Genomic DNA, 250,145 nt, shown 5'->3' with positions numbered 1-250,145 from the left:
GTTTTCTGATTAGTCTTAATATAATTGGCAGCACTGTTCAACAACATCTATATAAATAGGCGAATAAATTAAGTTCCATTGGTGATAAGCATTTAAGAGAAATCAGGAAAAGCCCCAACCATTAAAAAAATACATATTTCTATCTTTTCTCCAGCAGGGGTCAGTCACGAGGCGCAGCTCACACGGAAACAAACAGACTGTATTTACAGAGAGAAAGACACATTAGAAAACCCAAATGCCAAGAAAGTGTTTTCAGGTAATCTAAAACAAAACAGAAACTTTAAATAAACAGCATTTCTATATTATTCACAACGAACTATGTATCAGTAAACAAATGCTGCGGTTATATTTATATACGAATTCCATAGCTGTCTATACACTGCCATTGCTATACTTTAATAGATGTTTTTTTTCACTCATTACTCATTAAGTTATATTTTCATTTATATTTAACCTTTATTAAAGCCTCACTTGAGCTTCCAGGTAAAAATAATAATAAAAAGGCACTAATAACAGTGAGGTACAGACATTAATGTAACTTATCCTGAAAAGAAAAGATATAGACCTGTCGTTTAAAAAAACAAAACATTGCTATAATAAAAATAGCCACAACCTTTATGTATCAAATTAACGAAAAGCAAAGACTGCATAAGAAAACTGTATGGTCAAAACATAAGGCAGGTCGATTTATGGGCTATAAATCCAGTGTGTGTGTGTGTGTGTGTGTGTGTGTGTGTGTGTGTGTGTGTGTGTGTGTGAGAGAAAGAGAGAGAGAGAGAGAGAGAGAGAGAGAGAGAGAGAGAGAGAGAGAGAGAGAAAGAGAGAGAGGGAGAGAGGGAGAGAGAGGTTGGGGGAGGATCGGAGTGTGTGAGCAGCATTGGTAACTGCAGCAGCAGCAGAGCAGCTCGGTGCAGAGAGGACGACTCAGAGGATATTTGTGGACTCCGGGAAACAAAACAGCAGGTAAGTCAGTGTTTTTGTGTGTTTTTTCCCATTGCTTTTTTGTGCTCTCTCTCTATTTGATTGTGTTTCTCCCACTTTTCCCTCCGCGCACGCGCTCCCTACGTGCATCTGCACTCAGGTGAAGGTGGTTGAGCAATGTGCAGCGTGCTGTTTTCCCTCTCGGTGCTGCAGTCCGGGTCGGACAGGTGCACATGGGAGGATGTTTGCGCGGTCGTTAGCGCGCGCGCGCTCCTGACATACGCCATACAGCTTACTTATTACTTATTACTTACCATATATCCGTGTGCATCCAACAATGTGATGATGAATTAATGCTCGGTTATGCCCGGGAGAGTTTTCCTACATCACATTAAGAGGGACGGCATTGTTCTCAAAGTCAAAGGTATATGATAGAAAGGCACACGGGTGAATGTGTATTATGTGTTTTTAAAGATGTGTTCGTGTCTTTACTCTTAGAAGTACAGGTGAATGTAAGGAGGAAGGTTATTCTCAGAGTTAGAGTGGTATCTTCACTGGTTTGGTTGTCAAAGTTCATTCAACTGAACCATCAAAACTAATGTGCAAAGCCTCCTTGCTCTTGTTTGGACATGAATGAGATATAGAGCTGCCATGTTGGTTGAATTACATTAGTTTAGTTACTTTATAATAATTCCCCCTATACATAAAAGGATTAAGTTATGGTTAAAACTTTATGTTCTAATGCTTAATAGTATTAGATGTAGGCCACTAATAATGTCTTGTCCGAAGATCCTGATCCTTTACTTGAGGAAAAGTGGAAATAATAAATACATGTTTTAATATATATACATGTATGGATGATTAGAAAACCCTTGTGCAATTATGTTAGCACAGCTAAACACAGTTATGCTGGAAGCTATAAAACTGGCCTTCATTTGAGCTAGTTGAGTATCTGGAGCATCACATCTCAAAATGGCCAGAAAAAGAAAACTTTCATGTGAAACTCGCCAGTCTGTTCTTGTTCTTAGAAATGAAGACTATTCCATGAGAGAAACTGCGAAGAAACTGAAAATGTGTCTGGGTGACCTCACACTTTTGAACGGTAGTGTATATATGTTATAATAATCTATAGTATTGATATTATTGCATTATTGTGCTAACAGCTATTTCAGTGTTCTTGTAGGTCAAGGTGATGAAGCTAAGTTTGATTAATTTATAAAACATATTTCATAGGTGTATCATCTAATGCTTCGTAACCTTTAACTATGCTGTCAGATAAATGTGTATTTATATTTCCCTCTCAAATATCGTGGAGTAGAAGTGTAAAGTCACATAAAACAGAAATCCTTAAGTAAACAACAAATACTTAAATATTATATTGCATCAGAAAATGTAATCTGTTCCTTCCACCACTGGAGGCGACAATAATAAAGTTATTAAAAATAGAGTCAAACATTTCTCCCTTTTCCAACCATCAGCAAAAGTAATTAAAACGTTAATAGGTCCTTCGTAAATGTTTTTTTAGTGATCCATCAAGTCTACTGTTGTAAATATGATTAAGTTCATAAATTAGTTGTGGGTCAGGTGCCCTGCAGCACATTTGGCAGAAGGTCAGAGGTCAAGCGGACCTCCTGATGGATTTAGGAGCTACCTAAAAAGTGTGTATGTGTGAAATTAGATCATATAGTACATTGAGGATGAAGAGAGATCATCTTTTATTTTATGATGCAGAAGAAGTTGAAAGACAAAGTGAGTTTCCCAATGAGGAGATAATTCCTCTCATAATAGAATCAAAATGGATGTTATTTCATCATAAATGTGGACAGGAAATGGCTCTAAAGTGCTGCAACTTTGTTTTGATTCCACCGCAGATGAAGAGGGTGAGATTATCCGTCATATTATGCGGAAAATAGATAATAGAGAAAGAAATAAAAAAAACATTTGAATGTTTAAATAATCTGTATTTACATCCCCTTTGAGTTCAGAGAAGTCATGGCATTGTCTTACTTTTGTGCATATTAGCACAACACACAGCAATTCTTCCAATTCTATATGTTTTCACTGTAAAGAGGCGGATCATTTGCGACACAATAACAATTTCATACTTCTTCGCGAAGATTTGTCTAAAGATTCCTCCACGTCTCAGTAAATGTTGCCCACAGGCTGAACCCACTCCTTCTTCCTTTAATGTGTGAGTAATCTCATTTTATGGTTCTCTCAATGGTTTGGGATAAAGACAGAATAAAAATAACACGTATAAATGCCATTTTCAAGTATAGATTATAATACATAACGCCCTTAATAAAGGACATTCATGCCGCCTTGGTCGGTTGATGGCTTTAGCACAAAAGTAATCACAAGTGTGGCAGCGTGTTTGGCATTTTAAGTGGGATCGGATGAAAGGAAATACAGGAATAGCTCACCTGTTTTATTGATCTTTCTGCAGAAATGTCACTTTGTGTTTTGCAAATCACGCTCCTATTGGAAAAAACTGCTTTATCGCACTCTGCAAACCTCTTATAGGCAAGTTGTGACTTCATTTCCGGATGTTTGATGAGCTCCAGAAGGCAGAGACTGTCACCTGAAATGAGTTTAAAATGTCCCAGCTGATGTGCTGCAGATCAATAAACAGGAGGTACCCGATAGTGGTTGCTCAGTAAAAAGGTGTTTTCGTCCACTGCTGGTTTGTCGTCTGCAGTCATGCATGAGGCAGATGTGTTTACTTCCCCGAGCTGTCGTCACCACGCTGTCATCGTCTTCGCCTGCTCCTGTAGTACACGCAACAAATGCAGACGTGTTGAAAACGATGCTGTGTGAGGGTTCCACGAAGGCAGCAGCTGACAGAACAGCACCAAAGGGGCTTCTCGCCAGCGGGCCCTCTGGTGCGGTTCCTCTATTGTCCTCGATTTAGACGCAGTGTTTGGGCAGAAGGTGATTTTGGAGGCGCTGAAATAGGAAAATGAATACATAAATCACGTGGGTGTGAGAGTTAGAAACAAACGAGCGTACCTGACCTCTGCAGCCCGCCGCTCATCTCTGCTTGAGGCTCCGCTTGCAGCTCTCTGGACCAACTGTCAGTGGTGGAGTTGCATTGTGGGTAATGTTGGTCTCACGAGGAAGGAGAACATGTGGAATAAAAAGGACGTTATCTCTGGTTCTGCTGCATCCATTTTTCTTTTTTAATAACTTTCCATTGACATTGTTATACAATTGTAATGCTAATAATTCGGCCTGCAATTATTTTGCAGTTGTGGAAGTCAGTCCTACAAAAAGCATGAAACAAATCAATTATTTTTAGTTTTCCTAAATGTGCAATTGAGGCTTCATTGTAAGATAAGAGAAGCATACATTTCCTGACCAGAAATCAGGAAATTGGATAAAACATGGTTCAAATGTCTTGTTTCAGGTTTTGTCTCTACATTTGATTCTTTTTTTAATCACTCTTTGTATTACAGAGTCTGAGAAGAAACTCATTCAGAGAAACCAGCCTTTTAAAGATATGTTTTGTAAAATGACATACATTTTAAAAACACTCCAGGTGAAAAAAAAAGTACTTACATTAAGACAATTATCTTTTGTATTCCAAATACAGCCACAAATAAACAAAATAGCCAAATAAACACCTGTATGTGTATTTTGGATGTTTTCTTGTGTTATGGAAGAACACAAAATCTCAAAGTGGCAGCGTCTCTTTCGCCTTCATTGCCAAGACGAGGAACCAGAATGCAACTTCATTTTGTCACGACTTTAACTCAGTTTAGTGAAAAAGGAAGAATCAGCCTTGAAAAAATAAAAGATAGACTTTACATTTGTTGGAGCCATCTTTCAGGAATAGTTCTGGCTGAACAAAAGGGGAGTGGACCTCTTCAGCAGCACCATTACGTCTTTCTCACTTTCTCACTCCGAGTGATTGCCAGCAGCAGCCGTGGAGATCAACCTTGGATTTCTCCAGTGTCACAAAGCGGCGGAGGCGGATTCACAGTGTTGACCCTTTGATCAGTGACAGAGCCGGAGAACGGGGCAGCCAGGCGGAGATGGAGCTGATGGCACGCGGGCCTAATCGCTAGATTATCCGTCATGCTGCTCAAAATGTGCACGCAGACAATTAAGAGATGGGAGTCGTGTGTCGCAGCATCACGTGGGGAAGCAATTTAACTCACACAACTTTTTAAATGATCTTTATTGTAACAGCGCGGTACTTTACTCATTCACTTTGGCTAATGGGTTGTAATCAGAGCGTGATGGTGCATGACGGCGACTCATTAGCGGCGGAAGGGGCGGAAGTTTATACAGCTCTTCAACCAAGATCAATATTACTTAATGTAAATAACTTTTAGACCTTAACAATCTGCAATATGTCACAACAAAGCAAAATTTATGTCAGAAAAAAGATAAAGTTGTTGCATTATTGTTAATATTAACAACCTTAAATGTCATATCATTGTATATATCACTCACACGGCCCATTTGACATAATGGTACTAGCTGATACTTTACTACCTAAGTAGGATTTTGAATGAAGGACTATTAATTGCACTTAAGTAAAGGATCTTAGTATGTTTTCCACCGCTGACTTTAACACAAAACATTTGAATATCAGTGCAGTATTTCTCCTCAGGCAGCAGAGAGTGTTTATTCTGTTATTCTGCAAATTCCCATTTTGATTTTAATTAATCTCTGCTGGATCTCTTCTCTTTCAGTTACACATGTTGTTTTTCTCTTTCTCAGCTGGAGCATAATCAAAGAGTCTTTATCTGCTTGCTGCCTGAAGACACACGTTTCTCAGATTGTGTGCGTCCAACACATTGAGTCTTGCGCTTGGACCCGGGTCTGTGTGTTAAACATGGGAGACCAGAGACCGGTCCAGCGGCTGCTGCCCCTGCTGCTGCTCCTGACGCTCCTGGCCCGGCTGTCCCAGCTGTGGGCCTTCCCCTTCAGCCCGTCCCTGGACCTGGACGTCACTCCCAGGACGACTGTCTTCTCCAAAGGTGAGGGGCAAACATACCGTGAGTTCGGTGAAAGAGGAACGTGTTCTACAAACGAGAAGATGTTGGAACTGCTGTCATGTCATCTACAATACGCAGACATAACCTGACTTACTGCTTCTGAGGATATAATTATCTCCGATGTCCAACATTAATCAACATCTATAAATCCGCTTAGAAATCAGAGAAAAAAGAGGATCCTTTCAATCCCAGATCTCGCCGGAGAATCCTCACGTTTTTAGGTTTTCTTCAGTATTATATACATTAAAGGTCACATTGCAAACTGGAGCTGTTAACAGATGCTTTTAATGGTGCCAATTGGCTAAAATATACAAAATATCGGCTAAAAATACCGGGGCTCAACTTGTAGCTCACAGTGTGACCTCTTTGAATCCATGGCAACATTATACTTCCTGTTTACATCCCCCAAAGCATTATGGGGAACTGTAGTTCCCAAATAGGGCATCGTGAATATCCCCCAAATAGAATAGAAGACACAGAATAGAACAGGACGGACTGAACGCATCGATATAACTGTGGGGGTCACAGTGTCAGACATTAAATACATTGCTCTAGATGCATCCAAACGCACGTGCACAAGCCCACAAAACACTCACCTCGCTGTCCTTATTTGAAGCCGCTCCGGCTCCTTCCTCCCTCCTTCCTCGTTAAAGAAGTGGCACAGATTTGGAAGTTGGCCCCGAAGACAGCTCCTTCCTGCTCAGAGTTATTAATCGCCTCTCTCAAGCCCTGTCCTAGATCACACGGCTCAGCAAACACTTCTAATGAAACAATAGACAAGGAGCCCTCATAAAAACCACACCTGAGCACAGTGGACCTGATTAGTGTCCGTGCAGAGAATCCCGCTGACGGAGGTGTATTTTCGGACAGAGGGGGGTGTGTTTACACACATCCTCAGCACCTTCCTCCCTCTACCTCACCCCGTCTCTCCAACCGGCTCACCTTTCCCCTCCCTCTCTCCTCGCCCCTCATCACTGCGGCAGAGGCTACCACTGCAGCTGCAGCGAGGAGGGAACTCCGGCACCGGCACAGGCTGGTCGGATGGCTGTGCTCTCGCCTCCACCCCTCTCCTCCTCAGTCCTCTGGGGACGAGTATTATTAGAGGACGGGTGGAGCGAACAGGGCCCCGGCTCTATACTGCCAGCCGAGCTCTCCGGTGCAATGTCATAAGAGCTGCTGAGAGTGTTGCAGTGTGAAATGACGCTACGGAGACGGGAGGATGTGCCGCTTGACGTTCTGAATCACAATCACTCAGAGAGATGAGAATATCGAGGAGGAGGATTCTTTTTGTTTTGCTGCTTTCTCTGTGCACCTTTTGGAAAGGAGTTGTTGCACAAATTAATATGTGAGGTTTCTGAGAGAGAGGGAGAGAGAAAGGAAAATTGTGTGAATATTCCTCCTTCGAGGTCCAAGTTTTGCTTCACATGAACTGATTTATTGTGCTGCAGAGAATCAATAAAAAGTGCCCTAAACCCTAAGAAATACACAAATACTGGAACTACTTTGAAAAGTGCTGCTGTTTACTGCAACCGATGGGAACACTGCGATGATTTAACTAATATCATATCAGTGCTGTTATTTATCAACCAAATGAAAAAGGACAAACTCAATTAACTCTGAAGACTTCATTAGATGGCGCAGCACGTTCCCTTCACTAAGCTTCATTAAGTACGTTTTTCCAAGTGCATCCTGGACAGTGAGCCAGGGGCTTCATCCCAATAGTGAAGCCTATGAAGGCTATTTATTTGCACATGCTCGGTTTATATATCATACATCATGCATACTCTGGGCACTGCAGCCAGCGTCAGTCGCTCATCGCAGATTTTATTTTTCTCTTTTGCCCTCGTAGGAAGTTGTCCTTGACCCACTTTTTTAAATCATGGAGGAGGATCGGAGGTGGGGGGTGCAGCATGTGAGAGTGCAGGATGTGCAAGTGTGTCAGCATGCGTTTCGTCAGTCTCCATGTGTGACTGCATGTGTGGGGACAGGGCTCTGTGGGCATGCATTTGGTCTCTTCATGTCAAGAAAACAATCTTACACATGTCTCTTATGCTATAACTGCATATGGTAATGGGAGGGATGTTGTATGTGGGTGTCTCTACCTAGGGGAGGCTCCGTGGGAGGATTTAGCTGATGTTTCTCTGCTAGGGTGAGGGGGCGCTCATTAATTTACAGTATGCCTTGCAGATGGCCTGCGTGAGTGGGAGTGCGAGGACAAGCTGTAGCTCAGAGTGAGCTCAGATTTATCAGAAGAAGAAGAAAAAAAAGGACACAAGATGACTTTTTGCACTCTTGCATTGGAAAGGACACGATGAAAGGAAATGAATAAGAACGGATTCTGCGTAGTGTAAAAATTTTATTTATAAGCATGCTACTTTTCCGTAGTGGTGGTAGTGAAGTATTCATTATGTAAAGCTGCACTAATCAATAGCTTGATACAAACAAAGGATCAAGGGACTGTGTGTAATGGGGAATCTTATCGAGACAAGCAGCAGACGCTTTTTAAATTAACTTCTTCACTTCCATTGGACCGAATTATTTTTCGTTTATTATTTTTTTAATCTCAATTGACCAATTTGGTTTTCACTACTGAATCACTTTGACATTTTGGAGATATCCTTCAAACACATATTGTGTAGACCCTTCTGTCTGCTTCTCTATGAAATCACTTTTGAGTTTTTTCCCAAAAATGAGCTCATATTTATGCAGGGAGTGCAGTTAGTGACAGTGTGGGCTCCACGATGGCGTACAGTAATTTCCTATCCGACTACTGGATATCAATGCATTTAAATAGTTACTTTCCACCACTGCAGACGAGGTCTCAACATGATCCGTGTCAGAGCAAAAATGTAAAATGTCTGAAGTTTTGAAAACCGTGCGGAAAGATTGAATATATGTATTTTCAACCGGCCATTGCGACGACATCTCGGGTCGTGTTTGTATGTTTATGAGACAGCGTTGTTGCTTTTTCTCCCAGGAGGGAGATTAATGCTTGACTGTGTTCTGAACTCTGCCGTCGGGGGTTCCTGCTCGCTCTGCCACCAGACCTGAAGTAATGCGCTCGTGAAATATTGATGCACTGTAAGTTGTCTGCTGCTGCTATGACAAGCTGAGGTGGCAAACAGGGTCTTGATAGTACGTTTACTTATAGTTAGCACTGTTATTGCTGTGGTGGTATAACAATAAAGCTGCCAACTTGGTGGATTATGAGTTTTCTTCATCCAGTATTATAGTTTCAGCATTCAGACTTTGCAAACCAGAAAACGTTGAAGTTTTACACCCATTATCAGCTCGGCCGCGGCTGCTTTGACGGAAGTTGTTTAATCTCTGCGTGAAAGCGCTGCTACACCATTAGTTCTACATGTTTCTCTCTCTGTGGCGACATGTCATGCTTTGGACTCGTAAATCCACTGAGACCTCCACGACGCTTTGATCTCACTGCGCTGCGGTATCGTGCCGATGAGTGAATCTGACAAGATCTTATTGGTGATTCACTGACAGCATCCAGCGAGACCTGAGATAACACAGGGGCTGTTTGTGTGTTGTGTGTGTGTGTGTGTGTTGGGTCGGCTCTCTGCTCCGAGAGATGAAAGTCTTTCATCTCGGTTCAGCAAAGTCCAACGAGTACAAACGTTTTGGATCATCTGACACGAGCTTCAGAGGAAGGTGTTGCGTTTGTGTGATGGTGAGAGGACGCGGTAAACAGAACGCTGCCGCTTTGACGTGACTTTTAACAAGCAACATGGGCGGACATCTTTATTCATGAAGAGCGGAGTACAAGCAAGATCCTTTTTTTTTCTCATAGCCATGGGCTTCCTGAAATATATTTGTTTATTTTCATATTAAGGTGAACTTTAAAGGTACGAGTGAAACATACATATTCATGCTACGTTTTTAATTCTCATCTTAAAGGGTTTGTTCACCCAAATTATGAAATACATATGTATGCATATACCTCTAGTTGTATCTATGCATACCAAAAGTGGTTTAATTGCCAAGATTTTGAGATATACAATATTAAATAATGATTTTATTGATAAATTGGTGCGATGGGACCACACCACCAATGGGCATGCACAGTGGCAAATCAAGCCATGGGAGTAAAGTGTGTGTGGACCCTTCTCCACTTCTTACACTCCTACTTTCGGCCCCCTTGCTCGGACCTCACCCAACTTTACGTCCGGCCTTCATTTTGATCTCAACTACACTCCTGTAAAGTTTCACGACCGCCTCTTGTACAGTTGCCACACTATTGTGGTGACAACATCTGTCCACAGACAAACAGACGGACATGCAAACACATGACGCTCAAAAGCAGCTGTTTTACTTCCTGATAAACACAGACTCACGTTGTGAAAACAACACTGGCGTCGCTGTCACAGACGGTGAAAATTAAACACATAAGTCCAAAAAAACCAACCTGTTCACACCTTGACAGTCCGGGCACATTGAATTAACCAGAGGGTAGTTTGACCCGATCCAGAATCGGACCGAAATAGAATATGGAGCACGATTTACAGAGAAAATCTGCACAGATCTATCTGCATGGAGCGAGAACACAAAAGTGAGGAGAGATGTTTTTGTTATTGTGGTGAACTGAACTAATGCAGTATATGTAAATTGTCAATAAAAACCCTTCTTTGATTTCATTATTGTTACTATGGTTGGCTGATACGTGGGGTGACAGTTTATTAATCTGTACGCAATCAATGCCCAATGCAATTGCAGCATGAAATATGAAATCTAGTAATATAGTTGTTTTATATGTTGCCTTTTTAAACTTCACATGCAACGCATACAAAGGCAACAATAAAAACGAAACAAAATATTATTGGCAACATTGTTTTTTTTTTACACTTTAATGCCAATAAAGCCTCATTGAATTGAATTATTACATTACAATGTTATTTCTCTGGAAACATTTGTCACCTTCCTCTTTGTCGATTGCAAATAAATGTTTGACCAATGTCCTAAATCTAATTATTACGATTCCATTTGTATGTTGTCTCTAATGTTTTATATCTTAATAATTTTTTTCTGCTGAGGTGTTGTCGAAGATACATTTTCACTACGGTGGCAAATAATAGTGTGTTGTCAACTGCAGGACACCATAGCAACTGCATTTTATTGTTAAACTGACTACAAGCAACAACAAAGCACAGCTTGTTCATTTGCCTGTCGTAATTGGAACTAATGTAATTATAATAATATGCTTTGGACTGCAAATGGACTGCAAAACAATGGAGGGAATAACGGAGGAAACACTCTCTGCTTTGCTTTCTTTGCCTCTATTTTTCGTATATCAGTGCATCCAGTTGTGCGTTATTTCTTACATAACATGTCGTCATGTTGATTGCCTGTGGAGGCTGGTGAAGGAGTGAAGATGTGCTTATATAATGTGGACCGAGTTGACGACTACTGACACTTCTGACTCTGTCCGAAGAAGTTAAGTCGGTCTTTCCTTCCAGCATTTGTTCCCAACTATTTTTCGTAAGCACGTGTGTGTCTGTGTGTGTGTGTGCGTCACTATAGTTAGTCTAGCGATCAGTGAGTCACACAGGAAGTCACACACACTCTCGGTAGGATTTTGGTCGACACACACACACTCACACTGGATTTACTATCATCTCGGTTCCCACATGGAGGATTACAAATATGTCTGAGCATGAGGCCGCACATTCTGGACGCGCCACCTGTGACGGCTCATTGTTGAGACCCACAACACACACACACACACACACACACACACACACAGACACACACTTCTCAGAACTTCTGAGTCACTGACTGAAATGTCACTCTTCAATGTTCACTCTTTTTCAGGAGATAGATGAAGGGTGAAATAAGTGTGAAGGATGTGTACTGGAAAAACTGACATATGTTTCCGAGGGGCAGTTGTTTTGACCTCAGAACATTCACACAAACAGGTTTTAACACACACACACACACACACACACACACACACACACACACACACACACACACACAGGATGACGACAGTAAATAGAAACCAGCCAGCAGGTTGAGAGGCTTCTGGCACGCCTCAGCCCTTTGTTGACTTTCCTCATTGATTTTGCAGCAAAGCACAAGGTACAGTGTGTGTGTGTGTGTGTGTGTGTGTGTGGCCTCATGGAACAGTAGGTCAACATGAACACGGTTCTGTTGCTAATTCAATGGCCACGCTAAAGCTGATCAAATTGTTGAAATTAGCTCATGTCTTTGCAACCGTCCTTTTATACTCAGATCAGAGGGTGCTTTTATGTGCCATTCTGAAAGCAATGATGCATTTTGTCATATAATTTGGACGAATTTTGTAAAATTGCTCTTGGAATTACAATAGGTGACTTTCATACAAGCTGCACACGGTCCTGTTTGTACTTTCTGTACGTGTGTGTGTTCATCCAGGCAAAAAAAGTATTTTCTTCGTTCTGCCCATATATTTGAGAGATTGGTTTTAGATCACAGCCATGATTGCAGCCCATTGAGTTTGGCTTCTGTGCGTCAGACTAAAAGGAACATTGGTTTTCTCTTTCACACATCTGTGTTGTCCCCAAAAGATTGAGGGACGTCAGGTGTTTAAAAACCGGCCAAGGTCGCCGGGCCTCTGCCGCCTCGAGGGCTAGGGACGCTTTGGACGTCACCGCAGTCCTTCTCATCGGCACTGTGCTTGTTATATCACGCAAGCACTATTTTTATAAGATAGAAACCAAGGCTTTGGTTCACTCGGTGATGACTCACAAGCGGTGGACTCTTTACGGCGCCTCGGGCTGCCATTGTGTTTGCATAACGCTTTTTTAAACGTGATCTCTGAGAGGATGCAGTAGTTGTTCTGATGTGTGAGTGCGTCACCCTCTTGTCTTTGTTGCTTATAGATTCAGTGTTTGTGCATGCCTTGTGTGTGTGTGTGTGTGTGTGCATGAGTCCTGCCCCCCACCCTGCCGGAGCCCCCCCCCCCGTGGCGTGTCCTGACCTTTGGCTGTGTCGGAGGAGCAGCTCATTGCTCACTCAAATCTGACTGGCTATGTATGAGAAATGAACAAATAATAATGGGTGACAGTCACACAGTCTTATTTATAGGTTTCATGGCGAGTTACATAAGGTTTCGCAACTTTCACACGACCACAAACTGAAACTTATGTCGCAGGATTAATCTGCATGCAGGAAAACAGAGTGGTGGCCCAAAACGCAGATGGGAAACAGGAGGATGATTAAAGGTGATTTTAATTAAAAAAAAAATGTCTGAACAAAACTTACACAGTAAATGAGACTAACGAGTGCAAAAGTAATCAGAAGAGCCACAAGTAAAACGATTGAAAAAATTCAAGGTCTAGAAATGAGAGAAATGACAAATCATCGGGGTGAGTAATAGAAAGGCGACAGAGTTACAGCCAGGAAACAAAGAAGACAGGACTAAAAATATACAAGAAAATAATCAGACAACAAGGTGGGCGGACACAAGGCTGAAAGCTGATTGGTGGAAAAAGCAAGGCTGTCGAGACTAATACAACACAGGTGATCTATAGAAAAAAGAAGGGAAAAGCACACAGACAGGAAGTCAAACAAACACGGAGGCAGGGAACCTGAAAATATAACGGTAAACAAACTAAACATAAACCAAGATCGTGACACTTTGTTACAACTGCGGTCAAATTCTCATAGTTTTGGCCATGATCTTTGATCAATTATGTTACTCACCAACTTAACTGCATAGGAATAGTCATAAAAAAAATCTTCCGTAAAAGCCGGGTTACAAGCCGCTACTACCTTCGGTCAGTCACTACTTGAGGAGCAACTGAAGTCAGACAGCTGCTGGCGTTTCTTACTCGGCAGCTCACGTCGCAAAAGGCCCTCTCTACAGCCAGTGTTTGTTTTTTGTCCGCTCTGGGCTACTGTAGAAACATGGCAGTGCAACATGGCGGATCCTACATGCTGAAAAAGTATGCTGCGGATTTCCCCTGAAATCCTAAATACCGTGCCTTTAGAAAAACATGTTTTTCTACAGCGAAGTTCGGTGTCTGAGCTAAACTGAATTAATTGAGTTAGATTTGAAAATGTGCCGGTGTTAATAAATGTTTCCCTACCTCTTGGGATCTTGAAATAATGATCGAATGGTTCCCAATGATTGATTCTGGAACAGTATTTTTGCTTGAAATGCCCATCCCTACTGCTTAGATATGGGAACACGGCAATATCGCGGATAAGAAGTCAATCATACTTCTAGTTTAATGAGGAGAGATGCATTGGAAATGTCAATCAATAAAGTTATGTGAAGATAGGAGAGAGGACAGGACTGAAGCCAGCGGGTGATTTACCTCCAAATAAAGAAGATTGAGCCTTTTTTTTTACAATCTTTAAGTTGCAATAGACTGAAATTATCCTTTAAAAATGCTCTAATTAGCACAAAGCGATCACACTTCCTTCAGTACTCTGTAGCTGTGTGATTATCTGTGTAATAATCACGAGGTGATCGCAGCATATCCTGTAAAACTGATGCTAAAACATGACAAAATGCTGCGTTATATAGTAATGATTTAATAATAATTCCTCGCTAGATGCAGAGGCGTGCACTGATGGCTCAGAATGAATGTTTTGAAGATAGGATTTCTTGAATGTCACTGTTTATGTAGCTTTTAGGTGTCCTCTGCCAGTGTATTTCTTCCCAGCTGTCAAGCATGCAATCAGTCTGACGTGCACGACGCAGCCAGTATGATAATAACCCAGTTATTGACCACCAGTGAGAGGGGTCTCTGTGCTTGTCTGGCTGTCAGTGATAGAACCAGTTTGAGAATTCAATAAATAAGGCTGGCAGGAAGGAAGGTGGGCGGTAAGAGGGACTGCAGTCTGACTCAGTCTCTGCCTGCTCTTGTGGAGAGTCGGCGGACGCTCGCTCGCGGTCATCACCCAGCGAGTCCATGTGACAGCGAAACAAGCAGCCAGTCATGTGGGGGGAGGAAAACGTCCTCCATGTGACGTTGGGGAAACTCTCCACAGTTTTCATCGTGTTCGTGTTGTGTTACGCAAGATCAAACCAGACCATGGCTGTCATCCTCATTATCGTAACAGTCGTTTTATATGCTGTGTAGTTCATAGGCGAGTAGTGGTTGATATGGTAGAGGAGAGGCCAAGCCTTTAAGAATTTGTGTTTGTCTTCTTGTGTGTGTTTGTTTTCCGTAAAGGTTCATTTTAGGACGACTCTTTAACCGGTTTGACAGCAATTCCTGAACAAACTTAAACCATTTTTGCCTCAAACTGTGCTGAATGTGTCTTCTGATGAAACGCAATCTGAGATGACGTTCTGATGAGATGTGTGGACTCTTCTACTCATCGTCCTTGGAATGTGTCCGTGCACGCTGGATGTTGCACCTCAGCGTCTTTTTGGGTAGTTCCTGATTTAAAGGGGAACTCCACCGATGTCACGGGTCATAATCGGTTTGCCAGTCATGGGTAGTGTTACTCATCGTGTGTTTTGAGCCCGCCGTTTGTGGTGCCGCTGAGTCGTGATGAATTACGCTGAGAAGCAGTCGATCTTTCTGAAGTTTTTGTTTCCGTCTATGATTCATTTGTTAACATCATTGCTGTGACTGCTAAACAAAAGAAAAATACTACACATCAAATTCCCCTCTGCAATGCCTTTTGATTGACGAACACACACATATTCAGAATATATGGCAATAAAACAGGTGAATGAAGAGGGACCTTCATTAGTTTTTCTGTGAATGTGGATCTTTTTAGATCAGTTGGAGGAGTGTCTATGAGTTTGCATGTTCCACATTTTTATCAAAAGTGGGTCATGCAGTGAGGGACTCACACCGGTCCGGTCCTGGTTTGGTCTCAACCGTTCGATCTCTTGGTCTCGCCTCTGTCTAGATGCACGCTGGTCTTTGTCGTGACTCAATGTTTTTTTTTTCCATATCTGGTCAAGTCACATCCTTTCAATCACGTCATGTTGGCGTCTTATCGCTCTCATTTGCTGTTGAGGTGACACCGAATGGACCCTGATCTAATTCCCTAAGTTTAAAGTGAAATGTATGAACTGTGCAATAGGAAGTAATACAGGACAGAAGCTTGAATTGCTGGCTAATCGTGTGTGTTAACGAGCACCGGTTGATCCCCCGGCCCTCCCAGCTGCACTCGACCCTTCTCGCTCCGTTCCAATGAACAGGAGAGCAGATTGACCGTGACAGGCGTGCAGGGCGAAGACATTTATAGGTGTTCTTATTACTGGGAGCTGGGGCTTGCTGTCAAAACGGAAGGAGAGAGAGGAAGAGAGGCGATTAATATGCCCATCTGCTCTCTGCTGACTCATATTTATCAGCGTATGTCGATACCTTCACTTACCCTGCTCTCCTCTTCATCCGTGTGGATTTGAATCAGACGTGAATCCACACTTGCATCGGACATGTGCCGGTAGTGCAAATCAAAGCTCTGTGAACCTACTTCTGCACAGAAGGGAGACAAAGCGATGCCCTCCTTTTTTCTTCTTCTTTTTTCTCTCTATTGTCTCACAGCAGCGGAGCGACCTGCCCTTGTTTCTGAGGTGCTACACGTGTTCAAATATTTAGTTTAGTGCACCAGGCCAATTCTTTTTTGCAGTGGATTAATAATCTGCTTGCCTGCTCACTCCTCCATCATACACCCACGCCCACACACACGGGTGGTGATGCTGCGGCAGTTACGACTGATGCGATTTGGCATTACTGGGGCACGATTCCTGCTGAATGCCCTGAAATGTGGCCTCCCCTGTGCCTCCATCCCCACGCTCTCTCCCACAGTCCACTCAGCAATCACTCCAGCGACGCCCCCACCCCCCACTAGCCTTGTACAGACACGCTGAGCACGTTCACTCGGGATGTGGACTCTGGGAATTCTCCAATGAGTGTGAAGTCAAGATAGAAGCTTTCATACTACTCGTCCAGTCTGCAAGCGCTGGAGCTGTTCATACGTGGCCCTCCATAGGGATTGAAACATGTTTTTATTCTGCTGCATGACACAACTACACTTTTGTTTAAGCACTTCAGTGTGAGGAATATAAAAACATCGACAAAAAGCATTTGCATTTAACAAAATAAGACACGCTTCTCAAATGCATCATCAATGTTTCCTTCTTTCAACACACAAGTAGCCGTACAAGAACCTTGCCTCAATAAAGTATTTCCTGAATACAGACTTTGAAAAAAGTCAAAAACCCATGAAGCAGAGACCAAAATATTAGTTTTTTGGTTAAAGTAAAGGGCTTTGGGATCGAGGGGCGGCTGTGGCTCAGGCGCTAAAGCGGGTCGTCCTTTCACGTCTACATGTCGTCGTGTCCTTGAGCGAGACACAGAACCTTGAGTTTCTCTCAGCTGCTTCCACTTCTGAGGATGGCCTAAATGCAAAGGTCAAATTTCACCAAGCTTTGCTGTGTACGATTGTTTGAAACAATGAGTTTTGAGGTCGTGCTGAGACAGAAAAGTTAAAGTAAACTGTTGACTACAGACGTGTTCACACACATCACCACAAAAGAAAACTTTGTTGTCATACAATATCATATATTTTCAGGTCTGTTGGGCAGCGCCAGTTTCACCGGCTCTTCCCGGAACTACAGCACCCTCCTGCTGGAGGAGGACATCGGGCTGCTGTACGTGGGAGGCCGAGGCTTCCTGCACGCGCTCAACACCACCAACATCTCCACGACCGCAAACCTGACGGTGAGCGCCGCCGATCGCCTGCCGCACTGCAAACGCCGTTTCACAAGTTTCCTCGCATTTCCTCGTGGAGGACAAACTAATATTAGCCTTGAGCAGATTGAGCAAATCCCATTGTGTCCCTTCCAATTTTATGGATATGGGATTAAAAGCACCAGGCGTTTATTCAAGGGTTACTGAGCAGAGTCAGAACTCAGTGACGCAGCCAGAGAAATTAAGTGAGCTGTCCTCTCTTCCCGTTTATCTCACACTCTTGCTTTCTTCTCTTCATCTTACATATCCATCTGTGTTTCCCTCTCTATTTACTGCGCTAACTGAGTCATTAACACCCCCTCCCTGTTGTTTGCAGATTGACTGGGACGCTTCCCCCGAACAGAAGAAGCAGTGTCTAAACAAAGGCAGAGACAATCAGGTACTTGGCTTCAAATTTGACTTTTATTATTATTGTTATTATTATTATTCAGCCTTGTGATCTTTTACAAACAGTCTTTAGTTACTGAGTTATTATTAGAGATCCTAAATGAAACACATCTGCTTTGTGACGTGCATATTGCTTCTGACAGCATCAAAGTGGATAATCCTTCCAATTGCTTCTTAATCCACTTTTCCTCAATTAAAAAAAATAGTTAAATAAAGAAATTACACTGATTCATTGAATATTCGCATTGTACATGAAGTGGATCGACTGGCTAATGTTCTCTCGTGGAGCCAGAAATAACCTGTTTTTCTCTGTTCCCCCGCAGACAGAGTGCTACAATCACATCCGCTTTCTGCAGCGATTCAATGAGACTCACCTGTACGTCTGTGGAACAAACGCCTTCAGACCTCTTTGTGCTTACATAGTAAGAGCTCGTGCCATTTCCTTCCAGCACAATTATGACCAGAATTTAGATGCTTAATTCTCTGTTATTTTTTCTGTCTGTAAGGATGTAGAGCGGTTCAGCTTCTCCTCCGGCTTCGAGGAGGGCAGAGACAGGTGTCCATACGACCCGGCGAAGGGATTCACTGGTCTCCTCGTCGGTGCGATTTGCATCTTTTCTTTTCTTAAAGGAGCGCTGAAACAAAACAAAAACATAGTAGAAAAAGCAGTTGGTCACCATGCATTCATACATACTGATGTAAACACCTCATACGGGCACAGTAGTATTGCAATAATTTACACTTTCTATGACATTCATGTCTATAATGCATCATAAACACACTTATGATGTGATATAATTGCTTTTAGGACTCATAAACATTCATCATTATTCATAGCAATCATCATAACACATGATAAAGCATTGCATAATGAATCATACGGTCAAGTATCATGATGCCTCATACGGTATACGATAACTGTTATAATGCATTTTGAATGTGATTATAAGTTGCTCTAATTGGACTCTGAGGCTGATTCATTCACACGAACAGTGGTTGTGAAATAACTCATAATTTTACAACTTTTAGGACCAAATGTTTTAAATAAGGGCTGATCAAGTTGATTTGCATTAACAATTAAGATTTAGACATATTATATCCGCATTAGGTGATGAGTCAGTTTGCCTTTAACTGTTGTTTCCACGTTTCTTTCCTGTCATTAATCTATCTGTTAATCAGACGGTGAGATGTTCACGGCTTCTCAGTACGAGTTTCGCAGCTCTCCAGACGTGCGCAGGAACTTCCCCTTCCCCACGCTCAGGACAGAGGAGGCGCCCACCCGGTGGCTTCTGGGTAAATACAACACATGGCAGCTTACAAGTCAAAGAAGAGAGAGATAACCATCAAATAATGAATACATGTGCGCAAAAACATTGCATGCACTGGTTCCTTCTCTTCACTTACAGTGAACTACTAAATGGACCAAAGCTCATTGCCATTTTTGTATATTTTTAGCTCATTGGATGTTTTGCTGTTACGACAAAAACTGATTGACTCGGAGATTGAAAATCACATCAGAAAAATTGTGCTGCACTGCAGCTCTAACTGGCTTAGTTGTGGCAATTCAATCATACTTAAAAGCTCCATCTTTGGTTTCCAAGGAGACACTTCCAAGGCTCCTAATAGGTCTGTGTTTGGACATGTGGATCTGAGTGTGTGTGTGTGTGTGTGTGTGTGTGTGTGTGTGTGTGTGTGTGTCTTGTTTGTACATACAGATGCAGATTTTGTGGGCTCCGTGCTGCTGAAGGAGAGCGTCAACAGCTCCATCGGCGACGACGACAAGATTTACTTCTTCTTCACGGAGCGGAGCCAGGAGCAGATCGCCTACCCGAGCCAGACCAAGGTGTCCAGGGTGGCCCGAGTCTGCAAGGTCAGAGAGCAACCGACCCACATGCTGCTCACCATAATCGTGTTAATGGTTTCCAAAACAGACAAGACTCACATGCCTGCAAGGTCACGGAAAGAAAGGGGTTGAAACGAAGGAGGAGAAAAGTTATTCAAAGTGCAAAAAAAAAACAGCGGGATTATTTAACGCTCTACGTCACTGACGCAGAGTGAAGTAAATGGATTTGAGGAGGCTTTCTGTCCTCAATTCTTCTCAGCTGCCGCTCTGCTATTATGTTTATTATCAGTGCTGAATGAGCCAGTGGTTGGGTGTCTCTAATGTTGACGGCGGTTCTTTCTTTGCCACTGTTGCCAGGCAAACTACAAGTACACCAAACCGCCGACCTCCAATGGCAAACCATCTCTGTCTCTTTATTGCCATCTCGCCCTCTCCCGCTCCTCCTCCCCCGCTCCTCTCTCCCCTCATTTCACTTGCGATCAGCATCTCCGGTCTAGACAGCATGCCCAGCAACTCCTCTCTTTTCTTCCTCCCCGTCGTTTCTTTTAGCCGTGCACGGCGGCGTAATTACCATCACAGTGTGCTGTTGTGCTGAAATCACTGTCGCAGCTTTTTTCTGAGGAATAAACAAATATATATAGTGCCCAAAAGACTCTGAAACCATTATAAATAAGAAACAAACCCCTGCAGTTGCGTATCACCTTTTGCGAGAATGTGGAAAGAAGAATTCATGTGAAAGCTGCATATTGAGTCCCCACTTTGAGCGTCCAGCAAATTAATCATAACAGAGTGATAGCAAAAAGGTTTTCTCCAAAGATTTATTACTTCATTTCTGGATTATTCTTTTTTTGGTCTTTCTGGTGCTTTTTCGCCACAATTTATAGCCCCTTTTGATAGGAAATAAAAGTAATTGATGCCCAATATTTGGCATCTGGAGCGTGATATTGAGTGGTATTGAAAAGTAATTCCAAGCAAAAAGATCTGGACGCTCATAGGCTGCATAGCGGACATGTTTTAAAACGTTTTTTTATGTTGACTCCTTAAAGACCATTGTTAGTGTGAGGTACACAGATATGTAGACGACTAGATGTGTTTACACATTATTTTCCCACATTTAAATACTGTACTTTTACTGCACATTTTCTCCCGGCGAGCTCACAAACAAGCAGTGAAAATGATTTCGGAACTTCCTGAACTTTCTTTTCCTCCCGTTCATCTCCTCAAGATTCTCTCTGCATCCCAAAAAATTAATCATTTCTGGAAATAAGGTCCGGACTCGACGCCACCTCTCTCCTCATCGACGCGTGGACTTGTCAGAGCAGTCGAGGGTGTTATAACTCAGTCTGAACTAGGCCACGGCAGCACATGCAGATGTCGAGCTGGTCCCCAGCTCAGCCCCACTGGCAGATCAGCAGTCGCCTCTGGCCTAAAAGCCACTGAAGACTTTCCATTTTTGATCTGCATCACCAGTTGTCCTCCTCTGTTTGTCACTTCCCCCGCCAGACTGCAGTTACTTCCTCTGCCACCATGACCTATTTGCAACAGAGTAGGCTATAAATTGAAAATAAAACATTGGCATTGTTTAAAATCTGCCATTTTGGAGCTCCATACAACAAACAAGCTGCACAAAATCTTTAGAAACCGACTTCACGTCTGGCTCAAACTGAGTCCATCATGCCGTTTTTGTTTAATTTCCCATCCATCCATCCATCCATCCATTATCAGCCGCTTATCCGGGGTCGGGTCGCGGTGGCAGCAGGTTCAGCAGGCCGACCCAGGCTTCCCTCTCACCCGCAACACTTTCCAGCTCATTCTGGGGGATCCCGAGGCGTTCCAAGGCCAGCCGGGAGATATAATCCCTCCAGCGTGTCCTCGGTCTTCCCCGGGGTCTCCTACCAGTTGGGCGTGCCTGGAAAACCTCTAATGGGAGGCGTCCAGGAGGCATCCTGACTAGATGCCCGAACCACCTCAGCTGACTCCTTTCGACATGAAGGAGCAGCGACTCGACTCCAAGCTCCACCCTGCGGAGGAAGCTCATTTCGGCCGCTTCTATCCGAGATCTCGTTCTTTCGGTCACGACCCAGAGTTCGTGACCATAGGTGAGGGTTGGAACATAGACCGACCAGTAAATGGAGAGCTTCGCCTTCCGGCTCAGCTCCCTCTTCACCAGGACGGACCGGTACAGCGCCTGTTTTATTGCTGCAGCCGCACCGATCCGTCTGTCGATCTCCCGCTCCACCTTACCCTCACTCGTGAACAAGACCCCGAGATACTTGAACTCCTTCGCTTGGGGTAGGCAGTTTGTCCCCACCTGGAGGGAGCAATCCACCGGTTTCCGGCAGAGCACCATGGCCTCAGATTTGGAGACGCTGACTCTCATCCCTGCCGCTTCACACTCGGCTGCAAAACGCCCCAGTGAATGCTGGAGGTCACAGTCCGAGGAGGCAAACAGGACCACATCATCCGCGAACAGCAGAGAGGCGATCCCGAGACTCCCGAACCGGATCCTCTCCGCCCCCTGGCTGCGCCTAGATATCCTGTCCATGAAGGTCACGAACAGGACCGGTGATAAAGGGCAGCCCTGGCGGAGGCCAACACCCACCGGGAACGTGTCTGACTTACTACCGAGGATACGGACACAGCTCCTACTGCAGGCGTACAGAGACCGGATGGCCCGTGCCAACGGGTTCGGCACCCCATACTCCCGCAGCACCCTCCACAAAAACCCCAGAGGGACCCGGTCGAAGGCCTTCTCCAAGTCTACAAAGCACATGTAGACTGGTTGGGCAAACTCCCAGGACCCCTCCAGTAGTCTTGCGAGGGTAAAGAGCTGGTCCACTGTTCCACGACCGGGACGGAATCCACACTGCTCGTCTTGAATCTGAGGTTCCACAAGCGGTCGGAGCCTCCTTTCCAGCACCCTGGCATAAGCTTTTCCCGGGAGGCTGAGCAGTGTGATGCCACGATAGTTCGAGCACACTCTCCGGTCCCCCTTCTTGAAGATGGGAACCACCACCCCGTTCTGCCAGTCCATGGGCACTGTTCCCAACCCCCATGCGACACTGCAAAGGCGTGTCAGCCAAGACAGCCCAACAATGTCCAGCGCTTTCAGCATCTCAGGGCGGATCTCGTCCACCCCTGGCGCCTTGCCACCAAGGAGCTTTTTGACTACCTTAGCGACCTCTGCCAGGGATATGGGAGAAACCACCCCAAAGTCTTCCGGCGCTGCCCCCTCTCCGGGGGACATGTTAGCCGGGTTTAGGAGTTCCTCAAAGTGCTCTTTCCACCGCCCGACGATGTCCCCAGTCCGGGTCAGCAGTTCCCCCCCCTGCTGAGAACAGCCTGGGGTAGCCCCTGCTTTCCCTTCCTGAGCCGTCGGATGGTTTGCCAGAACTTCCTTGAGGCCAACCGAAAGTCCTTCTCCATGGCCTCCCCGAACTCCTCCCATGCCCGAGTTTTAGCATCCGCGACCATCGCAGCTGCAGCCCTTCTGGCCTGCCGGTACCCGTCAGCTGCTTCAGGAGACCCCTGGACCAGCCAGGCCCGAAAGGCCTCCTTCTTCAGTTTGACGGCTTCCCTCACCCCCGGTGTCCAACACCGGGTTCTCGGGTTGCCGCCACGACAGGCACCGATGACCTTCCGGCCACAGCTCCGAGCAGCCGCGTCCACAATAGAGGCTTTGAACATGGTCCACTCGGGTTCCATGTCCCCAGCCTCCCTCGGGATTTGTGAGAAGTTCTTCTGGAGGTGGGAGTTGAAGACCTCCCGGACAGGATCCTCCGTCAGACGTTCCCAGTTCACCCTCACTACACGTTTGGGCTTGCCAGGTCTTTCTAGCCGACTCCCCCGCCATCTGATCCAACTCAGCACCAGGTGGTGATCAGTTGACAGCTCTGCTCCTCTCTTCACCCGAGTGTCCAAGACATACGGCCGCAGATCAGATGATACGACTACAAAGTCGATCATTGATCTCCGGCGTAAGGTGTTCTGGTACCAGGTACACTTATGAGCCACCTTATGCTCGAACATGGTGTTCGTTATGGACAAACTGTGGCTAGCACAGAAGTCCAACAACAAAACACCATTCGGGTTCAGATCGGGCAAGCCGTTCCTCCCAATCACGCCCCGCCAGGTTTCTCTGTCATTGCCCACGTGAGCGTTGAAGTCTCCCATGAGAACTATGGAGTCGGCGGGCGGCGCCCTTTCCAGGACCCCTCCCACCGACTCCAAGAAGGCCGGATACTCTGAACTGCTGTTCGGTGCATAAGCACAAACAACAGTCAGAGCTTTACTCCCTGCAACCCGTAGGCGCAGGGAGGCGACCCTCTCGTTCCCCGGGGAAAACTCCAACATAGCGGCGCCCGGCGCCTCTCACCCTGGGCAACTCCAGAAAAGGACAAAGTCCAACCCTTCTCCAGGAGCTTGGTTCCAGAGCCCATGCTGTGCGTGGAGGTGAGCCCAACTAAATCTAGCTGGTACCGCTCCACCTCCTGCACCAGCTCCGGCTCTTTCCCCGCTAGCGAGGTGACGTTCCACGTCCCTCGCTTAATTTCCCCTCAGGCGTAATTTTTATGGACTTAATTTCTTGGATTTCCGCGATGACCCGGACGGTGCTTTGATTGACATTGATTGTGATCCATCAGTGCATCCCTTTAGCTCTTTCCACAATAATATAACCTGGTAAAACATAAACTGAAACTCAGCTGGATCCATCTTAATGCCAACAACAACTCTGTGAGGAAAAGATTTTGTCTGCAGTCTTTTCCCCTCTCACGCGTTGTCAAAAAATGAGTTATTGATTTCCTAATGCGGGTATTTTTTGTTTTCCATATGCATTTTTCTCTGTGTCTGTGGGAGGCCGAGGCGCCATAATTCCCACTAACAAAGAGAAAAGTAGTCAGTCTCTTGTTCTCCTCTCTACTAAATGAGGTGTGCTAAATTACTCTTTTAGGGAGAGATTTCTTGCAGCTTTGCCTCCCAGTGCTACCGAAATGCAATTAGAGCAATTGGGCTAAAGTAGGCACTAACACTCAGCTCCTGTTTCATAAGACTCTCCTCACTTCCTCCTCACTCTCCTTTATGTGTGTATAGTGATGTGTACATTATGATTATGTTTGTAGATGAATATTGTTTCACTGTTATCACAGATCAGTGGCCGCTGATGTGTGTTTGAGCATGAGAGTCAATTTGTGTTAAGCATATACGGCAGAATACTTCTAATCCTCCAGTCTTTTATTTGTCGCCTCCTCTGTGTGCAGAATGACTGGGGAGGCCAGAGGACCCTGCAGAGGAAGTGGACCTCCTTCCTCAAGGCCAGAATGGTGTGTTCAGTCCCAGAATACGAGCTGCACCTCAATATCCTGCGCAGTGTGTTCGTCCTGCAGGGTCGGGACGCTCAAAGCAGCGTTTTCTATGGCGTCTTTGGCCTGGAATGGTAAGAGACAACGTCAAATTCTGCTTTTATTATGGACTTTTATGCCCCATTTAAGTAGCTTTAAGGTTGGAAATAGTATCTTATTTTCGCTGTCGGACAAAATATGTTGTATATTCTGTGTCAGCATCATTTTATACACATTTTCACTCTGGCATGTTGGGAATCTTTGGGATCTCCACTCGACTTTTACAGAAAACTGTAGACGAGATCTTAAGTGGGAACATGTGAAATAATGAGGATAATTTAGGCGAAGACCTTATACGTGAGTGTAATTCTCTCTCCTTCAACCTTCTCCTCTATCTCACAATAATGAGTGACGTGAAGAACTGCATCAACTTGTTTTACAGAGTACAGAATATCTCCATAGTCAAACACAGACATGATGACTGTTTGCAAAGTGCTTTTCTTTCACAAAGGCTTCAGTCTGCACACATTTTTATTTATTTTTTGTTTCTCAGGCAGTTGCTGAAGTTTGAAAGTCATAACTTTTTTGGACAGGGTGCACACTTAGTTAAAATAGAATTATTATTTAATTATTAATTATTAATTATTGTTATTAGTTTAGAATGTTATATATATATATATATATAGTAAATAATAGCCGGGTTAAATGTATCAAGATAATAGTGTGGATTCTAGTTCCTCCACAGCAAACTGTGAAAAACATCACAATACAGTAGATCTACTGTATATTTCTGTGAAAGCAATGCATTCTGGGAGTCATAACGCTTGCTCTCCTGAGCCAAGCTGACAAATACTGTACATTTTGATTACAATACGTTACTGTTTCTTGCTATCAAAATACTGCAATTTTTGAATTATCACAGCAAATAAAATTAAAATGAAGCAAAGTGTGCTTTATTTACAGTCAGCTTCTATATTCTTTTGATACAGTAGAGATACTACAGATTGTACACTAGTTTATGACAACATTGCTGCGAGTAATTTACTGTAATTTTACAGTAAAAACATTGTACAGTGTGTACAATGTTTTCTTTAACTGGAAACTAACTGACTCCAGAACAAACGAACAGAAAGTATGTAGAAACTATTGTGAAACTTAAACTGAACTACATTTTTATAGTTAATTTTTATTTTATAAACCTCACAGTAAAACAGATAACAGCAGTTCGACAAGGTCCATTAACCTGGAGACTCCCTCGTTAATAATGTACATTATTTCAAGATGAATACAGATCCTTTTTCTCAGCATCATTTATCAAAAAAAAAGGCATTGAGTCATGCAAAAATGAAATACTTTCTGGTTGCAGCTTCTCCGCTTTTGGAGATGCTTCATTATAATTTGAATATTTGGGAGTCTTTTGACTTTTTAGTTGAGTGAAACAATCCATTTGCAGACATCACCTCAGGCTCTGGGAACATTTTACATTCTACATTTTACAAAACGACTAAACAATTTATCCCAACAATATTCGGCACACCAACTGATAACTGAAGACAGAGAGTCGCAGATGACGTGACAATGTCAGAGGACGATGTCCGCCGGCGGCATATCTGGCAGCGGAGTGTGAGTGTGTGCTTATGCCGATATGCCGAGTCATGCTGCGTGAAACTGTCCCCAAGGGTGCTCCGTTTCTGATGGAGAGGATAACATTGCAACGGGACCGTAACACGATCTACTTCTCTCTCGGCTTTTCCCTTTTTTCTACTGCTACACTTCCTTTTGTGGTTATTCAATCTCAACCCCTGTCCGCCCGTCTCCTCATTCACTGCAGCAGCTGCCTCTCTTTCTTCTTTTTTCTCTATCCAAAAACCCCCCCCCACACACACACACACACACACACCTGTGTGAGTAGTCGTCACTCTGCGTTAGACTCAAAGCGTGCGCCGGTGAGTAAGCCCCTGAGCTGAATTGCTCACCAGGCTCCAAGACAGATTCAGGTTTCACTTCACTCTCATTTTCCTCACGCTTGAATGCTTTCAAAGGCGCACAATGGACTTAAGAACGTGACGCAGACATTCACCCTCCATTACTAATCTTACCTGTAGGGTTTAAGATTAAGGGTCACCTGAACCACAAAGGGTGCTGCTTCCCTCATGACTCACAGGGAGGAGGGTTCAGTGCTGTGAGTGTGGTGTTGAGAAATCTGCAAAGCCAATATTTCATTACTGGAGTGGCTGATGGAAGAAAATTACACACCTGTCAGTGACGCCACTCCTACATGTTCGTTCAGGACAAATGTATAAGATCCAGGGGATAACGTGAGCTTGAAAAACTACACTTTTCCACATTAATGCCCCCCAGTTACGGTCATGGAAAACCTGGAAAAGTCATGGAATTTTAAAATGGTTATTTTCAGGCCTGGAAAAGTCCTTAAAAAAAAAAATCCCAAAGATTTTAGAAAATGTTGTTCATTTACGGCGAGTTTGAAATAATGAATATGCTTTTAAAAGAAAGACGCTCAAAATATAAGCAGGCATACGCTCTATCTAGACATGTTTATTATTTTAATCAAACTATTGTCTCATTCATTTGTGTCATTTAAGGTTTACTGTATGCTTTGGAATTCTCATTGTTCGTTAAAATACTACATTTTCTCACTTTTTCATGTTTACACCGAGATTTCACAAAATGTTTGGTCATGAAAATTTGGCTTAAAGTCATGGAGAAGTCATGGAAATCCATTGGTCAGAATGTGTATGAACCCTGCTCTTTGCCTTATGATCACAGATCATAAGGCATAACTCAATCTTGGTTGCAGTTGCAAATAACAACCTGTCTTTCAGGAAGAATATCAAAGCGTCTGCTATCTGCCAGTACACCTTCTCGGACGTGCAGAGGGCGTTCGATGGGCCGTTCATGGAGGTGCAGGACTCAAAGTGGAGGGAGTACACGGGGAAGGTTCCAGAGCCAAGACCTGGATCTGTAAGCTTCGCCTGTTCAAAGCAAACTACTTCCACCATCGTAAAAGTCTTTAATGTCTTCCCCTCTCTGATCATTGCTCTGCCTCTGATCCCTCCGCAGTGCATAACAGATGTGCACAGGTCCCAGGGCATCAACTCATCTCGAGACCTCCCAGACAACGTCCTCACTTTCGCCAGAAGGCACCCGCTGATGGCCGGCCAGGTGCACCCGATAGGCGTGCGCCCACTCATGTTCAAGAGGAGTGTCAACTATGTGAAGATCGTCGTGCACAAAGAGCCGGCGCTGGATGGGAACACTTACACTGTTCTGTTTTTGGGAACTGGTGAGTTTTACTACTGGGAAGATCGAAAGCAACAGGATGGGCTTGGGGGCGTCTTTTATTGAGTGAACATCCTTTTTAGTGAAAAAAACACACATAATCTTTAATAAGGCCATCATGTATCTTAAAGTAAATACATACATAATAAATACATACGTAAATAATAAATACAATACATAAATACATACATAAATAATAATTACAAAATAATAAATACAATACATGAATACATACATAAAGAATACATAAATAAAAATGTATTTATAATGAAATACAAATAAAAAATACTATTTTACAATACATAAAATAATAAATGCAATACATACATACACTAAATAATAAATACAATAATAATATTGTATTTAATACAATATTATTAATAACCCTATTAGTACTACTATAAATTATATAATATTATAATATAATAATACATTCTATAATATTATAATATAAATAAATACTATAACATAAATACATACTATAATATTATTATAGTATTTATAATAATAATACATCATAAATACAATACATAAATACATACATAAAAAATTAATACATAAAAATGTATTTTGAATTTTGAATACATAAAAATGTATTTTATAATAAAATAAAATAAATAAAAATAATAAATATTATTTTACAATACATAAAATAATAAATACAATACATAAATAATCACAAATAGCAACATTGGGTGAGTCTGTTCGGTCTTACATTATCATTCTAGTAGTTTCTCAGACTCTATTTTTCACTTTACCACGATAGTGAAGTTACTCTTGTGACGATATTCACAAGTATGCCAACAACAGAAATTCACCACAAGGGTTTTTCATCGAGATCCACAATGAAATCCTACATTGTCTCTTCCACACCTGCCACAGAAGTCACAGAGTGTTGCGGGACAGACTCCCTCATTGTTGGTTTTTGTTCTTTTCATTAGATTTGTTGACAAAAGCTAAACTACAGATAAAACACCATCCATTGCAGAAACTGGATCGTGTTCCCTGTATTGCCTCTGCAGTGTCTTGCTTGACACGGTTGTATCTTTTCCCCCCCAGATGACGGGTGGCTGCACAGAGCTGTCGACATCGGTGGAGAAATGCACATCATGGAAGAGCTGCAGCTGTTTGATGAAGCCCAGCCCATAGAGAGCATGGTCATATCCTCTGCTCTGGTACGTATGTAGAGTATGTAGAGTTAAACCTTACCAGCCTACTCGTGTGTGTGAGTGATGCAGATGAAAGCCTTTGATAGCTCATGGCCAGGCTAATTAGATAATAATCACATATAATTGGAGTGTAAAAATGCTATTCACAGAGGATGTTTATTTATCAATCGGAGTTAGTAAATTATATAAGAATGTTTCAGTGTCTATATACATTATAGTTAAAGTTACTACATGGAACCTTTAACTGGTTATGAAAGTCTCAATTTAACACGGATGCCTCTTTATGACCCACATAAGTAAAAAAAGAAAGAGGAAAAGACCATCAGCAAGAAGATTGGCTATTTCTATTTTTAATGCTTGTCTTCTCGTTCTCTGTGAAATCAGACAAACCAATTTACACCAAGAAGGTTCAGCAGAAACTTACTGCAATAAAACAATACATTTTCTCAAGGGACTCTCATAAACACTACCACTTTTGTCCACAGGGAGCGCCCAAGTCAATGCAAAATTAAAGTCTGTGGTAGCTTTAAGTTTTGGGTGTGCAGCTGTTCTGCAGCGACCAGGAAAGGGTCATTTTCATCAGTAATCGATGATTAATCAATGCGTCACAATGCTTGTGCTTTAGGGCTTTAAAAGTCAAAAGAGTAAAAGTAGGAACAGATTAAAAAACAGACTTCTCTTTTTTGTATTACTTCGCAGCGGAGCATCTATGTCGGCTCCCACTCTGCAGTGGTGCAGGTGCCGATGTCCGCCTGTCAGAGGTACACTTCCTGTTACGACTGCGTATTCGCCAGAGATCCGTTCTGCGGCTGGGACGGGAGGGCGTGTGTGGAGATATCTTCACGTGCACAGAGGTGAAAGGAACACACACACACACACACACACACACACACACACACACACACACAGGTTTTATAGAAAGTAGGAAGAAATCTCCCAAAATCCCCTCTGTTTATCTACTACATGCGACTGGATGAGAACAAAAACAAACGTTCAAAACTTCTGTAAATTATCTTTGTTGTTGCATTTTTCAGGGGGGGGGGGAAAGAGACATTTGTTGTTATTTAGATTTAAGACTCAAATGTTGCCAAGAAGTGTCAACACCTCCACATTATTAATATGACAGTTCAGGTCAGATAAAATGATGCTGTGATGATGCTATATATCATTATTGTTATGGCCTCTCTTGAAATGAAACCTGGAAACAGAGATGAATAATTTTGACACAGTGTACATTTTTGCATTACATGACCTTTTATTTCTTTCTTCTGAGCCCCGACAGCAATACCGGAGTCGAATTAATTATTCATACAGCTTATTTTACCTTCCGACAGAATTTCTATGAAGGCTGGTCTAAGACAATGTGGTCGACCTGGATTTCTCCCATCAGCTCAGCAGGAGCTTCTTCTGTTTACAACAATTAGGACAAAAAACCTTCCGGGTTTCAAAACGCACTTCTCTTGTAGCATTTAGGTCGAGTGTAACTGAGCATCTACAACAGAAGATAAAAAAGTGTGTTACAGATTATTTATTACTTTTTGTTCTGTTTGAGTCGTCGTAGGAACCCCAAATTAATTCCAATAATTGTGTTTATTGTATATATTTGTTCAGCAAAGTCTTGGGAAAAAAATGTATATCTGCAAAAAAAACACTTTTAAAAGATATTTTGATCAAAACATCCAGCACGATATGAGCAGGATTTCCCAAAAATGCCTCCTTGAGCGGTCACCGAGTTTTCTAAACTGTATTATGGTGCCCTAACAACAGCCCACATACTAATAAGACAGCTTTTGGGAAAGATTAGGACCTAAAGGATCGGAATATGCAACAAAAATCATAGTAGAACACAGCATTTGGGTGATCAAAGGAGTTTCAGTCGTTCGGTTAAAAAACAGAGTTTACGTAAATACTTAAACTTAACGGTTACTTGAATTATGTTTTACACCAGATGTATCTTCTCACAAGGGTTGCACTATTGTAGCAATTTAAATGAAGTTAAACAACGTTGTGGTTTCGGAGATAATATGTTGTTGTTTTTTGTCTGATAATAGGCGCAGGGGGATTTTCGCACACTGTTTTTAAAGGATTAACTAAAGGTACTAGTACCAGACTCTGTTTCAACAAAAAAATGGTCCTGAACTGAAAATGCTAAGTATGGAAGTACTTAAAGTGTCAAAAGTAAAAGTACTCAATGGAGAATGGGAGTGTTATACTATTGTATATTATATGAAAACAATTCTGTTGCTGATGCATTCATATTTTAACAGCATTTTATATTTTACTATTCTGATGAATAGTTTTATCTATATCAATGCATCATATTTTGTAAGTTGTCTATGTCAAATCTTAAGTATTGGGCATAATATGTAGATATTCAAGTAAAGAACAATACCTCAAATGTGTATAAGTGTAGTACTTTTTTAGATAGTATATGAATCCTGGATGTTTAAAACTATTGGGAAAAAAGTGTAATTAAATAGAAATGTTGTAGTTGTGAACCAGTTTGCATTATAAGCCCCTTCCAAATAAAACAAACACTATACCCAAACACATAAATATGACTTTGGCTCACTCTTCCACTGGGTATTGTTTGTGCCCCTCTTCATTCACACTGCATGAGTGAGTAGCAGAGATCTTAATCTCCATTACGGCAGCAGACACATCATCCTCTCCTGTGGATTTATTTGGGAGGAAAGATGCCAACAGAACTGAATGTTAATGGGAGAGAACTCACACACGGACACTATTTTTACTGATGGAGGTTGTTGATATACAATCATGGTGACCGAGGGGAAGCTTTGGCAGGATTGTTCTTGACTCTTCTTCACTGAACTGGGTAAAAATAAAATCATATATGATTTATTATATATACTGCTCTCTCTGCCTGCAGTTCGATCTAAAATGGGTTTCTCTTCGTGAATTGCTGCAGAAGCCGTGTTCTGTAGTCTGGCTGCAGATATTTTGGGGTATTTTAGAATCTTGCTTGTGTTAGCCTCATTAGGTTGTTGTTTTGGATGCGTCTTAGTTATTTTTATGGCTTTAAACAGCTCTTTTTTTAAGTGTCATGCAGGTTGTTTTTGACTCTCTCGATTTGAGGATCTGTGTTTTCTCCCTCCTATATTGTTTGTCTGTAGCTCATCCTAATTGCTATATGTCTTGGCCACAATTTACTTGATAAGGAGATTGTTAATCTGAATGAGGCTTTCTTCTTAAAGCTGCGGCAGGGAACTTTGATTTTGTGTTGGTTTTGGCGCTCCATGTGGACAGGAATGGTAGTGTGCCATAAAGGTTAATGGGAATAGAAATAGATTTAGAAATAGCCAATCTTCTCACTGAGAATCTCGTTTGGATATTTAGGTTATATAGGGGCATACGTATTAAATTAAGACTGTTTCATAACTAGTTAAAAGTTCCTCGAAGTAACTTTGAATAAAGATTAAATACAAAATGTTCAACATTTGAACTAAATTTGAAATCCCTTTGTTGCAGGTCAAACCTAACCCAGGATATCCTGAAGGGGGTCAGAGGCTGCAAGGAGAATTCAGGAAATGGTAACAACGCACACACATGCACACAATGTACATCCATTATGTACATTATTTACTTTTGAGAAAGCTTAGTGCTTTATTTTACCTCCCACACACACGCAGATTATGAGGTGAAAGAAGTCCAGCACTTCTTTTTCTCTTCCTGAAAATTAAGCATTTAGCTGCGATGAAGACGTTTCATTAGACGTGTGCTCCTCACCCATCCGGGTCTCAACGTTCACATTTTAATCAGTCTATCCTCTCGGCGGTCATGCTGGGCTCCCTGCATTTAAAGAGGCTTATGAAATGAGATGGAAAGTGATGCGGGAAAAGGTTGCTCACGTTGAAACCGTGACCTTTGTGACCTGACACCTCCTTATATATTCATCTCTGCTGCACCACGCTGCCTCTCTCACGTCCTCCACCTTCACTCTTGCTCCCTCCCACTTATGTCACCTCTCGCTTCATCTCCGTCTTCGCCCCGTCTCATGTCTCTTGTTCCCTTCTCTCTCTCTCTCTCTGTCGCTCAGTGGTCCACCGGCGGCGCTCTGTGATGTCGGGCGACGACGTGCTGCTCCAGTGCGAACTGCGCTCCAACCTGGCCGCTCCGCGCTGGACGCTGAACGGCAAAGAACTCCAGGGATACGGCCTCAATTCGGGCTACCGCATCGGCACCGACGGCCTCCTCATCATCGGCGCTCGCGCCCAGCAGAGCGGGTCCTATCGCTGCTTCGCCGTGGAGAACTCCGTCTCAATCCTGATTTACCTTTACACCGTCAGGGTGCACACGGACTCGTACTTCCCCGTGGAGCCCACGGACACGACCAACCCCGCTACAGTTTCCAGCACGACTGTCTTCGCCACCAGCGGCCCCACCGAGCAGCCTCTGCCCTCGCCGCCCGCCCCGCTGCCCCCTGGAGCGGAGTTCCAGACCTACAGACACATGGAGGCCGTGTACATTTCCCTGGTGGCGATCCTCGGGGGGCTTTGCCTGGTGTTGACTGTGGTGCTGCTTTACGTGAGCTTCTGCACCAGACGGGCGTCTCGGAACCGAAAGTTCTCCCAGCAGGGGCTGCAGGTCCTGGGGGCCTCTGAGAGAAAGCGGAGCTCCCATCTGGAGCTGAAAACCATCTCCAGCCACTACAACGGCCGCCAGGGTCGTCGCTCCATCTCGGTGACGACTTTCGGGGACTTGGACGACGGCTTCCTGCAGATAGTTCCGGGCGAGAGTCAGTTCTCTCCGTGCAAAACGCCTCCGCCGGCTCCTCCTCTTCCCATGCCGCCTCCGCTGCCCAACATGGACTACGCCAACGGGCTGTCTTCCACTCTGCCCAGCGTGCTGAGGAAGATGAACGGGAACAGCTACGTGCTGCTGCGGCAGGTCGAACACGACGGCATGTCGCCGCTCTACCTCTCCTTCACGGAGGAGCTCAACAGGATCCTGGAGCAGAGGAAACACTCACAGCTGGACCTGCAGCCAGACGAGAGCTCCATCTAGGACGCCCCTCTCAGTCGTTGTTATTTATTTTGACCCCAAAGGGTGACCCGTAGCTGAGGGGAGAACTGACTGTTGTATCGAACGCTGCTGTTATTTACCCGGTGTCACCTGCAGGTCGTGTCCTCACTTGATCTGAAATGTGCAGCCTACGACAAACGGCCCAAGATTTCAAGTCAACAACGGACTGCACTAACTAGAGATTGATATTCAAACAACTGGCCACAGACTGCACGGTTACAAAATGACCACGAGCTGGCAAGGCTTGTGAGAGATAGATGGCGGTCGGATGACACAAAACATGCAAAGGTGCAAACTGGGACACAAAAATAAATCAGGCCGCGGAGGGGATCACGTATTTATGAGACCGTGAGGAGTGTTCAGGAAGTGCAATGTAACATTACCCTTCTACGGAGCTTAAAGTGATACTCCACCCAAAATTGGTTGTGCATTGTTGTCCTCAGCATTCAAATACTGTTGGAAACTAAATCATTGACCTGCCTGTTGCAAGTTTGTGTTCCCTGTTCTGAAAGGGAGAACAGGTTTGACTCACCTGTAGTCAAAGGATCATTCTGCGTCTCGATGATGGCGATAGTAGCTGCTCCAGCTTGGAGGCCTTCTCAGGTTTTGGGCAGATGTTGGTAGTTCAGGGTTAATTATTGGGCAAAAAAAATGCATCTTTTCGGGGTGAATTAGTTGGCAGAGCACCTCCAGGTATGACCAATAAGGCGTGACCCTCCCAACCCCCGTGTGTGACATCAGAGCTGACCCTCCTAAAGACATTAGAAGATTGTTACAAGAGTATTTTCATGTTCAAACTAGGAAGGTGCGTTCCATAAAGGTTCAGATCACCCACGACCCCCCCAATCTAGACTCTAATGGGATGTTCAGTAAAACACACTTCATTCAAACTCAAAAACAAGCGGCGATGTGTGCAGGAAATCGGCTCGAGGTCGTTGCACAAGACACCAAGCGGCGGCTGAGCAGCGGTGCCGTACTTGGTAGTGTGTGTACTGGTACTTCACTTAGCTGTTAATGCACCAAGCGTGAGTCACCGGAAAACACTCGAGAGGTCCTTGAGCATGCATGTCATATAATTGGCCGCCCCAAAACATGATGCAGTTTTGCTGCGGCAGAATGTGAGATTAGCCGTGGACAGACACAGAGGTGCACACTCACTCACTCACGGACACACGTGAGCGATCGCCTGATTAATTTCTAGCGGAGATAATCCATAGTCAGGCGGCAACTTACTATTATTTTCATGATTAATTTAGTCTAAAAAAATGACAGAAAAGAGTAAAGAGTTCACATCACAATTTGAAACCCCCAAAACATCCAACTCTTTTTCATTTTAGAAATGACGATTAACCCAGAATAACAAGCTTTTGTTCTCTAAGACGTTATCAAACCGGTTTGATTCTCAAAAGACAGCTCTCTTGTGGAGTATCACTTTAAGAAGCTGTTACAGCGCGCGAGAACTCAGGTGGAAAGAAAAATCATACATTTCAATATATATACTTCAAACCACTCTTTCTTCATTTCCTTCCCTCATGTAGAGTCCAGTAAGCACACCACTGGTAGCAGCTGTTAGGAGCAGTTTGTTGTGTCAGTGCCAGGAAAAAACAACAACACCTGTAGCAAACCTGAGCATCTGTGTGAGTAAAGAGACGCAGCTTGAGTAGTCTATTATTGACCATTAAAGGAGCAGCCATTGTGGTCACATTGATTGAATTCACTGAACACCACACTGGCCTCAAGGCCCCGGGAGAGGAAACTACAACACGCTGGAGACAAACGGACCAGATGCTGCAGAGAAGATTCTTATTCGCTGTTATATATTTATACACATAAACGTTGTCTTTGTCAGACTGAAGCCCTGTTTGTGTCGACGGCTTGCAGCTCCTGAGACATCCTGACAGTAGTTCCACGCCAACACCGGGGAGCCATTTTCTTTTTTAAATGACGTCGCAAAGAGACAAAATGTTTTTCCATCTAGTTCTTTTTCTAAAAAAAGCTTCTGGTGGCGAGAGTTGTTGAGTCAGAGTAGAGAAAACCTTCACACATGCCCCCCCTCGGTGTTTACCTGACATCAGAGCAATGCCAAAACAACACCAAACCGCAGCGCCGGCAGTATTTTCCCTCGACAAGGTGAACAGCGCTGTGATTAAATAGCACATGCATAACTTAGCGGGGACTGGAAATGAATCTTCGAGCAGTTTGTAAACATGTCAGCGGTGAATAAAGATCTGTCTCTCCCGCAAAGTGTTGTATCAGCTCTCAGCGACGGCCCTCGACTGTGACTCGCAAGCAGCGTGCATCTGTCAGGGCGCCGCTGACGGTAACGGCGGGGCCTCTTGTCTGTTTGCACAGATCGCTGTCGTCTCCGCAGGTAGAAGCAGACAGAAAACATTTGACCCCGAGCGTCCTGGTCAGCCATGCGGGAAACAGATGATGATGCGAGCGGGCAGCACTTGCAGGTTTTACCGTCGTCCTCTTTGTCAGCTTTGTGAGCAACTTTGTTCCAGAAAAGGCGCTCTACATGCAGACTAAAGGCTGAAAGGGATCGAGGGGCTGATCACACCGAAGAGGTGACACTACACACACACACGTGATTAACCAACGCATCCTCATACAACGATATCTTAGAAAACGTTGCTTCTCATTTGATGCCGTTTTTCCACGAACCCTGGTTCTAGCAACCCTGGTGTTGATTTCTACTCCTTACATGCAACAGTCTTTTCAAAATAAACTTCCGTCTTCACAGGACTCTACTTAGTTAGGTTTAGGCAACACAACTAGTTGGTTAGGTTTGAGAAGTAGATCGTGGGACGCTTAGTTAGGTTTAATAAAAGATGTCGTCTGGGTTAAAATAACTACCGAAGTGCAGCTACGCAAGTTACGCAAGTTCTGTGGCAAAGTTACGTACCCAAAGTTACGTACAGAAAGTTACGTACCCAAAGTTACGTACCCAAAGTTACGTACAGAAAGTTACGTACCCAAAGTTACATACCCAAAGTTACGTACGCAAAGTTACGTACGCAAAGTTACGTACGCAAAGTTACGTATGCAAAGTTGCGTACGTAAAGGTACGTGGCTAAGTTCCGTACGCAAAGTCACGTACGCAAAGTTCCGTACGCAAAGTTCCGTACCCAAAGTTCCGTACAGAAAGTTCCGTACAGAAAGTTACGTACAGAAAGTTACGTACCCAAAGTTACGTACGCAAAGCTACGTACGCAAAGTTACGTACGCAAAGTTACGTACACAATGTTACGTACAGAAAGTTACGTACGCAAAGTTACGTACAGAAAGTTACGTACCCAAAGTTACGTACGCAAAGTTACGTACGCAAAGTTACGTACGCAAAGTTACGTACGCAAAGTTGCGTACGTAAAGGTACGTGGCTAAGTTCCGTACGCAAAGTCACGTACGTAAAGTCACGTACGTAAAGTCACGTACGCAAAGTTACGTGGCAAACACGTCAACGTTGACTTCTCGTTTCTCCCGGGGAGCGAACAGCGGTGACCCATCGACCTCTCCTCCCCACATTCCTGTGTGGGCTTTTGCGGCCCTTATTTTTCATCGTTCATGATCACATGGATAACACACACAATTATTTTGTGGACTATCTACGAATTACAGCGCATTACTTTTCGTAGGTTGCTACGAATGCTGGATTCAGCCTGGATTAACTTGCTTGCTCGCTTATTTTTGCAAATAAATGCCATAACTATTGTTGAGGAGAGACGAGGGAACAGAAAGTGCCAAAAATGCTGACTCATTTCCTGGTTTCAGGACTCATTCCTGCAGCACACTAAAGGGACATTATTTGGGGTGAAACAGATAGCTTATGTATCGGCTCCCCTTTCACACATGTGGCTGTATATTAATTATAACACACCGAAACATGTCACATCTGCCACATCTGTTACATATTACGGTGCGTTTTTCTCTGAATAAAACAATATTGCCCCCTCTTGTTGCTCAATATTTCCCGCCAGTTTGACCTGACCTGTTTGTCCCTTCCAGCCATGCAGAGAACAGACAGACGTGTTGGCAGAAGCTTTTTTAGCCCTTTTTACTTGTTTTCATCCTCATCTGTATTCTTCCCGTCTCTCTCCTCACCACATATATTACTCTGTCTGCTCACATCCACACTGCTGAGTTTACAAACAGCCATGAAGGCCCCATATCAATTAGAGCCGTGGACTTTGTGTTTGTGAACCAATCCCATTTTCTTGCATTAGTTAATAGATGCTGTCGATGCAACTCTCACATTTCTGGCTGACTTATTTTTAGGATCGCTTTCATTGCGCGCAGAAAGCCTAAATATGAATCTGTGTCCTTAAGGTGACAGAAAGTGAAGGTTTTCTGATTCACGCTGATCTATAGGTGTGATTCGCATTTCATTTTATTTAAATCAAAGTTGTAAATAAATGTTCTTGTTTGGTTGTATATTATGGCGAGTTTAACATTTGTTTTCACCATGTGTTATGTAAAAGTATGCTGAAAGCTTCTTCTGGATCTTCTCGACCTTTGCTGCTGCTTCATTTCCGCTCAGAGGACAATCTGTTTACAATAGGCGCTGACTCGGCGCTGTCTTCTATAGTATGGACTTTAAATATATAGTTAACATTTCGGCTATCAGTTTTAAAATCACCTTGCTTCTGCACTCAACCCCACAGTGAAGCAAGTCCCACCCGCTGCCTCGAAATGCAAGATACAGTATATTTTATTTTGATTATTTCTCTCGGTCGTTGGCCAAAGAAAGTGCTGTAAAGAGTTCACAATTTGCACTGTTATTTTGTATAAGTCATGTAAATGTACCCTCGTAAACTGTGACACCTTCCGTCAAGTCGGTTCCGTATGATTTTTGATGCACACTGAACTTTTATCTTTGTGGTTTTCTCAGAATATAACTTGCTGCTTGTAAGATGTTAAGCACTGGAGCTGCTGACAGAAAGGATTTTCTTTTTTTTCTTCTTCTTCTCTCGTCTCTCATGTCTTATTTATTGGAGTTCATTGAATTTCCATTTGCTTTTGTGCAGATAATAACACTTATGTTTGGCTCGGGGGTGGTGTCAACAGCCCTGAGGGGCAGTCAGGACAAGACATGCAAAACATGCTCACACAAACCCCCTTCTCTCAAGACATCACAGCACTTTTGTTTTTAGCTTGTGGCAAGCAGCAAGGGTCCTCCAGTGGGAAGGGAGCTCACACGTGATGCAATACATACATGCACATGCGAGTCCGACAGAGCAGAAGTACAGCATAAGCTCAAAGGGGGGATAAAAATGACCATTTTCAAGGCAGTAACTTAGCAACAGCATCTTGATTTAGAGCCTTTAATGTCCTAGCGTGGGTCTTGCTGTGCCAGATCCCATTGGGGAGCGCGGGTGTGATGAGAGCAAAGTGGCCCTGATATCTGTAGATTAATTCAAATGCAGGAAGCGAGCATAAAACAACAGATGTCATTTTCTTTTGCCAGCTAAATTGTGTGATGCAAGTTTACAGATCATTTAAATGTCCGCACTACTTATTGTCTAAGAAATACAAAAAGGAACTGTAGTCGATGTGGGTGATTTAAAAGGGAGAGGGCAACACAATCCTTATAAATAATGCAACTCAAGTACAGATATTTGGAGAGAAAATGAGTGCGATCAGCAGCAGTGTCCCGCCGCTGTCTCTCACTCATCGCCCTCCTCTGCAGGCGTCTCACGATCTTATTCTACATGGATTTTCAAAAGGTGTTCTGACCATTTTCCTGCATCCAAAGCCATCATTTGCCAGCAGACTAGTATCCATCAACCTGCCGGAACAAGCAATCTGCTCCTTGGGGGCGCTTTTGCACGTTCACTCCAATGCTCATTTGTATTCATCTAGCTACTTGGTTGAATTGATGTTTTTTTTGTTGAGAGGAACACTGAGGTCATTTTATAAAAGGAAAAGGAAGGGTCAAGCGGCCAAGAATTGGCCAAGAATTGCAAAGATAGAAGCGCTGAGGAGTTTTTCCGGCATCTGCCTTGTTAAATTTGAACAAATCGCCCCACTGGAGGAGTTTCCTGCTCATCTTTCAGCCGGTATAGTGGGCAGCTCCGTGCTGCTGAAGGTTAAGACTTGTCTGTCAAGCTGCCACACAACCATCTGTCATGTCCGTTTAAGCTCTGGATCCTTTAAAGTCGAGGAAACGCCCCCAAACCTTCTCAGTATTGAACTGTAAAAACATGTACATTCCCTCGTGTCATACAAATAAAATAAAAGCTGTACATCTGATATGCGTCTTGTCTGTTAAATAGTTTTAAATGCCGTAAAAGCTGCAATCAAGTTTACTCAAAATACAAAAGTCTAAATTTACAACACAAACGCCAGCCTTTGCACAGTATTTCTTTTTTTATTTTATACAAAGTCCCATCTGCTACGTGCTGCACTTTACCACAATGAATCTTCAAATAACCTTGAGAATTTAAAAAAAAATGTTATATGCCAGCTGACACGCCTCTGGTGGATTCATGTAAAGTCTGGTGATGTGGGCACCTTTCTGCACAGCGACAGAGGCTTTGTTTGCCACCAACAGAAAGAAAGGTGAAAGATATTCTGCCACTAGTGGAAAATTGCTGCAAACATACTTGACCTGTGATTTCATTGAGATCGTACACTTAAACAGCTTCAAAAGAAGGACATCTTGCAAGAATAATCTGCAATTAATGACCAATCTTAGCTTCAAACTTTGGTCCTCATTCAGCGTCCGGTTTCTGTGGTCTGATGGGGCCGATGCACGGGGGCCGGTTGGTGAACGGGTGCCACTGGCCCTGGATACTGGGGTTGTCTGTGTGGAAGGGCTTGCGGATGCGGATGATGTCCAGGCCGGACTGATTGGTCAGCTTGGTCAAAAGCTCCAAAATCTGCGGGGACGTTTTGTTTGTGACGAGTTCTTCCCTCACGTTGCCGTTTACTGCAGGAAGGAAAAACAAGAGGGAATAAAAATGAAAAAAACACAAGTGACTTTTAAAAGGGTCACACCTTTTTGTTTTTTTACATAAAAACCTGCCCAGTGGGAAATGTAACAGTGTCAACAAGAACGTTGGCACTTCTACCGGAATAGCGGTCTCATAAAAAACGGTGTTATGCTGCCCCCTACAGTATCTGAGAGGAGTAGCAAACATAAATCACTTTACTGCAGTTCACTTCTCTTGTTTTGTATTTAATTCATAGAAAAACCACACAACTTAGATTTGTCACACACTTTATCAGAAAGATTATTATTATAATCCTGAACCTGACCTGTAAAGCACACCTTTGAAGTAGCATTTTCATATTTGAGCATATCCAGAGTATGATTTTATGAGAACAATTTGCTTCAGAAGTCTGATTATATTTTTGATCAAATCAACAATAATAAAAAAATAAAAGATTTTGTTATTGTTTTTTTATTATTGTTTTTTATGAATGTACCAGGATTGGCATTATTGATACTGAGTGGATTATCCCAGTGAAATAAAATAATGAATAGTTCACTAAACAGGCCAAAAATACAACTTGAATGAGAGCACAGGACTATAAATAATATATAGTATTAATGTGGCAACGCTGTATTTTACAGGTTGCACAATTAAGTTACGTAGTTATGTAGAAAAAGCTATGAGGAAAATTGAGAAAGTGTTCAACAAGCAACCACACTTCATATAAATGGAAAATACAATTACAAATGGATATTTAGTTTAAAGGGATCTCTGTATGTTTTTCCAGCATTTCATTAGAAGATATTCCTCGGGAAATCATCGACAGCTTATAAACTCAACACAACAAGCTTTACTTATGTCAGAACTTTGCCTCTATTTCCTCTAAGATTAGTTCAACATATCATACTTATTTCCCAAAACATGTTGCAGGAAATAGTTTGGAAATAACAGGAACTAAAAAAAAAAAGAAGCATTATTCTACAAATAAAAACAGATATTATAATGATGAAAGGAAATCAGGATTAGTCGGACATCGCATCAAAACACAAAGTCATGAGCACTTACGATATTCTGCAACTATTTTGGGTATCCGGCATGACTCAGGAGACACATAAATGACAGTTGCAGGGTTCGACTTGGCATAATCCACCACGCCCTCTTCGATGAAGTCCCTGAAGAAGAATGGAAGAAGGTAATGATGCTGTGGTCACTATGTTGATGGTGGTCTGTGTCGCTAGACAGGAGTGTCTTTTCTTATCAGTGGAAACCAAAGAATATCTGATGTTGCCTTTTGTTCCACTGCAAATGTTTATTTTCATTACTGGTCAAGGTGGAATATAACCTGTACGTGTGTTAAAGCACTATACTTAAACCTTAAATACTGTTTTGAGTTTTTCTATAACAAAATAATGTAACCGTTTAACTTTTTTGGTAATTATAATGTCACAATATAATGAAAAATGACCATCCCAGAAGTCTAAGACGATGTCTTTGAATGTCTATTCTGTTTAAGAGGATATACAACGGAGACTAGGAGGAAATCTTCATATTTGAGAGGCTGAAAAACAACATATTCTGCTTCTTCACTGCAGCTCTAGTTACACAAAGCCCAAATTAAAGCTACAACATTTAAATGCTGCAAGCGTGTTCAGCTTATGCATTAGTAAAATAATAATACATATAATAATAATAAAATTAATTTAATCTGCGGATATATGGTGATGAGATGTAACGTTACTGGAGTATAACTAGTACAAACTTATCTCAAATGTGTATTTAGTACTTCGTAAATGTACTTATTTAACGTTAAATTCCACGTATGATTATACAACACTAATACAATGATTATTACAGTATTTTTTTTCTCAGCAGGGCTTAACTTCACTTTCAAAGACTATTAATATATTATATATATGCATGTAAATTGTGTGTTTCTTTTACCTGACTCCCAAAGAGCTCTGTCCCTTTTTAGAGAAGATGATGGAGACTCGTTTCAGCTGGCAGACGTACCGACCGACACCGTTTTGGAGAACGCTTTTCAGGAAGCGACTCGGCGTCCCTCTGGAGGTCATTGTTTAAAAGTGAATTAAGGGCTATATTTTAATAGGTTTCTTCAAACAAGCCGCGGGGCCACACATAAAAGTCAGCTAGCAGCAACACGCACAGAGGACGAGTTGACGGACATGTATACGCTTGAGGTCCGTCGATGAAATGTTCCGGAGTGCAACGCATAACTGACCCGACCGTTGAAGAAAATACGACTTTAAAATACAACTTCTTCGGATCGAAAATTAAAATGTGGAATCATATTTTTTATAAAATACACATTTCACACACGTATATTTAAAATATTTTTTAAATGTAAAATTACTCATGTTAGCGAAAACATACCAACGCAGCTCAGCACTTGTCACCACATGTTTCTCACGGACTTGTTTTGGAGACGCACCAAAAAGCCCGGGTTAAAGGAGCATGGAGGAAAATGAGGGCAGACTGCAGAGCAAGTAAGGTGGATTTTGTGTGTTTGTTATTTAATTAAACGTAGTATATTTCTTTCGCGCACATTCAGGCTAATTGTACTAGACAGTCGATGTCGGTTTAATACAAAATAAGAAAGATAACGGTTTTCTGTCTCGCTGTCAGCCCTGTCTTTGACTTAAAACTAGCATAGGTCATCCAAGACTTACCTTTGTAGCTTTGCTGTGTGTTAACTTACTTGATGTGTTCTTGCTCTCGTCGCGTCTGTCCCAGGTTCAATGCACTATCCAGATAACTAATGTGGAGGAGCTTGCTGCTGAGGGGCACCACCTGCCTCACGCAGGTGGCAGCCCTGAGGTTTCTCCACCAAAGACACTTCCCATCCCTCTGTGCAAGACTTCTCACTCAGAGGCCCCTTCGCAGGCCCACCTGTGGGTTAGAGTTTCGGGGTGGAGGCTACTTCCTGGCACACAGTGGGACCAGGGCATTTAAAAAAGATGCAAAGTCTTCTCTGGAGTCTCCTGTGAGCCCCATCACAGTCACAGACATCAAACAGTATCTGCGCTCCAAGGACATTCCCTTCCACGATGGCTACAGCTGCCTCCACACCCTGAGCATCTTTGTCAAGCCGTCCGCCAGGAAGGACAGCTTCTCCCTGTTCCTTGACAAAACCACCGGGCAGTTTCTGTGTAAAGACACGCTGGTGGAAGGGAGCTGGGAGGATCTCCAGGACTGCCTGGAGGTGATGCAGAAGGAGGAGCAGGACTGCCTCAACCCTCGAGTGCTGCTGGGGTACCCGGAGAGTTTGGAGGAGCAGGAGGACCGGGAGAGGGAGCTGTGGGAGGTGCAGAGGATCTGGTCCAGCTCCGTGCCCTTCTCTGACCTCCCCGAGGACGAGGCTCAGCTGATTAAAACCATGTTTCAGGTAATGTTGAGTGTTAATTAGTGAACCGGAGTGACTGCATGTGTGTTTTTCACTCTAACATATTCTGTTTTTGTTTTTATACATCAGAATAAACAAAGGAACAGCAAAGAACACATCGCAATCGTTTAAAAATCTATATATAGGTCTACATAGTAATCTAATAGTTGTCCATGAACGAGTTATGTGAAGAGGATAAAGGTGGAAGAGGCAAACAAGAATTCATTTGAATTAATATTTATTGGAACATTTCTCAATGTTATTAAAGAGTTTTGCACCTGTAATTGTGGTACATCCATGGCATTTAAATATTGATAATAGTAATAATTAGTCAAACGTATTACCTTTTGTTATAAAACATGTATAAAGAACTTTTCAAAACTAAATTTTGCAACCGTCTGATCAGAATAGATCAGAATAAAACACAGTAGGCCTTCAGATTTTCTGTCATGAAAGGATTTAAATGTTTAATAAATGACAGGTTGATCAAAAAGGAGTATACTCACCATTAAAAACTACAACATCTCAAGATGTTTTCCTCCCATGATGACAAGCTTTACCAATGTTTTGTTTCAGATCACAAAGGTCTCTATTGCAACACTCAAGAAGTTTGGCGTGAGGCTCTTCAAACCTACCAAGAGTCTGGTTTTCCCCTGGTTTGGTGGACCCGACTCCACCCTAAAGGGGGTGAAGCTTCTCTCCGCCCAAAGCACAGACACTGACAAAGTTATGTATAATGAAGCCACAATCCCAAAGTCTAATTCGTACTACAACCTGTTTGGCCTCCCCCTGGTGGGCCGTATGGACTCGGAGGTTGTGCTGACCGGACACGAGCTGGACACTCTGGCTGTGAGCCAGGCCACAGGACTCCCCAGTGTGGCTCTCCCTCGCGGGGTCAGCTGCCTCCCGCCGATCCTGCTGCCGTACCTGGAGCAGTTCAAGCGGGTGACGCTGTGGCTGGGAGACGACATTCGCTCCTGGGAGGCGTCGAAGATCTTCTCGCGCAAGCTGGGTCTGAGGCGCTGCTCGCTGGTGCGGCCCGGGGAGTACCGGCCGTGTCCCGTGGAGGCGCTGGCCCAGGGGAAGAACTTCGGCCACATCATCAAGTCCTCCATCCCGGCGGCCCACAAGTCCATCGTGTCCTTCAAGCAGCTCCGAGAGGACGTGTACGGGGAGCTGGTGAACACGGAGCAGGTGGCTGGAGTGAAGTGGGGCAGGTTTCAGGAGCTCAACAGGATCCTGAAGGGACATCGCAAGGGGGAGCTGACTGTTTTCACAGGTAGGAAGCATGATGTCAGTAATTATGTTTCTCTCAAATAATGAGAATTTTAAATATAGTCCGGATCTCCCAACTCTGCAGTTCCCTTCAGCTTTAAAACACGTTTTAACCTCTTTCAGCTCATTGTTTTGGTTTTCTGATCCTACAAGCTCCACAGCAGGCTGCAGTGAACATTTCCACAACACTAACTGTTCGTCACCTTAAACCCGAGAGGAATTTGGCCTAATAATTAACTAAAATCTGCTAATTAGAGGATAAATGTCAGTGTCGTGGTTTGAGCTTGTTTCAAAGTGGCCAAAAAAAGCATCAATACACCTTTTTTTAAAAGCTACATTTGTTATTATCAATGATTTTGTAATGGCAGGTGCCAGATTCTGTGTTTTAAAATTTTGGTCTTGGGCTTTCTTGTGTATATACGGATCTCAGATGGGAAAGAAGAGGACTCACATCACAGCGGATCAAAGTATATTTGTAATTAAACTGTCCTGAAAAAGAATATATTTGGTGTCTGTGGACTGCAGTTTGAATATGAGCCGTAAACACGCTTATTATCTCCTATCTGCTTTGTACAGTTTATAATCTAGTATGTATCGTGTATCTGAACATGCACGTCTCTTTGTGTCCCAGGTCCTACCGGCAGTGGGAAGACCACCTTTATCAGTGAGGTTGCCCTGGACCTGTGCATGCAGGGCGTCAACACGTTATGGGGAAGCTTCGAGATCAACAACGTGCGTCTGGCGAAGATTATGCTGACGCAGTTTGCCATGCAGAGGCTGGAGGAAAACCTGGAGCAGTACGACTTCTGGGCCGACAAGTTTGAAGAGCTGCCGCTCTACTTCATGACTTTCCACGGGCAGCAGAACATCAAGTAAGTCTTATCAGAGTCCGTGTAATGTAACTGCTAATTTTCAGGGATTTATTTTTTAGGAAAGAAAAGAACGTCAAGTAATTCATTTGGTTTACTTCAACTGTAGTTATACCAATAACCCAGTGATCATCTTTGATATTGTATCAAATTTAAGCAAAACGGAGCTGCAATGACGAGACGACTAATATACAATATTCTATATAATATAGATTTATATATATTTATTTGGGGTGGCGACTTCATAAAATATGATAAAAGACCTCTATAAAAGCTTTGAACGTAAAATAGATGATGTTTGGTACACCCCTACTAATTGATCAACAGAACCTTAACTAAAAAATATACCACATTTACGGAATGTGGGAGCATTCCACTTGTGGGTTATTATATGTATCTGTCTGTGCATATGCATATCTGTCACCCTCTATTGTTATGTTGAGGAACAGTCAGTAACGCCTAATAAAAATAAATAAATATAAAAAAAAAGAATTAAAAAAGAACATGCCATTGATATTGATTTCGCTATCTGAAATGCCTATACCTTATTTTTTTGTGCCTTGTTTAGTTTTGTTCTGTTCTGTCTTGTGTTTGTTTGTGCATTGTGGAAAAGACAACAATACAAATATTTGTTAAAAAACTAAAAATGCCAGAAATTATCTGGTTACAGCTTCTTTTAATGTGATTATTTCCTATTTTCCTCATCTCTGTATCATGGTAACTTGAATATATTTAGGTTTTGGACAAAACAAGATTCCTGAAGACCTTGAACTTCAAATAACAAAATAATCCGTGGATTATTTGATAATTAAAGTAATCACTAGTTCAAGCCCCGAAACCAAATAACTTGTCTGAAATAATTGTATGTTGTACTATAAGATGGAAAGTGTCTACGTTTGTTAAGTTGGCCCTTTAATTGTTTACTTGCCTGCAGTGTAATACATCTTTTACTTCAACAGATTAATATATGATGTACATCATTTTCACCTTCTCTAAAGGGCAGTGCTGGACACAATGCAACACGCTGTCTACCTTTATGATATCAACCATGTCATCATCGACAACCTGCAGTTCATGATGGGGCAGGAAAACCTCTCCGTCGACAAGTGAGTCAGTTACATCATGACGGGTAGAAAGATAAACTCAGTTTCTTCAAGCAGAATACCTTTTTAAGGTGCAAAGTTTTTTGTCCAGGTTTGCAGTCCAGGACCACATTATCGGAGCGTTCAGGAAGTTTGCCACCAACAGCTGCTGCCACGTCACTCTGGTCATTCACCCCAGGAAGGAGGAGGATGACCGAGAACTGCAAACCGCCTCCATCTTTGGTTCAGCAAAGGTAATGTCTCACCTTTCTCTTTTAAACTAAACCTGGCAGCAAAATTAGGCAGTTTACACTTCAAACAGTGACTGATTTTCATTTTCAACTTTTTTTATTTGACCATGTTTTAGTGGGAACTGTGTAGTTCATGACAATTAAATGTAAGATTTAATACGCTTAATGTTTCAAGGAACAAAACAAATGTCTGAACAAACATGAAAATGTACAATTTGTGTTTGTGTATCAAATTATGCATCGAACAAAGCTGAAAATACAATAATATTTTGTATAGTATAAGTAGTAAGGCATGGCGCAGAACATTGATAATTAAGATTAGTTTTTTCCAGAATTACATTTTAAAACGATTTTATCTTAATCCTTAGAAAATGAGATGGACCGCTGCAAATAACCGGACCCAACCTAAGCAGTCAAAATATATAATTCACATATTCATCCATAACATATTGTCATATATTTATCCTTTTTATCATCTCCATGTTTTATTCCTCCATTTTATTAACTTGCTCATGCGTCATGCTGTTTTTGTAGCTAAGAGTAGCGGATTTTGACAAACTAAATAAACACATTAATTAACATGACTTTGTCCCCGACGCTCTTTTTACAAAACTGCAGTTACTCCAGATAACTAAAAGACATCTCGACCTTTGACCCCTTCCAGGCCAGCCAGGAAGCCGACAACGTCCTCATTCTGCAGGAGAAGAAGCTGGTGACGTGTCCCGGCCGCAGGTCGCTGCAGGTCACCAAGAACCGCTTCGACGGAGACGTGGGCATCTTCCCTCTGGACTTCATCAAGTCTTCGCTCACTTTCTCTGCGCCCATCAAAGGAAAGCACAAGCTGAGGAAGGTCGCCAGCAAGCCGGAAAACGAGGAGGACGAGGAGGAGGAGGTGCAGGTGAAGAAGAAGGAAGACGTTAAGAAAGAGAAAGCGGTTAAAACCACAAAGACTCCACGAAATGTTAAGAAAGGAAACGAAAGCATGGAGAAGTAACTATAATAATAATGTAGTATAATTCATGGGCAGGATGGATCATGTGGGTTAACATTTACAAGTTAGACAGTTTTACGACCATGAAAGGTTCAACTGAGCAGTTTGTGTAATTCACAATGAAACCAATAGTAAATCAACCAGAATGATTTGAGATGACAAAAGGTTTATTTCATCATGGAACGAGGTATGGATGTTTCAACCAGAATGTGACTGATGGTTCAAGTGTTAGTACTTTTGTATGCAGGTACTTCTGTATATTGTTACTGTGCAAAGTGTTACTAAAATACTGCTAAATGCGTTCTTCATTTTACCCCCCAAAAATAATGTGACCCCTTCAGCACTACTGTTTTCATGGAAATCACACGGCCACATTACCGAAGTGAGCTCTCTACTGACTTTTTGTACAAAGATGATTTATCACATTTTTTAAATAAATAAAATGCTTGTCATGCAGCTTTTTGCCTGTGTTTTCTTATCTATTCAACAGGGGGCAGTGTGTGCTTTATACATGATCATCAGAATCAACCTCCACAGTAAACATCACTTCCTTATTTACAACTAGCTGCTATACTTTGTGTATTTTATTTAGTGTTGTCTGTTTTGATTAAGGGATAATAATGGCAAGCTTGAAAGTGCACAATCATGCACATGAGCGAGAGAATGTTTCATTCTGCACCGCTCAGCAACACGACAAACACCGTAGTTCTCTTGTGTGATTGCTTTTGTATAAATCTTTCCGGTTAATTGGAAAATATATAAGTACATTTGAGATGTTTGACCTCCTGCCGTGAGTGTTTCTACCTTTCTAACATAATTAATGATCATTAAGTGGTATCAGATTTCACTTTAAGTTAAAAGGTTTCTATAGATTTTCATGCACTGAGCCATCTCCAGTGTCACATTAAACAATCAATTATTTAGACTAGAGTCACTTTTAATAAAAGCAAATGTGTTTCCAAACTTCTTCGTATGAATATTTCATGCACCGGCGTGCGGTTACGTGGAGAATCAGCAGCTCTCTGAATAAAGAGACTCTGCATTGTGCCGCTCTGTGATCTGCTGCAGGATGTGTTGGCGCTCAAACTGTCGTATTTCATCGCAGTCACTGCAAAGCCAAATAAAATTCAGATTCATGACCTAAAGGGAACGATTCAGTGTGGGAATATGGAAGTGCCAGTGTGTTTGATATCAGAGCATTTGGTGATTTACAACCTTGGCATGCGCACAGTAGATTTAGTGTCACCCTTGGTAAGGAAATTAGGGAACTTTGCACTTTGGAAATCTCACTTGGACACTCTTGGATTCTCAAACTCGTAGCATGGCCATACGCACCGATATTGTGTGTTTGTATGAACAGTAAACATTGTCGGACTTGTGATGGACAGTTAAAAACAAAAAGTATCAAAGTTGATGCATCAGATCCAAAGATCCTACTTGGTGTGTTATGCTGCTGACGGGGCACAACCCCAAAATGTGCAGTCTCAAACCCGATTTTGCCTCAAGTGACATCACTTAAGGCGACTTTCTTTTTAATCAGACTTTGCGCAGCCACATAAATCGCGACACAGCTGTTTTGACTCATTCAGTCTGGTCTCATGTGAGGAGTAACTTTTCTCAAGCTATCATATTAACTGTTGTATGAGGATGCGTTGAAAGACCTGTGAGCAGACTTTTAAAAATTGGTGTAGTTCTCCTTTAATATAGTTCTTCTATTGTTGGGCCCAGTCTAGAGTTCACAGGGATCGGGGCCTCTCTGTCTGCCTCCATCTCTGAGCGACCGGTCCAGGGAAGCTCCTGGCACCAGACTGACTCCCCACATGCCATGCGGACCCCTGAGCTCCTCGAATAGCCGTAGATATCGTTGTATGTTTGATGGACGTGAATCACTGTGGGGCGAGATGGCGGGCGGGAGACAGTTCCTGGACAGATGTGACGATCGACAGGTTTTTCTTCCATCCTTTTGCTCTCAGTTCTCCTCCTCCGAGGCTTCCTTTGCTGCTGAATGTTTTTCCTGTGCATGTTTCACTGCTGTGCACGTACACATTGCTTTCCTTAATGACTCCAGGCTGTGTGTGCTGGATGGGTCCGGGTGTCCTCTTGACTGTGTGTGGGTGTGGGATACGGCGGCTGAGGACTCTGAATGGGGCTCTTTGTGTTTTGAGGCATTACTGCGCCCAGATGATGGCGGCTCTGTCGCCTGCCAGCTGCTCAAAAGAGGGAAAAACACACAACAACTGGAGTGAATGAGCACACGGATGCATCTGCATGCACAGAACGGCCCCAAATACGTCTGCCCTGTAGCTTTCACTCCCACTCTACAGCTTCACTGAGCTTCATCCAAGGAAGTTTCGAAAGATAATAGCTCAAGTTATTTCTTTTCCCCAGAGCAAATTCCGAAATCGCTGCGTACGTCAGATTGTTGTCTTTGTTTTTGAGTGGCCTGCGCTGATCAGAGCTTTGCATGTCTATTCAAATAGCTGCCATCTGGAGAGCATGAAACAACTTGAGTTACGCAGCTCTTAATCACGAGGGAAACAAATTGTGCAAAGACCAAAAGAATTCAAATCAAAGCGCTACAAATCGTTAGAGGATGCAAATGAAACGGGGCGAAGAAAAGATGTTTCAGCTGCAGATAAAACCCCGTCTCTTGTGAAGAATTTGACCTAAAAATCCTTTGAAAACAGTGTGTGATCAGATCAGAGTATTATAACTAAATCTACTTCATAAACTGATTCCAGGTGCAAGGAAAAAACCTCAGACATTATAACGGTCAGGCTCCAGCTGCTCCCAGCCCTGCTGATGATGGGACGCATGGATACATGACATGCATGCGTAGCTCTCCGCCCATTAGCTGCCCTTCATTACACCAACTATTTGACCAAGTCTGGAGGTAATTTCAGGACCTTCAATTAGAGTTAATCTGCCGCAAGCTTTGGCTCTGCGAAGGGACTTCACTCAACCTTCGAGACAGGATCATGTTCAGAGTATTATATTTGGAAGCAATTGGAGGGAAGTTGGAAAAAGTGTCTTTATTTTTTTAATAAATGTAAAAGAATAGTTTGACATTCAGGATGTGCTCTCTGCTGAGAGTTTTGTATGGTAGATATGAAGCTACAGCCAGCAGCTTAGCTTAGCTTAGCATGAAGACTGGAAACGTGGGGGAAACAGCTAGCCTGACTAACTAAATTCAACTACCAGCACCTCTGAAGCTTGCTAATTAACACGTACTATCTTATTTGTTTAATTTGTACAAAAACCAAAGTGTAAAAACAAAAAAGATTAAGGTTTTATGGGAGTGTTTCTCGGTTGGATGCAGTGACTTCCTGAAACCATGCTAGCTGTTTCCCACTGCTTCCAGTCTTCATGCTAAGCTAAGCTAACAGTCAGCTGGCTGTGAGGGATATTGATCTTTTTGTCTAACTCTCAACAAGAAAAGCAAATAAACATATTTCACAAAATATCAAACTAGTCTTTTTAAGGCAAGTTTATACATGCACTTTATTAGTGGCATACAGAAAGTTCTATCTTTGAGGCAGATTTATTCTTTATGAAGAATTTCTGCTTTTATTGAACAGTACAAATAGACAGACACACACTTGGACCGAGTGCATTCCCAAATCACTACTGGTATGGTGGAAAGTTGTTTTAATAAACCCCAGCAGCTTTAAGAGCGAGTGAGAACATTACTTGACCCAGACTGACATTAAAATAGAAATTATGACAGAACATGCTGGGAGAACATTGAGTGCAATGGAGGGCTGCATCGAGTATGTAGAGCAGGTTCACCGCTGCACCGTGTCTGTCACTTTAGGGTTTCTTCCTTTGAAGCGCAGTGACTTTCCGTCTCCTTCAAAGTGGGAAACTGGGACCCGGCACTTCTATCGGGACCATTAGGCGGCGGTTGCATCTGATACAATGATCCTACTGATAATCAGCCTGAAATGTTCATAAATAACAACATCCCCATCATATACACAAAGTGCTCGTTTGTTTCTCTGGGTATTTGCAGCTAAATGTTGTCCCACGTCGCCTGCAGACAGACCACAGGCCGTTTCCGGCTCAGAGCCGATTGAAGATGCCCCCCCGTCCCCTTCATGTCGGGACATGAGGGGAGGGGGCTGCTCTGCCTCACTTCCTCACGTGCTCTCTGCACGTTCGACCCACATTGCCCAACAGTATGCCTGCCTCTGTGTGTATTAATAACCATGCACACATCCTCCCTTCTGTGCTCCCAGACCAGGAGGAAGCTTCTGTTTCAGCACATGTTGTGCTCCATTTTTATTATTGCCAACAAATCTTGTGAAAAAAACTAAACTGTGAAGCCAGAGCCTATTTTTTTAAATTTTTTTTGTATCCCTTCGTGCGATAGAGCTACTGTTGTCTAAGAACGATTACAAACACATCAGTGTTACATCAGAGAACGTGAATGGTCCCATCTCGAGCCAGTGTTTGGTTTGTCCCCTCTGGGCTACTGTAGAAACACGGCTCTGTAAAGTGGACCCTTGTGAAGATATAAACGTCTCATTCTAAGGTAACAAAAACCCAACGATTCTTATTTTCAGGTGATTATACACAAAAGAAAACATGGTTACAATATCATAGTCCATTTCTGCCAATAGATCCCTTGAAATGCTTCACACTGTGCCTTTACATTTTGACAATTCTGCTCTTGAACTAAGTGTCAACTTTATACGTGTATGTCGTTGATTGTTGATTGTTGTTTGTCTCGTCTAACGTCTCATGACTAATGTATGCACCTTCCGCCTAGAAAAAATCCTTGTTTGTGTAAATATTCCTGGCAAATAAACTGTTTCTGATTTCTGATTCTGATTCTGTGTGACTCAGAGGGCATTGAGTGGCTTTGAACTGTCAAACCCTTTGAGATTGACACAAAAGTGCAGCTGAATGTTCTCAATGTGAGCTGGACACCGGTGGGAAATCCTGCAGTGCTTTACCTTTCTGTAGTTGGCTGGTAAAGTTCAATCATCTAAAGGTAAGCCAGCATGTTTTGACCTTTGGACCTTTGGTGCAACTCCTATTGAGCTGCAGCTGCATCCTTGCAGATCCGAGTACTCTCCCGGTCAACGTGGCCCTACGAGTCCTCCTCAGTCACTCTGACTAGGATTCCAGGTCCCCGAAATCCTGAACTGTCATGGAACATTTTCAACGGGCCTTTAGCTGACCACCCACCTTCAGTCTCAGTGTGCTCTCCCTCCTGAACACGACAGGGGAAGCTTTTTGAGTGTCAGGAGCTTATGCAACAACCGAGATCCGGCCAAAGAAAGTGCAGTGGGCCTAATCTGCACTGGCACTATGAAGGGGACTGGGGAGGGTGCACCGGTACTCTGGATGCTGGGGGGAAATAATGATAGAGGCTAAAAGAGTGTGCAGGTGTGGGAGTGATGAGTTTGTGGTCAGGAAGGTGGAGACTGAGGTGGAGGGAATAGTCGAGGAATCTGTTAAACGGGGCTTTGATGAGTCGAAGGCCTCATTCCTCGTCAATAAAGTGGTCAGGATTGACGTCCTACGCTGGGGAGAAGTGGAGGCCCCTGGCAGGGCCCCAGCACCTCACACCAGACTCTCTTTTAATTCACTCTGAAAGACAGAGAAAAGGGAGGCGGAGACAGCTTTGGCCGGCCAGCCAGGCATACTTCCACGGCCTCGCCAAAGAAAATGCCCATTCACTCTCAAATTAGCCGCCCGCATGGCCGCCTTCAAAGGAGGCCCCTCTCTGCCTAATCTCCTCAGACTGTGTGCACACACTGGCCGTCTGCTACACGAGAGCCCGGGCAAAGAAAACCAGAGCCAGTGGTCGCCCAGTGCAGCAGTTAATTAAAGCTCTATCGGCATGAGCACGGTCAGATAAGCTGATTAGCTAACGGCGCATCGAGACACACAGAAGACAGAGCCAAGCACATGCCACCCGATGCCGATTTAGATCATTTTAAGGCCGCTTTCTATCAGCTGTGACACTGTGTGGATCAACAAAAAGAGTTTTTTAATATTCCTCTCACACTGAAATGATGGCATGTTTTAATTAAAGCTCCTCGGTTACAAAAGGACAAAGTGTTAAACTGGGGATCGAAGTGGGTGTGCGCGATTCAATAAACGACAAAAACAATTCCCCCTTGGCGCGGTGGCACCCAGATTAGATGGCTGAGGGAGTCTTTGGCACCTCGCAGCTCCGGACAATAACCACAAAAGGAGCTGAATTCCTGCAGAAAATAAACAGAGCCAACATGGAGCCAAGCCAAAAATGTTAATATTCATATTAAGTGACATGTCCTGAATATAAATGTGAAGCAGAAAATACTTTACTCACTCACATCTGCCTCTTAGTGAAGACAACAAGGGACACGTGTCTGGGACGGACTGCTATTGTTATTACAGCACATATGGAAATATGATTCATAATCGACTTGTTCTTGTTGAGGAGAAGCTTAAACACCATATGCTCCGTTCAGCTGAGGGACAAAATCTTTAATGAGACAATATGGCCTCTGCAGCTGTTATGGAAACATGGTTAATAGCTGCTGTTAATCAAAGTTATCATTAAATCACCCATCAGATATTTTGCTGTACTCTCTCTTTCACACTTTGTTATTTTGCAACACTCATGATCATTTAAAGTAGATTATCGCACCTGTATCTCAAATATGCAAGTAAATATCATGTCTTGCTGCTGCTAGCAATAAACACACTAGAGAAAAGATGTGCAAGGGTGTGTAACTGTATTACATTGTGTGTTACACTGTGTCACATATCTGTTTTTGATGAGATACTTTTTCTCCAGTTTGTGGTAATAATCTGCTGCTGTTCATATTGTAACAACCTTTTCATTAACTGCTGAGTCACTGAGCTTGGAAGCGGGTCAGAGAGCACAAAGCACACGAGGCAGCGTTTTGTTTGGTTCTCTCCCAACAGCAGATCAAGGTTTGGGTTCAGGTGTCAGCAGGTCATTCCCCTTGTTCCCCTAGTTTACACTCATGCAACGTGCTTTAGTTAAAGGGCCAGTTTACCCTCATGAAATCAAAATGGCATATTCTCCCTCTCACCTGCGGTGCTATTTATCCATCTCGATTGTTTTGGTGTGAGTTTGTTGAGAGTTGCAATGTCGGCCTTCTCTCCAACATAATGGCACGAGATGATACTCGGCTTGCAAAGTGCCAAAAAAATACATTTGAAAAACTCCACAACAATGTCTCTTTCCTGAAATCATGACCCGGTTACTAAAGATAATCCAGAGACTTTGTTGTGAGAAGTTTCATACAAGACCACCTGTCAACCATAGTTCAATTATATTTGAGAGACGGCAGACATCTCCATTTTGGATTTCGGAGTGAACTGTCCCTTTAAGCACTTTCCCTCCTCGCTCAGCATTGCTTTCATTTAAATTATATCTGGTTTACTGCTGGGGATTTGGGTGTGAGTGCCTACTTGTTTCTTTGCATGATTTTTTATTTATTTTTTAGATCAGTTTGTATTCTTTTTCTAACTGCAAACATACACATGTTGAGAAAAGACTGCTGAATAACTCAAGGAAAGAAGAGATCCATGCATAAAGACAAGTGAAGGGAGCCTGCTCGACAGAGAAAAACTGCACATCAGGTAAATCAACTGCAAAGTGCTCGAACGGGAACATCAACTAAGTACATGCTTCTCATCATAGTGCACCTGGGAAAACCTTAAACGTGCATTTTCCTGGCTCCCCATGCACGTGCCTAGTGCATCATGATAATGGGAAGTACTGCAGTGTCACATTCAGGAAATGGACTCTCAGATTTCTGAGTCAGTTGCATTGAGCGACTACTTTTCACCAATTATCTGCATCCACATGTTTATGAATAAAATGAGCTCACGGTGGACGCAGGAGGGAGAGGTCATTACGGGCCAATGCCACATAATTGCACAGATACGCCGGCTGCTTTGGGCAACGATAGGCATCTTGGGCCCGACCACGAGCGGAGAGCAGCGGGAACACAATGTCTCGGCGAAGAGCCGACTCAGGGGTTTGGATTTTGGAGTCATTATCAACAGACACGCTACATCCAACCCACACACAATTATCAATTACTCTAACAACTCTTCTCATATTCTCTAGTGGCCGGATAAGTGCTGGACAAATTTCCCCTCCATTCCCATCAGGCCTGATTGCTGGAGCTCCACCAGCTTCACAATAGACGCCCAGTTCAGTAAATCCAATTTCCTCGCAAATGGAGTTCATTCAGCTCTTTGAAAATTAGGGAAAACTTAGGAAATTTGCACACACACACACACACACACACACACACATACACACACACACACACACACACACACACACACAATGTGGAGAAAGAAAACACATGCAGGAGTGTGTTTTTGTTTGCTGTGATTTTCCAAAGTCGCCATAGATTGACGCGTTATGCATCTTTGGCAGCAATACTATTTTCCAGATGTCATTTTCTTTTGAGTTCATTGCATTAATAAAGCATTTTATTTACAATAGCCCTAATTTTCTAAGTTTAAATTACTTGTTTTATTTGTTTACCATATTTGTCTGTTCTGTTTTACAGTTGTGTCTTTTATTTCACTAGATTGTCGTAACTTTCTATCCACACATTCATGCTCCTCAGAGGATGAACCGACATAACTTTGTACCCACACACCTGCAAAACTAATTACACCAGCCGCACATACAATGAGGAATATTTTGCAAAGGTTAGCACGAGAGCACACTTTATGGTGAACATTATAACTTGATGAGCATCAGCAAGTTAGCATTGTCATTGTGGGCATGATTTGGGCTTTAGTGGTTAATTATAGCAGGTATGTGGAACCGGTGGGCCAAAGTCCAACTCTAAAAATGCAGAGCAAACAGGGAATTGTAATAATTATTCGTATATGCTTCTCGCCCATGTGGGAATAAAACGCATGGTGACATTCACCACAGATTAAAAACTCTCAGTGGGACTATGTTTAGCCTTGTTTTACTGCTCTGGAGCAGAAAGGTTTGCCTGAGAGGGTTGAGGTTAGTCAGGTATGACCTCTTTCTACATATTTAGAATGCAGAGCAAAGAACTGGTTATTCTGGGACAAACTGGGAATCATCACACTCACACTCATTATACTCGAGGCTGTAATGCCTTTACAACACAACCACACGGGTTCTAACTGTTGGTACAACCATTAGTGGATGCTGCTCAATAAAGTATATATATATCAAAATATGTGTGTGTTTGTGTGTTCTTACAGGTTTTTGCAATTTCTAAAATACAATTTCTGAAACTATCGCCGTCTTTGTCCAATCTCTACACCCGAAAACCAAAAATATGTACGCAAAATACAAAATGTCTGACATCAAAAGTATCTAACATGCTATTTTTGCAGCACAACTTTAAACACAAACGCCAAATAAATAGCTCTTCCCACATGAAAACTGCATATTGATTTTTATTTGTAGCATGCTAAAAAAGCATCAGACACAATTACTTTATGAACTTGTGCCGTGAACATAGTGACCGTTTACTGTAAACAAAATACACCCTTGTTGTGCAGAACCAAAGAGCAAATTTGAATCCTGTTTAGGATGTTCAAGCTCTTATTGCTAAGTCATCTAATTGGTTACAGGTGATTTCCCAGGTGCATTCTGGGTGCAGGTGATTGATAATTGAGCTTGGTAGTTACATGTGCAGGCATCTGAAGGATGTGTCTAATGGAGATAACAGTGTAGTTATTTGCTAAATGTTTTCGTTTATAGTTTAGCATACATTTCTACGTGTGTGCGCGTGTGTGTGAGCGAGCGAGCGAGCGAGCGAGAGAGAGGGGGGTCCAGGTGAGTCAAGCACAGCATACACAGGAGGACAAAACCGGAAGCTATAACGTTGGCGTTCAAAATAAGAGCATGCTATCTTTGATGACTGAATTTAACATACTTAAGTGTTCAGTCATATGTTTTGTCTAAGGGTCTTCTATTGTGTAGCACACACAGTTTCTATGATGTATACTCGCATGCCAGTTTATGTTCGTTTTAGAGATGATTTATAAAATGTTGTCCTTCCCATTCATGTCAGTAAAATTATGCTAAATATCAATAACATCTCTCAGTATACAAACTATTAAATGAGAGATTGGTAACTGGTTGTATCTATATTTACCTTTAACTCTAGACCTTTGATTGGGATAGGTGCATTCCCATTATAAAACATATAAGGTTTAGCTTATGCATACATTTGTGGTTGCATGTGTGTAAATGTGATTTACTTATCTGAGACTGTCTACTGCTGCTATCACTCACACCACTGTCCCTTTTACTTTGTACTTTATCTAATTGATCTTGTATAGTTTCTATTTTTTGTTTTATATACCGCTTGTGTTTATTTTTTGTAGTCTTCATTCTTCTGTATTTATTTATATTCTGTTCAGATTTGTTGTCTCATGTGTATCTTTTCCTTCTTTCTTTTGTAAAACTATGCACGTTTTCACCTCCTCAGACAACAACAGATACTTTCAAAATTAAAATAATCTGAGAAGGAAAAATCACTCAGTTGAACTGTTCTGAATAAAGGACGAACGGTCACAAGTAAAAGGGTCACACAAGCCAAACAGGTTGAATGAACCTTGCTTCATCTCTCTATTCATACATGATGCATGCTGTAGAAACTAAGGCATGCACATGCATACACTGTTCATTATCATTTACTTCAACAATATCCAGTCAATTATTTCTTTGCACTATTTGCATTTGTCTACAATTTACAGACACTTATTTTTTAATGTATATCTACCTATAATTCACTTGTTATTGAACTTCTCAGTGCTGTCATCATTGCTGGTATACACATTAGTTTTATGTTTATTTGATCTTTGTTCAGCTTTGTTAACGTTTCTTTTGGTTGCATGTCTGTTTCTATCTCCCTTGCTGTTAGAACTGTCAGAACTATGGGCAACAAAACATCTCTTATTTTGAAATCCATAACCGGATGCAGTCGTTGTTTTCCTCGCCAGCTTGCTCCTCGGTGTCTAAACACGAGCAGCGGCTGTCCAGCTCCGCGCACAACAACAAACGCGCTTTCTGCAGCAGGAAGACAAGCAACCGGGGAGAGAGAAAGACGTTTTTTAAACATGTCGTTTCGTTAAAAGTCAAGAGTTTGTGGATAAGACGGCGTTTAAACGGACTAAGAAGACGTCGCGTCCGTATTTCCTCGGCAGGGACTGTCCGCTCCTCCGAGAACGGTAAGTTATCAGGCTTTTACTTATTGTTGAAAGAGTTGTAGCTTTAGATCTAGCTACATTGTTGCCTTTAAGTTCATGGACACCTGCAAGTAGCGTTTAAAACTCTGCACAGGTGAGAAGGTTACATTTTATTCCTCCACTTCCTTCTAGCGAAAAACACGTCATCTGTAAATCAGGCAGGCAATTAAATGTAGTCTTTTTTTTAATTATCTGTACCCTCCCCCAAAATGTAAAATGTCCCAATAAGGTCTCTTTAGTCTTCTCTAATTCCCATTGAGGTCTCTGTGGTCCTCTCTAGTCCCATTGAGATATATGTGGTCCTCTCTAGTCCCCTTGAGGTATTCATGGTCCTCTCTAGTCCCATTGAGGTCTCTGTGGTCCTCTCTAGTCCCATTGAGGTATTCATGGTCCTCTCTAGTCCCATTGAGGTCTCTGTGGTCCTCTCTAGTCCCATTGAGGTATTCATGGTCCTCTCTAGTCCCATTGAGGTATTCATGGTCCTCTCTAGTCCCCTTGAGGTATTCATGGTCCTCTCTAGTCCCATTGAGGTCTCTGTGGTCCTCTCTAGTCCCATTGAGGTCTCTGTGGTCCTCTCTAGTCCCATTGAGGTCTCTGTGGTCCTCTCTAGTCCCATTGAGGTCTCTGTGGTCCTCTCTAGTCCCATTGAGGTCTCTGTGGTCCTCTCTAGTCCCATTGAGGTCTTTGTGGTCCTCTCTAGTCCCATTGAGGTCTTTGTGGTCCTCTCTAGTCCCATTGAGGTCTTTGTGGTCCTCTCTAGTCCCATTGAGGTCTTTGTGGTCCTCTCTAGTCCCATTGAGGTCTTTGTGGTCCTCTCTAGTCCCATTGAGGTCTTTGTGGTCCTCTCTAGTCCCATTAAGGTCTCTGTGGTCCTCTCTAGTCCCCTTGAGGTCTCTGTGGTCCTCTCTAGTCCCATTAAGGTCTCTGTGGTCCTCTCTAGTCCCCTTGAGGTCTCTGTGGTCCTCTAGTCCTCTGGAGGTCTCTGTGGTCCTCTAGTCCTCTGGAGGTCTCTGTGGTCCTTGTCATGGACCCTGAATCTGTCTCCTTAAAACAAATCTTGTTTCTTTTATCATGTTTTGAGTCCTGGACCAGGCTCTCTTTGGTCCTCTTGTTGTCCCCTTTGTGAAGTCGATGGGACTCCATCTGGTTTAACGTTGTCTCTTTGCAGTCACACGTACGGGTCTAGGACAGTTTGTTCAGAATGGAAATCAAAAAAGTAAATTCCTTAAACTCGTTGCATCTTCTGGGACTTGAGAACTAGGTCTGCTCCACAGACGGTACCCGAGAGGAGGGTCTATGTGGGAGCTGAACATGCTGAATACCAAAATAGGGTTTACGTTCTTGCCATTTTGGCAAGTAAGACCCGGAGTTTAAACCCCTCTGGGGCGCAGCAGCTCCCATAAATCCTGTATCTGTGGGGGACTCTGGCAGGTTTTACATCCCAGGGACGACCCGAAAAAAAAACATCCACTGACTATTTTCCAGCTTGTGTGTAAGGAGCCGCCGCGGGGCGCAGCAATAACAAATGAGAATTCTTTAAATGAACGGCATTCCTCTTCGGGCTCGACACAGAGGCAGGGTTTCAGGGTTTTAAACAGAGGAAAATAAATAGGATTCAGTGGTTGGTTGGTAAATTGGATTTCTCCTCCGAGGAATTTATGGTGCACGTGTGCACAGCAGCTCTGTGTGTGCATACCAAGAAGAAAAGACAAGTACCTCATTTTAAAGTAATGAGGCTAAAAACAAAACAAAAAGCACATTGTTTGTTTATCTTGTGCAGCTGCCTCCTTTGTAAATAAAGGCCCGAAACGATGATGATGACATGACGAAGAAGAACAAACAACAAACAAGCCAAAGAGCGACTCTCCGGCCTTCAATCCACAACTTCATAGGATGTCATGTTCAAATTTAAATTCAGCCTTAACGCGCACACACACACACACACACACACACACACACACACACACACACACACACACACACACACTGGGTCTTGGCGGTTGGAGGTCACGTTTTATTTGCATTGATAATGTCTCCAGTGATTTCATTTATAAGCAACCTTCCCTCAAACATCCTCAGGGGAGCTGCTGCTTCGTCAGCTTCTCTGGGTTTAGCGTGGAGTTCCTCCAAGTTCAGTTTTCTGGAATATTATGACTCTGCATGTTTTAGGATTTGGTTTTGATCTGAATCCAGTTTTTATTCATGAATGCAGCCGGTTTTGATCCCGTGTTGAGTCTCTTTGTGTAGTTTTGTTTTGGGGAGGCGATAATTTCTTATGTTTTAAAAGTAATTTATTGCACTTGTTGTTTTCAACAAATCGTAAGTAGGACTGGACATTATTTGAAAACTGAATAAAGGTGCTAATGCATGAGTTTTGGTTCTGAATCCAAAAAGATGCAGTGCTTTTTCAATGTAAACATTGTTTTTAAACTCTTATTCATTTGGCAAAATGTATCAAGCTGCTTACTGCATCAATGGTAAATAATTAACTTCAAACAATCGTTGAAAGTCTCAAACGTTATAATACGCTTAGCATTTAAAGGTTTAGTTTGCAGGATTTGGCGACATCTAGCTGTGAGGCTGCAGATTGCAACCAACGGATGTCTCGGGAGCCGGTGTTCGGTTTGTCCCTTCTGGGCTTCTGTAGAAACACGGTGTCCGGCTCCGTGAAAACCCACTCCGTATATCTAGATATAAACGTAACCGAAACTTTCTTCTTCTTGTTTTGAGGTGATTATAGACTAAAGAGAACATCCTTAATACGAATGTATTTCCATTTCTGCCAATTGATCCCATCAAAAGACACCAAATGTAACTCTTAAGACCGACAACTGAAAGTCTGACTGACTATTTTACCAACTGGGAGCCAGATTTCTAAACCTCAATGGATTATTTGTTGGCTTTAAAGTATTATTCTGGTTTAGGATAACTTTTTGTTCAAAATAACAATAGCAGCCAGACGGTTTCCATCACTTTACCGACAAATACAAAAGTTTAAATCATCTAATGCTTTTTGGCTGATCATCTTAAAGTGTGTTGTTGCAGTGCTCCTGAATCTTGACAGTGACTTTGTTGATATATCCAACACAGAACATATGTTATAATAAATTGGAATTATCTATTAATACAGATGTTAATCTCTCCTCCGTCTTTTGAGCACCAGCTTCTTGCTCACTTCCTCTTGTTCTATATATTCCCCTCTGTGTTCCTCATCAGCGTTACAATCAGCTGTCTGCTTTGTTGTTGTTGTATTCTCAGCCTGCTAATGGCCGGCTGTCGTTGGATGACATAGTTTCTCTGGAACGCTTCCTGTTGTAGAAATCCGTGGTTTCTAATTCGAGGTGGTAAATATGTTCCTCCTCCCTCCCTGGCTTTGAGGAATAAACCTTTTAATCATCAGAACATCCTCTGAAGGTCGCACCTTTTCATGTGGTATGTTAAGAGGTTAACTCCCATTTTGTGTGTGTGTGTGCAGACCTCATGTGGGTGTTTTCCTTTAATCTTTTTAATTATTTATTTGTTGGAACACACCTTGTTGGTTTCTTGTACTTTGTGAGATTAAGGAGACGGGATGAGGTCTTTTAGGAGTCTAAAAGCTCCTGTTCCATAATAGATAAAGTGTGTTTCAGTCCCGATACCTCTCTGCCGCGCCGCCCTTGAGCCGTTTTAAACCCGGAGGTGAAGTCCGTCCATTCTTTGTGCTTCGGCTACGCAAACTGTCTCCTTGAAGAGCAAACAGACAGTTGGAAACCTTAGAAGATGAGACGACAATGGGGGCGAACAAAGTGAGAGGTGTTCTGCTGTCAGGCAACATGAAGGCCGTGTTGTGTGTTTTTCAGTTTTCCTCCGGGACCTTCATGTCAAACCAAACGCTGCTTTAGTATTTCGTGTGGTTTTCTTTGTTTACCCCTCTCTTCTTTTGTGTTGAATCTACTCTCATGTTGCTGGTTGCTGGCTGTAATTACTGATGTTGCACTAGTGTTTAAGAAGACGGGCCCAAAGATAATGACGCTCATTCAAACAATGAGCCGTGACGCAAAACAGGCCTCTGGCTTATTATGTCTGTACGGGACAAAAGGAGGAGCACATCGCGATTTGCGTTCCTCACGTATCTCTAAATCTCTGTTCTGCTGAAGGGAAGACTTTCTGTCTGTTTCCCGGTGTCGCTGTCAGACGGCCGGTCGTTTAGGATCTGCTGAAGTGTCACAACACTCTGGAGGAAACTCAATGTGCTGAATCCACAACATGCAGTATTGACAAAACACAGTGAGCGCAGTTGGCCTTAACCGTCAATCATTCCTATATTCTTCCTCCAGAGGAAATAGATTGTCACCTTCCTTTGACCTGTGTGGAATAACAGACCGGTTTTACTGTGTAAAGGTGAATCAGATCAAGTTGTCACTGTGTGTGTGTGTGTGTGTGTGTGTGTGTGTGTGTGTGTTTTATATTATATATCTTTGTTTTAGTTGCCAACTTCACGAATCACAGACTTTAATCGTAAATGTTTCAACTTGTTTTTCTTTCACCGCTTCATGCTGCTCTCTGTCCTGAACCACACATTTAAACCACATGAAGAAATGTGGTTTAAATAAACCACGTAGTCCTGAACTGGACGGGGCATCGTGTGGATGTCGCTCCGCTGTAACGCAGCCCGTCCGACCTCAAAACAAAAACATCTGAAAGTGCCCCTCAGCGCTTTTCTTGTTTTGCATTCAGCGTTTCTCACCAAACGCTCGGTTCGATCCTTGAAGCCAAACCGATACGCTGAATGCATTGTTGTCCTCCATAAAACATTTTCAAAGCCAATTTAAAGTGTTTATTGGACCGTTATTGTTTCCATCATCCAGAACTACTCCTCCTCTTCTTCTTCTTTGTTTTTTTTGTCCGATCATCCGTGTGGAGCATGAGATATAAACTGCTCATTAAAACATTGCTCCATCTTTAGTATTTGTACATTACACAGTTTTATGAAAACAAAGATCCAAGGCGTCTATCTCCTCTCCTCTCCAACATTATATTGAAATTAGAGCGGAAATAATTAGTTGAGTAACTGATTAGTTGAACTACACAACATTTTGATGATCAGATTGTAATTTTCAAGCAATCATTTTTTATTCCAGCTTCTAAAATAGGAATAATATCCGTGTTTCTTTGTCTTAAACTGATCTTTCAATATACAATGATGTTTCGTAATTGAAAGATTTAATCTAGATCACGACCACATGTCTTTGTATCTGTCCTGATCTGAGCAGGTGACGAATATCTGAAGAATACAGCAGATAGAAAGTAATCACACACACACTCACACTCTTACACACACACATCTACCACTTAACCCTCGTGGGATTTTTGCTTCGGCCCAATTTTCAGATCCAGAGCACAGCGGCCATTAATCTGTCGACATCTTTCACCTCCCAAATTGCCATATTTTGTCACCTCCTTTTTCTGGAGTTTTGATTTATGGCCCCATTTCAATGCAAATGGACCATAGTATCAAAACAACCGCCATCCATATATTTAAGTTCCCTAAAATCAGTCCAGTCTTGTGCTTCATCCGAAACTTTGGCCAAAAGTTAGTGACACAAACATATTAAATCTTCATATTTGAGAAGCTGGAGTACAGGTTCAGTTGGTTCAGTTGATAATAAAATAGCTGAGTTCACATTTTTGTATTTAAAAAAACATTTTCATAACCTGTAATTCATGCACACCTGAGGGGAAGAACGGCTAAGATGTAGTGAGCAAAGATGGACGTTTTAATATTCCATATCTGTGATCTAACTACTAACAATTCTGATCAAAAATACATAATATACATTTCCATTCCATAGTGCTATATATCGTGCATCCCTGTAATTTTCTGTTATTATTTTAGCTCTATTGTGAATTTATCGTTTTTTTTTCTTTCAGATTGACTGTTTATTATTTAAATATCTAATTCATTTATGCAGATTATCTTGAAATACTTGGTGTACCACCACTTATTTCAGCTCAAATCAACGGATTATTCAATGTATTCATCTGAACATGGTGCAAAGTGGAAATAATGCAACCAATGCTGTTTTCTTACTCTTCAACAGCACAGTGTCCATCCTTTGAATACTGATGCCTCTGAAATAACCTTCCTCCCTGCTCCACTATACTGTACCCACATTAATATTTTAAAATCTCTCACAAACGTTTCTTTGACCCACGTCGCTGCATCTTCTCCTGCAGCCACTTTGCAAACGCTGCGCCGCTGATTAGATTTGCAGTTTTGTAAACAGTCCAGATAAGACGCCAGAGTAGCTTGACTTTGCTGCCCTCACAGCAAAGTCATCGTCTTTGACATCACTTAGTGACTGGTGGGGAAGTGTCCTTGGGGTATTCCTATTCACAATAACTTGAAAGTGGAGTCTGAAGTCTTTGAATTACCTTTACTGCATCACTTCTACTATGAACGCTACGGGCAGTTTAACGGTGTCATGAATGGGACCGTCATTTACTAAATGAACATCATGCTGTATTGACTTAGACTTGAAACTAGAGATTGAGACATAAATTCATGTTTACAATGTTTACTGAGGGAATAAATCAAGAGAGAAGTAGAGTAATTTTCCCATATACTTCTATACAACCAGAGGAGTCGCCAGTGGAGTGGTCAGTGGAGAGACTGCAGCTTTAACACATGAAGCATTGACTTCTATACAACCAGAGGAGTCGCCAGTGGAGTGGTCAGTGGAGAGACGGCAGCTTTAACACATGAAGCATAGACTTCTATACAACCAGAGGAGTCACCCTTGGGGGTCAGTAGAGAGAATGCAGCTTTAACACATGAAGCATATACTTCTATACAACCAGAGGAGTCGCCAGTGGAGTGGTCAGTGGAGAGACTGCAGCTTTAGCACATGAAGCATTGACTTCTATACAACCAGAGGAGTCGCCAGTGGAGTGGTCAGTGGAGAGACTGCAGCTTTAACACATGAAGCATTGACTTCTATACAACCAGAGGAGTCGCCAGTGGAGTGGTCAGTGGAGAGACGGCAGCTTTAACACATGAAGCATAGACTTCTATACAACCAGAGGAGTCACCCTTGGGGGTCAGTAGAGAGAATGCAGCTTTAACACATGAAGCATATACTTCTATACAACCAGAGGAGTCGCCAGTGGAGTGGTCAGTGGAGAGACTGCAGCTTTAGCACATGAAGCATTGACTTCTATACAACCAGAGGAGTCGCCAGTGGAGTGGTCAGTGGAGAGACTGCAGCTTTAACACATGAAGCATTGACTTCTATACAACCAGAGGAGTCGCCATCCTGGTGGTCAGGAGAGAGAGAATGCAGCTTTAAGAAACATCGTCACTCTTCAGTGGATGATTCCCTTGTGGATGATTTGAGATGAGCATGAAAACCATGTTCCCATGAGCGGGGGCAGTTTGTGTGATCATGACATTCACAGCTGCTGCAGGCCGGGAGCCTCTCTTGACTCCCGAGTGCTCCTCTCTCGCCACCACCACCATCATGTTTTTTTTTCCCCCCACTCACTTACTCCTCAGCTGTGTCAACTGCCCGGGTGTAATCCATCTGCACCTTCTGCCATGCGGCGAAGCCCACAGTCGTTCTCTCATGTGGTCAGGAACACGAGGGAGGGAAAAAGACAGTTTAAGAGGGATTAAACTGTCCAAAACCCCACAAACACATCCTTTTTATCCTGTACCATCGACCCCTGAAAATGTGGTGACATCACTATAAAGAAGTCGGATGAGGTAAGAAACACCAGCTGGCAGACGATCATACATGTTTTGAGCAAACCCCAAACCTAAAAGTAACGAAACAAAACCAGTTTCCCCAATCTTAAAGCGTCGCTTTATCCGCCTCCATCCTTTTTTTGTTTAGTTAGAGGTGCAAGCGTGTAAGTGGGACGACCCTCCCCCCCGAGGACGGTTGTTTCTGTGTTTTTTTTTGTTGTTTTTTTAAATACATTTCTCCTCGCCCGCCTCTGCCTTGATTATAATCTCCTGCTGGGAGTCCACGAGATGGACGGCACAAACACACGCACGCTGGATTAGACGCCCGGCACTGAAGACATACAAGACACGCCGTAGTCCTGACGCGGAGAGGCCGGCCATGTGGCGGAAGGCGGGCTGGCCGAGGGGTGAAGAGCAGGCGGGGAAGAACGAGGGTGCGGATCAGAAGCTACGTGGGCGGTGGGACAGCAGCTGCGTTGCATAAGGACGTACACAGGCAGACAGGAAGTGGGTCTGGAGAGGGGAGTATTCAAACAATGCAGGGCATCTGTCCATCATCGCCTAACAGACTTTTCTGTTTCATTATGTGTTGTTTTTTTTTTGATATCCTCTTTTTAGTTGGAAGCCAGTTTTACCACCTTGTGCAGGAATCCTTCGCACTTCCTTGACCAAAGAAATTAGTCGATTCAATCGACAGATTGAGTTTCTCCAAAAGATATCGCACAAAAGCGCCACTTTAAATCTTTTGTTTGCCAGAGATATTTCTTGGAAATAAAACGCATGATATATGGCAGATAAGTTCACTAATCGCCCTCAGTTGATTAGAGTGGTACAGATTTAGTAATTAGTCGTCAACTATTTCTGATAATTGATTAATCGGCATTTTTAACATTCCATTTTTTTACGTGTGAATATGTTCTGGTTCCTTTCCTCTGTCGCAGTAATCTGAATATATTCGGTTATAGTCGTTTTAAAATCCACATTTATAACACTATGTCCACTGGGGGACTAATAAAGAATTATTTTATTTTATTAGTTTGATACAGATTACAACCACTTCCACCTTTGTTTTAATTTATTTATTTATATATATATATATATATATATATATATATATATATCATGTGCACCATGTACTTACTGATGATAATTACTTCAGATTAACTTGAGCATCTTTTCATGACCACTCATGTCTTTTTGTGGATTTTATTTGTTTAAAAATATCCATTTTAATATCCAACCAATGAGGTCAAGCCGCTCATCTATTCTATCCAACAAGCTAGTTGCACAATAATTTAAAAAAATGTATGGTCGACATTTTATTGAACATTTGTTCCAGAAAATCTCCCTCCTCTTGGCCGCTGCGCTCCTGGTTCTTCTTCCTCCTCCTCCTCCTCCTCCTCAATCCCTCACCGCTCTCACTCCAGTGGAAATGGATCTGTCCCTCTGTAAATCTTTCTAAAATGTTGGAGTTGTGTTTGAGGTTTGGCCGGGATGATCCTCGATGAGGATGTCTGAGGAAATACGATGGAATGCGATGCTTTCCATGCTTTCGCTGTCCAAACAAACGCAGACGTGCCAGTTTCCCCAGTCTTCTCCAATAAGTTGCTTTTTCCTCTCCATACATTATGTTCTTGACCTTAACTGCGCAGTGAAAGGATAAAGAATGGCCCGTGGTGTGCATTTGTAACGTTGCCCCAGATATCCAGAGTACAGTACTGTCAACACATCTGTTTTGTGCGATTTCCCTTCATGCGACACCACTTCCTGTTTTCAGAGCGACCCTTTGTTCAGAGTGTGTTGGTTCCTCCGTTTCTATAGGGTATAGGGATAGGGTGTGTGTGTGTGTGTGTGTGTGTGTGTGTGTGTGTGTGTGTGTGTGACCTCCTGACCACTGACCACTTTTCTTTTTCTGCTCTCCCCAAGTGACAAACGCTTCACTGTAAAAAACATTTTAGGAGCTATATCTTTTGGCTATATTACAATTTGTTTTGGGAGATTGACTCTCCTATTAAACCTAAATCTGTGATCTCTTATCTTTCTATTACCAGAGTCACATTTTAGAAGATATGAAGGTCTTTGAATGAGCCCCTGTGGAACCTTCCAGTTCACCCACATAGATGTCCGATCGTTATGTAGATCACTTTAAGGACCACAACACTTTACGTCTGTTTTTCCCAAGCTGTCAACCGACGAGGGAATGATGGGACATCTGAAAAGGCGAAGGAACGATGGTGGCAGGCAAAGATGATTTGTTAAATAGGCATGAAGAGACGGATAAAGTAGGGATGTAATGTACAGATCAGACGACACAGACAAGAAATCCACTTGACAGTTGTCTCTGACTGTAAGAAATAAAAGTAAAATATGAAATATTTCCATGCTCCCTATGAACAGTCAAATAACTATATTTTTCTGTTTTTGAACTCTTATTGTGACAGACCATGCCCGGTCTCTTTCTGTATCGTCGACACCGGGAGACTTTTCTTTTCAAACATAGTTTCCAGAGGAAAAAAAATCATCTTATTTTCAGGTCAATCTTGTATTTTAGAATGTGATTCCATGTTTTTTTTTCTTTTTCAATAGAACAGGTGCATGTAATGAATTACTCTATTCATGCAAATCCATATTGTAAAGTAAATAACACTTCAATCAATCCCCGTTTCATACAGAAGGGTTTTTCCGAGAGGGGATAGATAACTCTGCAGCACTTTCTCCCAAAGGAACATGTCTTCACCCTCCGATTGAGGAGAACAAGTAACCGGCCATCTTATCTCCTCCACTTCACAGATTGAAAGATTTGTGTGTGTGTGTCGATTAACAGGCCACAGTGAGGTTTAGTGGTGTGGAAGGCCATCTTTGAAGGTGCCTGTCGGCAGATGAATTAATGTAATGATATGGTGATCGACTCTCCTTCCATTCGGCACATGCTCCTCTCTCTCTCTCTCTCTCTCTCTCTCTCTCTCTCTCTCGTGTTTCTCAATGTGGACTAGCAGGTGAAGAGGAGCGGCCCTCCTAAGTAAACATCTGTTTCTGGTCTGCGGTTCGACTGTCTGTCTTTTTTTTTTTTTTTAAACAAACAACTCTTTAAGGTTTCACAGAGCTCAGCGTACACACACACACACACACACTGCGGCGTGTAAGACGCCGCCGTAAAGCCATCTGGATTGAGCTGCATTACATGTGGGAAGCCACAGTCCCCTCGGCACTTCCATCTGTCTGTAACGTATTAATACGGTATGAGAGGCGCAGATGGAGCGCTGAAGCTTTGCTTGGCTTCTCGTACAGTTGCAGTTACCCTGCAGGCCGGTGGGGATGTGCATTCATAACATTTGTTGTTTTTGTTCTGTTTTAGTAATGCAAAATTACATTATATGCATAAGGGATAGTTATTACAGAGATTACTAGAGAGGATAAAAAAAATGAGAACTTTGATATACATATACATTTTTTATATTCAGAACGTGCAATAGTTTGTTAGAAAAGGGCACAAATGTTTTGAAAATGTCTCCAATATTTTGCCAGATTTACACCAAAAACAAAGAAGTTTGTCCTCAGACAACGGTCTAATCTTTTGTCTTTAAGTTAAAACTGGAAACTGGTACTAAACATAAAATAAAAGCGTGACATTTTTGTCATTTTGCTGCAGGACTATTTCTTAATGTGGACTCTTTATAACCCCTAAATGTCGAACTGTTCCTTTTAATACCTATTTGTGTTTTAGAGAGATTCTGTTATCTAACAAACAAATGGGACCGAGAACACAAAGTAATCTCCCCGGTAGCAGCTGGAGCATATATCAAAAAACAAAAGGAAAGAATATACGTTATTGCATGTAAAGTATCACCTTTCTCAAGCCGTTTCCCCATCTTTAATCCTGTTTAATTACTGAATCGCCAGTTTAAGATATTGTCTGTAAACTTTAGTCAGTTTCCAGACATTTAAAGTGCATTCAGGTCAGGTAGATTCATCATCATGTTATCTTTGTTCATTGCACAGCTCTAGTGCCAACGCTGCAGCTGCCTGTTGGTCTGTGAACACTGTGGATAAGTCGTGTCCAGTGTTACTCGGAAATATGATCTCTGGAGGCACAACTGGTGATTACCCCCACACTTAAGGCCTGCATATATTTATGAACTTCAATTACACGTGAACTCGAGGAGGGGCAAATTACACCTTGGAAAACTGGCCTTGAAATGGGAGACTGTAGCGCTGAAGCTGAGGTGGTTTTAAATACAGTAGATTTTGTCTCTTCACATCTCCAGCAGCGTTATTCTTCTGTCAGTTGTTCCTTTTTTCCCCGAGACGATACCCCTTGCTGAGGACTCAACGGTGCCAAATGTAATTTGAATAACAGCCAGTCTGTCTGGTCTACTCGCCTCTCGTCTTTTTCTCAGGCTCCTCTACTCCAAACTTAAAGATTGCTTCACCCCTAATACGCCAGTTTAATGAATCACAGATGGACTGCAGCATTTGAGCCACATTTCATGTCTTGTTCTATATCTGGAGCAGGTATTTCCCCAGTGGGAAACTTTATTTGTCATAAGTTTAAACCTCTTATGACAATGAGAAAGCAATGATCGTTTTACTTGTGAAGTGGACATGGTGCTAGTTTTGGTCTTCAGTCTTGTTGACATGGAAAATCCCCTCAAGTCTCGACTTTCCTCCATGCGAAGCCTTTTTTCCCATCATGACTCAGATTTTCCTCGTTCCCCACTGACTTCTATAAACACACTGTCACATTTCAGGTTTTTCTAACTCTGCGCAGTGGTTCGAGGTCTCGCTGCTTCTCCTTCATTCAACGACGTGCATTGTTCTTTTTGCTTTCTATGTCCTCAGACCGGGAGAAGAGAGAGACGCAGAGAGGGAGCTCCTGGGATGCTCGACCGACCGGTCCGCCATGCTTTTCTGAGGCCTCTAGAAGCTAAAGACAGGGCGTCATTAACAGGTAAGTGGAGCCTTTTTCTTTTCTTTTTTTTAACAGAATGTGGTTTAAATTTGAGTGAAACCAAACTCTGAACTTGTTCTTTTTTTGATTATTTTCTTTTTCCAAATATTTTCACAATGCTAGAGAACATGCAGAGTATACAGAGCGCACTACATTAAACAGTACAAGTAAATACATAATTCCCCCCACCCGAAAAAAAAAGAAGAAGTTTGTGACACAGCACAAAGAGATACCGCAATGACAGTGTACATTGTCAGAGCTCCAAATAGTTACTCTGAACTAAAGTTCAGTTGTTTTTCTTACGCGAGCATCCTCTGGTTACCGCTGACAAGCTGCTTTAATTCACGTCGCCTCTCTGACGTCTGAAAACCGACCATTTCCAGGTTTATTGACGTAAAGAATTGTCCGCAGCTCGTCCCCCGCTGTGCGTGGATGCTAACACGTTCCCGCTGTGTGGGAGTTAGCGCCCGATTTTAATCATGGACGGGGTTTTGTTGTAATTCCTGAGCTGGAGGCGTAACCCTAATCTCTTTGGTACATTATACAGTAAATCAGAGTGCGACGGGACTTACTCGGAGTAGATGTTTCACTCTCTCTCGCACCCTTGTTTTCATTTGTGCCTGAAACCGATGAGACAAGCGCTAAACCTTCAGGACCGGTTTTTATTCCAGAGGTGTTCCTGGATTGCTTTGCGCCATAGAGGGGGGGGGGGGGGTAATTATTTTGGAAGTAACCGGTCCAAAGGGCCGGCTGGTCGAGTTCAGTTTTAGCTGCAGTTTCCAGAGGGAGCGATGTCCCAACGCAGACAGTGATGGATGGCCTAGCTTTCTGTCGCCTTCTGGTCCCAGACGTGAGGCGTTGTTCAGAAAATACAGAGGGAAGCGGGCTGACGGGCGGCTCGGGCCTCGTGATGGATGGCCACCTGCCGGGCACCCGCCACCGATGCAGATAAACTAGAATTGTGGCCTCTAAGGAGCCGCTTTCAGTGTTTCTAAGATATTGGCACGCTCAAACGTTTTTGTGCATGTCTGTTGGATAATAAACTTCATTTGACTTATGGGGATGAACCATAAACCACCAGGCAGATGTGCCCAACATTACTGTGAAAGCCACACAGGAATCATGTTGTAACTGGACTTTAACTTTAACCCCCACCCCATGTTTTTTCCCTTGGCTATCCTGCAGACGGGGCAGGAAGCAACAGCGTCGTCATTTTTACTTTGCTGCTTCGCCTGTAAATCAACTCACTCGCAAAGAGGCTGAGTCATGTTAGAGCCCCCCCACCCTTCCTCCTCTAGCCTATAAAGAGGCAGTGTTAATGGCGGCATTCACAGAAAGTGATTTGCAGCCTCCCTCTGTATCCCAGCGCTGGTGGCCTGATCGATGGCGTTTGTCGTCCAATCGCGGACTCTTGGCTGAGAGTGGGTTCTGTAGCGGGACGGGGACTTCACTCGTGTTCTCCAGACCTCCCGTTGAGACCGAGGATGACCTTGAACTACCTCTCCCACGTCTCGCTGCTTGAAGGACAAACTTTGTGCCAACCAGTGTGACCCAGTTATCGGAGCAGGCAGAGAGGGGCACGGATGCACAGCCTACTTCTCGTACCCTACTTTCCCGCCTCTCTGCTTCCAGCAGCATCTCATCCTGTCCTGTTGTTTCTCTTTATTTTCATTAATTTTGGCCAGATGGCGGATTACAGGTCAGGGCAAAGACTGCATGCTGCTGCTGTCACAAGAACGAGCTATTTCAGAAGCTGATCCACTGGTTTCACAGGATGTTACAGTTGCAAGTATGCAATCAAAGATGTCCAGATACCAGGTTTAAAAACGGCACAAATTCACACATGGATCTCACATGTTGATAATAGCGAGGAGGAAATGCATGCAAATCATTTTAAAGACCACATTTAGGGTTAATATATTCACACAAACGGAAGATAAAATGACTGCATGTAATTTGAAAGGGTTTTTTCATCGTATCGTCTTGGTTTTCTGGCCCACAACTATTTTGGTCAACTCTCCGTGCTCTCAACAACCAACATGTAGTTCACCACGGCTAACATTAGCCACTATAAGCTAATGGTCATACCAGACCATGTGAGGGTGCTGCAGCAAACACCCTGAGAGTTGTGAATTCAACTCTTTTTATGAAGGGAAGCGTCTTAGTGGAGGATTTGGATGCGATACACACAAGTCCTTCTTCTTCTTTTGCACTTCTTGCGGCTGCATTCGCACCAAATCAGGCGTTGCAGCGATTAGCACAGAGCCGTGTCACTGTGGGAGTGTTCGCTTATTAACGGCCCATTTAACGCCAAGCGACTGCACGACGAATAGCGTCTTTGTTCCCTCGCGGCTGGGCTCGTCCAGCTCTGGATCACCGGTTACGCGATTGGCCACCGCCAACTTTCTCCGAAGGTTTATACGGTTTTAACTGTTTTGCTGCAGGCCGCTGAGTTTTTATTTTTTTTAATACCGGCATCTGCCGCCGCAGCATTAAACGCATTACCCAGCTTCAAATGAAAGGGAGGACTGCCGTTTTTGCCGCAAGACCTGATTTTGGTCTGAATGCAGCCTGAGGCCTTTTCGCTGTAGTTGATAGACATGTAATTTGGAACTGAACACCAAGACCTGCATTATTAAAATGCACACAGAATCGCTCCAATCCAGGACTGAATTGTCATTATACCTTTTACTATTGCAATAAAGGTTTCTTTGATAGTTTCTCTTCTTTTTGGAGAAAATTTTGAGTTGAGACGGGCATGAGCTCCGGGTTCTTGTGGGATGTTTTGCCTATATGTGTTTTGAAGACCTTAACACCGTTTGTACACGTGTCCTCTGGTGTCTCTGCTTTTGAGGAACATCGCTGCTCAACAGTCTCTGACAGGTTTACCTCCTTTTAATTTCAGAGTGACGGCTTCTTTAATTAAGACTTTGCTCAGTAATTAACTGAACTTTGCTGCGCTGCCGTCTGTGGTTTTGGAGAAGATTGACAGCGGGGTCTGATGAAGATTTGTGACTCTTATTTTACAACGTGTGCATGTTTAAACTTTAGTTTCCACTTCTTCTCTTTTAACCTCACAGCTTTTTCCCCCTCTCCCTCGCTTCACTCACATGTTTTAGTTTTTGTCTTTAACACACTTATATGAAGACTCAAATGTGACCAACGAAAAGGCTGAAGCATTTCTGTGGCAAATTGCAAAAGCTTTTCAAAGTGAGATGATAAGCTCATGCAGTTCCGCTGTCTTTTGACTCTCCCTTCCGTTCTCCTCGTTACGAGCAGGGAAAGCAGACGGATCTTTAACTGACGGCTCGGCGTTCCCCGGCTTCCCGTTTCTTTCTCCTTTCTTTTCCTTTTTGCCGGCTGACAAAGGCAGCAGAGGACTTTGCAGAGTGTGGTTTCCTCGGGTCAAAGGAAATGGTAGAGGAGGAGTGGAGCAGGGGGAGAGGAGGTGTATCTGTCAGTAAGAGAGGAAGGGGAGGGGACTGTGCTCCCATTCACATTGCCGGCACTTGGCTTAAGAATGAGCCGGAGGGGGGGGTTGAGAAGTTGGTCAGAAACGGAGCCAAACATCCAGGAGAGCAGCAACACAGTGGATGTGTTCGAGAACCCGAGACTCTGAAGGAGCCGAGGCTGGACGATGAGACGCAGCCGGTCAGACGCCAGAGCAGATATGCAGGGGACGAGCCGGGGTGAGGAACTTTGAGAGCGGGGGCGTTATTACTTATTGATTTAAGGTGACGGGAATGTTTGGCCATCGCTGTTCGTTCTATGCTTGACAGTCAGAATGACTTGTTTCATGAAGGTGAATAAGTGAACTTGTGCAGGTTTATTGCCTGAAAATAATTACCGCCGCAACGAGGGGACAATTAATTGATTAATTGATTGGCTGTTTGGCAGATCATTTATTGGCATCTGTTTCTGATAATCGATTAATCGATTCAGTTATGCTTGAGCCAAACTGACACAACATTCTCCATCATCAAATATTACATTTACAAGAAAAGCTGAAAAAAAGTCATAAGTTTGAGACTTAGTCAACCAAAAGTGTGTGTGTGTGTGTGTGTGTGTGTGTGTGTGTGTGTGTGTGTGTGTGTGTGTGTGTGTTCTCTTTGAGCAGTATAATCATTGACAGTGTTCAGCGCACCAATCAAACAAACCAGTAGGTCCTCCTGTGAAATGCCTGTTCAGTTAACCGTTTTCTTTGTCCATGGGCAACATGTCTAATAGTCCATGCACTTTTATAATAAAAAAAGATTATTTAAACTTTAGATTTTCCAAGAAACACAAAATATTCCACGAAATGTATTCACCCTTTGCACATGATTTAAAAAAAGTGACTCCAGTGTAAGGATTGTGATTTAATTGTCCTTTGGTGATTTGAAGATGTCACCTTGTTGCTTTTCCTCATAGTTTATAGACTAAACAGTTAATCGACATTTAAAAAAAGCCCGAGCTCTAGTTTACATCTGGCACCGTGACCGCAGCGTCTGCCAGGGCTGCAGGGTGTCTGCCGGTGGAAAGGTAGGTTGTCTACGGGACTGAAATAGCTTTGTTACACTTTTCCTCTTATGGTCCAGTTTCCAGAGAGAGGGCAGAATAGGGAGACTCAGAAGTTTGGCCAGAGAGAGAGAGAGATGGAGAGTGGAGGAGGGGATCTCAGACTCATTTGTTTGTTCCCTTTCTGCTGAAAACCGAGGCGCCCTCTCCTTCATTTTCACTCTCGTCTCTTTAATCCTTCGCCTCCACGTCTTCATCGTTTCTCTCCGTTGTGATGCCAGCCCTCATCATCACAGAGAGTTTCTCTCTTTCTTCACCTGGTGTGGAGAGTTTTTTATTTTTTTTTTGCTCTTGCCTCTCTTTCCTCTGAGGCAGTGGATGTGTGTTTATGGCGTGGTGCGAACAAAGAGGGATTTAGTGCAGGGCTCTTTCAGTTTGGGTCAAAGCAGGTTTGTGTGACGTTGCAGTCTTGCAGGGCCGGGCCAGTAAACCGTGTTTATACTGTATCTTTATGAAGCGGCCTCCATAAAATGGCTTCTCTTTTTTTACGCCGGTTGCCTCCCTGATTGCCAGTCTCAGACGAAAGATTGCCCTGCATGCCAATGACATTCATTGGCATTAATCTAGACGTACAGCTGTACGTGTAATGAAATGTGTGAGTGGTGTGACCTGGCTGTCGGGTTGAGATGCCAGACTCTGTTTCACATTATATTCTATTAATCTCTGCTGAATGGATTTCTGTTCTCTGTTTACGACGTCTCGAACGTAAAAGGGACGCTTACGGGTCGTAAGAATATCTGGATCATCTTTTTTATTTCAATAAATCCGTCGTCCCAAAGTTTGACCTCCCCTCCGTTTGTTTGCAGTGAAAGCAAAGTACAAACCATTTAGATGGTTATTATAGTTATACTGACAAAAAACTGGCCACATTTTGATTGATGATTTCAATGATGTCGTCCTCTTAAATAGCGGGTCATTTGGAAAGAAATGCATTAAATAGACTCAAATGTTAAAATAAATATGCAATCATCGGGGCTGCCCTGAGGCCCCATATTCATTGTTTATCAGTTGGTTTGTGTTCATTAATCCATAGCAAACTTGTTTGGTAGTTAACATGTGTAAAGCACAAAAAGCCTTAAATGTTAAGGGACACGCCTGTGTGTCACATCCACCACAAACCACACATTAAAACAAAGGACGGTAGTGTGCACCTCACAATGCGTGTTGGCTTTTAGGGTTTTGATCCAAACTGTGCAGAGCGATCACATAAACAAAGCAAGAAAAAAAGCCCACATTGCAGATTCTCTCTCTCTCTGAGTAATTCTATAAAAGTGTCAGCGCTGAAGGATTGGGGATAAAACGGTGAAGCTTTGGTGTGACAGCGGATCCCCAGAGCTGCTGCTGTTGGCCGCTGCAGGAGAAATATTACTTTAAATCTCCTCTCCCCGAGCCATGTGGCAATTTGAATGATGAGACATCAAAAAAGAAAGAAAACGGCGCCTGTGGAGACGCACACGGACCAGTACCAACTAATTCTGTGCATGTCTCGTCTCATTAGCCGGTGTGCCGGCACATTCCTCCTGCTGGAGGAGTGACTGTCCGCTGCCCGACCGAGTGGCATTAAAACCTTCAAGGGCTTTTCCAGACAACAACAGTCTGCTCACAGTCAGCTGACATTAGCGGGGGGATTGAAAATATAATGTGTGTGCCATGCGGTGTTGTTTCTTTTCTGCAATTAATGTACTGCAAAAACAATAAGTTTGATAACACGTTTACTGATTTTACATTTCTGCTGAGAGTAAAGAGCAAACGGTTTCATTTCTCTTTGATGTTGGTCAGTCCATCTTTTTTATATGATTCTGCACATAACTTAAAAAATAAATGGATAAACTTGTAAAATAAAACACAGGGGAATATGACAAACATGTACTGGTTCCAACGACTCAAACAGGAGGATTAGCTGTGTTTCTTATAAATGATTTGACCAAAAGAAGTAATCTGATAACACTATAAATCAATTAGGCAAATAATCATATAAATACTCTACAGATTCACCAATGAAGGAACTACTAGGTTGCAGCCGTGCTGCAGTGTGTGTATATACGACCCCCATTATAGTCGTCATGGATTCATCCACCAGTCATTAGCTGGTAATGTGCATTTATCTCCTATTGGATCCAACTGGGAGCGTATGGAAGATCGTCACAGCTACAGAGCGCCTGAAGGCTTTAAGATGCTAAGGAGGTGCTCCTGGCCTCCGTTCAGCCCTCTGACCCGACTCCCCCTCCTAATGTTTGAGGCCCCGGGCACCATGGCAACAAAAGGGAGACCAGGGGCCTCATAATTGGGGAGGCTTTAACACTTCTGCTTTCCTTCGTGGAGTCCAATGCATAGTTCCAGTCCTCTCGAGTCCAGAGGGATTAGAGCTTATTCACTTATCAGGAGAGAGTTAGAGGGCAACAACCCCCCGATCATAAATACTGATCTGAGGGAAGCAACGGCAACTAGAAGCCTTAAGACACTCTAGAGACAGTGCAATTTTACTTTTGTGTAGTTTCTGATGGCACGCTGCAAGTGGAGATGAACGTGAACCACCATGGCTCAGTTTGTGCCGGAAGGCCAGAGTTTGACTTTACAGCCCCTTCCAGACATGCAGCCCTTTGTGTTAAGCTAGTGGCAGCTAAACAGGCGTGATGTCACAAATAACCTAAAGGCAGCTGTGTGTGTGTGTGTGTGTGTGTGTGTGTGTGTGTGTGTGTGTGTGTGTGTGTGTGTGTGTGTGTGTGTGTGTGTGTCTTTCGCTTTGTAAGATAATGTAACACATATAAAATCTCAATCTTGAGCTCTTATGCACAAAGAAAATAAAGTAATTAGAATGAACTATAAACAACTGAGTCAATTTAAAGTTGAATTATCAGATTTGTCACATTAAAGTGTCTTAAACTTGTATTCTCTCTCCTGACCACCAGGGGGCGACTCCTCTTGTTGTATAGAAGTCTGTATAAACGACTCTACTTCTCTCTTGATTTATTCCCTCAGTAAACATTTTAAACATGAGTTTATGTCTCAATCTTCTTCAATACAAAATTATGTTCATTTAGTAAATTATGGTCGTTTAGAGTCAAACAGACCATAAAGCAGGGGATGCTTTAGGGCGGGGCTAGACGGTGATTGACAGGTCGCTATGTCGTTGTCTCTACGTCATTTACAGTGCAAAAGACCGGGGCAAACAACGATAAAAGATGTACAACCACTGTAATCGGACTATTTAAAAAAAGAAGAAAAAAATATTCATGCCAACTGCATTGATGAATTTTTATAAATACATATTCATAAAAACACATTAGAGCATGTGAACAAATAGGAATTAAACAAGAGGATAATTAAAACAAGCAGCAGAATTCACTTGTAAATGTATCGGTGAGAAGTGCTCAGGACCGCCATTAATTAATGCTTCACGGATGGAAATCCATCCGTGAAGCTCTGTCTGTCTCTCTCTCTCTCTCTCTCTCTCTCTCTCTCTCTCTCTCTCTCTCTCTCTCTCTCTCTCTCTCTCTCTCTCTCTCTCTCTCTCTCTCTCTTCTCCCCCCCTGCTCATTGAACCCGCACGACCCGTTTCAGACCCTTGATGTCGAGAAAAAACATTTTGAGTATCAGGAGTTTCTCCGACGGCTGCACTTTGTCACAAACCCTGGACGTCGGCGCAGCGCTGTAATCAGAAAGGATTATTTGTAATAAATATTGTCATGGACTAAGTAGCTTTTCTCAGTGCATAGTGAAATCACATAAGATTAATCCTGCAGGCTGTGCTCGTTAGGGCCGTTAATTCTGCCCCCCAAACACCACATGTCGCTCCGGCTGCCGCTATCTTACGGTTTCCTTCATATCGACTCCGTAGTATGAATCTTTTAGATGGATAGATAGATACTTTATTAATCTCCAAGGGGAGATTTGTTGTCGTCGTAGCGCCTTACAACTTACAGATAAAATAAACACACAAGATAAAATATATCAAAAGCAACAGGGATGAAAGATATATCCGGCACATGGATACTTTTAAAATTAACTGAATGACCGAAGAGAATAAGTGAGCAAATTAATTTTAGATAATTAACTGCTGTGCATTTGTTTCCCTTTCAGTTAATAATATACAGTAATGCAATAGTGACGTGTGGTTGTTAAAGTTCACCTCTATGGCAGAAAGAACGGCATAAAACTACCACAATCAAAGTTTTTTTTATGACTTATTTGTTTTTGCAGTTTCACATATTTACACATCATAACAGAACATCGCAGTACCTGATATGTCCCAGTCAGTTATTACGAGTGGAAGTAGGGATCATCCCCACATCGAGTGAGCTCATTAACATCTGGTAATCACAGTTAAATCGCAGTAGGCTCTCTGTAAACTTGGCAGGTTGGGAAATGACTTGGCATTGGACTTGTCCTGGCAGGTGGAGTCTAGAAGTGTCTGGCCAGCAGGCCGGCTGTCAGTCAGTCGCTCTTTCACCTCATTAGCCAACATGGACGCCCCCCGCCAGGTTAAGAGGGTTACCAAGTAGGTGAAACAAGAGGGGAACTCTCAGCTGCTGAGCTGCAGTCTTGCCATACTTTATACCCTCAGTCATATCTCGTGTGACTTGCTGGACGAGCCTGAAACCCGTCTGTCGGATATCCTCACACTCCGGGACTTTCCGTGGTGTTTTTAAGAGCACAAGTGTCTCTGCTGGTCAGCACGTTTGTCCACCTGCACCATGGCCTCATCGCCCTGCGTCCCACTCGCCTGTTCAACCGTCCACGGGACACATTGTTGACATCATAGTCGGTATGTGCCTGTTACGAGTGTCAATATTTACCAGCAGTTATATGAGAGCTTGGGAGGAGAACCAGTAAGGGCTTCTTGCCTCCTCCTCCTCCTACGTTTCCTTTACTCTGCAAACTTTAAAACACCCACCGCTGCAGCAAGTTCAACCTGTCTCCTCCTCTCTGCGTTTCTATTATCCACAGTTATGAACTTTTAGTTCCCCCCGCCAAGGTTGATAAGATGTGTGGCGACAGTAGCCTTTGTTGCTCGCCGGGGGAAATGCCGGCGTGTTAGGAGCCATTTTACATCTCAAATGAAAGGGGACCCTTTTCTTCTGCTGCCTCATGCCTCACAAGCCTCATGCCTCGAGCCCTCTTAGTGCTGCTTGAATGGGCTTCATGAATGGCCCGTCCTGGTTCTCTGTGTGTGGGCCACCGTGGTGGTGCTTGTGGGACCATTTGTGTGCCTCAGTCTACTGTATAACATCTCTGTTTTGCCTCTGTTGTAGTTGTTAGTGGAATAATTCCTTGAATGCACCCCGGTGAGAAGAATGAGCAGCTAGAATTTGACCTTGTTAGTATCTGGGAGGAAAAACATGCCATTTTCAACCAGTAATTAGTTGTTGTTTTTTTGATGAGATGATTAAATATCGTAGCAACAGGTCTTACATAAATAACTCAGGATATGTTCAAATACCAAGTCATTTTAATGGTCAGCAATCAGAGACCTGAAATGATAGCAAATGACGAAGCGATCAGCTTTTGAAGACTTGTGACTTGGACCTGGGACTTAACTTAGTTTTCTGTGACTTGAGACTTTGATCTGATCTGAAATGACTTGAGAGTAGACTTGACTTGAATGACTAGATCTGACTTGAGACTTGCTACTACAAGATGTGACGCCTGTACTGAGACCTGCTATCAGACATTCCTATTAGTATTTTAAGACTTAAGACTTGAGTTTGACTTGTTCTTAATGAGACGTGTATATAAGAAGTGGACGTAGTCAGACCGACGTCACTCATTGGTTTGTGGACTGCTGTTTTGAAGAGTTTAACATTTTGGCCGTCACCGTCTTGGATTTTTGCAACCAGAGAACGGGTATTACCATATTTGCATTATGAGCAACTTGGAGATGACGACGCAGCGACCTGTCAATCTCAAGGTAGCCCCGCCCTAAAGCCTATCCTGCTTTATGGTCTATCTGACTCTAAATGACCATCATTTACTAAATGAACATCATGCTGTATTGAAGAAGATTTGAAACTAGAGATTTAGACCATGAACTCATGTTTACAATGTTTACTGAGTCATTTTCTCACAGACGTCTATACAATCAGAAGAGTTGCCCCCTAATGGCCATTAGAGATAATGCATATTTAAGACACTTTAACATTGGCTTAACTCCTCAGAACAGGAGGTTGCTGCCGGGACCTGACTTGGACTTGTCACATGTGACTTGAGACCCAAAAGACTTTGGGACATCTAATTTAAAAAAAAGATATGGCAATGGTGAATTACTGTTTAAACATGTATTAAAGCATAATCTTTGTGGGACTCACACTGTTGTTCTCCTCTCTCAGAGCGAGTGACTCCTCTGAGCTGCCACCATGGCCCTCGTTCAGGCTCTGCCCATATCTGCTGAGCACCACAACTCGGGCCACAGTGGCGGACCCCGCCGGAGACACCCCTCCAGCTCGTCACCCCCCATCAACGCTCCACCCTCCACTCTGGATCCTATGGGTTCTGTCAGCAGCCTCATCGCCACCCGCCCCGGACCCTACCACGACCACCGATCTGAGATGGGAGCGAGGGTCCGCCGGCCCACGCCAGGCGTCTCCTGCTTGGGCCCCGAGTCGCCCCTAGACCCTCTGTTACTTCACAGCATCCCGCCGCTGAAGAAGCAGAGCTCCGCGACATCCAGCAAGGGGCTGGAGAAGGAGAGTGGGAACTATACCTATCTGAATGAGGACTATATCGGCGACTGGAACGAAAACCACGTAACGCGTGCCAGCCCAGGAAGTGATGCAGACGAGACTAAAGGATCCGGGTTGAATGGAAACATGGGAGGACCGCCTCCAAAACTGATCCCTGTGTCTGGAAAACTCGAGAAGGTGAGCGTTTGAATAAAGTAGGTTGTGGGGCTCTTGAACTGTATGGTTTCCATTATTTAGCTGTGCATCATTAATATAAATGGGGTGGACAGAATATTAGAAATATTTTTCCTGTATTGCATTTCCATTTACTCTGGAATGATAATAGATAAATGTTTACTTTCAGTGGATTGATATTCCTGAGGTTCTTACCTTTTCAAAGAACACCAGACAAATAATTAGAAGCCTTATGGTTGAGGAGCTGTTCCTGATAAATTTTGGGTTTGTTATTTGAGGCGGGTTTTTTTCCGAGGGATGGGCTCTGGCTTAACAGGGTCGAAGGACAGTCTCTGACTCATCTTACAGTATCAATAGTTCACTATAATGGAGATTAGATTTTCTTCAAATCTTTCCTCATTGCCTCGACACTCATCTGATGTTGTGTGCCCCGGCTCCAGAACATGGAGAAAACGGTGCTGCGGCCCACCGCCTTCAAAGCCGTCATTCCCAGGAGCCGCACCTCCATGCAGTACCTCTCCCCTCGCCACTGTGCCAACGTATCGGAAAACCAAAGCAACCTGCTGAGCCCCACCCACACAGAGGGGTCGCTCTGCTCTGAGAAAAGCAGCTCGTACAGCAGGGCCCGCGCCTGCGTCGGCGGCAGCAGCCATTCCTGCCAACTGACCGACTCCGGACGCAACTCGCTCACCAGCCTCCCTCCTTACGGCAGCGGCGGCTACAGTCTGGCGTCGGGAGAGGCCTCCGCCGGCCACCTGGAGCCCATGAAAAGCGCCGCGCCCGTCGGCGGACACGGCCACTCCAACTCGGACAGCGGGCGCTCGTCCTCCAGTAAGAGCACAGGCTCCGGCTCCATAAGCGGCCGAGGTCAGCCTCTGTCCGACAGCGGGTCCAGCGGGCGCTCCCCGGCTCCGGTGGAGGGATACGAGGGAGTGGTGAGGGACCTGGAGGACAAGCTGAGGGAGAGAGAGCTGGAGCTGCAGCAGCTCAGAGAAAACCTGGACGAGAACGAGGCTGCAATTTGCCAGGTTGGTAGACGGAACGGATATTTATATTCTAATATTTAAATCAAGCTCTGTTGGAGAACTTTTTTTGTTTGTTTTTGAGGGATTTGTCCGCTCGTCTTTTTGGTCGCAGGTTTACGAGGAGAAGCAGAAGCGCTTCGAGCTGGAGCTGGAGGAGCTGAGGCAGGGCTGTGCCACCAGGATGCAGGTGGCCTCGCAGAAGGCCCAGCGGGCACAGCAGGTGCTCCAGTTGCAGGTCAGGACCTCCGACAAAAAAAAGTTCCATCACGTTCCACTACACACCAGTGGTGATGCCGTTTTTCTACAAATGCAGTTCAATAACAGACTGATAAGCAGTTCTGTAAACAAAACATCAGCCAGAAAAGTATTTGTAACTATATTAAAACCAACTGTTGTGTGAAAGGGGCATATCTGATTTTTCTCAAGCGTCAAGAAGTTAATTAATTCTTTTATCCATGAACCAAATGTCAATGAACAAATCTCTCTCCCTTTTTATTCTAGTTAAAAGAGTAGAGAGAGAAAAAAACACGACAATCTTAGTGTTTTCATTGAGATCCTGCAGGGTGACGACAGATATTGCTGTGCATGTGTAGCATTCAAATCCCTGTAAGCAAAAATATAAGTTTCCAGAAATGAGTTTAGACTTTGGAGCAAAGATTAAACCACATGTGAGAGTTGTTGTCATTGGCGTACATCAGTCACATGTGGAAGCAATACCAGCTTGAAATTGAGCCACTTTTGACTTAGTTATGACATTCAAGACGTGCATTGATCTGCCGTTCCTACAAGGAATTTGCTCGTCTTGTCCTGACACCGGCTGTGTTCGCGGCCGCAGGTTTATCAGCTCCAGCAGGAGAAGAAGAAGCTGCAGGAGGACTTTTCTCAGCTTCTGAAGGAGCGGGAGCAGCTGGAGGAGCGCTGCACCTCCTTTGAGCACGAGAAGATCCAGCTGGGGCCTCGACTGGAGGAGAGCAAGTGGGAGGTGAGCGGCTTCATTTTATTCAGCGTAGTAATGACCACAATAAAAGGAAAAGGTTTGGGCTGTGAAGCTAACATTAATCATGGTTGCCATCCTTTATTGATTTGACTGTTTCCCTCCTTAAACTCCGTATCACTCATTGGCTTTAAGCGCTGCACATAATAGACCTGGACTTTACTATAGCATCAATCTGAGCGTGACAGCTTCCCCGTAATGTATTTATGGACACGTTCATGACCCTAATTAAGAGAAATAGAATTGAACATTATGTTCTCTCGTTCATTCACTTGGTACAGGAAGTGGGAATGTTGACAGGATGTAGCTGGACAGGTCTTGTGGACGCTGATCTTCATTTTAGTTCATGTGAAACCCGGTAGAATTAACTAAGATGCCAAGAATCAGTCGCATCACAAGATAACTGCCTCATTTTTCTTTTCTTTTTTCAAGCTCCAGACGTGGATCAATAATGAAATTGATCTTCAATGCTGTTTTGATATAATTAAGTGTGCCACAAGGAATCATTTCTGGAAGTCTTTGAGATCCCTGAGAACGATATTAACTGATAGTTTTTCATATATATGAAGCCTCTGACATCATTGTGCTGTTGTTACACACACACACACACACACACACACACACACTCACCAGGGCATTTACAGAAATGTAATAAAGTGACAAAGCTTCAACCAGACGAAGAATCAACATGGATGGAAATGTCATTTGTTTTAAATGCCAATAAAACAAAAGATCATCTTTACTTCTGCAGAACATTTTTTAATAAACATTTGTCATTCTGAATGTAATCATTAGTAAGAGAATATGATTTGATGGATTACATCTATTAATTTAAAATGGCAGAGTTTTGTGGTTTTGTGCTATTTTGTGACTTATAACGGGACTTGAGGCAAAAGTAATGCTGGCCACTCTTACAAACCATTCACATATGTGCATATTCCCGCAGTTTTCATCCTGTCATATTTGGTAGATTAAAGTAAAATGAATATCACTTTTTTATTACAACCCTATACATTGTATACTTCTCTTTATTATTGAAGGATGAGCCTGTGCACAAAATAATTTTACATCCTGAATCCTCCCCCAGGTCTGTCAGAAGTCGGGGGAGATCTCGTTGCTGAAGCAGCAGCTGAAGGAGGTGCAGGTGGAGTTAGCCCAGCGCGTGGGCGAGATCGTCTCACTGCGGGGTCAACTCCGAGAGGCTCGCGGCGAGCTCACCAACACCCAGGTCCTGCTCCAGGAGGCCCACGGCACGGCGCGCACACGCACCCTGGAGCTGGAGGTGTGCGAGAACGAGCTCCAGCGGCGCAAGAGCGAAGCGGAGCTGCTCCGGGAAAAGGTGAGCCGCCTCGAGGGAGAGCTGTCTCACCTCCGGGACGCTTTGGCCAACCAGGGCCCCGGAAACCGGCAGTGCCAGGTGTTTCAGGGCGCGGAGGAGCACCTGCTCGCCTACGAGAGCGACGAGGCGAAGGCCCAGCGGCAGAGCGGCGCCGAGGCCCTGCAGAACATGAAGGCGCAGATGGACCGGATGAGGGCCGAGCTGGCCTTCGAGCGCCAGCGGGCCGATCAGCAGACGGGAGGCTTCGAGGAGGAGCGCAGGATATGGCAGGAGGAGAAGGACAAGGTCATCCGCTACCAGAAGCAGCTGCAGCAGAACTACGTGCAGATGTACCGGCGGAACCGGGAGCTGGAGCAGCTCCTGCAGGAGCTCAGTCAGGAACTAGAGAGCCGAGAGGAGGACGAGGGCAGCGGCAACGAGATCAACTTTGATGAGATCGCCGCCACGGAAATTTGACCCCTACGTGTCTCTCCGTCTTTTAATTTGCACTACTGTCAACTATGTTTCTCCTTTGCTACATGTCACAGATCTGCAGAGTAAAATCAGTTCTATTCTCCGAGGAGTCCCACTTCAAAGCCGGTGACCTATTAGTCGTTAGTGGGCCTCCTCGGTTAATGTCTGTGTAACTAGCGAGACATTTTCACACATTTGTGGGAGAATTTGTTATCTATGAGTAACTTCCCCTCAACCTTTCACTCTCCTCCTCCTGAGTCGGCCATGACTCCGCCTCCCCTGCTGGGTTTTAACGCTACAACTCCCACTCTGTTAGCAGTCAGCTCTCATTAGTCCAGTTAGTGTCGCCGGAGCCCACGCTCGTTCGACGACTCGTCGGTAAACGTGAGACACCGCACAGTTGGCGCGTCACGATAAGAGCGAGTGAATCAGAGCGGGGTGGTGATGACGCTGGATGTTCTCTCATCATGACCAACGAGCAAAATACGTCTACTTCCTCAATTTGCAGGGACAAAAACATGTTTTCACATCATGTTCCAGTCGCATACAGCACAAATGTCTTATTTTTATAAAACAAAGTTTAAGCCCTCGCACATCCTGGACACTTTACCCCTAAATGCTAGAAAATAAAATCATGAACATCTGGAGAGTAATGTAACTAAACACAATAACATCTGAATTAAATACAGCCTTGAAGGGATTGTTTGGATTCTTTTGAAGTGGGGTTGTATGAGGTATTTTTTTAATTCTAGTTCCCTGTCAGAAAGGTAAAGCATTGAAAATATAGCAATGTATTGATCAATTTTAGGTGGCTATTGCTAAGGATATACGTCCACAGCAGTACTTTGCTTTATGGATAAGTACCTCATACAACCTGAACTCTATTAACTCATCCAGTGCACATCAGCTTTATATATATATACACACACACACGAACGGTCTCGCCCTCCTTTTAAAGAACATTGGAATAAATCTCTTTTCCTGTTGCGTCAGAGTGCCACAGTATATGTACAGTAATTATTATACTGCAATATTGATATACTGTACATCACGATGTTGTAAAGTTCAGGACATTTTGGCGAGTCGCAGCAGGAAAAGCACCGGTGCAATTATTAATATTGGTAAAGACTGCATTCCCATTCCCAGGGTCCCACTGGCTTACTGGGACACTCACTGGCACTGAGCCACCCTTAATGGAGTTTGTTTCACCTGCACTTTTCCTAACAAGTCAAACTGTCTCTACCATGGCTGTCTAAAATCACCAGTGCACTGTATATGCACCATATAGAGAATACTTGCAATACTTTCTAACAATCCCAGTACTAGATTACAGTAGTAAATACTCTTGTGATATACAAGTATCTTAAATCTCAATGTACTACTGAGTGGCTATGATGTATGGAGTAGTGGTTTCAGACTCGACCCTCAAACCGCAGCGGCTTTAATGTTATTATCCACAGCTGTGTGCTTTTCCTACAGTGACACGTTAAAATGTCTTCTGTGGAAAAAGGTCAGCTGGGAAACGGTTTATTATTTCTTTCTATTAGGTCAATCAAGAAAGCAACTGCAGGTTCTTTAATCGCATTAATGCAAAAACATTGTGCTTTCCGCCTCCTGAAGAACTCGACACCAAACTGCTGCCTTCATTTGTCTTTTTGTAGCGTTCACATGTTCCCAGTTTAGAAGTCTCTCTTCATGAACTTTAATTCTTTAATGTGGAAACATGGATGCTCCAAAGATGTGTTGGACTGCTCGGAGCTGTTTCCATTCCCTAAAACCACTGAAACGTTGCTTTACCTGACTCGCTATCGTTAATGCTAATAAATGAGCAACTAACAGTTAAAACATATTTCATGTGGGCCAAACATCTATATGCAATGTGTGAATTGATAGTTCCTTACTTTTGTGCGGCATGTTTCTGCGCAATTAAGTCGACGACAAGTCGTTTACCGACATTTTCGCAGACTTTTCTAGTCGTCGCTCATGAATTTGACCAGCCGGGAAGTCCTATTTCTAATAATTTCAACAACTACTTCGGACAAATTGTTTTTTTTCTTCCTTTTTGGACTTTAAACATTGTAATATTTCCTGATGTGATGACCTAGACCTTTGTGATGAAGAGTGTTGTGAGTCCTCAGGAGGTGAGAATCACAGTTATATTATAATGTATAAAACCCTATAACAAAGTTATATTGACTCATGGTACAGGGTATGTCCTTTTTAGATTATTTTAAATTAGTACTATTAGTCATAGTAATACACTTACAGAAAGCCCAAAGTATATAACGCCTCATGATTAGTGTGCAAATACTTGAATTCTGTGTCTTTTTTTTCCCCTTAGTAAAACTGAAATGTTGTATCTGTCCGTCTATAACAGGTTGATTACTGTGTGGGATTTCCCACCACTGATGGGGAAACCTGCACTGAATGAGGGTTGTTTTGGTGTAAAGTGACCATGACACTTGAGTTTTTCCACCAACCGTTACAGCAAAAGATCCGTTTCACGTTTATTTACTTTACCCTTTATGACAGAACCAAGAGAAAATACATTTTGTGTTTCTCTGTCGCTGCCGATTGAACCATCGTCCTCTGTAAATAACCATGACGTTTTCTTCCAGGAGGTGTCTGTCCATCTCGAAACAATAAATAAATTAAAAAAACATAGCCACTGTGAATAGACCAAAGCAATGTCGCACATTATATTTTGCTCCTACAGATACGACGCCTGTATATTAAAGTTTGTGTGGATGTTTGTTCTGGTTCAGTATAATTTTATAATCCACAATATTTGTATGAAGACATTAAATGTATATTTTCATGCTGTACATCTGTTGAACAAACCTGTTTTTAATAAAAAACAAAAGACATTTAAAAGGTGGTACATTCAGATTTGTTCAGAACATTGATGGACTTTCTCCCTTAATTGTATTATTACAACAAATTATATAAGCTCCAGTTTTCTTTGTGACAATGAGTTTTATCTGAGTGGTAATTCTCTCCAATGACAACGTGGATTAATTATTCTCATCTTGTTTCCATGTAGTAAAAGTTTTAAGGTTTGGTGAAGCCTTCAACATATCCAACGTTAGAGAGCAGAAATGTTCCTGAACGGCTCACGTCGCCCCCTGCAGGTCAAAATGTAAACTTTGATTCAACAACATGGAGTCAACGGGGCTTTAAAAAGGCACAGGTTACAGTTTGTCATCCTGCATATTAAAAAATTCAGAAACAAACACTGCTGCACTATTGAGAGGGTTGGATGTTAATGCATAACATGTTCTTGACAGGCATTGATTGGTTCCTGGCTTGTGATAAAGGGACATTTTAAGGCATCAGGAGCACCATTTCTTCATGATTTCTGGCTTTCTGGATACAAATTGAATCTACTGTAAATGTCCGTTGTTGCTTACGTGTTTACTTTGAGTATCTCCACGACAATATTCCTCTCATGTAGTCATTCATGCGCATGATCCTCAAGTCCTTAGTTGCTCAACCAGAGTCCATGTAATTATTCCCAACTTCAACATGAATGGCAAAAATGGCATACCTGACCTCAGATCAGTGTGTTCGGGCCGTGTTTAGTCCCAGACGCTGCTCAATCACAGAGCATTTGACGAGAGTCTCCGTCTCCTTTCAGAATGTGTTTGGGGACTTTGATCACGAACACCATGGGGTCTTTGGCCTTGTGGCTGAAGGCTTTGCGGATGATGTCGACGGCGTGCGGATGGGTCACGCCTTGCAGCGAGAGTCCGTCCACAGACACCAACTCGAATCCAGCCTGGGGACGCGAGCGGGAAAGTCAGATACAGTGACAGAGAAAACAAATGCAGTAAATACAGTTGTTTGCTGCGTTTCTGGTTCCACGTTTTGTTAAGATAAACTATCAGAGTCCATATCAAGATGTAAAATGAAACATAATGAATAATAATACTAATATATACTGCTGGAAAGTTTTGCAGAAATGTGAGATAATACATCACACTGGTTTTCCATCAGGCATGATTGTGTAACGTATTAAATGACATCCTACATGGTACGTTCCAATACAGATACGATTATACTATATATACACAAGAACAAGATTTAGAATGACCCTTATACATAATTATGTCAAATGCAGTATGACAAAAATACCAGGATGTTCTACTGTTTCCGGACGTATTTTGCAGTATGCCTTTCTGGCTATTCTGACCCACAATCCTTTGCACAGCACTGCATGCAACAGTGCGTACTTTGTGAGAGCAGCTGTAATGTGTACAAAAAGTGAAGATAAAAAGTATTTGATCGGGAACGCAGCTAAAGATTTTGTTTGGGTGAACTCTGCAGAGACTCTGGCCCGTCAGCGTCGGGTCACCTTGAGCACTTCACAGGTGGAGGCCGCTCCTCCAGGGAAGATCTTCTCGATCTTCACCACCGGCTGAACCTTCGACTCCATCCCACCAGATATACTGATGCCTGAAACACCACAACACACAGGATAGGGTGGGAGTCAGTGATTTATACTCTGGTTTACTCTTGAAGAGGCACAGAGAGGATATGAAGTGCAGCTAGTATTTTTGCAGATTTCAGTATTGCAATGTGTGTATGTTTTATACATTAACATAAAGAAGAAATACAATAGCCAAGACGGTTGACAAAAGCAATTTTTAAATCTGTACTAACTATTTTTTCCTATAAAGAAAAGTAAGAAAAGTGCGGTGGAGGCAGAAATATCCTAAAACCCGGACACATGAAACCAAATCTGCTTGCATGTTTAACATTTAAGTGAACTGACAAACTGCTTTTGACCTTAAATCCATCATATTTACCCAGCGACTGCTTGGTCTTGGAGATGCTGACGGTTTTGAGCTCGTACTCCTGTTCAGGCTCAGAGCCGCTGAGTCCGTTTTGAGCCTGACGCCCGTTCATCTGGTCCGGACTCGTTCTGAACACCTGCGACAACGAGGGCCGACTCCTGCGAGCAGCACTCTGCAGCGTGAACACGCTTTCTGTGCTCCGGTCTCCACTGTTCTCCGTTCTGCCTTTGGAGTGGCCGTTTCTGAACGGGGACCGTCCCCTCTCCGAGGAGGTCGTGTCCGAGGTCGAGTGCAGCGACACCTCGTCGAAGTGGACGGAGCGGATCGTGCCGATGTCCGTCCGGCGAGGAGGCCGGGAGTCTTGGCTGTGGGCCAGCAGCCAGTTGGGGAGCATGGCGGTGGCGGAGGGAGGCTGGAGGTCCCTGGACTCCGTGTCGTATCCGTCCACGGGGATGTCCAGCAGCGGGGTGAAGGACCTGGAGGGATGGGGCCGCTCCCTGGTTCCCCGGGGCCCGGACACACTCAGCTTCTCCAGCTCATCCAGCAGGTGGCCCTCCTTCTCCACCGCCTCAGCATTGTGCAGCTCAAAGCCTCCCCTGAAATCTGGAGGGAAAACACAGGTTGTATGAACAATTTTATTTATTTAATATAATATAATGTGTACTTTTACTCAGGCTATGGATGGGACGTATAGAAGCCAATGTCAAGTTATGCATGACAGAAAAGATTTAAAAGGTACAATATTCAACGATTTCCTGTAAAACATTGAGGACCGATACGAAAATCAGAAAACAGCGTTTGTTCTTCTGCTTCACTGCTTTGTTCTCCTTAACGACGGTCCCGCAAACAGCAACCAATGTGATGACAGATTATAGCTTTAAAATAATCAAAATTATTAAACAAAATATGAGATATTAAGTCAAAATTAAAGCAAAATCCCATAATTGTGTGTAAAAGTAAACATATTCTAGTTTAGTCTCTATTCTTGCCTAATTATTTGTGCATTTCTGTTTTTTGGCAGATATAGACTTCCGTATACATTCGCAGCAAAACACCAATTTGCAAACAAATAGCAAATAACAAATAAAATAACAGCCTCCCAACCAAATGAAGATTGCGTCCACTTATTTGCAGTGCTGATGTAATGCGTTTGTAGTATTTGTTCTGTTGTTGGGTTCAAGGTTTTGTATTTATGTGAAACGGTGCGTGTCACAAGACACATTTCAGAAAAATCAAAAGATCCAAAGACATGTTTTTCAGAGAATATCAAAAGTCAAGACTAAAATCCCAAACTGCATCAAAATGAAGTACTGACCTGGGATGGGAGTGATGAGGCGCCGTTTGGGTGCTCGACCGGATGTGGGCGAGCGAAGAGGAGGAGTTTGGACTACAACACAGAGGAGGAGAAGAAGAAGCGTAACTTGCACTGTTCCGAGTCCGTGCGTCATCAATTCTGACATATCCAGCATGCATCACACGCACTTGAACGATACTTGAGGATGTCGTAGGCCTCGACTTCGACCGGCGTCACCAGGTCATTGAATGCACTCAGATCAGGAGGAGGAAGCAGCATCCTGAGGAACACGACAACAGCAAAATAATAAACAAGGCGCCGAGTTACATTTTAATTAAGTCTTCAGTGTGGAACATTTGGATTTAAGAAGATTATTGTGAAAAGTTTGAGTGGATACACCTTTTAATTGAGAATAACTGTACGTATATGTATTTTCTCGCTGATGGTCTCCTTAAATGATGAAGGTCACATAGACTGTTTTATAACTAGTTAAAAGTCTCTCACAGTGATAAAGAAAATCGTCATGTAAATGAGTATTTTTTGACATATTTGAGCAGCGATATCAGGTTGATGAAGCTCAATGAAGGAATGGATTTTCTGCAAAGTTACAGTCATAATTGTCTTGTGGTTATAACCAGTTTAAAGTCTGGGTTTACCTTCATATTAATCACTGAATCAGAAGCTGTATGAAAGAAAACCTTAATGTAAATATCCAGTAATTATCCCTCTTTTCCTCCCGGTCCTTACCGGACTTCCCTCAGCAGCAGCAGCTTCTCCGGTCGGTCCAGCACGGCCAGCAGGTGGCGTATCAAGTTCTCCACCGACCGCTCTGCCACGTACTGTGGAGGAGTATCCACAACAATTTAATTACCCAGTTGTCAATGACTTGACTTGAAGTATGTTGCGTGATAACATCTCTTCATGGGCTTAAAGCAACACCAGTCTGCAGCTGTGAAAGCTTCTCACCCTTCGGCACGTCTTCATCACGGCCGCCACCTCTTCCTCGGTCAGCAGCCGGCGGGCCATGTCCTCCACCGCGCCGAGCATCTCGGAATTTGGCGGCGCGCTGACCGATCGTCCACCTTGAAAACATCACAGGGGCCAGTCCAGTTTAAACGGGAGTCACTGATGTCCCCGAAGGGCACGCAGTAGTTACACTTTGAATAGATCTGCTCCGTCGGTGTACGATGGAAGCAGCCCGTAAAGATCTTTGTGCGCTCTTGGTATCGGTCACGAAAACCAGCACCGACCAAATCATCACTCACTTCTCATGAAGTATATGAAACCTTTCAGCGCGGAGAAGGATTCACCGAGAAAAGTGTAATCTCACATTTTGAGGAAGATCTGCTTTCTCAAAGTTAAAGTTTAAGGCTGAAGATATTCTATCATTTAAATATGATAAACAAAAGAAACAATGACTAACAAGTGTTATCTGTGAATCAAAGCCTGATAAACTGTATTCTCACTAGATCAATTGTTTTTCAGCCAATCGCCCCTCATGTTAAGATATAGAATAAAACAGGGACTCCCTCATTGGTGTCTCTTGGAATAATTAGATGTAGACTTTTTTTTTTAATGTGAAGTGTATTACAAATATATTTGATATTAAATATCTGCAGATTTTGAATAGTTACAAATGTGTTACATTAGAAAATAATCTATAAACTATTATATTTGATTATCAATGTAGCTTTTTGTTAATTTTTTTTAATAAAAACACACCCCAAAAACGTAATGTGTATTAATCCCCAACTGAAAATAGTCCCAACAAAAGCACTTTTTTTCTCCTGTTAGAGTAAAACTACAGCATCTTTCTCGGGAAGTGAAACTATGTTTTTTTAGCTGTTTTTTTTTAAAGATCAACATCTTCAGTCGGAGTGAAAAGGTTTTGTTGCTGACGGGGAGGCGGTTGATTTTGGTCCCTTCATGGGATCTGTTGTAAATATAGAATAGGGTTTGACGCTGTGACCTTTAGTGTTCTTGTTGTGTGATTGTCTTCATAGCACCGAGTGTGAAGTTCAAACTCATTTGTGGGAGGAGGGGACTGCTGCAACTTAAAAATAATCTCATAGATGAAATAAACGCCGCTACCTTTGCCGGCCTTGTGGCTGGACGGGGACTTGGAGCGGCCCCTGGACGTGTCCCTCTTGCGTCCGCCCTTGAATAGCGAGTTGACGAAGGTCTTGGAGCGCTGCAGCGTGCTCTTCGCCTCCGGGTGCTTCTCCTTCTGCTTCTTCTCCTTCTTCTGCTTGACCTCTATGGAGATTGGGACAGTGACAGTCGGCAATTTGCGCACTTCGACCCACGACACGCTTTGGATGTCACTCGCTCTCGGCTTGCCTCACCTGCCACGGTGACCTGGCTCTGGGACCTGCTGATTGGTCGGCTCGGGCGGCTGAGAGCCAGCAGCACGGACGTCTTGGGGGACTCTCGCCTCCCGGCGCCGCCCTCCTCCTCCTCTTCCTCTCCGCGGATCACCGTGTCTCTGAGCAGAGTGGTCCGTCCCAGGCTGCGCGTGGTTTCCGCCCCCGGCCTCTGAGAGGGAAGGTCCGTCTGCATGGCGGTCTCGGTCCGCTCCGACTCCGACCTGGACCAATGAACAAGTAGTCGTTACGTGTCGTTTGGGTCGAGTGTTTCTTAAAATCTCTGAATACAAAGAAGCCGACCCTGACCTCTGGTCCTCAGTCGAGATGCAGACGTCCACCATGTCCGACCCGAACGGCATGCTGGGAGGGAACATGACCTGCGACAGGCCGCTCAGAGAGCTGACCGGCGTCCCGGACGACAGAGAGGAGGCGGAGGAGTTGGACTCTGACCCCTGGGAGGAAGATTTCTGAGTACCGTTGGCGACTGAGGAAAAAAACAAAAGAGAGCTCACCCAAACGCATCCAAGCGTGTCACCGAGTGTGCCGTGATCTTCACGGACTCTCGGACGCAGCCTCGCACAGACCGGATAGCTTTCAGGACCGTGAAAACAGATACATACGCTTATTGAGCCACCGGTACTCCGCCACCATCTCTTTATAAGCAGGGTATCGTCCCGCTTCCTGTGGAGATATGGCCACAGATATGCAAATGAGACACAGTAGAGACCTTGAAACTTTCATAGGATCGCCATATTTGATAAAGCAACTCCCCTTCTTGACTCTCTCGTAACCTTTTGGTAGTCGGGATGCTTTCTAACTCTTCGGGTTCCACGGGGGGGCGAAGCGAGGGATCCCGCAACAAAAACTAAACACGGCCCCCGAGCTTTGATCAGCACCTGATCCCGGCCGGCTGGTGAATAATGCACGCGGCCCGGCTATTTCTCACAGCGAGAAACCCAAGCTCCGACCAGTAAAGCGAGCGAGGGAATATCGCGGCCGCTTGCCAGCTGTCGAGGCCCCGGCACAGTAACCGCCGTGTGTGTGTGTGTGTGTGTGTGTGTGTGTGTGTGTGTGTGTGTGTGTGTGTGTGCGCGTGTGTGTGTGTGGCAGCGCGGCGGTTGGTGTTTGCGAGCGAATGAAAGATGAAAAGGTTGGAAGGTTAAAAAGCAACAGAACCGACACGCTTTCTAATGACAAGGAGTCCTTGAAAATGAAATGCGATGCTTGGCTTGTGGTTAACACTGAAGTCAACACCAAACATTCAGTGGAGACATCTTCACTCCTACGAACACGTTCTACAAAGATGCTTTATAATACGGGTAGATCAAATCAAGCATTCTGATTGGTTGAGAGTGAGTCACGAGGTGTAGTTTATTTAAGCAATAAGGTACGAGAGGCAGTACTGTGTCGTGCAATAATGTACTGTTCAAGGGAGTTGTTAGGCCCGATGCGCAGCGTACGGGACTATTTTCTCTGTTGCTGAAATGCGATGCACAGGTTTGGTGGCTACAACTATTTTGTGCTGAAAGGGAGCTTAATATTACTATTTATAAAGTCGCAGGTACCCGTATTATAAAAGCAATAAGGTACTCGAGGCAGTACTGTCTCTACAATAATGTACAGTTCAAGGGTTTGCCTAACAACTCCCTTGAACAGTACATTATTGCACGACACAGTACTGCCTCGAGTACCTTATTGCTTAAATAACGCACACTTATATAGTTTCCTAATTTATGTTGTTTATTTATGTTGTCCATCTATTTTTAACTTCTTTTTTTTTTTTTTTTACAGTTTTTGCACTATGTTTATATGTTGTTTATTTTTTTAACTTTTTTAACTGTTTTTGCAATATTCACTTTATGTCAGACAGAAGAGAAACACAATTTCAGGTCTTTTGAAAGCTCTCCCTTTACCCATTATTACTTTAAGCATTATAGACATTAGATTTTCTTTTAGTCTTCTATCAAATTTGATTAAGTTTACCTTTTTGGAAAACAGTTTATGTTAATGATGAACATTATGTATTTATGGTTGTGCTTAAAAAAAAAGAATGCTTAGTTTTGTCTTATTTTTGGCTTGTTGGTCATCTGTGAAGCACTTTGAACTGCATTGACCTGTTTGAAACATGCAACAGAAATAAAGTTTGACTTCTGACCATCAATAAAAAAATTAAAAAGGAACAAAACATTCTATTGACAGCATAGATGAGCCCTGGACGCTGAAACTTGCTTTAAAAGCGCTTTAAGCTCAAGCTCAAGATTTCACACAAAGCATTTCTGAACTAACTTCTACAGCTTCTATTTATATTCACCCGTGTCTGAAGAGCGGGTTTCTTTTAACTATGGATTAAAAAAAAATGGAAGAAGAAAGACACTTCCCTCTTGAAAGTAATGCATAAATTAAAGCATGTTTTGGATCATTGGCTCTTGTGTTACAGCAATAAAAACCAGTATAACCTTCAGACTGCAGGAGCTTCATAGTTTTCTCATGCCGTCTGCTGCGGCGGGACGAACGCTGCGCATCGCCGCTCTCACCTTGATGGTCAGCATAACGTGCGTGTGGCTCTTCAGCACCGCCACAGCACTACTGTGGCTGATGTCCTCGAAGTTCAAGCCGTTGGCCGCCAGGATCTGGTCCCCCATCTTTATCCCGTTCTGCTCAGCCAGACCACCTGGATCCAGTCTGAAACCAGCAGACAGAGAGGAGTAAAACGCTGTAGTTCAGTTCATTTGGTCCGGACCCAAGAGAGGAAAGAGAATCTTACATTGTTTGCATTTTAGTTCTGGTCCGCTTCCCGTTTACAAACGAACCAAAAGGACAGGAAACTCTTTGATGGGACAGATTTGCCGATTCATCAGGATGCACGAGGGGAAAATCAAAACCAAAGCGTCTCATTCAAAACCAAAGAGTCTGATTTTATCTGGCATATAGGCTGCTTGCTGTATGTTGAGCCAGCCGGATAATTGTCTTAAGAGTCATGCCTCAAATGTGTGTAATTCAATCCTTTGCTCAGGAATTGTATCGTAACGTGAGATAATAAAGTGTCAGTGGTTTGACCAGGTAGAGGGCAGTAAATGTGCTTTTAATAGTTCGGATTCAGGCCTTATTACTGTGGGATCGCGTACACCCAGTTTTTGACAGTTTTGATCTATTAATCTAGGAAAATATCCAGGCTGACGTGCTGAATGTTGATTTGCCTTAAAAAGTTTATATACATGGACTTTCACAGATAAATAGATCGCTTCCTGATCAGATTTCACAATCAGCAGATGGATTTATTAGTAGTTTAGCTTTTGAAAAAATGTGCTACAATCACATATCTGTATATCATAAAATCAGTGGGTTGGTTGGTTGGTTTGCTTTCACGCCTCAAACCAGCCCCACCAGAGTCCACTTGGAGGCAGACTGGGACCTATTTCAAGCGCTCTTGGTGTGGTTGTTGGTCCACACCTGGGTTTGATTGACAGCTGTCACACCAGCTCAAACAAAAACGGACTCCAAACGCTGCGGGCTTCAGTTAAAATAAACAAGTTTAAGATCATTTAAGGATTAAATGTTCTGAGACAGTCACTGAACTTGACCCCGTTTTCCACGCCGGAGGAACCTACTTGGAGACATAGATGCCCAGACCAAACTCTTTCCCGCCGCGGATGTTGAAGCCCAGGCAGTAGTCGTCGGAGGTGGTGTAAAGGTGGACGATCCTTTGGAGGGCGCTTCCCGAGCTGGCATCCGAAGGCGTCTGTCCGCTCTCCTCCACCACCATACGCCTGTGTATCAAATCCACCCTGGAAAGTTTCCCCACAGTCGGTCAGAATCTCGATAAAACGGGAGCTAAACATCATTATATTTGTTCAGCAGCGACAGCTCCGTCGTCACCAGGTGGTCTTCTCCTTGGAGTAGCGGATGCCGGGGACTTTGCCAACGCGCCTCACCACCATCCTCAGCCTGTTGTTGCCCGTCAGGACCTTCACAGCGCTGCTCATCGTGATGCTCTCCAGGCTGACGCCATTCACCTCCACCAGTTTGTCACCTACGAGCAGGCCGGCCTCCTCTGTGACCACACACACACACACACACACACACACACACACACACACACACACACACACACACACACACACACACACACACACACACACACACACACACACACACACACAGGAGTGTGAAGTCACACACACAAAGTCACAGGCCGTGTTAGTGTGGAGTCAGTTAGTTTACCTGCTGTGCTGTTGTCCTCCACCTTGCTGACGAAGATGCTGAGGCCGTGCTCGGAGCCTCCGCGCACGCTGAAGCCCAGCTTGCCGTCCACGTCCTTATCCACCGTGATCGTGTGGAGGTCCTCGCTGTCGTCGCCACCTGAACGGTATTGTCACACGGATGCTGCGTCAATACGCGAATAATGGACACAAATCTCAAGGGGAATTCCTGTATTATAGTTAACAATGTCAGTGAGACGTCACTTTTAAGGACTCGCTCCCGATGTCGATATAAATATATATTTTTTTAAGCTAACAGAAAATACAATGATTCTTAGTTTAAGGTGATTGGATACTAATACAAACATAGTTATGAATGATATAATCAATTTCTGCCAATAAATCTCCCTAAATGTTGCACACTGGTCCTTTAAGTTCTCCCATGAAAGTTGAATTGAATAAAGCCAATATTCATATATATTTAATATTGAATAAGTTCTCGTAAACAACAGTAAGTTACCGTATTAATGAAAAGCATTTAATATTAAACTACGATTTATAATGTCAGACTGTACCTTTCAACATTTAGACAGAAACCAAAAGAAAAGGATTGCATATAATTTGCTTTATTTATAGCATTTGCATGAGGCAGATTTCTTTGTTTATAAACCTTTGGTTGGGTTGGAATATGAATTGTATTTTCTATTTTTAATCTATTTTGTATCTGTTTTCACATTTATTTTTAAATACAACAATATAAAATATAGTTTTCTCAAGATTCTAAGACACGTCTCATTTTAAGTTAATTAAGTATTGACAGTGTTATTGTATTTATCACCATTTTAAATAACAGTCTAAGATCATTTGTTTACAATCAAAACGTTGCTTTTTCAATGCTGATGGCGTGTCGAAGTTTAACACCTTGTGTCCTCAAGAGACCAGGTCAGTGTACTGCAGACGTACGATGTTAGCAGGTCTCAAATAATCCTAAAGAAATACCCACAACAGTTCTTCTGTCTGTCAGACTTATGCACCACACTGAATCAGTATTTTGGCTCCAGCATGTTGTAATGTGCACCACACACACGCACGCACGCGCACACACGCACACGCACGCACACACCATCCACAGGGTAGTTGATGAGGATGACCCGGCCCATGGGCGACGAGGATCGGATTCCACGCCGCCGCTGCTCCTTCTTCCGTAAGAGGTTGCGCGTAGCCGTGTGTGACCCTCGGGTCCCGGGGGTCTTCTCCCTGCGGGACGGGTCTGACGAGTGAGCCATGGAGGCCGGCGGGGTCCCGTTTCACACGCGCTCCTCTTCCCACGGGGGCTCAGCTCCGGGCGGAGGAACCTACAGCAGACGGAAAGAGGATCCTCAGCCCATTTGTCCGGCACACTGAGACTAAATTATGGTCACATCTTGCTCTTTTTTTTTTTACCCCAACCCACCGATGCAGGTTGCTTTGTGACATGCCGGCTGACTCTTTGGCTCCCTGGAGTCACACTTCCATTCCCGCCCATGCTGCATGTCTCTCACCTGTCTGAGTCTCACAGAAACACGAACACTTGCATTGACACATTCAATATCCAGTCTCTGCAACTCACATTGCATCAAGGCCATGCATTTATACGGTATTTGTCTCCGCAGGTGAGGTCAGAAATAGGATTTAATAGGTTTATTTAGCTCAGACCTGACCCACTTAAGAGTCGGGATGTCACATGGTGCTGCTGCCATGGTAACCCGTCACTAAACTTAACCCGTGATGACATGGGTGTCCTCATGTTGTACCCTTGGGGTTTCCCACACGAGTCTCAGGGTGCTTCAGCACCCCGGACAGCGACTTTAAAGACGTGCAAAGCTGCGTCACAATCACAAAGGCTACTTTTAACATATTATAAAGACCAGGATGGATTGTATTCTTTATTTTAATCTAATGTTATTCTGCTACGGTATGTGATGCACGCGGGAACAAACGCACATTTATCTCGCCCAAAATACACAAGAAAACTAAATACTTACCGAACATTTTACGTTTCAAACGGAGATCACGATGCAGACAGAAAAGCAGCTCTTCTCGAGTTTTCTGCTCAAAAACTACCGGACAACCGACACCGGCAAAACATTGACAAGCGAAAACTAAAGAAAAGTTCCTCGTTTCCCTTAAATTCATCCCATATTCTGTAGTTGAAGTAAACTAAACTCAGCTAGTTCGCCTACCTGAGTCTATGTTGTGCAAAAATGATCCATCGCACCTGGTGGGACATTTCTGTGACCGGTAACACAAGACCCGCCCCCCGGCTGTGTGGATTGGCTGCATTGGAGGTTAATTAGGGGCATTCGATTGGACGACTGATCTGAACGAATGAATATATACTTTATTAATCCCCAAAGGGAAATTTGGTGTCGAGTAACAGCAATTTGCTGATCGATTGACAGCGTGTCTGTACTTTCACACACACTAAATATTTCCTTTCAGATTCGGGTGCAAAACCAATGCACACAAATAATTGTTTTTATTAAATGACTCATTTATTGTATTTTTTGTGTGGCATCATTGTGGTTTGAGAGCTTTCAGCATCAGGTCCCTTCCTTAAATCTCAGTTGTATTTAAACAAATATATAACTTTATCCTATTTGAGTTTTATTAATTCTCGTTTCTTTCTGTTCAGTTTTGGTCCCAACTGCACTTCTCCCTCGGCTCCATTCGTACACACCGAGTAAGGAGGGAGACATCGGTGCATCTTCTAGGAGAAAATCCTCAGTTTTCTTCTCAATCTGAGATGACAAATAGATCAATAAATACTAAATGTGAAAGAAAGGCCCTGCAGGAAAGCAGACTGTCTACAAAGTGTAGATCACAAAGTGTTTTATTGGTCAACGGGTTCTCGGCGCCAAGATAACGTAACAATATCACAGAGTAATACGGGGAACCGAGTGCTAGATATCAGGTCTGCTTCCTCTCTTGGAGTTTAAAAACAGACCATCATTAACACACTCTGAGCCTCTTACTACACAGCCAAACCCCAGAATGCATCAGGGTTCTAAACCTTCTGTTTTACTGACATGTTCTCATCCTTCAGGGGTAATAAAAAGCATTATTTCCTCAATAGAGGCAAAAGTTCTTGTGATACTCTTCTGGCAGCTTGGATGACATCGTCAGTGTTGACTTTATCTCCAAATTCAATCTCCCTGTGCTCCAGAAGAATTCCCTGTGGGAGGAAAACAAAAAAAAGGGGTTTACCTGCATTAAATTATAAAACTGTTGGGACAAAGTTTGACCGTATCGGAGGTTTTACCTGCTGTTCTCGGCCAATGACGAAGACCCCGCCGAGGACAAAGCCCTCTCCCAAGACGTTTCCCATGAAGCCCTTCTTAAAGGCCCGCAGGCCGTTCATCCACACCCCGACGCGCAGGAACGCAAGGAGACCCATCTTCCGCTCACGGGGCCCATAAAAGCTCCTCTGTGAATGCAAGCAGACAAACGAGAAGCCTTGAATCATTCATGCAGATCTAAACGGATTACTCACAGATCCTGAATGACTCGGAGGGGAAATGGAGCATAAGGCACCGATTCATTAGAGGGAAGAAAATTTAAAAATATCACCTTTTCATCCAAGAAGATCTCGCCCTTGAAGTACGATCGGAAGTTCTGGACCTCGGTGCCGATGTCCTCCTTCACCACAGCGTACAGAGGGACCCCGAGCTCTTCCAGCTGGGGCTTCAGAGAGGAGAGCTCTGCAGCCTCCTGCAGCCCACAACAACAACAACACTGTATGTGCTACAAACACAAAGATACATAAACACCACAACTACTAAATGTCAAGATGTTTCAGGATACTGGTTGTGTTCTTACATAACTTTAAACAGGTTTTGTTTTTTTCAGTAGCCATGTCTTAAGGCTCCATTGTATTGTCCATTTTGTTTGGTCTTGTCTTTAGCTGCATCATGTGCCTTTTATAAATTGATCCAGTGTGTTCATATTGTTGTGTAACTTAGTGGCGGAGCTACTTACTCCTCTGTGGCGTAATACAAGTGTGCGATAGTCCCAAATGTGTTGCACAAATACAAGCGGCTCAGTCATTAACCAACTCATGCCATGCAGCATTACAACACTGTTCAACACACACACACACACACACACACTATTGGAGTGGAGATCCAAAAGTGTCAAAATGTGAGACGGTGGATTTGGGGTAAATGTTTATAAAACGACGCAGAAAGACACACGGAATATGTTGTACTTATCCCTTTTCATGAAGCAAATTCATAAAGACATTTAGTGCTGAAAGGAAGACACTAGACATGACATCACCTCTCTGCACAGAAATCACCCGGGTCTCCGAACTGCCATGACGACAGCTCCGGACCTCTCCCACAGAGACCTCGCTTTCAGGGTCCGTGTTTCTGAGGAAACAAATGAGGCCAAAGGGTAAAAAAAAAAAAAAGTTGAGCAACAGAATAAATGCATTTCCAACTGAACAACTACTCATTTCACACTATTTATGAAATAACTCTCACATCACGGCTTTGGTGGATGGAAATAAACCAGTTACCTCCTGTCAAAGTCTTCAGGTCAGCCTCCTCCAAACGTTTGAGCGTTGCCTTCAGCGGCGTAGTCAGAAAGATGTCGGTGAAGAAGTTCATCACGGCGGTGACGAGGCCGCCGACTGCCGCCACTGCGCCGGATATTATCCCCGTCTCCATTTCAGTCCTCTGCGCACTCAATGCATCGCGGACTCAGCGCATTTATTTAAAAAAAAATCCAGCTGAAGCCTTTTCTGATCCTCCCCAGAGTTGCTCCAAAACTGTGTACGCCCGAGATATCGATCTGACAACGTGATTGGACGCAGCTGCGTCGTCGAGTGAAGGCGACTGCAGATACCGAAAAACTAAATAAAATACAAAACGGCCATTGTTTTGTGCGCCAGCGGTTGTTGGCCCTCCTCCTTCGGGTCGAAGGTCACTGGAGGAAACGTGCACCGTCACATGGCTGCAATGTGGAAAGCTTACACAATAAAATGAAAATCATAGTGTTGCAATCTCCATTATCATTTTGTATCAAAACCCTTTTTGTAAATACATGCATTCTGATTTAATCAAATACAATAACTGTACATAACTTAACAATTTTGGAACAGAGATAGAGAAATATACATAGAAGTATTGGTGATAAAAGTGTATTTATTGCATTTTTTGGTGGTATTCTCACATCAAAGACATATACTGCAGCAATAGAGTCATTTAAACTTATAATAAAAGGTGGATCCTCAGACGACACTGCTTGATGACAAAAGTTCTGCTTCTTGTCCTTCCTGAAAAGCAACAAAATTTTTTTTACAATTCATACAACACTAAAACTCAAAAAATTACACCTGTCTGATGTGTATAGACTAAGATATAAATCATAAATCATGTTGTCCATGCTTGGTCTACCATGTCCTCGTGCTCTGCGTCACCAGGAGGGTTTTCAGGCTCCTCTTGCAGCATCTCGCCGGGCGCTGTCCCCTCTACGGTTACGTCACCGTCAGCTGGAGCCGAGCTATCAGTGGTCTCGTCTGCCTCCTGAGATGATTTGGACAGAACAGCTCTGGTTAAGCATTAAACAAATGTGTCTCAAACCCAACCCCGCTGCCTCCCTCTGGACCTGTTGCTGTGGTATTTGGTGAGAATAAGATAACGACGACCAGACACCTTCTCCTGGTCCTGAAGAGGAGGGGAACCAGATTCCTGTGTCTCCTCTGGTTTGGGATCTTTGCTCTGTGGTGCCGACTCCAGCTTACCGGTTTCACCTCCATCAACCTGCCGGTGAAAAGTTGTCATGTAGAGAATTAGTAGACCTGCCTTTTCTCAGCCTGATCCCTGTCTGTATTTTCTTCAGCTGAACTGAACTTTAGAGGGGGAATGAACATCTTCTTCTTCTCCTCAGCTGTTGTTTTCTGTCGTCACCTTTAAAGTTCAAACTATCTTCAGCTGAGTTTGCCCTCAAATCTTCTTCCCCACTCTGCTCATCCATCCATCACCTTTCCCTGCTTCTTCTCCTGCATCTCTTGCCTTCCTCAACCCAAATCCTCACGCACGCAGCCATTATTTCATCACCTCCTCTGCATCTTGAGGGTCACGAGGGCTGTGTTTGTCTTCTAGCCCTTCTGGGTTTAAGTCGTCGGCGTCTCGGCTGGGAGTTGAGCGTAACGCTTCAGCTGCTTCAGCTGCTTCAGCCACCTGTAGAGCAGATGCGAGACAGAAAAACATAAGTAGGTGCTTCGTTGTATATCGTGGTACTGAAATGGTAATGCACAAAACGTGTCTCATCACCTTCTCTTTATCTCCGTCAACTTCTTTCTCTTCTGCATGATTAGGGGTTGCAGCTTTCTCTTCCACGCGACTGTCACTCGGCTCCACCTCTGTTTTCTCTTCCTCCAGATTGTTTTCAACAGGCGTTTCTGCGGACTCCTGTTTGACCTCGGTGTCGAGGGCCTCAGAAGAGCTACTGGCCTCGGAGGGTTTTCTCCTGGGCGACTCTGGAACGGTCGCGTTTTCTGTAACCTTTTACCCGGCAGACGCGCTCGCCTCATTCAACCGTTTGAAGACATTTGGTGGACATTTCCACACCACACGAGGCGAGTCATGCATTTTAGAATAATCAGAAAAGACCTCATGAATCAAACCCAAAGAGCAACATCAAACCACTGAAGGGATTGCAAAAGATCAGTTGAGCCACCACCACCAGAAGCACACAGATTTGAGATGTTTTTCTTCATTACCTGCGGTTCAGTGTCCTTTTCTTGAGCTTCAATTTGGCGTTCGTCTGCGTCTTGCTGGTTTTCTGGGTTTTCAGAGGGTTTTGGTTCCTCTTCTGTCACAGGCTTGGTGTCCTCAGCGGCTCCTGTTGTGACTGACGTGGGCCCATCGTGCTGCAAAAGATATCATGTAAAGTGTGAAAAAAGACGCACTCCAATTGGTAGTACATTAAAGTGATGACTGAACCTAAAATGTACTTCTCAAAACAGGGAAAGTAGGGCATCATTATCATTATAACGATATCTGAAATGTCTTTACAAAAGAAAAGTTTACTTCATCCATGCAGCAGAACAATACACGTGTGCAAGAAGGATTGTTTAGATTGAAGGATTGTTTAGATTAATTCATACATTATTCTTTGTAAAAAGAGTCCAAGAGATTTAGTCACACAACATACTTTTGTTTTGGACTCGTCCAGGGCCTCACTGGTCTTTGGCTCCTCCTCACTCAGCTTCTCCTTGGACAACGCCGCCTCTCTCGCTTTCTCCTCTCTTGCTTTCTCCTCTCTCGCTTTCTCCTCTCTCGCTTTCTCCTCTCTCGCTTTCTCCTCTCTTGCTTTCTCCTCTCTTGCTTTCGCCTCTCTTGCTTTCGCCTGCTCCTGCTGCAGGAGCGCCAAGGTGGCCTTTTTCTGCAAATAAAAAAGTGATAGAGCAACAAACAAGATCTGTGAAAAAGAGAAAGAGGACCCTGGTGCACATATGTAGTAGTTTTACCAACAAACAATACATTTTAAGGCGATCTTAAGGGTTTGACCTTCTGACCTTTCATTTCTAAGCACCTGAGGGAGCCGTAGATTCCCAGTCCAAGCTGAAGGTAAAAGGTTACTGCGTGTTTGTTGCCACAGCCACGATAAGCTTTAACGCAATCAGCTTGGGGAGCTTAGGCTGTCTAAGTCCGTATCATCCTTTACCGCAGTTCTCAAAACCGTCAGTAAAGGTATGAAATAGCTCGAATACGAGCAGTTTCATAGTGAGCAGTAGTGCTTCATGTTGTTTATCTAACCTGTAGCTTGTGGGACAATAAGTATTCAGCTCATTTACTTTAGTAAAAATAGCAATCCTGCACTATAATGTAAAAATAGTGCTTTACAAGTAAAAGCCTTGCATTCACACTTTAGTTAAAGAATGTGAGTTTAATTAACAAAATAAAGTTTGAGGAATCACAGAGTTGGTGATTCTCTGTGGTTTTGTCAGCACTTGATACAAGTAATCATGTGCTTTATTGTCAAAAACATAGTATTGATTATAAGCGCTTCAAAGTACCAACGTATCGTTTATCATTATATATAATTATATATATCATATTTCATACGTTATTATGTAATTAACATGTAAGCAGCATTGTAATGGGGTGGAGCTATTCTAAGCACTTTATATAATGTAAGGACATTTAATTGTCTTTCTTTTCTTTCTATATTGTTGTTTATTCCATTTTATTGTTGTATTATTTAAACTGTCTGATTTGATTTACCTCTCTGCAGTCCTGAAACGTTTGAGTCCTTGTTCAACCATATAAAGCACTTTGGTACCGTGTTTTGAAAAGTGCTATATGAATAAAATAGTTATTGTTATCATATTTTGTATTATCATTATAGATTTTCATTTATTTTAAATCCGGAGAGTGGAATCATAGCTGTCAAATAAATGTACTGGGATAAATTAGCAGAAAATAGAAGAACTGGAAGGAAAGTAGAAGTACCACAGACTTGTATATAAGTACAACACTTACCTCTGTCTCATATTCTACATTTGAGTTGAACTTGTAGAGCCAGTGGGCGAGATACTGGATGGGATTCCCGGGACGCTGCTCGGCCACCTCAGCGAGCCCGTCGACCAGACACTTACCCAAGTGCAATTTTATGTACTCGGAGTCCATGTTTTTATTCACCTTAACTTTACTTTCTGAGTGTATGACGTATACTGACACTTCCAATTTGTCTTTTTTTTTTTTACCTTAGTATTAAGCTCTAAATATTTGTATTTTTACTGTGTATTATTTCTATCGTGGGCTAAATCTAACAACTTATTTTAACCAATTTATTAACCAAACAAGGAGATTGAAAAAACGATCCTTCTTCCTGGATCGTCCGGATGTATCGTGTGTGTCTCCATAGTAACGCTGTTGTAGGAACCATTTTTACAGTATTGAGGGGAACCCTCAATTCTTTAAAAGTGGTTCCTACTTACTACTACTACTACTAGTAGTAGTAGTAGTAGTACTTCTTCTACTACTATTACCACGTCTTCTATTACAACTTTTAAAAAAGGTCAGAACCACTTGGACTGTTCCGTCTCCCCCTCTAGAGTGGTACGTTCCGCCTCCCCCTCTAGAGTGGTATCCTACGCCTCACCAGTTCAGTTCACGAGGTTCGCAGAGAAGTTTTCCAGTTAAGTCCCAAAACAGGTGCTACTGGCTTTGTTTTGACTGCTGTGTGGGTCTATTAAACTGTACGTACGTTCAATTACATAATACTATGATTTATGTACAGTATGTTCATCACTTTTTAAGTAATACTTTATCCTACTTATTTTGGCTACAGCTGGTCATGTTAATTAGAACCAATTAGGAACAATGAACTATCTGTAGCGTTAGCTTCCATATATGTAGAGCATATAGAGACTTAATATTACTACATTCAATGTAGTTCAGTCATTACTCATTTTTACAGTGTGTTGTTTTCATATTTTTGTCTTCGTAGTCTCTGAGTTCAAGGTAATATGTCTCTAAGTTAGTATCTGTTGTATTCACAGTCTTTAGTCATGGTATCCAGTTTGTGGGTTATATAACCAGCCAGCTTGATTGTTAATTGCTGTCAGCTGTTTACTTTAATGGGATGCTTTAGGTAGCTGGAAGCATTGCAGCCTCATGGTTCCACCTTGTGGTAGTTCCTTACAATGGCTATGGTTTCTATTTAGTTTTTTAGTCCTCCTTTTATCACAAGTCACACACACACACACACACACACACACACACACACACACACACACACACATACTCACAAACTAAATATATATTCTTGTACATTCTGTTAGCCCAACTCCGCTCAAGTTTTTTCTTACTGGAACCTGTACCACTACGTCTTCTACTACACTTACTACTATTACTTCTCTATTGCTAGCAAATGAGGTATATATTAAGGTGCACCTTGCAAAAGTATTCACCATTTTTGGGGTTTTTCCTTTTTTGTTGTATTACAACCTGGAGTTCAAATGTACTTTTGTTTGGATTTGATGTAATGGGCCTACACAAAATAGTCAAACTTGGCAAAGTTAAATGACAAAAAAAGGTTTTTAAGAAATTCTAAAAGAAAGTTGGCTCTTTAATGAGGATGCTTCTGCCTGAGAAAGATTGATAGAAAATAAAACTGCATCAATAAGATGTTTTTGTTAAGGAAATTGAATGTTGTGACATTTTTTCTGGATATATGTTTATGACGGTGATGGTTATGTGGTCATCATGGTTGTTGTTGTTTTCCAGTGTCTTGTAAGCCCAAATATATGGGTTTGGCACTATTTATTGTGCAGGACACTCAACTCAGCTACTAGTAATATTAATAACAATAATTGTGTTAATAATAAACACAGCAATCAATATATTGATTTATTGATCACACAAATGTTTTGCCCAAATCCCCCAGGACAACAAAAGTACAAGAATGGATAGAAAGATTTAAAATGACTAGTTTAGTATGCACATACTAAAATACTCGGCCTGCATATGTCAAATATAATTAAAAGAAGTATTAAGATAAAAGCAGATGCAAACAAAAAAAGACGTTCAAATATTTGCCAGAATTTTCAGTTAATAAAAAGCAGATTTTGAGACATTATCATGTGTAGCAAGGGATACATCTGAATGGTTCATTATTTTTGTAACAGCTCGTATAGGGAAAAAAAAGACTTAACGCCTTTTTTCTTTAGGTGGACGAAGGACGAGAGTCTTGACATTGAATTAAAAGATATGAATGGTAAGCAATCCGATAGTTCAATATGGCAAGTGCTAAGGTAGTTAATGTAACATGAAAATACTGTAAAGATGTCCCAGAATGTACCCTGACAGACACACTGTATGTATCCAGGGGCAGTTTACCCCCATGACAACCCAGACTGAAAGTCACATGAGGAGACTGTGGAACATATTTCTTTTTATCTGTTTAATATCTTAGATAGTGACAAAGCCATGGCCTGATCTCTTCAATATTTAATATCTTCTTATTTGCACCCTGTCCTCAGGTTTTCTCACACGGGGGAGGAGATGGCCGGGAAATTTGCAGCAGGCTCAGTTTCCCAGAAACCGATGACACCCGGTTAACATTTGTAATCACGGATATCATTTTCCTTGTATAATCATACTACACACCTTTCAGCCAAATATAGCTTTCACGTCGCCGGGAGGACTCGCCCAATCAGACCGTGTGCAGTCGTGAGCCTCTCACTGCATGCACAGAGGTTATTCGAGCAAATGTCATCAAAAAATCTGCATAGATTGACCTTTTGAAATCCTCACTTCAACGTCATTGAGTTGATTGCTTCTCTCAGGTAAGCTAACATATAAGATGCTGGTCCTTATGCAGTGTTGGCCCGACGAGGAAGTAACTGTTCCTCTCCTCTTGTTCTCACAAGGAATGATCAAGAGTTATATCATAATATTATAGTCAGATGCAGTATTATGTTTGAATAAAAGGACTATAGAGAACATTTAAGGCCATTATGCTGCCCTCTGGTGGTTGTATCTGCAGCAGACTTTATTTTGGGGGTAATACACAATAGTTCCTATATTTTGATCAGTTCTAAATAATACACACATGGAACTTTTCTTCATGGGAAGAAGAGTTGTCATCTGTCCACATATTTTCACCTCAATTCATTTCACTTTTTTTTAAAAGAAAAGACAGAGAATATATAAAAAAGAAACACATAACTGAATATGGGAACTACTTCAATTCTCAAGTGTAAAAACGGTAGCAGCTAATCCAGAAAGATTATAATCTGAAGGATTTACTGTATACAGGACTCTTTATTCAAAAGTACAACACAAGAACGGACACAGGACATTTTAATACTCGACTTTTAACCCATATATATATATATATATATATATATATATATATATATATATATATATATATATATTATTATTATTATTATTATTATTATGTTATCAATTAGACTGCATATATACACTTTAATTCATTAAATTATAAACGCATGACTCGAGATGTATTAAATGAAGTTACGTGAACTCTTTGGTCCACGCTAATAAATTATGTATGCTTCCAACATATGACATCATTAATGCATTTAGTGAATTATTTCTAAAGCAGATCGTGCAGGCGGTTTTTATACTGAGAGGAGTTCGTGTGCAGAAACCTTTGTTGCAGCAGCAACATGTTTTGTCTTTACAAAGTTGTAAAAGCGCGCAGGAGCGACCAGCTGTGTGGGAACAGGGAGGGGGGTCTCGGTCCCGGTCCCGGTCCTGGTCCTGGACCCGGTACCGGTCCCGTTGCTGAAGTGTCAAAGGTCTGATCTGATCCTGTACCTGCAGCGACTCCTCCGGTTTCACCCCCACTGCGTCAGCAACAGCTGTCCCGCCGCCACGCACCGGCTGCCAGAAGGGGAGCATTACGTCCTCGGTGCAAGGCTTCACGGAAGACTTGATTATTATTATTGTTTAGTTTTTTTTTTCGTTGACAAGTTTCTTGGATTCTTTGGGAATATTTGCTTCATCGTGCAAGGTAACATGTCACCTGCTTGTTCCCAGAGAGCCAAGAGAGGATTAAATATAGTTAGGTTTTGCTTTGACTTGATGGTTATTCATGGTCGTATTTTAGGTATTCACTGGCTATTTATCTTCATGCTATATGGCATCTTCCTGGTTTTTAAGGTTGGAGTTGTGCTGTTTAGTGTCATGGTTTAATCTTTCCTCCTTATTTGGACTGTGGTGAAATGTAATGTGCACAGTTTTCTATGAGTAACTGAGAACCAGTTGACTGTTTTGATGAGGACATTTAAAAGGTATACAAATGTAGCTGTAAATGAAGCATGGCATCTTTTTCTTTTCTTCTTGCTGCTCAAAATAATCAGTTGCACTGGCGAATAAATGAAATGCAAAGTAGTGTTTTAATACAAGTGTCGTTTGTTCTAATAATAAACACATGCCTGTAATTGAGCTTAGGTCAAATTTTGGAATCGGTAGATTTATGGCTTCTGGTTTTTAAGTGTGTGTTTGTATTGTGGAGGTGCACACACATGCAGTACTGATTTACTATTATACTACAGTAGACGATGTAGTATGAGAGGGAAAACATGCACATGAGCATCCTGACAGGTGTTTACCTGCCAGGTGAATGTCTCCCTGGAGGCACATGGCTGCAATGTCCAGTGTGGACACTTTGAAACCTTCTCAATCTCCACTATGCCTCCTCCCACAGGGGCAACCTGCTATTTTTAGCTCATGCCCTCCTGGCAGATGGGCAAGATACTGTGATGCTGTGGATGCTCATACCCCACCGCTTCTCCGCCGTTAATCCGTGTAGCCCAAATCAGAGGTGTGGGACAGAGACGGCCTAGCTCCATGCATGCAGAGCAGATCTTTGGACACGTTGGTGGAGACATGGGGACCTGTATATATGTAGCGGGATGGGCATCTGCAGCGGAGTCCCAGCAGAAGTGAATGGGAATCATCAGATGGTGTTTTTAAAGTCTTAGAGTGAGTTTGTTTTTGCACAATTTGTCTCGTTTTTTATTTTTTTTTTGCATTCTCCGCTGACGACGTCGCTCGTTTCATCTCCTACACGGTAGATGGTAAAAAATACTAGCTTTCAACGTGTGTGTGTGTGTTTGTGTTTGTTTTTGTGTTTGTTTGTGTGTCTCTCGCATCACATGTTCTTGGACGCAGAAGGTGTCGGTTTTGAGTTTCTTTCACCAACTGAGCCCATGTGACTGCTTGGCCAGGCCTCTGTATTTTCCAAAGTATTCAAAAGGTGAAACAAGGTTAAAGATCAGTAACACTTTTTACTTTTCAAAATCTCATTAGTTCTATATGAGTGAATTCATTATGGAGTTTCACTGCTTCCCTTATCTGAACAATGTGTGACAGAAATACCATTTCTGATTTTTTTTTTGTGTGTTAACCTTTCCTCTTATGGTTCAAACATGAGCATTCCCTTCATGGATCTCTGTGTTTTGTCAGCACCTGACTGGCATTATGAATAATGATAATTGCTCCCGCTGGTCTCTCACAAGCTGGATGGAAAGTTCTCCATTTCGTTTCCACACTCGGATTTCTGTGCAGCGAGTGCAAAGGCCAAATGGGTCAGTTTGATGCAGCAGAAATCTGTTTAGAATGCTGCATCATATTAAATTAAACATTACTCCTGGTTCATTCCAAAACTTAATTTCCATCCAATGTTTTCACTAGTACCTCAAAGGCGACATCTGGATGCATCTCGTTAAGATGTTTGTGGTGAAACATTTGCTCGGCCTTGGTCAGCTGGAGACACATTATCTGGCTGCGTCCCCTAGTAAAAGTCAGGAATTATGGATCAGTATAGGCCTTCATGTCTTTGTTAGCCATCTGACCATCCGACTGCAGATTACTTCACAGCTCCTCGGTATGCAGCGGCAGAGGCATACCGCGAATGACAGCTGCCGTCCTCTTAACCGCAACATAATGCATGTAGGAACATAATGCAGCCTGAGTCTTACTGTGTACACATCTAATAAAAACATCAAAGCAAGACACGGAGCGCTTGACCCCAAGTAGATGCTGATCATTTTCAGGCAACACACAATGAGGCGGTAGGAAGCAGCAGGTCTGTTTTTAACGCGGCTCCCTATGGCGTTTGAAACACAAGGTTAACTGCTGGGTGACGGAGGTGTTGAAGCCAGCTGGGAGAGAGCGCAGCACAGGGCTGCGATCCGACCCCGTGAGAAAAGCGGGGGGAACAGGAGCACAGCAAATGTCAAAGGGCGGTTGGATAAAAAGCCCTTGTTTGCTCTTTGGATCCATTGTTTACAACTTCACCACATTCCAGGAGCGGCAGTCGCTGTGTGGTGACGGAGACGTTTGTCGTGTTGCCACAGGACACAGGGCATTGAAATTGATTAAAACACCAGGTTCCCTGTTAAAATCACAGCTATAGTACAAGGCAATGAGGAAAGTTTCTGCTCATCTTCAAGTCAGACCTATTTTCTAATCTAAATCTGTTGAACTCGGCTTCCTCAAAGCACCTCTCGCGGCCTCCTTTGCCGTATGAACTCGAGCTACCCTTGTGTGACGAAAGCCAAAAGCTAGTTCGGCTAGTTTCCGGAGGTGAATATTGGCATGCGCATTCCGCGGCCGGCTAGTGTACTGAAGAGTGTCTACATTACATCGTCTATATCCTCGACCGGCAATGTCGCAGGTCACATGGCCTTCGCTGACATGCAAGCTGATATATATATTACTGTCGGGGAAAGCTTCTGAAATCTAACATCCAATCCCTCTTCCTTAGTTTGCCACCTGTCCTCAGGGCGACTGAACAAGTTAATTGTCTTCAGCTAAACCCATAAAAGCAAGAACTGAGCTTCAGTAAACATTTTGACGTACTTGTACTGCCATTTTATGTTCCTATATACTTCTACGATATTTTTACTGCAATACATTTATTTGACAGTTAGTTTACAGATTAAGAGTTTTCATTAAAAAAAACATATACCCTTCTAAAATACGCGATATTGTTAAGATTATATCAGTGGTTCCCAATGTTTAAGATGTTGTTTGCATTTTTACCAAAGAGACGTTTCCTGACTGAACTTCTCAGATGGTTTCATTTAAATGATTTTTGAAAGTTGCCTGATATCCAACAGAATTGTTTGAGTAGGCCATGAGTGAAGCGAAGAAAAAACTAAATGTTGGGCGATTTTGAGAAAACATCTCACAACTTCACAGTGATTTTTCAACATCTTGACAACAGCGTTTTTCTCGCCCCCGACGTCGATTGTCCAATCATTTGTCCATTTGATGAATCGGTCAACTCAAACTCGGTGGAGGGATTCACGTCTGGAGCTAAAATTATCCTCTATTTCACAAAAAAAACAAAGATTATCTCGAAAAAAATTGTTTTTCTTCATTTCTCTCCAGTTAATCACCTCACGACCCCTCATATTTATCTGGTGACCCCCTAGGTTGGAAACCACCGGAGGTTGTTAAAACTATCTCCACCGCAGCTACAACAGTAAAATGCTGCGTATACATGGAAACATCAGTATTAACAATCTAATTACGTTATCAGCTCCTTACGTGTGATACTTTAAGTATATTTTACTTATAATACCTCTCCTCATCTTACTTTTGACGCAGGACTTTTACTTGTAACTTAGATAAAGGATCAGACAAGATGGGACTCTATTTTCTGCACATGTTTTATGATGATTTTAAACCCGATATACGGAATATAGTTTGGCTGACACTGAATATCGCACTTGTGAAGAAGCACACGCTGATGAATGTAGCCACAAACCTTAACGCGGCGCCAAAACATATTATTTACCTAACTGACGAGGCAACAACCTCATCGGGCGGTGGTGGGGGGGGGGGGGACTTTTTTTGGAGATTGGCAGGTTTTCAATTGAGTTTTTTTCTGATGGCTTCAGCAGTAACGGTGTGACGTAATGCAATCAGGAAATGTTCCCCGTAAGCCACACAGAAACACATCCATTCTCAGGATGTGTATTTTAAGGTTGGCTCACCGTCGAAGGCGGCGGGGCCCGCGGCTCCCAGAGTTGGGGGTTTCTGAAACGGGATGATGGGGGGGGTGGGATGAAGGCTTAGTAAGGAGTTGGTGTGGGGCTGCAGAGGTTGATATTGGTTATGAATGTAAAGGGTTTTTTTTGGTAGGAGGAAGAACATACTGACACACCTGCTGTTTAAGGAGAAACGAGTGTGTGGGATAAAGGATGGTGCTTTGATGGGTCATTGGGTTAAGATGGAACGACTGAAGTCGTTGCATTAAAGAGGGATTTAAAGGTGTCGTGTGTCTGCAGCTTTGGAAAAGTGACAGATACGGGGTGCGGCGGCGGAAGCTTAGTGTGTTTGAGGCCCCCGTGTAAAAGGGAAGGTGGTGGAGGAAGAGGAGTCCGCTCGGTAAGATAAGTTGGCACGCCGTCCTGTTTATCAAAGGGATGTGAGGCGCAGAGCGAAGGCTCAGCCAGGAAGGAATGAGCAGAGTCATCGGGCCTCTGTAACACGACGCTGCGGCCTGATTGCCCGGAGCAGCTGGGCGGCCACCGTATCTGTTGGAGCGTGTGCGTCTCCTCACATGTGTGTGTGTGTGTGTGTGTGTGTGTGTGTGTGTGTGTGTGTGTGTGTGTGTGTGTGTGTGTGTGTGTGTGAACGCATCATTTTCTGTGTGAGTGAGGTGGTTTGAGGAGGCTGGATTAACATGTGTGTGATCGGTGGTGATCTCTTGCTGCCACGTTGATGGCTTCTTCTAATGTCTGCGTCTGCTAACTCTTCTCTTTTTACAGCCTTCCTGGTGATTAATGTCTTATTCTTTGTATCGTTTCAGAACATGGAGACATATTTCACTTTACTTTAATAGATTTTATTGTAAGTGGTGACGTCTCAATGCCACAGCTGATGCCTTGTAGATTGATTACCTTTTAAAATTTACATTTTTTGCAGCACTAGTGTGTATTCAAATGGCTTTCCTTAAATCTTTTACTTTTTCACTCAAGGCCCACTTAGCTATGTTGTGTTTTTGTCCTCCACATTTTTTTTAAATGCGTATCAAAGCCAATTTGCAAATGACTTAACTTGCAAAATGCATGTTGATATTGTTGCTCTCTGGCAAATATATTTCCTCTTCATTACAAATATCACCTTCAGGTTAAGTGGTTGCAAAATGGCGTAATAGGAGACCACTATTACTCAAGCAGTGGTATCTTCTGGGTACATCCACTTAAAGAAAATTAGCCAACATAAAGGACAATCTACTCCTTTACTTTACCATGCTAGCAGCAGCCTAACCTCAGCTGCTCTAGACTGGTTGCTAAAACACATCAAAGGATGTAAGCGAACGCCACTTGGACCCGATACGGAGCGTCTGCTAGGCTAATAAGTAATCTGATGTACACGAGTAATGCCATGGTCTCTTTAGAGTGGTGGGAAAGTCCGAGCACTTGTCTAGTCATTTTGTTACCGTCCTGACACTTAAAGTGCTCGTGTTGTAGTGAGAGGTGAAGGGTTAGAGACATGATGGAGGGCAGGTTTTTAAACGGTCATTTAAGAACCTTTATTCAGTAGAAATAGCAAACATATGCCCGTCTCTTTGATCTCTTCTCTCATTTCCTGTCAACGCTCCATCATATATCTTAATAAAAGCATATAATACCTTTAAAAGACTATTTTTTACATCACTGTATGCAATATATGTGTTTTTTTGACTGTTGAATCAGGCAAAATAAGTAATTTTTAGTTTTTGTGACATGCATATGGGGCTACCGTGGTTCAGTGTTTGAGCGGCTCGTCTTTCAATCAAAAGATCTGACCATATCGATGAGTCCAAGGGCAACTTGGAAACAAAATTGCTCTTGCGTTGTATTAATGGGTATTGATGGTTAGTTAGTCGTGATGGTCAGGTGGCACCTTGCATGGTTGCTCCTGCCATCAGTGTATGAATGGGTGTGAATGGGTGAATGACACACAGTGTTTAACACTTTGAGTTGTCGGAAAACAAGAAATGTGCTATTTCACTCCATTTACCATTCATTAGGAATTTGTTATTATTCTAAAGGACCAGTGTGTAGCATTTATGGTGATCTATGTGCAGAAATGAAATATCATATTTGGGCTAGATGCCCCTTAATCCTATACACTGGTCCTTTTTAATTGGTAAGATTATAATAATTTAAAGATTCTTAAGTTTTATGATGAAAAACCCAATTCCAAATGGTTTTAAACCATTTGGAATTGAGTTTTAGTGGCATCTCGTGGTGAGGTTGCAGATTTCACCCAACTGAATGCCCCTCTGTTCACTCCTCCCAAGTGTGTCGTAGAACTACGGTGGCCTCAAGATAACATAAAAACTGAAACCGCTGTTTGGATATCATACAAACTGTTGAGGATACGCTGAACAACACACTCCCTATGTAGGGCTCATTCCAAGCTACACACTGTTCCTTTTTGAAGTCAAAATGGTTTCTGCTACTGCGTCCATTGCATCTCAAAATGTATTCTCTCAATTCGCTCCTCGTCCTCCCTCCAGCTCCTCCTAGGGAAACCCCGGTGCGGCGGTATCTCTTCGCGATGCGAAGATGGCGCCAATATTCCCTCCCCGAGGCACCGATGCGTTCCGCCGCTTCACCCAGGAATCGCTGGCGGAGATCGAGAGGCTCAAGGCGGAAAGCCAGAAGGCAGCAGAAGTAGATAGCCACGAAGGGGAAGAGCCAGAGGCCCCGCACGCTGACCTGGAGGCGGGCAAGAGCCTGCCGATGATCTACGGAGACCCTCCAGCAGAGATGCTCAACACGCCTCTGGAAGACCTGGACCCCTTCTACAAAGCACAGCACGTCAGTCTGAGCACATCTGGGTCTCACATGGCAATGAAAACACGCACGCACGCGCACACACACACGCACACACACACACACACACACACACACACACACACACACGCACACACACACACACACACACACACACACACACACACACACACGCACACACACACACACGCGCGCACACACACACACACACGCGCGCACACACACACACACACACACATACTTGTATTTGCGGCCTTGTGAGGATGCCATACTAGGAGGTTACACGTGGGGACTCCACACACACACACACACACGCACACACACACACACACACACACACACACCTAATGAGCTTGACTCCATCCCTGCGTAACCTTAAAATACGACAGGATGTATTGCTTGACATAAATTTCAGCCGCATACAGTATCTGTTACGCAATGTATACCATTTCACTCGCGGTACGTTACAGTTAAATGTTAGAGTGTCATTTCAAGATTGTCATCACTTATCTATTAAAATATGGGAAGTGTTTTTAGAATCTGTACCATCTTGCATTTATACTTTTATAATCTTTTTCTTTTTTTCCAGACATTCATTGTGGTCACTAAAGGAAACACGATCTTCAGGTTCAACGCTGAGCCGGCCTGCTACATTCTGAGCCCCTTTAGTTTGGTTCGAAGAGGAGCCATCAAAATTCTCATACATTCATATCCTTTGAACTATTGTTGCTTGAGCTTTTTTTATTATTGTTTAGTGTGTTCAGGTTTGAACTGAAAATAAAGTGGTGTTAATTAAGCCACAAATTAAGTTGGGAAATGTTGGCTTATATAATATATATATATATATATATATATATATATATATATATATATATATATATTGATATTTATAATATATATATTTACAATATATATATATACATATTTACAATACTGTATATATATTTATAATATATATTTCAATATATATATATATATATATATATATATATATATATATATATATATATATATATATATATATATATATACATATATAAACAAAATGGCCATGTGTGTTTCCTTAATCCTGAATTAAATTATTTAGCCTGTTCATCATGATTACGATTATGGCGAATTGTGTATTCATGACGATGAGCAACCCGCCAGCATGGAGTAAAACCATGGAGTGAGTACTTCATTAATGTTTGTTTTTTTGATAATTCCTGTGTCACATTTAACACTTTCTTATACTAACATGTGTTTCGTCCCACGTGCAGGTATGTTTTTACTGGTATCTACACCGTTGAGGCAACAATCAAAGTGTTGTCGAGAGGTTTCTGTGTTGGATCTTTTACATTCCTTCGAGATCCGTGGAATTGGCTGGATTTCATGGTGATCAGCATGGCGTACGTGCACTTTTAATGGTTGTGTTTGTTATCAGAAAATCTTTTCCATAAACTCCACATACTGGCATTGTGTAAATTGTTATTCAATATAAAAGTTGATATTGCGCAGTTGTTTTTGTGCATTTTTAATAAATAAAATGTTGAGCCTTATTTGGCTTCAATTCATTGTTTTATGTCTTTTCACAGATACCTCACTGAGTTTGTTGACCTTGGCAACGTGTCAGCTCTCAGGACATTTCGTGTACTTCGAGCCCTTAAAACAATTACTGTGATTCCTGGTATTTGTTTTTATATATATATATATACATACATATTAATATTTTACTGTATGTGTGTGACTCAGTGTTTTAATAAGTATGAGTGTGTAATTTCACAAAGGAGAAGGCATATATACTGTACAGAAAACTAAATGTTTTCATTTAAAACCTTTGCCATTATGTTTTGAGAAGATAAATAGCTTTGCTCAATCATATATGAATCATTTGTCATATTGATTATAATTTGTTGTCGCAGAGCTGTTTTCAGACATATCACTTGTATGTTGTCAGGTTTGAAAACCATCGTGGCCGCTTTGATCCAGTCAGTGAAGAAAATGGTGGACGTCATGATTCTGACCGTCTTCGCCCTCGCTGTCTTTGCCCTCATTGGCCTTCAACTCTTTATGGGAAATATGCGGCAGAAATGTGTGCGATGGCCCCTCGATACAAACGAAACCGCCTTTGAATTTTTTAACACCACCGCCACGTTTAACGACACGGCGTCCTTCAACAGCACCATGGGCTTCAATAATACAACCTATTCTAACAGCACCTTCGATTTCAATGAGTATATTGAAAACACAGGTGTGTCTAACACATGATACAGCTCATTTTTAAAGCTGTAATTGTCCTCAGTGGAAAAACGTTTTTTTAATCTTCTTCTTGTTTGCTGATAGATAATCACTATTTTTTGGATGGCAGCCTAGATGCTCTACTTTGTGGAAACAGCTCTGATGCTGGGTATGTATTCTGCACACTGACATCATTTAATCTGGTCCGAGTGTGGTTTGAAGGATGGGAGAACAATTGCAAACCCTTTATCTTTGTTGATAGAAAGTGCCCAGAAGGATACACATGCATGAAGGCTGGGAGGAACCCCAACTATGGCTACACCAGTTTTGACTCTTTTGGCTGGGCCTTCCTGGCGCTCTTCAGACTCATGACCCAGGACTACTGGGAGAACCTTTTCCAGCTGGTTGGCACTTCTTTCATTTGTTGCAAACAGATTCATGACATCTAACTTGGAACTTCAGCCGTGAAAATAATTTTTGTCTTAGTTCTCGTAGCTTCTTTTTTGCTCCCAACACAGATCCTGCGGGCGGCCGGTAAGACATACATGCTGTTCTTTGTGGTGATCATCTTTCTGGGCTCCTTCTACCTCATCAACCTCATCCTGGCTGTGGTAGCCATGGCTTATGATGAACAGAATCAGGCAACTCTGCGAGAGGCCATAGAGAAAGAGGAAGAGTTCCAGCGGCTACTAGAGCTACTCAAGAATCAGGAAGAGGTAACTGTTTCAAGCAATAAGCAGACAGCTAATCATACATTTTGCTAGCCAATCAGAGCAGACTAGGCTTTTTCTGGAGGGAGGTCTTAAAGGGACAGGCGCTAAAACGGAGCATTTCAGACAATTAAGGTATATTCAGACCGACAGTATGAGAAAAAATATGTGTTTTTTTAACATTGAAGTAACTAAACATGTTTTAGCATAAACCCATAATATACATATACATGTTAAAATTAGCCTTATGTGTCCCCTTTAATACAGAACTATGATAACTACCTATGATTGGCGTGATAATGCCTATCAAATTGTTGGTAGTAGTAACTCAAACAGCCGTTAAAAGCACTGTATTTATTCCTTTTTATATACTTTTACTCACTGTTTACATCTTCGTATATTTATTACTTCTCATTACATATATACATTTACGACTGTACATTCATGTTTCATTGAGTTTACTCAGTTTGCAATTGCCACAATTTTGATTTGTTATATTTTCTCTAAACTTACTATTTTATGTCGTACATTCTCATTTTTGCTTGTGCAATTTTCTTTTTATACTTACTGAATGAGTATTTTTTTTGAGGGAGCCTGCAATCTAAGATTTTAATCAGCAACAACTGCTTTGCTGTAATTGTTGTTCACATGATTAACTTACTTAAACAACAACAATCTCTTAGCCTATAGGTCTCGGGAGCCGAGCCACTCTAACCAGTAAGAATTCGCAGAGTCATCACACCATCTCTGAGTTGACAGACGATGAACGGAGCCTTGGACGTGATGAAATTATCAAGGATTGTAACGGGAGAATCATTCCCCGTCTGTTAATCAGAGCACCCACCATGATCCAGGTGAATCCCTCACCCTCTGGTCACAATTAATTGTTGTTTTAAAAACAAAGTCGTTGTTTGATTTCAAACTGGAAAAAAAAAATGTATTCATACATTTTACAGTCTGCTGCAGAATACGAACTCAGAGAGAAGTCCATAGGCTCCGTGCACAGCATGCTGTATCTGGAAGAACCAGGCCTGAAACAGAGGACTGCTAGTGCTCTGACGGTGCTCACTGTAGCTGCTATGGAAGGTACAGTGCCAACAAAGGTAGAAACGTAGCTATGATAATGCATCGACGATTATCGTACAGAATCTCAAAATGCAAGGGATTATTTCCTCGCTTTAATCAAACTAAAATAACAAGACAGAGCAGCCGGATCTAAGCTTCTGCAAGAGTCAAGTTCCTACAGGGAATGAAGATAAGATGCTTTAATGTGAGCTCTAATTGATCAGATTATCAAGCAGTTATTCACATCATACACTGATTTTACCCAAGGCCAATACAGTAGCATTGTCTTGAGCTTGCTATAATCACATTGTGCGCTGGACAAATCCCTGTCAACATCCAGTGTCGCGCCCTCGTGGTGTTAATCTTTGGCTATTTTAGCTCGACTATAACTTGGCACAGACATCAGTGCTCTCTGTTGTAGCTGTATTGTGCATACCATTTAAAGGTGATTTAAAGTAACAACGTGTAGAATTTAGTGGGATCTATTGGCAGAAATGGAATATAACATTAATAAGTATGTTTTCTCTAGTGTATAATCACCTGAAAATGAATACAACCGTCCAGGTTTCGTTACCTTAGAATAAGCCGTTTGTATCTACGGGTCCTTTTCAAAGAGTCTGCCATGTTTCTACAGCAGCCCTGAATGGACAAACCAACATTCTTCGGCTTCCCAACCGTGATCAGAAAACATATTGGCTGATGTGATATTTTTCGTCTCCAGGGCCCATAAACGAAACACGGGAAATCTTTGTTAGTCTTAAGGAGCTGCAGCATTTATTTATTCACAAACTGCAGCTTCCAAAGTACATTCACTTGAAATCCTCACCGCTAAACTTACTCTCGTCTGCCCCGCTGCCACCTCGTGAGGGTTAAAACTCGTGAGGGTTAAAATTTGCCGCCACACTGGTTCTGCTATTCGCCAAAGGACCTATGCTCCTCTTCCAACAACTCTCTGGATAGGGACAGAGTCGGCCACAGTAATTCTCACAAAGGATAAGTTTCAACCCTAGATGATGCCAAATCTTACGCAGAACTTTTTAAAGCTTCGATCAATTGACAGTAAACTATCTAATTGTTTTTCTTTGTCTAGAGTTGGAGAATGCTCAGAGGCCGTGCCCACCCGGCTGGTACAAGTTTGCCGACATATTCCTGAAGTGGGACTGCCACCCGAAATGGGTGTTTTTCAAAAAGTGGATGCTCTTTGTGGTGATGGACCCCTTTGTCGACTTGGGCATCACAATCTGCATCGTGCTCAACACCCTCTTCATGGCCATGGAGCATTACCCCATGAGCCCCGAGTTTGACCACATGCTCTCCGTGGGGAATCTGGTGAATATGAGGCCACGTTGCATTTACATTTCTATCGCGGAAATGTCCGTACGCCTCAGACTTGATTTGATATTGATCTGCCCCTCCAGGTTTTCACTGGGATCTTCACAGCAGAGATGTTCCTCAAGCTGATCGCCATGGATCCCTACTACTACTTTCAAGTTGGCTGGAACATCTTCGACAGCATCATCGTCACTCTCAGTCTGGTGGAGTTGGGGCTGGCGGATGTCCAGGGACTGTCTGTCCTCAGGTCCTTCCGTCTGGTGAGAAGCAAGGATTGGATTCATTCTTATCCATTCACCCCAATGAGATAACTTCCTTCATTGTTATCCACTGTCTTTTGCTTGTGTCGTTCCTGTGTTGGAGATAGCTCCGTGTCTTCAAACTGGCAAAGTCCTGGCCTACGCTCAACATGCTGATCAAGATTATTGGTAACTCGGTCGGCGCTTTAGGAAACCTGACTTTGGTGCTGGCGATCATCGTCTTCATCTTCGCTGTGGTGGGCATGCAGCTCTTTGGCAAGAACTACAAGGACTGCGTGTGCAAGATCTCGTTGGACTGCGAGCTGCCGCGCTGGCACATGCACGACTTCTTCCACTCGTTCCTCATTGTTTTCCGCATCCTGTGCGGGGAGTGGATCGAGACCATGTGGGACTGCATGGAGGTGGCCGGAACTGGGATGTGTTTGATTGTCTTCATGATGGTTATGGTCCTTGGAAATCTAGTGGTGAGTGCAACAATGATTCATTCCCTGCTGATCCCCCATCTTAAATCTAAAGTGTGGGGGGGCTTCTCTAGTGGCTGTGTTTATAGTCATTGCTCAGCACACAGTAAATCTTAAGTGCTCATTCCCGAGCTCACATATAGCGCCGCTCAACTGCACATGCGACTGTGAAGCTGTAAAGTTGGCAAACTATTTATAAAAATTGTTCTAAATCTAACAGTTATCTTAACCATAATGCCAGGGGATTTTGTGGTCTGCATGTCTCAGCAGTCTATTGTTAACCTCTCATCTGAGTGAGGGTGGCCAAGGACGGACGGACACAGCTGGGGGAGAAGATTGTATCCACCAGGGGGCATTGTAGGTGTTTTTGTATATGAGTGACACATACATACATAAAAGAATACAACATACAGTATATCTGCATGTTTTGTGAGTTTAAATGTGTCTTGAGGTTGTGTTTTTGGTTTATCAGCAGGATTATGGGAAAAATTTGATTTTCATGAAACTTGGTGGAAGTGTGTATCATGGGCCAAGAAAGAACAGTTAAAAATGTAATCAAGCTGATTCGCTTGGTGGAGGTCTAGAAGAGCTGACTGTTCACCCAGCTTTTCACACAGCGTCTGGGTGAATTTGTGCACATGGCAGAGGAGTTTGTGATGCTTTGGGAAGAATCCTGACTGGTGCATGCTGAAATACTTGTCCCTGACATTTTATCTTGGCCTCACATTATACGGATGAAGGAGGGTATAACACAGATGATCACTCTTTCAGGCATCATTTCAGCACAGTATTCAATGACCAGAGCCAAAACCACTTCCTGTTAGGTTATTCATAGATATGGAAAGGAAATGGCTCATCGCCAAGCTGAAAAAAGTATTGCGACGGCCACTCTGTGCCAAAATTACCGCGACTTTCTTGGGATGCACACTATTTGCACTGACATAAAGGAAAATAGTATATTAACACACGTCAGAGGAGGGGGAGTTCTAGTTGAATCGAATGACTCGAGCCACCAAACAGTGGTTTTGACCTTGAGTATGTGCTTAGATCCGGCTCAAGGAAACTGGCTGCCACTGAGGGAAAAAACACAGACAGCTGAGCGAGCAGAGCTCAGGTGGCAATGGGCACTGGGTGTTAAGGAAAAGTCATATGATAGCAGATTAAAGTGCAATTGATGAAGAGGTAATCATTTTTAGCCATCAACGCCACAGCATATGGAGTGGCTTTCCCTTTGATGATTATATTATGCTCATTAGCGTTGAGTTTTTGCCTAAGAAAAAAGAAAAACACAAAATATTTGATTATAAGGCTCGGATTATTAAAGAAAACTGCGAGTTGATTTTATGTGCGGGACTATTTTTTGTCTTGTAGTCACCATGAGGTTGCCAGGTAATCAGCGGTTGTGCGGGGAAAACAAACGAGGCATAACTTGAGAATTAGAAAGTTTTAGATTTTGTTACCTTTGAACATAGCCATGCTAGCAATTATGTATGCTAAGCTAGGGTAACTGTCTGCAGCTGCAGATTTAAACAAACAGATGGTTAATATCGATCTTATTATGAAACTCTTGACAAGATAACAAATCGGCATATTGACCAAAATGCTGCACCTTTCGTTTTAAGATTTTCTAGCTTTGAGGTAGAATTCTATTATTAAAACAGTTTTCACTCCTCCACCGTCCGGCAGCTCATCCTCTTTACTGATTCACAGCTCCCACACTGGAATGAGGCCGACCGTGTAACCGTGATCTCCCGCTAAACCTGAACAGGAACCGAGAAATTGACCAACAGGTTTAGACTCTAAAGATAGCTGCGTCTGCAACAGGAGGCCGACGGCATAATATTCATTGATGTGCCATCGCAGGAACAATTTGATATGTGATGTGTATTTGAGACTTTTGTGTTCAGCAATGTCGGCGTACTTTGACTTGACGATTATTAAAAGAATCATTATTTCACATGCGGACCCTGTAGGGAGTCACTCACCAACATGTTATGATCGTTTAAATCTGGTGCATATAAATAAACTAATATAAACTATAACAATATATATATTTCTGACTACAGAACTATTGTAGTTTTTCACATCAAGGTGCGAAATGAATTTGTGGTAATTTGACATTTTCAGTGTAAACTTATCTTGACCCTCAGGTGTTGAACCTCTTCCTGGCCTTGCTGCTGAGCTCGTTCAGCGGAGACAACCTCTCCACGGGGGACGAAGACGGGGAGATGAACAATCTCCAGATTGCCGTCGTCAGGATCACGCGAGGCATCGACTGGTTCAAAGCGTTCGTCGCTCGAACCATCCTGCGTATTCTCGGCAAAAAGCCCAATGAGGGCCCTGAGGACGACGAGAACCCCAAAATGGAGGAAATTGAAATGAACCACATGGACACCAGTCAGAGTCTCAAAATGGCCGATGGGATACGTGATTGTTTAGTCGAAGGCCGGCCTTGTGGACTTATTGTGGACGGAGAGTTTAGTCTCAAAGTGCCAATCGCTCAGGTTGAGTCAGACTTTGAAAACCTGGGCGAGGATGATGATGATGATGATGATTCAAATGACTCAGAAATTTCAGATGTGAAAAAGAATGAGGTAAGGTGGTCAATCTATTTATCTACGTACACTGGCAATACAGCAGCCACCAACAGCATGAAGATGTTTCACTTTGACGTCTCTGACGGGCTTTATGAAAAATAAAATCTCATCTTTAAACTCACTTTTTATTAACTAATGTATTTGTTTAAATGACTTTAATTATTTTGTTATGTTTTTGATTTGATCTGCTTTAATTATTTTCTTTGTTTTGAAGGGTGCTAAATGAATAAAGTTATTATAGTGATAAAACACATTGATTACATTGATTGATCAAAGGTGAACTCTGACCTACAAACCTACCGGGGTCAGATGGCGTCTGGACGTCACAACTTGAATTTGCCCGTCATTCAGTCTTTAATAACAGGACTGGACAACTTAAACCTTTATCCTTCTTATCGGCACATGTTTCCCAGCAAAGCGCCGCCCAACTTTAACTAACTAAATAAAAATGGTGACGCTGATAATTGTCCAGATCTAACCAGTCAGTAAAAGAAAAGGAAATAACAGTGAGATGTCAGTCAATCTGTAGACGTACACACCGTCCACAGAATAATAATACGGATAAATAATAGGAATTACACCTGTGTAGGTGTTTTACAGAGCCTTTTACAGTCGTGTCAACTGTATATTATCTAATCGTAAGCAAAAATATATTTTAGGGTGAAAATGTATGTCTTACTGCTTATGAACTAAAGTTCATTCTTTATTCCCGTGCCATTTCAGGGAAACTTAGAAGATGAAATTAGAGCGCTGGGAAATGTCCAAGTGAGTAACTCTGCAGACCGACAAACCTCAAAACATTATTGATTATGGTCATTTCTGTATATGTGGTTGTAGGGGGGGAATGAAAAATGTATATTTTGCATGGTGGCTTTGTAACTGAGCTTCAATTGTAATTCTTGACTAGCTGATGGGTGCTTTGAATGATGGGGATTCTTCAGTGTGTAGCACAGTGGACTACCAGCCACCTGAGCCCGAACCAGAAGAGGTGGAGGAAGAAGAGCCGGACCTCGCGGAGCCAGAGGCCTGCTTCACCGACGGTAGGAACAAACCCGCGGGATAACTTGCCCGTAAAAAGGATCTTCTCGCAGACGGTGAACTCTTTTTGCCTCTCCTGGCCCCTCAGAGTGTGTGAAGCGCTGGCCGTGTCTGACGGTGGACATCACCCAAGGCAAAGGCAAGACATGGTGGAACCTCCGCAGAGCTTGCTTCACCATTGTGGAGCATGACTGGTTTGAAACCTTCATTGTCTTTATGATCCTTCTCAGCAGCGGCGCTCTGGTGAATACTGACGTCACTGCATCAATTTTCATGATGGCGTTTAGATGCTGTAATACAGTCAGGACATGTATCTGAGTGTCTCATGTCTTCCGTTGGCAGGCGTTTGAAGATATATACATAGAAAGACGCCGAACCATCAAAATTATTCTGGAGTATGCTGACAAAGTTTTCACCTACGTCTTCATCGTCGAGATGCTCCTTAAATGGGTGGCATACGGCTTCAAGACCTACTTCACCAACGCCTGGTGTTGGTTGGACTTTTTCATTGTAGATGTAAGTTTTGGCATCCTATTTTGTACAGCTCGTCTCTATGTGTAACCTTTTAACAGAACACGCAGTACGAACATGTTTGATGTCAGATCATTTCTCGTGGTAACGCGTGAATAGGAAATGTTTTGATTCTGCTACAGATTTCCCTGATTAGTTTAGCTGCCAACTGGATGGGATACTCCGACCTCGGGCCGATCAAGTCCCTCAGGACTCTCAGGGCCCTTAGGCCTCTTCGGGCGCTGTCGAGATTTGAAGGGATGAGGGTACGTTTTTTATTCTCCTGTGCAACCTACGTTTGAGCGATGTGCACGGCTAACCAGAGGTGGAAGTAACGAAGTGAATTCATTTGAAAGTACTTGTACTTTACTTAAGTTTGGTCATGGTTTTTGAGAAGGATATATTGCTGTTGAGTTTTTCAGATATATTTGTATTCATATTTTGGCGCTTCATGCCATATAGGCCCATTATATTGGAAAGAAAGCAGACACTTCTACGGCCAATACCTCCAAAACTAGGCGACTAGATTGATAGATAGCTCTAAAAGGTAAGAGAGAGAATATGTTTTTTTTTATTTTGGGGTGGTCCCTTTAACAGTTCCACCCAAGAGACATTTCCCCTCCAACACATGGTTTCCATTTCACTGTTCAAATGATCCAACAACTCCCTAAAAATACAAAATTTGAGTGTATCAGAACTTTTTTTTTCTTCTCCTCTCCTATTAATCATCACATGACCCCTCCGATTTATGAGGTGACCTTTTGGATAAAAGTAGTTAAAACTAGCTTCACCTCAAGCAGCTAGTACAATTATGATGGATTAACAATCTAATATGTAAAATACAATACATTCTCAGTGAAGAGTACTTTAGCTGCATAACGAATACTGCATTTTGCTGCTGATACATTCATACTATTGTTTTTTGTTGTAAATATGTTTTATTGATTTTCACAGTTTTTATCCCACCAGGGAAGAGGATTCATACATGTCTGAGGGCAATTACAGATTGAAATGTAAAACCTCATTCCCAACCCTACCCACCCAATGTAAGGTTTCAGGCTATGTAACTTATACATACATTTATACTTTATTAGTTACATTATTTTTGCATCGTTATACTGGTACTTTTACGTTAGTAAAGAACACTTCTTCCACCACTGCAGCTAACGTTTATCTAGATGATGCAAAAGATGTGGTGTTTAATGCATTATCGCACTAAATTGACTGGCTTTCCTCTTCAATGTGTGTTGAATGCATGCTAACATCGTGGCTGCTGTACCACAGCTGACTGAGGTAAGCGTACGGGTAGGACTTGATGTCAGGAGCAAGCTTGTTGCTCACTCTCGCAAACAAAATAAACCAGGGAACATTTCCATACATGTCTTTATAATCCCTTAACTCTAACAAAGTCCTCTCCTCTGAACAGGTGGTGGTGGGCGCTCTCGTCGGAGCGATTCCCTCCATCTTCAACGTGCTGCTGGTGTGTCTGATCTTCTGGCTCATCTTCAGCATCATGGGAGTTAACCTGTTTGCTGGGAAGTTCTACCACTGCATCAACACAACCACGGGCGAGCTCTTCCCCATGACGGTGGTCAACAACGTGAGCGACTGCATGGCCCTCAAAGAGGCCACGCAGGAGGCCCGCTGGGTCAACGTCAAGGTCAACTATGACAACGTGGGACAAGGTTACCTGTCACTGCTTCAAATTGTGAGGATGTGTAGTTTCCATTATTAAACACCTCGGAATGAAAGCTGTTGTGTTCAATGACGGATTTTTAAACCATTTTCTGTATTTTCAGTCAACTTTTAAAGGCTGGATGGACATCATGTATGCTGCCGTCGACTCAAGAGAGGTAGTTATTCATTACAGTTATGTCTTGATTTAGATATTGGTAACATTGTAACCTAACAGAAGAACCTTCATTCATTCACAAAGTATTGTAAAACAATATTTAAGTAAATAATGTAACACTTTTAGTTGATTTATAAATGTTGATTTGTGTATAAACATACATATATATATATATATATATATATATATATATATATATATATATATATATATATATATATATATATATGTATGTATGTATGTATATGTGTGTATATATATATATATATATATATATATATATATATATATATATATATTACTTTATTTATATTAATTACATTTGGAATTTTTCTGTATGTATTCATTCAGTTTATTGCAATGGAATTATTAAAAGAATATTTAGAAGTCGAGACAACGTATGAGAATGGAAGAATTGCTTAACAGAAATCCCAAATAACTTTTTAATATCTTCAAGGACAGGATGTATACTAATTATTTTTGTATTGGTTATATGAATATAAATAAAGTAAATGAGATTAAGAAATCCAAGTCTAGAGTTCCAAGAGTCTCCCTTCCCTTTCTAACACCCCCACCCCCTGCACTTTAAGATAATTCAATATATAGGTAATAATATATATGTGACAGATGGTGATGGGGAAGTGATACCAGTCTTTGGATCAACAAGTATCCTCTGACTAGTATCATATCCCCGTTTAACCTTTAATCTTGTCTTTTCCTTATTCCACATTTCTTACTTAATAATTCAGTAACAGGAAAAGGACATATTTTTATTTTCTAAATGTTTTGTTCCTCTTTTAGGTCGGGGAGCAGCCCTCTTACGAAATCAACCTCTACATGTACATTTACTTTGTCATCTTCATCATCTTCGGCTCTTTCTTCACACTCAACCTCTTCATTGGTGTCATTATTGACAACTTCAACCAACAGAAGAAAAAGATAAGTATCACACTTTTTCTTTAGCAGTCTGCACAAAAGCGATTGATGTTTTTCTTTTAGTTACATCCATTCTTATTTATATACCTGTAGTTGTTACACCCTGGTCTATTGTTTTCCTGTTTACAGCTTTTCAAATATTATTTTCTGTTTTATTCTGGTACTCACCTTTCGTCTCTCGTTCAAATACTTCACTTCCTGTGCGAGGAAGTGATTACTCAGCAGTCAGTCAATGGCAGTATAAAACAGGCGATAAAAAGTATATTTTTATTGCCTGAAAATGTGTGACACTGCAACCACGAGAGGTACTTGAGTATGTAGCCATGAAAGAGTACCCAGAATATTATGTAGTTTGGTGGCGCAGTATGCAATATTATCTGCAGACAGACACATAGAGGCACACAATCACTCACAGACTAATACATGACCCATCGCTGCAAGAAAACCTAACAAAGCTGCAAGAAAACACAACCTCAATCTTGTGGTCATTAATTAACAATATGTTTGTTTTATGTTGTGTCTGCACGGAGATAAAGACCTCTTCATGACTGAGGAACAAAAAAAGTACTACGAGGCCATGAAGAAACTCGGCTCCAAGAAGCCACAGAAGCCGATTCCACGTCCAACGGTTTGTTTGTAACTGATAGTAATATTAACACGTGTTATTTTGTTTGGGCAAAACTATTTATTTGATGTTTAAAAGAATAAATGAGGTAACCCAAAGTAATGACACCTCAGCTCGCGATGTCACCGGTGACCTCTGCGTTGACCTTTTCTACATTCTGCGTGGCTCAACGGGTCAAATGACCCTTTTGGGATTTCTGCTTCTGTTCCTCGACCCTTCTTCTCTTTTGACCTGCAGAACCTAATCCAGGGACTGGTGTTTGACTTCATCAGTCAGCAGTTCTTTGACATCTTCATCATGGTGCTCATCTGCCTCAACATGGTGACCATGATGGTGGAGACGGACAACCAAAGCGCGGAGAAGGATGATTTCCTCTTCAAAGTAAACGTCGCTTTCATTGCCGTCTTCACCGGCGAGTGCACGTTGAAGCTCTTTGCCCTGCGGCACTACTTCTTCACCAACGGGTGGAACGTTTTTGACTTTGTTGTGGTCATCTTGTCAATAGCTGGTGGGTACATTTCCATTACTTATAAACTGTAAATTGTGTTCAAGGGTTAGGGTTAGGGGGTTAGGGGTTTGGGTTACTTACAGTTTCTAAGTAGACTTAGAAACTGTAAGTTGTGTTCAAACGGATAAAAGGTGTTCATATATTGTCTCCTTTTTATTTCAGGTACGATGCTCTCGGACATAATCGAGAAGTACTTTGTGTCTCCAACTCTGTTCAGAGTGATCAGACTGGCCAGAATAGGCAGGATCCTGCGTCTTATTAAAGGAGCAAAGGGCATTCGGACGCTTCTCTTTGCTCTAATGATGTCACTTCCTGCTCTATTCAACATTGGCCTCCTGCTCTTCCTCATTATGTTCATCTTCTCCATATTTGGCATGTCAAACTTCGCCTACGTCAAAAAGGAGGCCGGAATCGACGACATGTTTAACTTCGAGACGTTTGGCGGCAGCATTATCTGCCTGTTTGAGATCACGACGTCAGCGGGCTGGGACGGGCTTTTGCTTCCGATGCTGAACAAGGAGTTTCCGGACTGCGATCCAGACTTTGAGAACCCCGGCACGGATGTAAAGGGTAACTGCGGCAACCCGCTCATGAGCATGGCATTCTTCTGCAGCTACATCATCGTCTCCTTCTTGGTGGTGGTCAACATGTACATCGCCATCATCTTGGAGAACTTCAACGTGGCGCAGGAGGAGAGCGGCGATGCGCTCTGTGAGGACGACTTTGAGATGTTCAACGAGACGTGGGAGAAGTTCGACGTAGACGGAACTCAGTTCATTGAGTACAGCCGGCTCTCGGATTTCTGTGACACCTTGCAGAAGCCTCTGAGGGTTGCGAAGCCCAACCGTCTCCACTTGATTAAAATGGATCTGCCCCTGGTCATCGGGGACAGGATCCACTGCCTGGATGTCTTAATGGCCGTCACGGAGATGGTCTTGGGAGACACGGTGGAGATGGCGGCGATGCGCGAGAGCATCCAGGCCAAGTTCGTCCTGAGCAACCCCACCTCGGACTCCTTCGCGCCGATCACCACGACGGTGCGCCACAAAGAAGAGCAGTGGGCCGCCGTCGTCATTCAGAGGGCTTACCGCAAGCACCTGCTGAAGCGATGCGTGCGCCACGCCGCCTTCGTGCACCGCCGTAAGCGGGTGGGCAGGAAGGAGGAAGACGACGATCCACCGGAGAAGGAGGGCATGCTCGCGCGGAGGATGGGAGTGCTCTACGGGAGCGACGTGGACCTCGCTGAGGAGATGGAGCAGGCTGATTTAGAAACTCTTGCAAGCCAACAGCCTCCGAATCCCGAGACACTGTCACATGACGCAGGGGCCCGGTTTGGCACAGAACCCCCCGAGCCAAATATCATGGTTGTGCCTGTAGAAATCACAAGTGAGGTGTTATTACATTCTGCACCAGACCCACACCTTGTCACCCTCCATGCAAACCTGAAGGAGACGATCGTATAATATACAGCAGAAGACAATTGATGATGTTGTTTTTGGCCACATTAGATGAAGAGTTTACACAGTGCTTATGAATGCTTAAACTGGACAAATAATTCCAGTTTTTTCATGTGATATTCAAGCGTCTTTTTGGTTTTACGGTTGAAACTGGATGATAATCATATATACATCGGCATAAAAAACCACTATTAATGATAAAAGAGAACTAACTATAAATAAACTACATAAAATTTCAACAAGAATTCATCTGGTTGTAAAAAAAAAGTTATATTCCAAAATACTAAATTACTAGATGGACTTGCCGGCGACGCTTTTTCTTTTGATATTGGTGGGAATAAATAGTTTAATTTAATTGACATTTTCGAATTAAAGGCACAATGATATGTGATTTCTCAGCATGTACCTGCACACTGGCTTTCAGAGAACTTCTTCACTATCTGTCAGCTAATTAAATAATAGTATTTGTTGTTAAAAAATTAAACATGATAGTGAACTGGAAATCTGATTTGATAGTTTCCTAGGGAAAAATCCATCTGGAAATTTAAAGACAAAGCACCCTGTATGTCTGAAAATAACATATATTTCAGTATTTTTTTCTATGAACAGTCATGTAATGCAAGCTGTGGTTGAAGCTCTCAAGCTCTCTTTGGCCTGCAATAACTTTATTTTTGGTATGGTTATTGTTCCCACAAAGCCAAATTATGCGCCCCGGTTTCTAACCAAAGAGTAACTTGAACAACACATGGAAAACCCTGAATGACCCTATGCTTATGTCAAACACCGTGTTTTCATTGAAAAAAAGACATCCATCTGATGGGACGTGAATGCAACACTATCCAACTCTTCTGAGCAATATTTGAAAATTAAATCCATATTTCGGGGCTAAACAATCGGTATAATTTTCGAAAAATTAAACCGGAGCAACATCCTATTCCTGCTTACTTTAAGTCACTTTTTATGTGTGATCTCATCAACGTGAAGGCTCTTCATGCAAATTATTTCAATTAGGCACTAACAGCTTTTGTATGGTGGACTTAGTTTTGTATTTAAGGCTTATTATGCTTATCACATTTATCCCGGTCTACCAGTGAAACCCAGTTCTCTGTTATTCTTTATTAGTTCACAAGAACACGGGCCAGCTAACGCAGTTAACATCTGAAGGCCCAGTTTATATTGCACTATTTATATCCCTTCCAGGTCAGTTAGAGCAGACTGGAGAGATCTTCCTGTTTTATAATTTCACCACTGATATATGCATGTCTTTTCAATGTTTTTGTCTATTTTTGTTTCACCTCAGATAGATCTGAAAATTCAAGCAAGCAGTCCCTTGTTTTCCCTTTCAGCATTTAGAGTTAAACACTGTGGCTTTAACCTTAAGATTTGGTGTTTACATGAACAGAACTGCTGAGCTCCCGGTTCATTCAACTGTATTTGTCTACTTGATAACAATTCTCGCTATAATACAAGTACTTGCTGTAGATTTTAAATTAAGTTTTGCCAACGATTGCATCAAATTTGTCTTTTTACTTGATATTAAATGAATTTAAAGTTCTGAAACGCAGCTGAGTGTTGGTTTAGTTAAATGAATCCATGAGTGAAGTTAAAGGAATACCCCACGTTTCCAATGTGTAGATAATATCCAACACATTTAAATATTTAGAAATACAATCTCAACCCTGTCCTCGTGTGGAAAGGTTGCTTAACCTGCTGTTGTTTAAGTCTTAACTGAATTGAAAACGTCTTACTCTGAATATATATTTGTGAATAACATAAGTACTTTTACAGTGTTACAGTTAGTTTGTTTTTTACAGTAGCCTACAGAGGGTTGTCCCTTCTCTTGTGTATGTGTTGAGAACCGTTGTAACGTCAACCCAGAGGGATAAAAACAACCGTGAATGTCTTTGTCTCCTCCTGCTGCATGGCGGTTGTTCTATAATGTGACCTGCAGCGATCCTATTTAGGATTGACTCCAGTCTCCTCTGATGCTCCACGCAAACTCACAAGATGCTTGTGTTTACATTTCTAACGGAGGGAGAGCTTTACTGGTACACCCGCAGTCAGCGTTGCCTGTATATACACGTTGTTTTCTTCGTTTTTTCTTTCTCTATTGTATATTTATATCTTTTTGTTATTGTAAAAATTGTAAGTATATTGTGAGAATAAAAATACTTCTTGGAGGGAAAAGTAGGCTGAGTTATGTGAAGCTACACTGAGGCCCTCTGGTGGTTTGTACACCAAACAGGTCACATTGTATTGTGCCACTTTGTTTTATTTTCAAACTTTTGGGAGTGGAATTGTGAAATTAGAAAACGATCCAGCGCGTCCTTTCCCTCTATGACCGGCGTATGTATTCGTGTGAAATGGTCTCATTTGTTGGGGACTATTTGCAGCCGCCGGTTTGGTTCAGTGAGTATTTACAGCAGCAGGACGGTGTGTGCCGGGCTCACTCAAAATAAACTATGCCTGTTCATGGTAATGAAGAATGAAATCATGAAAGCATATGAAGCTCTATAACTATCAGCTATACATTTGTCATCGTCTCATCTCGAGTATCGAACTCTTGCCTCTTCCACAGAACTGCTCATTTCAGCACTTTATATTGGCTCGCTTGTCCGGTCGCTATTTTTTGTTCATGAGTGTCAACAGGCGAAAATAAGCACTGCCTCTTACAAGAAATAAGGAGGTGGGGTGTCTGATTTATTTGCATGTTTTTGTGGTTGCACGCTATACGTCTTTGCCCAGTGCTGACTGGCATTTCTTAAGAGGGATGTGTTGGTCTGACATTTTGGCTTCCTGGCAGAGTGGTGCTGCTTTAATCCCAGCGGAGGCTATTTTCATCGGTTGATGTCCAGCCGCCAAAACAAATAATCCGGGCTGCAACAATTTTGTATATATTTTTGGATTATCCTGCTGATTATTTTCTAGATATTTAGTCTAAAAAACCCATCAGAAAACAATAAAAAAAAGAGTTCTTAAAATGTATTTTTCGTCCAAAATGCAAAGATATTTTATTTACTAACATGTAAGACATGGAAAAAGCCGCAGATCTTCACATTTGAGAACCTGAAACCATAAAATGCTTGACATTCTAAATCTAGTATCAACGTTGGTGATTTTTTTGTCTATCGCCAAATTTGACTTCTGGTTGCAGCTCAACAAGAAACAGTTCTACCGTTGATTTAAATCATTTTGGGGCAGCCACCATTGTTTATGGGAAATGAAGGACTGAAATAGAAAAGGACCTTCAGCTTGACCAGCTCCATAAAAACTGAGTGGATGCTGCAGGGTGCATGCATTCTCTGAGGGAATAAAGGAAATGTGATTAGAAAGCAGTGGTGGGCCGTCAGGGCCAAGCTAAGCCTTCTCTGCTGGCCTAAACAGAATCACAAAGTTATAGCTGTTGTATATATTTTTTTGTATTATAATTTTGTTGTGCTTATTCTCTCATTGCACAGCTCCTGTCTTCCTCTGTTGCTCTGCTTACAGCTTGCAGCGAAAACAATAAACGATAAATAAAATGGACCCACTGGCTTTGTTGCTAAATTGATAACGTAAACATGATCATGCTCATGTCCATATAGAAGTACGATAAGTCGATAACGTAAAAAAAAGGTTGGCGGTCACGTCCATATTGTGATCATCATGCCTATTTTGCAGGTCCAATGTTTGCACTAAACACAAAGTACAGTTGAGGCTGTGATGTCATTTGTTTATGACCAAACACCTTAAAACTAATACTGGATATATTAAAATGTTACAGTAACATGACAATGGATCACCAAAGGATCACCAAAGTTATTACAATAAGTCATAGTTTATCATATTTTGATGATTATCAGGAAAATATTATAGGAAATATTTTTTGGGCAAAGATAATCGGGACAAAAACGTCATATTTTCCACTGAAAATTCCTCTTTAAAATACAAATGTTGCCAATTTTTCAAAATGTAACATATGAGAACTTTGGCTGCTTTTGTGAAACAAGAAGTAAGGCACCAGAAAAAAAAATTGTATTGTATTGTTGTGGTTATCGATACTGAACCTTTGGTATTGTAACCATATCAAGCTCCATAATAATTTGCCATCACATGAATGTGAACTTTCCCTATGTATCTTTCAAACCAGCTGAATGTTCATGTTTAACCATCTTGTTTCACTCGTCCCTAGAAATAGAGCACATATAAAATGAAATAGTTTTTTAAAGGTAAAGATGTGGGTTGTTTTGAGTTATTTTGGTTCGATGTTGCAGTGCTCGTCTTCCCCTTATTTGCCTGTGTGGTGACAGACAGACAGCCCACCCACTGCTGCACACACTTCTTCTTCTCCTCGTTCACGACCTGCAGAGAGATTCAGGACAAACGTGTGTGGACATCAGGGCTCTTAACACACATATATATATATTTATTTTTCTTTTGCATGTCATCATGCGCTGGCTGCTGGCTGGATGCTGCGGGCTCGCTTTGATCAGCATCTCAGGTAAATGTAAACTTTTGCAGTTAATAAGTGGCGGAAAGAAATGAAAATTAACAACGATGGCAGTCTTGGTGATATTAACATTTGTGAGATTCTGAACGTTATTACAGCGTCGATCATTTCATAATGCTTCACGTAGACATTTAATTCTACTTCTTTTACGACTGTTTAACCGCAGCTACAATGCATGTCAGTGTTTTGCATGTTATTTTTGACTCTTCAGAGCCATTACTTCCTGACCATCTGGGGGGAAAGAGGAAGTTGTCCTCTGAGACAAAGACTATTTATTTTTGTATATACTGCATGTACAGTTTACCTTGTGTACAAGTTATCTATCAGGTTCCTTTATTTCATACCTGTAGTCCGTTTTTAATAGAAGATAAAAGAGAGTAGAAAATATGTATCCAAACCCAATGTAATTGTATTTGTTGAGCACATTTAAAAACAACAGTTGACCAAAATGCTGTGGAACCAAATATAGCAAAGACATAAAACCATAAAGAACATAAAAGCAAAAAATAAAACACCATGTATATATGGTGAAAACTGACTTTTTTTAAACTATCCAATCCCAACATACATTGAGCTTTAGATTGGATTAACTAATGCCTGAAGTCTCTCTTCACTATAACTACATTTATACATAATACATTTTACAAACCCTCCTTTTTACCGCCTGATGGCGATAAACATGTGAAAAACTATTGTTTTATCATACTATGAGTCTAAATATTACATTTATAATCATGTGACAATGGAGAAGAAGCTGATGTTTGATACATCTTCTTGATAAATTGTTTTTTTATTTTCAGCATTAGATTATTAGACCGTAGATACATAATCAGTGTTTTCACATCCTGCAATAACAGCATGGTGTTTAGAGCCGACAGGATTTGTCAGGAAAGTCATATTTATGTAATTTATCAAGCAAAAAAAAAGCGAACGACTCTTCGGTTGCAGTTTCTTACACTACATTTTGATTTTCTTTGTTTTATGTGGTTGTAAAGTGAATAACTTTGAGTTTTTACTTCCCGTTAAAGAAAAAATGGGCAATGTGGAACCATCACTTTGGGATCTATGACTAAATTATGAATCAATTCAGCAAAGCAATAATACACATATTAGAAATTAATCATCTGTTGGAAAACTATTGACTACAATTAACACACTCATCACTATAAGCAACCGTATGGTGTCTATACTTATTATTCCATATGCCTGCACCGCACGGTAAGGAGCATTGGTTAAAAGTAAGCCCAAAAGACAAAGCCAGCATGTGAACATATAGGATTTGGGGATTCAACATGTAACCCTCAGCATATCGTTTGGCGGTATATCTCTATCATCCATAACGTCATCGGTTCTTGGCATCATTTTTGGAGGCCCCCAAACTATGGCCAAATGATCTGCATGCATGTTTGAGCTGCCGTAACGTAACTGTGCCACAATGACCCTCAACCTTCCCTTTGTCTGCTCAGTGGCCCTAAACCCGGTCGTGACGATCACCCAGAAGCCCCGGTTCATTGGTGCGAAAACCAGACAACAAACGAACACAATGATCATTTGTTGTCAATCCGAACGGAAACTCCTGCCGGCCAAGGTGGAGTGGTTCAAGGCCAGCAGGTACGACGAGGAAGAGCGAGACAGACGCGTGGTCGAGACCGGAAAACGGTTTGTGTTTTTTAACAGTGATCCGAAGCTAAAGTTCCTCGTCGTGCACGATGTCCGCGTAGAGGACAGTGGCGTGTACTACTGCAAGTTAAACAACACATGGGGACCAGGGACTGAACTGCAGGTTGTCAGTGAGTAATGTCTCGTGTATACAGACACATGATGCAGTGTTACTTACTGCGATGAGGTCCGTGCCAACACATGTCTTTCCTCTCATAGGACACATTGACCTTCCCCGGGCTCTGCACCGGAGCAAGATGAAGGATGGTCTCATCTTCCTCCAGGGCCTGTTGCTGGCCGCGTGCATCGGCGCCATGCTGCTGCGCAACCGGCAGATGGTGAGGAACAAGACGAGCAAAACACAGTGAAACTGGAATAAAGCTGACGATGTGCAGAACAATATTCACATGCAGTGCCGAGATAACGTAAAAAAAATCAAGGAAACTTCAGCTTTTTGGAATACAAACAGATGTTTGCAATATTATAAACATGTTGCCAGGTCACAGTCAACATATATGATCTTGTTTATTAATGTCTGATATTTCTGATTGATCAATTCATTGTTAACAAGTTCCCGGCCCCCAAGGTAATATAGAGGACTTCACATTGCTTGTGTTGTCTTATTTATAATTTTTTTAAACAGAGAAAAGCAGCATATCATCTAATTTAAGGAGATAGAAACCCTTTTTTTGGTATTTTAGTTTTGTTACGTTGGGTCAATGTAACACTAGCTATCTTACTTCTCGTCGACATTTTTCAAGGATTAACGTTATTTAATATGTCATATGTGCTTTTGTGTGCATTTTGTGGTGCTAACGCCTTAAAATGTCTCTTTTTTTAATGTATTCTTTATCTTTTAACAGTTGAAAAAGCAAGACAGCATATATGAGGAGCCTGAAACTGATCACATCTATGAGGTTTGTTTGCCTTCATTTTACACATGTTACTGTATATTGAACAAAGACCACGCGTATAAGAAGTACTTTACAGTCCTAATATACCATACTAGATTAAAAAATGTAAGTAAAAGTATTATCATCAAACTGTACAAAAGGAAAAGTTAGATTGTGCAGTACAATGTTCTCTGTCAGTGTTTTACTTTTACATATTATGATGTTTCTTGATTAATATTCTGTTGTTAATATGTTTGACTACTGTAGGTGTATTAAACTCCTTTTGTTTAGTAGTTTAATGCATCATATTCTCTGAGATCATCCTTTACCGGTTATACTTGTGAAGACACATCTCAGCTGCGTTTTTGTTTTACATCAAAACCCACGTGAAAGACACAGCAAGGATGTCTCCTCGCACCACTGAGCTCATAACCACAATATGATCTCTCAGGTTCTTTATTTATAAACACAGCATGTACAATAGGCTGAACTTTAGTTTTCTTCTTTTTTGTATTACTTGTAGAAATCATAGAGGATTTTTCAAGTAGCACCTTTAGTACCAAAATTGCTTCACATCAACGTAGAAAACATCAAAACAAGAGAAAGCAGACAATCCTAATGCAAAGACATACACAGTCAAAAATGTAGTTTGAAGTATTTATAATGAAACGTAGTCGAAACTTCAAGTCAAAAGGTCAGCTTTGCAGTCAAGTAATAGTAATAGTAATAATCTTCTCTGTTAAATAGAGAAAATGCCTGACAAAATGTGGTTTTACTGGAAAGTTAAAGTGGAAACAGGGATTTAAGATAAGAAAATGTGTGGCAGATATTGCTATAAAAACTGTATAATTCACTTCTTCATTTACTCATAACCAGTAACATATAGACTGATATTTACACATCTGAACACACAACTCACATTATACTCTTTTATTATAACACCAATATTATTCAAATAGCCGTAATGGTTGCAGAGATACACCTTTTTTAGTTTGGGTATACAATTTTCGAGCAGAGGCCTAAACATAGGTGGATTGTCAAAAGGTTAACAGTAAGAAGCAGCAGAGATCTTTTTTCAAATGGCCTAAAGGATATTTAAATGTGAACCACTCTGCTGTAGCGTTTTTTGCAGCTGCTTATCTTTTGTCTTTTGAGTCACGTTCGAATCGGTGGCTATGCAAAGCAAAGGCATGCACTGTGCTTTTACGAGGACTCCTGAACGCCTCAGGGGACTCACACATTGGTGCATGTTAACTGACTTGAATCTGACTCGTTTCCTGTCTGTCAGGGTTTGACGATCGAGACGTGTGGTGGAGGTCTGTATGCGGAACTCTCCCCGTACGCCCAGGTCGAGGGAGCCCAAGGAGCCGAGGGAGCCGAGGCCCCGTGGGAGTGAGACGGCCTCACAATCACACACTATACAAGTTATACGTTCTAAATACATTGCTCAAGGGGTAGTTTGGCTTCTTTTTTTTTAAAGTGGGGTTGTACAGTTTGAGGCCCTTATTCAGACAATCCTAAATCCAGTTATCTGTATCCTCAAAGTCACAAGACTCCACTGACAAAAGCATTCATTTTACCCTTCAGAACGCTGGCGTTATAGTCAACCACTGCCCGGATCGGTTAGTTAGTTTGAGTTTTTGTTTGACTTTGGGGATTTAAAGGGTTAGTTCTGATTCACCTAAGTTATTAACACAAACTAACTCACATATGGAGGCAGCGGTAGACCAGCAACTCCTGTGTTGTGCAAGGTAAAATGACTGTTTGTCAAAGGAGTCCCGTGGCTTTGAAGAGAGCAGAGACCTCCGTTCCCCGGCAGCCATGGTCAAGCAGTGACAATATTCCAAATATTCCAAATATATACTTGAACTGGTATTGAAAATGAGTTTGGCTGCTGCCTATAGGTCCAAATTTGACCGATTTGTCATCTTTCCTCCAACAGTTTGTTTATAAATGTGCAAAAACATAGTTATTCTAAAACGCTTGCTGTACATGATGTTGATTTTATGCTTTTCAGTGGATTAATAAGCTGTGATTTTAAATGAACTGAAAAAACAATTCATGAATTAATTCTCGACAGCTGACATTTGTGGTGCTTCAAGAGGCTTTTGTTTTTGTTTTTAAATATAGTGTTTGATGTCTATTGTATCTAAATGTTACAGTGTGTGCTTGTTGTTTGATTATGCTAGGCCTTTTGGTGATACAACAATAATAAAAAACAATAAAAGTGTTTTTCATTTGCTGGAGAAAGTGCTTTTTATTGTCTTTGACAGGTTTAAAAAAAGGAATAAATAAATACATTCAATTTAAAAAAAAATAAAATACGTTGATCAACAACATTTTAATTGATTAAAATGCTAGTGTAGATTATCAACTGATCAACAAATACACTTAAATAAGCAAGATAAATAAATAGATTAATAAGGACTTCTATCCCTCTGTAAAACATTTGATTCATATGCAGTATCGCTGCTGCCCCAAACGTGATACCAGCTGTACTTCCTACATGCAGTTCCTGTTTGGATAAGCCATTCAAAGACGTTATTTCTTCGGCTGAATGAAGATGCGTAATAACACGCAGGAGCACAAAAACCCGCTGCTGCTTTTCCCGTATACAACACACAAAAAACACCCGAGATAGCGCTGTGGTCAAGCCAGCCTCCACTTCGGAAAACACAGTTAAGCCAGACCGGTACGTGTTTGTAGGCATTACGGTACGAGCGTGTACGAACTGACCAGGGCCCTGTTCTTCGTGCCTGGTTTACTGAGTTAGCTGGATAATTTTCAGGATAAGATGACGTAGGTCAGGCTTTTCGGTTTTCGAAGCAAGTTTAGGAAAAATCACCATAGCAACACATCAAAATCCCTGAACCTGCTTCAGAGCAGGTTTAGTGAAATTCACTGGATAAGCTGGGCACTCCCACCGGACATTAGGGAAACTGCTGACCCGGACTGGGGACATCGTCGGGCGGTGGAAAGAGCACTTTGAGGAACTCCTAAACCCGGTCAACATGTCCCCTGGAGAGGGGGCAGCGCCTGAAGACTTTGGGGTGGTTTCTCCCATATCCCTGGCAGAGGTCGCTAAGGTAGTCAAAAAGCTCCTTAGTGACAAGGCGCCGGGGGTGGATGAGATCCGCCCTGAGATGATGAAAGCGCTGGACATTGTTGGGCTGTCTTGGCTGACACGCCTTTGCAGTGTCGCATGGGGGTTGGGAACAGTGCCCATGGACTGGCAGACCGGGGTGGTGGTTCCCATCTTCAAGAAGGGGGACCGGAGAGTGTGCTCGAACTATCGTGGCATCACACTGCTCAGCCTCCCGGGAAAAGCTTATGCCAGGGTGCTGGAAAGGAGGCTCCGACCGCTTGTGGAACCTCAGATTCAAGACGAGCAGTGTGGATTCCGTCCCGGTCGTGGAACAGTGGACCAGCTCTTTACCCTCGCAAGACTACTGGAGGGGTCCTGGGAGTTTGCCCAACCAGTCTACATGTGCTTTGTAGACTTGGAGAAGGCCTTTGACCGGGTCCCTCTGGGGTTTTTGTGGAGGGTGCTGCGGGAGTATGGGGTGCCGAACCCGTTGGCATGGGCTATCCGGTCTCTGTACGCCTGCAGTAGGAGCTGTGTTCGTATCCTCGGTAGTAAGTCAGACACGTTCCCGGTGGGTGTTGGCCTCCGCCAGGGCTGCCCTTTATCACCGGTCCTGTTCGTGACCTTCATGGACAGGATATCTAGGCGCAGCCAGGGGGCGGAGAGGATCCCGTTCGGGAGTCTCGGGATCGCCTCTCTGCTGTTCGCGGATGATGTGGTCCTGTTTGCCTCCTCGGACTGTGACCTCCAGCATTCACTGGGGCGTTTTGCAGCCGAGTGTGAAGCGGCAGGGATGAGAGTCAGCGTCTCCAAATCTGAGGCCATGGTGCTCTGCCGGAAACCGGTGGATTGCTCCCTCCAGGTGGGGACAAACTGCCTACCCCAAGCGAAGGAGTTCAAGTATCTCGGGGTCTTGTTCACGAGTGAGGGTAAGGTGGAGCGGGAGATCGACAGACGGATCGGTGCGGCTGCAGCAATAAAACAGGCGCTGTACCGGTCCGTCCTGGTGAAGAGGGAGCTGAGCCGGAAGGCAAAGCTCTCCATTTACTGGTCGGTCTACGTTCCAACCCTCACCTATGTTCACGAACTCTGGATCATGACTGAAAGAACGAGGTTGCGGATACAAGCAGCCAAAATGAGCTTCCTCCGTAGGGTGGTCGGGCTCAGCCTTAGAGATAGGGTAAGGAGCTCGGACATCAGGAGGGAGCTTGGAATCGAGCCGCTGGTCTTTTGTGTCGAAAGGAGTCAGCTGAGGTGGTTCGGGCATCTAGTCAGGATGCCTCATGGACGCCTCCCATTAGAGGTTTTCCTGGCACGTCCAACTGGTAGGAGACCCCGGGGAAGACCAAGGATGACAGAGGCTGTTACCGGTCTCACACGGCGGACAAGCAGTCTTCAGACCGGCCTCGCCCCTCGTAGCTTGCCGCAATGGAATCCTTTTTTTTTTTTATCTTCGCAGAGTTTAGCAATTAAAATATGCTTAAATAAAGCAAGAAAACAATAACACAAACACACGATTATAAACGTATTTGTAATACGTCAAACACAAACATAATCAGGGAGGAGATACGTTTCTGATCAAACGTAATTGAGAATGCGTGTTTGTTCTGGGGGAACGTAATTTTTAGGAGATAAGGTTGACCAGTAAGCTTCAGCGAGAGCACTGTGCTACTGTGGAAACCGGTCCTGTGGGGACAGGTTAGACACAGTCTGTCCAGGAGAGGGAAGCGATGACACTCTCTTAGTGCAGTAGCTGTGATTATTGGTGTCCTATAGCAGTAGGCTTCAGCGAGCACTGGGCTTCTGTGGAAATGGGTCAGACATGATATTCGTGACGAAGTTAAAGAACAAAGAGGCCGACATTTGAGATTCAATCATGATTTAGTTTCTGGGAAAGAAATAGAGATTTTAAAAGTAGTACTTGTACACTCATGTTGTTTGTTGAACGCATTAATAAGAAATATTCCTTTTGTTTATGTGATGGGAATAAAAACAGTAAACAAGTCCACATATACGTATGAAACATATTTTGTATTGATTATAGCATAAAAAGTATTGCTCCAAAATCAACTAAACAATACATGATCAATAAATACACAAACAACTCAATAATGAAATATGTTTATATTAAAACATTAGATAAATAAACAGGTTAATAAATAATAACCAAATAAAAATAACAACATTAACAAATAACCCCATGAATGAATAAATAAATAACTTAATAAAGGAGCAAATAGAATAAATATGTCTATTAATAAATAAGCAAATACAAAATCCCATGAATGAATACATTAATACAATAATTAATCATTTGATGAATGGATAAATAAATAGACTGCATGTCAGCACATAAATGAGCATCTTGGTGTGAGATGAACAGGTTTTAGTTGAGGAGAGATGAAGCCAGCTGGTCTGCTCTCATCAGATGGGTTTTCATTTCCTTCCTGATCAGCTCCCAGGATGCAACACTGTGGCCCTACAGACACAAGAATGTCATCATTATTAAAACATGATCAATACTGAGAGATAGGTATATTGATTGATGTATTTATTGATAGACAGAAGGACAGACTTACCTTTTGCTCCAGGAATTGTGAGAGTCTCTTGAAATACATCTGCAGCTTCTTGTTCTTCTTCTTGTGGCCGTGGCTCTTAATCTAAATTCATTAGAGGAAAATAAATGTTTAAAGATACATTTATTATGCTTTATGTATTATTTATTATCCATATTTCACCTGGCTTGTATTCATACAGAGACCTAATTAAATGTTACATGAAGTTGTCTCTACTTACACAGGAGTGAAGGCCGTCGGCCTGCTGGGTTACAACTATGAGAAAGTGGTCCACTGTGCTCTCCTCCCATGATGCATTGCTGTGGTCCTCCTCAAACAGGGCAGCCACCTCCTCCAGAATCTGAACCGTGAAGATGAGTTTGTCCACAGCCTGGAAGAAGAAGAAGAGCAATTAAATTACGAACAAATTCAGGACACTTTTCACATGAAAAAAAGAGATGACACAAGATAAACTTTTCAGTGGAAACTATTTGTTGCATAAAAGGAGATGAAATCTAACCACATGTTTAATCTTTGATGTTTACTACAAAGGTTGAGGATGACTTACTGATTCTTTGGACGCCTCTTTGTAAAGATGATGAGGGAATTTCACTTCAGCATCCTCAGTGGTGTTAGTGGAGTTATGAGCCTGCATCACACACACACACACACACACACACACACACACACACACACACACACACACACACACACACACACACACACACACACACACACACACACACACACACACACACATTTTGAAGTAAACAGACAAATAAACTCATGCAGTGACTTTAAAGAACATCCAAAAGAAGACTCACCATCATCTCTATGAGATCCAAAGAGATTCTACTGTGCTGTCTGAATTTATGCTCCATCCATCTGCAGCTCAGCGAGGAGGCTGAACTGAACAGACTGAGAGACAGGAGCACCAACAACATCCAGCTGAGCATTTTGATTGAGCTGCTAATTCCCTTTGTGTGGAGCGAAGAGTGGATTCTCTGGGGAGAGTTGTTCTGTTGGAGCAGAGCTGCAGCGCATCTTTTATCCTGCAGAGCACCTTTTCATTTTCCAAACGCACCTAAAGCGGCTCTTCACGCGGTCAAAGCTCCACCTGCGTGATGATCATGGCAGCCACACATTTCGGATTCTAATTGACTTCCTAAAGATGTATGAAGTTAATGTTGCATTTAATATGTCATCCTAATACAGTAATGCACAACATTCATATAGTAAAATAAAAGCAGAAACACATCTCAGTATTTATCATCAACACAGATTCGTCCGATAGGAATATTTTGTGATTAAAATGAGAATATTTATGGCGACTTTTTAAGCAATGCAGACACAACATTTCTTGTTTTTATTATTATTAAATGTGTTTCACTGAATAGGTTTTTAATTCGTCATAATGAACCAATTGTTATTTTAAATATTTTATTTAACTCTTATTTTGGATATTTGAAACAATGCAATGTATTTATTTAGTTTTTAATTCAATTATCTGATTGAAATCACGTGCAAAAAAAGATTATTCTCTATTTGGTGTTGTTATTATTGTATGTTTTATAACAATTATCATTAATGATTCACACAGTGGATTTGAAAGCGTTTTTTTTTTACATTTCGTTTAAAACTCGTGTTGTGGTCAATAAACATGTATTTCTTTCAACAAATTGTCATATGTTTTTGGTCTTAATTTCTGTCACACGAATAAAAGGTTACAACAAACACAAAAATATCTGCTGAGTCAGCTTTCTTCAATGTATTGATCTCTTAATCTTTCATCACGAGGTGGACATATAAGTGAATATATTGTATCAACTCTCCTGAAACAAACAGTACATACACAACATTATAGTTCTTACAAAGTTATTATTTCGAAGTCGATCCAGCAGGATATTTTGAGCAATTATCTGTTTTTGATACTTTAATTTGCAGGTACTTATAGTTAGTTGAGTTATTTCACCCTGAAGTAATGTGAATATAAAGAGCTGTGCCGCCTTTGTTTCTGCACAGATCTGATCTGCTTTTGTGAATACAAATTATCATCATCGATATATCTTACATGCATTGACAGAAAACAAGAAACGAATTAAACATATACATTACAATAAATGTACCATTCAATAAATAAAAGCCTGCGCAGATTTTGCTCCATTCTCTTCAACCACTTCATGGATTACAGGCCGAATAATACTAATAAAGCAAAGTGATGATTAATATTGATTCCGTGATTCCTGTGAGGCAGAATCCCCTTCTCTGTTCTCACGTTCAAAGCCGCCATGTTCTTTTATTCTTGGTAAAACAACGTGAAATGTCACTGACGACTCATGTGCACGCGCGTCACAGCGCGGGCCGCAGCACGGAGCCGCTTTCACTTCTCTGGACGGGAACTTCCGTTGTATGAACCCGAGTGGACACAACCAGGTATTGATACCCCTATTGATAATTGATTATTAGGAATCCGAAAGGAATTAACAATAATTAAAGAACGGTTGTTGTTGTTTTGGAGAGCGTGCAAGCTTTAGGGGGAATTTAACCTGCAAACCGAGAAAGAGGAATGGAAACATGAATGTTATAACAGCCTCACATCATTATAATATCATTATTGTACAAATAATATAATCATTTAGCATTTGGCCCCAAACACATCGCAATAACATTCATATAATAATCACATAATGTATCAAAGCGAATAGCAAACAATTATCTATTTTAATAGTGAAATGTTTTTGTCATTTTATATTTTTCAGGTATACTATAACATGCATTTCATATGTTTTTAACCTCTTAAAAACGATCCTATTTTTTTATTGGGTAAAATATGCATACCCAAAATAAAAAAAAGCTGTATCTCTGCAACCACAAGGTCTATTTAAATAATGTGTAAAATAAACAGTAACACTTGTGAGATATTGTTCAGATGTGTTAATACCACTGTAAATGTTACTGGTTGAAAGCTACTTTATATCATTACTGTGATATTTGTTCATGCTTTTCTTGTGGGAAAATGTTTTCATTAGGAAGTCAATTAGAATCCGAAATGTGTGGCTGCCATGATCATCACGCAGGTGGAGCTTTGACCGCGTGAAGAGCCGCTTCAGGTGCGTTTGGAAAATGAAAAGGTGCTCTGCAGGATAAAAGATGCGCTGCAGCTCTGCTCCAACAGAACAACTCTCCCCAGAGAATCCACTCTTCGCTCCACACAAAGGGAATTAGCAGCTCGATCAAAATGCTCAGCAGGATGTTGTTGGTGCTCCTGTCTCTCAGTCTGTTCAGTTCAGCCTCCTCGCTGAGCTGCAGATGGATGGAGCATAAATTCAGACAGCACAGTAATAAGTCTTTGGATCTCATAGAGAGGATGGTGAGTCTTCTTTTGGATGTTCTTTAAAGTCACTGCATGAGTTTATTTGTCTGTTTACTTCATAATGTGTGTGTGTGTGTGTGATGCAGGCTCATAACTCCACTAACACCACTGAGGATGCTGAAGTGGACTTCCCTCATCGTCTGTACATCCAGGCGTCCAAAGCATCAGTAAGTCATCCTCAACCTTTGTAAACATCAAAGGTTAAACATGTGGTTAGATTTCATCTCCTTTTATGCAACAAATAGTTTCCACTGAAAAGTTTATCTTGTGTCATATCTAATTGTCATGTGAAAAGTGCAATGAATCTGTTTCTGTTGTAACTTAATTGCTCTTCTTCTTCTTCCAGGCTGAGGACAAACTCATCTTCACGGTTCAGATTCTGGAGGAGGTGGCTGCCCTGTTTGAGGAGGACCACAGCAATGCATCATGGGAGGAGAGCACAGTGGACCACTTTCTCATAGTTGTAACCCAGCAGGCCGACGGCCTTCACTCCTGTGTAAGTAGAGACAACTTCATGTAACATTTAATTAGGTCACTGTTAGTCTAAAGCTTGTATGAATACAAGCCAGGTGAAATATGGATAATAGCTAATACATAAAGCATAATAAATGTATCTTTAAACATTTATTTTCCTCTAATGAATTTAGATTAAGAGCCACGGCCACAAGAAGAAGAACAAGAAGCTGCAGATGTATTTCAAGAGACTCTCACACATCCTGGAGCAAAAGGTAAGTCTGTCCTTCTGTCTATCAATAAATATATAAATTAATATACCTATCTCTCAGTATTGATCATGTTTTAATAATGATGATATTCTTGTGTCTGTAGGGCCACAGTGTTGAATCCTGGGAGCTGATTAGGAAGGAAATGAAAACCCATCTGATGAGAGCGGACCAGCTGGCTTCATCTCTCCTCAACTAAAACCTGTTCATCTCACACCAAGATGCTCATTTATGTGCTGACATGCAGTCTATTTATTTATTTATGTATCCATATATTAACATATTTATTATTGTATTAATTTATTCATTCATGGGATGTTTTATTTGCTTATTTATTGATAAACATATTTATTTATTTGGTCCTTTATTAAGTTATTTATATATTCATTCATAAGCTTATTTTTATTTGGTAATTTATTTCATTAAATATTTATTTAATTGATCATTTATTTATCAAACTGTTTATTTATCAAATCTTTTATTTATAAATATATTTAATTATCGAGTTGTTTGTGTATTTATTGATCATGTATTGTTTTGTGGATTTTGGAGCAATACTTTTTTTTTATGTTATAATCAATAAAAAATATATTTCATACGTATATGTGGACTTGTTTACTGTTTTTATTCCCATCACATAAACAATTGTTTATTGTTTTAATTGTTATTTTCAAAATAAGTTATAGGTTTTGTCGAGGGTGTTTTACAGCTTGCGCTCTAGGTCCCCTGCGGTGGGCTGTAACTCAACTCAACCCTTATCAAGCGAGTACGTATATCCTCTATACCTTCTCTCTACCTATTTTGACACCATCTCATCATTATGACAAACACTGCAAAAGTCTTCACCCAAAGACACTTACCTTAAGTCTCTTTGGTAGATTCAGTCGTCACTTCTGTATCTCACGGGTGATGGACAGGGAAAGAGGGTTTAAATTGTTTTAAAGAACCAGAATCCTTGGTTTGGTTTCAGTCCTTTATGAATGGCAAGGCCGAGTTTTATGCAAAGTTTATCTTACATACAAACAATTAAATTCAATCAAACAGTTTAAAAATCACAAGTAGCTAAGAGAAATGGTTAAGTTCAGAGCTGGTGGATGAACACCTCTTCTCTCTTCTCTCCTCCTGCACAAAATTGCCAGGCACCCTTCTCTTGATAGCAGAAGTTTCTTCCAGACTGTAAAGCTAGAGACCTGTCCCAACCCCTAAGGGCTGGGACAGTCCAATCTGATTTTTCTCCTTTTCTAGTAAAGATGCATATTAAGTCCAGTTTTCTCAGAATCTGGTGCAATCCCTATTCAGACTGAGATCTGATGAAATTCTTTTTCAGACTGAGTTCTGGTGAAAATCCTTTTTTTTTGTGTGCCCCTGCTCAGTGCATCAGCTCTTGTACCTCACAGACACACTTAACCCCTCCTCCTTTTCTTCAAGGGCCAATCCTAGATCCTGTCTCTAAGGTCAACCACTGAGGGTTTGTTGCCTAATATGGTAACACCGGCTGCTGTATTCTATTACACAGGAGAGCTTTTTACAATACCCATAATATAGAAAAGATTAGAAAACACACAACTTATAGCATTCTTTGCATTTTATGTGGTCTTATCACAAACTATAATTGAAATAAAAACCAAACAGTATATATGTTCAATGGTTATACAGAAAAAGAAAATGATTATACGTTTATAATAGTTAGACTTTTTGACTTTCATATTCTTCCTCGATCACTCAATAGTATCGGCTCTAAGTTTGTTTTCAGACTGCACATATTGTGATGTCGTCTCTGGCTGATTATAATAATCATCATCTTACATCAAACAGAAGATTTAGAGTGCTCTCGCTCCTGCTAATTAAGTGAAGTGCTAACAAGAGCTCGTCCGCTTGGTGTGGCGAGATTGCTACACTGTCACGGCCGGCTTTCAGTGAGCAATGTCCCGCTCAGGCTGACTCGGCGGGACGCTACTGAGGTTAATTAAGTCGATGACGATACTGAGCGTGTGCATCGAGTCCGGTAACATTGCAACTGTTATAAGTAGCGGAGTGTCCCCACTCAGGCTAACTGAGACCACGCTAATTCTGACAGCTAAGTGAAGAGTGCCCTCGCTATAGACGCCCATCTCACTAGACCGTGTCTGACCTGTTTCCACAGGACTGATCTCCACAGTAGCAGAGTGCTCTCGCTTGGCTTACTGCTAGGACACCAGTAATTACCGCTACCATACTAGAGAGGAGCGTGTCCTCGCTCATTCTCACTTACTGTTCCCTGCCTCTTCTCTAGCAGTCAGCAGAGCGCCCCGCTCAGACTGATTTAGTAATCCACATTGATTTGTGGGGCGGTATCACCTCAGACTCGTGGTTAGGTTTAACCCTGCCGGCTGTGGGACCTTTATGGCCCCTCCAGCCTGAAAACGGCCATGACCTTTGCCCCTTGTCTTGGCCTCGAGCACCTGAGGGAGGGTCTTTCGGAGTACCCGTGCATGAACTGCGGCATCATGCCTTGCACATTAAGGGCCGCTAGATTGGTCGTGGTGGAGGTTGACCTCCCCCGTCAGAGCAGCCGAATCCAGCCCATATAACCTACCAGTTTCAAACACTGGCTCACTGGAGTCCAGAGGAGACCGGTTCACATCTGTCAACTTGAAGGATGCCTATGTTCAGGTTCCGGTTATGCCTCACCACAGACGGTTCCTTCATTTGGCCTTCCAAGGCCGTTATTTTTGGTTCAGGGTGCTTCCGTTCGGACTCTCCCTCTACCCACAAGTATTCACAGGGTGTGTCGCTGTCCTTCCCCCCCCCCTGTAATTACAAGGCGCGAAGATACTGCCATACCTGGACGATTGGCTGATCTGTGCGCAATCTCGATTTCAGGCTGCACAGAACACTGCTCGCCTTCTTTCTTATGTGGCCCAGTGGGGTCTCAGAGTGACACAGGGAAGAGCTCTCTGAGCCCTTCTCAGAGCATAACCTTCACCAGTGTTGCTCTGGATGCAGCCACTATGAGAGGGCAACTGCCCGCCCCCTCTTCTGAGGGGGTGGGCAAATTGGCCGCGGCCTTAGCTGTTGTTTCTCTGGACTTGCTGTCACTGCGCTCCTTTGCAGAAGTGGCTGAACAGCCTCGGCTTGTGCCACAGGCACAGGACAGTGGAGGTGTCATATAATTGCCTTATCGCTCTATCCCCGTGGAGGGAGAAAGCATACCTGTCAAGGTGTATTCCCATTGGCGTAGTTCCATCCCGTCGGGGAGTTGTCACAACAGATGCCTACCCTTCAGGGCAGTGTGGCAGAGCAGGACTGCTCGGGGGAAGTGGTCCGCTCAAAACCTTGTTGATCATGTCAATGTCCTGAAGCTTCGGGCCGTGCACCGAGCGCTCAAACATTTCCTGCCATACTTGAGAGGAAAACATGTACTTGTTCGGGCGGACAACACCTTGACCGTGTTCCTCATCACCAGGTCTGCAAAGCTGCTACGGGTGTGCTCCCTCTACCCTGAGGGTGTACATAGCTGCTATTTCATGGCAGCTTGCTAAAGCCGAAAATGACACGGTCATGAGCCACAGGCTGGTATCCCTCTTCTTAAAATCGGGCTCAGCGACTGCGCCCTCCGAGCACCCCGAAGGCTCCTTCGTGCAAAGACTGTTCGGCATGCGAGTAGGGGAGATACACGCCCTGTTGGTGAGTGAATCCTGTCTGAGGTGGAACTCAGATGACTCGGGTGCCACACTGTGGCCTAATGCAGCGTTTTTTCCCAGAGGTGCTGGCACCCTCGTATCTCAACCAGCCTATCCAACTTGGACAGTTTGACCCCACCATTGGGAGAGGGAAGGTCAGAGCTTCTGTCCCCGGTGCGGGCCCTTGGAACATATGTCGAAGCCACCGCATGCATGCAGCGGTTGGACCAGTTATTTGTCTGTTATGATGGACCTAAGAAGGGCTGTGCCCTTTCTAAACAGCGCCTGTCCCACTTGATAGTGGAGGCCATTGCCTGTGCATACAGAGCGAACGGCCGTGCTCTGCCTTCCGGTGTAAGGGGCCATTCGTCAAGGACAACCCTGAGAGGCGTGCCCGTGGAGGATATATGTGCTGCAGCCTGATGGGCATCACCCAGCACATTCAACAGATACTGAACGTTGCCACCCCTCACCCACTGGGTGTGGTTCTTGGTCCAGATCCCTCTGCTTGAGCCATGCGATATAGTTCCCGTGGGATTCCTCGTGACTCTGTTGATATAAATCATCCAGTGTTAAGCACTGCCTCTGGCGGTCAGGAAGGATGAAATAGAACAAAAGTTATGAAGGTAACTACGGTTCTATGAATCCTGGATGACCGCCAGAGTTCTTGGTCACTCAGAATCTCGTGATCTCGCGAGAAGATTACGCACGACTGATTTCAGGATGACGCTGGAACTTATACCCGACTGGGGGTCATCCGAGGTCACAGGTGACTTTATTATAAATACTCGACCTGCACATGCGCGAGAAGATATCCAGTGTTAAGCACTGCCTCTGGCGGTCATCCAGGATTCATAGAACCGTAGTTACCTCCGTAACTTTCTTTATAAATGATGCTGATTTGAAGTTTAAAGAACAAAGACGCCGACATTTGAGACAGATTCATTATTTACTGTAAAAAAAGTGAGATTTTAAAAGTTTAAAGTTGTACTGATACAATTACTTATCATATTACTCTCCAGTTTAAATTCTCTGACCTGATGATTTTATATCAGTTCCATCTTGTACTGAGAATAATTAATAAATAAACATGTCTTCATGTCTTCATGTTGTTTGATTGAACGCATTAAAAAGAAACATGCACATCCCTTTTGCTAATGTGACGGGAATAACAACAGTCAACAAGTCCACATACTGGATGAAATAAAAGATTTATTGACTGTGAAATAAGAAGGAAAAAATGTTGCTCCAAAATCAACAAAGACACAATCCATAAATACATAAACAACTCAATAATTAAATAAATAAATATGTAATAAATAAAGAATTTGAAAAATAAAGAATTTAATAAATAAATTGTCAATTAAATAAATACTTAAAACTTTTTTTAAATACAGTTCACAAATAAGCACATGAATAAATAAATAAGTTAAGAAAGAAACAAATAAATGTATATTTTTATCAATACAAATGTAGTAAAAAATCCCATGAATGAATACGTTAATACAATAATAAATATGTTAATATATGGATACATAAATAAATAAATAGACTGCATGTCAGCACATAAATGAGCATCTTGGTGTGAGATGAACAGGTTTTAGTTGAGGAGAGATGAAGCCAGCTGGTCTGCTCTCATCAGATGGGTTTTCATTTCCTTCCTGATCAGCTCCCAGGATTCAACACTGTGGCCCTACAGACACAAGAATGTCATCATTATTAAAACATGATCAATACTGAGAGATAGGTATATTGATTGATATATTTATTGATAGACAGAAGGACAGACTTACCATTTGCTCCAGGATGTGTGAGAGTCTCTTGAAATACATCTGCAGCTTCTTGTTCTTCTTCTTGTGGCCGTGACTCTTAATCTAAATTCATTAGAGGAAAATAAATGCTTAAAGATACATTTATTATGCTTTATGTATTATTTATTATCCATATTTCACCTGGCTTGTATTCATACAGAGACCTAATTAAATGTTGCATGAAGTTGTCTCTACTTACACAGGAGTGAAGGCCGTCGGCCTGCTGGGTTACAACTATGAGAAAGTGGTCCACTGTGCTCTCCTCCCATGATGCATTGCTGTGGTCCTCCTCAAACAGGGCAGCCACCTCCTCCAGAATCTGAACCGTGAAGATGAGTTTGTCCTCAGCCTGGAAGAAGAAGAAGAGCAATTAAATTACGAACAAATTCAGGACACTTTTCACATGAAAAAAAGAGATGACACAAGATAAACTTTTCAGTGGAAACTATTTGTTGCATAAAAGGAGATGAAATCTAACCACATGTTTAATCTTTGATGTTTACTACAAAGGTTGAGGATGACTTACTGATTCTTTGGACGCCTCTTTGTAAAGATGATGAGGGAATTTCACTTCAGCATCCTCAGTGGTGTTAGTGGAGTTATGAGCCTGCATCACACACACACACACACACACACACACACACACACACACACACACACACACACACACACACACACACACACACACACACACACACACACACACACACACACACACACACATTTTGAAGTAAACAGACAAATAAACTCATGCAGTGACTTTAAAGAACATCCAAAAGAAGACTCACCATCATCTCTATGAGATCCAAAGAGATTCTACTGTGCTGTCTGAATTTATGCTCCATCCATCTGCAGCTCAGCGAGGAGGCTGAACTGAACAGACTGAGAGACAGGAGCACCAACAACATCCTGCTGAGCATTTTGATCGAGCTGCTAATTCCCTTTGTGTGGAGCGAAGAGTGGATTCTCTGGGGAGAGTTGTTCTGTTGGAGCAGAGCTGCAGCGCATCTTTTATCCTGCAGAGCACCTTTTCATTTTCCAAACGCACCTAAAGCGGCTCTTCACGCGGTCAAAGCTCCACCTGCGTGATGATCATGGCAGCCACACATTTCGGATTCTAATTGACTTCCTAAAGATGTATGAAGTTAATGTTGCATTTAATATGTCATCCTAATACAGTAATGCACAACATTCATATAGTAAAATAAAAGCAGAAACACATCTCAGTATTTATCATCAACACAGATTCGTCCGATAGGAATATTTTGTGATTAAAATGAGAATATTTATGGCGACTTTTTAAGCAATGCAGACACAACATTTCTTGTTTTTATTATTATTAAATGTGTTTCACTGAATAGGTTTTTAATTCGTCATAATGAACCAATTGTTATTTTAAATATTTTATTTAACTCGTTTTGTATTTTGGATATTTGAAACAATGCAATGTATTTATTTAGTTTTTAATTCAATTATCTGATTGAAATCACGTGCAAAAAAAGATTATTCTCTATTTGGTGTTGTTATTATTGTATGTTTTATAACAATTATCATTAATGATTCACACAGTGGATTTGAAAGCGTTTTTTTTTTAACATTTCGTTTAAATCTCGTGTTGTGGTCAATAAACATGTATTTCTTTCAACAAATTGTCATATGTTTTTGGTCTTAATTTCTGTCACACGAATAAAAGGTTACAACAAACACAAAAATATCTGCTGAGTCAGCTTTCTTCAATGTATTGATCTCTTAATCTTTCATCACGAGGTGGACATATAAGTGAATATATTGTATCAACTCTCCTGAAACAAACAGTACATACACAACATTATAGTTCTTACAAAGTTATTATTTCGAAGTCGATCCAGCAGGATATTTTGAGCAGTTAACTGTTTTTGATACTTTAATTTGCAGGTACTTATAGTTAGTTGAGTTATTTCACCCTGAAGTAATGTGAATATAAAGAGCTGTGCCGCCTTTGTTTCTGCACAGATCTGATCTGCTTTTGTGAATACAAATTATCATCATCGATATATCTTACATGCATTGACAGAAAACAAGAAACGAATTAAACATATACATTACAATAAATGTACCATTCAATAAATAAAAGCCTGCGCAGATTTTGCTCCATTCTCTTCAACCACTTCATGGATTACAGGCCGAATAATACTAATAAAGCAAAGTGATGATTAATATTGATTCCGTGATTCCTGTGAGGCAGAATCCCCTTCTCTGTTCTCACGTTCAAAGCCGCCATGTTCTTATTCTTGGTAAAACAACGTGAAATGTCACTGACGACTCATGTGCACGCGCGTCACAGCGCGGGCCGCAGCACGGAGCCGCTTTCACTTCTCTGGACGGGAACTTCCGTTGTATGAACCCGAGTGGACACAACCAGGTATTGATACCCCTATTGATAATTGATTATTAGGAATCCGAAAGGAATTAACAATAATTAAAGAACGGTTGTTGTTGTTTTGGAGAGCGTGAAAGCTTTAGGGGGAATTTAACCTGCAAACCGAGAAAGAGGAATGGAAACATGAATGTTATAACAGCCTCACATCATTATAATATCATTATTGTACAAATAATATAATCATTTAGCATTTGGCCCCAAACACATCGCAATAACATTCATATAATAATCACATAATGTATCAAAGCGAATAGCAAACAATTATCTATTTTAATAGTGAAATGTTTTTGTCATTTTATATTTTTCAGGTATACTATAACATGCATTTCATATGTTTTTAACCTCTTAAAAACGATCCTATTTTTTTATTGGGTAAAATATGCATACCCAAAATAAAAAAAAGCTGTATCTCTGCAACCACAAGGTCTATTTAAATAATGTGTAAAATAAACAGTAACACTTGTGAGATATTGTTCAGATGTGTTAATACCACTGTAAATGTTACTGGTTGAAAGCTACTTTATATCATTACTGTGATATTTGTTCATGCTTTTCTTGTGGGAAAATGTTTTCATTAGGAAGTCAATTAGAATCCGAAATGTGTGGCTGCCATGATCATCACGCAGGTGGAGCTTTGACCGCGTGAAGAGCCGCTTCAGGTGCGTTTGGAAAATGAAAAGGTGCTCTGCAGGATAAAAGATGCGCTGCAGCTCTGCTCCAACAGAACAACTCTCCCCAGAGAATCCACTCTTCGCTCCACACAAAGGGAATTAGCAGCTCGATCAAAATGCTCAGCAGGATGTTGTTGGTGCTCCTGTCTCTCAGTCTGTTCAGTTCAGCCTCCTCGCTGAGCTGCAGATGGATGGAGCATAAATTCAGACAGCACAGTAATAAGTCTTTGGATCTCATAGAGAGGATGGTGAGTCTTCTTTTGGATGTTCTTTAAAGTCACTGCATGAGTTTATTTGTCTGTTTACTTCATAATGTGTGTTTGTGTGTGATGCAGGCTCATAACTCCACTAACACCACTGAGGATGCTGAAGTGGAGTTCCCTCATCGTCTGTACAACCAGGCGTCCAAAGCATCAGTAAGTCATCCTCAACCTTTGTAGTAAACATCAAAGGTTAAACATGTGGTTAGATTTCATCTCCTTTTATGCAACAAATAGTTTCCACTGAAAAGTTTATCTTGTGTCATATCTAATTGTCATGTGAAAAGTGCAATGAATCTGTTTCTGTTCGTAATTTAATTGCTCTTCTTCTTCTTCCAGGCTGAGGACAAACTCATCTTCACGGTTCAGATTCTGGAGGAGGTGGCTGCCCTGTTTGAGGAGGACCACAGCAATGCATCATGGGAGGAGAGGACAGTGGACCACTTTCTCATAGTTGTAACCCAGCAGGCCGACGGCCTTCACTCCTGTGTAAGTAGAGACAACTTCATGTAACATTTAATTAGGTCACTGTTAGTCTAAAGCTTGTATGAATACAAGCCAGGTGAAATATGGATAATAGCTAATACATAAAGCATAATAAATGTATCTTTAAACATTTATTTTCCTCTAATGAATTTAGATTAAGAGCCACGGCCACAAGAAGAAGAACAAGAAGCTGCAGATGTATTTCAAGAGACTCTCACACATCCTGGAGCAAAAGGTAAGTCTGTCCTTCTGTCTATCAATAAATATATAAATTAATATACCTATCTCTCAGTATTGATCATGTTTTAATAATGATGATATTCTTGTGTCTGTAGGGCCACAGTGTTGAATCCTGGGAGCTGATTAGGAAGGAAATGAAAACCCATCTGATGAGAGCAGACCAGCTGGCTTCATCTCTCCTCAACTAAAACCTGTTCATCTCACACCAAGATGCTCATTTATGTGCTGACATGCAGTCTATTTATTTATTTATGTATCCATATATTAACGTATTTATTATTGTATTAATTTATTCATTCATGGGATGTTTTATTTGCTTATTTATTGATAAACATATTTATTTATTTGGTCCTTTATGAAGTTATTTATATATTCATTCATAAGCTTCTTTGTTCATGCTATTATTTTTATTTGGTAATTTATTTCATTAAATATTAATTTAATTGATCATTTATTTATTAACCTGTTTATTTATCAAATCTTTTATTTATAAATATATTTAATTATCGAGTTGTTTGTGTATTTATTGATCATGTATTGTTTTGTGGATTTTGGAGCAATACTTTTTTTTTTATGTTATAATCAATAAAAAATATATTTCATACGTATATGTGGACTTGTTTACTGTTTTTATTCCCATCACATAAACAATTGTTTATTGTTTTAATTGTTATTTTCAAAATAAGTTATAGGTTTTGTCGAGGGTGTTTTACAGCTTGCGCTCTAGGTCCCCTGCGGTGGGCTGTAACTCAACTCAACCCTTATCAAGCGAGTACGTATATCCTCTATACCTTCTCTCTACCTATTTTGACACCATCTCATCATTATGACAAACACTGCAAAAGTCTTCACCCAAAGACACTTACCTTAAGTCTCTTTGGTAGATTCAGTCGTCACTTCTGTATCTCACGGGTGATGGACAGGGAAAGAGGGTTTAAATTGTTTTAAAGAACCAGAATCCTTGGTTTGGTTTCAGTCCCTTATGAATGGTAAGGCCGAGTTTTATGCAAAGTTTATCTTACATACAAACAATTAAATTCAATCAAACAGTTTAAAAATCACAAGTAGCTAAGAGAAATGGTTAAGTTCAGAGCTGGTGGATGAACACCTCTTCTCTCTTCTCTCCTCCTGCACAAAATTGCCAGGCACCCTTCTCTTGATAGCAGAAGTTTCTTCCAGACTGTAAAGCTAGAGACCTGTCCCGTCCAATCTGATTTTTCTCCTTTTCTAGAAAAGATGCATATTAAGTCCAGTTTTCTCAGAATCTGGTGCAATCCCTATTCAGACTGAGATCTGATGAAATTCTTTTTCAGACTGAGTTCTGGTGAAAATCCTTTTTTTTTGTGTGCCCCTGCTCTGTGCATCAGCTCTTGTACCTCACAGACACACTTAACCCCTCCTCCTTTTCTTCAAGGGCCAATCCTAGATCCTGTCTCTAAGGTCAACCACTGAGGGTTTGTTGCCTAATATGGTAACACCGGCTGCTGTATTCTATTACACAGGAGAGCTTTTTACAATACCCATAATATAGAAAAGATTAGAAAACATACAACTTATAGCATTCTTTGCATTTTATGTGGTCTTATCACAAACTATAATTGAAATAAAAACCAAACAGTATATATGTTCAATGGTTATACAGAAAAAGAAAATGATTATACGTTTATAATAGTTAGACTTTTTGACTTTCATATTCTTCCTCGATCACTCAATAGTATCGGCTCTAAGTTTGTTTTCAGACTGCACATATTGTGATGTCGTCTCTGGCTGATTATAATAATCATCATCTTACATCAAACAGAAGATTTAGAGTGCTCTCGCTCCTGCTAATTAAGTGAAGTGCTAACAAGAGCTCGTCCGCTTGGTGTGGCGAGATTGCTACACTGTCACGGCCGGCTTTCAGTGAGCAATGTCCCGCTCAGGCTGACTCGGCGGGACGCTACTGAGGTTAATTAAGTCGATGACGATACTGAGCGTGTGCATCGAGTCCGGTAACATTGCAACTGTTATAAGTAGCGGAGTGTCCCCACTCAGGCTAACTGAGACCACGCTAATTCTGACAGCTAAGTGAAGAGTGCCCTCACTATAGACGCCCATCTCACTAGACCGTGTCTGACCTGTTTCCACAGGACTGATCTCCACAGTAGCAGAGTGCTCTCGCTTGGCTTACTGCTAGGACACCAGTAATTACCGCTACCATACTAGAGAGGAGCGTGTCCTCGCTCATTCTCACTTACTGTTCCCTGCCTCTTCTCTAGCAGTCAGCAGAGCGCCCCGTTCAGACTGATTTAGTAATCCACATTGATTTGTGGGGCGGTATCACCTCAGACTCGTGGTTAGGTTTAACCCTGCCGGCTGTGGGACCTTTATGGCCCCTCCAGCCTGAAAACGGCCATGACCTTTGCCCCTTGTCTTGGCCTCGAGCACCTGAGGCAGGGTCTTTCGGAGTACCCGTGCATGAACTGCGGCATCATGCCTTGCACATTAAGGGCCGCTAGATTGGTCGTGATGGAGGTTGACCTCCCCCGTCAGAGCAGCCGAATCCAGCCCATATAACCTACCAGTTTCAAACACTGGCTCACTGGAGTCCAGAGGAGACCGGTTCACATCTGTCAACTTGAAGGATGCCTATGTTCAGGTTCCGGTTATGCCTCACCACAGACGGTTCCTTCATTTGGCCTTCCAAGGCCGTTATTTTTGGTTCAGGGTGCTTCCGTTCGGACTCTCCCTCTACCCACAAGTATTCACAGGGTGTGTCGCTGTCCTTCTCCCCCCCCCCCCTGTAATTACAAGGCGCGAAGATACTGCCATACCTGGACGATTGGCTGATCTGTGCGCAATCTCGATTTCAGGCTGCACAGAACACTGCTCGCCTTCTTTCTTATGTGGCCCAGTGGGGTCTCAGGGTGACACAGGGAAGAGCTCTCTGAGCCCTTCTCAGAGCATAACCTTCACCAGTGTTGCTCTGGATGCAGCCACTATGAGAGGGCAACTGCCCGCCTCCTCTTCTGAGGGGGTGGGCAAATTGGCCGCGGCCTTAGCTGTTGTTTCTCTGGACTTGCTGTCACTGCGCTCCTTTGCAGAAGTGGCTGAACAGCCTCGGCTTGTGCCACAGGCACAGGACAGTGGAGGTGTCATATAATTGCCTTATCGCTCTATCCCCGTGGAGGGAGAAAGCATACCTGTCAAGGTGTATTCCCATTGGCGTAGTTCCATCCCGTCGGGGAGTTGTCACAACAGATGCCTACCCTTCAGGGCAGTGTGGCAGAGCAGGACTGCTCGGGGGAAGTGGTCCGCTCAAAACCTTGTTGATCATGTCAATGTCCTGAAGCTTCGGGCCGTGCACCGAGCGCTCAAACATTTCCTGCCATACTTGAGAGGAAAACATGTACTTGTTCGGGCGGACAACACCTTGACCGTGTTCCTCATCACCAGGTCTGCAAAGCTGCTACGGGTGTGCTCCCTCTACCCTGAGGGTGTACCTAGCTGCTATTTCATGGCAGCTTGCTAAAGCCGAAAATGACACGGTCATGAGCCACAGGCTGGTATCCCTCTTCTTAAAAGGGGGCTCAGCGACTGCGCCCTCCGAGCACCCCGAAGGCTCCTTCGTGCAAAGACTGTTTTTCTCCTTGCCATCCCTTCGGCATGCGAGTAGGGGAGATACACGCCCTGTTGGTGAGTGAATCCTGTCTGAGGTGGAACTCAGATGACTCGGGTGCCACACTTTGGCCTAATGCAGCGTTTTTTCCCAGAGGTGCTGGCACCCTCGTATCTCAACCAGCCTATCCAACTTGGACAGTTTGACCCCACCATTGGGAGAGGGAAGGTCAGAGCTTCTGTCCCCGGTGCGGGCCCTCGGAACATATGTCCAAGCCACCGCATGCATGCAGCGGTTGGACCAGTTATTTGTCTGTTATGATGGACCTAAGAAGGGCTGTGCCCTTTCTAAACAGCGCCTGTCCCACTTGATAGTGGAGGCCATTGCCTGTGCATACAGAGCGAACGGCCGTGCTCTGCCTTCCGGTGTAAGGGGCCATTCGTCAAGGGCAACCCTGAGAGGCGTGCCCGTGGAGGATATATGTGCTGCAGCCTGATGGGCATCACCCAGCACATTCAACAGATACTGAACGTTGCCACCCCTCACCCACTGGGTGTGGTTCTTGGTCCAGATCCCTCTGCTTGAGCCATGCGATATAGTTCCCGTGGGATTCCTCGTGACTCTGTTGATATAAATCATCCAGTGTTAAGCACTGCCTCTGGTGGTCAGGATGGATGAAATAGAACAAAAGTTATGAAGGTAACTACGGTTCTATGAATCCTGGATGACTGGATGAGTGACCAGAGTTCTTGGTCACTCAGAATCTCGTGATCTCGCGAGAAGATTACGCACGACTGATTTCAGGATGACGCTGGAACTTATACCCGACTGGGGGTCATCCGAGGTCACAGGTGACTTTATTATAAATACTTGACCTGCACATGCGCGAGAAGATATCCAGTGTTAAGCACTGCCTCTGGCGGTCATCCAGGATTCATAGAACCGTAGTTACCTCCGTAACTTTCTTTATAAATGATGCTGATTTGAAGTTTAAAGAACAAAGACGCCGACATTTGAGACAGATTCATTATTTACTGTAAAAAAAGTGAGATTTTAAAAGTTTAAAGTTGTACTGATACAATTACTTATCATATTACTCTCCAGTTTAAATTCTCTGACCTGATGATTTTATATCAGTTCCATCTTGTACTGAGAATAATTAATAAATAAACATGTCTTCATGTCTTCATGTTGTTTGATTGAACGCATTAAAAAGAAACATGCACATCCCTTTTGCTAATGTGACGGGAATAACAACAGTCAACAAGTCCACATACTGGATGAAATAAAAGATTTATTGACTGTGAAATAAGAAGGAAAAAATGTTGCTCCAAAATCAACAAAGACACAATCCATAAATACATAAACAACTCAATAATTAAATAAATAAATATGTAATAAATAAAGAATTTGAAAAATAAAGAATTTAATAAATAAATTGTCAATTAAATAAATACTTAAAACTTGTTTTAAATACAGTTCACAAATAAGCACATGAATAAATAAATAAGTTAAGAAAGAAACAAATAAATGTATATTTTTATCAATACAAATGTAGTAAAAAATCCCATGAATGAATACGTTAATACAATAATAAATACGTTAATATATGGATACATAAATAAATAAATAAATAGACTGCATGTCAGCACATAAATGAGCATCTTGGTGTGAGATGAACAGGTTTTAGTTGAGGAGAGATGAAGCCAGCTGGTCTGCTCTCATCAGATGGGTTTTCATTTCCTTCCTGATCAGCTCCCAGGATTCAACACTGTGGCCCTACAGACACAAGAATGTCATCATTATTAAAACATGATCAATACTGAGAGATAGGTATATTGATTGATATATTTATTGATAGACAGAAGGACAGACTTACCTTTTGCTCCAGGATGTGTGAGAGTCTCTTGAAATACATCTGCAGCTTCTTGTTCTTCTTCTTGTGGCCGTGACTCTTAATCTAAATTCATTAGAGGAAAATAAAGGTTTAAAGATACATTTATTATGCTTTATGTATTATTTATTATCCATATTTCACCTGGCTTGTATTCATACAGAGACCTAATTAAATGTTACATGAAGTTGTCTCTACTTACACAGGAGTGAAGGCCGTCGGCCTGCTGGGTTACAACTATGAGAAAGTGGTCCACTGTGCTCTCCTCCCATGATGCATTGCTGTGGTCCTCCTCAAACAGGGCAGCCATCTCCTCCAGAATCTGAACCGTGAAGATGAGTTTGTCCACAGCCTGGAAGAAGAAGAGCAATTAAGTTACAACAGGAACAGATTCAGGACACTTTTCACATGAAAAAAAGAGATGACACAAGATAAACTTTTCAGTGGAAACTATTTGTTGCATAAAAGGAGATGAAATCTAACCACATGTTTAACCTTTGATGTTTACTACAAAGGTTGAGGATGACTTACTGATGCTTTGGACGCCTGGTTGTATAGACGATGAGGGAAGTCCACTTCAGCATCCTCAGTGGTGTTAGTGGAGTTATGAGCCTGCATCACACACAAACACACATTATGAAGTAAACAGAAGAAAACAAAACTCATTCGATGACTTTAAAGAACATCCAAAAGAAGACTCACCATCATCTCTATGAGATCCAAAGAGATTCTACTGTGCTGTCTGAATTTATGCTCCATCCATCTGCAGCTCAGCGAGGAGGCTGAACTGAACAGACTGAGAGACAGGAGCACCAACAACATCCTGCTGAGCATTTTGATCGAGCTGCTAATTCCCTTTGTGTGGAGCGAAGAGTGGATTCTCTGGGGAGAGTTGTTCTGTTGGAGCAGAGCTGCAGCGCATCTTTTATCCTGCAGAGCACCTTTTCATTTTCCAAACGCACCTAAAGCGGCTCTTCACGCGGTCAAAGCTCCACCTCCGTGATGATCATGGCAGCCACACATTTCGGATTCTAATTGACTTCCTAAAGATGTATGAAGTTAATGTTGCATTTAATATGTCATCCTAATACAGTAATGCACAACATTCATGTAGTAAAATAAAAGCAGAAACACATCTCAGTATTTATCATCAACACAGATTCGTCCGATAGGAATATTTTGTGATTAAAATGAGAATATTTATGGCGACTTTTTAAGGAATGCAGACACAACATTTCTTGTTTTTATTATTATTAAATGTGTTTCACTGAATAGGTTTTTAATTCGTCATAATGAACCAATTGTTATTTTAAATATTTTATTTAACTCGTTTTGTATTTTGGATATTTGAAACAATGCAATGTATTTATTTAGTTTTTAATTCAATTATCTGATTGAAATTACGTGCAAAAAAAGATTATTCTCTATTTGGTGTTGTTATTATTGTATGTTTTATAACAATTATCATTAATGATTCACACAGTGGATTTGAAAGCGTTTTTTTTAACATTTCGTTTAAATCTCGTGTTGTGGTCAATAAACATGTATTTCTTTCAACAAATTGTCATATGTTTTTGGTCTTAATTTCTGTCACACGAATAAAAGGTTACAACAAACACAAAAATATCTGCTGAGTCAGCTTTCTTCAATGTATTGATCTCTTAATCTTTCATCACGAGGTGGACATATAAGTGAATATATTGTATCAACTCTCCTGAAACAAACAGTACATACACAACATTATAGTTCTTACGAAGTTATTATTTCGAAGTCGATCCAGCAGGATATTTTGAGCAATTATCTGTTTTTGATACTTTAATTTGCAGGTACTTATAGTTAGTTGAGTTATTTCACCCTGAAGTAATGTGAATATAAAGAGCTGTGCCGCCTTTGTTTCTGCACAGATCTGATCTGCTTTTGTGAATACAAATTATCATCATCGATATATCTTACATGCATTGACAGAAAACAAGAAACGAATTAAACATATACATTACAATAAATGTACCATTCAATAAATAAAAGCCTGCGCAGATTTTGCTCCATTCTCTTCAACCACTTCATGGATTACAGGCCGAATAATACTAATAAAGCAAAGTGATGATTAATATTGATTCCGTGATTCCTGTGAGGCAGAATCCCCTTCTCTGTTCTCACGTTCAAAGCCGCCATGTTCTTTTATTCTTGGTAAAACAACGTGAAATGTCACTGACGACTCATGTGCACGCGCGTCACAGCGCGGGCCGCAGCACGGAGCCGCTTTCACTTCTCTGGACGGGAACTTCCGTTGTATGAACCCGAGTGGACACAACCAGGTATTGATACCCCTATTGATAATTGATTATTAGGAATCCGAAAGGAATTAACAATAATTAAAGAACGGTTGTTGTTGTTTTGGAGAGCGTGCAAGCTTTAGGGGGAATTTAACCTGCAAACCGAGAAAGAGGAATGGAAACATGAATGTTATAACAGCCTCACATCATTATAATATCATTATTGTACAAATAATATAATCATTTAGCATTTGGCCCCAAACACATCGCAATAACATTCATATAATAATCACATAATGTATCAAAGCGAATAGCAAACAATTATCTATTTTAATAGTGAAATGTTTTTGTCTTTTTATATTTTTCAGGTATACTATAACATGCATTTCATATGTTTTTAACCTCTTAAAAACGATCCTATTTTTTTATTGGGTAAAATATGCATACCCAAAATAAAAAAAAGCTGTATCTCTGCAACCACAAGGTCTATTTAAATAATGTGTAAAATAAACAGTAACACTTGTGAGATATTGTTCAGATGTGTTAATACCACTGTAAATGTTACTGGTTGAAAGCTACTTTATATCATTACTGTGATATTTGTTCATGCTTTTCTTGTGGGAAAATGTTTTCATTAGGAAGTCAATTAGAATCCGAAATGTGTGGCTGCCATGATCATCACGCAGGTGGAGCTTTGACCGCGTGAAGAGCCGCTTCAGGTGCGTTTGGAAAATGAAAAGGTGCTCTGCAGGATAAAAGATGCGCTGCAGCTCTGCTCCAACAGAACAACTCTCCCCAGAGAATCCACTCTTCGCTCCACACAAAGGGAATTAGCAGCTCGATCAAAATGCTCAGCAGGATGTTGTTGGTGCTCCTGTCTCTCAGTCTGTTCAGTTCAGCCTCCTCGCTGAGCTGCAGATGGATGGAGCATAAATTCAGACAGCACAGTAATAAGTCTTTGGATCTCATAGAGAGGATGGTGAGTCTTCTTTTGGATGTTCTTTAAAGTCACTGCATGAGTTTATTTGTCTGTTTACTTCATAATGTGTGTTTGTGTGTGATGCAGGCTCATAACTCCACTAACACCACTGAGGATGCTGAAGTGGACTTCCCTCATCGTCTGTACAACCAGGCGTCCAAAGCATCAGTAAGTCATCCTCAACCTTTGTAAACATCAAAGGTTAAACATGTGGTTAGATTTCATCTCCTTTTATGCAACAAATAGTTTCCACTGAAAAGTTTATCTTGTGTCATATCTAATTGTCATGTGAAAAGTGCAATGAATCTGTTTCTGTTGTAACTTAATTGCTCTTCTTCTTCTTCCAGGCTGAGGACAAACTCATCTTCACTGTTCAGATTCTGGAGGAGGTGGCTGCCCTGTTTGAGGAGGACCACAGCAATGCATCATGGGAGGAGAGCACAGTGGACCACTTTCTCATAGTTGTAACCCAGCAGGCCGACGGCCTTCACTCCTGTGTAAGTAGAGACAACTTCATGTAACATTTAATTAGGTCTCTGTATGAATACAAGCCAGGTGAAATATGGATAATAGCTAATACATAAAGCATAATAAATGTATCTTTAAACATTTATTTTCCTCTAATGAATTTAGATTAAGAGCCACGGCCACAAGAAGAAGAACAAGAAGCTGCAGATGTATTTCAAGAGACTCTCACACATCCTGGAGCAAATGGTAAGTCTGTCCTTCTGTCTATCAATAAATACATCAATCAATATACCTATCTCTCAGTATTGATCATGTTTTAATAATGATGACATTCTTGTGTCTGTAGGGCCACAGTGTTGAATCCTGGGAGCTGATCAGGAAGGAAATGAAAACCCATCTGATGAGAGCAGACCAGCTGGCTTCATCTCTCCTCAACTAAAACCTGTTCATCTCACACCAAGATGCTCATTTATGTGCTGACATGCAGTCTATTTATTTATTTATGTATCCATATATTAACATATTTATTATTGTATTAATTTATTCATTCATGGGATGTTTTATTTGCTTATTTATTGATAAACATATTTATTTATTTGGTCCTTTATTAAGTTATTTATATATTCATTCATAAGCTTCTTTGTTCATGCTATTATTTTTATTTGGTAATTTATTTCATTAAATATTTATTTAATTGATCATTTATTTATTAACCTGTTTATTTATCAAATCTTTTATTTATAAATATATTTAATTATCGAGTTGTTTGTGTATTTATTGATCATGTATTGTTTTGTGGATTTTGGAGCAATACTTTTTTTTTATGTTATAATCAATAAAAAATATATTTCATACGTATATGTGGACTTGTTTACTGTTTTTATTCCCATCACATGAACAAATGTTTATTGTTTTAATTGTTATTTTCAAAATAAGTTATAGGTTTTGTCGAGGGTGTTTTACAGCTTGCGCTCTAGGTCCCCTGCGGTGGGCTGTAACTCAACTCAACCCTTATCAAGCGAGTACGTATATCCTCTATACCTTCTCTCTACCTATTTTGACACCATCTCATCATTATGACAAACACTGAAAAAGTCTTCACCCAAAGACACTTACCTTAAGTCTCTTTGGTAGATTCAGTCGTCACTTCTGTATCTCACGGGTGATGGACAGGGAAAGAGGGTTTAAATTGTTTTAAAGAACCAGAATCCTTGGTTTGGTTTCAGTCCCTTATGAATGGTAAGGCCGAGTTTTATGCAAAGTTTATCTTACACACAAACAATTAAATTCAATCAAACAGTTTAAAAATCACAAGTAGCTAAGAGAAATGGTGAAGTTCAGAGCTGGTGGATGAACACCTCTTCTCTCTTCTCTCCTCCTGCACAAAATTGCCAGGCACCCTTCTCTTGATAGCAGAAGTTTCTTCCAGACTGTAAAGCTAGAGACCTGTCCCGTCCAATCTGATTTTTCTCCTTTTCTAGAAAAGATGCATATTAAGTCCAGTTTTCTCAGAATCTGGTGCAATCCCTATTCAGACTGAGATCTGATGAAATTCTTTTTCAGACTGAGTTCTGGTGAAAATCCTTTTTTTGTGTGTGCCCCTGCTCTGTGCATCAGCTCTTGTACCTCACAGACACACTTAACCCCTCCTCCTTTTCTTCAAGGGCCAATCCTAGATCCTGTCTCTAAGGTCAACCACTGAGGGTTTGTTGCCTAATATGGTAGCACCGGCTGCTGTATTCTATTACACAGGAGAGCTTTTTACAATACCCATAATATAGAAAAGATTAGAAAACATACAACTTATAGCATTCTTTGCATTTTATGTGGTCTTATCACAAACTATAATTGAAATAAAAACCAAACAGTATATATGTTCAATGGTTATACAGAAAAAGAAAATGATTATACGTTTATAATAGTTAGACTTTTTGACTTTCATATTCTTCCTCGATCACTCAATAGTATCGGCTCTAAGTTTGTTTTCAGACTGCACATATTGTGATGTCGTCTCTGGCTGATTATAATAATCATCATCTTACATCAAACAGAAGATTTAGAGTGCTCTCGCTCCTGCTAATTAAGTGAAGTGCTAACAAGAGCTCGTCCGCTTGGTGTGGCGAGATTGCTACACTGTCACGGCCGGCTTTCAGTGAGCAATGTCCCGCTCAGGCTGACTCGGCGGGACGCTACTGAGGTTAATTAAGTCGATGACGATACTGAGCGTGTGCATCGAGTCCGGTAACATTGCAACTGTTATAAGTAGCGGAGTGTCCCCACTCAGGCTAACTGAGACCACGCTAATTCTGACAGCTAAGTGAAGAGTGCCCTCGCTATAGACGCCCATCTCACTAGACCGTGTCTGACCTGTTTCCACAGGACTGATCTCCACAGTAGCAGAGTGCTCTCGCTTGGCTTACTGCTAGGACACCAGTAATTACCGCTACCATACTAGAGAGGAGCGTGTCCTCGCTCATTCTCACTTACTGTTCCCTGCCTCTTCTCTAGCAGTCAGCAGAGCGCCCCGCTCAGACTGATTTAGTAATCCACATTGATTTGTGGGGCGGTATCACCTCAGACTCGTGGTTAGGTTTAACCCTGCCGGCTGTGGGACCTTTATGGCCCCTCCAGCCTGAAAACGGCCATGACCTTTGCCCCTTGTCTTGGCCTCGAGCACCTGAGGGAGGGTCTTTCGGAGTACCCGTGCATGAACTGCGGCATCATGCCTTGCACATTAAGGGCCGCTAGATTGGTCGTGGTGGAGGTTGACCTCCCCCGTCAGAGCAGCCGAATCCAGCCCATATAACCTACCAGTTTCAAACACTGGCTCACTGGAGTCCAGAGGAGACCGGTTCACATCTGTCAACTTGAAGGATGCCTATGTTCAGGTTCCGGTTATGCCTCACCACAGACGGTTCCTTCATTTGGCCTTCCAAGGCCGTTATTTTTGGTTCAGGGTGCTTCCGTTCGGACTCTCCCTCTACCCACAAGTATTCACAGGGTGTGTCGCTGTCCTTCCCCCCCCTGTAATTACAAAGCGCGAAGATACTGCCATACCTGGACGATTGGCTGATCTGTGCGCAATCTCGATTTCAGGCTGCACAGAACACTGCTCGCCTTCTTTCTTATGTGGCCCAGTGGGGTCTCAGGGTGACACAGGGAAGAGCTCTCTGAGCCCTTCTCAGAGCATAACCTTCACCAGTGTTGCTCTGGATGCAGCCACTATGAGAGGGCAACTGCCCGCCCCCTCTTCTGAGGGGGTGGGCAAATTGGCCGCGGCCTTAGCTGTTGTTTCTCTGGACTTGCTGTCACTGCACAGCCTCGGCTTGTGCCACAGGCACAGGACAGTGGAGGTGTCATATAATTGCCTTATCGCTCTATCCCCGTGGAGATAGAAAGCATACCTGTCAAGGTGTATTCCCATTGGCGTAGTTCCATCCCGTCGGGGAGTTGTCACAACAGATGCCTACCCTTCAGGGCTGTGTGGCAGAGCAGGACTGCTCGGGGGAAGTGGTCCGCTCAAAACCTTGTTGATCATGTCAATGTCCTGAAGCTTCGGGCCGTGCACCGAGCGCTCAAACATTTCCTGCCATACTTGAGAGGAAAACATGTACTTGTTCGGGCGGACAACACCTTGACCGTGTTCCTCATCACCAGGTCTGCAAAGCTGCTACGGGTGTGCTCCCTCTACCCTGAGGGTGTACCTAGCTGCTATTTCATGGCAGCTTGCTAAAGCCGAAAATGACACGGTCATGAGCCACAGGCTGGTATCCCTCTTCTTAAAAGGGGGCTCAGCGACTGCGCCCTCCGAGCACCCCGAAGGCTCCTTCGTGCAAAGACTGTTTTTCTCCTTGCCATCCCTTCGGCATGCGAGTAGGGGAGATACACGCCCTGTTGGTGAGTGAATCCTGTCTGAGGTGGAACTCAGATGACTCGGGTGCCACACTGTGGCCTAATGCAGCGTTTTTTCCCAGAGGTGCTGGCACCCTCGTATCTCAACCAGCCTATCCAACTTGGACAGTTTGACCCCACCATTGGGAGAGGGAAGGTCAGAGCTTCTGTCCCCGGTGCGGGCCCTCGGAACATATGTCGAAGCCACCGCATGCATGCAGCGGTTGGACCAGTTATTTGTCTGTTATGATGGACCTAAGAAGGGCTGTGCCCTTTCTAAACAGCGCCTGTCCCACTTGATAGTGGAGGCCATTGCCTGTGCATACAGAGCGAACGGCCGTGCTCTGCCTTCCGGTGTAAGGGGCCATTCGTCAAGGGCAACCCTGAGAGGCGTGCCCGTGGAGGATATATGTGCTGCAGCCTGATGGGCATCACCCAGCACATTCAACAGATACTGAACGTTGCCACCCCTCACCCACTGGGTGTGGTTCTTGGTCCAGATCCCTCTGCTTGAGCCATGCGATATAGTTCCCGTGGGATTCCTCGTGACTCTGTTGATATAAATCATCCAGTGTTAAGCACTGCCTCTGGTGGTCAGGATGGATGAAATAGAACAAAAGTTATGAAGGTAACTACGGTTCTATGAATCCTGGATGACTGGATGAGTGACCAGAGTTCTTGGTCACTCAGAATCTCGTGATCTCGCGAGAAGATTACGCACGACTGATTTCAGGATGACGCTGGAACTTATACCCGACTGGGGGTCATCCGAGGTCACAGGTGACTTTATTATAAATACTTGACCTGCACATGCGCGAGAAGATATCCAGTGTTAAGCACTGCCTCTGGCGGTCATCCAGGATTCATAGAACCGTAGTTACCTCCGTAACTTTCTTTATAAATGATGCTGATTTGAAGTTTAAAGAACAAAGACGCCGACATTTGAGACAGATTCATTATTTACTGTAAAAAAAGTGAGATTTTAAAAGTTTAAAGTTGTACTGATACAATTACTTATCATATTACTCTCCAGTTTAAATTCTCTGACCTGATGATTTTATATCAGTTCCATCTTGTACTGAGAATAATTAATAAATAAACATGTCTTCATGTCTTCATGTTGTTTGATTGAACGCATTAAAAAGAAACATGCACATCCCTTTTGCTAATGTGACGGGAATAACAACAGTCAACAAGTCCACATACTGGATGAAATAAAAGATTTATTGACTGTGAAATAAGAAGGAAAAAATGTTGCTCCAAAATCAACAAAGACACAATCCATAAATACATAAACAACTCAATAATTAAATAAATAAATATGTAATAAATAAAGAATTTGAAAAATAAAGAATTTAATAAATAAATTGTCAATTAAATAAATACTTAAAACTTTTTTTAAATACAGTTCACAAATAAGCACATGAATAAATAAATAAGTTAAGAAAGAAACAAATAAATGTATATTTTTATCAATACAAATGTAGTAAAAAATCCCATGAATGAATACGTTAATACAATAATAAATACGTTAATATATGGATACATAAATAAATAAATAAATAGACTGCATGTCAGCACATAAATGAGCATCTTGGTGTGAGATGAACAGGTTTTAGTTGAGGAGAGATGAAGCCAGCTGGTCTGCTCTCATCAGATGGGTTTTCATTTCCTTCCTGATCAGCTCCCAGGATTCAACACTGTGGCCCTACAGACACAAGAATGTCATCATTATTAAAACATGATCAATACTGAGAGATAGGTATATTGATTGATATATTTATTGATAGACAGAAGGACAGACTTACCTTTTGCTCCAGGATGTGTGAGAGTCTCTTGAAATACATCTGCAGCTTCTTGTTCTTCTTCTTGTGGCCGTGACTCTTAATCTAAATTCATTAGAGGAAAATAAATGTTTAAAGATACATTTATTATGCTTTATGTATTATTTATTATCCATATTTCACCTGGCTTGTATTCATACAGAGACCTAATTAAATGTTACATGAAGTTGTCTCTACTTACACAGGAGTGAAGGCCGTCGGCCTGCTGGGTTACAACTATGAGAAAGTGGTCCACTGTGCTCTCCTCCCATGATGCATTGCTGTGGTCCTCCTCAAACAGGGCAGCCACCTCCTCCAGAATCTGAACCGTGAAGATGAGTTTGTCCACAGCCTGGAAGAAGAAGAGCAATTAAGTTACAACAGGAACAGATTCAGGACACTTTTCACATGAAAAAAAGAGATGACACAAGATAAACTTTTCAGTGGAAACTATTTGTTGCATAAAAGGAGATGAAATCTAACCACATGTTTAACCTTTGATGTTTACTACAAAGGTTGAGGATGACTTACTGATGCTTTGGACGCCTGGTTGTATAGACGATGAGGGAAGTCCACTTCAGCATCCTCAGTGGTGTTAGTGGAGTTATGAGCCTGCATCACACACAAACACACATTATGAAGTAAACAGAAGAAAACAAAACTCATTTGATGACTTTAAAGAACATCCAAAAGAAGACTCACCATCATCTCTATGAGATCCAAAGAGATTCTACTGTGCTGTCTGAATTTATGCTCCATCCATCTGCAGCTCAGCGAGGAGGCTGAACTGAACAGACTGAGAGACAGGAGCACCAACAACATCCTGCTGAGCATTTTGATCGAGCTGCTAATTCCCTTTGTGTGGAGCGAAGAGTGGATTCTCTGGGGAGAGTTGTTCTGTTGGAGCAGAGCTGCAGCGCATCTTTTATCCTGCAGAGCACCTTTTCATTTTCCAAACGCACCTGAAGCGGCTCTTCACGCGGTCAAAGCTCCACCTGCGTGATGATCATGGCAGCCACACATTTCGGATTCTAATTGACTTCCTAATGAAAACATTTCCCCATGAAAAACATGAACAAATATCACAGTAATGATATAAATGAGCTTTAAACCAGTAACATATATAGTGGTATTAACACATCTGAACAATATCTCTCAAGTGTGTTTATTTTACACATTATTTAAATAGACCTTGTGGTTGCAGACATACAGCTTTTTTTATTTTGGGTATGCATATTTTACCCAATAAAAAAATAGGATCGTTTTTAAGAGGTTAAAAACATATGAAATGCATGTTATAGTATACCTGAAAAATATAAAAAGACAAACGAAACTCATTTTTAAAATAGTATAATTGTTTAATTTTCGATATTGTAAATTATGTTTTTGGGGCCAAACAACTACAACTATGTTTACAATAATGATATTATAATGATGTGAGGCTGTTATAACATTCATGTTTCCATTCCTCTTTCTCGGTTTGCAGGTTAAATTCCCCCTAAAGCTTGCACGCTCTCAAAAACAACAACAATCGTTCTTTAATTATTGTTAATTCCTTTCGGATTCCTAATAATCAATTATCAATAGGTGTATCAATACCTGGTTGTGTCCACTCGGGTTCATACAACGGAAGTTCCCGTCCAGAGAAGTGAAAGCGGCTCCGTGCTGCGGCCCGCGCTGTGACGCGCGTGCACATGAGTCGTCAGTGACATTTCACGTTGTTTTACCAAGAATAAGAACATGGCGGCTTTGAACGTGAGAACAGAGAAGGGGATTCTGCCTCACAGGAATCACGGAATCAATATTAATCATCACTTTGTTCTATTAGTATTATTCGGCCTGTAATCTTAACTAAATGACATAATGTTTATGTACTGCGTTTCAGGAGAGTTGATACAATATATGCAACACATTTACAGCCATTCTGTACATTAGTTTTGTTTTAAACAGTGGAAAGTCTTATATAGACTTACAGAAAACATTCAACTGTATTCTACTCTTATTATAATAATATGTGAATATAAAGTGATGGAACTAAAAACACTGCAGAAGATGAACGTTGTGTTTGTGATACTGTGTCCACCTCGTGATGAAAGATTAAGAGATCAATACATTGAAGAAAGCTGACTCAGCAGATTGTGTTTGCTGCTGTAACATTTTATTCGTGTGACACAAATAAAAAACAAAAACATATTAAATGTGCTGAGAGAAATATATGTTTTATTGACCACAATATGAGAAATATACAAAATGTCAAAAAAAGTATGTTGATCAACACAAATATCATCAATAAATAAATATATAACTCATTAATTAAATCAATAAATACATGCATACATTTAGAAATGCAATCAAATAATGAACACTGTGATGTTCATGTTGCAGCGTGAGAACCTCACATATGACGTCACAGAGGCCGCAGCCACTTCCGCTTTCACTTTAGAGAAACGCTTTCAAATCCACTGTGTGAATCATTAATGATAATTGTTATTAACATAAAATAATAACAACACCAAATAAAGAATAATCGTCTTTTTACACGTGCTTTTCATCAGATAATTGAATTAAAACTAAATAAATACATAACATTGTTTCAAATATCCAAAATACAAAACGAGTAAAATTAAATATTTAAAATAACAATTGGCTAATTAAGACGGATTTAAAACCGAATCAGTAAAACAAATTTAATACAAAATAAATAATAATTGTGTGTGTGCGTTGCTTAAAAAGTCGCCATAAATATTCTCATTTTAATAACAAAATATTCCTATCGGACAAATCTGTGTTGATGATAAACAGTGAGCTCTGTTTACGCTTTTATTGTACTATATGAATGTTGTGCATTACTGTATTATGATTACATATTAAATGCAACATTATCTTCATAACTCTTTAATTAGGATGTCAATTAGAATCCGAAATGTGTGGCTGCCGTGATCATCACGCAGGTGGAGCTTTGACCGCGTGAAGAGCCGCTTCAGGTGCGTTTGGAAAATGAAAAGGTGCTCTGCAGGATAAAAGATGCGCTGCAGCTCTGCTCCAACAGAACAACTCTCCCCAGAGAATCCACTCTTCGCTCCACACAAAGGGAATTAGCAGCTCGATCAAAATGCTCAGCAGGATGTTGTTGGTGCTCCTGTCTCTCAGTCTGTTCAGTTCAGCCTCCTCGCTGAGCTGCAGATGGATGGAGCATAAATTCAGACAGCACAGTAATAAGTCTTTGGATCTCATAGAGATGATGGTGAGTCTTCTTTTGGATGTTCTTTAAAGTCACTGCATGAGTTTATTTGTCTGTTTACTTCAAAATGTGTGTGTGTGTGTGTGTGTGTGTGTGTGTGTGTGTGTGTGTGTGTGTGTGTGTGTGTGTGTGTGTGTGTGTGTGCGTGTGTGTGTGTGTGTGTGTGTGTGTGTGTGTGATGCAGGCTCATAACTCCACTAACACCACTGAGGATGCTGAAGTGAAATTCCCTCATCATCTTTACAAAGAGGCGTCCAAAGCATCAGTAAGTCATCCTCAACCTTTGTAGTAAACATCAAAGATTAAACATGTGGTTAGATTTCATCTCCTTTTATGCAACAAATAGTTTCCACTGAAAAGTTTATCTTGTGTCATCTCTTTTTTTCATGTGAAAAGTGTCCTGAATTTGTTCGGAATTTAATTGCTCTTCTTCTTCTTCCAGACTGTGGACAAACTCATCTTCACGGTTCAGATTCTGGAGGAGGTGGCTGCCCTGTTTGAGGAGGACCACAGCAATGCATCATGGGAGGAGAGCACAGTGGACCACTTTCTCATAGTTGTAACCAAGCAGGCCGACGGCCTTCACTCCTGTGTAAGTAGAGACAACTTCATGTAACATTTAATTAGGTCTCTGTATGAATACAAGCCAGGTGAAATATGGATAATAAATAATACATAAAGCATAATAAATGTATCTTTAAACATTTATTTTCCTCTAATGAATTTAGATTAAGAGCCACGGCCACAAGAAGAAGAACAAGAAGCTGCAGATGTATTTCAAGAGACTCTCACAATTCCTGGAGCAAAAGGTAAGTCTGTCCTTCTGTCTATCAATAAATATATCAATCAATATACCTATCTCTCAGTATTGATCATGTTTTAATAATGATGACATTCTTGTGTCTGTAGGGCCACAGTGTTGAATCCTGGGAGCTGATCAGGAAGGAAATGAAAACCCATCTGATGAGAGCAGACCAGCTGGCTTCATCTCTCCTCAACTAAAACCTGTTCATCTCACACCAAGATGCTCATTTATGTGCTGACATGCAGTCTATTTATTCATTTATCTATGTATTAACATATTTATTATTGTATTCACTTATTCATTCATGGGATTTTTTATTACACTTTCATTGATAAAAATATGTATTTCTTTGTTCCTTTCTTAACTTGCTTATTTATTCATATTTGTGAACTGTATTTTTATTTTATTTCATTTTTTTAAGTATTTATTTAATTGACAATGTATTTATTAAATTCTTTATTTTTCTAATTCTTTATTTATTACATATTTCTTCAATTATTGAGTTGTTTGTGTATTTATTGATCGTGTCTTTGTTGATTTTGGATCAACATTGTTTCCCTCTTATTTCAAAGTCAATAAATCTTTTATTTCATCCAGTATGTGGACTTGTTGACTGTTTTCATTCAGATTAGTCAGATTATTGAATTAATCTATTTATTTATCTATTTATTGCTTATTTAAGTCTTGAGTGTATTTATTGATCAGTTGATAATCTGCACAACCAGAATTTTTATCAATTAATATGTTGTTGATCAACATATTTATTTATTTAAGTTTTTTATGTATTTATTTATTAATTTTTTAACTTGTTAAAGACAATAAAAAGCACTTTCTCCAGCAAATGAAAAACACTTTTATTTTATCAAACAACAAGCACACACTGTAACATTTAAATAAAATAGATATCAAACACTATATTTATAAACGAAAAAAAGCCTCTTGAAGCACCACACATGTCGGCTATCGAGTATGAATTCATGAATTCTTTTTCAAATCCCACTTTATTAATTCACTTCAGTGTCACTGAAAAGCATAAAGTCAACATAATTTACAACAAAATTTGCACATTTATAAACAAGTTGTAGGAAAAATGACAAATATCCTCTTTTAAAGGGAGAGATCATATTTGTTTGGGGGGTTCATTATTTCATCAACTTATTCATATTTATTTTTTCCTTTATTAACTTATATATTCATTCATAAGATCATTTGCTAATGTTATTATTGTTATTTGGTATTTCAATAATGTACTTATTTATTTGATCATTTATTTATTAAATTCTTAATTTTTCTAATTCTTAATTTCTTAACATAGTTCTATATTTAATTATTGAGTTGTTTGTGTATTTATTGATCATGTATTGTATTGTTGATTTTTGAGCAAAATTTTTTCTTGTTATGTTATAATCAATAAAAAGTATATTTCATCCAGTGTATGTGGACTTATTGACTGTTTTTATTCCCGTCACATGAACAAAACATAACTCTTTCTTTTTAAAGGGTAATCAACACATAACTTAAGTGTGTAGATTAATATCTATTGATCCCGGAGAGAAATGCACAAATTACCCTGCAGAAAGCAAAATTAAGTTCATCTTTAGCTCCACTTAAACAACAATAAAGTGAAGAACACATTACTTTAATGCTTCACTAAGTATAATAAAATAAATATAACTTTGAAATGAGACGTTCGGGAGTGCTTTTACTTTTGGTACTTAGCACCATAATTATATGTTGATGCTAATTCCTTTTGTATTTTTACTATATTCTGAATACAGGACTTTTACTTTCGTGTAAACTGAGTATTTCTGCTGTATTACTTTTGTTAAGTAAAAGTACTTCTCCCACCATAGTAATATGTATCGGCTCTAAGTTTTCAGACTTTACATATTGTGATGTCGTCTCTTAAATATAATTTTGATTCAGTTCTTTCTTTTTTTGGAATAAAATGTGTATTTTCAGTTTTCAGTAGCAGATTTTATACTCTCAACTTTCACTCTTTTTTTAATCTTTTTTTTCGGGTTCAAATCTTTTTTTTCGGATTCAAATCTTTTTTGCAAATGAACAAAACTTTTGACCTACATTTGGTTCCATAAATAATCATCATCTTACATCAAACAGAAGATTTATTCCCACAGGTCAGATTAACATCTCAGTAGCATGTGTTGTTGTGTTGTTGTGTCAGATTAGAGTTAGAAATGATGCCGATTCAAAGTTTAAAGAATAAAGAGGCCGACATCTGAGATTCAATCATTATTTGGTTTAAAAAAACTGAGATTTTAAAAGTTTAAAGTTATACTTGTACACTCATATTACTCTCCAGTTTAAATTATCTGACCTGATGATTTCATATCAGTTCTTCAGTATGTGTAAGTGAGAAGTATTAAGAAAGAAACATGTCTTCCTGCATGTTTGATGTTTGATTTAACTCATTAAAATGAAAGATTACCATCCCTTTTGTTTATGTGACGGGAATAAAGTCATCAAGTCCACATATACTGGATGAAATATATTTTTTATTGACTTTGAAATAAGAGGGAAACATTGTTTCTCCAAAATCAACAAAGACACAAACATGATCAATAAATACACAAACAACTCAATAATTAAATAAAGAAATATGTCATGAATAATTGCAAAAATAAATAATGAGATAAATAAATGATAATTTAAATAAATACTTTAATTAATAAATAACCAAATAAAAATAATACAGTTCACATATAAGCTCATGAATACATAAAAAAGTTAATAAAGGAACAAATAAATAAATATCAATAAATAATCAAATAAAAAAATCCCATGAATGAATAAGTTAATACAATATACATACGTTAATAAATGGATGAATAAACAAATAGACTGCATGTCAGCACATAAATGAGCATCTTGGTGTGAGATGAACAGGTTTTAGTTGAGGAGAGATGAAGCCAGCTGGTCTGCTCTCATCAGATGGGTTTTCATTTCCTTCCTAATCAGCTCCCAGGATGCAACACTGTGGCCCTACAGACACAAGAATATCATCATTATTAAAACATGATCAATACTGAGAGATAGGTATATTGATTGATATATTTATTGATAGACAGAAGGACAGACTTACCTTTTGCTCCAGGATGTGTGAGAGTCTCTTGAAATACATCTGCAGCTTCTTGTTCTTCTTCTTGTGGCCGTGGCTCTTAATCTAAATTCATTAGAGGAAAATGAATGTTTAAAGATACATTTATTATGCTTTATGTATTATTTGTCATCCATATTTCACCTGTCTTGTATTCATACAGAGACCTAATTAAATGTTACATGAAGTTGTCTCTACTTACACAGGAGTGAAGGCCGTCGGCCTGCTGGGTTACAACTATGAGAAAGTGGTCCACTGTGCTCTCCTCCCATGATGCATTGCTGTGGTCCTTCTCAAACAGGGCAGCCACCTCCTCCAGAATCTGAACCGTGAAGATGAGTTTGTCCTCAGCCTGGAAGAAGAAGAAGAGCAATTAAGTTACAACAGGAACAGATTCATTGCACTTTTCACATGAAAAAAAGAGATGACACAAGATAAACTTTTCAGTGGAAACTATTTGTTGCATAAAAGGAGATGAAATCTAACCACATGTTTAACCTTTGATGTTTACTACAAAGGTTGAGGATGACTTACTGATGCTTTGGACGCCTGGTTGTATAGACGATGAGGGAACTCCACTTCAGCATCCTCAGTGGTGTTAGTGGAGTTATGAGCCTGCATCACACACAAACACACATTATGAAGTAAACAGAAGAAAACAAAACTCATTTGATGACTTTAAAGAACATCCAAAAGAAGACTCACCATCATCTCTATGAGATCCAAAGAGATTCTACTGTGCTGTCTGAATTTATGCTCCATCCATCTGCAGCTCAGCGAGGAGGCTGAACTGAACAGACTGAGAGACAGGAGCACCAACAACATCCTGCTGAGCATTTTGATCGAGCTGCTAATTCCCTTTGTGTGGAGCGAAGAGTGGATTCTCTGGGGAGAGTTGTTCTGTTGGAGCAGAGCTGCAGCGCATCTTTTATCCTGCAGAGCACCTTTTCATTTTCCAAACGCACCTGGAGCGGCTCTTCACGCGGTCAAAGCTCCACCTGCGTGATGATCATGGCAGCCACACATTTCGGATTCCAGCGGCCTAATGAAATGTTTATGTCACACTCGCTTTCAATTAACCAGAATACTGCATTACCACACACAAGCAGAAACACAGCTCACTATTTGTCATCACCGATAGGAAACATTTTGGAAGTAACGTGAGAATATTTGTGTGACTTTTGATTCAACGCAGACACAACATGTGTTCATATTGAATGGAATTAATGTCGCTGATTCTGTTTTAAATTCCCTTTATTAAGCCAATGATTAATTAAAATATGTTAGTGCGCTTGTTTTGTATTTTGTATTATTATAAAGTAATATTCGGAAATGGAAATAACGTGTTAAAAAAAGATTATTATTTATTTGTTGTTGTTGTTGGTATTTTGTTTTGATAACATTGATCAATAATGATTAACACTGTGAATTGGATCGCGCCGTGTCCATAAACCTAACAAGAAAGTACTTTCCGAAAGTGAAAGCGACGTGCTGCGGCCTGCGTTACGCAACATGCGACGTTCTCACGCTGCAATCTGAAAATCACAGCACACGTCATGACGTTTCTGAAGGAGAATTTCAAGATAACAAAAGATAGATAAACTTTATTGTTCTCCAGAGGGGGAATTCAAGTGTTTTCTTTGGCATTTCGTCAAATGATATTGTTGGAATGCATTTTCCTTTTATTGTTCTTGTTCAGGTGCATGCCATGTGTAGTTGTATTAAACACATCAATAATTAGGTTTTAATAACTTTTGTTGTATATGTCCATACTTTTTTTTTTGTCCCTTTAAAGTAAATATAATAAGCAAATAGGTACGTAACAAACCTTTTTTTCTTATGCATATTTGTCTTTTCATTTTATTTTAAGTACGAAATTCTGTTGAGTTTGTGGACATTTTAGATGCATTTTAGATTAGGAAAAGCCTTTAATGTGTGGAAATCCCAGTTTTGCAACAGCACAAGTCAGAAATAAGTACAGACACATAGAGAGAACTAAAATGTACATATACAAAATTCATATATTATACATTAATATATATAAAATGGAAGTAAACTAAATAAAAATACTCTTTATAAAAGAAATTAAACCCATGACTACCACAATGTTATCTTGATTTTAATAATAAAGGATTTGTTTTCATCACATTATTACACACAATAGAAAGTATATTGCTTCTTGTTTTAGTTTTGAGTTTTGACAAACGGTACACTTGCACACATGCAACAATTTTATGATTCACATTCACCGACAGTCGTAAAAGTTTCAAATAATCCAAATCAGAGATTTAATCCATAACTGCACTTTGACACTCCCTGTTGAACCATCTGGTGACCACATATTAGTTCTGTGCCACTGTATTTTCAGACTACAGTTGTGCAATCTATTCTTCTCCACAAGGGACAACCAATGGCCAGGATCCAAATCAATCTGTTCAAATTGTACCTCGTTTAAGTCTCCTCATTATACAGTTTATATTTTCTTTCATTTTTAAAACAGTGTATAAGTGTGGGGAGACAGTGGTTGAGTAACTTGACAGTTTACAAGCTGTGGAGTATGTGGTTAAATCTTCTTGGAGCTGTGTTGTCAGTCTAACAGGAACTCACTGGGAACATAAAGTCCTCACATGTCAGCAACAGAGCAACAACACCAGCACGCCTCAAAAACTGTGCTGCCTTTGGGTGTTACACGGAAACTACACCACCGCTTTACCACCACGGTGAGGTGAAAACAGTTGTAAATGTAAAACAAAGTAAGTTAAGAGATAAATATATTATCTATATGGTTGTATGAATAAGGATGATTTGTTCTACAATGAAATGACAAAGAAGTCAGAATGTGAGCAGACGTGCAACTTGTGTTTACTGCCCGTACATTGTGTACGTTCTCGTAACGCTCACTTTCACTTTTACTATACATTTGAGTGAGCATGAAGGCATCATTGGCTCAGTCAAGCTCCCATGATGCATCTGTCTTCCACTGGAAAGTGACAAGAGAGCGTCTCGTCTCGAGCTTAAACTCACAAAACGCTCGTTTGAGTGCGTTTTTTTGGGGGGGGGGGGTTGACGATGGAGAGTGACTGTACGGATTGACTAGCCTCCAACTCACATTTACAGACTTTATAAAGCTCCAACGGAGGATTTCGCGGTTGTCTTTGGACCTTCACGGCAAGTTAGCCGACCCGTTTTCGGTAAGTAAGCTAGCTAACGTTCATCCCAAACTGTCCCGGTTTTGTAGTTTTGACATAAACTGCTGATGCACGTGTTGCTTTAACGCAGTCTGTGTGTTTATACTTCGACGGCTCGAGCTTCCTGGTCGCGTTTCAACTAAACACGCCCCAAAAAACAGAAGCTAACGTTACAATTGGCAACTCACTGCCAGGTAATTCATAATAATAATAATAATAATTAATGCGAGTTAAGTGTTTCGTTTGAACATTAATGTGACGGGACATGTAACCAAACTGACTGAAAATACTTAACGTCACTTAGCTAGCTAGCTATCTGATGTTAGATAACGTGAGTTTTCTTTTCTTTACTGCAGTCCTATTTCTTTTCTATGCTTTATAGTATACTATATACTATAGTATACTATGTTACTACGGTCCTATTTATTTTCTTTCAGGTGTACTATACTATGTAGTCTATAGTATACGGTATACTATGTAGCATACTGTATAGTGTAGTATACTAGCTATATGCTGTATACCATATATTATATAGTATACTAACGCTATATATATACTATGTGGTATACTATTTATTACACACAATAGAAAGGATATTGCTTCATGTTTCTTGAAACAATTGACTACACTATATAGTATACTATTCTACATAGTATAGTATACTATGTGCTCTAGTATACTATACTTCTAGTATACTAAGTTATATATACTATGTAGTATACTACAGCATATAGTATACTACATTGTACTATACTACTATATAGTACTATAGTACTATATTACTACTGTATTAACTATATTACCACAGTACTAACATTATACTTAGTTTCTTATCTCATCTAATTTATTTCTACCCTTTTACTGCTGCAACTCCCGAACTGCCCAAAGACGTGTTAATCTATGTAAAGCTATCTTTTCTGGGTGTGATCATGTCAGGAATTTGAGTGGCTTTGTCTCTGGATCCATAATTGCCCTCAATGTGCCTTTTGTTTCATTTGGGGAAGTTAGTCCAGATGCCTTTTGTTGCTACTTCCCTGCAGACGACCTCTTTTTAATCAGTGCCTCACGTGACTCATGGTTACTTACTGAAACCATGAAATTGCAGATATGTCACAGTAGAAACGCTGTCTCGTGATGGAAAATGTTATGATAGCTCGGTGGCAAATGTGCTGGTAACATGAAGTGAGCAAAAGAAACAACCGGCTTCCTCATCATCACATGCCTTGTCTGTCTGCAGGGGCACATGAGCTAGCACTACTTATTTATCCAACAGGAAGGCAGGGGTCAATACAAAGCATTTATTAGAGATGTTCAAGTGTTGAGAGGATCGGTGTTTGTGTTTCAGCGTGCCATGAGGGAGTAAGCCTTCCCAGGAGGTGCCATGCTAGCCACACAGATGCCAGATACGCCACCCGAGGCCAAAGATGTCAAACAGGTAAAACCACAAAGATCCTGTTACCTAGTAGACTTCTCTCCGGCTCAGTTGGTTTCTCTTTTACTCTTACTGTGATACTGCTGGTGAAGGTGGCTCCTGGGAGGCATTTTTTTTTCTTCTCAGCAGGTTGTGACATTTAAGTCGTTGGCTAAATGTTGTAATTGTACTGTTGTAACTCTTCTTCACCCTTGCACCACTTTTAACCCTGCACTTGACTGCGTATCTTATGTACAGTGTTGTTAGAGTAGGCTTAGCAGACAATCTAATGCAGACCGTGTTCTGTTAATAGTTAATATGATTTATTACAGCAGAGCTTTGCAGACGATACACATGTTCTGCTGACTTGCTGAATTAATTTATGCGAGTCAAGAAGCTATGAAAGCAGGCAGTGAATTGGTCCCCTATGCTCTTGTCAGTTATGTTGCTCAAGTCCTGCCAAGTCAGGCACAGCAGAAGAAGAGTGCTTCAGTGTTGAAAACACCCAGACCATCGCTGCTTTGCCGCAAGGGTTGCTGAATAATTTGTTTAGATTGTTGTAACCCATTGCATAATGTAGGCTTGCTTTTTATATGTTTATGTTCCCTCTCTTTCCATGTCAGCTGACCGTAGGTGTCATGTGACTGTTGTTAATCCCTCTTTGTTTTATTTACTGTGCCTCTTTTGTTTGTTGGAGAACAGTGAAGTTATTTGCCGACCTGCTTCTCATCTGAACCACACCTTGGTAGCGCTCACCAAAAGAAACGAGGAAGCTGATGATATTTTTCCTCTCATGCAAATTGTCACATGTAGATCAAGGAGAAGTTGGCGCAGTCGCTCAAGGCCCTGCAGAAGAGATACGTAGCGTCGGACGCAGTGGTCACCAGTGACGACGGGGACGCTAACCTCCTCTGCTGTGCCCTGGAGGCCATCTTCATCCACGGCATCAAGAGCAAGTACATCCGCGTGGAGGCTGGCGGTCGGGGTAGGAAGGGAGACCGCGGATCCCTCCCACAGCCTTTCTTCTGGAGCCTCCTCAAGACCGTCACCCACCGGTAAAAAAGCACATCATTCTAAAAGGACATCATTAGAGCTGAAATGATTGGTTGCAGTAGATTAACAGAACATTAATCTGCAAGTGTTTTGATGGCCGGAAAATCGTTCCATTAATTTTCCAAAATTCATGGGTTCGTGCTTCTCCAATGTGGTGATTTGTTCCTTTTTGTTGTCTTATTTGATAGAAAGCTATGCACTTTGGATTGTTGGCTAAAAAACAACAGGCATTTCAAGACATCATCTTGGACTTTTAGGCCAAAAAATTGACATTTTTCACAATTTTCTGACACATTATTGACCAAACAATTACTCAATTAAGAAAGATGTTGACAACAATAATTGTATTATTCTGTGACACTAATAACACTCTTTGTGAAATCCCCAGTGATGTGGTCAAAGAGCTGGAGAAGATCAGCTTCGTGGGCACGGACGTGGGTCGCTGCCGAGCCTGGCTGCGGCTGGCCCTCAACCACGGCCTGCTCGAGTGCTACCTCGCGTCGCTATTTCGCGAGGGCTCCAAGCTGCGGGCCCACTACCAGCCCAGTTCCTTGCTCCTGAACACCGAGGAGCGGGAAGTCCTGCTCAGCTACCTTCAGGGTCTGGCCTCACTTACATTCAGCCTCTCCTACAAGTCAGCCGTCCTCAACGAATGGACCACCACGCCTCTGGCTCTGGCCGGACTTTGCCCCTTGTCCCAAGCGGACACTATTGCGCTGCCCCTCAACGGCGGAGACCTCCCCAACTCCAAGCCCATGTCAAAAGAATCGTGGGATACCGTGTCTCAGTCGTCGAGCTCATCGGATGCACTGGATATGCAGAGAGGCGGCCCGGCGACGCTGACAGGGAAAGGGACGGGTGTATTACAAAGGGGAAGTACTGCACTTAACTCATCTAATTTAAGCCTGGACACCACAGGCTCCTCTCAGCTCTCCTCCAGCTTGAGCTCCGATAGCCTCCTGCAGGGGCAGGACCCCCGTAGCCCGGCAGGAGAGCAGTGGTCTTCATCTGACCTGGACACGCCCATTAATGTCACCATCAGCACCAAGAGGCCGCAGAAGGAGTAAGTGTATCTTCTTCGCTAAAACCTTTGGATGTGTTGGAGCAGAAAAGAGTTAAAGGATGAGACCACTGATGCTTTTTTGTTTTGTTATTGTCAGCAAATCCCATGAAAAGACCAAAACCAGTGATGAATTCATCCTAAAAACCCATATTGATATATGGCAATGCCTGATAAATCTTCTTCCTCTATGCATTTGTTGTCCAAAAACTACTTAAAATATATACATGTACTTTCATTACCACGAACACACACTAGTTTTATTTTGAGTTAATCCCATATACTATTAATCCGCAGCTGAAAATAGTCTCCAACAAATGCACACATCTTCTCCTGTTTGTGCTAAGTCAGTTAAAAAGCTGTGAAAGGAAATGACAACCTATAAAAAAATAAACTATATGTATATGTTGTTTCTAAAGATTTACAGTGGGATTGAGTGAGCTCTGGGTTTGTCTTTGGGATTTGTTAACAATTAGGAAAATATAGAATAACGTCAGCTTTATCATTTAACTTTAGAAATAGAAACATTGAACTCCGATCTTTTATTATAACCTTAAATATATCATGACTTCTTCTCCTTTCTGCAGTTCTCAAACAGAGTTCAGGGAGAGTGGCCACTGCAGTCAGGACTCCATGCGTGAAGACTCCTTCGTCTCCAGCACGGGTCCAGATCAGTACTCGGAGACGGCCGTTTTCAGCGGCTCCGACAGCGAGACCCAGGGTCCCCCGACACCATCCCAAGAACACGTGGACCAAGTCCCAAACTCTGTGCTGTCTGATCCAGAGCCACCAGCAACACCTGATGAGAACCACGTTAACAACTTTCCCCCTGAAGTGTGTATCGAAACCGCTTCTGAGTTCAGCTTGGACACAGACGTGCTTTCTACGGTCGGTGAGCGCGTGAAGCCTGGAGACCAAGTACACATCAACGGCGTTGAGGAGAGTCCTGAGCCTCTCCAGGTTGAGAACGAAGCTGAGCCTTCAGTTCATCAAGGCTCAAGTCGCGCCACTAGCATCCTGAGCAGGAAGGTGTCCACAGATTCTCTATCGGTAAGACACTCTCCTGTTACAAAAGATGTGTTTCACTGTGTTGTGGATCCTCTGTAGGTTGAAACAGTATTGTTCAACCTGGACTATGTTTTTTGTCTAAGTGACTATTAGAAACATACATTTTTTAAATGGGTCCAGTATAGAGAGATGTAGGCAATATAATCACTCAATGTCCGTCCACTAAAATGGGTTTTTTTAGCCACTGACGGACTCAGATTGTTATTACAAGTGTCTGACAGCATTATGGAAAAGAAACCGGTCTACGGTGTCTAACCTAAGTTTCACTCAGTGAAGTCTTGTTCTGAAATCTTTCGTTACATTCACACTGTCCAAATACGCTGAATATTCAGCCATGACATTTAAAGTATTTTAGATAACACTCCGCTACGCTTTTGGTGCTCCAACACAACAAACGTGTCTTCCGAGTCAAGTCGCATGACGCAATAACAAACAGACCTGATAAACCAAAGGTCAAGACATTTATTTATTTCCTTGTAGGGTCGTTTCCATAATGACATAACAATCTGAACCGGTCATTGAAGGTGAGCAGTTGCACCCAGCGATTACGTGACAAAATGTTTTGTCCCTATTAGTGAAAAAAAGAGGTAGCGAAATAGTCCCCCGTTAAGGATTTTACAGATAAGGGAAATGCAGAATTGCCTTGAGCTCCAGGATACTAAATGTAGGACTTTCTGTGGTTGCCACACATTGGTTTGTCAAGACGGTGACAAATCTGTGCAAATTTTTTCCATGAACTTGAACAGAGAAAGACGCCATTCATCAAGTTTTATTTTTATTTTGTATAGTTCTTGCATAGTTCTTATAGTTCTACTAACCCCAAAGACACATGATAACAGGAACTTCTCTTTTGCAAACTGTGGCCGATCTTTTGAAGACGGCTCAGTTGTGCTCATTGATAAGTAAATCTGATCTGAAACTCGTGTTAGTTGGACATCTTTGAAAGAAGGGCTGCAACAAAGATATATTCTAATTGTCTGTTAATCAAGATTTAATCCAATATAATTGATGTTGGAAAATAGTTTTAAAATGTCTTCTTTTCTTCGATTTGTAGTCCCAAAGAAGAAAGATTTATTAAACAGAAGAAAACAGCAAAACCTCACATTTGAGAAGCTGGAACCAGAACAATGATTGACCCTTTACTTAAAAAAATACTTAAATGATTATTAAAATAGTTTTGGATTCATTTTATGTCATCCATCTAATTGTTGCAGCCCTAAATCATACTTGTGCTGGATAAAAGGGTCTATTGCCCCTTTCAGACATATTTACGTGCATCTGATGGCAACTTAACATGTCAGCCTCTTAATCTTGACCTAGTAAACGTTTCCATATCACTTTCAAGACGGCACAAGTCTGAATGTAATGCCATCAGATTAACGTAAAGGCAACAGCAGCAGGTTGTGGACATTCTTCTCGCATCAGATGAGTGTTTTAAAAGCAATTTTCCCCTCGAGAGGTTTAAAACGACATTCATTTCTATTGCAGCATTCTCGTTCCTGGATCTCTGAGGATGACATCTACAAGCCCCACCTGGAGGAGGTGTCGGACCACGACGAGGCGCCTCCTCCTGCTCCCCCCGCCGAGCTCACGGTCTCCCAGTCGCCTCCCAGCGTCGTCCATCGCAGGCAAATAGGTATTAACATGATTAGATTAGAAAAACTGAACAGAACCTACAGCACAGATGGTTTTATGCTTATTAATTGTCCTTGCATGAGGGAACAGAGACCACGGCCTTCTGCCTCCGTCTACCAACAGACACAGATTGATTCGTGTCATTTAAAGCTGAAGCGTTCAGAATATATATCTGCAACTATTTTTAAGACTGATTCATTGTTTGTCTTTCTTCGAACAAAAGCTGTTTTCTTTGGAAAAATAAGTCTGATTAATTGATAATATATTAAAAGTGTTAGTTGCAGTCTCAACAATTAACATATTTACATGAAAATGTTTCACTCATCAGTCAAATCAGTGTTTACATTCAGTGCACTCTTGAGGTTGAACACATTTTCTTCCGCCTAAAACATTTGAACAAAGATTTCTCTCCAAAGTTTACTTGCGTGTTACTGCCCCCTGTAGGTCAGTGGAAAAGCACAGTTGTCATGAACAGTGAACTCGATATAGAGACTCTGGGTGTTGACAGCCTAAAGTGGCCGTTTGATGAAGCTGCAACCTTTGGCCGCTCAGTCGGTATAAAATAATCCTGTTCACGTAGTGCAGGAAATTCCCGCAGCACAGGAAACTGTGGAATGAAAACTATGTGAGCCACACCCCGAACAGTGACAACGCTGTGGGTGTTTCCCATCAGCTGTCAAATAAAAAGAGAAAAACACCATAATTGGGACGTGGCCAGATCACTCTGGAGTGTAATAAACCTGTATTTCTTCCACAACGTCACCTCAGTGAGTGCTTGGACTATGGACCAACTACTGTATGATCTCACAATCAGGTCAACATATTTAATAATTTAACTACTGTTGCTAAACGTAGTGCGATAAGCAAATAGTGAATTCAATTATTTACCAACGTACAGATGATCGTCACTCTGCCTTCGCTTCTCCTCAGTGCCCTAAAAGTTGCTTTGCAGTTAAAGAGATGACCAACAGTTTGTCAATTCCATAGTAAAAACGGGTAATAGTGGTAAGATAAAATAAGATAATCCTTTACAGCAGCAGATCGGTAAAGTGCACAGAAGAGACACATAGTAAAATAAAAAACAAGTAATATAAATAAACAGTGAAAACCGTAACTTTCCTTTAATTTAATTTCTAACACTTTTTTGTGACTTCAAGGTTCAAACTTAGTCTTCATGTCAAACATTTTTATGGTGACTCATTTCTTTTGCTTTCCTTTTATTATCTTTATTGTCCGTCAGGGCTGTCCAACCCTTTCCGTGGTTTGCTGAAGCTCGGCCACCTGGAGCGCCGCGGTACGATGGGGATGTGGCGCGATCAATACTGCGAGCTGTCGCCCTTCGAGTTCCGGCTGTACCTCAACGCGGAGGAGCGCACGTGTTGCGACAACTGCTCCCTGGTGCGCTGCGAGGACGCCCGCGTCTCCTCGCCCGAGGGCCGCTTCGAGCTGGCCTTCCCCGGCAAGCGGCTCTACCTCCGGGCGGCGAATCGCGGCGAAGCCGAGGACTGGGTGGACCGGATAGTCGAGGCCGTCATCAAATGCCGCCCGGTGTCCCGTACGGACGAGCAGTGGGAGGTGCTGCAGCCGCCCTGCGAGAACGGCGTGGACGCATCGTCCCCGTCCTCCGTCCCCTCCAGCCCGGAGCGAGGTCCGTCGTCCCCGGACGGCGGGCCATGCGGCGGGCAGGAGGCGCCTCCTGCGCCGCTGCAGGAATTTGACTGGACTCGAACTGTGGATTTGGAAAATGACGCTATCAAAGAAGCGGTTTTGTACTCCTCCACGGACCCAGAGGCTCGGACATGGGCGCCTCTGGTCTTCTCCCTCTCCTTGGAGGCCTTGAAAGGGTTTTGGGTCCAAGAGGGACGGAAGCTGCTGCGGCAAACGCTCCCCATCGAGGAAATCCGGGACGTGGTGCCGGACGTGTCTCAGGGAGGGCCGGCCTTTTTCAAACTCCTGACCGTCAGGGAGACGCTGAGGCTCAGAGCGGAGAACCCAGAGGAGGCTCGCTCCTGGAGGGTTTTGATCCGAGGAGCTCTGGACTCGTACCTGGAGAGTGGGGAGGATGAAGGCTGTGGGGAGCCGGGGGGGGTCTGCCCCGCCAAGACCGGAAACCTCCACCGACTGGTGCAGCACCGACTCAAAGAGGACGGAGCGCTTCTCGTGCATCTGTGCAATGTTCCCTCGGAGAAGGGTCTGGACACGCAGAGCTTCAAGTGTGCAGGTAACATTTTGGGATATTTACAACTTAACTCAAGACCTTGACATTACATGTCAGAGGGAGGAAATAATTAAAAGACAACAACAACAGTGATTAAACTAGTATTCTGTGCTGTGAGTTAACGAGTAACTTCCAATTCAGTTTATCAACTCAAAGGTCTCATAATTTTACCGTCACGCAGGAGTTCCTCTACAGAGGAGCGTGAAGGGAAACGAGGAGGAAACCCCAACATTTCTCCTCCTGATTTTTGCTGCTTCAAAATAAAAGCTTTTATATAAAGGAAAATGTGTAAATCACCAAATTTGCGTTGCTATTCTTCCATAAATTTAGTCTACTAACACTGCAGGGAGGAAGAGTAAGCCGCAAACATAACTGGGGACTTTTATTGTGAAGAATAGGAAATTAAACGTGTTCATAAAATGTTCCTTTCTGGTTTGCACAGGTAAACATCTGTGTATCCTGGTGGGAACAGTCTGTTTTGTGGGGTGTGATCATGTGTGAGTGAAGTTGTGGATGAGGTGCTGAGGTTTTGTTTGCTGTGTATCACGCGCAGGGTGTCCTCAGCTGATTGGCCCGTCCCGGGGCAGAGCCCGGCTGTGTGAGTTCTCGGGCCAGTACTACTGTGACTCCTGTCACCACGGCGACACCACCATCATCCCCTCACGCATGGTGCACAACTGGGACCTCACACAACGAGAGGTTTGTGCAGCACACGCAGATCACTTCTTATGGATACTGTTGTCAGATATCGGGCTGACGCTGTAGAGAGAAATCATTTAAATGTCTGTTGGAATGTGAAAACAATTGCATTGTGGGTAATGTAGGCATCAGGTTTTTAGCAGGGAAGAATGATTATGCCTGGTTTTCATGTGTTTTAGATGCAACATACAATTGTCCCCAAAGTTAGACATACAATGTGTGACAAGTTTGGTGTTTTTCTTTCGTAACACTGACCTGTGTGTGTCTGTGTGTGTGTGTCTGTCCAGGTGTCTAAGAAGGCCCTGCATCTGCTGGCTCAGGTGGAGCAGGAGCCTCTGCTGAACCTGGAGCAGCTGAACCCGGATCTGGTGACGCACGCCGAGTCCATGTCTCAGGCCCACAACCTGCGGAGGAGGCTGCGCCTGCTGGGCGACTACCTGCTCACCTGCCGCAGCGGAGCCTGCAAGAAACTCCAAGCCAGGTGTGTGTGTGTGTGTGTGTGTTTGCATGCTGCGTTTTACATTTCACCGTATTTTACCACGACATTTCATTACATTATGCTTTCTCTGTCAGAATGGAGCAGCGAACGTACCTGCTGGAGTCGAGCCATCTGTACAGTGTCATGGACCTACGACAGGTACCTTCATCGTGTCACTGCACCTGCCATCTGCCACCCGGGAAACATCTTAATCTGTGTTGTTGTTGTTGTTGTTGTTTTCTTTTCTAGATAGCGGAGGATGAATACGTAACCTACCTGATCACACTGCTGCAGGTCGCCTCCAACCACGTGTTCCACTGCGACCTGTGCACTCAGCGGGGCTTCATCTGTCAGATATGCCACGCCAATGACATCATCTTCCCCTTTCAGCTCGACATCACCACCAGGTATGTTTTATACATGGTTCTTACGGTCATGGAAAACCTGGAAAAGTCATGGAATTTTAAAATGGTTATTTCCAGGCCTGGAAAAGTCCTTGATAAAAATGAACTCCCAAAAGTTTTGGAAAAGTCATGGAAATGTGTTCATGTGTTCATGACGTTCATTTACGCTGAGTTTGAAATAATGAATATGCTTTTAAAAGAAAGACGCTCAAAATATAAGCAGGCATACATACAGGCATCTATATAAATGTTTATTCTTTTAATCAAACTATTGTCTCATTCATTTGTGTCATTTAAGGTTTACTGTATGCTTTGTATTCTCATTGTTAGTTTAAATACTACATTTTCTCACTTTTTCATGTTTACACCCAGATTTCACAAAATGTTTGTCGTGGAAATTTGGTTTAAAGTCATGGAAAAGTCATGGAAATCCATTAGTCAAAATGTGTATGAACCATGTTTATATATAATTTGTAGTCAATGGAAATAAAAAAGCCGGCAGTTCATGAAAGAGAGCACGATGTTGAATATATTCCCGCCACATTCAGTCATTCTTTGGGTTATTTGTTTCAGGTGTAAAGATTGTAAAGCTGTGTTTCACCTGACCTGCAAGACGGCCGGCATCTCGTGTCCTCGCTGTCAGCGGATGAAGAAATACCTGGAGAGGAATCTGCCGTTCTGAGCCGCGTGGCCTCGACTAAACACCGCCGTCTCTCGGGAAGCTGGAGCGCCGCCGAGGGGCAGAAAACTAACGAAAAAAATCTAGCTTTTACATGAAGTAAACCTTAAGTGCAATTATGAGCGCGTGCGTAAGAGCGACGGCGAGGCGCCGCGTGACGCAGCCAAATGTTACTGACCCGAGACTTTAATACCTCTCTGAATTCAGACTCGGACACGTCTTGACTCCGGTGAAGGTTGCTGCCAAGAATCACATCCAGCACATGTTTTTTATTACTTTGTCTATCTTATTGTATCTATCGTTCATCATGTTTACCAGAAATGCTCCACAGGACATTCTGCGTTCCTCTCAGACGCACATATATTTAAACATAATGCGGCAGGTTGGTTGGGTCCTGAACATGCAAACATATCTAAAGCAGCACTTGAAATATTCTTAGCAACATATTTTGATTGTGCCTTCTTTATAGTTTAAGCTTGACACTCTTTTCCACTTGGTGTGTGTGTGTGTGTTTAACGCGGGGCCAAAGAGCCTCACACTGGTAGCTTTCTTCTTAATTTACCGTATCCAGATACTGATTTTGTGATAGAAATCTAACTCAAGTCATAGAGAAGACTTTGTGGAATGTTTCTTACAAGTTTTTCAAGCTCACAGATGTACAATAATATATGTAAAATAATTCTAAATGTGAGCCACACTGACATAAAACATAAAGTATCTGAAGAAAATAAATAAACATGTGGCCGAAACAACAAATAATCGAATTTTGCATTGATCCCTGAAGTCAAACACATTTTGCACATTTGCACGTATCAGCGATGACTGTTAAACTGATTCAACTGGATTTGAGTTGCAATATCTCCGAGCACACAGTTACCCCTCGATTGTTGGCAATTTTTATTTTCCTTTTTGTCAAATTTTCTTTTCTTCTCGAACGTTTGACTCTGATGTAGCGATGAACTCACAGAAGTAAAGCTTAAAGTGATTTTCTTTTGCCAAAATCTGCAGAGAACAAATAAGAATTGATTGTTTCATCAAGTTTATTTCTAAATATGCAGAACATATCACTTGCAAGTGGCAAACCACAGAATACTTTACTCCTGGTTTGTCTTTTGCTGTCATCTCATTCATGATGTATAAATGATTATGAATATATGAATAAATGTCACTGTGTTACTTGATGAATCTCTTATTTTCTGCACAAAGGCTCTATGGATCATTAGCTAAATATTTAATGTTATTATTCGAGATTCATTTTGTAGTTAATTAAAATATGCAATGACTTATGAAGCATGCTTTAATATCTAACTGACATTTTTTAATGCTTCTGCGCCGGCGACAGACGTGACCGGATATTAAATAAATGCAACACTTTCAATGCAAGCAAATGAAAATAGAAACTATAACACAAGTATACAAACGTATGATGTGTTCCATTTTTTAAATGTCCACCTTTTCTTCGCCAAAGATTGTTTTCCTTCCTAAAATGTCTCATAATTAATTTTAATAACTATTTTACAGTTAAAGATGCAACAGTGTTGCATGCTGCGACTATTTTTCTTATATTTCTTCTCTTTATAATCTTTCTTTTTCTATCTCACCAATTTTCCATCATCTAACCTCTTGCTGTGTTCAAATCCGCCTTAGGTCTGTTTTATAGTGATGGCGAGATGAAGCTTCCTGAAGCATTGAAGCTTTCCATCCAATTGGTTCGCTCATGTATCAGAGCTTCATGGAGCTTCATTTGCTCTACTGCGCCACCAAGTGGACAATAGATGTAAAACAGGCAGAGTGATCATAACGACACCATGGCTTTGGTGTGTGAAGCTTTAAATGGAATAAATTATGTTTGTGATGCCAATACATCAATTATTAACTTATTAATATTGTGTCTATCGTTATGATATATTGGCGGGGTCAAAATCAAAACTCGAAACAAATTGGGAGAGGGTTGTGATGTGACTGTGGGTCAGTGGTTAGAATATCTGACTTTCAGTCAGAGGATCGGTGTTTCAAGCCTCAGCTCCGCTTGTTGATGTGTCCAATTTTTTTAAATTAAAAATAAGAACTTTTCCACTGTGCTGGGCTTTTTGAGACTATTTCGCCTGCTTTATAAAACACCCTTTCACAGGCACACATGAAGCTGGGTACAGAGAGGAAGGGGGGGAATCCATTGAGTTTCTCTGCCTCTTATATTTCAAATCGCACGGCAAACCCACAAACTATTTTCTGAATCAGTCACGTGGTACGGCCGGCTCGCGAGGCTTCGAACGTCACCGCATACGTCATCGACACAAGCCTCGATACGCGCTTCACCAAAATCTACCTGGATTACTCGACACGCGCATCGAAGCCTCGACACATCACTACTGTTTTATAATAATTTAAATCAAGGAGGTGTCCAAAGTTAGTCTTTTTAGAACAGCATTCCTACTCAATGTCACTTACAATGAAGAAAGATGTTTAACTCAACCGGCTGAAGCCTCAAATCAACTTCAACTGAATTGGAGAATAGATTTGTAAACACGAGAAGGACAAAATAATCCAGGAGGTCAATTACTTTTATAATATTAGTTCTGGCATGTGACGTAAACCTAACCCTTAAATATTTTCATGTACACCTGTGATTTTCCAGCTATGACACATGATATGAACATCTCTGCTGTGAAAAAAGGCCTATTGTTGAGGAACAGGCTATTTAACAAAGCACAGGTGCAATTCATCTCGCAGTGATTAGTCACTAAACTAGCGCGCGCGCAACGCCCCGGAAGTGCACTCTGTTAATTGAATCAATTACACCTGAGTTTGATGAGTCCAATATATATAAATATATCCTCCCAGTTAATATTGAGCACATTGCATGCAAACTGCAGAAAATCATGCTCAAACTAAAAATAAATCAACTTAATGAATCAATGGTGGGTCCTTTAAAGTTGAATGCAACCCTAGAGGTGTTGCACATGTTTAGGACGTGGTAGGAATAAACCAGCACAACATGGGAGGAGTGAAATCCGGACAGCACGAAAAACTCGTTCCGCAAACCCTCCAAACCAGTCGGCTCTTCCTCTCCGCCGCCCGGAGCAGGTCTCCTCTCCCTGAGCCAACAACACATTCCTGGGGGCATTCTTCTTCCCTGCGAACCATTTTAGTTTGTTTTCATTTGAGGCGGCGAGTCGGGACAGAAACGAGAGGCCGAGAGGAGATTTCGGGGATGGATGGCGCCGAGGTGAGCCGGCTGGAGAGGAGCAGCCACACGGCGTTCATAGAGGACCGCACGCTGTACGTGTGGGGAGGCTACCAGGTGAGAGACGTCCGTGTGGAGCTAGGTGTACCTACCTGTGCAGGTATAAATAATTCATTTATATTGGAAGTCTCCATTACCCGTTCCATGTGTCTTCAAGTTACCTTAATGTCATGCTCTTTTAACAACATGCTGCAGTTTACCAATTTAACCTTTTAAGCCCCGTTAAGCACCAAGGCATTTTTTAGGATTTAGCTCAAAATAGCATACCCAAACTAAAAAGGGTGTATCTCTGCAACCACAAGGGCTATTTGAATAATTTTGGTGTTATAATAAAGGCAACCCGTGTGAGCTTTTAGGCAGATGTGTAAATATTAGTATATATGTTGCTGGCTAAGAGTAAATAAAGATTGAAACACAGAACAAATAGAAGTTCCAGGTCCGCCTATAGAAAAAAACACTTTCAGGATGATTATCTCTTTGAAATGATGCTTCACTAAGTCCTGAGGCTCTCCCAAATCATAGCACAATATGTGACTGGCCTTCACCTCCATAATAATAAAATGACACCCCAAGAGGCATGAACCAACCAGGAAGAGACTCAAAATGACCACAAAGAGACTTTCAACGATTATGAATAGGGACAAACGACAAAGACACAAAGCCGCTATACAAACTGACTCAATACTACAAAGACACAAGCACCAACCTATAGAGGAATGTCTGTGTACGTCTTGCTCTGATGTTTTGATTGTCTCATAATCCACCCATTGATTTATGACATGCCTTTTTGGTTCATCAACTGATTCAGTTTAATACAACCGGCTGTAATAATAAATACATTTCACGAAGCCTGACGATCAGTTTTAGAGATGTGATGAGTCGAATGTGTTGTCACTGACTGAGAGGTGTTTCTCATATTGTGTCCACCTTCTTATTGATGAAGGCGTGGTGGACAGACGACACGCTTCACTTGTAACTGCAGCCTCACGCCTGCTTTTTTAACGGTGTGAATTTAAATAGGAAGATCTATTGCAGGACTGTTCACTTTTAGTTCGGTGTACCTAATAAACTGAGTATGTGCCTAAATAATAAAGAGAACAAAGGTCACCTGGGGAAAGTATCAACTTGATGGCAGCAAAGCAGGGCGTGTTTCAACATAGAACATTTCTCAGACCGTATCTTGTTGCATCCTCACGGTGAACCTGGAGGTTCATTGTGCTTCTCCAGTTAAACCATGAACATGAGCCACTGCAGCCAGATTTTGATGTTTTGTGCGCGGCAGTTTTTAGCCTGCAGCTTCTGGCTGTTGTTCAGCAGATGAGAGCACAAGTACAACATGTTTTCACACTTTGTTTCCTCTCCCTCACAGGTAGCTGGTCGACAGGACGTCATGTTACCCACTGATGAAATGTGGCTCTGTGATTTGGACAGCGGCTCGTGGTGAGATGGGAAGAATGCGGTTTAATCAGCCGATATGAACTCTTGTGTCAGCTTGACATCGAGGCTCAAAGCCTGTTTGTCCGTTCACTGAAATACAAAAGATAACAAAAAGGGAGAATTTGTTGAATGGAAAGGTTCCTGTGGATTTGAAACCAAAGCCACATCTCTTAATGGTTGAGCTCACGTTCAGTTTGTGTTGTTGTTGTGCGACAGGGAGTGGAGGAAGATCTCCGGGGACGCGCCGCCACCTGGCTTCTGCGGCTCTCATGTGAACGGCACGCTCTACGTCTTCGCTGGACCCGAGGGATACGCAAACGAGGTGACTGCCACGACCTCGTTGTTCCTGAACGCGGCTTCCAGTTTGAGCATTTTCTGAATACGAGCAGTTCTTCTGCTCCATTGAGGCATTTCCAAAATCTTCCAGGACTCTCCTTGTATCCATATTCTGTCCGCTTGCATGATATTTAGTTCCCTAATTTTAGAGCGAAGACAACAACCAACATTCAAAAGTTGGGTGTAAGGAGGCTACATAAAAGGAAACAGTGATGCGACTTGGGGAAATGTTTAAATAAACTCTTCTTATCCTGCAGCAGACAAAATATTCTTTATCCATGTCATTAACTTGTCTTCAGACTGAAATATCTCAACAAGTATTTGGATGAATTGCAATGTCGTGCCATCATTGCGTCAACATTAGTACTCTACTTTAAGTAATATTTACAAACCATTTCTGTCACTTTTGTCATGTGCAGAACCATCAGTCTGCTTTTATTCCGACATTTAAATACAACAGCAGCTTCTCTTTGACGGTTTTTTAAAATGTGTTTACCCAGGAAGTCTCTGAAGGGGCATTCTCTCTCTTTTGCAAGAGATTGGGGAGCCAGAAAGAAGAAATCATAACCGTTGCATGCTTCAAAAAAATCTGTTTTGAATGCCAGATATGAAGTTCATCCTGTAGTTTGTAGATCAAACTAGATTCTTGATCCTCTGATCTGAAACGGGTGGGATCGAGATTAACTCGCCTGTTTTCTAGATGTTCAGCGTTGACCTCTCAGAGCAGAAGTCAAAGAGCTACTCGTGGAAGAAGATGACCGACACCAAGGGAACGACGCCGTCGCCGCGAAACAAGCACTCGTGCTGGGTTCACCGGGACCGGTCAGTCCCGTCCGTAGAGGAGAAGCTGGACCAACGCATGCAATGTTCACGTCACAGCTTCTACGTGACTGAGGGTCATTTTGTATTTTAAATCACAGCTTTATAGGAGGAAATGTAGATTTTAACGGCTCCAAAAAGGGATTTTCGATCTAATACGATCTGGGATAAACAAAATCTTGAAAAAGAAAATGTATTGGTGTTTTTTTTTTTTTTTTTTACAAATATTTCACTTTTCTGTAGTTTCACAATGTGAATTAACTAAATATTTTGTTTTTGGGTGCAGATTAATCTTCTTTGGTGGATATGGCTGTAAGACCATAGGGGAGGTGCGAAACACATCAACGTCAAACTTCATTGTGGAAGAGATGTCCTGGGTAAACAGTCACCAAAGATGTGAACAAAACCTGCAGCGATTTCTTTTTCTAAGCAAACTTTAGCAGCTAGCCTGTTTGGTATCATATTCCCCTCTTGTGTGTTTTAGACTACAATTGGCAATGCATTATTTCGGTGTTGGGGCTGGAACAATGAAGTCAGTGTTTTTGACACCCACACGGCGACGTGGAGCACGCCAGAGACTCAGGTGAGTGCAACCACATGCTGTCTAAGATGTCAACATATAGGCGTAGCATGCATTGCATCTTTTTGCCAATATATTCCATTGTGTACTTTAAGACAACAATCTAATGTGCATGCATGTGAATATAGTTTTTGTTGTGCCCAGGGTCCTGCTCCTGCACCCAGAGGCTGCAATGCCAGCGCCGTCCTGGGGAACAAAGGTTACATCTCCGGCGGCGTGGTGAGTTGACTCGACATCTATAAAAAAAAACATAGTGCCACAAATATGTATGTGCACACCCTGTGATCGTGCACAAAGTCAGATCATACTTTTGGGCCTGCGTTGTGTCTGACCGTGGAGTGTTGCAGCCTTTTGCAACCGTGGACACTGTCAGGACTTTACTCTGTACTTAAAAAAATATATTTATGTTTGCAGGAAAAGGCCGAGTTGGACATGTTCTGCTTGGACCTTGAAACCTGGACCTGGACTCAGTTGTAAATTCTCCTTCACTCTTATTATTGGTGGTTTTTCTTTAAAAAAAAAAGTACTGACTGACGTCGGTTGCGCTCCACTTCCCACCAGTGACATCTCCCCGTCCTGTACGCCTCTGGGACGCTCCATGTTCACCATGACGGCCACATCGGACCACACGCTCTTCGTGTACGGCGGCCTCGGCACAGACGGAAACACTCTGAGTAAGTCTCGGCCATTTTGCGCCTTTGGGTTGTTTTGCGTCTCTGTGGCTTAACTTTCCAATGAGAGATATGAACTCCGGCCTTGTAACCGTCAAACAGACATTTTATCTGCATATAATCATCTTCAGCCTTTTATCTGTCGTGGACAAGTGTGTCGACCGGTTGAAGGACATTTTTTACATACAAAGGACATGGCTGTTCCGCCTAAACCCCCACAGGGAGCTTGTGCTGAAAGAGAAGCTCCCTGTGGTTTAATCAGCATTTCCTGTGTGCTAGATGATTCCTGGCAGTTTGACACGCAAAAGAGGGAGTGGAACAAGATGCCGAACCCTCATGAAGACAAGCCCAGGTAGCTTTTATTTTCTTGGTTTTTAAAGTGTAGCTCGTAGTGTGACTGATGTTTTTATTCACTCTTCCTCAGAGTGTGTCACACGGCGTGTCTGGGACGCGACGACGACGTTGTTGTGTTCGGGGGAAGCAGCAACATGTGCTTCCTCATGGACTCGGTATGTGATGTTTCTCTTTTTTTACCTTTTTTAGATCAACTTCCAAGTATTTAGTTAATTTCTCCCAACTGGAAGCTTTATTTTTAGGTCCATAGTGAGTAAATTGTTACGCAGCATAATCTTTTATCCTTTTTCTAGGATTTCCATTGGACTAAACAATGCAGCATTTTGCTGCATAAACCCCTCATTCCTTCTGCAATATTGAACTAACTCATGTCATCGTAAAGTAAACCATAATGTAGCTCAGGATTAAGAGCAAGTGTTGCACAAAGAGAGCGTAAGTGGTTTAAGGACTTAACATTTGAAGTGCTTTAAATAATTACCATACTGCTCAGTAATTTTTTCACATGTGACACCAACAAAACAGAATTGGATAGAAATATGGTGTATTTTATTTATTGTATTTGTATATAGAGCAGAATAGGACTTGACTATTGAAAATCCTCCAGTCTGGATCAGCCGACACGGCCACACATAAAGCCAGTTTTACCCACAGTTGACTGTTTGTTTTTTTTACATTTGAAGGGGCTGAACATTTTTCATTTCCAGTAATTAATCTGTCTCCAAACCTCTTCCTCAGGTGGCCATTCTGAGAGCTCCATCAGAAAACCACTGCAGGGACGTGTTCGTGTTTCAGACCCAGCCGTACGCCCTCTCCAGGTACGCTGACCCGTCCACGCTTTATTTTATGAACCATAAGCAGTTTTATCAAAGTCCACAGAGAACCCCTTTTTTTAAAGTTATTTATACTCTTTCCCTGTTGGACGTGGTGTCTGGCTCTTACCCTTTACATTATTATTATTATTATTATTATTATTATTATTATTATTACATGAGGCAATCGTCTGTGGCACATTTAAGTTAAATGGATTAAATGACTCACTTGAGATTTAAATGTATTAAGTTGTAATGCATTCATTTGATTCTCAGAACACGAATATAAATGTATTTTCTGGTCAAACAATAATTTAAAAATATTTTTGGGTTAAAGTCTGTGTGGATGTTGAGTGTTGGTAGATGGTAGAAGTGTGTCCTGTAGAGCAGGAACCTAGTGAGGATTACAAACGGTCATACTGCCATGCTCTCTTGAAACTGAGATTGAGACATAAACTCATGTTTACAATGTTTACTGAGGGAATAATCAAGAGAGAAGTCGAGTCATTTATATAGACTTCTATACAACCAGAGGAGTCGCCCCCTGGTAGTCAGGAGAGAGAATGCAGCTTTAACACATGAAGTAGAGAGCATGCAGGTTTAAGACGCCTTCTGGTTTAGCGCTTTATCAAGATATAATCTGCTAATCCGCATTAGACAGAGTGCAGCTGAGGCGGATGGAAATATTGTTGGTTTTGCAGGTGTTTAGTTTTAAACGGTCTCTTTGTCGCTCTGATTGTCCAGAATGAAAATATCACAGCAGTTATTATATGATTTTCTATTAAATGTGGCGCATACTTCTGTGATTTACAGAGGTTTGTAAAACTGCAGTCTGGGAAACTGATTTTGTCTGTTTATGGAGGTAAAAACGAGTCATTAGTTTGAAACGATCTATTTTAAAGCAGTCCAGAGGGAGAAAACTCCTGAAATCGAGACTCGACAACCTGTTTTACGCTCTTCTCTCCAGACTGTGTGAAGACCTCATAGGAAGAAACCCGGAGCGGTTTGGGAAGCATCTGAGCTGGCTGCCTTCAAAGGTACACCGACAAATCAACAAGCGCGTTTCCTTCTTCTCCGACACCAAGCCCGTTCTCACCGCATGAAGAGGACCTTTGCTTTTTAGAATCTGAGCCAGTCAATTTTGTTTTTTGTCTACTGATTTAAAACAAAATCCTACAGTTTAAGTGTTTTAACTGCAGGCATTAATTTGTAAATTAAGCTTTTTGCCTTATTTAAAAAAATGTATAATACGTTTATTTGGTAAAGTTTTACACTCTGTAGTGATTTGATGATGTGCAATCTGTTTTTGAATAAAGGAGATGTGTTGTATATTACTGTGGTATTGTATTCATTCGTGGTATACAAAGTACTGTAGTGAGTACTTTTCCTTTCTCTTTTTTTCTTGCGTTTGTTTTTCTTCTCCCCTACATTTTAGAGGCAAATATTGTTTTTACTCCAATATGTTTATTTAATACTTGAAGCTGCATTACATTTTGTTATTGATTCACCTGTGAAATCTCCAAATTACCCGTGTGTGTGGTAACTAAATTAGCTCCATCTTTTCTGTAATGTGTAAGGGCTGAGCACACGAATGTATCAATTATATTTCAATATTATTTAATCTGAAATGGAATACGACTGAATGATGTCAAATATGCTTACAAAAGAAGGTACGACGCAAAAGTATCATATTTTATCTTAAAGGGAAATTTAACAGTTTCATATTTAACTTTTTAACAAATCGGCTCGAATGACAATTTTCTTGATATTTCAAACCAAGACTCATGAGTTTTCAAACATGGATTCAGGTGTTTCCCCTGCAGCACGTGAAAGCACCAACTTCTGTCAGGGCTGCACTTTACAGCATGGACATTAAAGGTGGTTGTTCAGGAAGGAAAAAAAGTACAGTGTGAGGAATAATTGTATTATAATGCATTTAAATTGGTAAAATCTCATTTCTGACACGCAAAAAAGGATTTAAATTTGCAAAAAGGTGCTTTTGAGCAGAAGCCTGACTGCTAACGGTGACGACGGATTCACGGACCGGCTCGCGCTGCAGGTGGGCCTCCTCGCGTCTCACACGGGTCTGACGTAGTTGGCGGGCAGCATGCCCCGCTGGCCGGTGCGCTGGTTGCAGCCGAACATCCAGCCTTCGTCTATCCGCTCCACGTCCGAGAGCAGGTCTCCTTCCTGCAGGGTCACTTCATCTGCTTCTGCTGCCGCGTAGCTGTACACGGCCCGGAAACGTCTCTGTGGAGACGCACAGGGACGAGGAAGAGGTGCTATGAGGCAGGGGATTATCTTCAGGTGTCCCCATAGAGTATGTCTGTGTAGTAGCCTTACCTCCCCACCAGGTGGTGCTACAGCAGCAGGGCGCGCTTGTACGACCGGCTGACTGAATCTCTCAGGGTTGGGTGGTTGTTCCTCACCGTCTACACACACACACACACACACACACACGTTAATGAAAATGCAAACAGTGAATGTTTAGAGAATGTTAGTGGAGACGTTTCTCACCTTGTCTGTTCTCAGGAGGAGGCGCGTCGCTTCGAATCCTGCTCTTCTCAAAGTCCTCGTGGTACTTTATCTGCACACACAGTGACACCGCGTGTTAAAGATGCATCACATCCTGACAGTTGGGAAGCAGCTCACCATTTTAGGAGGTGCTGGGAGATGATGGGGAAAGAAGAAAGAAAGGAAGAAAGAAAAAATAGGGAGAAAGGAAAGAACATGAAAGAGACAAAAAAGAGTAAAGGACAGAAGAGAGGGAGAGAGAAGTGGGGGGGAGGAGAAGGAGAGATGGAGCTATGGAAGGAAGGAGGGAAGGAGGGAGAGGAAGGACACATGCAAATAAGGAAAATATGAAGGCAGGGAAGGAAAAAAGAAAGGGAGGGATGGATGTGGAAGGAAGGAAGGAAAGAAAGAGGGAAGAAAGAAAACAGACGGCCAGAAGAAAGAAAGGAGGGCGGAAGGAAGAAAAGAGAAAGAAAGAAAGGACAGGAGGAGGGAAACTACCGGGGGAAAAAGAAGTTACTAGATGTTTCCTTTTTCTCATGCAGCTTATCACCCGTCATTCCTTTCTGCACCCAGAACTCTCATGAGACAAAAAAGAAAAAGAGTGTGTGTGTGTGTGTGTGTGTGTCGTTCCCACTGCATCCACAGCTGAGAGACTTTGACCATATACGGCAGCTGACGAGGAGAAATGTCTGAAATGCGTCTGCAGGATCTCTGAGCTCCGTCTCTGCTTCTCCTCCTCTGATCGACTCTCAGCTTTGTGTCCGGGACAAATCTACTTCCTGTTACTGGACCTGTCCGGTTGTGTCTTTGGGTTAATGTGGCTCTACTTGCTGCTCGCATCTTGTTTGTGTCCCTTGAGGGGAAAAAACAACACTGCCAGATGTTGCACTTTAAAGTTTAAGATGTTTGCACTTTAAAGTGCAAAATAAAGTTAAATGGAATTTAGTTTGTGGTGTCTTTGCATACACAATGTCCCAAATTATCTCAGAAGATATATCATGAACTGGACATGTGAAACCCAAACTATCTGCTCCACAACGCCCCACCGAAGGGAGAGAAGACGAGTTGTGTTGTGTTGTGTTGACCGAGCCTTGAACCCGTCTGGTGTGTTTCTTACGTTACTGATCTGGTCTTGCGTCTTCTTCAGTCTCTGCATCTCCGGAGTGTCGACCACCACGCTGAAGCCTTTCCCTTTGTTCTTTTCAAAGTCCCCCTTGTAAAGAGCCTGCAATGTACAGTTCACTATAATGTAAATAAAAAACAAACATCATTCACTTTCATGCAGTCGTTTCAGATTGTCTCTATTTTAAGGCTGGTTTTGTGATCTGTAGCTTTCCTGAATCTTTCAAACACACATTATAGACCTTCTGCTTGCTTCTCCCTGATATCACTGTTTATTTTCCCCCAAAAAAATGTGATAATATGTATTCAGGGAGAGCAGTTATTGACAGTGTGGGCTCCACACTGTCAATAGGGGGCGGGGCTTAGCGAAGGGTCACGTTGAAGTGGCGTCTATACTTGCAACCTTATCCTTAAAGGATTCAATCAAAGAGCTATTTCCTCCACAAAGACGGTTCTAATTATAATATATATACAAACAAATAATAATATGTTTATAATACAAAAAAAGAAAATACTTTCAATCTGAAAAATAAACATCATTTTGTGGGTCTAAAGCCAGTCAGCGACTATAGATTCAGGAATGTCCGGATCGTACATATAATAGGAAAGGGAAATATTTTCTATGAAAGTGCATGCAGACACACATTCATAACTATGCATATATGGTAAGAGGTTGGAAAGACATCACATCTAAAACATGGTGTTGTTAGATTATTCAATGAAGAGGAATAGATGAGATATTCTGAGGTCGCACGCACACGTCGACCAAATGTGGTTCACAAATAAACATAAACACACACATGCTGAGCTCTAAATGGCTTTTTGTCAGATTTCCTCGCAGGTTTAGGCGCAAGAGGGGGGGGGGGGGGGGGGGGGGGGACACTTTAAACGACATTAAACAAACCTGGAATGTTTACTTGAAAGTAAATCTGAGACACACACACACACACACAGTGAGTCATGGTCTTGCTATGAGGAATATGTGGCCTCAGTCAGAGAGCTTGACTGCCGAGACTTTTATGGTTATATGAACAGGGTTTGCATGAGGGAGAGAGAGAGAGAGAGAGAGAGAGAGAGGGAGAGAGAGAGAGAGAGAGAGGAAAACAGCTTTCAGTGTAACAAATGGTTGGCTTGCACATGATTTATCATGCTTTATCTTAAAAGTGATGATCAGAGGTTTGAGGAGAGGGAGAAACGCTTCAGAGTGTTGAGTGACGAGACAATCCCTCAAGTGGGATTCACGCCGTGGAGGAATCTCTTTAATTTGGTTTTGCGTGACTTGGAGGACTTAACTCCTTGATCAGGTGAGACGTCTGGCTCCGACAGTGCGATTAGATCAGAGATTAAGAGCAGCGAAGGCCGGCTGAGTCGAATGGAAGAAGAGACTCACACGCCAGGTTGTTGACAGAGTGAAGCAGGGAGCTCTCATTTGAGTCAATCCAAGATGGATGAAGGAGAGAGAGAGAGAGTCATGACAGCCATTAGGACGAGTATACCTCTCACCTGGCTGTTGAGCATGCTCTGCTGTTTGAGACGCAGATTCTCAGGCGTGTCGGCCACGATGGTGAAGGAGGTTTTGGGATAATGCCTGAAAGATGAGAGCAGAGCAACAGAAAACGTTAGAACATCTTCGTTCACGGACAACAAGACTTATACACACAAACGTACTCTAAGAACTGTGTGTGTGTGTGTGTGTGTGTGTGTGTACACTCACATACTGCAGTAAGGTTTCTTCTCAAAGCCCTTGTAGGTCGTCATGCTCAGGGCCATCTTGCAGACCTCGCAGCTGAAACAGCCTTTGTGCCAATACTGGAGAGAGCGAAGAGTTCAAGGATCATTCTTTGGATTTATGCATTTTATATCAGATAAAACAGACAAAGAAATGAACATTATCGTAACTTGCAGCGACAGAGTGGGGACTCCATCTGTTTTTCCTCTGTGCCGAAGGAGTCACAATAAGAAACGTGCAAAATCACCTCATGAGAATGATTATTAAATGAACTGCATTTTTTACCAGCAACCTGTTTAATAAATTATTCATTTTGTCAATGTTTTTTTTCTTTGTATTTTGCAATGAGAAAATTCCAGATAGCATTATGCAAATTCCTTCATACATGAAAGGATGAAAAACTAATTTATTCTGATCTCTGTGGTTTATGCATCACCTGAGAGAAAATTCGAGAAAACTGATTATTTTTGCTTGGCTTTGATTTTAATCTGAGTTTTGTCTTTACCTGGCAGCTTCACACTTTGTATTTTGGGATTCTTTTAGAACATGTTTACATGCTTTAATCTTCAAAACACAATTTCACTGTCTGTCTGTATACCATTTCCCCACTGCAGGACTAATAAATGATTATCTTATCTTAATATACCTGTTTTCACCTTCTATCGGAAACTTCGTTTTCGTGCCTGTTTCTTTAAGAAAAAGGCCAGTCTCTGATTGGCTTGTGAGAAAAGAGAGGACACACTTTATTGTCCCCTGAGGGCCCCAGAAGAGCTGCAGGCCGTTGCTTTAAATAAAAAACATCACAGAAACAAAATAAAAGGCAGAGGCTTTGCAAAGCTAGAGTCAAGTCATGGGTGGAGATCCAAATGTGTGAGCACGACCAGGGAAAAGGTGGGTTTTTCATGACATGTCTCCTTTAATGAGTTGAGGCCCTCAACGAGGGACACACACACACACACACACACACACACTATGTGCTCCGCCATCTTTCAACCGTTTTTGTATATACGGTTAAAGTTTGTTTGTATTTTGGCAAAGAGAGGAAACTATATGGCAGTCGACGTTTAAAGTTTAACTCATGTTTAATCTAGTTTAAAACAGTTTAAGCCTTTATTAAATCACTCGATCCTGGTTAAACTTCAGTTTAACTCTGTTTGATTAGTCTGAAGTTGGAAAACAATGTTAAAAACGTCCTGAGTGTGTGCATTTTGTGTGTTTTTGTTCTGCTGTTTACTGGTATATATTATACTTTAAAAACTTCTGACTGTCCAGTGATGACCATTTTAATGCTTCTTAAAATCATTTGACAACTTTTATTTGCTGACTCAATCACAGATTTGTTTCCTTCCTGAAGGCAAACTGCTCACTCCGAATGAAAATATAAACAACAAATAAAATATGATGCATGAAAGATTAAGATGGAACTGAAAACGTGTCTCCTCACAGGCAGCAAGCAGTTAATAAAGTTACATGAGCTCCACCAGCACCAGCTTCAACATGAAAGTGATGCACACATTAATGCATCAATAATCCATCCATCCATCCATTCATCCATCCATCCATCCATCCATCCATGGACATTAATGCATCAATAATCCAATAACATTATTCTGAACTTTTACACAACTTCTTGCCTTCTACAAATATATGAAACGTATTATCATACAGGATTAGACTAAATCTAATCTAAAAGTGAAATTAAAGTGTTAGTGGATGGAGTTCGACCTTACCTTATCAAGGCAATTTATTTTTTCTGTTGGATAAACTGGTTTATTGCATCTTCCACAGGGCGGATTCATGTTGGCGCAGGAATTCCTCACAAACAAAACAACAAACTCACTAATGCAAACAAATACAAATAAATGAAAAAGGTGTTGGGCAGTAAAGTGCAGGCTGTGGTGAGCAGCTGGGACACAAGTCGTCCTCCTCTTCTTCGCCTGCAGGCATTTCAAGTAATATACCGCCGCGAGGAGGAGCCAAGCCTTCGTGGTGCCTTCAGGAACCGTCGGCGAGAGGAAACTTCAGCTGTTGCGTGTGGGTTAAAAAAGTTACCAGATGTTGCAAATTTAAATCCTTAAAATGACCAGGAATACCGGTTGTATCAAAAGCTAAAGGTTTATGCAATTTTATTTTATTTCAATGACATATTATATATATATATATATATTTACTCAAGTTATTTACCAGCAGATGAAGTCATGTGAAGCTTTGTAGACAGTGACACCTGGTGGCTTGCAACACTCATTGCAGCTCTTCAAGACCAGAGTTTAAGGTGGAAAGAAAGTAGTTCCTACACGAAACTGCTCACAACAGGGTCCGTGGATTATATTTAATAATCGGGTCATGATTTCTGGAAAGAGATTGCCTGAATCCAGAACTTTGACCTCTACCAGTGTAGAGATGTGTCTCATATAACGCGAAGAAAGAGACGGTCCTGTTGACTTGCGCAATACTAGGAAGTACAATACGTACATTATCATATAGAAAAACTATAAAACGATAAAACACACCTATTATATAGCTGTTTAAAGAGCTAAACAATTTAATGGAGGATATACAGAAGACAGTGGTCAGAAAGCCAATAATGCGTCGTTGAATGCATTGGGGGTATAGCTCAGTGGTAGAGCATTTGACTGCAGATCAAGAGGTCCCCGGTTCAAATCCGGGTGCCCCCTCTTTTTTTTCTTATTTTTTTATTTTTATCAATGGTTCGTTCTTCTAACGTGACGGAAACCGTTCATATGTATTTACGGCAAAGGTACAAGCCTGTTACATATGCAAAAGTCGACGTCAAATGACAATATTTACTATATGATTGTGTGCTCTATGTTTTTATTTGTATTGTTTTTAATGTTTTTGTTTATATTGCATAGCTTTTATGAACGTTTTAAAAACGTTTGTAAAGTGTCTGAGTATTATGAAAAGCACTATATAAATCAAATGCATATATATATATATATATATATATATATATATATATATATATATATATATATATATATATATATATATATACATATATATATATATATATATATGTGCGTCATAAATACAAAATAATGTATATATATATATATGTATATTTGCGTTATACTTACATATTAGCATTGCTTGTGGGCTGCTATCAGTGGTCATTCTAATTAGGACCAATTAGTTAACAGCTGTGTTAGTCATCTTCTAAAAATGTGCAGTCTCTTTCAAGCCTTAACTCAAGTCGTCATTCAGAAAGCCTGCTAAATAAATGTGTTGATGCTCACTCCAGCAGCCAACGGGCCCGTGTGAGACATTGTGTCATAAAATCAAGTTCTGTGTTAAACACTGTGGAGACAAACATGTCTTATGTTGCTGAGTTTCCGTAGTTAAAGCCTCTCATGTGTTGACATCTGTGGGACAAAGCGTTACATGACTTGGGATCAATTTGTCATCTGTGATTAATGTGTTGACTTCTTGTAAAAAAAATATATATAGGGTAAATATATATATATATATATATATATATATATATATATATATATATATATATATATATATATATATATATATATATTTACCCTATATATATATATTTTTTTTTTTATGGTATCACAATAAGGATATTACAATGCATACCAGTAAGGGCTGTTTCTTTACATGCATTCATTCGATGCATTATTTCCTCACATTACCTCGACATAGAGTTCATTCAAAGTTCATGCAAAACCAACGTAGATTACTTCATCTGTATCTTTATGTCACCAATGAGTGAAAGCCTTAAGAGCTCAATCGCAGCATGTAAATTAAACAGTTACCTGACAGTGACCTCTCCACATTTGACTTTAATTGATATTCCTGGTCTAAATATAGGCCAATATTGTCTGCACCGATAAAAATGTTCAACTCATCACCAAGCCCTAGGTTATCATCGACACTCACCACCAGCTTTTATTAGAAGACATTTAAACAGAAAAGTTAACAGAAAACCGTCTCTAAAAGGAATCTAAACAACATTTCTCAATCATTATAATCACTATCAGTTACATTGCTAAATATCTGTTATAGTGAAATATAACATTCACACATCATGAAACAAAAATAACAGAAACACATTGTTACGTCGAGCTGTGTGTTGGTTTGCAGTATGAAGGCTAGTTCGAGTCATTCCCTGACATCTTGCATTGTTTTTTAGTTTTTTTGTACAGTTACACATTTTGCATCTCATCATTTTTTGTCGTCCTCTCAGACCCTCCAACCCCCTTTTTGTATAAAATGGTAAAATCCCCCTGTGTGTGATGGCAAAGAGCAAAAAGACACGGAGAAAAGCTGGGAAGAAGACAGCAGCAGTTACAGTGAACACTGTCCCGCCGCCGAGGGTCGGAGTCGGGACGCCCCGCGTCGGCCTGATCGTCTGTGTGTCCTCCTCTTGTGATGCTCGTGCCGTCCCAAGATGGTGTCCCTCTTTCTTCTTCTGCTCTCCCGGTCCTGTCAGTCCAGGAGTCTCAGCATCACTGCTCAGCTTCGATGAAACCTTCCTTCTCGTGACCCCCGAGCTCCACCTCGGCGTAGCTGGACTGACAGCCCTGGTTGCGGAACTTCATGGAGGGCCAGTAGTTATTGGTGCGACGCTGCGAACGACAGACAGCATGTTACACAAGGACTGGCGTGCCGGAGGAAGTAGTCAGATCCTTTCATTGAAAGGGCCATTTGCCCGATCCAAATTAAGCATAAATGAAAGCGGCCACCGACGCAGCGTGGGGTTTGTGGTTTAGTCTGTTTCTCATCATTTATGTAACAAAACAAAAGCAAACAAACAGAAAAACAAAGCTGCCTCTCCTGCTCTGGTAAAAAAAAAAACATATACCCACCCAGGTGCATGCTGGTCCTGCACCTGCATACTTCTATGTATAAACCCAGTTGCATGCTGGTCCTGTACCTGCCTTCTCCTACATATAAACCCAGTTGCATGCTGGTCCTGTACCTGTCTACTCCTACGTATAAATCCAGGTGCATGCTGGTCCTGTACCTGTCTACTCCTACGTATAAACCCAGTTGCATGCTGGTCCTGTACCTGTCTACTCCTACGTATAAACCCAGTTGCATGCTGGTCCTGTACCTGTCTACTCCTACGTATAAATCCAGGTGCATGCTGGTCCTGTACATGTCTACTCCTACGTATAAACCCAGGTGCATGCTGGTCCTGTACCTGCCTTCTCCTACATATAAACCCAGGTGCCCACAGTGTTATCCAATTAATAAACAAGCGAACAAACCAAAAAACTAAGTATACCTGCACAACAACAACAAATAATTGAACTAAAAAAAGACTATCAAAAGAAAAAACTATCTTAATATATCAAAACAATCTAATCTAAATATACAAACCATACTTCTTGTGAATCAAATAAATAGCTCCTACAGGGCTGATACTGTAAACAATTGTCTGTTACTTGTCAAAGTCATCTATTGAAAATGTTACTATGTTTTTTTGTCCAGAAATAGCACCAAATAAAAAAAATATTTAAAAAAATATTGTTTTAGAAGTACATACACCTCAAATTAGCAAATTTAAATATACTTACATTCCATCATTGCAAACACGAGTGTGCGTTTTATATCTTTAAACATGAATGAGTTGTTTCTCACCTGCATGAGGTAGAACGGTGGAGCGACGGTTGGGTGTGTGTTGATGTAGTAAACCGCCAGCAAGGTCAGAACCACCAGCAGAACCAGTGCAGCCACTACACCGGCTATGATGGCCGTGTTCTCTGTTATGCCGCTGAGGTCGGGTGGACTCGTCTGTACGTCTGAGAGGCCCAAAAACAGAGATTGTTGATTTATAGGCACTTGTTTATTCAAGAGAAAACCCCAGAACATAAAGGGGTAGAAATAAAACCGTCTGTTTTGCATTATGTGTGCGTATTAAAATGTGTGTATTATAACTCACAAACAGTTTAACAGCAGCTCAGTCAGTCAACCAATAAATTGACTATTAAAGCCCAAAACAGCCCTCAGCCAGCTTGTGGTAGAATCACTGAGGCAGTTAAAAGGAAAATTCTGGTTTATTACAACATGGAAGTTATTCATAGTTTTAGCCATTTCCATAGATACATATAAACAAATGTATTAAAGTAGTTGTTGTGATCTGAGAACATTAGGATCATTGTTACGTCTCACATGGCAAAAAAAATTATAAGCAGTGAGACAATCAGACGGGTTGGAAACCGTCCAACAGTGCAGCCAAATGATCTAAAATGCTTTATTTGGAGGTAAAACTCCCTTTTCACACGTCTTTGTCAACAACAGTCCAGTCTTTGCCTTCGTCTTTGACTTCCTCCAGACATTGTTTTAGTCGGCCCTCTGAGAAGTGTACCTTTAGTGACGGTCTGGTCTTCGGTCACAGCTGAGGAAGACGTTGGACCTGGAGAAGACTGGTTGAAGGAGGTCATGGATCCCTCGGGTGTGCCGGGGTTGTAGTCCTCACACGTGCCTTTTGCCTGAGTGAATGACCACAGGAAGGATTGAAGAAACAACCAACCAGCTGCTCATCTCTCTGTTGCATCAATCGGGGGGAAATGAACCTCACCTCCTCGGGGCAGTTGTAATCTAACCACTCTTGTCTGTGCCGGTCGGTGCCATCGGAGCATCTGAAACCCAGAACAAAGTGAGATGAGCCCATCTCTCTCTCTCTCTCTCTCTCTCTCTCTCTCTCTGAGGCTTCATCTCAAGATCCATCTGTCAGAATCGCATCCTACCGTTGAAGCGTGTTGCACCAGCCGCAGCCCGTCGTCAGGTTGGACGTCAGGCAGAGGTCACAGGTCGTGTGCTGGAGACAAGCTGGAGGAATCAAATGCACGGCGTCCCGCAGTTAAAGAGGAGAAGACAGCGGCTCTCGTGTCACGGCCGGTGTGTGAGGATGTACTTACACGGCAGATGCGTTAGCTCAAAAGAAGATCTGCTCACGAGCTTTGAGATGTTGAGCTCAATGCGGTGATACTCGTAGATGGTGCGGTGATTCTCTTCTTCAAAGACAAAATGTCAAATGTTAGCGTGCTTTTGCTCTGTTTTGTTTAAAGGTTTAAGAGGTACCTTTTAAGACTACTCTAAATACTTATTTGATGCAAAACTGTCCATTACCTCATTAACTGATTAAGAGGTAGAAAAAGAAATACGGACTAGTGAGAAACTTGCACACACACATGAAAAAATAATCCTTTTAGTTCTGCTTTTACTTGATTATGTGTGAAATTTCCTTATTATAAAAGATTTATAAGAGAGACATGAACATATTGTAGAAATAGAATCAAGAAACTATGGTTATCTTTGTCAAAGTGGCAGAATACACATCCGTACATTTTAAAAGTCAGTCGTGTTGAAAAGAAAAGTCACCTGAGGGCTGTGAGGAGGGGAGGCGGGCCAGAAAAGCATCGGACAGTCCCACTTTCACCGGATGCTCCGTGGAATTCATGCTCTCCACCGGCATGGGGATCTGAACAAACAACACCAGCGTCCGCTTTAAAATGCTGAGAAAGTGTACAGACGATGAAGAAAACAGTTTGAAAAATCCACCACTTACGTTCCTGTAGTTGAAAACGATGGTTCCGTTCCTGTCCAGGACGGCCTGGAAGGTGAAAGGCCCTTCGGCCTCCCGGTCCTTCAGGTGCACGTTGTCCCACTGCACCACGAACATGTTGCCTGAGCGGAGTCGGGACACACAGAGAGGCCGGTCAGGAGGGGAAACGAGGAGCTCCCAAAACATCACAGACTTTACCACGCCGAGCTCCCGCTTACCGTTGTCCGAGTACCTCACTGTGGAGTCGCTGGAGAAGCCGGGGTCAAAGTTGGCCATGAGGGGAGCGATGTACTGCGTGGCGGTCAGCATCCGATGGGTGATGTCGCCCATGTAGATGAAGCCTGGGGACAGATACGGGAATGCTTTTATTTCCGAATTCATGCTGTAGTTTCAAACATTTTTTTTATTTTAAACTTCAATACTTCCTCGGTATCGACCAAAATGTGTTTGTAGCAGAGCATGAAGAACGACATTTAACATCTGAGGACTTAAGTATTGTACTGATGAATGTATTTTCTCGGTGAAACTCCCGTATTGTTTTGGCACTGGTCGTGAAACATGTCAAACAATCTCGAGCCTTTCTAAAAGGCAGCTACCCCCCGAAAATATATACAATCACCTGTTATCATGTGACTCGATTCCACACTGCAAAGGAAAAACTGTATATAGAATTTAATCCAATTAGAATTTTATATAGAATTTAATTCAATTAGAATTCTATATAGAATTTAATTCAATTAGAATTCTATATAGAATTTAATTCAAATAGAATTCTATATAGAATTTAATCTAATTCTAGTAAATATATCATCATGTAGATGTTATTAACTCTGAGGCAAGAGTAGATTTTACTCTAGACTGGGACCAAATGTTATATTTCTTAGAGTAAATATTTTTTCAATTTGAGTAAAATTTACTTTGACAAATTTACTGCGTGGTCAGTTGTCATGATGTAGCCATTGGTTTATGTAGACTGATATTTAATACATTGAATATCAGATTATCATTCCCATCTGCTGCACATTCATGAGCAAAACAAATGACTCTCTCTCTTGGATGATTATTTTTCTCCTACAAGTCTTTAAGCAATTAAAATCCTCAAAAAATGAAGGCACACAAGTGAACTCACCACCAGTCGCGATGATGATTTGTCTTAAGTAGTGTCCATAAAAAGGGAAATCAAAAGAAAGCGCCACCCTCTGTGGAAAAGAAAATATATCAGACAAGGCCGGGTGCTAAATCAGACCGTGTGTGTGTGTGTGTGTGTGTGTGTAGGTGTGTGTGTGTGTGTGTGTGTGTGTGCTCATCTAACCGCTGCTTTCTGGTGAGCATTGGACAGGATGCCGTGGATCTGGACGTGACTCTTGTTCAGGTCGACCCACAAGTCCGCCGTCCGTCTGTCCGTTGGACCGAAGCTCCGCCACGTGTAGTACTGCTTAGAGTCCTCCTGAGAGACGAAGGAAGAAGAAACAGTCTTCATCAGAAACAGTCTTCATCACACAGTCTTCATCACACAGTCTTCATCACACGCTCAGGTCATGTAGAGTGCGCTTAACAGCCATTGACTTCGTTGAATGACGTCAGTATTCCACAATTCATATCATTTTGCAGTGAAATTCTGAAATGATAAATTGTTATCAGTTAAGGCTGAAGGATGTGAGGAAATATATAAAACATCAATTATGAAAATAGATGCAGCTTTAACGTTTAAAATATCATTCGAGCTGCTAATTGAATTAATCCATTAGACCAGTGGTTCTCAAACTTTTTCTGTCGGGCCCCACTTTGGAGGATGAAAAATGTTCGGGCCCCACCGCCCAACAAAATTGTAACAAAATGGTCCAACTTTTTGTGACTTCTCCATCCGTGCTTTTTCAAATGATAGAATAAAGAACAATCCCTTTCAAGTAAACCAGATCGCTCCATCAGACCAAAACTAATAACATGTGCAATCACTTTGTTAGATAGAACAATGCAAATAAAGTTAAATCTGTGCAAAAAATAACTAATATTTGGCAAAAAATGTTTTTATTGTGGCTCCAAATAACCTGTTTTGCACTGAATATATTTTCAAGATAATAACAATAACGTTCAACCTGTGCCAAACAAAATGAGTGCAGATGTGAGATGAGCCTTCACGTTGTATCAGCATTAGTGGCTGTAGAGCTGCTTTCCTCTACAAGTAAAGTACAGGCATTTTGCCATGTATTTATTAATGACGTTTTATGTCCGTGTACATTGTACTTTTGTACTATGTAAAGTTATCATGTTGATGGAGAGAGTGGTCATCCTGAAGTCACAAGGTCGCCGGTTCGATCCCTGTTCTCCCCATAGTTTCATGTTGAAGTGTCCTTGAGCAAGACACTGAAGCCCCAGAGCTTCACAGCAGCACACTGATCCTGAATTACTAAGGATGGTAAAATGCAGAGAATAATTTCCTCACTGTGGGATTAATCAAGGATTATATAAATTAAAAAAAGTCGTAAAAAAAAGAAAAAATTCACCCCCCACCTGTAATACCTCCGCGCCCCACTAGAGGGTCGCGCCCCACAGTTTGAGAACCACTGCATTAGACGATCAACATGAATATATCATCTCTTTAGCTTCTCAATTAATCATTTTTGTCATTTATCAAGCAAGAAATGCTGGTTTGAGCTTCTCAAATTTCAGGATTGTATCTTCTTTTGGTCATATTTGATATTTAAACTGAATATCATTCATCATTTACATCACCTCACTGTTATCTGACATGTCTTAGATAAAACAAGGAATGAGTTAATCGAGAAAATAATCTGTAGATGAATCCATAAATTGAGGTAAGAAACATTTTGCTCCACAAAATCATGTACTTTTTGGAGACTTTCCTCCACTTTTTTCTTTTCTTCTTGTGAAAAACCATCCTCTGATTGATCTGCTCACCAATCAAAAAACATGCAACCAGGGGCTGAAATTCACACACCTAGCGCCAAATGCAGGTAGATTTTATTTTTCCATTTAACAGCAAATACTTCAGTCGAATTTTGAGATCAAGACTTCTTGCGTTGTACACAGGCTTGGATTGATTAACTGTTGATCAACATATTAAATACGCTCTCTTACGTTTGTATTCAACATGAAATGAAATGTCCTGAGACGAATGTACATGTGCCACAAAAAGGCAATTTATTATTTTTGTCTCGGTCGATGAGTGAAAAAGTCAATTTCGGACACTTCATATACAACCAATAGAAGAGATGCGTGTTAACTTAAGAGGTTGGTTGGGAACCACCGCAGCAGACTTTGTAACAGGGTTGTATCTGTCCGAACAGAAACCAACGGTTCCACTTGGGGGAGCTGTTTACACGTTGCACACACTGCTTTCTCTTCTCTTGATGGCATTATTAATGTATGCCTCAGTTCAAGGTGACAGAGAGCAATGGTTCTGGGGTTTAGTGTGGGCTCAGAAAGTGGAGCAGTTAAATGCAGCGCTCTCGCTGCCTCTCCGGCTGCTCCATATACAGCGAGTGACCCACTTTCTTTTCTCCCATCTCCACTGCCTGACAGCAGCCAATGTTTTCTAGGTGAGGAGAGCAACAATCAAATACTTTCCCCTCACAGCTGACTGATTTACTAAAGAGATTCCCAGTTGGACAGTTTCGGAAACTGGGATCAGAAATCCCCCCAAAAGAGGCAGCAGCAGCCCGACAGGGCTACATGTGATCTTGTCCAAGTGAGTCATTCACAAGCACACACACGTGCACACACACACACGTGCACACGCGCACATACTCACACTTAAGCAAACACTGTAAGTTGGCCGGACGAGGCGGGCGTCTGTTTTCAATTTGATTTGGACCGAAAGAAAATATAAAGAAAGGTTCAACACAATTTATTTGATTTTTTTTTGCGAATTCAAGCGAAAGAAGAATCTGCAATGCAAGACAAAAATAAAAACGTCTTCACACACACTCCAAACACACACACACAGATGCAAAAGGAATTGAGTTGAAATTGGCACATGGACAAGTTCACCCGACAGAATAACGTCCACTCAAAGCTTCTCTAGTTAATTTAAAGAGAATTACCCCAATAGTCAGATTATTGTCTTTTCTTGTTTACGGGGAGAATATTGTGTTTTATTTGTCCCCAAACTATTTTATTTTTTATTATTTGGATCTCACCACGACGGTCATGTTGTCCGTCAGGGTGCTGACGTCAAGTCCTCCTCCGGTGTTGCGGGCTTCCCTGTTTTTGTGGAGGGTCCGCTGGTCCCTCCTGGTCCTGTGAAACCCGGACAGATCCACATCTGTCTGCAGAGGAGTCCCACCCGGTGCATCTAGAAGGAGGCGGGAACAGTTAACACACATGTTGGCTGCACGCATGACGTCCAGGAGGATTTAATCCATGACCCAACAGATGCCTCTTGAACTCTGCAAGGCCAAGATGTCTTTTTTTCTGGCCATGTTTTTGTCACGCTGTAGTAATCCTTCACCTGTTATTGACCTTCAAATGGAAACACGCTGTCAGCTCCTCAACAGACATTTTAGGTTCCAGACTCGATCGTTGAATTCCCCAAAAATGTGTGAAAAAAGCTCTGTGATTATCTGGTAAAATGTATTTAAAAAAAAAGCAACTGGAACAATTTGAAACCCCTGTGGTCACATCTGCTCGTTATCGTTGCCATGATTTGGATCATTAGCAGGCAGAGTCCACAAAAAAATGTCGCCAACGTTTTCAGCAATAACTCACGGAAGGGGAAGACAGACGAAAACAACTCAGAAACCCAAAGTGGCCATAAATACCCTTTTTTTCTAATTTCTACATCTAAAACCAATAAAAGGGTTTGTTTCGGCTGGACCGCAGGTGGTTACTAACTAATGATACAACCTTTATTTGGATGCAGCGTTCTTTATTGGCCCATTATTCCTGTGTGTATTTACGTCTGACCACCTACGATTGTGTGGGTTTTCTTGTCATCTGCTCAATAGATCACAGATGGACCTTTTGTGTTTGTGTTTCTTCACATTTGTTTCTCTCGTCCTTTCTTTTAAACGATAAAGAGCAGACTGGTCCGTGACTCACTGCCCTCTGCACATTGTCAGACAGAGTGGTGCAGTATTCGCTGAAGGTCTCCCACGTTGTTTTTTCTCCACCGAAGAACAAGTTGAAGGTTAAATCCAGTTTGTTGTCAGGATTTGTCTATTAAGTAACCGCTTCTTTATGAACATCTTGAGAATAACAAAGACAAGTGCCAGTCCGTGGTTCAGACCTCCCTCTCAGCCTCTTTCCTTTTTAAACAGTGGTTACGACATATGACCAACAGTCCGGTCCACATACTTTTTAAGTTGTGGTCTGGAGCGGTTCTTCTTGGCTTAGTCTTAGTCTGCTTGTTCCTATTAACATCATAACGCTCCAGCATTCATTGATCATTCAGACAATGGTTTGATTCCAGCTTTGTGGCAATAGTTTGATTTCCTGTTAATGACAATGCATCCCCTCTGCTCTAGAAAGAAATGCTTTTCTCTGGCCGACCTCTCTGGTGCTCTGGTGGCCGAATGGGAGAAAGTCCCGGCCGCCAGCTTCACCATCTGGTGGAAAGTCTTTTGTAGTAGCAGAGTAAAAAGGCAGTTGTTTTAGAATGAGATGCTTGACAGTCACTTCAGGGTGAAATGTTTTTTGGGTTTTCCCGAACTCCCCTGTGCTTAATCATGAAAGGGGGAGATGTCATCGTGAGGATAGTGCAACGTTCTGGGGAAACATGCTGGTTTGCTTTCATGCAGAGAATTAGCTGAGAAGTACTGTGCAGCCAGCCATGCAGCGAAGTTAGCTTAGCTTAGCATAAAGACAGGAGAATTAGCTAGTCTAGCGCTGTTATAAGGTAACACAATATGCAGAAAATGCACTTCTAAAGCTCACAGGTCAACACGTGAGGTCCTGTTGGTTTAATCTGTACAAACATTTGAAGTTGTGGTTCTTCTGTAAGATTTCACCCTCAGAAGTCTACAGGAGACTACAGGAACAAAATGGGACAAGAGAAATACTGAGAGGTTATCACACACACACACACACACACACACACACACACACACACACACACACACACACACACACACACACAGGGGAGACGGCTCTCATGAGGAATCCTGTTTGATTACGGTGCAACGGAAGCTATTATCACGGCTTCAGAACAGGAGGCTCCTACTTGGGTCAGATTGGCATCACTCAGCATCATCAACCTCATCCTCACCATCATCACTAAACAGCTGAGGAGTCAAACAGCAGGGATAAGGAAGAGCTCTGAAGGGGGAGGAAGACTGCAAGTGACAGATCGGGGACTGTGCATTAGTTATTACAAAATGTACGTCAAGTCCCTATAAGAAACGCAGCCGACCTGCATAAGATCGTGCGTATAAATGTTTTCATTTCCTATTATCCCAGAAGCTCTCTAGCCTTGTTTAAGTGTCTGCATGTGGGCCTGGATGGACTTCTAACGGCAAGAAATATGATGCACGAGGACTTGAGTTAAGTGACCTCCATAGCATCAGGTCTGGCAGACACGTGTGTGTGTGTGTGTGTGTGTGTGTGTGTGTGTGTGTGTGTGTGTGTGTGTGTGTGTGTGTGTGTGTGTGTGTGATCTGCATTGGGAATGTGCAAACTGGAGCAGAAAAACACATCCTGGTGAATTTGAAACGGGGCCCAGAAATCCCACGACTAAAGTGACACACGTGACACATTTTCTGGTGACGAGCGGGTGGTTCAACAGTAACGGTGCACTATGATGTGCCTCGATTAGAATACAATTTTTTGTAAATTTTCTAATTTTCCCGCGATTTTAATCCGACATGTCTTGCAGTGCCATGTGTGTTGACCTGAGTGAGAATTAAACCTCTAATCCTGCAGATTTCCCGTTCCCCTCTCTTTGTCTTTTCCCAGAAACGTACAGTAGCTCTGTGGCATTCTTTCATTATTTGTTTAATCTTTTGTGGAATTCTAACTATTTATTTCCTGCAGACAGACACTAAAGAAACATAATATTTTACATGTTAATGATTTGAAAAGCAGCTTTTGAAGGCCAGACAGTCGCTGGACCACACAGCCCAGATGAAAAAGACACGTTTCTTCAACGGAGACAAAAGCTTAATGGTCTCTCAGTCTGTTTCAGCTGGATAAAGTCCAGGGTGAAAAAAATAAAAGTCCTCTGAAAGCAATCTGGTCAAACGCACAACACTTTGTAGTGCGAGCACATTCGGGAATACACCGAGGGCACAAAGGCACGCACGAGGTCCCGGAAAAGGAAAAGCAAATGATCTGCAAAGCACAACAACAGAGAGCAGAAGGCCAACATCTTTGCTCCAGAGACGGAAACGCCGAAGAGAGGGAACCTTTATGTGCCGTCCAAACACAACAGAGGAGACACGATCAAACATCCCGATACGAACAAAGTCTCCACCCCGTAGCTTCCGATGAGACACTCGGTGTCACCTGCAGTCTTCTGGCAAAAGAACCGTTATTGCAGCGGTTCTCAAACTTTGTTTGTCGCGCCCCACCTTGGAGGAAGAAAAATGTTCACGCCCCAACAAAATTGCAACAAAATGGTCCATGCTGAATTTTGATTGAAATCGCTTTTTGTGACTCCTCCATCCGTGCTTTTTAAAATAATAGAATAAAGAAAATTGAAATCGCTTTTCAAGTATACCGGATTGCTCCATCATACAAAAACAAATAAAATGTGCAAGAACTTTGTGCAAGAACAATGCAAATATAGTTATATCTGTGCAAAAATAACTTATAATATCTTATTGTGGCTGCAATTACCGTAAAAGTTGGGTTACAAGCCGCTCCTACCTCCGGTCAGTGTCCCCGCTGTAGCAAGGTAGGAGCAGCGCTAGCGCTGCTGCTGCTAGCTAGCACTGCTGCTGCTAGCTAGCACTGCTGCTGCTAGCTAGCACTACTGCTGCTACCGGCCGCTGCTGCTGCTACTGCCCGCGTCCCCTCTGCCCAAGTCGGGTGTCGAGCGTGGTCCCGCTACCTCCGGTGGTTTTCGGGAGCTAGCGGAAGTTAGCGGGGAAGTAACGGAGCGCTAGCAGGAACCCCAGCTGGCTACAGCGGGGAGTTAACGGGGACACTGACCGAAGGTAGTAGCGGGGAAGTAACCCGACTTTTACGGTAACCTGTTTTGCACTGATTATAGTTCTGCGCCCCACCTGTAATACCTCCGCACCCCACTAGAGGCGCAGAGCCCCACAGTTTGAGAACCACTGCGTTAGCGGAACAATCCAAATGCGACGTCAATGCCGTGTTTGTCAGTGTGTGTTTTTGCGGTTTAAGACAGTGTTTTTTTATTGTGGTTGGACTTTCAAAAAGAGGAGATCCGTGTTGAAACCAGCTTGGGGCTGATGGCGTGGGACAAAGCCATTTGGCATCTGACGCTCAGAGGAACGGCAGTAACCACAACACACAATCAGAGACGCTGGCAGCTGGACTGATAAGCAGCCGAGAAGAGAAGCGTTTCGGATAAATATGGACACAGGGTTTATACATTCTTTTGATTTACTGTCATGGAGTTGTTTCCAATATTTAGTTCCAGTTTGCAGATGGTGTTTGTTCCAGTTCGTAGTTGACCGTGTTTCCACAATGAGATATTATTTAACAGAAGCTCCTGATGAATCTATTGGATTAACATGTGATGTTTTGATTTCTATGGCTCAGCTTGATGTTTGGAGGCTCCATTGACATGATGAGAGATTATTGGGCTATTTGTGGAAATACAAGCTGGACTGTGGAGATACTTATATTCCCTTTGGCTAAAATAATAAGACTGAAGGTATTCTCTTGGTGGCAACTAAGGAAAAAGTTTGAGAGAAAATATTGGTGTTCTTCAGGTTGTTTTGTCTGCAGGCTGAGACCCACAGTGACTATTGATCACTGCACCTCAGATTTAGATCACAATAGTCTTGTATCCAGTATGAAACATATTAATATCTGTGTCAGACTCAAGCCAAAACATGTCAATGTGAATCAATGTGTCCCTATATTTCAATCAGTATCAAATGACTTGTGCATTTCATGATGCCAGATAAAACTATTTATAGCCAGAGATCTCCTCTACTGTTTTATTTCACTATCTGGAACGGATACTATAATAAAAGCCATTAACATCATTTATAATCAGACATGCTGACTAAGCTCCATTTAGTGTCAAGGGATTTTGGTGACCTGCTGAACTGTAGAGGTCATGCAACCTGCACTGGGAGGTGTAACCAATGTTTCCAGCTACAAGAAAAGGGACACGACCTGAGTGGAAAAAATCACTTATACGGTTGATTAAATTGATTTAATGCGTCACTCTAGCAATTCAGTTCAAAATGAAACACCTCAACAAGTATATTCTTTTACACTCATGGTGCCCAGACGATATATTATCCTCATGACTATCATCCCTCCACTTTTCCTCTAGGCGCCACCAGCAGGTTGACACTTGACAGGGAAGTGTCTCAATAACAGTTGGAACGACTGCTATGAAATGTTGTTCATATTCATGTTCCCCTTCTGGATGGACAGTAATAACTGACTTTCATCTAGCGCCATCAGCTTGACCTGTACTTGTTGACTGTGTTTAGTGCTAACTGGTAAATGCTAATAACTTAGTGCAGCTTCTTGCTTTTGCTAACTTTTTTATCCCCAGCCGTGTTGTCTCAAAAACTGCGAATGGATTCCAGATTATCTCCTCAACCACAAGGGCTATACGAATAATTGAAATAGTATAATATACAGAAAACACTTGTGAGACTAGTTAAGATGTGTATATAACAGTTTATGTGTTACTGGTTTATTGGTTGCTGATAGAGCACATTCAAAACTAAATAAAATAAAGAATATCTCTTTAAAATGACGCATATGATAGCTTCTTTCTACCATATCATAGCACAATATGATAACAGTCTCTCAGAATTGCTGCGACCATGCAGGTGGAGTGTAAACACATGCAACATTTGTGCAGAGTTTGGTGAGAATGTCACAGCTGGTCAGTTTGCAGGCAGCCCCGACTGCCGACCTCCTCACAGAGCAGAAACAGACGTTTTATGGAAAACTGCTGTGAAGAGACGTGCTTCGTCAGACTGGAGGGGTTGGTACAAATACGTCTATTTAGAGAAGACCTGCTCTACTTTCTGGTGTGAGCAAGCACTAGCACGTAGTTATGAGCCCAAAAGAGGGACACCTGCTAAAGGTGAGGCTGACAACCTGAAATGAATCCTTGGTTTTAAAGTGTATTTGTGAAGATGAGCCTGCAGATGTTAGGGCGGGAGGGGATCTGTGAGTCTGGTCCCTCTGCACAGTGTGTCGGCTCGTCCTCTGCAGAGCCCCTGATCAGAGGAACTGGGACCACAGGATAGGCCAGAGAAACTGGAGCACCGCTGATTGTCGGAGGAGGAGCGGCAGCAGCAGCAGAACGGGGGCTGGCTAAAAATAATGTATCTCCAAGGAGAACAAAAATACATACATGCGCGTACACTCAAACAGACACGCACACACACACATATAGGGATGCAGCATACATATGAGGGTGATGCACAGAGCAAGCACATTATGTCTGGTTGTCAAGATGAGATGAGATAACGCAACATAGAAGATGAAGAAACTTTTCTAAATGTAAGTCGTCTCGGCTCAGCTCTCATCGATTTGTTCTACTTTCATCAAGTGCCATGCTGGAATTAAAAAACACCAGTCATAATTTACATTACTGGTGAACTTCAAACATCTATCTGCTAAAGTGCAGGATTTCCGATCACATGATACCAAAGTGAGCACCAGATGTTTGGTTTTTCAAATTGGAAACAGTGGTTTTTGGAATGGCATCTCAAGGAAACCCAGACCTTCACACACACGCACGCACGCACACACACACACACACACACACACACACACACACACACACACACACACACACACACACACATGCACATATGTCTTTCATGTGCTTCCTGTGACAAGGAACATGTTGTCTTCACAAATACGCAAATCCACCCAAACAAAAAAGAAAAGTGGCCAACAACATTAATCCAGCCTGCCTGTGGCAATAATTCTGCTCACATATAATATGTATTGTAACCTGAATATTTGGAAACTGTTCTGAAGACACACATGCAGCCAAAACAGTGTTAATATTGGAAGATGGATGAATACCTGACACCTGGTTGCTTACCTTCAAGCTGCTGAGCCCAGACTCTCCCCAGCTCAGCCTGGGAGAGACAGATGAGGAGAACGGCACAAAGCCCCATGTCCAGCCAACGCTTCTCCCTCCTTCCCTGACTCGTTATCACTCCTCTCTTCTTCTCCTTCTTCTTCTTCTTCTTCTTCTTCTTCTTCTTCCTCCCACCCCACCCCTCACTTCGCTGGAAGGAACGGGGCGCCTCACTCCTCCACTCTGCCTTTCGGTCGCTCTCTCTTCTGCTCTCAACTGCTTTTTCTTTCCTCACCTCAGCCAAAAGGTTTGCAGCTTTTCTCCCCCTCTCTCTCCCTGCCTCACGCCCTTGCTTTGCCCTTTAGAGTGACTTCTGGCAGAACAGGTCCATATGTCAGGAAAGGAGTTGACAAACAGCTCACGTGTTGCAGAGTGAAGTTTTTCCTCTTTCCCCTTCCTTTTTGCCCAAATTTCTTGCATTAAGTCTTCACTTCCCCCTTTCTGTCCGTGCGTCTCTTTCCTTGCGTGTTTCTCTCTCCAGCAGAGCTCCGGATTTTTTTGTACGTCTTCCACAAAGAGGAAAATATTTATGTATTTCTAGATTTTTTCATTCCTTCTGAACTCCAAAAAAGGGGGCTGGAGCTGGGAGGAGTGTGTCTCCCTCATGTGGAAGCATGCTGAACCAAAACAAACTCTGATGTTGACATTTTGAGAGATTATTCCTCGTGGTTTGCTTGAAGAAATATTACATGGATTGATTTTCATAAAACCTATTATAGAGGGTCATGTTGAGTGTGAAAAAAAAACTTTTTAGTTATGTTTAATTGTCTTTTTGTCTCTGTTGTCTTTAATGTCTCTTTTATATTTATCTTTTTTATTGTATATTGTGTATATAAGTACAAAGAGCTACGTGAAACCGGAGTCAAATTCCATGTATGTGTACAAGAAAAAGACAAAAATGTTTAAGATATATTTAAAAGCAAAGCCCATGATATCTTATATGTGACAAATACTGAGCTTTGCGCAGCTTTTTAAAATTGAAATAATAATTTAACTGTTTAACAGTTCATTCCTATCTCTATTCCCACCTGCACGCCACACTAAGAGCTTGTATGCATGTGGACGGCCGGGAGACAGGAGGACGTCCTGTGGTGCTTTGCAGAGAAGAAACAGACCTCGGCAAATTCTTGCACAGCTGTTGAAGATGAGGAGGAGTGTATCCGCTGGGAAAACCTCTGCTTCTGTACCAGCATACACAAGATATCAAGATATATGAATTACGCATGCAGAAATGATACATGTACAAACAGGCCGAAAGAGTGCGAAACCGATTAGTGAAGATAATACCAGCAGGTGTTTCAAAAAGACTGGGCTCAGTCTCACTTTTAATCAAGCGGTTTCTTTCTTTGGCTCATTTGGTGCTCCATTATTAGGCCAAAAAATGATCTGACCGGAATTTGCTCATAAGCAGACAAAAGAGGGAAGAAAACAGCCATAATAAAATCTGCCAAAATAAAAAAAACCTGACGTCAGTTTCATTCAATAAATCAAATGTAGAAAGAATACCATCTCAGCTGCTGAGGCTCGGGTCATCGTAGGGCCAAAGCAGTTTACAGTGATAGTGAAAAAAACAAGCTGCAGTCGTATTTATGTAATGAAACTGTTAAACAATCCAACACGTAAAGGCCAGCCAGTGGGCAGAAGGTTCTGTCTTGGGACTCCTCATAAACGTGCGTAATATTTGTTTTTATGAGTCCGGTAGAGTTGTTCCAAATGACTCTCGCCTCCTGGCTTTACTGACGATGGAGTTTTGCTGATTCATGCGAGAAGTTCATTAAAAAAAAGTACATGCAGTGCTTTTAAGTTATGAAACACAACCGTGAAAAATTAGCTGGGAGCTAAAAGGATGTTTTAGGATTTTAGGATTGTCACAAAATGTTGGCGTACATCGATTTAATTTAAACCGGATTTGTTTTGTTTGCACACTTAGGAATAGTAATAACATTATTCCCCCATGCATGGCTTCCCAGCTTTGGATTGCCAGGTTATCTGATTGGCCAACGTCAGGTTGCATTTCTACAAAAATGGATTTCTGTTTAATTTTTTCACCCCCGGGCTGTTGCAACTGATTAGCAACATACTCACATACATGCTCACACAGCAAGTTTTTTCAAAATAACGGCTCATCACACATAAGAGAGGAAACCAGAGGACGCAATACAGCATCTCACATGATCTATTGACAACATAGCAGCTGACGAGCTGCAACAACCGCTTAAGTAATTGTTTGCGGTGAGAAAATACAAAAAGGCTCCCTTTGATTTCTCAAAGATGTCTCCTTTAATTGTTGGGAAAGCCGAAACTAAAACCACGTCAGGACTGTTTTAATGTATCGCTCATGTGTAGTTAGAACCGGCCGCCCGATGAAGAGGTTTTTGAAAACAACAAAAGGAAGCGAGACAGAGCCGAGAACCCAAGTTGTCATCGCTGGCTCATCTATAGGATTGAGATGTAAATTGACATCACAAGTAGGGACAAAAATAACTCCAAGACAGCTAAAAGTTTACCAGTGCTGCACGGACTGTGATGAAAAGACAAGAAAGTATGTTCTCCTCTCAGATCCTGTACTTGATTGTTTTTTTTCTTTGTTTATAGGGATTTAAAAATCCCAAATAATGGCGACTGGCCTGATTTGTGATTACTGGCCACCAGTGACCCTTGCTCCAGTTTCTGATCCTGCCCCTTATTTATTCTATTTTCTTGTTAAACCTGGCACAAAGGAGACACGGGGCTGGTTCCCATTACAGAGAGGGAGACTCACTCTTCTGTCTTGTTCCAATTGAAAACAGCTTTTTCGGGAACATTATTTAAACCTTACCAGAAATGCCGTTTAAACATCTGACGACAGGTTGGGTTTATTTGAGGTTGTACGTAACGATGAGGTAAGTGTGTTTATGTTGCAAAAACAATGACCCCATTTTATCGCCATTAGTTTTTCTCCTATGTTAAAATGCATCTTTATTAAAGAATTACTGCCACCGTGTTGACATTATAATAAAGGACAGATGTGTTGGTTAGGACTCAGGGAGGCAGGCCCACGAGCACTACTGGGAACCGACAAGCCACTACGTGTTAGTGGGTTCCCAGTGAAGGGTTGGGCTGCACGCAGTGTCCTCGATAAATTTATAATACACCAGTCAAGACCTTTGTTGTAAGTCGTCACTTTACTTTTTATCCATTGTATTCCTCTTTAAAATGCTGCTGGGAAACTGTTTTACCATATTGTTTTTCCTTGAGACCAACTTCCAAAGAACCGGACGGTGAAGGTGTCATTACCTTTACCTGAGATAACATCCGTCCCACCAACGATGAAGATGACTCACTTTGAGATGAACGGCACAAGATGAAACACAGTTAAGGACTAGAGGGGACATTACTGCATCATGCCAGACAGATGGAGTCTTTCATCACCGTCAATGTGAACCTTTTTAACCCCAAACAATTTAATGGAGACAATTGCGAATGGTTTGCATTCAACTAAATACTGAATATCTCCTAAACCCCAAGGACTATTTAAATAATTTAAAAAGCTATAATATACAGAAAACCCATGTGAACATATATAATACGTCCATATATGTGTTAGTGGTATATTAGTTTATGATAGTACCAGTGGCGGCTGATGGCAATTTTTTAATCAATTTCAGCAAACATCCCTGTATGATTCAATGCAAAAAAAGGTATCACGCATTACTACTTTACCCTAACCCTTTGCAGTTAAATATTTAACATTAATTCCAACACTTTGACATAATAAGGACATCTTATTCATACAATTCAGTATATATATATATATATATATATATATAAATATATATATATATATATATCATATCGCATACCCCTCCACACATACGCTAATTTCCTTAAAACATACACAGCTATTACATGTATTACAACTTTAACTAACCTTGTGGCTCTTCCGCGTAGTGCAAATACCGTTACTGTTTCTAATTTGTATAACAAATCGACCATATTTTCAGTAGCTTTTGACATTCAAGCTGTGCACACTTCGCGAGCCACCTTCAAAATAAAAGCATCTCATCTTAAAACAGGAAACAATTTAAATGTAGCTTAACTCAGGCAAAACACATGCAATAAAAACAACAACATTGATTGACAAAAAAGGTTTCTAAAGCCAGAACACACATTGGGTTACTTACATCTCATATAATAACCGACAGCATGCCGTGCAACAGCTCATTTTGTGCCGTCTTTGACGTGCCTTTAAAAACGCTGGCTGTCTTACGGCGCTCCGCCAGCACAGCGTGTCGGGAGGCAATAACATCCACCAATCCCTTGAAAATTCCAGAGTTGTCAGAGGAGTCAGTCTTGTCATGCAAGGCCAACTCAAAAGCCCCACAAAACTTCACACAATCAATTATTTTGGATAAAAATGTGCCCGTTTTTATCCACCTCCTTGTGTTTCTTCACCGCAGTCCTGTGTCCGTCGTTCGGCTGGGCAGCTAGATATGCTAGCTTGACGGAGTTATCCATGTGTGTCCTGGAATGTCCGCCCGGTAACCCCGAGAGGCATTCATCCCCTCGTTTACAATGTGACTTCAATTTAGATTTAAGGGTGGAAGTAAATGTTAGAACACTGTGTGCTTGAACTTGGACATTCACATTGCCAGTAAACTCCGTCAGGACTGCTCGGCATTTCTGTACCTTTACGAAAAATGACGATCCAACTTTCAAATCTGCTTCATACTTCTGTCACTTTTTAGTGTACAACAAAAGAAACGTGCCAAAACATTGCGTCTCCCCTCCCTCCACAGGGAATCCTTTTTGATGATCCTGTTTATGATTACGTAGATAACTTAATTATAACACAATTATTTTTGTGTGATTTCTACGAGTTACGAAGCATTATTCATCGTTACGAATGCTGGATGAGACCAGCCTGCCATATGACGCCCATCTTTTCAATCTGCTTTTCAAAAGAAACTGCTGGAAACTTGTTTTTCTTTCTCCCCAGTTGCACACCTATTGAGAAAAACAGAAACTAGGTTTTGAATCTGTAAGACACAAAACATTGACCCCATTGTTCTCTCGTCCTCTCACTGATTGCCAAATCGTGCGTCCATTCCTGCACTGGACATGTTTTGGTTGCGCTGGGAAGGCAGCCTCCTCGTGCCCCCCCCCACCCCCCACCATGCAGAGCTCCCGCTGGGGGGTCGAGGTCCATTACAATGGAAACATCACCCTGCCCGTTGTTTTTGTTAGCCTCTAATTGCAAGACCCACAGCAATGTTGATTGTGGCATTCATTACGAACGTCATTAGCAGAGTCATTACCACTGGTGTGTGTGGGGGGGATGGCGGGGGTTGGGAGGCCGTTATCTTCCTTTGGCATTGGGTAAATAACAGGAGGGATATCTGGCTGTCAGTACGAATGTAGAACAAGAAGCAGCGTGACGAGGAGGCGGAGTGGGAGTTGTAATTCTCCTGCTGCGAAAAACAGTGCTGGGAATCTCAGTGAAAGAAAAAAAGAGGATCCAAAAAGGACGCCGGTTCAGTGAGGGAAGTGAATTCAGCTCATACGTTGCGAAACACAGGAAAAGTTGCAAAATAGTTTCAGTCTGACCGCAATTAATCTGCACGACCTGAAACTCGTAAATCTCTGTGACTCAGACGCGATAGAGCTGGAATGCATTTCCATTCATAAATTAATACATCCCTCACAGTAGAGCTCACACACGTGAATCAGAATCATAAAACTGCTCCCTAGGTGACACAACCACCAATCCGACACCTCTTTACATATTGCTAATTGATGCAGTTGCCGCCATTGTGCCTTCTAATTGACCGCCAATTACGTCATTAGTCTGTGTTAGCTTGTTCTGATAAGGACTTAACTACCTGGAGCCTGGATAAGTGCGGACCCTGCGGTATCTACGTAACCAATCTGTGGTGTAAATGACTTGCAATTATCCCGGCATCTCCTGTAAGTCTGAGCCAAAACACACTGGATGCTAATGACACAGTGAATGCTAATGTTAAGCCTAAACACACAAGTTATGATTGCTGACAATGCAGTTCTTCTACAGTCTACAATCCTATGTGGAGGGATCTTCAGACTCATCACCTCTGACTTTTTTTTCTTCTTCCCAAAAGCAAATGTGCTCAGCATTACTTGATAAAGACCATTGAGCGAGGTATGCTGGGCCTACTGGTTGGCCTGGAGGCTCGTGACCTCACCTGGATGAGATGTAAGCTGCTGGAGCTCGGAGGCGAAATATTAGTATGGGCTAGAGATACTAGCATTAGTTAGAGATGCTATATTAGTATGGCGCTTGAGATGCTAGCGTTAGTTAGAGATGCTATATTAGTATGGCTCTTGAGATGCTAGCGTTAGTTAGAGATGCTGTATTAGTATGGCTCTTGAGATGCTAGCATTAGTTAGAGATGCTATATTAGTATGGCTCTTGAGATGCTAGCGTTAGTTAGAGATGCTGTATTAGTATGGCTCTTGAGATGCTAGCGTTAGTTAGAGATGCTGTATTAGTATGGCTCTTGAGATGCTAGCGTTAGTTAGAGATGCTGTATTAGTATGGCTCTTGAGATGCTATTTGGATACAGACCACTCGTCAAGTTATTAAATCTTGTGTTTCATTAGAATGCCCAGATGTTTTTTTAAAGCAGCTTGTTTGACGTAACTAAGTGTGTTTTAATCTAATTTATGCAAGGGAAAAAAAGCTCTTTTCAAAACATTTTTTTACAAGTCAAGAAAAGAGGAAGTAGAAGAAGTAGAAGAAGAAGTCAAGAGTAAAAATAACACCGCACAAAGTGTACAAACCACACACTATAACACAATCAATGTAATGCAGTACATAATAATAATAATAATAATAATAATAATAATAATAATAATAATAATAATAATAATAATAACACATACCTTTTAAAAATATATTGTACATTTCAACCAATTATAGCTGTTTTTCCTGGTGGATTACTTTGTAACTTAAATGTTGTACACCATCTAAGTGTAAACATCCCTTCTAGTCAACATGAATGCATTTCCACAGAGGCAGTCATGTGTGATTGCTGCCTTGCTCAACGGCAGGTCAGTAGCAGTTGTTTGGGAGAAGAGAAGATTTTTACTGAGAGCTGATCTCTCTAATTTACTGACAATAACTGTCAATGAATTAAAAAAATATTTATCATATTCAGTATTACGAGGACGTATTATTCACACGTACTCTTTAACACCATTGGTGCGTCTCAACTCAAGTCAGTAATCGGGTTCTCGTGGTTAACCTTTGGTCACACGGGTATTGATTTCTACTGATGTTTTCTACAGATGTTTTCAGCTCCATGCTACATATAAAAGTCCAAGAGCTTTATCCAACCTCCATCTGAGGTTTTGTGTTTTGTTCTGGAACTTTTTGTCCAACATGAATCATGACTTAATAATAATAATAACAATGCAGCCACTTGTGGGAGGGGAGCTGAAACATAACAACTTGCTTTGAGTCCTTCTGCAGAACCAGAAAGACGATATGCAGCTTCTCATTGTGCTAAATATTTCAAACAGATTTACTGGTCCCTGTCTTCATCAAGATCGGTCTTAGCTGGCCAATAATTCTCACAGTGACACATATTTGGTCGTTCTTTTAGCCCTCCGGAGTAAAAACATTTGACATCTCCTGTTGTGGCCGATATAGAGCTTGAGAGGAGTCCTGATGTTGCTAGAAGATGGCGTTTCGTTTTGTTTCGTTCTGGTAGAAGAGATGTTTTGGAAAACGGTTGACGAAGATGAGCTTAATTAAAAAGATTCAATTTAGTGGATGTGTTTTAAAGTTGTGTGTGTGTTTTGGGGACACAAACATGGCTGTTCGGAGGACTAACAGGTGGTGTGCAGCGCAACAGGAGCTCCCTTCTCATTTCATCAAGACAAATGCATTGACAAAAAAAAACTTTACACCCTAAAATCCTCTCACAGCTTTATAAACCTCTCTGCCAGGCCGCCCTGACTTATTTTTCTCCGTCTTCTCACAGGGTACCTTTTCTCGCCCACTCACGTTTTTCAGGTAAAAGCACAGCTGTGAAGGACGTCATAAATTACACCCACTTGTTGTGAGGAAAAGCTGTATAGCAGCTGGACTTCAGACAGGAGGAAGGTCATGCACAGTTTAAAAGAAAGACGAACACGTTGTTCGCTGCCGACCTTTCGCTCAGAGAAACAACTTTCCCCGCTCCTCCACGACGATGTGTCTGAACGCTGCGTTCTTTATTTTCAAGATATACTGCAATTTCACTTCTAGCGATCACCATGGACATTTGACAACTTTTCTTCTGGATTATAGTTGGAATAAATAGTTTTTGACAAGTCAGAAGAAACTTAAACAAAAGAAAAGTGCAAAAAGGAATCTGTTTGTCTCCCCTCCACTTGCTCCCCCGAGAACTAATGGCTGATGGTAATTACATTTAATGAGATCATGGGGTCGTCTGCTGGGTGCACTTCTGCAAATTGCTCTCAGCGTGGGGTCTGAAGTGGGATAGGGTAGGGGCCCACGGGGCAGCGGAGGTCGGGGCCAGGAGTGTTTGGGGCAGGGAGTGGCTTTACCTGTCACTCAGCGAGCAGTGAAACATGTCGCGCGTTTGTCCTCCTTTGTCCTCCTCGTTTGTTTGTCTGGCAGAGATAACCACACAGAGGTGGCGCTCGTCTTGGCTCCATTGTGTGAAGCTGCTGTCAGCCGTCACGTCCATCCAACCCCCACATCTCCACCTTTCTCCCTGCTCCACCGCGACTGGTCATTTCGCCACTATGTTCTGGCTGCAGGCAATTTAGTTAATCCATTAACAACTAATTGTCTCCTCCGACCCCTGTTTGCTTGGACAAACAGCCCTGTGGAGAGGGGAGGACTTATAAACCTATAAAAGTCACACTGGAAGAGGAGAAAGCCACTGTCACTGCTTGAACCACTGCACTCCTGATTCTCCACACATTTACTGGGACTTTAAAGCTGTGGATTTTTTAATTTGAGACAAGCAACTCATCCTTTCCTTTCCTTTCCTTCGCTCTTATTTACTTCATTTGTTTTAATTAACTACTTGGCGGACATGTTTGTCAATCTCTGGACGCTCTGCCTTTGCCTCTGCTTCGACTGCACCGAAGCTCGTATTTGGGCCTGGATGCTCAACATGCCCCACAGCCCCACCAAAGAAGGCGCCAAGGCCCTTAGAGAAGGCGCGCCTGTCGCCAAAGCATCCACGGTAAGCTACCGGACGCCGTGCGTGGTGGTCGTACTCTTGTGTTCATTCATAGCGTTAGAAGGCATATCGCTTTTACAAGTTTTAACACTTTCTTTTCTCCCCAGGCCGCATGCGACCATGACAGGGCCTGTGGACGAGGGTTCTCCTGCGATCGCCACTTCGGTCTCTGCGTTCCTCTGCGAGCGGAGGGCCACTACTGTCGGAGGGACGCCCAGTGTGTCCGCGGACTCAGCTGCATGTTTGGGAAGTGCCACCGCAGCGTCCCCAACGGGCAAGAGGGTAAGAGGGCACATTCAAGTTAGAGAGAGCGTGTGCCTTTGTCAGTTTGGAGTTCCAATACAGCTGGAACTAGAATAACCGGTATATTTCTTCTACCATCCAGGTGCCAGGTGTAAAGTGGACAGGGACTGCGGGGCGTCCATGTGCTGCGCGCGGCACCACGGCGAGCAGGTGTGCAAGAGACGGCTGGTCCGCGCCGAGAGCTGCTACGTCCCCGATGGAGGCCTGGCGTTCAGCATCAACCAGATCTGCCCGTGTGACGAGGGGCTGCTGTGTCGGGAGAACGGTGCATCACACCGGAGACAGTGAGTCAAGCAAATTAAGTGTTTATCCAAAAATGTATTTGTTTAAAAATGCCACCAGGCATCATACTGGCAAAGTGTGTACTTGCACACTTAAAAACCCTTTTTTTTAGTGTGTCTGCTCTCAATGTGCTCTATTGTCCCAGAATGCATTGCACAAAGGAAACAGAGGAGCTGCTCACAGCTGGAAGACATTAAAATGAATTAGGGATGTCAGTAGAACATCCAAAAAACAAGACGTTTTTAAATCCTTGGAGAAACTTTTTTTTTTGTTTGTGAATTTTAATTGTCAGTGACATTCCGACATTTTTCTGACGTAAATAGATAACTGTGTTGATTTTTTAATCAAACTAAACCAACTGACATAGAAAACTTGCTTTCTGGGTCTTCTGAATCTTTTTCTTTCATCCGACATGATACAGAATAACATCTTTAATAATATCTTTAAATAACTCCTCAACCCCTCTGTGGCATCTCAGTGACATCGTTGTAGAATATGCTTTAAAATGTTTAAAGTATTGTGTTAGTTAGGTGATAATAAACGGCGTCTACACGTGTTCTTAACAATCGTTTTTTGTCTTTCAGGAGAGATTTTATTTACCAGCCAGAACGAACAAGTTGGAGCTGCCAAGTGCCCAAATCTTGATGCCCCCCCCACATTCAAGTTATTTATTATATCAATATGTTGTATATGATTGTATATTTTGTATGTATTTCCAAATATGTTGTACTGCTATATGTTTTTTTTTTATTTCATTTTGTACATTTTGACAATAAGCACTACTGTGTAGCTCAACAATGCCATGCAGTGATCTTTGATTAGATGAATAAATGTATGCTCCCTTTCAATTTATAGAATACAAATAAATATTTTCCAAAAGCAATGATTTGTGTCATTTAAAATCACTTTATTTTGAAGCTTTTCAAAATCACTCATCAATAATAAATGCACATAAGAAACATAGAGAATAGAATAAAATGTGTTGCTGCTCTCTTGTGGTGAAAATATATAAAGGGATCATGTCACAACAATGCTTTTGACTTTTTAATGACTAAACTTCCCTCCATGCAAATATGACTGTTACATTATTCACATAGCAGATAACCAAAAGTTCAGTCGGTCAACAGACTTTGAAACCAAAAAAAAAAGAGATTTTTAAAATAAAGTTGAATAATTTTGAGAAATACAATATTTTGTCATGATTTTAGGACAAAAATAATAATATCAGAAGAATTAAGTGACTTATTTTTGAAGAATAAGTGACTTAATTACAATTAATTACAATAAAAAAGCGGGGTTTAAGAAGTTCGGATACTTTGCCGCATGTTTTCACTGAAGCAGCAACAGCAAACCATTTACAGACGTCTTTCCACTTTAGATGGAAGTAAATGTTTCGCCCTCAAAAGACCTTAAAGCTCAGCATCGACACACCGAATGCGTTTCTTGGGCCGCCGGGCGCGGTTTCGTAACCCGGTGGAGTCTTGCGGCTCCCGGTTGTAACGCTAGCCGTTCTCAGATCGGTATCTTCCTCACAAATTCCCCCGCCGCTCCATTCAAATGCTAATTGTCTGCAGTTTGCCCTCTTCAGTCGCTGGTTGACTTGAATTGTTCCGTGAAGGACGTCAGTGTCTCACCGCTTCGCTATCGGTTTACAGCTCTCATCATTAAGTCTTTGCAAGGCGGCATTTGAATGGAAGCGCATGTTAAAGACAACAAGTTCTGCATTTATTGCTGCGCTGGAGGCACATCTAGCTTCTCCCTTCCCCTTTGAGCATTGAGCATTTGTATTCTCTTAAAAACTGTTTCATCGAGAACAGATACAATACAACATGTGAAACAGTTGAAAAGGCTTTAGGCATGCATGATATTAAACCAATAAAGATCATGCAAACGGGCCAACGAGACCACACGTTTCAGACAAAGACGATATCTAATCGCACGAGACTGTGAGAAACCGTATATTCCTGAATGCTGCAAAAGCTTTATCATCTCCAGAACACTAGTCACCAGTGAATGCCGGCTCTTATCTGAGCTGCTATCACTTTTTTCAAGATACCCATGCATGTCTGTTTGCACTGTTTAGCTTCTTTAATGGTATTCTGTTCGCTTCGTCCTCTTCGGCCAAGAAGACAACAAAGAAGGAACATTACCTCAAGTCCTGTCCTCGAAACAAACGTCTGTGACATTATCAAATGTGCAGCTGTGCTTTTACATGTTGTATCTCAGGAGATTTATGGGTTAAAAGGAATAGTATAAGGGCTCAGCCAGCAGCCGTTTAGCTTAGCTTAGCTTAGCGTAACCTAGCTTAACATAAAGACTGGAAACGGGTAAAAAGTCATTGTTAAGATCTTACGAAAACCAAAGTGGGAAAATAACAAATTCCCTGTTTTATTTTTGCTCTAAGTCGAGAAATAAAACCCCATAAAATGGCAAATTGTCATTTTTACACTTTTTTCTTCTTCTTTTAAACAATAAACATCTAATCTGTTTTAAGAAGTAAACTGATGGGGCTTGCTATTTCCCTCTGTTCTCTTTCCTTCAGTATTTTAACACTGGTGGGAATGAAACAAGGGATGAAACAAATGTTTAAAGTGGAACAGAATGGGAAATTCTTTGTAATTATTATTTAATATAAACTGTAGCACGTTGAAAAGAGGCTATAAATCTATTGGAACAGTTCGTCTTGTGACACATTGTGAGTATGTCGTGACGTTTTCTCCCTCTGCCACAATGACGATGCCAGGTAAACATGACATACATTCATTGTCCCCCTACACGTCATAGCTGTTTGGTATTCCCTGGATACCATTGACAAATTTCCTGCATGCCCGTCCCAAGAAAAGGTGACTTTGAGCACCTTTCCGAGCGGTAAACCCGTGAGACGCTGGTCATTTGAAAGTGAATGTCCGAGCAGCACAGAGAGCTTTTTGTGAGCGGAGACACAATGGAGCTCTTAAAGCTGCCATGGGGGAGAAGTGGAGACGGGGGAGGAGGAGGGAGGATGCTTAGCCTCATCTGCGAAGGTATAAAATGCCTATTTGAGTGGTCGTGCTGGTAGCTTGTTGAAGAGCCACGAAGATCCTCTCACAGACTATTTAAAAGTGCTTTTTTCCTCTACAGGTGAGTCTTTTTTTATTATTAATACATATGTATATCTTTATTTGTTGAATATTCTCTCATTGCAAACTTCTTTAATCTCTCTACAGCATCACAGCATGGCTTCTGTCGGTGCCTTATTAATGTTGTTGCCTGTTGCATGGACATGCTCGCCCCAAAAAGCAGGTAACACCTCTGTGGTACACAGTTCAGTTGGTTGTTATGTGCTTGTGTCATATTACCCTCACAAAATATCCACGAATCACGAATTTTATCCTTCTATCTGTAAACCCTCTATTAGTATGAGGAAGAAATTCACAAGAAAACTTTTAAACGGGAGAAAAGGCAGAAAACTGAACAAAATGTATATATACAGAGTACAACTACAATACGGATACACATTATTAGGTAAATAAAGCATTCAACATATAATATTAAATGCGTTTCAGGCAAATTGTTCATTTAATTTATTTGTTTCCCAATCTTTTCCAATTACCATATAGTCTAGTAATGAAATAATAAACAATAAAGGGCACGGATAAGAAATGTAATAATGAGTAAAATACATTTTAAGGAAAATAAATCAACTAAAGCAAGAACAACTGGGAGTGAAATAGAATGAAATTAAAATGTAAAATATTTCTTTCCCAGCTTAGTAAAACCCACCGACACCTCCAACATAATTAGAGCGTGTTCAATACGGGTCCACATTAAAAAAGATAACAACACAGCAATGTAAGGGAGTAAAAAAAGAGCCTTAAAAATCAATAAAACCATGTGTCTATCTCACCTTCCAGAGAGAACCGCAACATACAGCTGACGTTGATGAATATTATCATGATCCCCAGTAATAAATCTTACTGCGAAGAGATAAACAGCATCCAGCGGCTCCATAATCACACACAATCCAAAAGTGTAAGAGTGTCCGTCTCTCTGATTGTGCCTTATTTCAGATTACGTTATGGTGTCGTGTTTCCCCAACGCCATCATCGCCAACGTCCCCGAGTGTCCTTACGGCTGGGACATCAACCAGCTGTCCCTGGGCGGAGTGTGTTACTCTGGAATACACAGCCCCGGATACTACCGCTTCAGCATCCCAGACCTGACACCCAAAAACCACTCGTACTGCGGCACCCAGTCGGAGGTGAGGGACACGATATATAAGTATATCAGTATATCTAGCCAAGGAGGTTTTGATTTATCTGCCACCGCCCCAGAATAAAGGAGGTGAATGGAATTTCATTTAGTAGACTTTTAAAAAAAGGAAACAATGTCCCTTTTCTCAGGTTGAGGCAATTCAAGATAAGCTCATAGAAATGCATACAAATGCAAGTAGTTTAGAAAGAAAAAAAAGGAGAACAATTACAAGAAAAACTAAAAGAAACAATATATGTATTTTTTTTAATAAACCCCGAAAACACAGAAAGGCACAGTTATTTATCATAAGCATATAGACAAATGTGACTAACTTTAATTTTGGTTCATATTGTAGCAAATTGACTACCATCATTGTTTGGATTGAGACATTTCTTTAAGGATTATGTAGATGCTTTCAGAACAGCTTTGTTAATAAATTACCTTCTGGTATATATTACTGGTATACCTTCTGGTTGATATTTATTGTTTGGTAAAAGGGACGTTTAGCCCTCAAACTAAAATGTACGGGTAATAAATGAGAGGCACAAACTGGGGTTAAGACCAAAATAATTAAACAAAGAAATAGAAGAAGCTGTCAACCGCGTAATAGAGACTGTTTCATTGGTAAATATCTCAAACCATGGCACATAAAACAAAAACTAACTGTGTGAATCTACTGTACATGCTACTCAAGGTAATTTGGGTGTTCCGGCCCTTTAAGACATGTGGCCATTTCAATGCACTCAAAGTTTCTGTCTCGGATGCTAAGTTAATTAAACAGTAACGGAACGCAAAGTCTAATTTTATTCACATTCCCTCTGACAGTACGTGGCCGGCAAAGACCCCAAGTACATCTTCTCCAACTCCATCGTGTCCAACGACACGACGCTCACGGTCAGAAACCAGCCGGTCAACTACACCTTCAGCTGCGTGTACCGGGCCGCCTACCTGCTGAACAACGCGGTGTTCAGCCAAAGGTGAGCGCCGCCGCCGGGCACGGGGCCGCCGCCTGGAAGAGAGAAGTGCATTCTGACCCAATGACTTGCAGTGTTTTCATTAAACCCTCTGCTTTTTCCAGAGTGGCGACAGTTTATGTCAACAACGGGAGTTTAGGCACTTTTAGATCGCAGTTGTCTATGAATGTGTTCACGGTGAGTAGCCGCTCACAGATGCAGTTCCTCCAGCGGAGGCAAATTGTTTCATTTGAAAAGTTATTTGGGGTGTTAGATAAAAAAGGTTGTCAGTCACAGTCAGATGAAGAAATGCAAAAAATACACATGTATTTCGTAGAATTCAAAGTTCCTGTACGCCAAGGACTCCCCGTACGTGATCGACACCTCGGAGATCGGCTCTGAAGTTTTCATCGGCATCGAAGCAAAAGGACTGAGTAACAGGTTTATCCACACGTTTCAACATTTATCTTCAAATGTTTGTATTCGGACGAGTACATCCGCATGCCACTCAGTTTTCTAACCCGCCTTTTTGGTATCGCTTCTTAGATTCAGAGTTGTGATAAACAACTGCTGGGCCACTCCTACTCCGTACTCGACAGACAAGAAGAGGTGGAGCCTCATCATTAACAGGTGCAAAAACAATGGAGGCATCACTTTTGGAAGTGGGTACCGGGTACCGGGTACTCTATAGAGTCCAGGGTCAGGCCCCCAGTCTGGAGAAGCAAGGGGAAGCAGCAGAACTAATGTTAGACGAATAAAACATCCCCCTTTGCGACATATTTGCAGCTTCATGGCCGTCGTTGGGGTAAAATATGAAAAATATAGCGTACGGTTAAACTGATATTTATTTATTTTGAGTACTGCTGCAGAAGTACATTGCTTTGCTGCTTTGCTCCTGTCTGTTTCTGCACTTCTACTGTAGGAAGTGTATAGTCTACTGAAAATGGAAAAGTACCTCATTGAAATCATAAAATCTGAACTTTTCCTTTCAGTCCAACTTCTGCCTTAAAAATGTGAGTTAACTGCAATAGACTTGAGTCATTTGTTCAAAGTCATCCCATGAGATGTAATGTACTCAATGCCCCTGATGAATTGTAATATATATATATATATATATATATATATATATATATATATATATATATATATATATATATATATATATATATATATATATATATTGTTTTACAGGGTAGTTGGATGTGAAATATTGCTTCACTATGAGTAGCCACGTGATGATTGGATAAGTTTACTGGAGGTAAAACCGCGTTTTGTCTCCCATCAGCTGCTCCTCCGACAGAACTGTGACTATTTTCGAGAACGCCAAAGACAGCCGCTCCATGTTCAAGTTCAACTCGTTCCGCTTCCAGCGGCTGGAGAAGGTTTCCACGGTCTGGCTTCACTGTGAGGTCCAGGTTTGTGACGCAGAGAGACTCGTCTGTCAGCCAGTGAGTACAACACTTTATACCCGACATTAAAGCCCTGCAGAACTTCATCTATCTCCACCCGTTACCATCCAACTCTCCACACTGAACTGTACTGAAGTTTAAGATACGTTGCTTGAGTATTTCCATTTTCTGTTACTTAATACTTCTACTCAACTACATTTCAGAGGGCTACTTTTTACTCGGTTTAATTGTATTAATTTGACACTTTTGTCCACAGTGACATACAAATGAGGTACAAACAAACTTGCATAATGTTTTCCATAAAAAACACATAATGACCTTTAAAAATAAAGTTAATTGTCAAAGGTTGAACCAGAGGTCCTCAACGTTTTGGCCCTATGAGTTTTTAGCAAGTTACCCAGTGATTTCCTGTCGACACTTCAAAATTGTTCAGCTTCAGAAAATAATTAAATAATTATAAAGATAAGTTAAACAAAGAAGTCTTAAATGAATATATAAATTTATGTAGCTTTGTATTTATTTAGTACTCTTTTCTCTCCCATTAATCATCTCACGACCCCTCCGATTTATCTCGTGACCCTTTGGAGGGACCCAACCCCTATGTTGGGAACCACTGTATCGAAAAGGAAAACCAGTACCAAAAATCAGCACCTACATCACCTGGTTTCTTTTTTTTCCAGAGATTAGCTGTCTCTGTCAGGATATAGGGAACGCTTGAGCAAATATGACAACATTTTATTTTTATTAAAGTTAGCGTCTGTAGCTTTAAGTAGGATTTTGAATGCAGGACTTTAACTTATAGTGCTGTATTTTATGTTTTTGGTATTATGCTGTATTCTATTAACTTCGGACATCAAAAGTCGGAGGTGGAAATTACATTTATAGTTATTCTTCAGTTATTTTTGACCAAAATGAACTTGCCTCTTTCCTCAAGGGCCCCTGCTCCTTCAGAAGCCAGTCATCAGAGGCAGAACCGAGAGGGGGGATCCTCACGGCTGAGTTTAGCATTAAAGGTAGCGTTTCTAAATGTAAAGGTTTTCAACTTCTCACAATATTAAACATAACCTCTTTTTAATAAATTATAAAACACTGCACATGCGTCATACAATACATAAGACATTTTGAAGGAAACTGTTATTAAAAGACTCCTATAGCTGGCTGTTAAAGTCAAACATTAATTTTTTAGTTTGTTGTTATTCGTCTTTACTGTCCACGCTTTTATTTTGCATTATGTCTTTATCTCTTGACAGGTATTGACTCCTCCAATAATGGACACATGCCAGGTAAACACAATGAGATGCACTGCCTGTGAGCCATAAATACTGATATTTCATTTATTCAGTCAATCATTGTATACTTTTATGAAGTGAATGATGTTTCAAGCCTTTACTTTACTTCCAGGAGTCAAATTCTGGTGGGAAAATATTTGATTTATGTATTTGTTGGCCCAAAATCCGAACATTCGGAATGAAAACAGTGCAACGGCTCAGCAATTCCTGTTGCTTTTCTTTTTATCGACGTTTGACCCAAACTGTGTTTTCTTTTTCTTTTTCCACCACAGGCACTTCACTATTCCTGCTGCTGACTGTCCTCATAAACACATGTTGTTGTTTAGTGACTGGATCAAGAATGTAGTAAAACCTTCACGTCACCCCACACTCAAGAGATTTAATCCTTTTATCAGAGATATTATATGTAATTAGGACATTTATTGATGCTTTGAATGATCTTCTCAAATGTCACATTACGGCTTTCTCCAATAAAGATGAAGCATTTTTAAAGAAATGACTCTTGTCCCTGTTTTTAATTAAACCTTTAAAAACAGAAATAAACTCTTGTAATCAATCCATAAATGAAACTCAGACTCTCAACATGACAGTAACACAATAAGCATAGATTAAATGGCTAAACACACTTTTATATGTATTCTCTTCCAATGATACTACCAATAACTAATTGTGAATGTGGTTCAATTGCAATGGTTACAAAATGATTTTCATGTGATTTAATTGTATCTTATAAAGAACACTTTATATGTTCGCTTTTATGTTTATTTTTTTTCATCAACTCTCTTTTTATTGTCCAATTGTACTGTGTATGTCATGTTTAAAGTCGCTTTTTTAACATTTTCAATTGTATAGCAATTTGAGCAACATCCCAATAAAGGCTATTATTATTGTTATCATTATTATTGTTGGTCATCTCAAGACATCACAAAAAAATATCATTTAGTGAAGCCATAGCACCAAATATGTGTTGCAAAGAATAGTTTGAATTGAACATTATATATATATATACAGTGTGTGTGTGTATGTATGTGTGTGTGTGTGTGTGTGTGTGTGTGTGTGTGTGTGTGTGTGTGTGTGTATTTATATGCTCCAGTCTCTGACCACATTTTGCCTCCTCTTTTTGTCTTCTGAGGCCTTCTGTATTGTCCTTTCCAGATGTTCCTTCAGCCAAAGTCTTAATCAGAATATCCAGTTGTTCTTTAAATGTCCACTGCCGTCATCTGAGCTTTGTTCAGGGTCGTGTGGGCCCTTTTCTCAGCAACTCTGGCCATCCCCAGTTTCTTGAGCAGAGACATCACAAACACAGATGAAAATATACAACAATATGCATCAAATATTACATTTACTGACAGATGTATATAGACGTGTCGATGCTTGCTGTCTTTGTCAAGAAGCAGGAGTGTGATGTGTGTTGACTGTACCTCTGTCTGTAGCTTGAGAGGGTTAGCAGGTGGAGAGCTGTGAGCAATGATAGGAGGATTAAACCCCTGTTTGCTCAGCAGCCAGTAGGTCTTCAGAGATCCTTTCCCCTGTCGCGGACACAAACACAC

The 250,145-nt window shown here is 41.9% G+C and overlaps 23 protein-coding genes across 25 annotated transcripts in view; 13 read left to right on the top strand and 10 right to left on the bottom strand.

Annotated features, from left to right (window-relative positions):
- Positions 1–5,764: 5,764 nt before the first annotated feature.
- On the top strand, positions 5,765–34,707 carry sema4gb (sema domain, immunoglobulin domain (Ig), transmembrane domain (TM) and short cytoplasmic domain, (semaphorin) 4Gb; the record flags this gene model as incomplete). Its single annotated transcript, XM_079214511.1, has 14 exons — positions 5,765–5,909; positions 17,466–17,614; positions 17,961–18,023; positions 18,355–18,453; positions 18,538–18,631; positions 19,211–19,324; positions 19,747–19,901; positions 25,133–25,308; positions 28,057–28,195; positions 28,295–28,517; positions 29,573–29,688; positions 30,382–30,536; positions 33,172–33,233; positions 33,740–34,707. The coding sequence occupies 14 exons, from the start codon at positions 5,765–5,767 to the stop codon at positions 34,705–34,707; spliced, it is 2,658 nt and encodes an 885-aa protein (XP_079070637.1).
- A 6,377-nt stretch (positions 34,708–41,084) lies between these two features.
- Positions 41,085–43,814, bottom strand: mrpl43 (mitochondrial ribosomal protein L43). Its single transcript, XM_079238099.1, has 3 exons — positions 43,605–43,814; positions 42,729–42,835; positions 41,085–41,656 (listed from the first exon to the last, which is right to left on the bottom strand). Exons 1-3 carry the CDS (start codon positions 43,733–43,735, stop codon positions 41,439–41,441), a joined length of 456 nt encoding a protein of 151 aa, XP_079094225.1. The 5' UTR covers positions 43,736–43,814; the 3' UTR covers positions 41,085–41,438.
- Positions 43,815–44,439: 625 nt separating this feature from the next.
- Positions 44,440–49,867, top strand: twnk (twinkle mtDNA helicase; the record flags this gene model as incomplete). Its single annotated transcript, XM_079233852.1, has 6 exons — positions 44,440–45,066; positions 45,640–46,342; positions 46,970–47,210; positions 48,206–48,313; positions 48,402–48,543; positions 49,205–49,867. 6 exons carry the CDS (start codon positions 44,440–44,442, stop codon positions 49,532–49,534), a joined length of 2,151 nt encoding a protein of 716 aa, XP_079089978.1. The 3' UTR covers positions 49,535–49,867.
- Positions 49,868–84,350: 34,483 nt separating this feature from the next.
- Positions 84,351–88,665, top strand: LOC306733104 (leucine zipper putative tumor suppressor 2 homolog; the record flags this gene model as incomplete). The annotated part of the gene is made up of 5 exons (XM_079214298.1): positions 84,351–84,854; positions 85,292–85,879; positions 85,989–86,111; positions 86,712–86,858; positions 87,958–88,665. 5 exons carry the CDS (start codon positions 84,351–84,353, stop codon positions 88,663–88,665), a joined length of 2,070 nt encoding a protein of 689 aa, XP_079070424.1.
- A 3,592-nt stretch (positions 88,666–92,257) lies between these two features.
- On the bottom strand, positions 92,258–102,603 carry LOC306753382 (PDZ domain-containing protein 7-like; the record flags this gene model as incomplete). The annotated part of the gene is made up of 16 exons (XM_079237251.1): positions 92,258–92,440; positions 93,017–93,117; positions 93,471–94,061; positions 94,774–94,845; positions 94,941–95,032; positions 95,500–95,591; positions 95,719–95,834; positions 96,844–97,008; positions 97,098–97,339; positions 97,425–97,602; positions 97,739–97,799; positions 99,653–99,800; positions 100,727–100,903; positions 100,995–101,169; positions 101,340–101,477; positions 102,441–102,603. The coding sequence occupies 16 exons, from the start codon at positions 102,601–102,603 to the stop codon at positions 92,258–92,260; spliced, it is 2,694 nt and encodes an 897-aa protein (XP_079093377.1).
- Positions 102,604–120,404: 17,801 nt separating this feature from the next.
- On the top strand, positions 120,405–121,422 carry LOC306753381 (sodium channel protein type 4 subunit alpha A-like; the record flags this gene model as incomplete). The annotated part of the gene is made up of 2 exons (XM_079237250.1): positions 120,405–120,671; positions 121,237–121,422. The coding sequence occupies exons 1-2, from the start codon at positions 120,417–120,419 to the stop codon at positions 121,420–121,422; spliced, it is 441 nt and encodes a 146-aa protein (XP_079093376.1). The 5' UTR covers positions 120,405–120,416.
- A 310-nt stretch (positions 121,423–121,732) lies between these two features.
- Positions 121,733–138,407, top strand: scn4aa (sodium channel, voltage-gated, type IV, alpha, a). The gene is made up of 23 exons (XM_079237599.1): positions 121,733–121,815; positions 121,907–122,035; positions 122,222–122,313; positions 122,584–122,877; positions 122,970–123,033; positions 123,127–123,268; positions 123,383–123,580; positions 124,258–124,428; positions 124,531–124,660; positions 125,730–125,968; positions 126,058–126,231; positions 126,339–126,695; positions 128,843–129,286; positions 130,197–130,329; positions 130,416–130,570; positions 130,670–130,843; positions 130,981–131,103; positions 132,264–132,545; positions 132,637–132,690; positions 133,491–133,632; positions 134,156–134,253; positions 134,488–134,758; positions 134,921–138,407. The coding sequence occupies exons 1-23, from the start codon at positions 121,745–121,747 to the stop codon at positions 136,219–136,221; spliced, it is 5,238 nt and encodes a 1,745-aa protein (XP_079093725.1). The 5' UTR covers positions 121,733–121,744; the 3' UTR covers positions 136,222–138,407.
- A 2,236-nt stretch (positions 138,408–140,643) lies between these two features.
- Positions 140,644–144,652, top strand: cd79b (CD79b molecule, immunoglobulin-associated beta; the record flags this gene model as incomplete). The annotated part of the gene is made up of 5 exons (XM_079237248.1): positions 140,644–140,695; positions 142,171–142,494; positions 142,583–142,701; positions 143,227–143,280; positions 144,545–144,652. 5 exons carry the CDS (start codon positions 140,644–140,646, stop codon positions 144,650–144,652), a joined length of 657 nt encoding a protein of 218 aa, XP_079093374.1.
- Positions 144,653–148,727: 4,075 nt separating this feature from the next.
- LOC306753378 (interferon a3-like) lies at positions 148,728–149,726 on the bottom strand (the record flags this gene model as incomplete). Its single annotated transcript, XM_079237247.1, has 4 exons — positions 148,728–148,820; positions 148,921–149,001; positions 149,138–149,287; positions 149,721–149,726. The coding sequence occupies 4 exons, from the start codon at positions 149,724–149,726 to the stop codon at positions 148,728–148,730; spliced, it is 330 nt and encodes a 109-aa protein (XP_079093373.1).
- Positions 149,727–152,134: 2,408 nt separating this feature from the next.
- LOC306753377 (interferon a3-like) lies at positions 152,135–153,190 on the top strand (the record flags this gene model as incomplete). The annotated part of the gene is made up of 5 exons (XM_079237246.1): positions 152,135–152,266; positions 152,356–152,436; positions 152,616–152,765; positions 152,917–152,997; positions 153,098–153,190. 5 exons carry the CDS (start codon positions 152,135–152,137, stop codon positions 153,188–153,190), a joined length of 537 nt encoding a protein of 178 aa, XP_079093372.1.
- A 5,063-nt stretch (positions 153,191–158,253) lies between these two features.
- On the bottom strand, positions 158,254–159,258 carry LOC306753376 (interferon a3-like; the record flags this gene model as incomplete). Its single annotated transcript, XM_079237245.1, has 4 exons — positions 158,254–158,346; positions 158,447–158,527; positions 158,664–158,813; positions 159,253–159,258. 4 exons carry the CDS (start codon positions 159,256–159,258, stop codon positions 158,254–158,256), a joined length of 330 nt encoding a protein of 109 aa, XP_079093371.1.
- A 2,412-nt stretch (positions 159,259–161,670) lies between these two features.
- On the top strand, positions 161,671–162,728 carry LOC306753375 (interferon a3-like; the record flags this gene model as incomplete). Its single annotated transcript, XM_079237244.1, has 5 exons — positions 161,671–161,802; positions 161,890–161,970; positions 162,154–162,303; positions 162,455–162,535; positions 162,636–162,728. 5 exons carry the CDS (start codon positions 161,671–161,673, stop codon positions 162,726–162,728), a joined length of 537 nt encoding a protein of 178 aa, XP_079093370.1.
- A 5,096-nt stretch (positions 162,729–167,824) lies between these two features.
- Positions 167,825–168,740, bottom strand: LOC306753374 (interferon a3-like; the record flags this gene model as incomplete). The annotated part of the gene is made up of 5 exons (XM_079237243.1): positions 167,825–167,917; positions 168,018–168,098; positions 168,235–168,384; positions 168,564–168,644; positions 168,735–168,740. 5 exons carry the CDS (start codon positions 168,738–168,740, stop codon positions 167,825–167,827), a joined length of 411 nt encoding a protein of 136 aa, XP_079093369.1.
- A 2,412-nt stretch (positions 168,741–171,152) lies between these two features.
- Positions 171,153–172,191, top strand: LOC306753373 (interferon a3-like; the record flags this gene model as incomplete). The annotated part of the gene is made up of 5 exons (XM_079237242.1): positions 171,153–171,284; positions 171,372–171,452; positions 171,632–171,781; positions 171,918–171,998; positions 172,099–172,191. 5 exons carry the CDS (start codon positions 171,153–171,155, stop codon positions 172,189–172,191), a joined length of 537 nt encoding a protein of 178 aa, XP_079093368.1.
- A 5,067-nt stretch (positions 172,192–177,258) lies between these two features.
- On the bottom strand, positions 177,259–178,174 carry LOC306753372 (interferon a3-like; the record flags this gene model as incomplete). The annotated part of the gene is made up of 5 exons (XM_079237241.1): positions 177,259–177,351; positions 177,452–177,532; positions 177,669–177,818; positions 177,998–178,078; positions 178,169–178,174. 5 exons carry the CDS (start codon positions 178,172–178,174, stop codon positions 177,259–177,261), a joined length of 411 nt encoding a protein of 136 aa, XP_079093367.1.
- Positions 178,175–180,704: 2,530 nt separating this feature from the next.
- LOC306753371 (interferon a3-like) lies at positions 180,705–181,709 on the top strand (the record flags this gene model as incomplete). The annotated part of the gene is made up of 4 exons (XM_079237240.1): positions 180,705–180,710; positions 181,150–181,299; positions 181,436–181,516; positions 181,617–181,709. 4 exons carry the CDS (start codon positions 180,705–180,707, stop codon positions 181,707–181,709), a joined length of 330 nt encoding a protein of 109 aa, XP_079093366.1.
- A 2,713-nt stretch (positions 181,710–184,422) lies between these two features.
- LOC306753370 (interferon a3-like) lies at positions 184,423–185,467 on the bottom strand (the record flags this gene model as incomplete). The annotated part of the gene is made up of 5 exons (XM_079237239.1): positions 184,423–184,515; positions 184,616–184,696; positions 184,833–184,982; positions 185,165–185,245; positions 185,336–185,467. 5 exons carry the CDS (start codon positions 185,465–185,467, stop codon positions 184,423–184,425), a joined length of 537 nt encoding a protein of 178 aa, XP_079093365.1.
- Positions 185,468–187,717: 2,250 nt separating this feature from the next.
- Positions 187,718–199,704, top strand: plekhm1 (pleckstrin homology domain containing, family M (with RUN domain) member 1). The gene is made up of 12 exons (XM_079237370.1): positions 187,718–187,821; positions 189,164–189,253; positions 190,043–190,284; positions 190,671–191,345; positions 191,930–192,392; positions 193,899–194,046; positions 195,286–196,266; positions 196,817–196,962; positions 197,250–197,443; positions 197,536–197,599; positions 197,690–197,847; positions 198,418–199,704. Exons 2-12 carry the CDS (start codon positions 189,200–189,202, stop codon positions 198,524–198,526), a joined length of 3,234 nt encoding a protein of 1,077 aa, XP_079093496.1. The 5' UTR covers positions 187,718–187,821; positions 189,164–189,199; the 3' UTR covers positions 198,527–199,704.
- Positions 199,705–201,694: 1,990 nt separating this feature from the next.
- LOC306754173 (kelch domain-containing protein 1-like) lies at positions 201,695–208,102 on the top strand. 3 transcript variants are annotated; one of them, XR_013771248.1, is made up of 14 exons: positions 201,695–201,824; positions 203,137–203,207; positions 203,421–203,526; positions 204,241–204,362; positions 204,646–204,736; positions 204,844–204,942; positions 205,084–205,158; positions 205,354–205,412; positions 205,501–205,613; positions 205,890–205,962; positions 206,035–206,119; positions 206,258–206,396; positions 206,700–206,779; positions 207,741–207,754. XR_013771248.1 is itself a non-coding variant. In XM_079238092.1 (13 exons), the coding sequence occupies exons 1-13, from the start codon at positions 201,735–201,737 to the stop codon at positions 207,874–207,876; spliced, it is 1,200 nt and encodes a 399-aa protein (XP_079094218.1). In that variant the 5' UTR covers positions 201,695–201,734; the 3' UTR covers positions 207,877–208,102. The 3 variants fall into 3 exon arrangements, 2 of the variants coding, with proteins under 2 accessions (XP_079094218.1, XP_079094217.1); XM_079238092.1 differs by lacking the exon at positions 206,258–206,396 and having other exon boundaries at positions 207,741–208,102; XM_079238091.1 differs by lacking the exons at positions 206,258–206,396; positions 207,741–207,754 and having other exon boundaries at positions 206,700–207,711.
- A 158-nt stretch (positions 208,103–208,260) lies between these two features.
- LOC306751345 (LIM and SH3 domain protein 1-like) lies at positions 208,261–214,004 on the bottom strand. Its single transcript, XM_079234910.1, has 7 exons — positions 213,872–214,004; positions 212,127–212,221; positions 211,916–212,000; positions 210,408–210,515; positions 209,291–209,360; positions 209,117–209,205; positions 208,261–209,023 (listed from the first exon to the last, which is right to left on the bottom strand). The coding sequence occupies exons 1-7, from the start codon at positions 213,938–213,940 to the stop codon at positions 208,850–208,852; spliced, it is 690 nt and encodes a 229-aa protein (XP_079091036.1). The 5' UTR covers positions 213,941–214,004; the 3' UTR covers positions 208,261–208,849.
- Positions 214,005–216,038: 2,034 nt separating this feature from the next.
- On the bottom strand, positions 216,039–231,086 carry LOC306750843 (plexin domain-containing protein 1-like). The gene is made up of 13 exons (XM_079234319.1): positions 230,870–231,086; positions 223,848–224,002; positions 221,000–221,134; positions 220,817–220,886; positions 219,906–220,028; positions 219,691–219,809; positions 219,504–219,603; positions 219,041–219,136; positions 218,870–218,951; positions 218,701–218,761; positions 218,488–218,611; positions 217,761–217,921; positions 216,039–216,742 (listed from the first exon to the last, which is right to left on the bottom strand). Exons 1-13 carry the CDS (start codon positions 230,943–230,945, stop codon positions 216,623–216,625), a joined length of 1,422 nt encoding a protein of 473 aa, XP_079090445.1. The 5' UTR covers positions 230,946–231,086; the 3' UTR covers positions 216,039–216,622.
- Positions 231,087–243,917: 12,831 nt separating this feature from the next.
- On the top strand, positions 243,918–248,618 carry tectb (tectorin beta; the record flags this gene model as incomplete). Its single annotated transcript, XM_079237237.1, has 9 exons — positions 243,918–243,993; positions 244,761–244,951; positions 245,770–245,921; positions 246,023–246,095; positions 246,235–246,338; positions 246,444–246,527; positions 247,183–247,345; positions 248,241–248,319; positions 248,557–248,618. Exons 1-9 carry the CDS (start codon positions 243,927–243,929, stop codon positions 248,616–248,618), a joined length of 975 nt encoding a protein of 324 aa, XP_079093363.1. The 5' UTR covers positions 243,918–243,926.
- A 1,176-nt stretch (positions 248,619–249,794) lies between these two features.
- gucy2g (guanylate cyclase 2g) overlaps positions 249,795–250,145 on the bottom strand; it is a gene marked incomplete at both ends in the record, with an annotated part of 9,082 nt that continues 8,731 nt past the window's right edge. Inside the window, 2 exons of the mRNA XM_079237236.1 lie at positions 249,795–249,875; positions 250,017–250,124. Coding sequence (XP_079093362.1) covers positions 249,795–249,875; positions 250,017–250,124 — 189 coding nt within the window. The remainder of the gene's footprint in view (positions 249,876–250,016; positions 250,125–250,145) is intronic.

This window comes from Taurulus bubalis, assembly GCF_910589615.1.
Source record: "Taurulus bubalis genome assembly, chromosome: 2".
NCBI lineage: Eukaryota > Metazoa > Chordata > Actinopteri > Perciformes > Cottidae > Taurulus > Taurulus bubalis.
This window is presented reverse-complemented; position numbering and strand designations above follow the sequence as displayed.

Coding starts and splice junctions, on each gene's coding strand:
- mrpl43 (XM_079238099.1), bottom strand. CDS start 43,735: ATGACCTCCAGAGGGACGCCGAGTCGCTTCCTGAAAAGCGTTCTCCAA. Junction 42,836..43,604: donor CAGAGCTCTTTGGGAGTCAG/GTAAAAGAAACA, acceptor ATTCTTCTTCAG/GGACTTCATCGAAGAGGGCG. Junction 41,657..42,728: donor CAAAATAGTTGCAGAATATC/GTAAGTGCTCAT, acceptor TCCTTCCTGCAG/TAAACGGCAACGTGAGGGAA.
- scn4aa (XM_079237599.1), top strand. CDS start 121,745: ATGATTACGATTATGGCGAATTGTGTATTCATGACGATGAGCAACCCG. Junction 130,330..130,415: donor AGAGGCCTGCTTCACCGACG/GTAGGAACAAAC, acceptor CTGGCCCCTCAG/AGTGTGTGAAGCGCTGGCCG. Junction 130,844..130,980: donor TGGACTTTTTCATTGTAGAT/GTAAGTTTTGGC, acceptor ATTCTGCTACAG/ATTTCCCTGATTAGTTTAGC.
- plekhm1 (XM_079237370.1), top strand. CDS start 189,200: ATGCTAGCCACACAGATGCCAGATACGCCACCCGAGGCCAAAGATGTC. Junction 196,267..196,816: donor GCAGAGCTTCAAGTGTGCAG/GTAACATTTTGG, acceptor TATCACGCGCAG/GGTGTCCTCAGCTGATTGGC. Junction 197,600..197,689: donor GTGTCATGGACCTACGACAG/GTACCTTCATCG, acceptor TTTCTTTTCTAG/ATAGCGGAGGATGAATACGT.
- LOC306754173 (XM_079238091.1), top strand. CDS start 201,735: ATGGATGGCGCCGAGGTGAGCCGGCTGGAGAGGAGCAGCCACACGGCG. Junction 205,159..205,353: donor GTTACATCTCCGGCGGCGTG/GTGAGTTGACTC, acceptor TTATGTTTGCAG/GAAAAGGCCGAGTTGGACAT. Junction 205,413..205,500: donor ACCTGGACCTGGACTCAGTT/GTAAATTCTCCT, acceptor ACTTCCCACCAG/TGACATCTCCCCGTCCTGTA.
- LOC306751345 (XM_079234910.1), bottom strand. CDS start 213,940: ATGAATCCGCCCTGTGGAAGATGCAATAAACCAGTTTATCCAACAGAA. Junction 212,001..212,126: donor AAGAAACCTTACTGCAGTAT/GTGAGTGTACAC, acceptor CTCATCTTTCAG/GCATTATCCCAAAACCTCCT. Junction 210,516..211,915: donor AGAGCATGCTCAACAGCCAG/GTGAGAGGTATA, acceptor TGTACATTGCAG/GCTCTTTACAAGGGGGACTT.
- LOC306750843 (XM_079234319.1), bottom strand. CDS start 230,945: ATGGGGCTTTGTGCCGTTCTCCTCATCTGTCTCTCCCAGGCTGAGCTG. Junction 219,137..219,503: donor CCCCTCCTCACAGCCCTCAG/GTGACTTTTCTT, acceptor TTGTCTTTGAAG/AAGAGAATCACCGCACCATC. Junction 218,952..219,040: donor TGAGCTAACGCATCTGCCGT/GTAAGTACATCC, acceptor TGATTCCTCCAG/CTTGTCTCCAGCACACGACC.